Source organism: Nyctereutes procyonoides, unplaced genomic scaffold, assembly GCF_905146905.1.
Source record: "Nyctereutes procyonoides isolate TBG_1078 unplaced genomic scaffold, NYPRO_anot_genome, whole genome shotgun sequence".
Taxonomy (NCBI): Eukaryota; Metazoa; Chordata; class Mammalia; order Carnivora; family Canidae; genus Nyctereutes; species Nyctereutes procyonoides.
This window is the reverse complement of record NW_026575051.1, coordinates 5,025,136-5,287,760: the sequence shown is the minus strand read 5'-3', so window position 1 is coordinate 5,287,760 and position 262,625 is coordinate 5,025,136. Positions and strand designations below refer to the sequence as shown.

General features: G+C 40.8%; 4 protein-coding genes and 1 long non-coding RNA gene across 8 annotated transcripts; 3 read left to right on the top strand and 2 right to left on the bottom strand.

Moving 5' to 3' along the window:
* Positions 1-60,645: 60,645 nt before the first annotated feature.
* Positions 60,646-69,123, bottom strand: MAPK13 (mitogen-activated protein kinase 13). Of its 2 annotated transcripts, none has more exons than XM_055330555.1 (12): positions 68,919-69,123; positions 68,088-68,217; positions 66,820-66,878; positions 63,742-63,850; positions 63,515-63,544; positions 63,085-63,132; positions 62,855-62,969; positions 62,651-62,722; positions 61,834-61,913; positions 61,490-61,568; positions 61,201-61,396; positions 60,646-60,989 (listed from the first exon to the last, which is right to left on the bottom strand). In XM_055330555.1, exons 1-12 carry the CDS (start codon positions 69,035-69,037, stop codon positions 60,725-60,727), a joined length of 1,302 nt encoding a protein of 433 aa, XP_055186530.1. In that variant the 5' UTR covers positions 69,038-69,123; the 3' UTR covers positions 60,646-60,724. The 2 variants fall into 2 exon arrangements, with proteins under 2 accessions (XP_055186530.1, XP_055186531.1); XM_055330556.1 differs by having other exon boundaries at positions 60,770-60,989; positions 61,220-61,396; positions 68,919-69,121.
* Positions 69,124-69,171: 48 nt separating this feature from the next.
* LOC129512959 (uncharacterized) lies at positions 69,172-81,877 on the top strand. Its single transcript, XR_008665114.1, has 2 exons — positions 69,172-69,266; positions 80,793-81,877. It is a non-coding gene; the product is annotated as an uncharacterized LOC129512959 (long non-coding RNA).
* Positions 81,878-86,972: 5,095 nt separating this feature from the next.
* MAPK14 (mitogen-activated protein kinase 14) lies at positions 86,973-168,556 on the bottom strand. Of its 3 annotated transcripts, none has more exons than XM_055330558.1 (12): positions 168,034-168,554; positions 142,513-142,642; positions 130,242-130,300; positions 115,848-115,959; positions 115,115-115,144; positions 114,730-114,777; positions 113,454-113,568; positions 112,810-112,881; positions 96,568-96,647; positions 94,117-94,195; positions 90,822-90,995; positions 86,973-89,801 (listed from the first exon to the last, which is right to left on the bottom strand). In XM_055330558.1, exons 1-12 carry the CDS (start codon positions 168,147-168,149, stop codon positions 89,734-89,736), a joined length of 1,083 nt encoding a protein of 360 aa, XP_055186533.1. In that variant the 5' UTR covers positions 168,150-168,554; the 3' UTR covers positions 86,973-89,733. The 3 variants fall into 3 exon arrangements, with proteins under 3 accessions (XP_055186533.1, XP_055186532.1, XP_055186534.1); XM_055330557.1 differs by lacking the exon at positions 96,568-96,647 and adding an exon at positions 100,643-100,722 and having other exon boundaries at positions 168,034-168,553; XM_055330559.1 differs by lacking the exons at positions 86,973-89,801; positions 94,117-94,195; positions 96,568-96,647 and adding an exon at positions 100,643-100,722 and having other exon boundaries at positions 90,834-90,995; positions 168,034-168,556.
* LOC129512958 (putative lipoyltransferase 2, mitochondrial) lies at positions 137,953-138,885 on the top strand. The gene has a single exon (XM_055330560.1). The coding sequence runs from the start codon at positions 137,953-137,955 to the stop codon at positions 138,646-138,648; it is 696 nt and encodes a 231-aa protein (XP_055186535.1). The 3' UTR covers positions 138,649-138,885.
* A 9,769-nt stretch (positions 168,557-178,325) lies between the features above and the next one.
* SLC26A8 (solute carrier family 26 member 8) lies at positions 178,326-253,095 on the top strand. The gene is made up of 19 exons (XM_055330366.1): positions 178,326-178,510; positions 182,771-182,910; positions 195,896-196,012; positions 197,446-197,627; positions 204,811-204,975; positions 205,864-206,013; positions 211,405-211,487; positions 228,199-228,346; positions 229,963-230,076; positions 235,783-235,860; positions 238,334-238,429; positions 239,569-239,675; positions 239,756-239,825; positions 240,443-240,535; positions 240,700-240,831; positions 243,784-244,155; positions 247,381-247,435; positions 247,529-247,713; positions 252,667-253,095. Exons 1-19 carry the CDS (start codon positions 178,326-178,328, stop codon positions 253,093-253,095), a joined length of 2,901 nt encoding a protein of 966 aa, XP_055186341.1.
* The last annotated feature ends 9,530 nt before the right edge of the window (positions 253,096-262,625 follow it).

Here is a 262,625-nt window from a genome sequence, read left to right as displayed (position 1 = left end):
CTAAATTCAATTAACTTTAATCTTTAGCTATTTTAAAGAGTCTAAATTCACTAGCCCTCAGCTCTTCCATTAACAGTACAGCAATTAAGTTCAACAAACATGGGCACAAACCTTTGTTTCCAAATAGCAGTTTTTCAAAACTATGCATTTTTGAGTATAAACTAACTTATTTGGTGGTGTAGGAGAATGTTTTACCATTTAGAAAAGGAAACATGAATGCAAAAGTTTCTCCCCCTCATTTTTTTTTTCCAGCATCTCAGGGTATTTTTGTCAATGCTTTATTATTATCGTTAGTTTACCAGAGCAAGAAACCTCTGAAGGGTCAGATGCAATGCCACTGGATTAATATGTATGATGAGAGAAAATAGGCTTTGATTGATTCTTAAATTATTTTTCATAGAATATTCCTTCCTTAAACGTTGGCCAAAAGTATGAAACCATAAATGGGAAAAATGTTTGAGGTTGTAACCATTGTGATATTTTTTTGCCATAATGAAAATGGTTTAAGAATATAATGTTTGCTTAGAAAAAGGGAAAAGTTGGGTTAACAATAGGTTTTAAGTTGAATATCACACCTTCTAAATTTAATTCCATTCATTTATTCCTATAGCAGACACTTATTGAACGCCTATTATGTGTCCCATTCTGTACAAAATATGTGGAAAATAATGACAAAATCTTAACCTAAAAAGGGCCCAATGATCTTATTTTAATTTGCCTTGAGTAACATACAATCAAGAAGCAAGCTGGAAATAAGTAGAAAACACATGCAGGAGAAATTAGATAAGGCAGTGAACAGTGTGAAGCCACCATTATTCAAAAGGAAAATGGGAGGCTTTTTTTTAGCCAGGTCCTAAATAATGATGGATGTGAATTGCTGAAAAGAGTGTAGAATAACATTAGGTTGGTGACAGGGCAGCCCAGGCAAAGGACCAATATGCAGGGAATAATAAGGAAATTATTCTAGCTGGTCTATATGGGCAGATGTTAAGAAAAGGTTGAATTGGCTATGGTGTATGGCAAGGGTATAAAGATAATAAGAATAATACCTAACATTTATGTACAAGGTAGTATGCTTAGTGCTTTACGTACTGTAATATCAAAAATCTTTCTTGCACTTAGAAAACAAATTCAGATTAGTTTAATAAAGAAAATCTATTGACTCACATAATCAGAAAGTCCAGGAGTACATCTGGCTTTAGGCAAAGCCAAGAGACTCAAATTATCTCATCAGGATACTATCTCTAGCTGTCTCCCAGCCAACCTGAACTGATAGCTGTGACCAGAAAGACATGATATACTCTGATGAAGTCTGGCCATTGTCTACTGCTAGGACCAGAGGACATGGGCAGGAAGTGAATCTCCAAAGGTACAGTGGGCACATATACAAAATAGGCCCAGTATACATGCCATTTCTCATTTATCAACCTATTAACTCTATTATTATTATGGTCCGCATTGTGTACAGGTTAAAGCAGAGCTGGAACAGTATTAGGTAAATCAGGAAGAATTTACTATAAGTATTCAGGAATTATGACAATAAAAGGGCATTATCCAGAGTGATCAAAAGGATGGTAGAGGAGAAGGGAAAGGAAGATTCAAATCAGAAATCAGAAGATAGATCAATAATTTGATGGCTGATTGAACATAGGAACAATGGAGAAGATCATCTAGGTTCAGATTTAGGAGGTATTTACAGTGTTGCTACAATTATTGAAAATTAAGAGGTGGCAGAGGATTGCATAGGAGCCCCTGTTGGGTATGTGGGCCCAAGGACTGAGGAAATAGTTAGCTCAAGTTCTCTGAAGTCTCTTTTGATCATGCTAAAATACATAATCATTCAATAATTGTAAGATGCAGGTGAGTTTCTATTTTATGCTTATGAAGACCACAGAGGTGAAAAGGCCATGCTTTTAGGCCTGAGTCACTTCCAAGTCTATCACAGGAATAAGGCAAGTATGTTAATAAACATACATACAGCATATAAGCCACTCAGAGAGATACAAGCAAAATAGCATGAGAGTTTAGAGAAGAGAGAAAAGGGGGAAGGTCCTGTGAAGAAGGTGCCATTTGAGTTCCACCTTAAAATTTAGATTGAGTGTCAACTGGGAGGATGGTATAATACAGAGTATGGACCAGCCTGAGCACCAGCATTAGCAAAGAAAGGTGAAAGGAACACCGTAAGATTGATTCAGGAAACAGTGCATTACCCCATTTAACCCAAAATTGGGAGATGTGAGAGAGAAGGCTAGAAAAGTAAAAATAATAAAGTCAAAGTGTGGGGACTGTTAGGGAACTGGTTGTGAAGGGGCAGTAGTCCTTGATGAGTTTTGGAACAGGTAAATGACTTGAATAGTTCTACACTCAAAGATCTAGTTGGGTGAGAAGAGTATGGTATAATATGGCTTAAATTCTCCATCTACTATGGCTTGCATTATTCGCTGTGGACTTGAATTCTAGCTAGAACACTTTATCATACACTCAGTAGAATGCTCAACCACAGGCCTGAAAGTAAATATTTTGTGGCAAGTGTCAGTTGTTCAAACTGGTTTAATGTCTTCTCATTTCAGCCTTTAGCATTCCCATTAAATCCTAAATTCTTTTTCTTTTTAAATCCTAATTTCTTAATCAGAGTAAAGTCAGGATACCATAAAATATGTTATTTCTGTATTTTAGCAGGACCAGCCCAGCAGTTGCCATCTATCTGGTATAATTTTAAAGAGGGAAAATACACAAAAACAATGATACCTACTAAGCCAGAACCTGCGTTTTACAAGATCCTCCCCTAGGAGGAGAGGATCCTCCCCTACACATATGTAATGGTTAATTTTACGTGTCAGCTTGACTGGGCCAAGGGATGCCCAGAGAGCTAGGTATGTCTGTGAGGGCATTTCCAGAAGAGATTAGCATTTGAATCAGTAGGCTTGAGTAAAGATCACCTTCGCCAATGTGGATGGGCATCATCCAATCTGTTGACTTGAACAGGATAAAAAGGTAGAGGAAAATAAAATTTGCTGTCTGCTTGAGCTAGAACATGATCTTCTGTCCTTGGACATTGGGGCTCTTGGTTACTGGGCCTTTGGACTTAGATTGAATTATACCAGTAGACATCCCTGCTTTTCCAGTTTGCAGATGACAGATTATGGGATTTCTTGGCTTCCATAAACACTTGAACCAATTCCTGTAATATCCCTATCTCTGTATACATATACACACATATTTGCATGTATGTATATGCAAATATACATGTATTTTTATATATGTGTGTATATGTATACACATACCTATATACACACATACCATTTCTGTGGATAACCCTAACTAACACAATATGTAAATCAAAGTTAGGAAGCAGTGGACTACAGCATATTAGAGAATTCCAGGATTAAAGTGTTTTAAAGTCCTTGAATTGTCTGGGAAAAGGGAAAAGTTCAAAGATTAATATTAGCCTTTGATTAGTCAAGAACACCTACTGTAATGTAAAGTATAATTCCATGTACATGAAATTCCTGAAAATGCAAAATCTATAGTGACAAAAAGATTGGTAGCTGCCCACAGGTGGAAGAAAGTACTAACTAGAAGGGGGCATGAGGGAACTTTTGGAAGTGATGGAAACAATCTGTAAGTTGATTATGGTGATGGAGAAACGTTTATCAAAAGTCTTCACACTACTGAATAGTTGTAGTTTATTTTATGTAAATTGTACCACAATTGAGTTGATAAAGAATACCTGTTTTAATTTTTAGACTAACCATTAAGAGAATAAAAATAAAGGACATAACTCACAAGCTAATAAGGAGAGAAAAGGGAATCATAAAATAACCACAAAGAGAACAAGGAAAAGGAACATAGTAAAGGTGGAACAAATAAGCAATGAAATGAAGACACATTTAAACTCAATCTACCTTCTACACTGTAGTACTCTATCATGAGAGGGAGACATTTCCAGGAAAGTTTAATGATGGATGGTTAAAATGTGTGGATTAAGCACATGCATTTATCCCCAAAACTTCACTGATATGTTAGTAAATGGTAAAAGAAAAAAACAAAAAAAACAATAATGTCTGCAAGAACAAAGAATGAGGGAATAGCAGTTGAGAATTATCAATAAAATTTTGAAGAATGGAAGTAGGTGGATGAACAAATCAGGAAAAGCTAAAACAAGTCTGCAAAAAGAGCCAGGAAAAACCTGATTCATGGGGCACCTCAGTGGCTCAGTCAGTTAAGCGTCTGCCTTCAGCTCGGTTGTGATCCTGGGGTCCTGGGATGGAGCCCCATGTCAAGCTCCCTGCTTATTGAAGAGTCTGCTTTTCCCTCTCCCTCTGCTGCTTTCCCTGCTTGTGCTCTCTCTCTTTTTCTTTCTCTCTCAGATAAATATGTAAATAAAAATATTTAAAAAAAACCTGATTTACATTAGACCACTAGAAAGACTTAGAAGTTAGAGACTACAGATAACTTCTGAAGAAGTGGTGGATGGGTCTGGTAACTGGGAGAATAGACCTGAAGTTAGAATTGGCTGAAAAATCTGTTAAAGGGGGAGTTAGATGCCAAATTTCCCCTCTACTCTTTGGACATTTACCATCTCAAGAAATTAAACTAAAGACATCTGGACTTGGAGACACAATTTTTAACAGTTACCAAAGATGGCAGGAATGAAATGCCATTTTGAAAATGGGAGTTGAAATGAAGCTCTATGTAATGAATGGTGAGACAACCCTTTCTCCACCCCATTTCCCTTCTTGGGCTGATAAAGAGGAAGGGAGAGGCTAGTACAAATTGCTGGCACTTGTGGTCCAGAAGGGGGAGGAAAAAAATATCCGATGAGAGCATTTTGAGCCAGTCCATTTTTTTTCAGGGGTAATTGAAAGAAGTATTTTCATGACATCAAAATCGTCAGTGACCATGCCCTTTCCATCCCCTCATATTTGAGAATACTGGAAGCCAAGTTTATATGAGAGCCATGCTACTCAAATTGTTATTCAAGAACCAGTAGTATTGGCATCCCCTCGGAGCTGGTTAGAAATGTAGAGTCTCAGGCCCCACTCCAGACCTAACAAACTAAAACCTGCATTTTTAGTGGGACTCCCCCTAGGTGATTCATATGCATATTAAAGTTTAAAAGCTATAGATTAGAGGATATTAAGGAATTCCAGGATTCGTCTCTGAAAGTAAAGGCCATTTATGAATAGTGATGGAGGAACATATCTAATAATAAAAAAGAAATCCAACTTGCCATTTTTGCCTTATACCGAAACCCACCAGATATCAAGCACTGCCTTACCCTACCCGAATACACACAATTTTAAATAGTCTTTTTAATTTAAGCCTCTTAAAAGTCGAGAACTTACAGATAGATGAGAATAATCTCTTGCAAGAGTCTAAAACAAAGGAAAACAATCAATGCAGAGAACCAAGAAATCTTGACAAATGAATATCTTAGCCTCAAAGAGTAACATCCATGAAATCAGAACATGATATTACTAGGGAGAGAGAGACCAAAAAAAAGGGGGGGGTCTTGAAATTAAAAATATGAAAGATTTTTATTATTTAAAAAACATTTTTTAAAGATTTTTATTTATTCATAAAAGACAGAGAGAGAGAGAGAGAGAGAGAGGCAGAGACACAGGCAGAGGGAGAAGCAGGCTCCATGCCAGGAGCCCGATGTGGGATTCAATCCCAGGACTCCAGGATCACACCCTGGGCTGAAGGCAGGTGCTAAACCGCTGCACCACCCAGGGATCTCCCAAAAAATATGAAAGATTTTTAAAGATACAAGGGGACATTTGGAAGGTGAAGTTGAGGAAGCCTCCCAGAGAGGACAAAGAAATAGAATGAATAGTAAACAGAAAAGAGAATTTGAGGATGAATTCAGGGAGCCCAACATCTCCTTAATAGTAATTCTAAAAAGAGAAATGAGAAAGTTTCCCGGAAAGGAAGGTAGTGAGTTTACAGAATGAAGGTTCCCCAGTGATCTGGTACATTGAATGCAAAAAGGCCCAAAACAAGAACACCAGCACTAGAAAAAGGGAGGATCCTAGAAGCTTCTGGAGAGAAAAGGCAGATCTCATAGAAATGACTAGGAGTGAGAATGACATCAAGCTAGAAGTCAATAGAATAACCCTTTCAGATGCTGAGAGAATATTGTTTTTGATATAAAAGTCTGTGCCTCGCCAAAATATCAACTGAGTGTGGAAATAATATAAAGACATCTTCAGATATGCGAGTTCTCACTTATCTAGTCTTTCTCAGGAAGCAACTGAAAGATACCACAAAAAATGATGTGGAGAAAATAAGAAAAGTAAAAGTCACATGATCTATAAAATGAGATCTAATATGAAAGAGAAATAAAAAGCAATTATGGTGAAAGGGAATACCAAGGAAGGATTATGGTGAAAGGGAATACCAAGGAAGAATTGTGTATCACCCCTAGAGCGCAACCATTGGAGTTAGAGGAAGCAGAGAGGACCTTGGAAACAATTGGAATGGATAGATTACCGGAAGCATTTGACCATATGACAGGAAGTTTTTCAGCACTGATGGAGAGTTTGCAGATGAATTTAATAATATGAACATACAAAATGAAAATTTTAGAACAAGCACTTACTAAATCTAGGAAAGACAACTCTCATGAAAAATGTAATTTCAGTTGAGCCAATGTGGCTCATTTGCAAACATTTATATAATTATTTTTTTTCATTTATATAATTATAATAATAAAAAACAGAACAGGGAGTTAGCTAAAAATTATGATAAAACAATTTTGGGACTATGAAGTAATATATCTAAGAGGGTTAAATCCTCATCATCCATAGTTGAAGTATAATGTATAAAATCGGAAGTCAAGATCCAAGAGTAAATGCATACTATTTAGAAATGAAAGATAAATACTGGCAAAAACTGCTGAAGTTTGTAATAGCTGCTTTTGAATTGGGAGAGCAGGAGTTGGAGTAAAGCAGGGATCTCTGGTTTTATTTTTAAGCCTCATAGTATTATTTGACTTTCTAAAACTGTGTAATCTCATAAAAGTTAATATGAAACATATTTAAAGATAAATGATATTATTCCATAATGAAGTAAATGGATTGACAAGTGGCTATAATATATTAGCTTTTCAATTCAATATGTCAAGTAGATGCCCATCATGCAGAAAAGAGCTAGCATAGCAGACCTGAAAGCTATCCTTTGAAAGGCCTGCTTACAAGATTGGTCCATGGCTGGCGTCTGGGAACTTGGATTTTGTGAAGGTTCTTACCACCCTTACTGATAACAGTGACTCGTTGTGTCCAAACTATTTGTACAAACAATATAGTTTATGCAAAACACCTGCTTTCCTTCTGAAAGTCTGGGATTTGAGTGCCTTCCAGAAGGCAGAAGGTGCCTATGTAACCCGCCCCTGGTAAAAACCCTGGACAGAGTTTTAATGAGCTTTGCTGGTAAACAACACTTGCTTGACGTGAGGCACCTGAGGAAAATAGGGTGTCCTCTGTTACTTCACTGAGAGAGGCCTCACGAAAGCTTGGGCCTGGTTTCCTCCAGGCTAAACCCCATGTGCCTTTTCTCTTTGTTGATTTTGTTCCATATCCTTTCTCCTTTCATAGCCATAAGTACAGCTACATGCTGAGTCCTATGATTCCTCCTAGCCAATCCATGAATTTGGGGCTGGTCTTGACAAACCTTGACACAGATTTTATTCCAAAAATCAATTAATGTAATAGCATAAGTGCAGGAGATGTGTTTGCAAGCAACAAAACTCCAAATCTAACAGTTTTCAGGCAAAAAGAATTTACTGGAAGGGTTTCAGGAGAGCTCACAATTGACGGGAGACTGGAGAACAAACTAGAAATCAGATATGTCAGATATGGTCTAGCCAGGTCATTGCCACCACTGCCTATGTTGTAAATAGTATCCTTTTTTTTTTTTTTAAGATTTTATTTATCTATTCATGAAAGACACACAGAGAGAGGCAGAGACACAGGCAGAGGGAGAAGCAGGCTCCATGCAGGGAGCCTGATGTGGGACTCGATCCCAGGACCCAGGATCATGCCCTGAGCCAAAGGCAGGAGCTCAACTGCTGAGCCACTCAGGTGCTCCGTAAATAGTATCTTAAATATTTCTCTGTTAGCTGCTAGTTTGGGGAATGCATTATTGCATATTCATCTTGTATTTAGCGACCTTGCTAAACTTATTATTTCTAATAATTTGGTATGCTCTTAAGGGTTTTCTCTTTTAGATAATTATATTATTGGTGAATAATAGTTTTGATCTTCCCTTTTCAAATACTAGGTTCTTTCTTTTGTTCTTTCGTTCTTTCTGTCTGTCTTACTGACCTTCAGCCCAATGTGGGATAGAAGCAGTGATCATAGAATCCTTATCTTGTTACTTAGTTTAAAGGGAATGCCCTTGGGACACCTGGGTGGCTCAGTGGTTGAGCACCTGCCTTCAGGCCAGGGCAGGATCCTAGAGTCCTGGGATCGAGTCCCACATCGGGCTCCCTGCATGGAGCCTGCCTCTCTCTCCGCCTGAGTCTCTGCCTCTCTCTCTCTCTCTCTCTCTCTCTCTCTGTCTCTCATGAATAAATAAATAAAATCTTTTAAAAATGAGGAGGGGGATGCCCTTTACCATTAAGAATGATGTTTATCTTAGATGTATGTTAAATACACTTTAACAGATTAAGAAAGATCATTTCTATTCTTATTTTAGTAAATGTTGTTATATCATGATGACTGTTGAATTTTATCAAATGCTTTTTCTGCATCCATTAAGATGATAATTGGTTTTCTCCTTTACTGTTAATGGGAAGAATTAGTTCTCTAATAATAAAACCATTCTTATATCCTTGGAAGTAGCCTGACTTTGTCACGATTTATTACCTCTTTTATACATCGCTGATTTGATTTGCTAATACTTTAATATATTTGCATCTAGGTTCACTAGTGAGATGGACTGTAATGTGATTACTTTGGGAATCAAGCTTTATTAATCTCATACAATGAATTGGGACTATTTCCTCTTTTTCTGTTTTCTGGAAGAGTTTATATAAGATTGAAATGAACTGCTTCTTGAAAAGTTGATAGAATTCACCTAATTATTTAATCCTGATGATTTCTTTGTAAGAAATTTTAACTAGTTTCAGTTTCTTTTGTAGGCCTAGAATTATTTGAGATTTGTATTTCTTGAGTTATATTACCCTAGATTCTTTTCATCTAAATTTTGCAAGATACTGTCTTTAAATCTCTCCTGCATCCATAATTATGTCCCCCTTTGCATTACTAATATTTTTTCTTTTCTCTCCCCTTCTTGTAAATTTTATTAGTCCCCCCCACCAAATAACCAGTTTTTGGCTTTGTTGATTCTCTTTATTCTATTTTCTTGATGCTCTAATCATTTTTATTTCCTTCTTTCTACTGGAGTTTGTTCTGTTATTTTTCTAATTAAGTTGGGTGTCTAATTCTTTAATTTTTAGAATTTCTTAATTTCCAATATAGACATCAAGGCTATAAGTTTACTCAAATTATCACTACTATTCTTAAGCCTTGATATATCATATTTTTATTATTGCTCAGTTCTAAATATTTTTTACATTTCTGCTATGATTTCATCCTAGACTCAAGAGCTGTTTTCCAAGTGTGTGTGTGTGTGTAATTAAAGTTTTTATTTTGAAATAATTGTAGATTCACATGCAACTATAAAAGATAATACAAAGAGATTCCATGTACACTTTATCCAGTTTCCTCCAATCATAACATCTTGCAAAACTGTATAAAATATCACAACTAGGATATTGACATTTGATGAGAATTCAGCTATTAATCTTACTGAGACTTCCTTATATGTGATGAATCACTTCTTTCTTGCTACTTGCAAAGTCTCTCTGTCCTTGGTTTTCAACAGTTTTATGTTGATGTGTCTAAGTATGGATCTCTTTGAATTTATCTTAGAGTGTATTGAGCTCCTTGGATGTGTGGATTGATGGTTTTTACCCAGTCTGGGAAGCTTTTGGCCATGGCTTCTTCAAATATTTCTTTCTGTCTCTCCTCTCCTTCTGGGGCCTCTGTTACATTATCTATCGGTACACTTCATGGTATTTCATAGACCTCTGACATTCTGTTCCTTTTCTTTATTCTTTATAATCTTCAGACTGGAAAACCTCAACTGACCTGTCTTCAAGTTTGCTGATCCCTCTTTCTTTCAGCTTGAATCTATAGTTGTGCCCCTTTAGCAAATTTTTTTTACCAGTTATTGTACTTCCCAATTCCAGAATTTCTATTTGGTTCTCTTTTATACTGTCTCTTTACTGATGTTCTCTATTTGATGAAACATTCTCATATATTTCTTTAGTTCTTTAGGCATGGTTTCCTTTAGTTTTTTGAACATCTTTATATATACTTTTTATTATTATTGTCATTTTTTTAAGAGTGAGAGATGGAGAGGGAAGGGGCAGAAGGAGAGAGAGAATCTTAAGTAGACTCCACGCCTCAATAAAGTTGACTTTATTTCATTTTTAATTTTTAAAAAAGTTTTATTTATTTACTTTAAAGAGAGAGAGAGAACAAGAGGAGGGACAGAGGGAGAGAGAGTGAGAGAACCTCAAGCAGACACCCCCTCAAGCACAGAGTCCTACACAGGGCTCAATCTCACAACCCGAGATCTGACCTGAGCTGAAATCAAGAGTCAGATGCTTAACCAGTTGAGGCACCCAGGTACCCCACTTTGAACATATTTGTAATAGCTGATGTAAAATCTTTGTCTAATAAAGTCTATCCACCTGGGCTTCCTGAGAAACAATTTCTATTAACAGCTTCCTCTCGGGACGCCTGGGTGGCTCAGTGATTGAGCGTCTGCCTCGGCTCAGGACATGATCCTGGAGTTCCAGGATCGAGTCTTGCATGGGGCTCCCTGCATGGGTGCATGGGGTCTGTTTCTCCCTCTGCCTGTGTTCTCTCTGTCTGTCTGTCTCTCTCTCTCTCTGTGTGTCTCTCATGAATAAACAAAATCTTAAAAAAAAAACTGCTTCCTCTCCTCCCTTCATATATCTCATATTTTCCTGCTTCTTGACATGTTTCATAATTTTTTGTTGAAAACTAGACACTTTAAATAATATAATGTGGCAACTGTCAAAATCAGAATCCCTTCACTTCCCAGCACATGTTGGTGTTACTACTGCTGCTGCTGTCTTTTAGTGACTTTCCTGAACTAATTCTGTGAAGTCTATTCTTTGTCATAATGTAGCCGCTATAATCTCATCTCGGTTAGCTTAGTGATCAGGGAATAAATGGTCAGACAGTTCTGTACATGCCATTCATTAATAAGTCTTTCAGCCTTTGCAAAATGTGTGTGTGTGTGTGTGTGTGTGTGTGCATATCTTCAAGACTCCAACACACTGTGGACAACTCTGCTTGCATCTTTACTTCCTGCTTCAAGATCTGCCAGTGGTGAGAGAATTTAGAGACTTCTCAGTCAGGCCTTTCCTAGGCATGCACACAGTCCTACATGTGGTCTTCTAGATTTCCAGGATTATGTTATTATCTTTTTCAAAGATACCCATAGATATCTTATTCTGAAGTTTTTCCTTATAAGTTTTTGTCTACTTCTTTGCCCCACTCAATTGTTATCACCTGAAACACCAGGGTTGTTAAACAATTGCCACTGATTGTTTTCCATAAATGTTCCAGGGAAAAGGGTATTCACACTGAAGGAGCTCTCAGTCAGTTCAAATAATGCAAGCCCTGAGAGTGATGCTTTACCTGGAACTTCCAGACAGGTCAAATGATTTACATTCTTTGAGGATGGACCTTTGAGAAGCTCCAAAACCCATTTTGTCCTGTCTATTGATTACCAGGCTCCTGGTTTTCATGGCTACAGTGACTGCAGGGCTGTTAGGTTCCAACGCCGCTGTGAAACTAAGGAGAGACGGATGGGAATAGAGCAAGTTAAAATGCCACAAAGTTCTCTTGTTTATTGAGATTCAGCCATTTTTCAAGAAAAAATACTCAGGTTGTTCAGTCTTTGGTTAATTTCCAGAGTCCTGAAAATGTTGATTTTGATAATTTTTGCCATTGTTCTCATAGCTTTTATCAAGAAGCAAATTTTTGATAGTCCTTTCTCCACCATTTTGAAAGTGGCTTCTATCATATTGAAATCAGTACAATCGGGCAGCCCCAGTGGTGCAGCGGTTTGGCGCCGCCTGCAGCCTGGGGTGTGATCCTGGGGTCCCAGGATCGAGTCCCACATCAGGCTCCCTGCATGGAGCCTGCTTCTTCCTCTGCCTGTGTCTCTGTCTCTTTCTCTCTGTGTCTATGAATAAATAAATAAAATCTTTTTAAAAAATGAAATCAATACAATCAAGTTAAAGAACTATTTCATCACCACAAGGATCCCTTATGTTGTCCTTTTATAGCCACGCCTTTCTATTCCTTCCTAAATTCTGGCAAGGAATAATCAGTTCTTCATTTCTGTAATTTTGTTATCTCTAGAATGTTTTGTAAGTGGAATTATGCAGTATATAACCTTTTGGGTTTGGCTTTTTTTTCACTAAGCGTAATTCTCTGGAGATTCATCCAAATTGTTGCCTTTATCAATAATTTGTTCCTTATTATTGCTAATCCATGCTATGGATATACCACACTTTGTTTTACCATTCATCCATGGAAGGACATTTGAATTGTTTCCAGTTTGGAGCCTTTACAGATTAAGTGCTATGAGCATTTGTGTAAGTTATTATGTGAATATGTCTTTATTTCTCTGGGATAGATGTCTAAGAGTGCAATTGCTGAATCATGTGGTAATTGCATGTTTAGCGTGTTTAATAAACTGCCAACCCAGAAGACATAAAAAAATAGAAAAATATTCCATGCTCATGAATTAAAACACTTAATGTTGTTAAAATGTCCATACTACCCAAAGCAATCTACAGATTCAATGTAATCATTATCAAAATTCCAATGAAAAATTTTACCACAGAAAATACAATCCTAAAATGTGTAAAAAACCACAAAAGAGGGGATCCCTGAGTGGCTCAGTGGTTTGGCACCTGCCTTTGGCCCAGGGCATGAACCTGGAGTCCTGGAATCGAGTCCCACATTGGGCTACCTGCATGGAGACTGCTTCTTCCTCTGTCTGTGTCTCTGCCTCTCTCTCTCTCTCTCTCATGAATAAATAAATAAAATCTTAAAACACACACACACACACACACACAAAAGACCCAAATAACCAAGGCAATCTTTAGAAAGAACAAATCTGGAGGCATCACACTTTTTTATTTCAAGCCATATTACAGACTAATCAAAACAGTATGGTATTGGGGCACCTAGGTGGCTCAGCTGGTTAAGCACCCAACTTTTGCTTCTAGCTCAGTCATGATCTCAGGGTTGTGAGATTGAGCCCTGCGTTGGGCTCTACACTCAGCGGAGAGTCTGCCTTTCCCTCTCCCTGTCCCCACTTGCTTTCTCTCTCTCTCTCTCAAATAAATAAACAAAATCTTTAGAAAAAAAAAAAACCCAAAAGTATGGTATTGGCATAAAACAGACACATAGGTCATGGAACAAAAGAGAGCCCAGAATAAATGCACACATCTATTGGCAGGTAATTTATGACGCATGAGCCAAGAATATACAATGGCGAAAGGACAGTCTCTTCAATAAATGGTGCTGGGAAAATTGGACACCCACATGCAAAAGAATGAAACTGGATCACTATCTTATACTATACACAGAACTTACCTCAAAATAGATTAAAGACTTGAACATAAGACCCTGAAACCATAAAACTTCTAGAAGAGAGCATAGGTAGTAAAATCCTTGACATTGGTCTTGGCAATAAGTTTTTGGATCTGACTCCAAAACCAAAACTAAGTAAGTGAGATTATATCAAACTAAAAAGCTTTAGCACAGCAAAGGAAACCATCAATAAAATGAAAAGACAGGGATCCTGGGTGGCTCAGTCAATTAAGTGTCTGCTTTCTGCTCAGGTCATGATCTCAGGGTCCTGGGATCAAGCTCTACTTCTCACTCTTCTCCCCCCCACCCCCACCCCATACTCTCTCTTGCCTTTCTCCCTCTCTCAAATAAATTAATAAAATATTTTTTTTTAAATTAAAGGACAATCTGCCAAATGGGAGAAAATATTTGTGAATCATATATCTGATAAGGGGCTAATATCCAAAATATATAAAGAACTCCTACAACTCATTAATAAAAACCCCAATAATCCAATTTTTAAAATGGGCAGAGACTCTGAATAGACATTTTCCCAAAGAAGACACATAGATGGCCAAAAGGAACATGAAAAGGTGCTCAACGTCACTAATTATCAGGGAAATGCAAATCAAAACCACAAAGAGATATCACTTCACTCACACTTGTTAGAATGGCTATTATCAAAAAGATAAGAAATAACAAGAGTTGGCAAAGATGTGGAGAAAAGAGAATCCTTATGCCCTGTTGATGGGAATGTAAATAGGTGTAACAACTATGGAAACAATATGGAGGTTCCTCAAAAAATAAAAAGTAGAACTACCATGTGATCTGTTTCTGGATATGTATTCAAAGGAAATGAAAACAATAGATTAAGATATCTGCATCCCCATGTTCTTTGCAGCATTATTTACAATAGTCAAGACATGGGGGTGCCTGGGTGGCTCAGTTGGCTAAGCATCCGACTTTTGATTTCAGCGCAGGTCATAATTTCAGGGTCGTGAGATCGAGCCCCATGTTTGGACTCTGATCTGAGCATGGAACCTGCATAAGATTCTCTCTTCCTCTCCCTCTGCCTCTCCCCCAACTCAAAAATAAAAGAAAAGAACGAAAAGAAAAAGAAAAGAAAAGTCAGGACATGAAAACAACCTAAGTGTCCATTGGTGAATGAATGGATAAAGAAAATGTGGTGTGTATATACACAATGGAATTGTGTATATACACAATGGAATATTATTCAGCAATAAAAAAGGATGAGATACTGCAATTTGCAACAACATGGATGGAAGATGGGGGCATTATGCTAACTGAAATAAGACAAATATTGTATAATATCATTTATATGTGAAATCTACCAAGTCATAGATACAGAGAATAGATGGATGGTTGCCAGAGGTGGAGATAGGGGTGGGGGACATGGGTGAAGGTGGCCAAAATGTACAAACTTCCAGATATAAAATAAATAAGTCCTGGGGATATAATATACAGCATGGTGACATGGTGACTAGTAATACTGTGTTTTATATTTGAAAGTTGCTAAAAGAGTAGATCTTAAAAGTTCTTAACACAAGAAAAATTTTACACCTATATATGGTGATAGACATTAACTAGACTTACTGTGGTGACCATTTTGCAATGTATACATATATTGATTCATTATGTTATATACCTAAAACTAATATAATGTTTTATGTCAATTGAATCTCAAAACAAAAAATGATTTCTCCCTCACTTATTTTTCACTCTGCAAAACAGATACTAAATCAAGAGAGAGTTGCCACCACAACATGAAATTTATTCAAAATTGGTGAAGAGGTAAGAAAAATGTATCTACTATATATTTTTAAGTCAAAATTATGATGCCTTCCTGAACAAAAATGAAAGTGGATAGATTACCAAAAACAATTGACAAAAGAAAAAAATGGTAAATTGGACCTTCTCAAATTAAAAAAATTATATAGTTTAAACACCATTAAGAAAATGAACAGATGAGCCACACTGAAAGAATATTTACAAATCGTGTATTCAAGAAAAGACTTGTATCTTTGCAACTCAGAAACACCCAATAAAATAGTGACCAAAAAATTTGAATGGACACTTCACCATAGAAGATATATGGATGTAAAATAAGCACCTGAAAGATGTTAATATCATCAGGCATTAGGGAAATGCAAATTAAAACCGTGCGAGATACCACTTCACACTCACTAGAGTGGGTATAGTTGAAAAGACAGACAATAAAAAAATATTGAGAAAGAGGTGGAGAAAGTCCCATATACTGCCAATAGGAATGTAAAATGGCTCAATTACTTGGAAAACAGTTTCAGTCTTACAAGGGGTTTGTTTACTTATTTTAATTTCTTTGGATATTGAAACAACATTTTTGTGGTATATTTCACACGCCGTTTCTTTTGATGTAAAAAATTTTCTTACAGACATTATTTTAAATCCTTTAAAAAGTGAAATAGACCTAGATCTTGTTGTTGTTGTTGTGCAACAACTAAAAGAAACTGCCAATCTGTTTTCTAGAATGACTGTATTATTTTACATTCCCACCAGCAATGTGTAAATGATCCAATTTGTCTGGATCCTTGTCAACATTTGATATTGTCAACATTTTTAATTATAGCCATTCAGATAGGTACATGTTGAATGTTTTAGTGTAGTTTCAATTTGCATCACTGTGGTTAATAATATTAAATATCTTTCAATGCACTTATTTGCTGTCTGTATATCCTCTTCAGCAAATAACTATTTTCTAATTGGATTGTTTGGTTCTTGACTGACGAATTTTGTGAGTTCTTCAAATATTCTAGGTAGTAGTCCTTTTGATATGTGGTTTGCAAATATTTTCTCCCAGTTGGTAGCCTTTCTTTTCATCTTCTTATCAGGTTCTTTTGCAGATCAGAAGATTTTAATTTTGGTAGAATTAAATTTATTTTTTAATTAATTAATTAATTAATTTATTTATTTATTTATTTATTTATAGATATGAACACGAGTGGGGAGAGGGGCAGAGGAACAGAGAGATTCTCAAGCAGACTCTGTGCTGAGGGCAGAGCCCCACGCAGGGCTTAATCTCACCACTCTGAATCATGACCTGAGCCAAAACCAAGAGTCAGACGCCCAACTGACTAAGCCACCCAGGCACCCAGGTAGAGTTCGATTTATTAATTTTTACTTTTATGGACTATGTTTTTGGTGTAAAGTCTTAGAAAGAAATCTTTGTCTAGATCTAGCTCTTGAATATTTTCTCCCTTTTTCCCTAAAACTTTTGTAGTTTTATGTTTTGTATTTAAGTCTGTGATATATTTTGAGTTAATTTTTGTATAAAATATGAAACTTTTGGGATCCCTGGGTGGCGCAGCGGTTTGGCGCCTGCCTTTGGCCCAGGGCGCGATCCTGGAGACCCGGGATCGAATCCCACGTCGGGCTCCCGGTGCATGGAGCCTGCTTCTCCCTCTGCCTGTGTCTCTGCCTCTCTCTCTCTCTCTCTCTCTGTGTGACTATCATAAATAAAAAAAAAAAATATGAAACTTTTGTCAAGATTCATGTGGGTTTTTGTGCACAGACATCAATTACTTGCACCATGTGTTCGACAGGCAGTCTTTCCTCCCTTGAATTGCTATTGCGACTTTGTCCCAAATCAGTTGGGCATTTTTTATAGGTCTATTTCAGGGTTTTCTATTCTGTTCCATTGGTCTACGGTGTCTATCCCTCTGTCAATACTACATAGTCTTGATTAGTGTAGCTCTATAAAAAGCCTTAAAATTGGGTAAAATGATCCTCCTGCTTTATTCTCTTTCAAATTTGTTTTAGCTCTTATAGTTCCTTGGCCTCTTCATACAAATTTTAGAATAATGTCTATTCCACATAACATCTTGATAGGATTTTAATAGGAATTGCATTAAACCTATATATCAATTTTAATAGGAATTGCATTAAACCTATATATCAATTTGGAGAGAATTGACATCTTTAGAAATGTGTTTTTAAATTTCTGAATACATGAAGGGTTTTTAAAAATCTTTTTGTTATTAACATCTAATTTAATTCCATTACAATCAGAAAATGTGATCAATATAGCAGTTCTTTGAAATTTGTTGAGACTTGTTTTATGGACTAGTATTTAAGTTTTATAAATGTTCCACATATGCTTGAGAAAAATGAATGCTGTCTTAGTTTTAGGCTCTATTGTGTATTCAATTAACTGTATTCTTCAAATCTTTTTTTTTTTAAAGATTTTATTTATTTATTTGAGAGAGCGCGAGCACATGCATGAGAGAGCATGGGGCGTGGGTGGCAGAGGGAGAGGGAGAAGCAAACTCCCTGAAGAGCAGGGAGCCTGATTCCAGGCTCAATCCCAGGACCATGGGATCATGACCTAAGCCTAAAGCAGATGCTTAACCAACTGAGCCACCCAGGTACTCTGTCTGAATTGTATTCTTCAGATCTTCCATATTTTTACCAATTTTATGTAACTCCCTTGTGTACTTTTAAATGATATAATGCATTTCTTCCTTCCTGATAATGTTTTTGTCTTACAGTCCACTTTTTATGATACTAATATAACCACCTTGGCTTTCTTTTGTCAGTATTTGTCCAAGTCAGCCTTTTCTATCCTTTTACTTTGAGCCTCTCTTTGGTCTTAAGTTTTGTATGAGCCTGTTGCAAACAATATACTCCTAGCTTTTGTTTTTCATTTTAAATCCAATTGAAGTATCTCTGTCCTAAATGGCTCCTTGTTGATATATTTGGCCTTCTTTTTATCATCTTGCTTTGTGCTTCCTCTTTGTTCACTTTTCCCTGTATTTGCCCCCACTGCCCTAACACACACACACACACACACACACACACACACACACACACACACTTCTCTCATTTTGGATTCTTTCCAAATGATTGGGATTTTTTCCCCCATGAATCTCCTCTTTACTTGTTTAGGTGTTATACATTCTAACTTTACTCTTTTCTGATTACTGCTGAAATTTTTACCGTGCATATTTAACAAAGTCAAACTAATCAATACCCTAAGTCTTCCTGAATAATACAAGGAACTTAGAACTCTTCCAACTACCGGCCTTCTGATTACACCACTATGATTTTTTAGTATTTTCGACCTGTCCTTTTAAATTTAATTTTTGGGACTAGATAATAAATTCATATGGTTCAAAAAGGCAGAAAAAATAAAATGGTATATAGCAAAAAAGTCTCCATCCCATGTTTACCCCCATCTGCTCAGTTCTCTCTCATAGGAGACCACTGTTTTAAGTTTATGTATCCTTCCAGAATTTTATTATGCACAAGTAAATAGTGACATAAGATTCCACTTCTCCTTTTTAATAAAAAAAGGTAGTATGCTGAGCAGGATCTTACTTTTTTTTCACTTAGTATGTCTTGGGGATGCCTGGTTGGCTCAGTGGTTGAGCTTCTGCCTTCAGCTCAGGTTGTGATCCCGAGGTCCAGGGGCTGAGTCCTGCATCAGGCTCCCCATAAGGAGCCTGCTTCTCCCTCTGCCTATGTCCCTGCCTCTCTGTCTATATCTCTCATGAATAGATGGGTGAAATCTTAAAAAAAAAAACAAAAAAAAAAAAACAAAACTTAGTATGTCTTGAAGATCTTTCCATATCAGTGCACAGATATCTAAACAGTACATACAGGGGTGTTTTTATTGGGGGGGTGTTGTTTTTTGTGGTTTTTGCATTTTTGTTTTTGTTTTTCCAAATAGCTATCTGTGGGGCATCTGGCTGGCTTAATAGGCAGAGCATGTAACTCTTGATCTCAGGGTCATGAGTTCAAGCCCCATCTTGGGTGTAGAGCTTACTTAAAAAAAAAAAACTATATTTCATCATATGGATTACTATAATTTAGTTACCTGTACAATACTGAAATTTCAGTTGTCTTGAGCCCTGTTACTGCAAGCAATGCTGTAAAGAATAAACTTATACATTTATCACTTCATACATGTGAAAGTGTATCTGTGGGATAAATCGCCCAAAGTGGAATTCCTAAGTCAAAGGCTATATGCATTTGGAAAAGTAACAGCTCTCCAGGACTGTGCCAATTTCCACTCATACAAGCCATGTATGAATGTGTTTTCTCACACCTTCATCGATAGAACGTGTTAGCAAATTTTTGGAATTTCACCAATCTAACAGGTTAAAAAATATTTTGGTGTAATTTTGTTTTGAATTTCAATTACTATGAAAGAGTCTGAGCACCTTTTCATATGTTTAAAGCCATTTTTATTGCCTTTTCCCTGGGAATTGACAAGGGTGTGTATATATCAGTGAGTGTATACATTTGTCAAAACTGGTGGAACTGTGCAGTTAAAATCTGTGCATATCACTCTATGTAAGTTATGCTTCTAGTATCATTCCTCTTTTTTTTAAGATTTTATTTATTTATTCATGAGAGACACAGAGAGAGACACACACACATACAACACAGGCAGAGGGAGAAGCAGGCCTCCATGCAGGGAGGCCGATGGGAGGCTCCATCCCAGGACTCCTGGATCATGACCTGAGCCAAAGGCAGATGCTCAACCACTGAGGCACCCAGGTGCCCCACTTTTTAAACTATTTTTTTAATTTTTTTTTAATTTTTATTTATTTATGATAGTCACAGAGAGAGAAAGAGAGAGAGGCAGAGACATAGGCAGATGGAGAAGCAGGCTCCATGCACCGGGAGCCCGATGTGGGATTCGATCCCGGGTCTCCAGGATCGCGCCCTGGGCCAAAGGCAGGCGCCAAACCGCTGCGCCACCCAGGGATCCCCTTTAAACTATTTTTAAACCAAGAATGTTTGTTGAACTTTATCAAAGTCTTCTTAGTATCTGTGCAAATGATATTCTTACCCTGAACTATCTTTTTATATTTCTGAAATAATCAACATCATAATGTGTCTCTCATATTTTTGTTTAATGTTTCCTGGGTTTTGTTAGCTCTATTTTAATTAGTGTAGTAGGCAACATTCTACACCCTCATATAATCCTCTTCCCTTGAGGGTGGACAGGTTCTATGAAAACTCCCATGATTGTGCTACGTTACATGGCAAGGGGGAAGAGATTTTTACCAATGTAATCAAGGTGTCTAATCTGTTGACTCTGAGTTAATGAAAGGGAGATTACCTTGCATAAGCCTGCCCTGATCAGGTAAGCCCTTTCAAAGAGGGTTTAGGACCTGCCCTGAACTCAGAGAAGCTTTCCTGCTGGCTTTGAAGATACCAGCTGCCCTGAGTTTTACAGCTGCAAAGAAACATGTTTCTGCCAACCAGAAGAAGAAGACGTGCGCCTTACACGAGACTATAGCTTGGCTGACCTCCTAAGACTCTGAGAAGACCCAGCTAAGCCATGCCCAGACTTTGGGTCCATGGAAACTGTAAGGTAGTAAGTGTATGTTGTTTTAAGCCACTGTATTTGTGGTCATTTGTCACAATAGACAACGAATAGTCTTTTTGCATCAATATTCAGAAATGAGACTGGTCTGTCATTTCCTTCCTTCCTTTCTTCCATTGTCAGATTTGGGTATTAATGTAATACTTGCTTTATAGAAATAATTTGGAAGTTTTCTTCTTTTTTGTTGCCTTGAAATAGTTTAAAAAGAATTTGGGAAAGAAGCATTGGACAGCTGTTTGTTTCTTTAAGGCTTGGTGGAATTTTTTTTTCTGAAACCTGCAACTGAATTTTTTGGGAAAGGTATTCTTTAAAAACTGTCATGTTTTGATTTTTTTATTTGGGAGCTTAGTTTGATAAATTATGTTTTCCTTAGAAGTAATATATTTCATGTAGGTTTTGAGAATTGCTTGCATAGAGTTACAGTAATTTAAAAATGATTCTTTAGACTTTATTTTTGTTTCTATGGTAATTTCTTATTTTGTGTATTTGTGCTTTCTTCTATCTTTGTTTCATTAGGTTAGGATTGATTTATTTTTTTCCCCATACGTTTTCCATTTATTTATGGTTTCTTTTGCTTTTGTTTTCTCACTTATTAATTTCTGCATTTACTCTTATTTTTCTTATCTTTTATTCCTTGACTTACTCCTTTGTTATTTTTCTAACTCTTTGAGTAGGATGCATTTCTTATTTTCATTCTCTTTCACTGACAGAAATATTTGAGGCTGTGAATTTTCCTTTCAGCTTTAGCTGTATTCCTCAGGTTCTTTTTTTTTTTTTTTTATTCCTCAGGTTCTAATATATAGTTTTATATTATTGTTTTCTAGAAATTCTGTAATATCAGTTTTGAGTTTCTCTTTGAGTGAAAGGTTGCCTAAGAGAGTGTTTTTAAGTTACTAGTAAGAAGCTTTTGTTTTCTGATTTTTTTTAAAGATTTTATTTTTTTATTCATGAGAGACACACAGAGAGAGGCAGAGACATAGGCAGAAGGAGAAGCAGGCTCCCTGTGGGGAGCCTGATGTGGGACTCAATCCCAGGACCCCAGGATCAGGACATGAGCCAAAGGCAGATATTCAACCACTGAGCCACCCAAGGGTCCCATTGTTTTCTGATTTTATTGTTAATTTCCGCATTAGAATTCAGAGAATGCAGTTTATGTTATCTTTACTTTTGAGAGTTCAGTGAGGTTTCTCAAGTATGTTTTGATAAGTATCCATGGTCCCTTGAAAAGTAAGTATATGAGATGCCTGGGTGGCTCAGCAGTTAAGCATCTGCCTTTGGCCCAGGGTGTGATCCTGGGGTCCCGGGATCGAGTCCCACATTGGGCTCCCTGCCTGGAGCCTGCTTCTCCCTCTGCTTGTGTCTCTGTCTCTGTGTGTGTGTGTGTGTGTCTCATGAATAAATAAATAAAGTCTTTGAAAAAAAAGTAAGTATATTCTCAATATCAGAGTATAAAATTATGTGTGTGCACACTCTAGGTGTGAGTGTATCTGTATGTGTGTATGTTAGTCTTGTTTTTATCCATGGGGATCTTATAAATACCGAAAAGAATGAATTAAAGTTTTATCCTGTATATTTCTTCCTGTCTCTGTCTTATTAATTTGACTACCATATTATTTGTTACATAAATATTAACTGTACCTTTACTGTGAATTGTGCCTTTTAAAATTATGGAGTAATCTTTTTTTTGCCTCATTTAATTCTTTTAGTGCCTGAATTCTACCTTCTGGCAGTAAGAGCAAGACCTCACTTTTCTTTTTTTTTAATAAGATTTTATTTTATTATTTATTCATGAGAGACACAGAGAGAGAGAGAGAGAGAAACAGAGACACAGGCAAAGGGAGAAGCAGGGAGCCCGAATGGGACTCCAGGATCCATGCAGGGATCCCAGGTCTCCAGGATCAGGCCCTGGGCTGAAGGCGGCGCTAAACTGCTGAGCCACCCGGGCTGCCCAAGACCTCACTTTTCAAGTTTTATACCTACTGTATTTTTAAAATGTACTTTTTGTATATTCCTTTATATTTTACCTTTCTGAATTATTGTTGGGGTAAATAATTTTCTTTTCATGGATGATTTAAGCTCATTTATATTTGTTGAGATGACCAGTACGTTTGTTTTGAGTTGTCACGTATTTTATATTTTTCTGTTTAAGTCTTTCAGTATGTTCACTATGTTTTGCTTTTTGTTGTATTGCTCTTTGGATTTAGAGGGGTTTTCATTTTTGTTCTAGCGTTACTTTTTATGATTATAATTTTAGATAATATCCTTAATTCTCTATTTCTTTAGATAGTATGAATTTCCTTCTGTGACTAATGTTAAAATCAATGTGTTTTGTCTTATTTCCCATTGCCCTCCTTTTCTTCTACGGTCCAATGTTAGTTATAAAAAAAATACCTTTCTCTGTGTTTACCTTTGAAAAGTTAAATATGATTCTGCTTCTGTTACTTCATTTGTCAACTCTGAATGATATTATTTGATCCTCAGCTGTTACAGATGAGGCAGTTCTCCAATTTAATATATTTGCCATCTTCTTTTTCCCTTCCCCTCCCATTTTTATGTGTATCATCAGACCATATTTCATTTAAATACTGACTTGCCATCCCGATCTCCACATTTACCTTAATCTTATTCCAATTGTTATGTATTAGGTTAAATGTTCATCACCATACTATAGTCATAGTCTTTGCAATCCATCTTTTAGTTGGCTAAAGTTTATCCTTTAGATGTTTTCTTGAGGAGAGCTCATGGGAACAATATCAGCCTGAGTTTTTGTGTGTCTGTAATCTTCATACTTGAAAAACACCCTGACTGGAGAGTAAATCCCTGGATCACACTTTCTTTTGAGTATTTTTCGAGTATTGCCCCACATTCTGCTAGCAGTGAGTATTGCTGTAAAGAAATCTGAAGGCAGTCTGAATTTTTTTCTTCTATAAGTGACTTACTTTGGAGGGAGGAGAAGATACCTGGCTGCCCAAACATTTCTTTGTTTTTCCATTCTAATAATTTTATTAAGATATATTTGAATCCAATTTCCCTGGCACATGGTATATATTTTGATTTGAAAAGAAGATCCAAATCTTTTATTTCAGGAAAGAACTTCAAATTTGTATCTTGAAATAGATCTTGAACTGTATCATAAATACTTAAATCTCCATTGGTTTGGCTTTCTTCTTCAGAGATTCCAGTTACATGTGCAGGCTGTCTCCTTTGCCTATCTTCTTTTTAAAAATTTATTTTATTTTATTTATTTGACAGAGATAGAGACAGAGAGAGCAAGCACAAGCAGGGGAAGAGGGAGAGGGAGAAGTAGACTCCCCGCTGAGCAGGGAGCCCGATGCAGGGTTCCATCCCAGGACCTGGGATCATAACCTGAGCTGAAGGCAGATGCTTAATGGACTGAGCCACCCAGGTGCCCCTCCTTTGCAATCTTCTATACCTATCATTTTCTCTCTCATCCTACACAGCCCAATATGGTAGCCACTAGCCACGTATGATTATTTAACTAATTAAAATTAAATCAAGTTAAGAATTAAGTTCTGTGATCTCACCGCTCACAATTCACATGCCCCATAGCCACAATTGGCTAGAGGCTACTACATGGAACAGCACATATGTAGCTCTTTTCCATCATCACAGAAAATTTTAGTAGACAGGGACACTCATTTGAGCTTTAATTCCATTTCGTTTACTTTTGTCACTTTTGTCCTCGATGTCCCTTTACTGAGTTTTGCATTGTGTCTGTTCTCCCTTGGGCCCTTTCTAACTAGATCCTGAATTCAGAGATGGCTTATTTTTATTCTTCTACTTCTTTCTTAAGGTTGGCCAATTCATATTTCATCTCCTGTTTTCTTGCCATTTCTTCCTTGATTTCTTGCATTTCTGCTATGAAGTCTTTCTCCATTTAAGCAGTTACTTATTTTGCTTTGTTTATAGTTAACATTTTTTAATTATTTATGTATTTATTGGGGGAGGGGCAAAGGGAGAGAATCTGAGTAGACACTCAGCTGAGCACAGAGCCTGAGGCAAGGCAAACCCTGAGATCACAACCTGAGCCAAAATCAAGAATCAGACGCTTAACCAACTGAGGGCATCCCTGTAGTTAACTTTTGATCAGAATTTTAATATATTCCTTGTCTGTTTTTTTTTTAATCTCTTAACTTTTGCTATTCCCTCCCACCTTTTTTCTTACAGTATTTTTTTTTTGTCATGTTGATGTGCCAGTTCCCCTTTTATGATGCTTTATGCAATGACAAGAGGTTCCTTGTGGATGTATTAAGTGGGCATTTTCTGAGATCTGTCACCTCTGGGCACTTCTCTGTTCTCATCTCATCTTTATTGTACATCCACCACACAGCTTCTGACCAGTTGCTTCCTGCCTAGTGGTTTCCAGCTCTCTTAGCTCTTGCAGTGTGTAAAGGATGCAGGTTCTCACTTCAAGGTGAGCATTCTTTTCCCACAGGAAGTATAGTTTTACTAATATGTTGTGAGATCTGTCACCTCTGGCCTCTTTCTGTTCACTTGATCTGCTGTCGTATCTATTGATCTCTGTGTAGCTGCTGTAAAGCTTTTTTTTTTTTTAAGATTTATTTATTTGAGAGAGAGAGAGAGCATGAGTGTGCAGGGCAGAGGGAGAGAATCTCCAGCAGTCTCTGTGCTGACCTCAGAGCCCTGCATGGGGCTTGATCTCATGACCCTGTGATAGTGACCTGAGCCAAAACCAAGAGTTGGATGCTCAACCAACTGCCCCCCCACCCCAGGCACTGCACCTTCTGTGATGCTTTTGGCAGCACTTACACCTTTTTGAGTGCACAGATGCTATCTGCCACTCAGTCTTACTGAAGTTTACTGGTTTTTAATCCCCCATAGATCTTGAAGTGTATGCAAGACATCTTTAAGAAGAGAAATTGCTTTCACCAACCCCTTTTTACCACATCTTCACCTTTTATTAACCCTATGGGTTAGACCTTTTCATCATTTTACAAAATGCTCGTTCAGCTTTGCCTACATGTTCACAATGTGTTTTTAGCCATCACTTACCCTTGCATCTCAGATGTTCTTACTGGGATTATATTCCCTTTTCCTGAATTATACCCTATATAAATTCCTTCAGAGAGGCTAGTCTTGTTTATCTAAAAATACCTTGAGTTCATAACTTTTCTTGAAAGAGAATTTTCTAATGTATTATTTTAGATTGATGGCTATTCTCTCTCAGGATTTGGAGCACTATTCCAATATCTTAGAATTTGCTGTTGCTATTGAGAAGTCCACTCTTAGTTCTACTTTGTAGGTGATCTGCCTTTTCTCTTTAGTTGCTTTTAAGCCTTCTCTTTGTCTTTCATGTTCTGAGTTTTACATTACTGTGTTTAGATGTTCTTTTTTTAAAAGAAAAAAACACTATCATGCATGGTATTCTGATCCTAGATCTAAGGATTCTTGTCTTTTCATCTGGTCTGGAAAATTCTGTGATTCTTTTTCCAAACATTGCCTCTCTCTAGTCCCTTTATTTTCTTCCATGGCTTAATAGATCATATAGACCTTCTCATTCTATCCCCCATATCCCTTAAACTCTCACTCTGAGTTTTTCAACTTCTTAGCTTTCTGTGCTTCATTTTCGGTCTCTTGTTGTTCACTCATAGTATGATTGCATTTCCTTATTTAAGCATTTCATACACTTAAAAATATTCTATGCCAAGTGAAAGATGCTAGACACAAAGAGGAACATCATGCACAAGTCCATATATATGACATTCTGTAACAGCAAAAGTTTTGGTTCAAAATTCAGGTCAGTTGGGATGCTTGGGTGGCTCAGCGGTTTAGTGCCTGCCTTCGGCCTATGGCATGATCCTGGTGTCCCGGGATCGAGTCCCACATCGGGCTCTCTGCATGGAGCCTGCTTCTCCCTCTGCCTGTGTCTCTGTCTCTCTCTCTCTCTGTCTCTGTCTCTCTCATGAATGAATAAAGAAAATCTTTAAAAAAAAATCAGGTCAGTTGTTGCCAAGAGCTGGGTGTTGTAAGAAAAAAACTGACTTCAAAGAGCATGAGGGAATTTTGGAGGTAAAGGAAATATTTGATTTCTTGATAGTGGTAGTGGTTATATGACTGTACACTTGTCGAAATTCATGGAGCTGTTATACATAAAAATGTTGAAATTTACTGTACTAAATTAGACCTCAATAAACCTGATATTTAAATAGTGTATAGTTAACCACTACTTACATGCCAAGTATAAACAGTGAAAGTGGGGAAGAGGAAGGCAAAAATTTATTAAGATATATAAACATTTATGCAACAAGGAAGGAAATATGTGTAAAGGTGACAGTCTTTATTCTGTAATGACTTATGAGGATGTAGTTGGTATGTATGACTTTTCCTGTCTATAATTTGTGCCATGTTCCCTTTGCTTTCACACAGGCACTCAGGGAGTTGGGGTTTCTTACCAGGCCTCACAAAGGGTCTGAGCCCTTGATAATTCTGTCCTTATAGGGGTAGGGTAATCTTCCATTAATTTTTTCCATTGGAACGATGCCTAGGTGGAGAAGTTGGTTAAGTCGAACTCTTATATGAGGTTAGGTTGTGGTCTGAGGGTCATGAGATTGAGCCCTGTAACAGGCTCCATACTCATCAGGGAGTCTGCTTGAGATTCTCTCTCCCTCTCCTTCTACTCCTCCCTCACTGTTTTCTCTCTCTCTAAAATAAATAAAACTTTTTTTAAAAGATTTTATTTATTCATTCATAGAGGCACAGAGAGAGGCAGAGACACAGGCAGAGGGGGAAGCAGGCTCCAAGCAGGGAGCCCAACGTGGGACTGGATCCTTCGTCTCCAGGATCATGCCCTGGGCTGCAGGCGGCGCTAAACCGCTGCGCCACCGGGGCAGCCCCTAAAATAAATAAATATTTAAAAAAATAATTTTTTTCCCATTGGATGTGGTAGTATAAGACCTACTCCAGAACAACATATCTGAGTTCTGTTAAGATTTTTCCATGCCCAGGACGCCTGAGTGGCTCAGCGGCTGGGCACCTACCTTCGGCTCAGGTCATAATGCCGGGATCCAGGGTCGAGTCCTGCATTGGGCTCCCTGCGAGGAGTCCGCTTCTCCTCCTGCCTATATCTCTGCTTCTCTCTGTCAGTCTGTCTCTCTTGTGAATAAATAAATAAATCTTGAAAAAAAAATTTTTTTCCATGACCACTTTGAAGCTGCAGTATTTTTCAACCTTGATAGTCAAGATTATTCAAGATCAGTTATCCCAGTTAACACTTTAACCCCTTTTTTTGCCTACTCATTTGTGGTAGAAAAGCCCAAAATGACTAATAGTGGAAAAATTGTTTTTTTCCCTTAAAGAAGCAGTAATTTTGTATGCCCAAAGCCTAAGTCAGCAGATCCCCAAGTCACGGAGCAGAGAAGCAATTACTTGTTGTCATTGGCTTTATCATGAAAGGCACTGTCCCATTTTCACTTCATAGTTTCCACACTTGTATATTCTAATTATAGGAGAAGCAGTGCTACAGATATATTGGTTCATGATTCTGAACATATAATACGTCCTGCAGGTCAGCATCCCAACCTCATGAGGTGTTGTCTCATTTGGAAGCTTAACTGGATCCTCAATAAGCTACTTGGCTGTTCTGTAAGGCAAGTTTCTGGTCTAGGCAGGGGAGAGAGTATGAGTAACACACTCATGCAACTTACTGTGTCTTCAGAAATGGCTGGGGCCTGATCCTGTATATTATACCTCTTCTAGCTAATGATAAAGTGTTGCTTAAAATGCCCAATTTTGTGACTCAGTAGCTTAGATATCTCACAGTGGGCAGCTTCAGTCTGTACACCAACATTTGAGCTCCCCAAGTTTCCTGGAGCACAGCTACAATAGTTTCTCAAAATGAAAATAACTACTTGCCTGATAGCTCATAGTTTTGCACCATAACTCTAGGGGCTTCTGCTCAGATTCCTATTGAGGCTTGCCGTAGACATCACATGACATTCTCATCTGCCACCCATTCATGGAACACCAGTGGATCCATTGGGTCATAAGTCTAAATGAAGTAATTCTCTACTTCTTCACTAGAGTTTTTCAGTATATACATCAAGTAGGACTTGAGTATATTGCCCAACTTCTTCTGTCCCAGGGACTAATGAGGGAATGCTTTTGACTATAAGAAAAACTCTAATTCAAACTGTCTTAAATGATTTGAAATGCTATGATCTTACATAAAGTAAAATTCTAGAGGTAGGGTAAGTTGTGACACATTATGGGGTGTGATTCAGTGGGGTTCATTATGACCAGCACTCAGTACTGTCATCACAAAGGTTCTTCCAGTTGCTCTACTTTCCATCCCTCTATGTGGTGCTCTTTCTCAAGTTGGCTTCTTTCAAATTCACAAAATGGCTATGATAAATTGTGTGTCATTTCCAGAAATAAATTCCAAGGGAAGAAGATAGATTCCCTCCCTGTCCTTTCCTGTGTTTGGGGTAGGTATCTTATTTTAGGACTGAGGACGTATTTTCCAAAAGCCTCCAGGAGAATTCCTTTCATATCTCCTTGTCCAGAATAGAAGACAGGTCTAGTCTTAGACCAATCACCGGCAAAGGGAATAAGAGTACCATAATTGACTTACGGACTAATCATTTGGGGGTAGAATGGATGTTGGAAAATCAAATGCCATGACAAATATAGACTCAAACTAAACACCTCTAAGCTCATTATTGCCTATTTGGGTAACAATACCCACTTTGCCTCTGATGGTTAAGTGCCACTGTATGACATCTGCCACCCTGAAAACTCCCAAACCCCTTAAAATTAGATATTCCATCTCATTTCCATGTTCCAACAACATCAGTGGCTTCCAAAGGAGAGGCATTAAAGTACTTTTGGAAAATAGTGGCACTCCTTCACCAATGTCTTAAGCCTTTGGTGAAGAGAATATCTTCTGAATTCTCTGAGAACCCACAATTATATGTTCGTGGTGGTGGTAGTGGTGGTGATGGTGGTATTTACATAAGATAAATTGTTCCAATCTTTCTCTCCTCCTAAGTCTTGAGTTTCTTTTAATGCATTATTTCGAAAAACTTTTGGCCCCTCATTTTGGTGTGGCCCATTGTTAAGTGGAAGCCAGGGTGAAACCAGGGTTTTGGTTAACCAGTTGAGCAAATTGTTAGAACTATCCTCAGCTGCTACCACAATGAATATAAAATCTTGAGTACGACACTCACATAAATAAATTCAGTCCCAATCTAAAATTGCATTCCTCCTAACTTGATTGACAGACACAGAATCCAGTCATACTATAAATCAGCAAAATCCCTAAAATTATTTTTTGTGTGTAAGCCTCTTCTCCAGGATTTGGCTTGAATTTTTCTCTCCCAGAGCATGCCCAGATCTGACTCTAGCTATAAAAGATTGTTCTTCTCTTGCAAAAGAAGGGAATAGATGTATTTTCAAGCAATGGAGAGACAGCTTCATCAAATAAGGAATGAGAGATTGTTTTAATGGATATAAAAGCAGAAGCGAATAATGCAGCTAAACACAGGAAAGTAACTGATGGTCCCTTTCCCCTAAGTCCTAGCACAAAGAAGACAGAATAATTATCTAAAAATAACAACATAAAGTCAAGAGGGACCTAGGGCAGCTAGTGTGATTTTGGCACCCAAAGTAAAGCCCTCCTTATTTTGAAATTTGAGGACTTCATTCAAAACAAAATCCCAATAATTTACTCAAAAGAATGTAGTCCTCCATGTACATGTCCCTCATTGAAATGTTCTCCTTTGTATTTTTACAATATGAACAGAAAACCAAAGGTCACCCAACACTGAGAAAGGCCTATAGCATGAAAGTGGAAAACCAAGTTTAAAAAATGGAAAAAAACCCTGAAAACAGAGACAATTCAAGAAATAGTATAGAAACAGTAATAGCTACAAAAGATGATTAAGAGTCCCAAAGATACAACTTTTTAACAAAAACAAGTCATAATACTATGAAAAAAGGAACAAACAACAGTAAAGAATTTTGAAAATTAAGAATATGATTGCTGAATTTAGGACTATGATGATGGCATCATAGTATCTTTTTAAAAAATTAAAGCCTTATTATGGTGTAATTGATATAAGCTGTAAATGTGTAAAGTATAAATTTCTAACTTTTGACTTGTGTATATACTCATGAAACCATGACCACAATCAAGATAATGAATATGTCCATCACCTCCAAAAGTTAGGTCTGGTCATTTTGTATTTCCTTTCTCTTATTCTCATCTGCCCTCCCAGGAAACCTATGGTATATAAAGGAAAGATACAGTATGTACTCCTTCATGTGGGGTCCCTTTCATTTAGCATAATTATTTTAAGATTTATCTATCTTGTGCCATGTATCAGTAGTTCATTTCTTTTGATTACTGAGTAGTGTGCCATTGTGGATATACCATAGTTTGTTTGCCATTCACTTGTAGATGGACATTGGATTATTTTAATTTTTTAAACATTACAAATTAAGTTGCTGTAACACTTGAGAACAAGTTGTTTTGTGTGTGTGTGTGTGTGTGTGTGTGTGTTTTAGAAAAGAGAGAGGGAGAGTGAGGTAGTGGGGGTGGGGGTAGGGGCAGAAGAAGAGGGAGAGAGAGAATTCCAATCAGGCTCATGCCCAGCACAGAGCCCCATGTGAGGCTTGGTCTCATGATCGTGAGATTATGACCTGAACTGAAATCAAGAGTTGGACACTAATCGACTGAGTCACCCAGGTTCCCTGACAACAAGTTTTTATGGGCATATATTTCCTTTCTCTCGGGTAAATTCCTAACACTGGGATAGCTGGAATCACATAGCCAATTTATGTTTAACTTTTTAAGAAATTTTCAAGTAGTTTTCAAAAGTGGTTTCTACATTCCCATGAGCAGTGTATTAGAGTTCCACTGATTCTACATCGTCACCAATTCTTGGTATAGCAAGTCTTTTTAAAGCAGCTTTATTGAGGGTGTCTGCATGGCTCAGTTGGTTAAGCAGCTGCCTTCGGCTCAGGCTATGATCCCAGGACCCTAGGATCAAGTTCCACATCAGACTCCCTGCTCAGAAGGGAGCCTGCTTCTCCCTCTCCCCACTGCTCATGCTTTCTCTCACTCTCTCAAATAATCTTTTTTTTTTCTCAAATAATCTTTAAAAAAAGAAAAAAAAGAAAAAATAGATTTTATTTATTTATTCATGAGAAACACAGAGAGAGAGAGAGAGAGAGGCAGAGACACAGGCAGAGGGAGAAGCAGGCTCCATGCAGGGAGCCCGACGTGGGACTCGATCCTGGGTCTCCAGGATCACGCCCTGGGCTGAAGACGGCACTAAACCGCTGAGCCACCTGGGCTGTCCAAATAAAATCTTTTAAAAAGTAATAAAGCAACTTTATTGAGATATAAGTTACATATCATAAATTTCACCCATTTAAATTATACAATTCACGGATTTTTATAATATCCACAGAATTGTGAAACTGTCACCACTATCTAAATTTTTAGAATATTTTCATCACCCTCCAAAAGGGCTCATATCCATCAGCAGTCACGCTCTACTCTCCACACACACACACCCATTTCAGCAGCTACCAATCTACTTTCTGTCTCCTAAGTCTGTCTATTCTGGAACATTTCATGTGAATTGAATCATATAATATGTGGTGTTTTGTGACTGGCTTCTTTTATTTAGCATAATGTTTTCAAGTTTTAACCACATGTAACATGTATCAATACTTCATTCCTCTTTTTAAAAATTTTAAACCCTGAAATTATTATAGATTCACAGGAATTTGCAGAGATGGTACAGAGAGATAAGTCTCTTGTGTTCTTCACCCAGTTACTCCCAATGGTTACATCTTACCTAATTATAGTACAATATCAAAACCAGGAATTTGACATTGGTACACAGTGTGTACATTATCTTATTATATGTGTAGATTCATATAACTACCAATACATTCAAGATACAGAACTATTTCATCACCACAAAGATCTTCCTTATCCCTCCTCCTATCATTCCTAACCAGTGGCAACCACTAATCCATTTTCCATCTCTTTAATTTTGTCATTTCAAGGATGTTATGTAAATGGAGTTATACAATATGTGACCTCTTAAGATTATCATAATGAGCTTCCCCCAACGTTAAAAAAAGAGGTATAACTAGATAGTGAAGCCAAAATCTTATGTGGAATACCTATTACAAAATTCAATGACAAACCCCAAAACAACAGGGATTGGGCCCAGAACAACAGCACCAAACCTGCACAGTAGCAGCATATGTGTGAGAGGAAGCAGATGGATTAATGGTGTGTCTGGAGGACCTTAGAAAAGCAGAACCCCAAAATAGTCCAAGGAAGTCCACTGGAAAGTGAAATGGAGATCCTGAGAACAGCAGCAGAAATCAGGAAGGGTTTTACTCACTCCAGTATCTTGTCAGTGCAAGGCCATCTCCAGGCAGGTCTGAGGGGGCTGGAGAATTCTAGCACTATACATACCTGACATTGACCACTCAGGGCTGCCAAACTGAGGAGAAACTGGAGAAGAGATTCAGGAGAATGGGGACAATACAAGTAGCAAAGAAAACATGAAGGCAAAATAAAATTCAGTGAGGGAAGGAAGGGGAGATAGAGCCAGGAAATCCCAGAAAATAACCTGTCATTTATTTGAACACTCCACAAAAAAACAAAAAAGAGAACTCTGTAAATTTAGAAAAGCTCTTCAGCTACACGTCCTTTTAAAAGTTCAGGGAAACTAGTTTCACATAAAAATGAGCAACAGAAGGAACAGGCAAGGATGCTTGTTTTCGATACTTCTTTTTTTTAATATTTTATTTATTTATTCATCACACACACACACACATACACACAGAGGCAAAGACAGAGGCAGAGGGAGAAGCAGGCTCCATGCAGGGAGCCTGACGTGGGACTCGATCCTGGGTCTCCAGGATCACACTGGAGCTGAAGCCAGCGCTAAACCACTGAGCCACCTGGGTTGCCCTGTTCTCAATACTTCTATTCAACATAGTGTTAGCCAGAAAAATTAGGTAAGAAAGAGAACTAAAGGCATCCAAATTGGAGAAGTAAAATTATTTCTGTTTACAGATGATTGATCTTAAATGTAGAAAACCCTAAAGATTCCACATACATGCACACACACACACACTGTTGGAACTAATAAATTCAGCAAAGTAACAGGCTATAAAGTCAACACACAAAAATCAGTTGTATCCCAAAATCATTGGGATACAGCAAAAGCAGTCTTGAGAGGGAAATACATCGCAATACGAGCCTCCCTCAAACACTGGAAAAAACTCAAATACACAAGCTAACTTCACACCTAAAGGATCTGGAGAAAGAACAGCAAATAAAACCTATATCCATCAGAAGAAGAGAGTTAATAAAGATTCGAGCAGAACTCAATGAAATAGAGACCAGAAGAACTGTGGAACAGACCAACAAAACCAGTTGGTTCTTTGAAAGAATTAATAAGATAGATAAACCATTAGCCAGCCTTATTAAAAACAAAATAGAAAAGACTCAAATTAATAAAATCATGAATGAAAAAGGAGAGATCATCACCAATACCAAGGAAATACAAACGATTTTAAAAACATATTATGAGCAGCTATACGCCAATAAATTAGGCAATCTAGAAGAAATGGATGCATTTCTGGAAAAACACAAACTACCAAAACTGGAACAGGAAGAAATAGAAAACCTGAACAGGCCAATAACCAGGGAGGAAATTGAAGCAGTCATCAAAAACCTCCCAAGACACAAAAGTCCAGGGCCAGATGGCTTCCCAGGGGAATTCTATCAAAATTTTAAAGAAGAAACAATACCTATTCTACTAAAGCTGTTCCAAAAGATAGAAAGAGATGGAATACTACCAAATTCGTTCTATGAGGCCAACATCACCTTAATTCCAAAACCAGACAAAGGCCCCACCAAAAAGGAGAATTATAGGCCAATATCCCTGATGAGCACAGATGCAAAATTCTCCACAAGATACTAGCCAATAGGATCCAACACTACATTCAGACGATTATTCACCATGACCAAGTGGGATTTATCCCCAGGATGCAAGGCTGGTTCAACACTCGTAAAGCAATCAATGTGATAGATCACATCAACAAGAGAAAAAACAAGAACCATATGATCCCCTCAATAGATACAGAGAAAGCATTTGACAAAATACAGCATCCGTTCCTGATCAACACTCTTCAGAGTGTAGGGATAGAGGGAAGATTCCTCAGCATCTTAAAAGCAATCTACGGAAAGCCCACAGCAAATATCATTCTCAATGGGGAAACACTGGGAGCCTTTCCCCTAAGATCAGGAACAAGACAGAGATGTCCATTCTTACCCCTGCTATTCAACATAGTACTAGAAATCCTAGCCTCAGTAGTCAGGCAACAAAAAGAAATATAAGGCATTCAAATTGGCAAAGAAGAAGTCAAACTCTCCTTCTTCGCAGATGACATGATACCGTACATAGAAAACCCAAAAGACTCCATCCCAAGATTGCTAGAACTCATACAGCAATTCGGCAATGTGGCAGGATATAAAATCAATGCCCAGAAATCAGTGGCATTTCTATACACTAACAATGAGACTGAAGAAAGAGAAATTAAGGAGTCAATCCAATTTACAATTTCGCCCCAAAACATAAGATACCTAGGGATAAACCTAACAAAAGAGGTAAAGGATCTATACCCTAAAAACTACAGAACACTTCTGAAAAAAATTGAGGAGGACACAAAGAGATGGAAAAATATTCCACACTCATGGGTTGGAAGAATTAATATTGTGAAAATGTCCATGCTACCTAGGGCAATTTATACATTTAATGCAATCCCTATCAAAATACCATGGACTTTCTTCATAGAGTTGGAATAAATCATCTTAAGATTTGTGTGGAATCAGAAAAGACCCCGAATAGCCAAGGGAATATTAAAAAAGAAAACCAGAGCTGGGAGCATCAGAATGCCAGATTTCAGGTTGTACTACAAAGCTGTGATCATCAAGACAGTGTGGTACTGGCCCAAAAACAGACACATAGGTCAATGGAACAGAATAGAGAATCCAGAAATGGGCCCTCAACTCTATGGTCAACAAATATTCAACAAAGCAGGAAAGACTATCCACTGGAAAAAAAGACAGTCTCTTCAATAAATGGTGCTGGGAAAATTGGACAGCCGCATGCAGAAGAATGAAACTAGACCATTCTCTTACACCATACACAAAGATAAACTCAAAATGGATGAAAGATCTAAATGTGAGACAAGAATCCATCAAAATCAGAGAGGAGAACACAGTCAAAACCCTTTTTGAACTTGGCCACAACAACTTCTTGCAAGATACATCTATGAAGGCAAGGGAAACAATAGCAAGAATGAATTATTGGGACTTAGTCAAGATAAAAAGCTTCTGCACAGCAAAAGAAACAGTTAACAAAACTAAAAACCTACAGAATGGGAGAAGATATTTGCAAATGACCTATCAGATAAAGGGCTAGTATCCAAGATCTATAAAGAACTTATTTTTTTTTATTTATGATAGTCACACAGAGAGAGAGAGAGATAGAGGCAGAGACATAGGCAGAGGGAGAAGCAGGCTCCATACACTGGGAGCCCGACGTGGGATTCCATCCCGGGTCTCCAGGATCGCGCCCTGGGCCAAAGGCAGGCGCCAAACCGCTGCGCCACCCAGGGTTCCCTATAAAGAACTTATTAAACTCAACAGCAAAGAAACAAACAATCCAATCATGAAATGGGCAAAAGACATAAACAGAAATTTCACAGAGGAAGACATAGACATGGCCAACAAGCACATGAGAAAATGCTCCACATCACTGGCCATCAGGGAAATACAAATCAAAACCACAATGAGATAACCACCTCACACCAGTGAGAATGGTGAAAATTAACAAGACAGGAAACAACAAATATTGGAAAGGATGTGGAGAAATGGGAACCCTCTTGCACTGTTGGTGGGAATGTGAACTGGAACCACCACAACGCTGTGTGGAGGTTCCTCAAAGAGTTAAAAATAGAACTGCCCTATAACCCAGCAATTGCACTGCTGGGGATTTACCCCAAAGATACAGATGCAGTGAAACACCGGAACACCTGCACCCCAATGTTTATAGCAGCAATGTCCACAATAGCCAAACCGTGGAAGGAGCTTCGGTGTCCATCGAAAGACGAATGGGTAAAGAGGATGTGGTCTATGTATACAATGGAATATTACTCAGCCATTAGAAAGGACAAATACCCACCATTTGCTTCAATGTGGATGGAACTGGAGGGTATTATGTTGAGTGAAATAAGTCAGTCGGAGAAGAACAAACATTATATGGTCTCACTCATTCGGGGAATATAAAAAATATGGAAAGGGAATGAAGGGGGAAGGAGAGAAAATGAGTGGGAAATATCAGAGAGGGTGACAGAACATGAAAGACTCCTAACTCTGGGAAACGAACAAGGGGTGGTGGAAAGGGAGGTGGGCGAGAGGATTAGGTGACTGGGGGACGGGCACTGAGGGGGGCACTTGACGGGATGAGCACTATGTTGGCAAATTGAACTCCAATAAAAAATAATAATTTAAAAAAAGAAAACTCATCTTAAAATTCATACGGAATCTCAAGGGACCCAATTAGCCAAAACAATCTTGAAAAAAATGAATAAATAAAATGAGTAGACTCATCTTTCTTCATTTTAAAACTTACTACCAAGCACAGTAATCAAACAGTATGGTATAAGGCATAAAGGCAGATATATAGACCAATTGAATAAGAATGGAGAGTCCAGAAATAAACCTTCACATGTATGGCCAAATGCCTTTGACAAAGATGCATTCAATGAGGGATAGGATAGTCTTTTCAACCAATAGGGCTGGGACAATTGGATATCTACATGCAAAAGAGTGAAATTAGACCCTTACCATTTACAAAAATTATCTTTATATGGTTCAAACACCTAAATATAAGACCTAAAACAAGAAAACTCTTAGAAGATAATATAGGACAAAAACTTCACAACATGGGATTTGGCAATGGCCTCAGGTAGGACACCAAAGGCATAGGTAACAAAAAATAGGCATATTGGACTTAATGAAAATTTAAGAACTTTTGTACATCAAAAGACACCAAATAGAATAAAAAGGTGGTCCACATAATGGGAGGAAGTATTTGCAAATTATATTTCTGATAAGAGATTATTATCCAGAATATATAGAAAGCTCCTAAAACTCAACAACAACAAAAACATCCCAGTTCAAAAATGGCAAAAGACTTAAGTAGACATTTCTCCAAAGAAAATCTATAAATGGCCAATATGCATATGAAAAGATGCTCACCATCATTAACCATTAGGAAAATTCAAATCAAAACAATAATGAGATATCACTTCATACCCATTACGATAGCTACTATCAAAACCCAGAAAGCAAGTGTTGGTGAAGATGTGGAGAAATTGAAAACCTTGTGCACCATTGGTGGGAATGTAATGGTACAGCTGCTGTGAAAATAGTGTGGCAGTTCCTCAAATGATCAAAAATTGAATTACCATATGATGCAGCAATTCCACTTCTGATATACCCAAAATAATTCAAAGCATGGTCTCAAAGAGATATTTGTGCATTCACGTTCAAAGCAGCATTATTCACAATAGCTAAAATGTGGAAGCAACCCACGTGTCCTTCAATGGATGGATGGATAACCAAAGTATGGTATATACCTTTTATTTAGCCTTAAAAAGGAAGGGAATTCTATCACATGCTACCACATAGATAAACTTTGAGGACATAATGCTCAATGAAACAAGCCACTCACAAAAAGACAAATACAGTATGGTTTCACTTATATGAAGTATTTAGAGCAGTCAAAATCACAGCAACAGAAAGTTGCCAGGGAGATGGGGAGTTATTATTTAATGATTGCAGTTTTACCAGATGAGAAGAGCTAGGGAGTTGGATGGCAGTAACTGTTGCCCAATATTATATATGTGTTTAATACCAGTGAACTCTTCATCTAAAAATGATTAAGATGGTAAACTTTATGTCACATGTATCTTACTATAATTTTTAAAAACTGGAAAAATGAGCAACAAAAAAATATTGAGACTAATCTCATATAAAATTATTATAATAAAAAAGAATAATATGGAGAATAACATTCCTACAGCTAATGAACACATGCCAGGACAGGCCGAATAGTAGATCAAAGCTGTAACATTATTTTAAAAGAAGATAAAAGATGGGGATCCCTGGGTGGCTCAGCTGAAGGTGGATGCTTAACCAACTGAACCACCCAGGCGCCTCACCAACATGTCATTTTTGTCTTTAGATCCTCTTTATCTGGCACAGTATAAGACAGTCTTTCATATACATACAAAATTCAAGGATTAATTTTATATAAGTTACTATTAGAGAGAAGAAATAGTTTAACTACACCTTTCATTATGAGAAAAGAAAGCATCAGCCTATTATATTTTCAAGGCCACTATCATTATACTAGGAACATTTTTTTGCTCTAATTTAGCAAGTAGTAATGCCATGACAGCATCTTATCAGAAAAAAAAAGCCTTAAGTAAAAAGACAAACTTATGATTATAAATATGAAGTTTCCAACAATAGTGAAGTAAGAAGTATGCATAAACCAAAAGAATGGATATTTCATTTTAAAAAGTATTTTATTTATTTATTCATGAGCAACACAGAGAGAGAGGCAGAGACATGGGCAGAGGGAGGAGCAGGCTCCCTGTGGGGAGCCTGATGTGGAACTCAATCCCAGGACCCTGGGACCACACCCTGAACTGAAGGCAGACGCTCAACCATTGAGCCACCCAGGCATTCCAAGAATGGATATTTTTAAAAAATATTTGGCATTGATGTTTTATCAAAGGTCTCTACTCTCTGTGTTGGAAGTGTGAGAGAAGAAGAAAGCATCAGCCTCTGACTGACTCTATCCTGTGACACTTGAAAAGGAGCTAATCAGGTGAGCCATAGGCAACATGGATAACTCTCTTCCAGTTAGTCAGTGATAGTTCACCTCAAAAATGGCAGAAAGACTCTCATGTCCCATGTCTTTGTATTGTGAGTGCTCTTGTCAAATGCCTCTTAACAAAGAAGGAGCTAGATGTTGATGTTTGTAGTCATTTAGGTACAGACCAAGTGATGAAGCAGACAGATCTATTGTCTGTGTTTGTTTCTATAAGTGTCACCTGGGGTATACACAAGAGTCTGGGGAAGCTGGAAACCCTTATTTGTAATCCAGACTAATGTACTTACATTTTTTCATCGAGAATTTGTGTTTGTGGCTGCTGGGAAAAAATGACGCTCAGCAAGGTTGAAATCAGTAAAAAGATAAAAATAAAGTTATATATCTTTGTACACCTGAGTCATGACTATAATTTTCTCTTTTTTTTAAAGACTTATTTATTTATTCATGAGAGACACAGAGAGAGAGGCGGAGACACAGGCAGAGGGAGAAGCAGACTCCTTGCAGAGAGCCCGATGTGGGACTCAATCCCAGGATCCCGGGATCACGCCCTGAGCCGAAGGCAGATGCTCAACCACTAAGCCACCCAGGCATCCCCATGACTATAAGTTTCAAACATGGTACAGTAGGACAATGTTTTCTTTTGTCCAGGATTCTTCTTGATCATTCACAATAATGCATATCTCACTAAAGTGATTTCTTTTTTTTTTAAGATTTTATTTATTTATTCATGAGAGACACAGAGAGAAGGCAGAGACATAGGCAGAGGGAGAAGCAGGCTCCCCACGGGGAGTCTGGTGCTGGACTCAATCCCAGGACCCCAGGATCACAACCTGAGCCATAGGCAGATGCTCAAACACTAAGCCACTCAGGTGCCCCACTAAAATGATTTCTTAAGAAAATAATCAGTTATGACTGCAAGCTGTTTTCTCATCATTAGTAGTAGCTTGGGATCATAATTCTCACACTTCATTGATACTATTTCCCTCACTTTGTATTTGCTCATTTTATAGTTCATTTGCTAACATTCTGGCCAATTATACAGCTTCATGACACTTTCTTATAGTCTGTCCCCTCTTGCTTGACACATGATTTAATGTCATCTCTAAACTCACTTAACTTTGCACTCTTTCCCCAAGATTTATGAAAAATAATATGATTATATCTGCATTAATTCCTAGGAAACAACACTGAAACATCTCCATTCACTCCTGCCTACTCTCTCCTCTCCTATATTCTACACTGGCTCTCCCATAATTTGTGTCAAAGTACCTTTACATTTTAATTCTAACAGCTTGGCATTTCCTCATAAAGTTAAACATAGAACTACCATATGATCCAGAATTCTACTCCTAGTTATATACCCCCAACGAATTGAAAGCAGATACTCAAAACAAATCTTTGTACGCCAATGTTCATAGCAGCACTATTGACAACAATTGAAAAGTAGAAATAACTCAGATGTCCATCAATTGATAAATGGATAAACAAATTGTAGTATATCCATATGATGGAATATTATTCAGTCATAAAAAGAAATGAAGTATTGACACATGCTACAATATAGATGAATCTTAAAAGCATTATGCTAAGTAAATGAAGCCAGACACAAAAGGTCACATATTGTAAGAGACATTTATTTATCTGAAATATTTAGAATAGGTAAAGCCTTAGAAAGCTTGGGTTTGCCAGGGGCTAGAGTTAAGAAAGAATGAGGAGTGATTGTTCAGTGGGCATGAGGTTTATTTTGGGGTGGTGATTTTGGACCTTGATAGAAGTAGTGGTAGCACAGCACTGCATATGCTAAATGTCACTGAATTATTTACTTTAAAATGGTTAATTTTATGTTATGTGAATTTTATCTAAAAAGAACCCTTCTTTGCATAGCTTACCTCTATCTCAAAGATGTTTTCTAAAATTTCAACAAAGAATATTCTTTTTCTTTTCTTTTTTTTTAAGATTTTATTCATTTATTCGTGAGAGACACAGAGAGAGAGACAGAGACATAGGCAGAGGGAGAAGCAAGCTCCCTACAGGGTCCCAGGTGTGGGACTCAGTCCCAGGACCCTAGGATCACAACCTGAGCCAAAGGCAGACGCTCAACCACTGAACCACCCAGGTGCCCCAAGAATATTTTTTTTCAAGGTAATCATGAGGGAAGGTCCAAAATGGAAAGGATACAAAATATTTTGCTGAGTAATAAACAAGACGTTCATGAGAACATGGACCCCATTTCTGAGTAATTCTACTGTATCCATTAAACAACAATAAGAGAGAAAACTAAGGAGTATAAATCCTGGGAAAGAAGGAAACTTTATCCTTATTCATAAATGGTATAGTTATTCAACTGGAAAGCCTAAGAATAACAATTTAAAACTACTCTCAATAATAAGAGACTTTAGTCAGGTGACTAGATACAAAATTAATATTCAGGAATCAGTAGGTTAATGGAAGAAGAGTTTTATTTACAACTGTAACCAAAAAGATAAAAATTTCAGGAGTAAGTTTAACAAGAAATGGGCAACTTACTGAGCAACAGAAAATACTTGAACAAATGAAAAGTCATGCCTATCACGTCATTTGGATTTGATTTATTCAAAAATAAAAATACACAATATTTTGGTGAGGATTTAAAGTTCAAGGCACTTGGCAAAGCATACCGAGGTGTGATATGATATATACTTTCCTATGTTTGGATTAGCGGTATGAGTCAGTGGATGAACTAAACATTTTGTGTAACAAAGGGGAGAGTAAGCATTGGGGAGGATTGCATTGGGAAACAGGAAATCTTCATAATAAAATGATAGGTAAGGAATGGATGAAAAAAAAAATCTCTACTAGAGCTGATAAGTAAATTTGAAAAATCTGTCAACTCAAGAGATGATATTTTATTGATATTGTAGTTGCTCAATAGCATTTGACATTTAAAACCACACTCACTGTAATCCTCAACCCTGTAAGAGTTGAGACACCACAAGACCAGAGGGTTTCGGCCTCAGCTTGTCGATCACACTCAGAAGTCACAATATGCTCATGCAGGCTGAAGGTGACTAGCTTTAGGACAAGATACAGAGCAAAGAAGCACCATGCACACCATGCCTTCACAGACACTGGTGACACCAGAGGGGGATCCTAATGGCTCCCGTTGCTGCACGGTATGTGTCGTAGTCATAAGGAATGACAAGAAAAAAAAAAAAAGGAATGACAAGAGCTATATGCATATGGGTCACAGTTGATCAGGGAAGCCATGGTTCTATAGTCCCTGAGCATATAGAGCCTTCTGGTCACCTAGCACCTGGAAGGAGTGTATGCAGTTCCCATTCCTTAGTGCACTGCAGCTGCTGTCTTCAATTAACAGTGTGATATGAACCAACAACCAAAGACTGTGTCACTGGGGCGTCCTTGGATTAGCAGTCCATACATAGCAACTCCAGCTAAACTATTGTTTCTCTTTCCTGGGTAATCACTTTGCTTGCAAATGTAAGAAGTTCCTCTCGAGGTCAATCAAATTCATCCCTCAGCTGGAGGAAAAGATTCGCAGTCTGGCTCACCCTTTCCCTCCAGATAATTCTCAACAGACTCTGAGTTCTTTCTCCCTTGGACTACCAGGTATCTTGAGTGGCATGATAATACAGCCAATGCTATTTGAGACTTGAGCCTATGGTTGAGGGAAATGGCAATCTACAACAAAGATGAGAAATGTCTACCAGATTATTGAGCAATCCATCATGAAGCAAACCAAAAACAAGGAAAATATGAAACAAAAATTAAGGTATGGTGGTTATGTTGCCTTTTATAACTTGGCCAGTGGCCAGTTTTGAGACCTAGTCTCTTGTGTCCTACTCATGTTGAGGTGTGATTGGTTTGGATTTAGCTTTTACTGCCTTACTCCCTCTGTTTTCCTTGTTATTCTTTTCAGGACTGAAGTCAAACATATTTAGATCCTGTTTCTCTTAGGAGGTTTAGAATAGACATCTTTTCGTGGAATAGCCCTTCTTCTAAACTGTAACCACAGCCCTACCTACCCATTGTTCTCCTGAGGCAGGTTTTTGTCTTGTGTGTTCTTTCTCTTTAGGGTATCTCCTCCAAAATTGATGTTTATAGCCTAGGCCTACAGCATGAACTCTGGTGTGGATTAAATTGTGTTCTTCAGAATGATATGTTGGCATCTAATCCCTGATACCCGTAACTGTGGCTTTATGTGGGAAAAGTTATTTGCAGATGTAATTAGTAAGATGAGGTTATGTTGGAATAGGGTAGGCCCTAAATCTGATGACTGGTATCCTCACAGGGAGGATTTGGGGAGACACACAGGGGGAAGATGGTCATGTGAGGACGGAGGAAGAAGCCAAAGTGATGCGCCTGTAAGCCAAGGAGTGATGTGGATTCCCAGCAACCTCTAGAAGCTAGGAAGAGGCCAGGAAGGATTCTTCTTCCCCCAGAGTCTTCAGAGGGAAGATGACCCTGCTAACATCTTGATTTCAGACTTCTGGTCTCCAGAAGTGTGAGAAAACAAATTTTGATTGTTTAAACTCACTCGGTTTGTGGAAACTTGTCACAACAGCCCTTGAAAACTAACACAAACTCTTTGTCTCAGTTTGGTTAAATTAAACATGTAAGACAGGCATCCTGGGAATGGTTTCGTGGGTTAACTATGTAAGAAGCATGCCTAATCAGAACGGGCAGTCATTTATAAAATCACTTACCTAACAAGTCCCTCGAACACATTTCTTCTTACTGTTTCTGAATAAAATAAAGGTATGATCATTAGAACCTTTAGGAACTTAGGTTATTCAATCATGAAAGAAAAAGGCAAATAAGAAACGAGTTAGTTTTTCCTTTCTGATATAAGAGATATTATCAGTGAAAATTCTGTTACTGAAACCTTTTCTTCTAGGAGTTTTCTTGCTAAAGCTGTAAGGAAAATCAATAAAGAAGGCTGTTAATTAACAAGTGAGCACTGCATATAAATTTAGATCAAACAGGCTGGAATTACAAAGTTTGGGAAGTGTTTTCTTTTTTATCTCCTGAGGCTGGTTCTGGAAAGGAGTAAATGCTACCTCTTTATCATTTGCTTCCCCCACCTCCCCCTTTTTTTTGACCTTGGTGGCAATGTTTTGAGGATTAAAGAGTGGAGTGATCACTCTCCAGAAGTGAAAGAACACAGCTTTGTGACCAGAGACACTGGAAAACTGAAAAAATAGTGAACCTTTATTGACCCAGGGAAGAAGACTGGTCTCTGAGAAATGAGGGATTCAGCAACGGGATTGCTAAAACAGAAACAGCTAGAATGAAGGACTCAGAGACTTCTGAATCAAAGGCAAAAGAGAATTATACCATGAAGAAGAATGAAAAGCCAAACATTTCAGATCAGACAAGCATATAACATAGGAGAAAATCTAGGTGGCCTTGGGTTTGGCAATGAAGTTTTGGTGTTTGTTTGTTTGTTTGTTTGTTTTTAACATTTTATTTATTTATTTATTTATTTATTTATTTATGTATTTATTTATGTATTTGAGAGAGAGAAAGAAAGCAGGAGGGAGAGGGAGAGAGACTCCAAACTGAGCACAGAGCCCAATGTCAGGCTCCATCCCACAACCACAGGATCATGACCTGAGCCAAAACCAAAAGTCAGGTGCTCAACTGACTGAGCCACCCTAGTGCCCTGGCAATGAATTTTTAATACAGCAAAACAACACCCAAAGCATAATCCACGAAAGAAAGAACTAGTCAGTTGGGCTTCATTAAAATTAAGAACTTGTGCTCTGCAAGAGATACTATTAGGGGGACGCCTGGGTGACTCAGCAGTTAAAGTGCCTGCCTTCAGCCCAGGGTGTGATCCTGGAGTCCAGGGATCGAGTCCCACATCAGGCTCCCTGCATGGAGCCTGCTTCTCCCTCTGCCTGTGTCTCTGCCTCTGTCTGTCTGTGTCTCTCATGAATAAAGAAATAAAATCTTTAAAAAAAGAGAGAGATACTATTAGGAGAATGAAAGGGAAGTCACAGAAGAGGAGAAAATATTTGCAAAACACATATCCGACAAAGGACACACATCTATAATATACAAAGAGCTCTTAAAACTCATAGAATAATAAAACAAACCAACCCAGTTGTGTGTGTGCGTGTGTGTTTAGGATTTTATTTATTTATTCATGAGAGACACAAAGAGAGAGGCAGAGACACAGGCAGAGGGAGAAGCAAGCTCCCTTCAGAGAGCCTGATACAGGACCTGATCCCCAGACCCTAGGATCATGCCCTGAGCTGAAGGCAGATGCCCAACTGCTGAGCCACCCAGGTGTCCTGCAACCCAGTTTTTTAAATGGACAAAAATCTGAACAGACATCTCACCAAAAAAGATACCTCGTGGAAAATAAGCATATGAAAAGATGATCAACATAATGAGTCATTAGGGAATTACAAATGAAAACAACAAGATATCATTACACAACTATTGGATTGGCTAAAATCCAAAATACAAACAACACCAAATGCTGGTGAGGATGTGGAGCAACAAGAACTCTCATTTATTGCTGGTAGGAACGCAAAATGATGCAGCCACTTTGGAGAACAGTTTGGTAATTTCTTTTGAGGTTAAATAGAGGCTTACCCTACAATCCAGCAATCGTGCTTCTGAATATTTAAAGATCTGAGTTAAAAACTCATGCCCATACAAAAGCTCAGATGGATTTATAGCAGATTGATTCATAATTGCCCCAAGCAGGAAGTAAGAAGATGTCCTTCAGTAGGTAAACAGATAAACACACTGGTGCATCCAGACAATGGAATATTATTCAGTGCCCAAAAGAATGACCTATCGAGCCACAAAAAGACATGGAGGAACTTTAAATGCATATTGCTACATGAAAAAACTAGTGTGAAAAGGCGACCAACTGTATGACTCCAACTATACAACATTCTGGAAAGGGCAAGACTACAGAAGCAGTAAAAAGATCAGTGATTACCAGAGGTGCAGCAGGAGGGCAAGAGGAATGAATAGATGGAGCACAGAGGGCAGTGCAACTCTTCTGTATAATCCTGTAATGGGGGATTATATATGGCATTAGGCATTTATCAAAATGCACAGAACTGAACAGCATGAACAACGAACCCTAGTAAACTGTGTACTTTAGTTAATAAGAGAATATCAATATTGGCTCATTGAATGTAACAAATGTGCTACAAGATGTTAATAATAATATAGAAGGGCACCTGGGTGGCTCCGTCAGTTGAGCAACGGACTCTTGATTTCGGCACCAGTTGTGATCTCAGGGTCATGAGATGGAGCCTCACGTTGGGCTACGTGCTCAGCAGAGATTCTGCTGGAGATTCTCTGTCTCCTTCTCCCTATGCCCCTCCCCTGACTCACACACTCTAAATAAATGAAATCTTTAAAAAATATCAATAGGGGAAAAGAGAGGGAGAGAGCAAGTGTATGGAAGTCTCTGTACTTGAGGCTCAACTACACTGTAATCCAAAACTCTCTAAAATGTAGACTCTATTTTAAGGAATCATTAGCAGCCATATCATGTTCTTTCACATAGTGCAATTGAGTTAGAAATGCATAACAAAAAGATACTTTTTAAATCTCAGAGGTTGGGGATGTAAAAACTTATTATAAATAACTTACTGACCCAAGAAGAAATCATAATGAAGATTTGAAAAAAATGTTTAAAACTAAATAGTAATTAAGTTAATTAACATGTCGAATCTTATGGGAGGCAGCTGAGAAGTAAATTATGGCCTTAAATGTATGTATTAGAAAAGGAGAAAAATTGAAAATTAATGAGCTGAGCATCCAACTTAACAAGTTAGAAAAAAGAACAGTAAGATAAACCTAAAAAAAGAATGAAAGCCAAGAGCAGAAATGAATTTGTTTAAAAGAAAATACAAAATAAATATATAAATAGATCAACGAAACCAAAAGTTTCAAAAAACTAATAAAGTAAAAAAGCTCTGGCAAAACTGAGAGACAGAGAATGCTAAGTGTAATATTAAGAAAGAAAAGAGAGACATAACACAAATCTGAAAATCCTTCGAGAATACTATGACAATCTTTGTACTGATATATTAAAATCTTAGATGGTATATATAACTTCTTATGAAATACATAGTATAATTTCCTACAAAATTGTACTTTACCAAAATGAACTGACAAACACTATCCTTTGTTCCCTCTTCAACAACCATATTTACAGATACAGACATGCACGTGCATATGCGTGCGCACAGAACTCCAATTTAATTAAATAGCAGGTAAAGAATCTTTGATCTCAGAAAAGATCAGTCCCAACTGGGACTGCTGTCCCAAATGAAAAGCCAAAGTTTCCCAGCTTGTCCCTGTTTGGATCCACATGGTGCCCAGAGATGCTGTAGCCAACTGGAGAACATGAAGTGATAAGCTAGCAGCTGAAGATAAGGGAGTGAGGACATTGAAGGAGGCTGTGTCCTTGAACATCTTCTCCAGCCTTGGAACACCTCCTCTTCTCTCTGGTTGTGTGAAACGGGAGGATGAGAAGACTTGTTACTTAGGCCACTGTTACATTTTTGGTCACTTTCTGCCAAAAGTACTCTAATGCTTTGACACAATGTGAAACAGAAAATTTGAAGAATGGGACACCTGGGTGGCTCAGTGGTTGAGCATCTGCCTTTGGCTCAGGTCATGATTCCGGGGTCCTGGGACTGAGTCCTGCATGGACTCAATAAAATCTTTAAAAAAAGAATTTTTTTAATAGACCTACAACCAATAAAATCAAATCTGTTATTAAATACCTATACACACACAACCAGTAGGCACAAAGGGTTTAAATGTTTCGAACATTTAAGGAACATATCATTTCATTCTAATACAAATATAGAAACTCTTCTAGGGAAGAGAGAGAGAGAGAGAATTCCCAAAGTCATTTCATAGATTAAAATAAACTTATCATTAATCAAAGGAACTAGTGGGAGAGAGAAAAATTGCACACCAACCTCACTGATAAACATAGCACCTGTGTGTGTGTATGTGTTACGACCAAGAAGGATCTACCGTGGGACTCTAAAGATAGTTTAACCTTGGAAAACCTGCTAATATATACAGCATATTAACAAATTTAAAGAGGAAAAAATATATATATATATTAGATTTTATTTATTTACTCATGAGAGACACAGAGAAAGGCAGAGACATAGAGGGAGAAGCAGGCTCCCCTCCCGCGGGGATCCCGGGGTCCTCCCTGCTCATGGAGAGTCGGCTTCTCCCTCTCCCTCTGCCTGCCACTCCCCTGGCTTGTGCTCTCGGTCAAATAAATAAAACCCGAGGGCAGCCCTGGGGGCTCAGCGGTTTAGCGCTGCCTTCAGCCCCGGGGTGTGATCCTGGAGATCTGGATCCTGGAGTCCCAAGTCAGGCTCCCTGCAGGGAGCCTGCTTCTCTCTCTGCCTGTGTCTCTGCCTCTCTCGCTCTCTGTGCCTCTCATGAATAAATAAAGTCTTTAAAAATTTTTTTTAAAATCCTTAAAAATAAATAAATAAATAAATAAATAAATAAATAAATAAATAAATACATACATACATACATACTAGCAAGCCTCTATAAATCCTTCCTTTCTTGGATTTCTCTTCCTTCCCATTCTCTAACTTGTCAAACCAGTAAGACTAGTAGATTTACACTTGAATTATGGCCATCACATGCTACATATTCTACATAATGCCTTCAGGCAAAATTTTTATAATCACAAATTTTACGCACCCCACTGCCCTTCTACCAATGATTGACTGCCCTCCACTTTCTGCCTGCTTTTTTCTCTAGTCTCTTTAAATTACGTGTATGAAAAAAATTTAAAAAATTAAATAAATAAATAAATAAATAAAAAATAAATTACGTGTATGTGTGTGTGTGTGTGTTTAAATATTTTATTTATTCATCTGAGAGAGAGAACGAAAGCACAAGCAAGGGGAGAGGCAGCAGGAGAGGGAGAAGCAGACTCCCCACTGACCCAGGAGCCTAATGTGGGATCATGACCTGAGTCAGAGGCAGATGCTTAACCAACTGAGACACCCAGGTGCCCAAAATTGTGTGTTGTAAAAATTTTTGTCCAGAGTCCAACCACTACCGAAAAAAAAAAAAAAACACCTCCCATTTTTGTTTTAAAACACATAAGTGAAGATGTTGCCTTGTCTGAAATTCTCAGGAAAGATCAAAGATCACAGGGAAGGGGATCCCTGGGTGGCTCAGCGGTTTAGCGCCTGCCTTTGGCCCAGGGTGCGGTGCTGGGGTCCAGGGATCGGCCGGCGTCGGGCTCCCTACATTGAGCCTGCTTCTCCCTCCTCCTGTGTCTCTGCCTCCCTCTCTCTCTCTTTCTCTCTGTGTCTATGATAGATAAATAAATAAATCTTTAAAAAGAAAAGATCACAGGGAAGATCATAGCAATATGCATGTGGTATTCATTGTTGTCTTGGTGATAGTTAAAGCCATGAGAAGAGATGAGACCACTAACAGATGAAGACAAACAGGAGGACCCAAGAACAGAGAGAGGTTTTTTTTTTTTATTAAGTTAACATAATCCTGTTGAAATTAACAGTAATTACAGATGCCACTTATTGAACCTGGTTCCATGGATCTCCCTGAATTCATCCAACAGGATGACAAGACAACTGAGGCCCAGAGCAAGTGGTTTGCTCATGGTCACAGGGAAGTGAATGAAGAGAGGAACTTTAGGAAGAGATGGGAAGAGGTGAATGCTCAGGGTGGTTGAGATGAGAGAAACTAGTGGAGGAAACTACTGAAAAGGAGCACGGTTTGCACGTAGAGGAAAACCTTGAGGAGATTTTTTTCAATTCTCAGACACTCAGTTTCCACATCTGTAAGATAGGAATAATAATTGCCTTATCATTAGTGTGAAGATTAGAGATAATGTATTTATAGTACCCAAAATAGTGCACCTAGAAAACTAGCAATAGAAGGAAAGCTATAATACCTGTGAATGTTATTTATTGTACTTAGTCCTCTTCTCTCTCTCTCTCTCTCTCTTTTTTGAACATTTTATTTATTAATTTATTCATGAGAGACACAGAGAGAGAGGTAGAGACACAGACAGAGGGAGAAGCAGGCTCCCTGTGGGGACCCCAGGATCACAACCTGAGCTGAAGGCAGATGCTCAACAACTGAGCTACCTAGGCCCCCCAGAATTTAGCCCTATTTTGTCATGCAAATAAAATGAAAGTCCCCTCCCTCCTCCAAATCCTTACTAGGAATAGGTGGACACAGGGATGGAAAAGATTAGGAGGAGCAATGAAAGTGAAGATGTATAAGAGAGGAAGTGCCTGCAGGATGTCCGCCATCCAAGGTGGACTTTATGGGTGACCAGCGAAAGGAAGAAGCGAAAAATGTTTTCCATGATCCCTAGGACCTCACATGTTTGCACGCTTGTTGAGTGGGCTCTCCTCCTGGCTGCAGGCAGTATCTCCAGATCCTTTTAAGGATATGGGCTCAATCCCCATGGAAGGAAGAAAACCCATAATGAAGTCAAAAGTAAAGCTTTTGTTATCTATTCTTAATTATTTTTATTTTATTATTTATTATGTGAAGTATAAAAATATAGCAACGAGTCCACGCTGATGTAAATAAATGGAACACGTCTCTCATACAGAAGAACTCCAAATCATTTTTTTAGGTATTCTCTTGTCAAGGAAGTGAAGCATATCTGCCCCTCCTTAAGTGTGGGGTGTTCTTAGTGATTTGCTGCCAAAAGGAATGTGAAAAGGGGGTAAATGTAGTTTTATAGTGGAGAAATCTGGCAAACACAACTTCCGCTAGGCTCTCAAGGTTGACATCGACAGAGAGAAATCATGTTGATAGTATGTATGTTGATACAACACAATAAGAATGGCATTTTGCCCCTGTGGCCTTCATCCCCCAAACACATGTCCCATTAGAAGAACAGCAGACAAATCCCAACCAACAGACATTTTGCAAACCACCAGTATTCTTCCAAACTGCTCAAGTCACTGGAAACAAGAAAAATTTGAGAAATTGTCACAGCCAAGAGGAGCCTCAGGAGACAGGTGGACATCCCAAATGGGATCCTGGGACAGCAAAGAACATTAGGTAAAAACGAAGGAAACCTGTATGAAGTATAGACTTTAGTTAAGAATAATCTATCGATGGGATCCCTGGGTGGCGCAGTGGTTTGGCGCCTGCCTTTGGCCCAGGGCGTGATCCTGGAGACCCGGGATCGAATCCCACATCGGGCTCCCGGTGCATGGAGCCTGCTTCTTCCTCTGCCTATGTCTCTGCATCTCTCTCTCTCTCTCTGTAACTATCATAAATAAATTAAAATAAAAAAAAAAGGCTGAAGCCAAAATGTAAAAAAAAAAAGAATAATCTATCGATATTAGGGGTGCCTGGCTGGCTCAGTTAGAAGAGCATGTGACTGTCGATCTCGGGGTTGTAAGTTTGAGCCCCATGTTGAGTGTAGAGGTTACTTAAAACATAAAAATCTTTCACAAAAAAACAAAACAAAACAAAACAATATATCAATATTGCTTGATGAGTTTTAACAAATGCACCATACTCATGTAGGATAATAACAGGAAAACTGGATTCCAGGTATATGGGAGTTCTCTGTATTCTCTCTGCAGCTTTTTTCTGTAAATCTAAAACTATTCTGTAAGTAAAAGTTTATTTTACAATTATGTGTATACATATTTTTACACGTAAAATACATGTATAGAGAGACAAAGCACACACACACACACACACACATATGTATGGATGTATATATGTATATATCCCCCCGCCCAGCTACAGCTTGATACTGGACATAGAGAATGTTTTTTGGAATCCTTTTATTCCTGAATCTGAGGGAGGTGGCTGAAGTCATGTTTTCACTGTAAAAGAGCGAAGGAAACAGTGGAGGACTGGCATGGACAAAGGCACGCGGGTTCCTGGACAAGCAGAGGAGGGTGCCAGTTAGTGGGAACAAGGGAGAGGTGTCAGAGAGAGGCAGAGAGACCCATGTCTCATCTCACCTACTTTTAAAAACTCATGCCTAGCCTGAACATACTAGAAGTAGTGCAACAGTGGGCAGCACTCACTTAAAAAATGAAGGAAGGGAGGGAGAGAGGGGGAGAACAATCGAGAAAAAGGAGAGAGGGAGAGAGAGAGAGACAAAGAATTTCCTTTTAAAAATAACGCTCACTTAAGACAACTTTCTGGAATGTTAGCAGTATTTCACAATGCAGACATCTCAGTTGGCAGCTTGATTGATTTCCTGATTTCCAGGAAAACTGAGCTGTCATCTGGTTCTGACTAGGCTGTGTAGCCTCATGAATATGCAGTTCTTATGAAATGTGAGCTGGTTGCTGAAGAAAAGAAATTGAATGCTTCGTGACGTATTGCTTCAAGCCCTCCATGGTCTCAAAGATGAAGAAAACTGGTGGGAAAACTTTCCTCCTTTCCACATAAACAAGAGAGCAAAGAAGTCCTGAAGATCCATTTCTGGGGGAGTTTTCACATCACAGAAGGTTCTGGACCCGCCTGCTGGGTGAGGAGTCAGATGGGCACAGCGCACCTCTGTGGTTTTGTATGATACCCATGCAACCTACCTACCAATATACCTACTGCGGCTTGTAGTTCCTGGGGTCCCCAAGAGTGTTGCCATCATAAACATGCGTTTTTGAGCCCAGGTCAAATAGTGAAGAAGACTAACAGTTACTGTGCACCTTGTGTGCACTTAGCCCTCACCAGTCCTACACGTTAGGCTCACTCTCTTATTTTTTTAAAGATTTTTTAAAAGCTTATTTATTCATGAGAGACACAGAGAGAGAAAGGCAGAGACATAGGCAGAGGGAAAGCAGGCTCCCTGTGGGGAGCCCGATGTGAGACTCGATCCCAGGACCCCAGGAACATGACTGAGCCAAAGGCAGATGCTCAACCACTGAGCCACCCAGGCATCCCTAGGCTCTTCTCTCATTCCACTTTAGACAAAGGAAAATGAGGCTCAGAGAAGTAAAATACCCTGCCCCCGACACCCTGTACGATGGCTAATTTTGTCTTTCAACTTGACCAACGTATATGCTCAGTTGTTTGGTTAAATACTAGTCTAGATGATGCTCTGAAGAATTTGTAATTTTTTAAATTACATTTTCGCTTATTTGCTTATTAGTTTTCTAAGTAGCCTTTAGACCCGATGTGGGACTCGAACTCATGACCCCAAGATCAAGTCTCATGCTCTCCGACTGAGCCAGCCAGGTGGCTTTGACCCTGCTTTGAGGACTTTTTAGATGTGGTTAACATTTATTATCAGTTGGCTTGAAGTAAAGCAGATTTCCCTCTGTAATGTAGGTGGGCCTCATCCAATCAGTTGAAGGTCTTCAGAGCCAAAACAAGTTTTTTTATTCCAGACTTGCCGACACTACTCCCTCCCCATCAAGTGAACCAATCCCTGAAATGCTCCTTTCTCTTAACCCCAGGGTTTTTTGTGTGCAAAGCCCCTGTTCTCACTTCCACGCTCTGTGCCTTCCAGACCCCAGAGTCATATTAAAGCCAGGTGTCACCGGGGCCTGGTCTCTTGAGGACCTACTGAGGGACGATCTGATGTGGGGGAGACCAGGTGAGCCAAGAAAAGTGCTGTTGAGGAGGAAGGGAAGATGTCAGGAAGATAGAGTGAGCAAGGAAGAAGGAAGACGTGGTAGGAAAATATACTAAAAATAATGCTTAATGCTCCACGAGTGCCTCCTATGTGTCAGGCACTGTTCTGAGTGCTTTGCTTATTTCACAGGGGAGGAAACTGAGGCCCAAGGTCACCTGGCTGGTTCGTGGCAGAGCAGCAGGCAGTGTTGCCTCCAGCGCCCAGTGCTTAGCTCCTGTTGCGCACAGGGAAAGGACAGCGTTCGAAAGAGGTGCCGCTCCTCTGATGGAGGATAAGAAGGAGGGGCTGGATGGAGCTGGGGCTTCTAAAGCCAAGGCCCTAATCCTACTGGGCTGGAGGAAATCCAACTGGAGTCTTTATTGGGCTCCTCCTTAGAATTACACAGAAGTTCTAGGATCTTATGGATCCCAAGACACAAGGAAAACACCTCTGCTCATCAGTCCCTACTGAAAACCACTGAGATGTTGCATTAGGTAAAAATGTGCAACCTATACATAGGAGAGTGTCTGATAGTGCCCTGGGCTATTTCATGTTTCATGTAAGAAGAAGCCTGGAGGTGGGCAGTCCCTGGAGTGGTTTCACAGCCTCCTGATGTCTCCAAGAAATCTGGATCTTGTTATTCTTATATTTTATCATCCCCAGTGTGTGGACTTTTTACCCTTAAGCTTGTTTCCTCATAGTCACAGAATGGCTGCCAGAGCTCACAAAACCATCTTCAGGGCAGAGTAGGTACAGGCCACCTGGATCTCCTTCCCAGACCTCCCCTAGGTCCTCTTGGTCGGAACTGAGTCCTAAACCAGTAAGTAGCAAAGAGAACATCAGCTCACTTGGTGCAGAACAATCATGGGTCACCCCCTGGGCTGGAGAAGAGGACCACTTTCTGGGGCAAGTTGGGTCACCCCCTGGGCTGGAGAAGAGGACCACTTTCTGGGGCAAGTTGCAGTCTGAATAAAATATGGGTTCTTTACGGAAGAAGTAGGAAACCAACTGTGTCTGTAACAGAAGAACTCTGTCCCAGTTTGCTGGGCTCTTTCAGGTCCATGATTCTGATGCCACAGGACACACTGGGGACACAGCCAAGATGAGGAGCCCTGTGTCTAGGGTCCAGGCACCCTGAGCACACTCAGCAGCCTCCTCCTGAGCTTAAGCAGGGTGTTGATAGGGAGCTGGTCATAGTCTCCAAAGAATATGGGGACTAACAGGCCTCTACCTCTTTCTGTTCAGGAGAAGCCACACCACTTTGCAGGTGTACTTCCCTCCCAACATTTTCTCTTCCCAGAATCCTAGCAAACTGTTCTCAAAGATGAGTCCTTTGGGGGAAAAAAGAGAAAAACAAACATTTTTCTGGTAGCTTCTTCTCTTGACCAATGAACACAAACCTGCCTCTAGCCCCAGCTGTCTTTATGCCTGTGGTGGCTGGGTGGACAGGGATGGTTAATGCAGATGTCAGCAAATCATCATGCCTCTTTCGCAGTGGTGGGTAGGAGGCCTGGGCCCGGATCTCTCCTCTGGGCCCCAATGTGTTCATCAGTAAAATGGTTTAGAGCAAATGCTGTGGAACGAGGTTGTGTAAAGTCCATGCAGTCCGAGAGGTATATAGAGAGGCCTCTGCAAATCCCCTAGCAGAATGCCCCGGGGAGACCCATTCCTACCCGGACACTGCAGTTGGGAGACACAGGGAAATGGGGTGGGGGGATATGTATTGTAGGCTATCAGGTGAGGATGTGGGTGTTTTAGACCTAGCTCTGTGACTATGCAAGAGGGAGGATGGGGTGCCGGGGAGCGGGCAGGGGAGGGCTGGGGGTTGGTTAAGGGATGACAGAAGGCACCCAAAGTCACAATTTCATATCGAGAACAAGGGTTCTTCCCTGGGGTGCACCCACCACAGACTGTACACGGTCATTCAAAGCCCAAGAAGTTGGGCTGAAAAAATATTACCACTTTCCTTCCAGTTGCGGCCTCCCTGGTTCTGAGCCAAGGCCGCAGACGATGGCTGTAGCAGCAGCGCCAACAGGGAGCGCGGAGCTTTTCCACTTCCCTTTATGGTCGCTGTAGTTATCTTGAAACATCGTTTTTGCTCATTTCTACTTCAGATCTGTAGGTTCTCAGGCTCCGAGCCTGATCCTGGTATTTAACGCGTTCATGCAGAACCCCGTGAATCGCAACATCACACACTTCAGTGTTTTCACAACGGTATTTCAACATCACTAGCTTCCTTTGTAATCCTGTGCGTTTCATTATATGCCCAGGAAAATATTGTTCTGAGACATGATCCGAGGCACAGAAAATGGTGAGGAGCCGCCTGCCCAGAGGGTCCTCGTTGACACTGGCCCAGAGCAAGAGCAGACAGTCAGCTCCTGCAGGAGGGAGCAGATGAGAATCCCACCAGGCACTGCCCCTGCTCCGAGAAAGCTCACGAGGACCCCTCACTGAGATCTTCAATTTGATTGAAAGGTGCTGGGCCTCTGCTGCCCAGAGTGGAAAAGGAGGAAGTCCTTTGCTTCTTACCTTAAATCACAGGAGGATTTGGGAGGATGAGGACAGAGTCCCAAGCTCACTGTGGCATGAAGGGAGGGGGAGCATCCCAGCCTTGGTTCTTAGGGAGTCATTTCAACTGGATTTAAGGACACAAAAGCCAAGAGTGGGAAGAAGAGGCGGGAAGAGAATCCTCCCTCCTCCGTAGCCGGTTTTCCCACACCCTGGTGGAGAACAAGCGGTAGGTCACTGTGCCAGGCAAAAGTTGAGCCATTCCCCCTTTCAAAGAAGCCTCCAGGCTCGCAGGCAGTGGGGCAACTGTGCCGACCAGACTCTTCCTTGCAAGGACAGTTCCTCTGTCTCTGCTTCCCATGAGCTGCCACCCCTAAGGCACCAGGCAAGCCCCGCTCTGGGTGACATGGGTGGCCAGGCCCCAGTGTAGACCCCAGTGGTCTTGGGAGAAGAGCTGCACCATTGTACAAGGACATCGTTTATTTCACAAAGGAGGAAATCCAGGACACAGATGCTGTTACTCAACTGTCCCCAGGCCCAGTTTAGCTTCCTCGTCTCTGTGAAGACCTTCCAAGCTTCCCCACCTGTCGCAGGACCAATCCCACCCTTGTTCACCAACTGGAAGGTGGGACACAGGACTCACTTGTCAGAGGTCCCCCAGGCCGACTCTGAGAGTAGCTGAGCCCAGATCCCCCAGGCAGCTTATAATTGGACTCAGTTCCTGTCACTCTGGACGTGTGCCCATCGGGTGAGGCCAGAATGCACAGACTCCCTCCCACTGCTTGGCAGCTTCACCTCCCTATGCAGAAACTTCCCGGGTTTGAGAGAATTATAGGGAAAGGGCTGTAATGACACATAGAAGTTTAATTCGGGGATGGGAGATGGGCTAGAGGACACTGAGGGGTGTTGGGGGAAAGGCGTGGGAGTCTGAAACCCTAGACATTTTCATGGGAGCCACTCAAAGATACAGGCCCGGGCCACCCGCCTTCTGCTTCCTGCTGGGTTCCCCCCTGCCCTCAATACCATGCAGTCTGGTCAGGGCGGAGACATGATCACCAGGACCCCAGGACATCATCCATTCAAGCACTCATTCTTCCATTCACAGAGATTTCTTCCAAGCAGGGGCTCACAGCGTGCAGTGGGGGAGGGGAGCAGAAACACACCCTGTGAATGCTGTCCACAGGGGGCTTGGGGCAGAGGGAGGGAAATACCCATTCTCAGGAGGAGGATTGTGGAGAACTGCTTCCTCCATGGAGGCCTGAGGCAAAGTCTTGAGGGATGAGGAGGCTTTTCCTAAGTGAGGAGGGGGATGAAGGGCCTCCTTAGACCTGGAGGGCTCTGAAAAGAAGCTCCAGGCCCACCTGGAGAGTCCTGGGACTTGTGCCCTGGGCTGCACTGGGCAAAGAGAACTCTGTGTGTGATGGCTCTCAGGAGGAAATGGGGTCCCGTGGTTATGTACACTTGGGAAGTTCTGCATTAAACAATGTCGAACAGAGCTCTTTATGGCAGGACTTGTCAGAATCTTTAACTTATTCATGTGCAGAGTAAGCCTTGTGGTGTATCCCAGCACCAGCATTCTGGTAGACCATGCTGGGATCAGGAACATGGGAGGTAGTGGGGGTGTATGACATTAGATCAGAGGCAAGGGGCTTTGAGTGCCAGGCCAGCGAGACTGGACTTTTTTCTTGGAACCAGTGAGGAATCTCAGAAGGCTGAAGGATTTCACCGAGGGATTTGGACTCGGCTTGGGCAAATTGGTAACCAGCAAGGACAGGGCTATGGTAGGACATAGCTGGCCCCTCCCTCCTTGACAACAGGGTCACTTGGTGGGAGAGGAAGCAGGATCCATGGACATAGGCAGCAAAGGAGCTCAGTGAGGCAGGATAGAAGGCACGGAAGGCTGGGCCACCGCTGAATCCAAGTTGGTCAAGGCTGCTAGGCTCAAATCTGGCTTCCACCACTTTCTAACTGTGGGTATCTGACCCCATCTTCCTGGGGCCTCCTTAAGCTTTTCTAAAAAATAGACATTCTTTTTTAGAGCAATTTCAGGTTTGTGCCAAAGGACAGAAGGTTCCATATGCTCCCTCCCCAACACAGCTCCCACCCCCAGCCTCATAGTTCCCCCATTGACATGTTACAAGTGCTGAACCGATACTGATACATTATTATTAACTAAAGCCCGTGCTTAACTAGCGCATAATGTCATGTAGCCACCATTAAGGAGTCGTACAGCATAGTTTCACTGCCCTCAGAGTGCCCCATGTGAGCCTCAGTTCTAACATCTGTAAAACATGTGAAGCCCGTGCGGGCCCCTCAGACTTCCGTCATCAGCTGCTGATCTTGGCCTCTTGGCAAATGGGACTAACATCAGCCAAATGTTTTCCTAAATATGGCCCGATATCCATCAGAGTCCCTGGGCTTGGGTGAGCGGGTCTTCATTCAAATGTTCTCAGGCCTCGCCCCCATACCCTGCTAAATCAGAATCTCTGGGGTAGTGCCCAGGAACCTGCATTTTTGAGCCAGGCCCCCGGTGCCCAGGGCTGGAACAATGGTGGGGGGAGAGCCGGGGGCAGGTTCCTGGCTCCTTCCCTGTACCTGGGAATTGGTTCTACTGAAGCTTTTTGAATGCAAACAGAAAAATCCTAGCCCTTGTCAGGTTAAAGCCCAGGAGAGACATGCCATTCCTGAGAGGAGGGAGGAGTAGAGCCATTTTTCCATAAAGCCTGGAAAAAGCCCATTTCTGCCTTCCGCAGCTCCCAGCCCACAAGCCTGCTATTGTTTCGTATCCTGATTGCTTATCACTCACCCAAAATACCCTGCGTGTAACGTCTCACCAGCTGCAGCTCTCTCTGCAATTCCCTTAATTTAGCAGCCAAACACGTTTGGTTCTGCAACAGAGCCCAGGGTCCCGGAAGGGGCCCCTCCCTCGTGGCCATCTGTAGGGGGTTAAATGGTGTCCTCCCCAAATGTGTGTCTGCCCAGAACCTCAGAATGTGACCTCATTTGAAAATAGGGTCTTTGCGGATGTAATGAGTAAGGACTGAGATGAGGTCATACAGGATGCGACGAGCCCTAAATTCAATCTCTGGTGTTCCTATAAGGACAGGCGAGGACGGACAGAGCTGCACGGAGGCCAGAGGGCCATGGGGAGCCAGCAACCGGCCCAGGCACACCAAAGGGGCCAGGGGCCACCAGAAGCTACACAGAAGCCAGGAAGGATTCTGCTCTAGAACCTTCAGAGGGAACATGGATGGCCCTGCCGATGCCTTGATTTCGGACATCTGACTTTCGGGACTGTGAGAGAACACAGTTCTGTTGTTTCAAGTCATCTGGTTTGTGGTGATTTGTCGCAGCAGCCCTAACAAACCAATCTGCCATCAGTGCACAGACCCCTGGCCCGGCTGGGCCCACCCCTCAGCCCCGCTATGGCCCCAAAGGAAGGACCCCACACGTGGGCAAGTCTCCAGATGTTTTAATGTGGCTCGTTCGTTGCAACCAGTTACTTTCTCCCAACCAACATCTCTGAATTCTGCAGCTACGAGGCCTGTTTCCTGCCCCAGGACAAAGCCCCTCTCTGCTCCGCCTGAAAGGCTATAATCCCAGAAGGACTGGGCCTGTCGTCGTTGTGACAAGCAGATCTCATCCTGGGGGCAGTGTATCTGGCAGGGGGTACCTCGAGGGGGTCCCTGGGCTCAGCCAGGGGTCTGGCTAGATAGATCACTGCAGCTTCATGCCGCTCCGGCGCCGTGAGTCCTTCCGGGCAATGGGGCTGAAGTTCACGATCTCCTTGTAGATGTGCTCTGCAAAACACAGGCTGGCTCGAGGCGGGTAGGGGCTGCGGAGCGCGGAAGACGGCCTCCCTCCCCCGATGGAAAGCGGAGCAGAAGTGGGCGCAGGGAGAGAGAAATGCACGCAGGAGACAGTGTCTGCTCCAAGAGGAGCTCCGGGAGGGCGGCGGGCAGGCTGAGGGCGGGCACAGAAGCAGGGGGAGCAAAGGAGGGAGGCCCGTACCCAGGCCTCCAGCTCTTACGCTTCCATTCATCCACCGTGAGTTTCTCATGTTCTAAGGAATCATTAAAGGGCTGCGAGGCCTCTGTCTCCTCCTCAGGGTCTCGGAAGGGTTCAAAGAAAGGGTGGGCGAGGGCCTGCGAGGCCGTCAGGCGCTTGTCCACGTCCAGCTCCAGCATCTTCTCCAGCAGGTCTGTAGCTGCAGCGACAGAGAGCACCTCACATCCCAGGCCTGGGAGAGCCGCCCGCGGGGACGAGGGCAGGTGCCCGGAGGGGCAGCCCCAGGACTCACCCTGGGGGCTGGCGCACGGGAAGAGCTGAGAAAAATCCTTCTTGGGGCTCTGTGGCAGGGCCTGGATGTAGGATTTGGCCTGGAAGACAGAAGAGTTGTGAGTGATCCCCAACTGTCAGCCCCTCAGGCCTCAGGCCTCGGGGTATAGGGCAGGGACTCCAGAAAAGCCCCAGAGCTGGGCTGATGGCTCAGGTCAAAGTCCAAAATGGGATGAAGGCCAGAGCACCCGCCAGGGCAAAAAGGAGAGGATGGGTAAACCCTCCCTCCCAAAGGCCCAGAGCCCGCGTGACCCCTGGTTAGCCAAGTGCACAGCCGAGGCTGGTCTAGACCCATCTGCCACTCACTGCTTTGTCGTTCAACTTCTGCACAAATTCTGCACCCGGGACCCCGGTCACTTTGAGGATCTGGGACAGCTGGTCCAGGTCTTGGCAACAGGTTAAGGCTCGGCCTCATTCTCTGCTGGTGGATCGGGGCTGCCCTTCCTGGCGCCCTTCCATGACTCCCACCCAGGCACTGGGGCAACCATCCAGGCACCAGACGTGCTCCCAGGAGGGGGTGCAGGTCTCTGGGAGGCTTCCCACCTGCCAGGCTGGGTTAGGGTCCTTCCCCACAGATGCTCCCGGACAGGCCGCCTTCCCAGCTCCCATCCCAGCTGGCCTCCATCTCTTTGTCACCTTCCCCCACCCTCAGGCCAAGGTGGGCAGCGCAGACCCCACATATTCCCCTCAACGCCCACACAGCACACACGGCCGCTCAATTAGTACGTGTGGTGCCAAAATGTGAAGTATTTTCTACATGGTGGTAGAATGGCAGGTGACTGCTTTCCAGCAATTCCCTTATCTGCATTTTAAAATTGTTCTACAGTGAGGGGCGCCTGGGCGGCTCAGTCATTTGACTGTCTGACTCTTAGTCTCAGCTCAGGTCTCATCCCGGGGTCGTAAGTTCAAGCCTCACATTGGGCTCCATGCTGGGCGTGGAGCCTACTTAAAAAAAAAAAAAAAAAAAAGTAATCAAATCAAATAAATAAATAAAATTGTTCTACAGCGAGCATGTATCACTTTCCCATTAACAAAGAAAACGAAAGAAAGAGCGAGATTTAATAAGGTGTCTGTTGAAGGAGTGAATCCCCAGATAGAGTCTGGCTTTTCCAGCAAAGGATACAGTCTTTCCCCTTGAACAGAGTTTTCCCTGTCAGCATCTCTGCCATGATGCAGCCCACAGACCAGATGTCCACTGCAGAGGGAGGGGAGGAAGCATCACCTGGACCAGCTGACCCCGCAGGCAGTCAGCCCAGAGGAACCACAATGGCCTTTGAGGGGCTGTCAGGGAAGGCCCCTGGCCCTCCCTGGGTGGCTGCCCACTGACCAGTCTGGTTGTAGTGCATCCAGCTGAGGATCACCTCAGGGGCCCGGTACCAGCGGGTCACCACATAGCCGGTCATTTCAGCATCCGCATGCCGGGCCAGCCCAAAATCCAAGATCTGTGACTCAGGGGACACAGGGAGAGAGTTGCTGCAGACAGGAGCAGCTTCTGGGGGCTTCCAGGGGATGGGGGCCCACCCTGTGCCCAGGCTGACCCTGCCCGCGCCCACTCACCTTCAGCTCGCAGTCCTCGTTCACGGCCAGGTTGCCCGGCTTCAGGTCCTAGATGAGGGAGAGAGCGAGCACTGGGCTGAGAGGCTGAGATGGGAGCTTGTCCCCCTCCTCTCTCTGGGTGTCAGTCTCCTCGTGTGTAAAATGAGGGCTGGACCGGGTGTTCTGTTGGGCCTGTCCAGCTCTAAAATATCCTTGATTCTTGGAGCTGAAACACCTAGCTCAAGGCTCGCTTTGTTTGTAGCATCCAGAAAGTTCCCCAGAACACAGCATTCTTCTGAGCAGGGCCTTTCTGGGCCAAGGCTGGGTCTGAAAAATCCATATTCCAGGCTCCAGAGGATTTTCGCCTCCCACTCCTTTCCTCCTTCCTGACTGTAGAGAATCCCTTCAGGGTGGAGGAGCCTCGGAGGACCACAGCAGACAAAGCACTCACCCTGTGGACGACCCCAGCTGAGTGGATGTACTGAGAGAGAGAGAGAGAGAGAGAGAGAAAGAGAGAGAGAGAAAGATGAGTCCAGCAGCCAGCTTTGATCCCGAGTGCTTCAGGCTGGCTCCAGACTCCTCCACCCTGTCCCACTGTGCTCTCCCAGGCCCCACGGCCTCAGTTCTCCACACCAAGGCACCGCCCACCCCCCTGCCACCTTCCCGGCCCTCATGCACCTTGAGACCCTTGAGCATCTGATACACCAGGTACTGGATCTTGTCTTCACTGAACTCCATCCCCATGATCTTCTGCAGGTCTGTCTGCATGAAGGGCATCACCAGGTAGCTGCAAAGCACAGGAGCTTCGTCACAGTCCCCAGGCCCACCCAGCCCCGGTCTGAGCTCGGAGGAGGCGCAGGGGCTGGGGCAGAACAGACAAGCCTCAGGGGCAGCCTCTGCCTGCAGTCACCAGCCCCTCCAGGGCCACGGCCAGCCAGACCCCCACACGGGCCCCCTGGGTTCTGGCTTCCAGCCTGGCTACGCTGGCTGCCCCATTGGCAGCACTCTGGGCAAGCATTTCAGCTGGAGCGTGCCCAGGAAAACCAAAGGGAGCTGTGCTCCCTCTCTTCAAAGGTGCCCTCTCCTCGCCCTCCTCCGCGCCCCACAGAAAGCTGGAGCTGTGACTTAGAAACACCTGCCAGCATTTCCTTCTGCTTCCGTCCAAACGTTTTCTCCCCCAGAGGGTCATGCCCAGACTGGGAGAGCTCCGCAAACAGCGAAGAACGTCTGCCCTTCCGAGAAGGCGGTAATCAAACAACTTCCAGGAGGGCAGGAGGAAGGAGTAGCTGAGCCACTGCACTCTCCGAAGGGATTGCAAAACAGGTCAAGGTCAGCAAAATATAGCTGTTCCCCAAAGTAGTAATAGCAAAGTCCAGAACAAAAGACAATAGACTTAGAAAGAACTATTTACCAAAAAAGAAAAAAGAAAGGATATGGTGGAGGTCGTCTATATGAGGCTGTGATTTCCTTTTTTTTTTTTTTTTAAGATTTTATTTATTTACTTGAGAGAGAGAGAGAGAGAGAGAGAGAGAGACAGAGAACACGCTGGAGAGAGAGCACTAGGGAGAGGGGAAAGCAGCCTCCCCGCTGAGCAGAGAGCAAGACTGACTTCTAGTGACTCAACCCCAGGACCAGGGATCATGACCTGGGCGAAGGCAGACGCTTAACCCACTGAGCCACCTGGGCGCCCCACACCTGTGATTTTCTGAAGCTTTCTTCTCTCTGATCATCCCCTCTCCCCCACGGGGACCCTGCTCCATGCACAGCCCTCCCCAGTGTCGTCCTTCACCTCCACATGGACCCTGGTTCCTTCTTCTCTGCTGACAAATTTGCTGAAGTGTTGCTGTGCTTGAACTGCCTTGCCTTGTTTGTTTGAATAACCACCCCTTTTACCTCTTTCCCTCCCCAACCGAACTTCTAGAGAGAGTAGTCCATACCTCCCAACGCACTGCCTTAACTTCCAATCCCCTGACAACCCGATGCCTGCTCCCACCCCTTCAAACTGCTCGGATCAAGGTCACTGAGGGCTGCCCAATATACACACCCGTGCCTCCCTTGCTTCCTATGGGACCTCTAGCAAAATTGGACACTCCCTCAAGATTCTCCGTTGACCTCTTAGCAGCAGCACATCATGTTCCACCTGAGCTCAGATCCCCCGGAGCTCCACATTTATTTGCAACTGCTGATTAAACACCTCAACATTGATAAGCTCCTCAAAAGGCGTGTCCCAAATGGAATTTGTTATGTGCCTCCCAAGATCTGTTCTTCCTCTACCTTGTATTCCAGGCCCGAGCCTGGCTTCCTGACCTACGCCCCCTCTCCTGGCCACTGCATCTCCCAACAGATACGACCTTTAGATGGTCCTATCTCCTGATGGGCCTCAAGTCTGCTCTCGGCCTCCCATCACCCCTGCCTTAGTTAGCTCAAGGTCTGGGTCTGGGACACCACTCACCAGGCTTTCTCTGCTCCTAGAGCTGCTCCCTGCTTTTTCCCTCCTGCCAAAGTATACCCCCAAATCTAATCTGTCCACATCACCCCAATGTTCGAAACCACCATGGACTCAAGGCTGCCTGTGGATTAAGTCTGGACTCTTCCAATGACCAAACCAGCCGTTGGTCTTCACTAGCCACATTGAACCCACCAATATTCCCCTAGTAGTCCAGGCTCATGCACCGTGGCCTTTCCTTTGTCCACACAGTTCCTTCTACCTGAGATGCTTCCCGCAACTTTACCTCCAGCAAACCCCTCCTCATCCTTTGGGGGCTGAGCCCCCCGAGGCAGCAGGCAGTCCCCAGCACCAACCACACTACTGTGACTATGCATTTAGAAGCTGTACCCCCAGCCTGCCTGGGGCCGGGGGGGCTGGTCCACTTTAAATTCCCAATGCTGGGGCTCCCTGGGTGGCTGAGCGGTTTAGCACCTCCCTTCCACCCAGGGAGTGGGTGATCCTGGAGTCCTGGGATCGAGTCCCATGTCGGGCTCCCTGAATGGAGCCTGCTTCTCCCTCTGCCTGTGTCTCTGCCTCTCTACCTCTCTGTGTCTCTCATGAACAAATAAATAAAATCTTTAAAAAAAAAATAAAAATAAATTAATTCCCCATGGCTGGCTTTAGAGGGGAAAAAAAAAACAACCTTCCTTCAAAATCACCCCATTAAATTTAAAACAAAAGCATCCTAAGCAGGGACCTTCAGCTGCATCTGAAATAGGGATGGGGGAACAAAAGGAAAACGAATCCATCTTCCCAAAGGTTTCCTACGTTTTAAGACCAGGCACTTGGGGAGCAAAGCCATGCATTTAACAACTATAATCAACTATTGATTTCTGGTTCTGTGTGACTCAGTCAAATACCCCACCAGCCAGAGGTGGCCGGGACTTCCTGATCCTTGCTTCCTGCCAGGAAGAGCCCCAAGGTCCAGACCCACACCGGGGACCCTGCAGAGTTGACGAGGTAAGTTGGTGCAGACGCTGCGAGGACTGCCAGTGAGGTCCTGGCTGGGATGACAGAGGGCAGTTAAGTGCAGCAGCTGAACAGACAGTTCTGGTCAGGCAAGCACCCCACAAAGCCCCCCTGCCTGCCTGCCGTTCTCTCCATCCCCAGCTGAAAGAATCTCCAGAGAGCATCACTCATGGGGGGCGGGTACAGCCGGAACAGGAGACCCTGCCCAGAGAGAGAGTCTGGGCTCGCCCCGCTGGCTCCGGAGCAGAGCAGCAAGGGAGGCCTGGGAACGCCCTGGAACCCAGTGCAGCCCGACTCACAAGTCATGGAAGCTGCGCAGGGAGGAGGCTGGGGTGAAGACATCCAGGAGCCCGATGACCTGGGAGAGAAGGTTGCCAGTGAGGCTGGGCAGCACCACAGCCCTCTCCCCCTGTCCCTTGCAGCCCCAGCTGCACCCACCACCACCCACCCTCTCTGAATAACCATCCCGGCAGGAGGTAGGTTCCCAGCCTTCTGGGGAGCAGAGAAAAGGGCAGAGGCAGAAGAGGAATCCCCTTAACCGGGAGGGAGCTTGCAGGGCACAGTGATGGAATGTCAGGCTGGGGAGAAGGGGAGGGGGCCATCCCTGCGTCTACCACCCCCAAGTCTGGGGTTCAAGGCAGGCCTGCAAATTCACCCTCCACTCAAGCAGGGAACCACAAGTGGTGAAGGGAATCAAGGAGGGAACAAGGCCTGGTTCGGAGCCAGGGGCAATGTCACCCTGGTGGGGGGCGGGGGGCTATGGGGAGGGGTTTGCTGAAGAGGGACAGGGCTTCCTACTTGCCTACCGTATTTTGGAATCATTATTTTACCAATCTACGTATCCTGGAGCAAAGCCCAGATGTTAAGCCCAGCCCTGGGTCGCTAGTCTTCCCAGGGGTTTCTAACAGACGGGATCTCCAGTGGTTATGCACTAAGGCCTGGTGCCAGGCTGCCTAGGTTCACATCTCAGCTCTGCCACTGACTAACCATATAACCCATTAGTCTTTCTGTGCCTCAGTTTCCCCTCCTGTACATGGAAGTAATAGTACTCCACTCCCGTGATATTGTGAGGATTTACAAGTTAGTTTACGCAAAGCTCCGAGGACAGCACTTGGCACATAGAGGGCTCAAGGAACCCTGGTTGTCGTTAGCAGAGCCATGTGTGGAAGCCACAGTAACCAGGATGCTGGGTCCCTAGCTCTGAGAGCTAGAACGAACTGCGAGGTTCCTCCGTGTGCATTTCCTCGTAATGTGAAACAGTAAGTTTGCACCTCACAAAGTTCATTTTGCTCCACTGCCAAAAACACGTTTTGCACCCTTCCTGGAAGTAGGCAGGGCAGGTCCTGGCACCTCATTTTAATGAAGTGAGGAACAGGGGTGGGAGGGGCAGGGAGGAGATTCCCCTTCGCCTGTGCCTGTTCCCCTCCTGAGCCATCTGTACTCTCACGGCCCTCTTGCCATCTCCCCTACACTCAAAAGTGGGGGAGGAAGGGTGCACCTAGTCAGGATGCTTGGGGGGCCCCGCCCCCACCCGCCCCCACCCGCCGGTCCCCCAGGCCCAGCCTACGTTTTCATGCTGCATGTGCTTCAGCAGCTGCAGCTCTCGGTAGGCACGTTTGGCAAAGATCTCAGACTGGAAGGGCCGGCTCAGCTTCTTGATGGCCACCTTCTCCCCTGACCGCTTGTCGATGGCACAGCTGCAGGGCACGGGCAGAGGTCCGGGGGGCTGTGGCTTTCTTTCCCCGCCAGCAGCCCCCACACCACAACCTGGATGGCAGCTCCCAGGCCACTGCGGGGAGCCCAGGCCATCCTCACCAAAATCCCTCCTGGCCAGCAGGCTGGGCTGCGCAGAAGGCAGCCCACGAGCTGCAAGGTGAGGGAGCAGCCCCCAGTGCCCTCAGGGGCGGCAGTGACTGAGGGGTGCACCGCGCCGGGGCAGACCCAGCTTCATGAACCGGATCCAGAGCCCGGAGGGAAGCTCACTCGTTGCACCTTGGCAAGTCGCACTTCTCCCTCTTTGGGTCTCGGTGTACCCACCTGTAACCCGGGTGAACTCTGGGGTCCCTTGTGGGATTCGAGCGCTGGGGACGCAGACCCGCAGTCTGGGGGGCCCCAGAGACCCCACAAAGCCGGCGAGAACAGTGAGGTGGCGCCTGGAGTGGCCGAGGCCAGCCTCTGCCCCAGCCTGAGGCCCGCGGCCTCCTCCCAGCCCCAAGCGCCGCTGGAACAGCCCCGCAGGACCCTGGGCCTGGCCCCCCTCGAGGTGGCGCGCGCGGCCCCGAGCGCCCAGCGGGGGCGGGGGCGCCCCGAGGCGGGTCCGGGAAGGGGGGCGCCGGCCGGCGCGTCGGGAGGCTCCACCCGCCCCCGCGCCCCCGCGCCCCCGCGCCCGGGGTCTCACCACACGGCGCCATAGGCCCCGCTGCCTACGTGCGTCGGCGACACGTAGGTCTTGGGCAGCTCCCAGGCGGTCTTGTTGACGTCCTGCCTGTAGAAGCCCTTTTTCCGGGTGAAGCTCATCCCGGGCGCCCGACGTCGGCGGCCCCAGCGCGGCGCCTGCGATCGCCGCCCGCCGGCTCCCTGCACCGGTGCCGCCCGCCGCCCGCCGCCCGCTCCTCCCCCGCGCGGGGGCGGGGCCCGGGCCCTCGGCGCGTCCCACCTGCCGGCTCGCCCAGGTGCGCGGGGCGCGGCCACGCCGGACCTGCCCACAGCCCCCGCGCGTGGGGCCCCGCCGGAGCCCGGCCGGCAGGTGAGCAGCCCGGCGGGAGCGGGTGCTGGGGAGCCCCGGGGGGCTCCGGCGGCGGCGGAGGCGGGGAGACAGGGCTCCCGGGGCCCCGGCCCGAGACGCGGGGGCGGGGGGATCTGCGCGGGGTTGGTGGTGGAGCTGGTGGAGACGATTTTGGAGAACAAAACCCCACAACTTTTGATTATGACAAGTTTCGAAAAGGTACGAAAGTAGACAGACGAGACCGGTGATTCCCACGTTTGAATGTGCCCTGAATCCCCTGGGACTTGTGTTTGCTTAGAAAGCAGACTGGGGGGATCCCTGGGGGGGTCCCTGGGGGGGTCCCGGGGTGGCTCCCGGGGTGGCTCCGCGGTTTAGCGCCGCCTTCGGCCCGGGGCGGGATCCCGGATCCAGTCCCACGTCGGGCGCCCTGCAGGGAGCCTGCTTCTCCCTCGGCCTGAGTCTCTGCCTCTCTTTGTGTCTCTCTTGAATAAATAAATAAAATCTTAAAAAAAAAAAAAAAAAAAAAAAAGAATGCAGACTCTGGCCCAGTTGATCTGGGGCGGAGCCAAGATTGTGCATTTCGAACCCGCTCCGGGCTCAGAGACTCTCAGGACCTCACTTTCTGGCGATCGTGACCCCAGCCCCGCAGCTTCAACAGTTTTATCAACCCTTAGCTGATGTTTTTTGTTTTTTGTTTTTTGTTTTTGTTTTTAAATTTCTTTCTTTCTTCATGAGAGAGACACAGAGGAGAGGCAGAGACACAGGCAGAGCGAGAAGCAGGCTCCGTGCAGGGAGCCTACGCGGGACTCCACCTCGGACCTCGGGATCACATCCCAAGCCTAAGGCAGCCGCTCACCCGCTGAGCCACCCAGGCGTCCCTACTCTCAGCCAGTTTTGTTTCCATCATTTTGAAGCAACACCAGGCATCATATAATTTCATCCATAAATATTTTTCGTCTCTAAAAGCAAAGGACTGCCTTTAAGACATAACCACAATGTCATTTTTACATCAAAAATTACCAACAGTGATTCTATAGCACCAACTTTCCAGTCCAGGCCCAAATTTCCAATTTTGAACGTTTTTTTTTTTTGCTGGCATCCTAATGCCCCCTGAGGGCAATGACGTGCCAGGGCCTTCTGCCACCTGTGTCTGGTGGCTGATTCTGTGCTCATATTAAATCACAGGAGGCCTCCCAGAAAGGGGGGTGGGGGTGGGACAGAGAATGGCCACAAGAGGTCCTCATGCCTGGTCTGCCCTATCTGATCCTTCACTGGCCCAGGGAAGGGGTGGTAGAAGGGGTGGGACCATTCACTTCACTTAATCAAAGGGAGAGAAGAGATCTTGAAGGCAAGGAACTTGCATGTGGCCCAAGCCCTGGGCCGTGGTCAGTCCCAGCGTCGTTCAGTATCAGGCACAGTCTGGAGACTACTGCAGGACGGGGGCGGTGCAGGGATCCCACAGAAATGCCCAGCAGGCATCACATTCCGGGACCCTGCCTTATTCATATCTGGCACACAGTAGGATGTCAAAAACTGTATTGAGAATGAATGGAGGAGTCGGCCCATTCAAAGTGGCAAACTATTTACTGAACACTTGTGTTTGCCATGTGCCAGTCATTATTCCAAGTGTTTTACATATACAACTCCCTTACTCCTGGTGAGAGATCTATGAGTCAGTACTATTATTATCCTCATTTTAGAAATGAGGAACCTGAGGTAGGGAGAGGTTAAGTAACTTGCTGCAAGTTGCACAGCTGCTAAAGGGCAGAGCGGGTTAAAGATGGAAGCATAGCCTGGCTCTAGAGGCTGTGTTCTCAGCTGCAAGCCTATGGGATGTCTCTGGATTAAAAGGTCTTAATTCCTAAAGGAAATGGTCTGTATTTCAAACCAGCCCCCTTCCTCGCATCATGAGGACATGTCTACTGATCAAACCATGTCTCCCTCTGCACATCCTACACTAGGGCATCTGGCATCTTCCCTGCCCCATCCTCTACTCTGATCCTAGGACCCTGTGGGAGGAAAAGGGAAGGGGCTATGTGCCTGCAAGGGCTGCAGGAGATTTGGACCTTTGGGGTTGGTGGTGCCAGGGGAAGGCATCCTGATTCTGAAGCTGGGGTGAGGTCCTGGGAGCCGGAGTTCAGGACCAGGTGCAAGGCAAGATAGAATGGTCCAGAGACCTCGGGTTGAATATCCAGTTCCCCAAGGCAGGGACAGGGCTTCTGCATCTTTGTCGTATGTCTCAATAACCTGAGCATGGGCAGAGGTGAGCCCAGAAAGCTGAGGAATACCAGGGAAGTGCACCTGCCCGAGTCCTGTGAGGGCATGAGCTGGCCACTCAGGCTGTGGCGCTGGGTGCCTCTTAAGCAATGGTCAGGAAGTGACTCAGGCCTCAGTCCAATGACACTGACCCCCGCCTTCTCGGGCCTCAGCTGGTCCTGTGTTTACTCAGAAGCCACACATCCTCAGAGAAGAATCCCTTGGAGGATCCAGTCGGGGAAGTCACGGTTGGGAGGGGAAGCATAGGGGGTCCCTGAGGACGTCCTAGGTGTGCCCCTCCTGTAGCCCCAGGCTTCTCTTTCAGCTCCAAGACCCTCTGCTCTTCTCCTCCCAGATGCTGGCCCAATGTTGTCATGTTGGCTTCTGCCCTGGAGGCAAGGTGGAGGCAAGAGGGTTAGGAAACCAACTTTGGAAGGGGGCCCGAGTTGCCACCCTGACTCTGCACCACTCGCTGTGTGGCCCTGAACAAAGCTACTGCCCTTCTCTGCAGAAGTCTCAGTGACACCTTTGTAAAGTGGAAGTGATAGGAAAGCAGGGCAGATGTAACTAAAGAGTCCTGGGAATGTGTCATCCCTAGGGCAGTACAGCAACAACCCCACAAGGTAGGGCCTGTCAGTGCCTCCAGCCAAAGGTAACGTGAAGCACACCTGTGAGTGAACAAGCTGGATTCATTGTTCCTTGCAGCCAGGAATGTGCATGAGGGGGATCCACAGGCGTCTTGGTAACGGTGCTAGAAAGGACTTGCTCTAATGTCTGCATTTGTTAGGTGATCGGCGAAGGGTTTAAGGAAGCAAGATCTTGATCTGGATTAGATGCTGTCAGGAAGTAGAGGCAAGGCCGGGCTGGGTATCTTAACTCTTACCTAGAAGGAGGGCCGGGCCAGCTGGAGAAAGGAGAAGCCGTAACTGGTAGAGAAGCAGCCCTTACTCAGATTAGCTCTGCAGGGGATGATTGGTCATTTTTGTGGTCTGGACAAGATTCATGTTTTGTCTGTTTTCAGACGTGATTATGGGATGGTCTTGTTTTTATCTTGACCTATCACGGTCACAGATGGCCTTATCTGTGTGCAACAGGAGCACACCAAGGGGGAGCTGTGCCAGGCCAGCTCTGAGCAACACCAAGGCCTGGCTGAGAGAGCCAGGCAGCTCCGGGATGTCAGAGCTGCTTTGTTTTGTCCGGAGGCTATTGTTCCCCTAGGACAGATGGAGAGACCGTAGCCCAGAGGTGTTAGGTGATTTGCCCAAAGTCACACGAGACCAAGAAGTTGGTGGATGTGATTTTCCAGCCTGTTGTCCTGCTCCAGAATCTGCACTTTTAACTACCAAGTAGGCAGTCCAGCACCCAGCAACCTCTGGGAGGTGACCATTGTTGTGTTGTCTTGCTAGTGATATCAGAGGGCAAGGGCGTGGGTTTTGAGGGTACTGATGACTGGTTTCTTAGGACAGAGACAAAAGCCTCACAAAACAACGAGGCTGGCTGCCCATGCCCTCCACCCTGGCCACCCAGACTCCAACCTGCCTCAGGAATCTGACCACTTTTCAAACACTACAGCTCTCCCTGTCCCAAGCGCAGGGCCAGCCACTCACATCCTCACCACAATTGGCCAGGAGGCCGCTACAAAGTGAGAAAGCATGATGTGCCTGGGGTCTCGTCAGGACAAAATGGAAAGAGAGCTCTGGTTCCAGCTCTGAGAGACTCCCCTGCTCCTTAAGGGCTTTCAAAACTCCACAAAACAGTCAAAATTGAGAGGAGATAGGGAAGTGCAGAGGGAAGACGGTGCCGCGTGTGGTGGCTGCCCTGTGCCTTGTTAACTAGGGGGGGAGACCACACTCCCTGCAAGGAGCTTGATGCAGGACCCTGGGATCATGACCTGAGCCGAAGGCAGACGCTCAATCACTGAGCCACCCAGGTGCCACGCTTTTAAAACATTTTTTAAGTTTTCATTTAAATTCCTGTTAGTTAACAGAGTGCAGTATTAGTTGCAGGTGTACAGTAGAGTGATCCATCACTTCCACACATCACCTGGTGCTCATCACGGCCAGCGCCCTCCTTAATCCCCATCGCCTGTTACCCCCATCCCCCCACCTCCCCTCTGGTCACCATCAGTGTGTTCTCTGGAGTTAAGAGTCTGTTTCTTAGTTTCCACCCCGCCCCCCCCAACCTTTAACCCAGCATTGCGCCCATCCACTCACTGTTTATTGAGGGTCTACTGCACGCCAGGGACTGGCCCAGGTGCTGGGGATGTAACTGAAATGTGGCAGATAAAGACCCCACCCACCCACCCCCCATCCCTTCATGGAGCTGACCTTCCTGCTGCGGAGGCAGCTGGAGAACCACTGAACAAATCGGTGGCATTAGGTTGAGCCACATGAAATTGCTGATTTCAGATGATTCAAGCAAATGTCAGTCAGGCAGGGTTAAGCACTGTGAGGAAAATACTGCCACGTAAGGCGACGAAGGACGAGGAGTGCTCCTTCAGACAGCCAGGGGAGGCCTGTGCGAGCAGCACCTCACTGCACAGGGGTGGGAGCCGTGCAGGTGTGCGGGGGCGGGGGGGGGGAGCAGTGTCTGCCTTCCCAACTTTTCCACTGGGTTCCCCCATCTGGGCCTACCCCTCCCCCTCCCCCCACCCCCCGCCTCATTCTTCACTCCAGCCGGCTCTGCTCAGCCCCACAGAAGAGCAGCTCACCGGCCTCTGGGTACTGGGCCCTGTTCCCCAGCACCTCTTCCCCTTCTAGGGGGGCTGGGGCCAGTCAACAGACTCGGCCTGAGCAGAACATCCATCCCAAGAACAGAATATCGGGCTCCCCCTTCTCACAGGTGCCCCTCAACTGCATGAGCTTTCTCCTTTCCTCGTTCTGCCCAGGTCCTCTCCCTGCCCTCAGCTGGGGCACCCTCTGGTGGAGGACGGGGTTGGGGACAGCTCTGCCGGAGTGGTCGCTCCCAGCTGGCTTTCGGGGACCCAGAGGTAAACTTCCCCTCCTCACACCATACAAGTTCTGTTCCTTGCTCTGCCCTCCATCCACCCCAACACCCACCTCTCTTTGCCGGGCCTGCAGAGACGGGCCCCTTGGCCCAGTCCTGTGAAAATGTGGCCTGAGGTGAGTCTGGTGAGCTACTCCAGGGATGGCGCGGACGCTGCTCCACTTGATCTGCTTTGTCCTCTGCGGCTTTTCCTCAGAATCATAATTAATCTGCACTGTCCTCCATGAAATGTCTGCCTCCACCACTGGACAAATGACTCAGTGAGGGTGAGGGCAGCATCTTGGTCACTGCTGAGGCCCCCCACCCCGCCGCCTCCCCCATCCCCCGCCCCTGGCACTGTGCGTGGCCCACAGTAAGTGCTCAACAAATACTTAGTGAACGAATGAACCAAAGATTTTTGTCTGTTGTTGGTTCAAGAGGCAATGAGAGGTACGGGATTTGAAGAGCCAAATGGTTGAGCTGAGGAAGCAGCGGTGGGGGGTGGGGGCACGTGTGGTCTCTGGTTGGACACAGTCTATCCTGGAGGCTGTTTGGTCTCGTACTGTTCCATTGCTCTCTGAGGCAGGGCCTATGGGCGTCATGCTCCTCTGTGTGATGGTAAAAGGCTTTTGATTAAGAACCAGGCACACGACCTGAATTTGAGGACCTCTTCTCTCACTGAGAATTTGCACTGAACTTCCATCGTAAAGCAGGTGCCTCCCTGCCTACGGCCTTCACTGTTCCCACTGACCCTGTGGATAAGCCAGACCCTCCATCTTTAGAATTGCCCTTCCTTCCGGATCTTGAAAATTCAGCTCTTAACCCACCTCTTCAAGGAGGTGTTCCAGAGTGAACTCCAGACCTGCTCACCTCAGTCGCCCAGGATATACCCTCCCAGCCCCGTGACCCTGGCTGCCCCCACCCAACACACACACCCAGGCTTTGTGATGACCCCAGTGTCCTTGGGCTACTCTGGGGAGTAACAAGGACTGGGAGGCAGGGCTGGGTTTGAATCTCATGCCAACACTTATGGGCCGTGTGACCTCGAGCAGGTGAATGCATGCCTCTGAGCTTCCTCATCAGTAGATGAGGGAGCAGGAGGGTTTCATGAAACTATGGACGCACGGTTGCTCACTCACATGCTTCAGGACTGCTCATATATCACCTCCTCTGAGTGTCCTTCCTGACCCCATCGCCAGCCATGCCCCACCTGCTTCTCCCGGCCCCCTCTTCCTTTAAGACCCTCAGTTTACTTGTTTGTCATCTGTCTGTCTCCTGGAACATCGGGTCTACAGGAAGAGGGGCTTTGACTACTTTGTTCATTGCTGAATCTCAAGTGCCTAGAACAGTGCCTGCATGTGGTGACTGACCGAGCTGCCGGTACGTAGAGGGGGCACTCAACAAAAGCATCTCTGTCTTCTTTGTTTGTTACTCATAGGTTGGCCAACTCCCTTGGGGCCTGGGACCATCCCAGCTCAATGACCTGCCAAAGTGCAGTAATAGGTCAGTGTCCTGCCTGGGATCCTGGGTGCCCCAGTCCAGGCCGAGGAGGCTGTGCACCCCACAGGGCATCTCAACAACCTGCCCTTCCAGGGCAGAGGCCACTGCCTGTTCCACCCTTTCTACGTAAACATCCAACACCAGGACACATGAATCATCATCCCCAGGAGCCCCACAATCTTTATGTGGGCCAAAGAAAGCCAGATAAGACTAGTAGGACCATCCGCCATGGGCTTGATGCCATCCGTTTGGGCTCTGATGCCAGCTCTGCTGCTCATTTTCTGTGTGACCGTAGGTAAGTCACACTGCCTCTCGGTGTACTTCTGTTTTCTCTTTTGTGTATTTCACAAATATTGGTGAAGCACTGATTTCTTGCCAAAAATTGTTCTAAGAGCTTTATGTCCATCTAAGTCATTTCATCCTCTTAAGGACCCTATGAGATGCGTTAATAATACACTGCATTTTTCATATGACAAACATGAGGCACAGAGAGGCAAAGTGACTTGACCAAGGTCACACAGCTAGTGCTGAGCAGAGCCAGGATTCAAGCCCGTGCAGTCTCAGGTGCACTCAGTGCTGGCGACCACTACGCTCAGCTGCATGGATCGCGCCCCTGGAGGCCCAGCCTTTGCCTTCCAGGAATCAGAGTTCACTTCTCCGGATGGTGCCTCCATTATTTGGCCACACGCTTATCTTCCTAAAGTTTCCATCTGGCTTCCCTAAACAAGAATCTCCCTTCCCATCTTTCCCCAAATCTAACCGCAGAATCCATTTCTAGAAGGAAATAGCTATTGGTGCGTTGGAAAACTGGCGCTGGGGGACAGAGAGCCCCCATGTGTAGTGCATAGCGATTTCCATGGTGCAAATACTTCCACCGGGGCCAAGTTCAAGCTTCCAGCTTGTTGTCACTGAACATGCAGTTGAGGAGAGAGGCACAAAGTCAGCTGTCAAGAGTCACCGCGAGTGGGCTCCGGCGCTATCACCCCACGCCTGGATGTGGCAACAGGGATCAGCGGGTTACTTGGTGCCAGGTACCAGTGGGTCCTCTGGGCCCCGGGGACTGTGCCTCTCCCCGCCTCACAGGCCCCCCTGGCTCTCCTCTCCTGTCCCTCCCGGGGGGCCACCCTTCCTCACCCAGGGCTCGATCTAGCTTTGGGTGCCTGCAGAGGGGGCCCCGGCGGGGCAGCTGGCCAGCGAGCCCAGTGCAGGTGCACCTGCCCGGCGGCCCAGCTGTGACAGATCCGCCCGGTTAGAGCAGCCTTTCTTCCTCTACCTCCCCATCCCTGTTAGCTCCCTCGTGCCTCCAGGAAAAAGCTCAAACTTCTTAGCCTGTTGGATAAGGCTTGCCCCCGACCAGGCACCACCTTCCGTGCTAATCAGATCCTCCTCAGGCATCTGTGCACCAATGACCTCCGTCCTGTCTCACAAACATGCCTTACTCATCCCTGGCACCACCCCTTTGCTTGAGCTGTTGCCCTTCTGGAATGCCATTCCTCTGCTTTTCCAAGGATGGGGAGGCCCCTCGTGCCTCAAGACCTGGCTCAGTAGCACTTCCTAGACCACTCCTACCCCTGTGGCCTCTCTCTTCTCTGATGCCCGTAGGAGACAGCAGACCCTCCCACTGGAATTGTCGGTTGACACACAAACGAAACTACTCTGGGAGTTTCTTGAGGATATGAGTGGCAATCTGTCCTCTGAACCGATTTTGCAATGTAAACCAAAGCCTTAGTCCTTTTGACCAGATTGTAGGTTGAAGCACCAATCAAGACATGGAGGACACACAGACAAGGGTCGCCAGCCCTGTCCTCGAGAGGCTCATACCCGAGTGAAGGAGGCAGAGCAAAAAAGGGAATGACAACTGTCACCTGCAGGTGGGAATGGAAATTGGCACAAGCTTTTAGGAGAACCGTTTTAACAATATGTCATCACAACGGTGAAAATGCACACCTCGTTTATCCTGAGAATTGCATAGCTAGCAATTTAGTCGACATAAAACAGACAAGGGGGCACACACCTGTCACTACTGTTTATCCTCTATGTCGATAAAGAGGCCTTTCCGGCATCATGAGAAAAAAATTAAAAAAACAGGTCTGGATGGATCGTTCCAGATTTGCAGAGTGGGTGTGCATTATTCCCATATGTGATTTTTACTTGTGCTATATATGTATCTGTAAAAATATCAAACTGGATCATTCTGCAACTTCCTTTTTTCACTCAAGATTGCTGGTGGGATCTGCCCCTGTCGATTCAGGCTCACTCGAGATTTCTCAACCTCAGCACCGAGACACTCGGGGCCTGATAATTCTTGGGGTTGGGAGGCTGTCCTGTGTATCATAGCAGCAGCCCTGGCCTCTACCCACCAGATGCCAGCACCTCAGCCCTCACCCTCCGAGTTGCCTCTAGACATCGCTCCTTGTCTCTGGGACACAGACTGAACCTGGAGGGGAGGGGAGTCCTTCCAGATCGTGTGTCCTCACTGCTGTGTCGGATTTTGTAGTTGCAATGCACTACAGCTATCTTCCTATCCTCCTATTGATGGACTTGGAGGTGTGCCTCAGTTTTTCTTCTCTTTTCAAATTTTTTTATTTTTAAGTGACCTCTCTCCCCAGCGTGGGGCTCGAACTCAGAACCTGAGATCAAGGGTTTGATGGACACTTTACCGATGGAGCCAGCCGGGTGCCCCTCAGGTTTTTTCTGCTCTTACAAGTAATGCTGAGTGAAAAGTCCCCGGCATTTATTCCCTTGAGCCCAGTGGGAAAGTTTCTGGAGAACGTGGAGTCGTGAGGTGCATGCAGCTTCCCCCCTCGCTAAATCCTGCCAAACTGCTTCTAATGTACGAAGTTTTACGGTCTCTATGTAGTCCAATTAATTAGCCTTTTCCTTTATGGTTTCTGGATTTTGTGACATACTTCGGAAGCCCTTCTCCTTTTAAATCTTTGTTTTATCTGGAAATGATTGTGCCTAAGGAGGAAAGTAACTGTCCAGCTGTCTCAGTGCCATTTATTGACACAGACGGCAGGATAATGCACAGTCGTTTCAATGGAAGTTAACGTATTTTTGCAGATTTCGAAAATCTAGGGGTTGAGCCACCCTGTCAACAGCTATTATTTCTAGGGAGTGGGTTAATGGATGTTACCTTGCTACACCGAAATTTTTTTCAACAATAAACATGTTTTGTGCTGTGGAGGAGTAATAGTTAGAAAAAGCAACCCGGTCGGTGCTTTGACACTGGAAAGCCTGGTGCAAGTTACAGAAACACCAGCAGGGGGGCCACCTGGGTGGCTCAGTCGGTTAAGCACCTGCCTTTGGCTCGGGTCATGATCTTGAGATCCCGGGATCGAGCCCCACATCAGGCTCCCTGCTCAGTGGGGGGCTCTGCTTCTCCCCCTCCTTCTGCCCTTCCCCTGCTCGTGCTCTCTCTCAAATAAAATCCTAAAAACAAAACACACACCTGCAGTGGGCAGGTGAAAACTGGGAGCAGCTTGGTGCGGTGGCTGTGGTGTTTCCTAGCTGGGGAACGGGTGGGGTTTGTTAGTGGCAGGACAGCCTCTGGATGGGGACACTCCCCACCACAAGCATTTGTCGGCACCCATCATCAGATAGTCACTGCCTCTGTCACTGGACGGAGCTGTGGGTGTGAGGTTTTGCTACAGGGCCTCGACCATCAGCTGTGTCATACCTGAGCAATGGCCCAGGGGAAATGGACCTTTGTGTAATGGCAGCAGGTGACGACTTTACACCTCAGAACCAGAAACAGGTGACTACATTGGCAGCCCTGCAAGTGGAGCCAGCTGATCAGGTCAAGGACACAAGGGCCTAGGACTCCAATGACAAAATCCCAGTCTGGCAGCTGAGTGCCAGGGAGGTGGATCCAAGGTACCCTTGGCCCTGAAATGGCCCCCAACAATGAGCACTCAGAGCTTCTGTTCTAGGGGTGCCAGGGAAATGGTACAGTCATTGTTTGCTACTATCTTCCCCATTAAGAATGTTAACTCGGAGAGGGCAGAAATCTTCTTTTCCCCCCATGTTCCCAGTGCCTGACACATAGAAGTTACCCAACAGGTGTTTGTGCAATGGTTGAATGAGGGAGCAAAAATATCATAATGACTTCCAATTTCCCCCTTCTTTTTCCCTGGGATTTTCATTTTCAAGTGGCAGATGGATGGGGAAACAGTAGGCATTACCTGGATCGTGGCCATCAGCCACCTTCAATAATCTTTTGATTCTCGTTCCAAGTCATTAAATTGCTGTGCATCCAACTCAAATTACACAGCAAGATGTAGCCAAGAGAATCAGAATCCAATTGTCCTAACGCTTGTCTCAAACTGGCGACTTCTGCACAGCACCAATTCTTTGGGCAGATAATCTGTACATATTTGGTTTCTTTCTTTAGAGGGCCTTTGCTTTTAAAGATCGTTGATTATAAAAACAGGAAGCAGAGGACGAGATGGTCTGCAAGTGATTAAAAGATGATAGTTATTCACTGACTCAGTCAACAAAGGTTGGCTGCCTACTGTGTGCCAGGTCCCATGCTGGCTGTTGGGACACAGTCGTGAATAAGACAGTCTGTGCCCTCAAGGACGTACAGCCCTGAACTGACATTTATTGAGTATTTAATGTATGCCACTGGCTTTACCTGCCTTGACGCATATAATCCCCACAACAACCCTATGAGGTAGATTCAGAAAGATGAAGTAATTTGCTCAGGATTGTACCACTTGGAGCTAGAGGGGTTAGGACTTGGACCCAGGCACACTGTTTCCAGGGCCTGCATCCTTAACCTTTGTATGTTTTTCTCTTGAGCAGGTGACACAAACACCAGGCAATGACAAAACAGTAATGACAAAGTGCTGAGAGCGCCACCACCGATGGATGCAGACAAGTACAAGAGGTACACAGAAGGGACCCTGAATCCCAGCTTGGGGATGGCCAGGGAAGGTTTACAGAGCGGGGACAGAGCTGGTTAGCCTTGAGGAGTGAGGAAGAAGGCAGGGGCTTCTGCACAGAGGGAATGCCCCGCACAAAGCCCAGAAGAGAGAAGGCTAAAACACACGGTGGCATTCTGCACGTAGAGCCTGCCAGAGGGTGCGAGCTGTGAAGAGAAGCATTGGAGGAGGACATGGGTAGCTGCTTCTCTCCTGAGGACTGGGGGTGCATCTCCATCCCTGGTGAGCAAGGAGGCAAGAGAGAGGGGCTGGGGCCTGGGTGTGGCCCTGCACCTAGTTAGGGCTAGAAACAGCCGGCAAGGCCTTAGGGAAACTATGCAGAATAAATACATTTTTCTTGATTTTCTTTCAAAAACCTAGAAAGGCGTGTCTAACATCAATGCTGTAAAACTCCATGGAACTAGACGTCCCTCAGTGTCGATTCCAGGATGGTCTGTCGATTCCAGTCTTGGTTATGTGACTCTGGACAAGAACTTGAGCCATGACTTGTAGAGCATACGTAGGGGTTCAATAAAATAACTACTTTTTAGTAGGGAAGGAGGGAAAAGGAGGAAGGGGTAGGGGGAAGAGGAAATCAGATCTGTCCTTCAGTTTGGAGGCTTCAGTCCACAGCCTCCGGGCCATTTCTGCCTACGTCAGCAGTTCTCCAAGGGTGAACTTGGGAAGTCATGGGGTCATTTATGGTTGTCGCCATGACCAGGGTTTTCTGATATTTTGCACGCAAGGGGCATCGTGCAGAGTGAGATTCTCAACAAGAATTGTTTCATTTAACAAAAACGTCCTGCTGGACATACACGTAGGTGGAAAAACCTATTTATCGTTATCCGAGCCTAGACTATAACTTGATTTTATGTATAAAACACAGGTTGGTATTTTTGTTGTTGTTGTGTATATACTTAAAATTTCCAGGATCACAACTGAGTAAATAAAAAAAAGATGATACTGTTTCATTTGAAATTTATTGTGCTATCTGAGCTGCCAAGACAGCATGATGCTGTGGTCACATTCAAGACAATTCTGTTTAGGTGCAAGCTTCTAACTCCTTCATTATGTCTTTTGTGTATTTATGCTTGAGCATTTACATATTGAAATGTATCTTTTTTCTTTATCCATCATTTATATTAGATCATTTATCTCCTTTGGAATCCTGTGAGTCCATGTATGCTATCTATGAATTTCACTTCAGGATCCTAAAGTGGATGTTTTGAAATATTAGTTACACAAAAGCGTGTTGGATCTGATAGATTTGAGAACTCTGATAGAGGGGATAGGCTACATTTTTTTTTTTGTCCTCCTTCTCCAAAGGTCGTGGTATATATAGATTTTCTTCATTCCAAAACTGGATTTAAGGTTACTTCCTCACTTGACTTCTTAGTGACTTCTAGATAAAGTACATTCTCTAAACTGAATGAATCAAGCTTTGCAGTAAGGGCACCTGGGTGGCTCAGTCTGTTAAGCATCTGCCTTTAGCTCAGATCATCTCAAGGTCCTGGGATCAAGCCCCACATTGAGCCCCACATCGGGCTTCCTGTTCAGCTTCTCTCTCTCTACCCTTCCCCCTGCTTGTGCTCTCTTTCTCAAGTAAATAAAATCTTTAAAAAGTCCCTCTGGCTGTGCATACTCAGACCACAGACTCTGGCCTTGATAATGGAAGTTGTCCAGAAACTGCACTGGAGCTCGGTTCTGGACTATCTTGTCCTGGGAGCTCTCCTTCCACATGGTTTTAGAGGCTCACACTGGAGGGAGGACACTCCACACTCACCCTGATAGCAAAGCCTCAACGCCCAGGGTCAGCCCCAGTGAGATACAAACTCGGGTACCCACAACATACGAGGCACACAGAGGTTTATTTCATTTAATCTTTATAATCACTTGGAAACCAAAAAACTATCCCAGTGTCACATGCCTGACAAAAGTTTGAGTCAGGATTTGAACCCGGGATTTATTATGACTTCAAAACCTAGTATTCTTTCCACAGTTACCCATCACCTGCCTAAGAAAACCTTGCAGTCATACCCCGGTTTAATTACTAAATGTTCTGGCTGTGGCAATGGCCCATATGCTTCTGAACAAAGAATAATTTTATTCATTTGACACCCACTTCCTTTTTTTTTTGAGAAATGGAATAGCCTCAATCCAGTATCAAGCATACTTTTTTCTGAACTAACATCTTCCTTTTCTTCAAAGAAGATATAGTCCCACCTTTATAAAGGCCTTTCCTATTTCTTTAAGTGAGAACAGGTTAGTAGGTGTTAGTCTTCAATTATTTCTTCAATTCTTTACTATTCTGCAAGACTACAAGTGTCTCTGCTTTATTATTTAAAAAAAAGAAAACAAAACTTCTTTAAAAAGAAGCTCTATGCCCAACGTGGGGCTTGAATTCATGACTCCAAGATCAAAGAGTCACACGTTCTACTGTTGGAGCCAGTAGGGCCCCCTGAGGGGTCTCAGCTTTAGACCAGTGATTCTCACTCAACTAGGGACAGTTTTGCAGCAGGGCACGTTTGGCAATGTCTGGAGACATTTTTGGCAACCAGAACTGGGAGAAGGGAGTATGTATGCCACTGTCATCTTGTGAGTAGAAGTCGGGGTGCTGCGTAACAACCCCATGCGGGTCAGCCTCCACATGTAACCACCCAGCCCAAGATGTCAAGAGTGCCAAAAGTTGAAAAATCCAGCTTCAGATCCCTCAAATACACTCTTCTACTGGGGAAGAAACTACCAAGCCCTCCCAGCTGGGGGGAGAATCCTGCTACAAAGGAGTGATGGTGTTCTGCTTTTCAGAGGCCCAATAGCTAGGTGCAACAACCCCTTTCCAGCATGTGTTCTCCCGTCTTGGAAAGTTGCACTCTAACACTAGCAAAACTGAAACTGGGGAATGGTTCCCCCAACTTCATCTGAACAAAATAATCTTATTAAAAATTTTTTAAAGCTTTCAGATTACAAAAGAAATTATTCAGTGTTTTTTGTTGTTTTACAAAACACAACAAATCACACAAATTAGAGCCTTCTATAATTCTATAATTCTACCTCTCAGATACAGTTGCTGAGTTTGGTGTGGTTCTTCTAGGGTCTTCCTGGCCATATCTTTCTATCAGTAAAAAGGGAGGACAGCATATGATACTTTGCCACTCACTTTCTCTCCCTCCTATCTTGCACATGTATCCATGCCTAGATATATGGTAGTCCACTGTAAGATGACCATGGTATTTAATCAAGTTCTCATTGACAGATATGTGGGTTACTTCCAATATTTTGCTATTATAAAGAACAAGACCTTGGGATACCTGGGTGGCTCAGATAGTTAAGTGACCAACTCTTGATTTCAGCTCAGGTCATGATCTCAGGGTTTTGAGATCACCCCATCAGGCTCTGTGTTCAGCCAGGAGTCCACTGGAGATTCCCTCTCCCCTCTACCCCTCCCTTCACCCACACTCATGCATGCTCTCTCAAAAAACAAATTAAAAAACAAAATAATAAAAAGGGGCATCTGCATGGCTCAGTCAGTTAAGTCTCTGACTCTTGATTTTGGCTCAGATAATGATCTCAGGGTGATGGGACTGAGCCCCACGTTAGGCTCTGCACTCAGCACAGAGTCTGCTTGTCCCTCTCCCTGTTCATGCTTGTTCTGTCTCTCCCAAAAACAAATAAAATCTTAAAGAACAAGACCCTGAATAACCCTTTTACTTTTCCATTCATGTACTTGTGAGGTCTCTAAGTCCTGAAAAATGTAAATGCTAAGTTCAAAGTATATGTGTATTAAAACATATGTGTATTGGGATGCCTGCGTGACTCAGCGGTTGAGCATCTGCCTTTGGGTCAGAGTATGATCCCAGGTCTGGGGCTTGAGTCCCGCAGGAAGCCTGCTTCTCCCTCTGCCTGTGTCTCTGCCTCTCTCTCTGTGTGTGTCTCTCATGAATAAATAATATCTTAAAAAAGAAAAATCTGTACTATAAATTAAAAATGTCTTCATTTGCATATTTGTTGGCCAAGTCCTCGTAGCTCTTAGATCGTGCAGAAAAGTGAAAGATGTCACACAAAAACATTCACTAATGAATGGACTTTAGTCCCTCCTAGCTTCATTAGTATCTGAACCCAGAGCATCTATCCTACACATTCTAGTCCTCTGTTGGTCTCTGACTGTATTATAGGCATAGGACCAATGACACAAATATAGTGCAGATTAACTGCAATAATCGCAAATCTTGCAAAAGATGGTCAATTTGATGAACTTGATAAATAATGCTAGAAAACTGCTTAGCTCTCAAAAATGTGGATCTGGCAGGCTCAGACCAGACACCAAAAGGGAAAGGTTGATAAAGTGATCACCAAGATAACTTGTAAAAAAGAACAATGGAATTATCAAAAGATTGAGGCCCTTAGGAAAACGCAGGAAGACCTCAAATATTTTTGCAAAGATTTCCTCTATGATGATGCTACAAAAATCAAAACGGGAAGGATATTGCAGCCTATGAGACATGGTGTCACTTGGGAAACACAGCATTTGCTCTTTCTTCATTACAAAAGTGGATCTGAAATTATGAATATGCTTTTATCATTTTTTTCAGTTTTCACAGTAGTCCCAGTCAGACTTCCTCTAACCTCCAACCCCCAAAACATACTATTCAATTCTGGTCCCCATTTTTTAGTGGATTCACTTGAGGTGAGCTTTTTTCTAGTGTCAATTCTCCTTGAGCTAGTAAACAGGGCCTCCACTCAGAAGCCCGGAAGGTTGTGTCACAGCACTCATGCCTGGTATGTGAAGGCAAAATATTTCCTACAACTCTCTGATCCTTACAGGGGCTGATAGATCATGTGTGACAACTGGGTCCCTTTTCTTTTACTCTCTGAAGATAATGAGGACAGGACGAAGAAAAGAGTCTGTGCTTAGTTTGCCTTCTGCCATTATTCCCAGCTGCCAGCCTGGGACCAGACACCACAGGACAAAACACCCAGCTGCACACACTCCGTATCCTCACAGGCTGGGCCTCACAATACACCTGGGACACCTGTTAGCATTCTGAGGCCACTGAGAAAGGAAGCACACCAACATAGGCCCTGAAAACAGCCATGAGACCTTGTGGCCCTTTAATCCTGTGGTGTAATTCAGTAGTTTTGAAGAATATTGTTGGGCAGCCCTAGTGGCCTAGTGGTTTAGCGCCGCCTTCGGCCCAGGGCGTGATCCTGGAGACCCGGGGATCAGGTCCCGCGTCGGGCTCCCTGCGTGGAGCCTGCTTCTCCCTCTGCCTGTGTCTCTGCCTCTCTCTCTGTGTGTCTCTCATGAATAAATAAATAAAATATTTTTTTAAAAAAAAGAATACTGTCAAGGGTGGTAAGATAAAAGAGTAATGAAACACATTTGCTTAAAGGTCTACAAACAATGTACATATGTATGCATACAACCTTCTCTCTGGCAATTTTCAAATAAAAATATACTTTCTACAGATAGCTTAAGATGTCAAAGCTGAAAAGAATCCAAACAACTATTTAAACAAACTTTATCTTAGGGGTGCCTGTGTGGCTCGGTAGGATAAGTGTCTACCTTTGGCTCAGGTCATGATCTCAGGGTCCTAGGATCAAGCCCTGTGTTGGGTTCCCTACTCGGTAAGGAGTCTGCTTCTCCCTCTCCCTCTGCATCTCCCCACCGTTCATGGTCTCTGTCAAATACATAAAATTTTTAGGGATGCCTGGGTGGCTCAGTGGTTGAGCCTTTGGCTCAGGGCGTGATCCCGGAGTCTAGGGATCGAGTCCCACATTGGGTTCCCCAAAGGGAGCCTGCTTCTCCCTCTGTGTCTCTGCCCCTCTCTTTGTGTCTCTCATAAACAAAATCTTTAAAATAAATAAATAAAATCTTAAAAAACAAAACTTCATTTTACACAAGGAAACTGAAGTCCCGGGCCAGGAGTCGGCAAACTTTTCCTGTAAAAGGCCAGAGAGTGCAATAGATTAGATTTTGTAAGCCACATGGTCTCTGCTGCAACTATTTAACTTTGTCACTAGCACAAAAGCAGCCATAGACAATACATAAACAAACGTGTGGTTGTGTTCCCATAAAACTTTATTTATAGACATTGAAATCTGAATTTTACATTATTTTTCACATGCTACAAAAATACTGTTCTTTTGATTTCAACCATTTAAAAATGTAAAAACCATTTTTAGCAGGCTATACAAAAACAGATGGTAGACGGGATCTGGCTCATGGGCCATAGTTTGCTGACCCCTGCCCCAGGCCACTCTGACATCCAAGTGTCGTGATACTTTGCAAGCTATGTTTATGACTTACTTGCTATTTACCCATCTACATCAAAGACTCAGATCTGCTTCACCATAAAGTGTACAATTAAAGAGCTCTGTTAAAAGTGTTTTCTAAATTTTAGGAGCAATATTAAGGTCTACCAGAAAACATATGCCAGGCCACAATTGAAAAAATGCCATATTGTGCACTAAGTAAAAAACAACCAACATAAAAATATAATAAATTTGAGAAACTCACTAAATTTGAAAAATAGGCTTTATTTTAACCAGTGGTATTGTATGACATCCTATATGGCATAACTGATTACAGCCAAGTTCATGAATACAAATAAAATGGCAATTTCCCTCATTCTCTCTTTTGCTAGTTCTGTTCAGAGAAATCAGGAGATGGGAGCACAATGCTCAGAAACCAAGGAGCTCTTCCATGGGCTCCAGCTGAGTCCAGGCTCCAAGAGCATTCAGCCTCCTAACGCATATACAATCACATGTGCAAAGACCTTTATGAAAAAATATTCAGAGCAGTATTTCTGTAGGAAATCATACTAGCATTTACAACCAAACATGGCTGATGAAATTCATCTTGCTGTGGATGGTGAGGATTTGAACTGCATATAAAGGAGATGAAGCTTTTGCGTTCATTTTCCTTTAAAGAGGGGTAGGATCCCGGGTGAGGTGCAATCACCATCAGCCTGCCTCCTCCCTTCTTGCTCCAGCTGGCTCAGGGGTCCCACCCTGTCCCTCCAGAATTCAGGTACCACTGCGCTGTGATAGAGAAATGGATACGCCTTGTCCCAAATACAAGATTCTATCACACAGCCAATAGTAGAAGCGGCTTCACACTTGCTTATTTCACAGGGGGTTCAAACATATGGGCCCTTTTGTAGCACAAGACACCTGAAATTCAGAAAATTATGAAAACAATTCTTCTCCACCCCTGAGGATATTTCATCTTTATAAAGTTGAGAATACAAAATATCAGAATAATTTGCCCTTTCTCCCCATCAAAAGGAATCACATTCTCAAAGGACTCCTGCAATATACAAAATTCTGAAACAAAATTTATTTCTCCCTGAACCAAGACCAAGAAGTCAATGTTAAGCTGCCAAGAAGACCCTCTTCCAAAGAAGAGTGGAAAAGACACCTCATTACTTTTTTTAATAACCATGTTTAGACAAAGATAGCAAAAGGAGTTTCTGGCCTCATGAGCAATTTTTATTGTTCACTTTGATTTTAAGCATTTCTTAGCATTAGCTACTGGGAGTGAAGAGAACAATTGTTTTCCAAAGTCTGAGATATTCCCGAGAAAAGCCCTGATCTTTCCCATGATGGCTCCCCAAAAATAGTTTGTCGAAAACCAGATGGCAAGAATGAAAATGCTATACACTCATCTGTTCCATTTCTTCATAGTTTTCACATCAAAAGCACCTAGAGTATCAATTGTGTTCAACACAAAATAGCACTGGGGCTGGAGAGAGGATGAGGTCACCTTCCCGTGGCATCAGCCGAGGTGACATGGGCTCTGAACTACCCAAGAAGTCTTCACTGGCAAACCTGCCTGGCACCAGGGCCTCCCAAAGAGAACAGACAAGCAGCTGTGCATGCTCAAATAGCAAGACATGCAAAACACATCGTCACTCTGCTGGGAATAAAGAGCACACAGAAAGTACAATGACAGCAAGAACCGGCTTCTGCCTGCTGGGGCTAATACACAAGAAACCTCTGCACTGTAGGTGGGGGGCGAGCAGAGAAATAGCAACCCCTGGGGTGTGGGGTGTGTGAAGAGAAGCACACACATGCATGCGCACACATGCACACACAATGCCTCCAGGGCTCCCTGGTTACTTCAGGTTCATGAGCAGCCTTCCAACAACCTGACTACTTGCCTGGCTCGGCACTTGGTCTGCTGTGCTATCTTACCTATCTACACTTTCTTCTCTCCTCTTAAGGCACAAGCATATTTACAGTTTCGGACACACCTGCAGAGTTCTGAGAATCGTACTAAACAAGTCAGTCACAGACTAGTGCACAGAAGCCAGTTGGTCCTTCTTGGCTGCGAGTGATGCTGAGGGACAGCTTCTGAAACAGCCAGAAAGTGTGAGCCATTTCTGTGCTGCTACAGGATGTAGGCGACTCTCCCCTCCTCCCACCCCAAGCCAGGGCCATGGGAGAGGCCAAAAGGGCAAAAGCATGACTGGGATCTGGGCCGTTTAATATTTTTTACTTTGCATTTAACAAACCCTAACAAGATGGCAGCTCTTGCCTGCCTGAGCTGACTCTCACAAAGAGCAAACAGAGGCTGCCACAGGGCTTCTGTAATTCCACGTAAAGTCACTGTGATCAGAGTTTGCTCATATTCTCTTACCCTCCCACACAGACAGACACATGCACAGGAGCACACACATACACACACACACACACACAAACCCCTTCCACCATGGAGGAAATCTTTGCAACAAGAGGCACTTGAATGATATTTGGAGAGTTCCCATGAAAAGGCCTTCCCCTCACAGTGAAGTGGGATCAACAAAACAGAAACCAGGTGCTCAGGACTCCATCTCTTCTTGGTCAAGGGGTGGCGGCACAAAGCTGACGACTTCATCGTAGGTCAGGCCTAAAAATCAGAAGAGAGAAAAGTCGGATGTGAGAGTTGAGACTATTCTTGTAGGTGGACATTCTTAACTTCGAAGCTCAAGATCCTTCCCTCCTGTCCAGGCCAGTGATTGGATGGACGACTTCAAATAACCACTTCATTGCTTACATGTTATAACCTAAAGGAACATGTGATTACACAGAAGTTCAAGGATACACAAAAAGAACTATTTTTACTTATTTGTTTCATTCCACCGTGCCTCCTCTTGTAAGCTCTCTGGAGAAGATGCTCAAGAATAGCAGAGCACTTCTACAAGCTACGGAACAGATAATTTTGCCTTTGGGGATCTACCTGGAGTTCTGAATGTGTTGTTATGGAAAGAATTTGAAGTTGGGATATAGAGGAGACCTAGGTTTCATTTCTGGCTGTGTCCCTAAGTAGGTCCAAGGTAACAGACAAGATACAGACTGTCTATCGATTATAAAACTATAGGGGCACCTGGACGGCTCAGTGGTTGAGCATCTGCCTTTGGCTCAGGTTGTGATCCCGGGGTCCCGGGATCGAGTCCCACCTTGGGCTCCCTGCAGGGAGCCTGCTTCTCCCTCTGCCTTTGTCTCTGCCTCTCTGTGTCTCTCATGAATAAATAAATAAAATCTTCTTAAAAATTATAAAACTATAATTCTAGAGTTTTATCAATCATAAAACTACAAAAATACCTTATTCCCTACTTCTCTCAGACAGATGTTGTAAACGCAGATTCTGAGAACCTTGAAGCTCTATACAGATGTGGGGGGGGGGTTTGCACAAAATCAGACCAGACACAAGCACCTCAAAGGTCCAGAGAGTGTCATCATCTACAACAGACAGTTTCCATCAGAAGAACATATCCATCCTGCATCAGACACACTAGTTACAAGTTTTAACAAATTGATTATAACCAGAAATTTTATTTTCCCACAGCTTTTGGTTAGTGGCTCACCTAAGAAACATTTTAAAATCTAAGTTCCCACACTAGATGTTAATCCTGCTCTTATGACTTACTTTTCCATTCATCTATAAGGAGGTCCCTGCTTTCAAAGGACTGATCGTAAGGATCAGCCACTGGTTCATCATCTGGATCATGGTACTGAGCAAAGTAGGCATGTGCGAGGGCTTGGGCTGCTGTAATTCTCTTGTCTGAGTCCAATACAAGCATCTTCTCCAGCAAGTCGACAGCTATCAGCCCCACAGATTGGAAGGAAAAAAAAAGTTTTTAACATGTCACCAAAAAAATCAGGCCTTATTAAGCAAATACACAGTATTGAGTCTTCATACGGAACAAAGAATTCTCCTCCCATGTGTCTGCTCTAAGGAACATGATCTCTTTTCTTCTTTATGTGTATGTATGTCTAGGGATGTGTTTTGTATTAAGAATACGTTACTAAAGAACAAGTTTTAAAAATAACCGAGACTCTGTATGAACAAACTTTTGTAGAATGTCAGTGTCAAACAGCTACAACTGTACTCAAACTGTGTCAAAAGGAAAACTTATAACCAAACTAATCTAGAAAAGGTAAGCAGGGATTTTTTGATTTTTCACTTTTTTATCTCCCTGTGCTGTTTATTTACTAACATAAGGCAATGAATATTCATCAAACGGATCTTCCAACAATGAACAAACTGAGGGTTTTACATGGGTGTGTGGGTGAGACATGGTATTTGGATAAAAGAAATATAAAATTTTCACTATGACAAATTTCAATATACAAAACAATAGTATAGTGATTACTCATACGCCTACCACCCATATCCAACAATTAACATTATTTCTTTTTTTTACCTATCTATTTGGATCTTTTGCTGGACCATTTTAAAATAAAATGATAGACATGATACTTTACCTCTAAATATTTCAGCATAAATACATCTTTCTATATAATCACAAAACCATTATATATGACAAATAATTCTCAAATATCATCTAAAAATCCAGTTCATGTTAAAACTTTTCCAATTATCCCAAAGTTGTCTTTTACACCTGGTTTGTTCAAACCGGGATCCAATTAAGGACCACACATTACATCTGACTGAGGTTCGTAGGGTGAAAAGAACCATGTTCTGATAACCAATACCTTAATGAGGAATAAGGTCAGGGGTAAGGAAAAGGTTCCTCTAAGATCTTGACAGATACAAACACACACTATATCAAAGGTCAGTTCAACTTTTAATTCGTGTTTTGAGAATAATAGTCGAACATGAAGTCAGTGACTGACAAAATACAGCTGTCATTATTTACATCATCGGTGTGTTCCTGCTCAGTTAATATGCTGGGCACAAGTTCGTGGTCAGTAACACCATGTTCTGTCTGCAAGAAGAGACTCTTTGTATGACGTCACTATTTGGCAATGAGCTATCAGGCATGTTTAGATTCTGAGAACTGCCGTGCTGAGCACCAGATGGCCCAAAGCCTCCATTCAACTCATTGGCAGTCTGTATTGCTAAGTGGTATCCAGTTCTTTTGAATGTTTAAATGTCATGATTCCAGAGAAGGATGGATGTGACCTAAATAAGCTGTGGGGACACACACATACTCCCCGCCCCCTTCTCTCCCTTCTCTAGAAAAATGAGTTAACAAATCCCTTGGAGTTGGCTAATAGGAAGTCAAACAGTGAGCACTGCCAGGTCTGAAACATGAACTGATAGGATGAAAATACATTCAAAACAGAATGACAGACAAGAAAGCTACCAGCATCCAGCATAATTTCCCAACATCCTAGAGTATTTATTACTTGAATAGAGCTTCTCACAGATCCTTGAACTTGATAATATAACTCAAATAAATCCTACAGAGCCAAGGGGAGCAGATCGGGGCAGATGCAAACCTGAACCAATGGCATAGAATTCTGTATATAGCCCTGACGAGTTTGTAGGCTCATTTTTGGATGGGAGAGTAGCCCCGCTGAGATCTCACATACTTACAATCTCCAAGGTTGACACAGACTCACCCAGAACTGCCCAACATTTCGAAGAATGTAAGCATCTCTGCTATTGTAAAAATTATCACAGGAACACTGAAATCACTCTCAACGAGCACTGTGGACAAAGCACTTAAAAAGGGGAAACCACTTAGCCTTCACTACAACTTCTGAAGAGGGTGTCATGACTATCAGCTCTCAAAGGGCAAAACAACCTGAAGTACAGCTGCTGGGACCAAGCAGAGGGATGACCCACTGAGAGATTTTTTTTTAACATGCCAACATAACACAATCTTCAGGAAAGTGAGAAGGTCGCTTATACTATTATCATGGCATGGCTCCCTTCCCTGTCACAGGAAGGCCTGGTCTGATTTTTCCCTGTCTGCTGTTAAATGGCACTGTCCACTGCACAATCCTTGATTCAGGGAGGTAGGGTCTTAGGCAATGCCACTTTTAGGAGCCAACCAAAGCACATAATAACGCCAACTTCAAGGAAGAAATCAACTTTCATTTTAGCCAAGGCAGTACATATCCTGCAGCTACCACTGTTACTTCCCTCTGCAAAGGATCCTGGAAGTGATGGTGGCAGGAAGGAATGTGGAGCCATTCCTTAAAGTGTGAGGTGGCAAATTATCTCCACAAAGAAGACAGAATGGGGGGGGGAGGCGGGGGGCGGGCAGGGAGGGGCATATAGAAGAAGGGAAGAAAGGAAAAGTGCACAAGGATAGCAGAACCTGTAGCACTGGGAAGCTACAGGCAGTGCAGGGCAGTCTGCAGGGAGCTCCTGGGGGTCCTCTAAACACCTATCTGTGCTTCAGCTGTTTTCATCCTTGGTTTGGGACACCACACAATGGCAGCAGTTGCAAAGTCATAGGCTTTCCTCTGTACCTCCTTCTTCCTGCACCTCTCATCTCTCCTCTCAACATCCCCACTATTTGCTCTCCTGTCTTCACCATACAAGCCCATTCCTCCTACCACATTCTAGGATCATATAAATATATAAGCCTATCATGTGATTAAAAAACCTAACGACACAAACATAGATAACAAATGGCCTGGGTGCCTGGGTGGCTTAGTTTGTTAGGTGTCTGGTCTTCGGCTCAGGTCATGATTTTGGGGTCCTGGGATTGAGCCCTGCATCAGGGCTCCCTCCTCAGTGAGGAGCCTGCTTCTCTCTCTGCCCCTCCCCCCGCTTGTGTTCTCTCTCTCTGTAAAATAAATAAAATTCCCTCCCCAAAAAACCCAAACAGCATTACTTACCACCTTCCAGGATTTAATTAATGGTACCCTGTTTAATCAAAAGGGGAAAAACTCTCCTTTAAATCCTTAATTTATGTCATTAACAATTCAATATTCATGAGGTAAGGATATTATCAACTTACCCAAGGGATTGGCACCAATAAATACATTTGCAAAGTTCATTTTTGGCATCTGGGTCAAAGACTGAATGTAGTTTCTTGCCTGTAAAAATAAGAGGTTTTCAAAATGGCTTTGTTCAGTAATGTTACTGCTCCCAGAGAGTCTCGATCCTGCCAAAGAACAAGTGTTAACTGACAAAGTGTGCTAGCTTCAATGTTTACGACTGTCTTTGATAGTCAGTTAAAGATTTCTCTTACTGCCATCCTAACGCCCTTATATGTGATCAGCACCTTTGTTTATTCCAGTTATCTCTCACAGTTCCATTTCCAGTGAAGGAGAATGCTAAGCAACTAAGCCCCCTTTTATTAGCTTACTAATAAGTAATAAGTAATCAAAGGATCACAAGTAAAATAAAAAAGGAGGCCAAGATATCTAAGAAGCTCTCCTTTCTGAGATAGCCTTTCTAGAAACCTATAATTAGCATAGGGATATGTACTCCTAAAGTTGAGGACCAGCAATCCTCTGATGGTGCTGATCTCAGTACATACTCCTAGTTCATAAAAAGGGCATCAGTGTTAAACCTTGCTAACAAAGTAATGTTGGTAACAAGGAAGTAAACATAAGCTTACTGTATTATTCTAAAAGTCCTGAACACATTTTAAAAATACTAAAGCAACTTAGAGAAATGAAGAAGAGTGGATTATAAGTTACATGGTCTACACAGAAATCTTTCCCCTACCACTTAGATGCTACATCTTCTTTCATAAGTCTCAACTGACATATCGGTGACCTCTTCTGCAAAATATTAGTATTAGATATTAGTATTTGGCTTGCCTTTATCATACAGTTATTGTGATATTCAAATTAGATAAAACTCATGAAAGAGCTTTAAACTAAAATTCTGACACAAACAACATTTATATTACCAATATAGTTTTATAAGTTTGGTCCCTATGGTGGAACGGGCTTGAATCTTGACTTTATCACTTTGGGCAAGTTACTTATTCTCTTTAAGGCTTGAGTTCCTTTTCTATAAAAAGAGATTAACAATGTCTACCACACAAGGCTGCAGTGAGGATTGGAGATAACAAACCAGTACTTCCTTAGCACAGTACTTGGTGCAGAGTGAGAGCTCAACAAACATTAGCTGTTCTCCCTGTTGCCTTTAGAAAGTTTGCTCTCATTCTCTAAGGGTGTTTCAACTTCACAATTTCCAAACTCCACTGGAAGGAACTTTCAGTGCCAGATACTTTTAAGGACTGATAGCTCTATGAAGGCAAACCAAAAACTGGTCTTAAGATTAATCATGTAAATACAAATGTAACTCATAAATGTGTGCTTTAGATATTAGGTATTAAGCTGTGTCTGTGACTTTCCCAGTTTCAAAAAAATAAATCCCACTCTCAGTCCATCTGAGAAGATGAGATAAAACTTCTTTGAATCTAAACCACTTCCTTAAAATTGCTATTTTAATACAGCTCAACAGTAAAGGGGTGTGTGTGTGTGTGTGTGTGTGTGTCTGTGTATTTCCACACACAAGCTTAGAAAAAGTTCTGGTTACTAGGGCAACTTCACCTTCTTAGTCATTGTACGTGGACCAAGTAGAAGAGGTCCACTTTGCAAATCTGTTGGGAATCTTTCCAATTTGAAAAGAGAGTTCCAGGAATTGAATATCCATATGTTTGTAATCCCTTCCTACTTGAGGATGAAGGGAAGACAGAGGTAAGAGAGACCTGTCTTATGCAGAGAACAGTCATCCCTCTAATAAGATACATAAAGGTAAATTTAAAAACTACCTGCATATAACTGAAATAGAAACACTGCTGCTGCAAAGGGCCTCTGTGGATGCCAACCTGGCTCCCAAAAACATTAAAGACATCTTAGAAAGAAGTGCCTCAACCATCTCTGATAATAAAACTAGCATTAAAGATTAAGTAGTAAGAATGGTAAAGAAGACACCTAACCCTATAGAAGTGTTCATATTTATTCCATGTTATTTGTATATTTCCTTTTAAATATAGTACTTATCAGTGTTGGATATTTTATAGATTTGGTTTTTAACTTAAGGGAAGAATCTTCTTTTGGTCATTATAAAAAACTGATGAATAGGAAAGCATCCTAATGGCCCTCAGTTAAATACACTTCCAGGCTACAGTCATCAGATGTTAACATACCCTTACTAGGATAACATAATGGCTTCTCGAGCACTAAATTTATAAAACCCAAATATAAAAGTAACATCATTTTCTATTTACAAGCCTATAAATTATATTCTCAATCCATAGGACTGGATGACATTTTATCCCAAATGTCAGCATCCTGCCATAGCACATACGCACTCATCACCTTAGTAGCCCCTCAAGGCACATGCAAGCCCTCAGTGATATTAAAAACTGTGTTGGTTATACAGTGGCAATAAAATGAGAATGTGGCCTTCTGAATTGGCTATTCCTATACAGTCTGTTTGTTCTCACCTCATGGCTTGGCATCCTGTTAATGAGATAAGCAGGGGGGGTCCCCGTCAGACGCATAATCTGCTGAAGCTGGTTAATATCTTAGATGCCTAGTCAAGGGCATTGTTAAACATACAGTGCAAAAAAATAACTTTCAACTCAAGTTCTCAAGAAGGCCAAAAAAGCCACCCCAAATGAACAAAAAATCAATTTCCCACCCATCCCAACCATCCCAGGCCAGAGCCCAAGGCTGCATGTGAACGCACGCTTCTATGGAATGGCATGAGAATTATTAGGCATGCAGCCAGGAACTGGCCATGCAGATAAGAAAAATTACTTCTCTTTTATTTTAGCATCATCTTTAACATGAAATATTTTAGGCTCCCTGGAAAGGGACTGCCCCTTGATCCAGGATGCCAGCCGGAGAATGGTTTTCAAATATTGATGGCCAAAACCTGTTTGCTTGGGGCGGGGGGGGGGGGGGGGGGTAAATGGAGATGATTCAGAAAATTTTGATTCAGCTTTGGACAAAACAAAATTTTCAATATATCCATTCAAGGAAGTGGTTAAATTTTCGTGGCACAGGTTCTGGTAACTCTCCAAGGCAACACCCCTCCAAATGTAAGACATTGGTGGGTGTGCGAGCTGATAAGCAATGCCAAGTTTCAAAGACATTAGTAGTGGTACATTTATAAAACATGCCAAACACACAATGGTGATGAAGAAAGAGGACACACAGGGCAAAGTTAGAAGCTAATGGCAAAGACAAAATAGAAGTCACAGGCTGCTGATGGTATTACAGCATGCCACAGTGATTTCCTCCACAAGTTTCTAACAGGTGAATAGGCTGACTTCACTTAGTAAACAGCTGGGAAGAAGTCTGCAAAATGCTCTGCAATGATCTGACAAAAGGACGAAACTAGTAGGTCTTCCATATGCACAAGCACACATGGAACTGGCATGTCAAACTTCTCTTTTCTTGCTGCCCCATCAACTTTAACACAAGTCCCCCTCCTCCAAAATGTTACATGAACTGTTAGTTTATCACATGTTCCTATTAAAGGAATAGTGATGGGATTTTTAAAAATCAATTGCAATTCAATAAAAATCTTTCTCTATTCTTTCTTTGTAAACTATTAATTCCCTCATCCCCACCCCTGGTTATAGCAGCATCTTCAATGAGCACCCTGGTCAGGCAATTACACTTCTTTGTGGCTTCCTTCACTAATTTTTCACATTACCTCATCCTCAGAACTCAAATTCCCTAGTGGTCAGGGGACTGCAAATATATGATAAGGAGAGAGCTGGGACATGTGCTGCATCCTGCCTTTCATACTCCTTATGCCCAAGGACAGAGGCCAGCAAATTTAAAAGGTGGCATGAAGCCCTTTTAATTCTCTCAACAAAGTTTAGATTTGCCTTTAAACAAATGACATACCAACAGTACTTTGCATGTGAAGAAATACAATAAAAATGGCTCATTAAGTAAACTAGGAATAGTAGAATACCAATTGGGTTTTAAAATCTTTGAATCTTGCCACCTCTCTCTTCTTTCTTAGGAACAATACTTGGCCTGTGCAATTTCTATTTTTGTCTCCTTTAGTCAAATGCATTATTATATCCCCTTCCTGTCAGGAGGTTAGCAAGAATATATTTCTAAGGAAAAATGGGAGTCAGTGAAAGGGCTTTTGGTTTCTTTATATGACTTTTTGTTCTTTCACTGATTACTATAGGTACTGGGTCACTAAGCAAAACACTCCTCTCTCCTTAGCTGCCATGGCCCATTTATCCCCTTTCTTACAGCACATCCCAACTTGTTCTCAATCAGCCCATCCATTATTGCATTATCTTACAATGTCCTAATATCTGTTGATTGGATTTCTACATAAATGATGGCATCTGTATGTTAACTAACTAATTTAAATAAAGACTTGAAAAAATTATGGCATCACCACCTTACTACTTTGCAGGAGTAACAAAAATAGCTATTACATTCCTTCACTAATGAACTTTTCCTTCAATTTTTAAAATTCTTAAAACAATTTTACTCAGCTGGCTTTGTTATTTGCACACCATGCATCCCACACACATCATGTGCTTTTAAGATAAACTGGTACTTGGGGCATTATTACTAACGTCAAATTAATCTTGTCTACCCTTTCGAATGTTTAAACCCTTTTTATCCATTCATCATAACCATGTAGGGGGGAAAAAAACCCTCTCTTATTCCCATACTCAACACACTATTATTGGAGTACATTCTGCATTCTGGTAGATAATTTTATTATGCCCAACTCTAGAGCTGTTTAAATGTATGATGTGCCCTATTTCACATAAGATAAAGACATCTCATTATTAGGTTGGGCACTTGATTTTGTTTCTTTCTTAACAATAAATGATGGATTAATAATAGGTAAATATGATATTACCCATGCTTTTTCTTTTAAAAATCTTGTGACTAGCTACACATATCTATAGGGCAGATTAGGGACTGAGAAAGAGCTGCTAGTGACCATTCCCAGACAGAGAATGAATTTACTATCTTAGTCTCATTAGTACTATTGGTAAATAAACCGAACTTTCTCCCACCCCCACTCCCTTGCCCCCATGTCTTCTCTATTACCAGTCTTTCTAAGTACATGCATTTAAAACAAGAAAGCACCATTTCTTATCTTCTTTGATTCACTCTATCCAGCTTCCCCACTCCTTTGGGTTGACACAGTGGTCAGTCACTTTGACAAATGACTTTCAAAATAGTGTGCAATTGCATGAGATTAAAGTTTAAAGATGAGGTTATCAAAAAATAAAAAATTAAAAAATAAAGATGATGTTATCAGAACATCTGAGATCTATGCTCAGCTCTGCCAAGTGACTCAGTGCATGACTCAAACAAGTCACAGCTTTTCTGTGCTTTTCCTTCTTCATCTTAAATAAATGAAACAAAATAATAGAGCCAGCACAGTGTCTTACATCTCTCAGAGTGGAAATTCATAAATACACTGGACTTTGTGGTCTGTTAGTAGAATGTACCAGAAACATACCAGATGACAATATTCTTTATTTTGTAAGAGAGATGATGCACCATTCAAACTCACCTGCTCAAGCCTGCCTCAAGCCACCCAGCATTCCTTCCAGTTGGGCAAAGGGACCCCTTTAGTCAGAATGCTGGGAGGAGAATTCAGGAAGGCACAATTGGAGCTTGGCTCCACAGTTCTTTTTCCCTTTTAGTCAACTGCCTGGCAGCAGACAGAGGAGAAAAGGGAGAAAGGCTGAGCTTTCATGATTTCTCTCTTGCCTCTGGCCCCAGAAAATGACCAACAGTAGGAAATTGAAGCCAAAGTAAGCCAGAGTCACATTCCCATGGCTTCTCTCTAAATCCCTGCTTAGAGGCAGGAAAGCATTAGCGCCAAAGCTTTTTCTCAGGTTATTGACTTGTAATTACAAAGGGAGGCTGTGGGAGGAAGGATTTACAAGTCTACTCCAGAGGATGTGAGTTACCAGGACTGGTCTGGAAACAGGGTGGAGAGGTGCCCTTGTTGGGAACAGACAACTTATACAAGATATGCGAGTTGTCTATTCTAAAGCAGTAAAAGGCAGTAACTTTTGGGAAAGGGCAGTAGTGTGAACACAATGCACACTTCATTCTTGTAGTGAAGCTACACTAATATGTGGTAAAGCTCACGCTCTGAGAACGTGGTTAGAACACTAACCAAAACATAAAAAGAGCTTAAGTGCATGTAAACTTCTGAGAAAGATGATGTCAGGGCTTGATAATGGAGACAAATTTTCTTTAATTTCATGGAATGAGTTACAATCTCAAATCATGGATACTACTGCCCAATACAAGCTCTCATGATCTAAGTACATACTCCAACAGAGAATAAAACACACTCATGCATGGGGGCAGATGAGTGCATGTACACACAGACATACAGACACACACACACACACACACACACACACCCCTCATCCTGAAAGTCAGCACAAAAGGGCACACATGCTTACAAACATACTCAGGGCAAAGTACAGACTGATGGAAGGCAAGTGGCAGAGGCTCCCAAAAGGGCAGATAATTACAATCAAAGCATCAACTCACAGACTCTGAGGAGATTTTCTTCAAAAGATCAGCCCCTGGGGTTCCAACGAGTCTTAAAATGAGCTTCAACTGATCAATATCTAATGGTGGACTATAAAGGAAAATGTTGGGACAAAATAAAAATAAAAAACAAACAACAACAAACAAAACAAACAAAATACCCCAATAACAAAAATTAAAAACCCCAAACCAAGCCAGAATGGTGAATTCATCTGGATCAAGGCTTCTGCACGACGGTCACTTCAAGTAGAACATGCTCCTCCTGTACAAAGACTCAGAACGCTGCCACACACATCACCAATTTATATTCATTTTGTGTATCTGTCAACGTCACTTATCAGCAAAGCAAAGTGACATTAGCTGGGTACTTAGCTGCTAAAGACAGCCTGTGAAAACAAAAGCTTCACTCTGTCCACACCCACCTCTTCACCTTCCACCAAAGAAAGCATGAGTAGCCAGTTAAGCGAAGAGCACTGGTAAGCAGAGTGCTACAGATACAAAATAAGCAGCAGAGCATAGGAGCTAGAGCTAATACGACAGGGGCCTTCAAGCCTCTGCCTGGACGCAGGCTATGGCAGGCGGACAAGAGTGGTGAGTGACAGTCGACCAGCAGAGGGCCCCACTCCCTCACCGCATCCACATGTTCTTCAGGAGCGCCATAGTGTAGCAGAACGCCAGAGGTTACCACCTCACAAAAGCAGTGACAAACCTCACACACCCCAGAGGCTCTGAACAATAGGCTACAATGTCCAAACCTTAACTCTGGTAGCCAACTCTTCCATGCACACTCAGAATGTATGCGCATGTGTTAACCAGAAGACAAAAACTTTTCAGTTTTTCTTACTGCCTCTAGCCTTGCCTTAAAAAAGGAAGTTAAAAGGGGAGAGGAAAAAAAATCATATAAAATAGCTTTTAATATTCTCTGTGAACATGTGAATAGTTTATCTGTGTCTACACTGACATTGGGGGGATAAAGGAGGGGAGGATGACCGTCTTCTGATGCTAATAATGTGAAAAACCTGACAAATCCCGTCAGGTTTTTCACATATTAGGTCCTTCTCAACTTCAGGTCTCAGCTTAAATTCACTTCCTCAGAGAGGCCCCCCCCAACATAAAGAAGCCCCCCCTCTTCCCTGTATTCTCTACCTCAGCACAATGCTTGCAAACATTAAAGTGCTTATCACAATCTAGAATTATTTTGTTTGCTTCCCGTCTGTCACCTCTGCTGACCTGTGGCTCTACGAGAGCAGGAGCCACCCTGGCTGTGCCACCTATTCCCAGCACCTAGCCTGCCATCTGCTCCATGGTGGGCTCTCAGAATATTTGAGGGGTAGGGAGAGCAGGATGGAAAGGAGGACAGAAGAAAATATTTCTGCCTATGATTACACATATGAAGGTAATATGGTGTAACTTAAAAATAATGGCCTCTGCAAACCATAGTTGCCCAAGTTACAGGAATTACTTATGCAATAACACTGGCATCTTGCCCTGCTTTTTTTTTTTTTTCTCCTCCAGATATGAAATTGGCTTAAATGAAGAAAATTCTAGATAGGAGTCAGCAAAGACCAGCCTGCTGCCTGTTTTGAAAATAAAGTTTTGTTGGAACACAGCCATGCCTGTTCGTTTATGTACAGCTTTCACCCTATACAGCAGAACTGAGTGAGTACTTACAACAGAAACCATACGATCCCCAAACCCTAGAATATTTATTATCTGGCTCTTTAAGTAAAGGTTTGCTGAACCCCATTCCAGACCTAAACAACTTGTGTTCCATAGAAAACAAGGATAAATTAGAAACAAGTCCACTCACACAAATTACTTCTAAATTAAGAATTAGTAGAAAATTTTGTCATCTGCAAATGGCAAAAATCAATGTATTCTGGAAATTAAAATTTCAATACTGATTCTCAGTTCAAAATGCTGACAAGAAAAAAATCTAAAGTATGCATTAATGGGGACAGAGTGGGGAGGGCGGATGATTACTGTCTTGCTCTAAAATAATCAAATTAACTATACAACAGTAGAATTTGTAGAGCATCCCCCTTTGCTCATGTAAAATGATTCAGTTTACAAGTGTTACTTCCCCTCACACTCTTCCAGAACAAATTCAAGTGGGTAGCTACCCCACCTCACAAAGCATATCATGTATGGAAACCAACTAAACTACTTCAACTCGCAAGCAGGTAGTTTTACAATATAAGTATCAAAACTACTCTCTAGAAATAAAGCTGTTGAGATTGGTACTGTCCTTTAAGAGACTTCTGACTACTAAAAGGAGTCAAGTTGTATATAGTCTCTCCAGGGACGGCAGCAGACTCTGGGCTGAGTTGCTTAACTGCCCTAACTTCACTTTAACATACCTGAAGACTGTGCCACCCCCACTGGCCACGGTGGCTCACTACAGCCATGAGTGGGGGATCCCGTGTGCCTCTCTCCTGCTTTTGCAGGTACGAATCAATCACAGGCCTGATGTATAAAGCCCCAACTCCTCAGCCCCTCATGGCCCTCCCTGGTTTGGCATCAAGCTTCTTTCCTAACTCTGCCTCAAACTATTACTCCTTAATGTACTCAATGCTTCAATGCATGCCAAATCTTTTAGGCACTGTAAAGCTTCTAGCTTTTCATTTATCCAAGTCAAACAGAAATACCCTCTATTCTCCCCTCCTACCAAGCTTGTTCTTTTTTTTTTTTTTCCAGAGTCCTATTCAAACCATGAATCTTAGGCTCAAATTAATCTCTACTTCTTCTCAATAACTTAGTTATACCTCTGTTATAGCATTATTATCACTGTCTTATTTTATAATCAGAGAGTAGACATTTGTTCCAGTAGCTCCTGTAACTTACTTTCCACTGATTATGATCATTCTGTTTTTGGCGATAGCTGCTCCTATCTCTAGCACCTTCCACGGAGTAGTCTGATAAATGTTGGTTGGCTTAAAAAGACTTGCTGTAATATGCTTTTTTTTTTATTTATTTAAATATTTTTTTCTTTATTTATTTATGATAGTCACAGAGAGAGAGAGAGAGACGCAGAGACACAGGCAGAGGGAGAAGCAGGCTCCATCCACCGGGAGCCTGACGTGGGATTCGATCCCGGGTCTCCAGGATCACGCCCTGGGCCAAAGGCAGGCGCCAAACCGCTGCGCCACCCAGGGATCCCTGTAATATGCTTTTAAACTCAGCTCTATCCCCTCTGCCTTGCTCTTAAAACCTATAATGACCATACTGTATGGGAAGTCTCAATACAAAAAAGTTAAGAAAAGTCGTTTCATTTAATATCAGGCCTAACAAAGTTCTCAAACACTCCATCTGAAGCATTTACACCATAGAGAGTATACAAATATAGTGCCAAGAGTGTGTAAGGGCCATGGACAAAGAGAGTTGGTACAGCACAGTAGCCAATACTTAGGAGAGTAGTAAACACACAATGCAAAATAAAAACCTACTTAGTAGCTAAAAGCACTTGCATGAAAGAAGTCAAAGCATGCAGACCTCAGAAGAAATCACCATAGGTTCTCCAACAACTGGCAAATCCATAGAAATACAGGTCAGTCTTCCAATAGTACCAGCTACTAGAATTTGTCCAGGCAGTTAAGGCCAGAGGGCGCTTCAAGTAGCTACATAAGCAGAGCAAAGCAAAATTTACCACATTATGACAATTAGTTATTTCCACAACAAGCCATCCTTCATAACTGGTTTAACCCCTTTTTCCCCCTAGATAGAAGAAATTTTTACTATTAGGTAAAAACATATTTTAACTGTCCTGATCAAATTGTCAAAATTTAAATCATAGATCTCCTGGTCCTTTCTAAAACAACCACTGAGGGCTAAGATTACTCTTTAGGTTCTCTGTAACATAAGTAAAAGGTAGAATGAACAGATAAGGAAATCAATCTAAGGACACTGGATCATAGGGAAATGAAGAGAGGAATATTCTATTCATTTCTAAGTGTTTAGGCAACTCCTAGAAAGTGTCCACAGGCCAGAGAATTGAAGATGAGGAAGGGAACAGGTGCAGGATATCCCTGCAACTAACTGCTGCACGTGACCCACAGTTTTCAATGAAATAAAATCCAGAATATTAATGTTTGGAGGGTAGGAAATCCTCCTGGTGACAGGATGGACTATGAGAAGACCTACCCTACTTTCTTCTCTTCTTGGTTGTCAGAACAGTCATTTTCACTGTCACACACACACAAATTCTTAAGGTATTCTAGGTTTGTGGATACAGATGAAAATTCCAATCTTTTCTGGGAGAAAAAAAAAATCTGTATTTTCAAGTTGGAGAAGAAAAGGCAAATAGTCTAGTGAAATATTCTTCTTCTTCAACATTTATTAGGAAAACTGCTTTTTTAAAAAAATAAGAGAGAACAGGAGTACCTGGGTGGCTCAGTTGGTTGAGGGCCCAACTCTTGGTTTTGGCTCAGGTCATGATCTCAGGTCATGATCTCAGGGTTGTGAGACTGAGCCCCGCGTCAGGCTCTGTGCTCGGCAGGGAGTCTACTTGAGATTCTCCCTCCTAAGCAAATAAATAAATTCTAAAATGAGAGAGAACAAGGGTGCCTGGCTTGCTCAGCTGGTGGAGCATGCAACTCTAGGTCTCAGGGTTGTGAGTTTGAGCCCCCTGCTGGGAGTAGAGCTTACTTTTAAAAATTTTTTTAAATTCAGGACAGCCCCGGTGGCTCAACAGTTTAGCACCGCCTTCAGCCCAGGGCCTGATCCTAGGGTCCTGGGATCGAGTCCCGCATCAGGCTCCCTGCATGGAGCCTGCTTCTCCCTCTGCCTGTGTCTCTGCCTCTCTCTCTCTGTCTCTCATGAATAAATAAATAAAATCTAAAAATATATTTTTTAATTCAAAAAAATAGAATAAGAGAATATTTGAAACTAGTGACTACAAGTGAGGGGTAAATGTGACAGGAAGGAGTACACCAAAAATTTTTAGCTCTATTGTCATGTTTTATCTCATAACCTGAGAGCTATAAACATAGGTGTTCATTACATTATTCTTTGCCTTTTTGTAGTATTTCATAAAATGTTTGAAAAAAAGAAAAAGAAAAAATGAATAAAGAAGAATTAAGGAGCAAATTTAATATACTAAGTAAATTCATACAGAGTAAGGCAGCAGCTAATGGCAAGTGGGTTATAACTCAACAGCTCCATTATCCTCTAGTTAATATATTAAGAGTTCCACTTCTATTAAAATAAAAGAAGGAGGGATCCCTGGGTGGCGCAGCGGTTTGGCGCCTGCCTTTGGCCCAGGGCGCGATCCTGGAGACCCGGGATCGAATCCCATATCGGGCTCCCGGTGCATGGAGCCTGCTTCTCCCTCTGCCTGTGTCTCTGCCTCTCTCTCTCTCTCTGTGACTATCATAAAATAAAAAAAATAAAAAAATAAAATAAAATAAAATAAAAGAAGGAAAAAAAGTTTTACACATTTAGGAAATTCATTTGATTACTTAGGAAAAGAAAACCACAGCAAGCAAATGCTGTGACCTCTGGAAGAGAACACAGTATTTGGCGTGTACAGGGCTGGGAAACTTACCTCCTCTCTTCCTTAGGCTACCGACTATTAAGTGTTAATAAAACCATTTTCTAACTGGTCACTCTTCTCAAAACGATTGGCATTTGAAGTAAGTTAGCACTAGACCTAAAGAGACATTCTATATCCTCACTCTCTCCTAAATATGAAGTTCCACCAGCCATGTCCACTTGATATACCTAGTCAACTGGACTTGGAAGGCAGTGCTTCATTCCTTAAAAAAATAATACTGCTTTTGATGTACCTGGAAGAGGGGTTCTACATAGTCATAAATGAAAATGAAAAGCTAATAATGTATAATTACCTTTAAGAAAAATTAGTATTTCTTACACCTTTAGGGAAACTCCAAGGATTATTAACAACCAGTACTAAAAGAATCTTTCAAGGAGACTAATGACAAAAAAAAAAAAAGAGAGAGAGAGAGAGAGAGAGAAAAGCAGAATAGGAACAAGAATTGTAGAGATCTAAAACTTCCCAATGCAATACCAGTAATCACATGTGATTAATTAAATTTATATGTAATCTATATAAAATCTAATACATTTTGAAATTCAGATTAAAAACACTCATAAAACTATGAATACAAAGGAATTTTTGACATGATGTTTCATTGACATGATAAAGAGCATTTATGAAAAACACAAAGCTAAAATCATAGTCAATGAAGACTGAAAACTTTCCCTCTGATAACGAAACAAGGATGCCCACTTCACCACTGTCATTCATCACTGTATTGGAAGTTCTAGCCAGAACAACTGGAAAGGGAGAAGTAAAACCATCTCTATATGCAGATGACATGATCCTATGTATAGAAAATACCAAAGAACCTACAAGAAATCTACCAGCGCTAACAAGCAAATTGAGTAAAGATGCACGGTACAAAATCAACAAAAATCAGTTGTGTTTCCACACACCAATAATAAACAACCTGAAAAGGAAATTAAGAAAGCAATTCCATTTATAATAGCATCTAAAAGAATAAAATGCCTAGGAATATATTTAAGCATGAAGGTGAAAGTTTTGTCCAATGAAAATTATAAAACATTGTTCAAAGAAATTAAGAAGTAAAAAATGGAAAGACATCTTGTGCTCATAAATAGGAAGACTTCATACTGTTAAGATGTCACTATTACCCAAAGTGAACTAAAAATTCAACACAATCTCTACCAAAATTCCAATAGCCTTTTTGGCAGAAATGTAAAAGTCCATTCTCAAATCTATATGGCATTACAAAAGACCTTGAAAAGAAAAGGAAAAATACTCCTAAAAAAAAACAAAAAACAAAAAAAACAAAAACAAAAAACACTTGATAATGAGAACAAAGTTGAAGGACTCACACTTCCTGAATTCAAAAACTTACAGGAATCAAAGTTGCCCGAATCAAAACAGTGTGGGACTGCTGTAAGGATAGATATGCAGACCAATGGAATAGAATTACCTTTGACAGAAGTGCCAGCCCCATTCAGTGGGGAAAAGACAGTCTCTCCAACAATTGGTGCTGAGACAACTAGATTTCCACATGCAAAAGAATAAAGTTGGACTACTAATCTGATATCATATACAAAAATTAACTCAAAATGGATCAAAGATCTAAGAGATAAACCCTTACAATTCTTAGTAGAAAACACAGTAAATCTTCATGACCGCAAATTTGATAATATATTCTTAGATATGACAAGAGCAACAAAAGAAAAAAACCGATACATTGGAACTTCATTAAATTCAAAACCTTTTCAAAGGATATTATCAAGAAAGTGAACAGCCCACAGAATGGGAGATAATATTTGCAAATCATGTATCTAATGAAGGTTTAATATCCATAATATATAAAGAACTAAAAACTCAACAACAAAAAGACAATCTAATTAAAAGATGGATAATCAACTTGAACAGATATTCCTCCACTGAAGATATACAAATAGCCAATATACACAGGAAAAGATGCTTAACAATATTGGTCATTAGGGAAATACAAATTAAAACTACAAAGAGATACCACTTCATACTTACAAGGATGAATTAAACAAAAAAAAAAAAAGAAGATAATTTAAAGAAAAAATCAGAACAAGTGTTGGTGAAGATGTGGAAATTATGCATACATCATTGGTGGGCAAAAACGTTGTAACTGCTGTGGCTGTAGTTTGGTGGCTCCTCAAAAAGCTAAACAAAGAATTACCACATGACTCAACAATTCCACTCCTAGACATACACCACAAAGAACAGAAAGCAGAGACTCAAACAAATAGCTGTATGCCAATATTCATTGTAGCACTAATCACAATTGCCAAAGGTGAAAATAACCCAAATGTCAATGAACAGATGAGTGCATAAACAAAATGTGGCATACACATGCAATGGAATAGTATTCAGCCATAAAAAAGGAATGAAGTTCTGGAAACAAGGATGAACTTGGATGAACCTTGAAAACATTATGGTTAAGGAAAATAATCAAGAAACAAAAGAACAAATATTATGGGATTCCACTTACAAGAAATGTCTAGAATAAGCAAATTCAGAAAGTAGAAGAAAGGAAATCAGAGGCTATAGGAAAGAAGAATGGAGAGGTACTGTTCAATGGGCACAGAGTTTTGGTTTGGGGTGATAAAAATGTTTTGGAAATACAGTAGTGGTGATGGTTGCACAATTTTGTTAATGTAATTAGTGCCCATGAACTGTATATTTTAAAAAGGTTAAAATGGGAAGTTCTGTTGGGCATATTTTACCACAATAAGAGAAAGTTAAAATGGCAAATTTTATGTTAATACATTTCACCACAGAAATATTTTTAATCAGCTCCCAAGTTTCACTAGCCATATTTTAAGTGCTCAGTAGCCACATGTGGCTGTGGCTACCAACCACCACAGTGCATAGCACAAATAGAGAACATTTGCAACACCACAGAAAATTCTATTAGATAGCACTTATCTAGAAGCTAAAACCACAAGTATCTCTAAATACAAGATAGTTAATAAATGAGAAAAATAGGGAGAAGAAGGCACTCAAATAAAGAGCATGCTCTAGAGGTTGCCGCAGCATTCAGTTGCATTTAAAAATCACAAATAAGCAGTAGCTGCATGCTTTTCTGGGCAAAGAAAGACTGTGCGGAGCCAGTACATTCTCCAAAGGTTTTAAGAAGAGTTCTAAAAGAAAGAAGAAGAAGAAGAAGAAGAAAGAAGAAGAAGGAGGAGGAGAAGGAGGAGAAGGAGGAGAAGGAGAAGGAGAAGGAGAAGAAGAAGAAGAAGAAGAAGAAGAAGAAGAAGAAGAAGAAGAAGAGTTCTAGAAATAAGAGGAATAGGCAACAAATAAAATAATGCTAAGAAACTGTGACCTCAGTCATAAATAACAGTTCTGGATCTATCGTCTCTGGGTCTTGGTTTCCTCTCATCTATAAAAAACAGGGAGTTCAATTAGAGGTTTTCTAATATCCTTCTCAACCTCTTAGGTAAGTAAGTCTCAATTCTAAACTTTCTGATCTCCTTGGCATGGAAAGGAAAGAGAAGAAAGAGAGGAAAGAAAGAGAGGAAAGAAAGAAGAAAGAAAGAAAGAAAGAAAGAAAGAAAGAAAGAAAGAAAGAAAGAAAGAAAGAAAGAAAGAAAGAAAAGATAAGATTGCCTAATGAAATGTTTTTTTTTAGGATCAGCCTAAAAAGTTAAAAGTAAGACTCAACTGAGTTAAACTCTAGTTGTGCTTAACACCTATTATACACTAGAATCAACTGGGTACTTAAAAAATATGCCAAAGCCTGTGCTTTCACCCTACATAAAGTGTGGGGTGGAGTCTCTGGGGTGGTGCCCCAGAGTATTTTGCTCCCCTAAGTATTTTGATGAAAAATGAGAGTTAAGAACCACTATGGTAGACTATAAGCAATTGCACACTTCAGGCAAGAAAAAAATAATAGACAACACTTTCCTCTTTCCTTGTCAGGCCACTAAAGCTACATCTACACAGATGGCAACTGACAAGATGGGGGTTATGTATATTAAAAATACAAATCTTCTGAATTTGATTTTTATGATCCAGGAGAATATCTGTCTCAAAAAAGAGCCAAGTAGAAAAGAAATGGTGCTTTACTAAAGTAAGAATTTTGTGGGTTTTTTTTTTATAAAGATTTTATTTATTCATGAGAGACACAGAGAAAGAGGCAGAGAGAGAGGCAGAGGGAGAAGTAGGCTCCAGGCAGGGAGCCTGATGTGGGACCTGATCCCAGGACTCTAGGATCACGACCTGAGCCAAAGGAAGATGCTCAACCTCTGAGCCACCCAGATGCCCCTAAATAAGAATTTTGAAATGAATTTTCATGTATTAAAAAAAAAAAAGCCCATTGTAAAAAGTCTAAATGCTAGGTTTTCTACCTAAAGTTCACAAAAGGAAAAAAAGGAAGACTTCTTACAGGTTTAAAGTTAGCTTTATTTTATTTTATTATTTTATTTTATTTTATTTTATTATTTCTCAAGAGAGTATGTGCATGTGCAAGAGTAAGGGAGGGCAGAGGGAGAGGAAGAAGGAGAGGGGGGAGAGAGGGAGAGGAAAAGAGAGAGGGAGGAAGGGAGGGAGGGAGAGGGAGAGAGAGGGAGAAGGGGAGGGAGAGGGAGAGGAAGAGGGAGAAGGGGAAGGAGAGGGAGAAGGGGAGGGAGAGGGAGAGAGAGAGAGAGAGAAAGAAAGAGAATCTTAAGCAGGTTCCATGCCCAGCAGAGAGCCCAATGTAGGGCTCAATATCACAACCCTGAGATCATGACCTGAGCCGAAATCAAGACTCAGATGCTTCACCGACTAAGCCACCCAGGTGTTCCTGAAAGTTAGCAATCTAAGAGTCAAACCATCAGGGAGTAGACAGCCATCTGTGAGATAAAACCATAATGATTCACAGGTAGACAAAAGAGTGGGAAGGTAAAGGGAATAACTGTTTCCCAAAAGTCACTAATGAAGATCATGTCTAACATTTCCTGGCAGGCTCTAAGTACTTTCCAGATACTATCTCACTGAATTCTCACAGTCACTTTGTGAGATATTTACCATTAGCATTTTATGTTTAAGGAAACCAGGAGATAGAAGTTAGAAAACGTACTCAAAGTCACACAGCTGGGAGTAAAAGAGGTAGGACCTATAAACCCAGGTAGTCTGATTCCAGAGTATTTGCTCTCCACGAGTATACCCTGCTGTCTGTCTGTCTCTCTCTCTCCACCACTCTGGTTATCTCTGTAGGCATGAGTGTCTGCTGCTGACCGAAGACAGATAAAGATAGGAGACGAAAGGAAGAGGGTAATAGAGAAATGCATCACAGTAGTGTGCTTGGGAAGACAGGCTAGAGGATGAGACTCTGAGACATGTAACTGAGGAAAAGGGGAAATAACACATTTTCCCTCATTTTCTTAGCCTCAACTGTAATGTATATACCACATTTCTAAGACGCAGACATAAGGTGAATGAAACAAAGGACAAAGGAAAAACACTAGTTTTTTAAGAATCTGGGAATGAAGAGCAGTAAATATAGGGAGACAGAACTCTGTACCAATGCAGAAATTTTCAGAGGGAAAGAAACAGCTTTGCCTCAGGGGCAGAAGTTTTTCAGTTCAGTAGGAAAGTACTTTTTCTCTAGCAGAAGATAGTTAGAACATGTGGATAGACAACATGAACATCACAGTCACCATGGAAGTATACCCCAAACTGTTAGCAGTAAACTAATTATAAACTCAATGAGAGTTTGCCTAGGTGAAGGGCTGAAACAGCTTTTAGGGCTCTAAGCATGATAGAACACGTTCACAGGATAACTGCAGCATCTCTAAAGCTCAACCAAACCCACTATAGGCTAGTCAGATGAATTTTACAAAAATCTTCAAACCTAATTCTAGACACATAAGTCAACATTCTTTCCCACCTGAATGTTTTCCCCAAGTGCAAGTAATGGGACTTCCAACAAAAACCACATTTTGCTGATATTATTTCTAAACCATGAAATGGGCATGCAGCGGATAGGAAAGGACCTAAAATAAAAGGGCTGTGATAAGTCGTAAACTAGATAACAAATCTGGAAGTAAATTAAGGTTTGGCTACATTCTAGGATAAAAACAAAATTGTGCTGGAAAAAAAAAAAAGGCACACATCAGGATGACCTTATCACTTCTTGTTTTTATTACTTGTTAAACAACAAATATAAAGACAGTCAGCAGGTACATCATTATAGGGACCAAATATAATCTTTTAAACATGCAAACCAAACATGTAAGCTAAAGATACCCCTGGTTTATAAATGGGTACCTTGTGCTCATTAAGCGTTGTACAAGCAGACTAAACCAGTCATTGAGATCTGGAGCTTCTCAGGAATATGCTCAGGTTGCAGAACTGCTGTGGGAAGATTAATATAATAAGGGACTCAGTGCAAAAGGATGACATGTGAAAGATGTAAAGAGTTCTCTAGCTTATGAAGAATTTTTCCAATTCACATAAGGAAATTGAAGCCTCTCTCTCGACAAGGCAAGATACTCAGCCAGAGGGTAGATCTCGTAACACATATCTGAACCATATAAGCAAGTAATTGAGAGCCTTTCCTAGAGACAGATAAAAGTAATATACTTCCATGGACACTGGAATACAGATAAGAAACAAGAATCCAAAACTTTTTAAAGGATACGGTCTGTACCAGGAAACAACGTTCTTCCAGTCAACAGTTCGGCCATTATGCATCCCACTGACCAAATATCAACTGGTAAAATTAAACAGAAAAGGCATACAATGTCACTACTAACATACTTGACCTGAAAGAAGCTATAACTAACTAGAGGTGAAAAATTATAATATATAATATATTTGAGGTGCAACAATTATACTCTTCTTTATAGAAGTAAGCTTATTAATAAGACCTGTACCCCACTAAAGGGCTCCATAGGTGGGATGTCAAAACATAGCTAAGGCAAGAGAAACAAGCTGTTTATAAAGGGGCAGAGATCCTTATTGGTAGAAATGGTAGATTCTCCCAAGTATTGTTGAGAGGTTGAAATTATGAACCCATTGTCTTCAGATAGAAGTACTCACAGAATATGTTGGAAATCTAAATAAATAAAAATCCAACTGCTAAATCACAAAGTTTGAAAGCTGGGTATAAAAACACTACCTTCTCTATCTGAGCAAGTGAAATATTTCCTGTCAATTTTAAAAGGATCACTGAGGGGGGAAAAAAAGATGTTTCCTCACATTCCCACCATCTCCACTTCTAAGAATCCCAAATACACCCAATATGGTGACTAATAAGGTGCTCAAAACCAATAAAAGCAATACCTGTCTGGTTGTAATGCATCCAGTTCAGCATGATCTCAGGAGCCCTGTACCACCTGGTGGCCACATAGCCTGTCATTTCATCATCTGTATGTCGGGCCAGTCCAAAGTCCAAGATCTAAGGAGAGAAGAAAAATCAGGCACTGGAATAGTCAAGCTCCTAAGACTTATAAAGCAGGAGGGGAAAAAACTCAGTGCCTTAGAAAAAGGCAAAACAATATAGCACTTTCATAAACATACTTTCTAGTCCATGCTAAGAACGCATGATAAACACAGCAGGAACTTTAAGAGTGAAATTACAAAAAGCACAACAAAAAATGCTATTCCTAGGCATTTACCCAAGAGCAATGGAAACATACATCCACACCAAGGCTTGCATGTGAATATTCATAGCAGCTATACATAGCCCCAAACCAGAATGGAAGCAAATGTCTATCAACATGTAGCTGGATAAACAAATTGTGGCATATTCGTAAAATGAATACTACTCAGCAATAAAAAGAAATGAACTACTGATATAACACAGAGCTTAAAATATTATATTAAGCAAAAGTTAGACACACACATACAGAAATACTGTATGATTCCATTAATACGAAATTCCAGAAAAAATAAATCTATTCTATAGAGTCAGTAAGCAGATCAATGGTTGTCTGAAGCGAGGATTAGGGGTAGAGGGGTGGGGACTGGCTAGGAAGGACCACAAGCCAACTTTCTGAAGTGATAAAGTGTTCTTTATTTTTACTGTGTTTGTGCTTAAATGGATATAAAAATTTTGTCAAGAGTATACTTGAAATGAAACATTTTACTGTATTTAATTAAGTTTAAAAGACTGAGTAAAAAAATAAATAAATAAAATAAAAAAAAAAGACTGAGTAAAAAGGAGAAAAAGAATACTAGAACTGCTTACTCTCTATAAACTACTTATCTCCTATTTGAATTATTTTCTCTAAGGAAACTAATTTAGTAATTATCTCTTCAGGATTGCTTATTTGATATTCAGACTATAATTTTCCTTTATTATAACTAATAAATTAAATATCTATTTTAACTTTATTTAAAAATGGAAACAAGACACCTGATGCCACCTTCAATATCCTTTAAACTAAAACTTACATAAGTCTGTGGTTCAAGTTTCAAAATCTGATATTCCTAAGAACATGAATTTTCAGATAAAAAGTCATGGTTTTACAAATCCATCTGTTCATTAGTCTGCCTGGTTAGTCAAACATATAATTACACGTTGAAACAAACAATTACCAGTGTCTCTTCATCTCACCTTCAGCTCACAGTCTTCATTCACAGCTAGATTGCTAGGTTTTAGGTCCTAGGAAGTAAGTACAGAGGGGACATGATCAATTTCATGATGCATGGTACGTTGTCTCCCCACAGGTAATGATGAAGATCCAAATATAAAGGTAAGATTTTATCCAGTTATCAGTGATCTCCATCTATAGTCACTATCTATCCTAATTAGCTTTAAATAACTAAAAACTATGTATCTTCTTTCTTTAATCAGTTTAAACTTAGAGCAAAGTTACAATCAATCAATAGTTCAACAGCTAAAGTAAGTGTAGATTAGGATCTTGGCTGAATTCCAGTCCTCTCCACTTTAGTATCCCTCCTCCTCCCCAAATAATTTAATCAAAATCACAATACATTACCCTGTGAATTATGTCAGCTGAATGTATATACTGTGAAAGAGAAAAAAGTCAATTAAATGAAAAAGTCATCTCCAACCTCTATGATCATATGACATAGTTGAAGTATATTTTTATGAACGAGTAAGAACTGTTAGTATTATATAGTGGGATTAAAAGTGAGAACAAGTAATTAACAGTAATCTGTACATTTATCATAACTATGATTTCTATACCATCAACTCTACTCATAGAGTTGAGCTATGAGTTACAGAGCTTTCAACTTGTTTTCTGATTGGTTTTGCGGAGTTCAATAAGGACTCAAAGCTGCTAAACGTCAAAGGTGTTTTAATTTTAAAACATTACTTATCTGCCCCTCCCACAAATAAATTAGGCTCCTTGAGGAGGTTTTTAAAGTTTCAACATGACACTAACCAGATATTAGATTATATCAAGAAATTATTACTACTCTTCAGATGTAAGAATGAAGAATCTTGAGCTCTTAGAAATACATACTGAAATATCTATGAGTGGAACAACATTACATCTAGACTTGCTTTAAAATAATCCAGGGCTTGGGGAACACAAAGGAAAGATTGGTCCTATGTTGGAAATTGTGGTCACTGTGTAAACGTAGGGGTTCATTACACTATGATTGTATTTGTGATTCTGTGAGTGTTCGAAATTTTCCATAAGAAAGGTTTTTTCTTTTTTTTCCTCTTCCTTTTCTTAAGCTTTGGAAAGAGGAAGAATATACCTTGAGACCTCGGAGAATTTGGTAGATAAGGAACTGAACATGGTCATCCGTAAGCTTCTGACATTTCACAATGTTGTTCAGATCTGCTCCCATAAGATGGGTCACCAGATACCTAGAAATTAATGGGAGAGTTACACGATAATCCAGGGTCCCTCTGAAAGCTCTTATCTTCATAAGGCTTCTAAAAGTTTTGTTTTTTTTTTTTTTTAAGATTTTATTTATTTACTCATGTGAGACAGAGAGAGAGAGAAATGCAGACACAGGCAGAGGGAGAAGCAGACTCCATGCAGGGAGCCCGATGTGGGGACTCGATCTCGGGTCTCCAGGATCACGCCCTGGGCTGAAGGCAGGCGCTAAACCGCTGAGCCACCCAGGCTGCCCTAAAAGATTTAAGAAAAGGCCATCCCTAAAAGGCAACCTACTAAATAGAAGATATTTGCAAACAACATATCTGATAAAGAGTTAGTATCCAAAATATATAAAGAACTGATACAACTCAATACCCAAAAAACAAATAATCCAATTAAGAAATGGGCAGAAGAGGGGATCCCTGGATGGCTCAGCAGTTTAGTGCCTGCCTTCAGCCCAGGGCATGGTCCTGGAGTCCCGGGATCAAGTCCCACATCAGGCTCCCTGCATAGAGCCTGCTTCTTCCTCTACCTGTGTCTCTATCTCTGTGTGTGTGTGTCTCTCATGAATAAATAAATAAAATCTTTTAAAAAAAAAAAGAAATGGGCAGAAGAGATGAACAGACATTTCTCCAAAGAAGACACAAAGATGGCCAACAGACACATGAAAAGATGCTTAATATCACTCATCATTAGGGAAATGCAAATCAAAACTACAATGAGGTATCACCTCACACCAGTCAGAATGGCTAAAATGAAAACAACCAGTGTAGGTGAGGATGTGGAGAAAAACAAACCCTCTTGCACTAATGGTGGGAATGCAAAATGGTGCAGCCACTGTGGAAAATGGTATGGAGGTTCCTCAAAAAATTGAAAATAGAACTACTCTACAACCCAGTAATCACACTATTGGGTATTTACCCCAAAATAAAAAAACACTAATTCAAAGGGATACATGTAGTACCCCTATGTTTTTTGTAGCCCTAGTTACAATAGCCAAACTGTGGAAGCAGCCTAAGTGTCCACTGATAAATAAATGGATGAAGATAAAGTATATATGTATATACAATGATATATTACTCAGCCATAAAAAGAATGCAATCTTGCCATTTGCAACAACATGGATGAAGCTAGAGAGTATAATGCTAAGCGAAATAAAGGCAAATATCATATGATCGCACTCATATGTACGACTTAAAAAAGAAAAAATTGAACAAAGGGGGAAAAAACAGAAAGAGAGAGACAAACCAAGAAACAGATTCTTAACTATGGAGAACAAGCCAAACTATACAAACCAGGTAGGAGGTCGGTGGAGTGATGGGTGAAATAGGTGATGGGGATTAAAGAGTACAGTTATCATGAAACACAAAAGAAAAAAAGAAAAGGCCACCCAGTAAGTACCACAGTGATAACTAAACACCTAATAACTACTCATGGGAGGCTCATTTGCAACACCCCTATTGTAATTTTACCACCTCCCATCTATTTTTCGAAAAATTTCTATACTCGTTCCTACTTGATGTATCTTTTCCTAAATTTTCTAAAGAAAAAAAAGTAAAGGGATCCCTGGGTGGCGCAGTGGTTTGGCGCCTGCCTTTGGCCCAGGGCGCGATCCTGGAGACCCGGGATCGAATCCCACATCGGGCTCCCGGTGCATGGAGCCTGCTTCTCCCTCTGCCTATGTCTCTGCCTCTCTCTCTCTCTCTCTCTGACTATCATAAATAAATAAAAAAAAATTAAAAAAAATACATCTAAAAAAAAAAAGAAAGAAAAAAAGTAAAGATGAAGATTAGAATGATGTATGTGTTCATATCAGTTCTTTAAAAAAATTCTGTTGCGTGAGAAATACACAGTGCAACTAAATGCACTGCCAAAATAAAGTATCTTGGATTTTCCAATCTATCATTATATTTTCACCTTATTACAAACCAAGTTGTAGAATCTAAAATAGGAGTGTCTTTAAATTTTCAAATTATAATCTCCTTTGTCAGGTTTCACTGGTAAAAGGATATTGTTCACTGACAATATTCCTGCATTTAGTATAAAGGAAGGAGGAACATAAGTAAGTAAGATGGGGCATTCCAGAACCTCTCCTCACAGGTGTGGTGAGATTAGGAATGATTATATTCAAGTCCAACAGGTTCACCATAGATATTCTAGATGCAATGCCTTACCCACTTCATTACTGTATTACACACAGTTATGGGAACATAAAAACCAGATCAGTACTAAAAAGGCTAAATTAAAAAAAGCAGGTTAGGTTTTATATATTGTATAAGAATCACTATTCATTCCTGATGCTGAATAATAATGTATACCAGTTGAGCTATAAAGAATGCTGATTTTATTTCATTTCTATTTTTATTTTTTATAAATTTGGAGGGAAAGAAACCAGGCCAGTAAATTTAAATCTACTATTAATGTATTGTATAAATAAATATGTGTATGACCTCTCTTCACACACTCTTACACACATACACATACACACTATTATTACTTTCTTTCCTTAAGGAGGAATTGGATTTTTTTGTTTCATAATTTCCCTGTTGGGATGATATCATCAATTCCCAATTTCACAAAGATCAACAGAACTTGGCCTACATGTAAAATTAAGATTTTTAGCATTTCATGTTTTTAAAGCCTGCACAATTATACTGCCTTAAGGAAAGGACAGACTCTAAACCTAACTTAAAGAATAAATTGGATTTTTTGAAATGTTTCATAAAGAGAATTCTCTTTTAAGAGATGTTCCAAGCTCAATATAACATAACCAAATGCAGTCAGTGCTTATTTTGCGCCAAGCACTCTGTTATGCCTGTGTCTCATGTACTCTTCCTGACAATTCTGTAACGTAAGTCCCATTAGTTTTCCCATTTCATTGATGAGGAAACAGAGGCAGAACAAGGATATGTAACCAGCTCAAGGTTAAAAGAGTGGTAAAGTCAGGGGTTGAATCAGAAAACTGTTTGCTCTCAGGACCATGCATGATCTTAATCACGGCACATATTGCCTCCAATTCTTCTAGTTGACTTCAAATTTAAGTCAAGAGAATGATCTTTTTAAAAAAGTTTCATAAGCGTCACAATAACCAGGGAAGCAGCATCTCCAGATAATTTCCATAATAATTCTCAATACTTACTATCAAAGTTAATCTTTAATGAAAGAAGAAAGTTGGCAAGAGCCTAACAATATTCCATCTTAATCACAGTCACTGAATTTTTTAATACCAACTGACACATATTCTAACAAATATGAGAATGTTGTCAATATTTTGAAATCAGGATTTCTCCCAGAAGATCTAGTGTAATGGTTGCTATATCCATAATATCAATTATCACAAACTGCAAGGCTCAGGTTGAGGAAGAGTGAATCCAATTTCTATTTTGTCAGTTTGTTTTGCAAATAATTACATTTTATGACTTTAAAAAATAATTTTAAAGAGAAAAAGTAGAGAAAGAAAACATTATTCTAGATGATTCCACATAGAATCTATCTTAATTTGTCATGAAATAAAACCAAAAAATCATAACTAATATGTCTGTGCTAGTTCACAAAGATGTTAAGCGGTATTACCAATGCAACCTTAGTAATTTCCAGTATAGCTATTGTGTTTAAATGGTTACCAGTGACTTAAGAAATCCTACACAAACAGAAGGCCACTGACTGCCCAATCTGAGAGAGAAAGAGCTTATGCTTTGAATTAGGATCTTCCACTACTGTCCCCATCAGAGACCACATCCATTTTATCACTAAAATTTCCAGACAGAAGGTGAAACTCAAAACATTATGTAAATATATAAGATTAATTAGCCTAAGTAGTAATAACTAACAAGCATTGATGCCAGACTACAATTAGGTAACTGAAAAGCATTATTTGTGGCAGAAGTGTCTTGCAGAAACTAACCTCATCACTGTGTATTGTTTCCATGAACCTCAAAGACCAATCTACAACAACCAATTGTCAAATTCCAATTCATGGTATAAAGGAAGGTTTCCAAAAATAAGTCTTCCAACAGTGGACAAAAGCAAGCATCATGCAAAGTTACTGAATGTTTATGGAAATGGTATAAACTTTTAAATAAACAAGAGAGTGAAAGGAAAATGTAGATGAGCACATTTTAAATAAGTCAATTCCAAAAGGAGCATTCATGGATAACTACATAATTTCTACAGCATTTGTCCTTGCACATTTAATTACATTTTAGTAAAGATACAACTACTATTGTCAGTGTTCCTAACACCTCAAATAAATTAATGGAGGTTTGGCTTGGGAACAGCTGGAATGCTATCTAGTTCCCCAATCTTTTTTTTCCTCCTTGTTTATTTTTAAGCTAGAAAGAAAAATCAAATGTTGAACAATTATGATGGACTTTTTGAATACCACAGATTTGGGACCCAAGCCTAGTCATGATTCTAAAATATCTAGTTTCTTCAACTCTAGTTGGACAAAGAAATATATTGAAAGTTTTCTTCCAGAAAAGGAACATTGGATAATATAAAAAAATAAAAAAAAAACATTTATTTGGGGGTAAGAGAGAGATTTTTCTCAAATAACAAGATGAGTTATAGCTACCCTATTTCAATAATTTATAATTTAGCCAGTCACAAAGAATGAGGACTATAATAACCATTTCTCTCTTTAAGTGAGAAGCTGGGACACAAGTGGTATGGAGTAGAAAAAATATGATAAATCTTAAAAATTCAAATGACGAGTTCCTTTTGGCTAGAGAGTGAGAAAGGAGATACTACACAAACTCCAATTGTGCAGTCTGTAAAGACAGTGATAAAGTGACTACTTCACAGATGAAGATAGACAATGTGCTCTTGGACCAATACAAGGGAACCTCCTGCATGTAAGAGGGAAAGGAAAGAACATATTTTTAGCATAATATGTAGTTGCATTTACACCTAAAGAAAGGCTCTCAAAATGAATATTTGAGCAGTTCACCATGGTAACTTTAACGAGTCTACATTTCAGCTTTGTGTCCTCAACACCCTCTATCTACAGCTAGCACGCACACAGCGTTGCCAGCCATGTCCACAAATTCCTGATGTCCCAGCTGAGTGCAAAACGCCCCCAGCTTGACAGTGATTAACCATATCCAGAAGCCTCTGGATGAGGTCTGAAAGGCAACAGGACTGATGCTGCTGATAAGAGGCCTCTTGTTGGACTGGAGACCAGGAGCCCAAATAATGTCCAGAAGAAAAAATCCACTGGTGTGTCAGCCAAGCAGGATGCTTGGCCATTCAGCTTCATCCTTCCTCCCCGCTGAATTGTTCTGAGGGCTTCCCACCACAGCTGCAGGCCACTAGACCAGACAGATGATGTAGGACAGAATGACCAGGCTAATGATGGCAAAGAATATCAGGATGAAAATATCCAGCATAATTGGGGTCCTTAGCTGAGGAGGTCTCTGGATTCTGGGCAAATGTGAGCTGTGAACACAGAGGCTGCAGCCAACGGAAACAAATGACTCCCTCTTTTCCCTGCCCTAGTTCTCTTATCTTTAAAAATATATTAAGTAGGGGCCCCTGAGTGGCACAGTCGGTTAAGTGTTGGACTCTTGGTTTCAGCTCAAGTCTTGATTTCAGAATCCTGAGGTGGAGCCCCATGTCAGGCTCTGCACTCATGAGAAAAGAAAAACTGCTTTAGATATTCTCTGCCCTTCTCCTTTTGCCCTCCATCTCAATTAATTAATTAATTATTAAAAATTAATTAAGTATGTAGGACTTCATTAGTCTAAAACTGAAAAGACAATTACATGGCCTAATACAAATCTCGTTTTTCACTTTTCTTGTGAAGACAGTCTCCTTTAAATTTAATCAAATGTAAGGAGCATAAATCATTTCTCAAAGTGATTCATAAGTAAAATCTACTGTACAAGCAAAAAAGGCACAATTCTACAATAAATGGTTTCAGTACTCTAGACAGAACTCCATCCTAGAGCTTCATTTATTAAGCACTTCTTGGACAACACCCAATTGTCAAGATTCTTTCCCTACCACGTTTCTTTTTAAAGCATTATACAGAAAAAAAACAATGTAGGAAAAAAAGTCTCTTCTATGTCTATAGATTGACATGTTTACTACTGTCACCCCTATTTGATCAAGCAATGATCAAAAGACAAAAACATTTCCATATTTAAACAAAGTATTTAAAATAATCACAGAGATTAACAGTTTGTAACCACAAGCCTCTGAAATGCATCCAATGATCCTTGGGACTTTGCTACAGTCTATTTGCAACACAACAGCAGAGTAATTCTTTAAAAATAAATAAAATTCTTTAAAGAAAATCAGATCGTGTCACTTCTCTCCTCAAAAAACTTCCCTTTTCATTTAGAATAAAGATAAAAATCCCTTCAATGGCCAATAAAGCCTTATTACACAATCCAGTACCCTGTCCCCAGTTATCTCTCTGATATCATCATCCACTTCTCTCCCCGCTCCATTCTCATTTAGCTCCATACTGGCCTCCATGCTCCAGGCACACAGACCCCCTGCTGCAATTCCAATTCAGCAGTCTTCCACCTCAGGACTTTTGCATTCCTCGTTTCTTCTACTTGGAATGCACTTCTGCCTAGAATGCTCTTCCCCCCAGATATCTGTGGGTCTAATTCTTCTATTCCTTCAAATGTCTACTCCAAAATTCACCTTCTCAATGAGGCCAATCCTTGGCCACCCATTTAAAACTGCATCTCACCCTCTGCTCTCACACTCCTAATTCCCCTTCCTTACTTTACCTTTTCTTTTTTTGTCCATAGCATTATTGCCTGCTAATATACTATCTAACTTTTTAAATGTTCAATGCTTATTGTTATCTATCTGTACAATGCTCAAGGGGACAAAATTCTTTGTCCTTTAAAGGAACTAGAATGGTGTCTGGTAGATAGTAACCACTCAATTACTACTGAATGTAATCGAATGACCCAGGACAATTCAAATAGAACTACTAGTAAGACAGAGCAAGAGAATTTTATTGAAATATACCAACGAGGGATCCCTCGGTGGCTCAGCGGTTTGGTGCCTGCCTTTGGTCCAGGGCGTGATGCTGGAGACCCGGGATGGAGTCCCACATCAGGCTCCTGCATGGGGCCTGCTTCTCCCTCTGCCTGTGTCTCTGCCTCTCTCTCTCGCTGTGTCTCTGTCTCTCTCTCTCGCTGTGTCTGTCATGATAAATAAATAAAATCTTAAAAAAAAAAAAAGAAATATACCAACGATCTCATCTGGTCAGCAGACCAGACAGTTCTAATGTAAGAAGTAAAGGCACCATTTAGCACCCAGGTAGACAGATTATTTCACAACAAACTATTCTCATTTGAAACAAAGATTACTGAGAGGTGGTGCCCTCTAAATTACCTGCATTAACCAAACTAGACTCAATCTTCTACCATATGGTCTACATTACAGGATAAAAACAAAAAAGCTAGTTGAAAGAGAATGCACTGAGTGTACTACAGAAAAATTAGGTCATCAACCAGTTATAAACAAGACAGCACAAGGTCATTTCTTCAATCACTCCACCAACAAATACTAACTGTTGAGCACTGGGGATGCCATGACGAAAAAGATGAAAGGAAGGCATATACAAATAGAAAATCATAATAGAGCATGATTAGAACTATTAAAGGAACATCAAGGTGCTAGAGAACATAGAGGAGAGGGCCCCAACCCAGACTTAGGAAGGAGTTAATGAGGGAAAGATGGCTTGAAATCACCTCATCAGACAAAAAAGAGGCATCTTACTGACATGTCAGACAAAAACTCAATGGTATTTTCTTAAAGGATTTGTAATTTATTCAGTTTTCAAGTGTAAGCCAGGGAAGGCATCTACAAGGAGCCTCACCTCCTTCATCTTTCTCCTAGACTACTTCTCTTCTATTACCTATCTTGGGCACTCAGCCTATTTTCAAAGAATGAAAGTATTTCTATAAGCCCAAACAACAAGACTGGGTATTTCTTTCACAGCTATGGAAGAAAGCATTATTTCCAAGTAGATAATGCTTATTTGCTAATTTAGTACACACTTTTTATCCAAATATAAAAGAAAAATCAATGATTATCTACTCCTTTAATATTCTCCATTCAATGCTAATCTTTTTTTTCTGTACACTTTACACGTTTTCTTCATTTCTTTGGGATAAATTTCAACTATGCCCCATCCATAGTTATCTGTTTCTTCAAATATAGTTATTACCTTCTACAGAGGCTTTCCTCCACTAAGTTTCTTTCGCATTCTGAATACCCTATGTGTTGCCTCAACATTACAAATTTGACTTGATCGTTAGTTGTTTTAGGCAAACAATTATGCTTTCTCTCATGAAAAACAGGTACCATACTGCAACTGGAATGCCTTTCGTTTTGACAGCTTACATAGAACCGATCACAGTATTTACTGAATAAGAAGTGTTAGCAGACTTTCAAATAATAATCGTAGCCCTGGATCAAGGAAAATGTGATCAGAAATAGATTTAGCCAAAGACACAGTAACAAACATAGGATGTTAAAATCTGCTAAGAACAGAGTGGAGTGAGGAGCAGACACTGACAGTGGAGGCAGATTGCAACTATGGTGGTGAAGGGGAAAGAGCTTGTGGTAAAGAGACCTTTGAGGAGAGTCCTGAAAGAAATGGAGCCAGTCAAATGGATATGGCAGGGAGTGTTCAGGCCCATGTTTGAAACCGGAGCAAAGGTCCTACTGAAAATGTAGATGTCTGTACTCAAGGAAGAACAAAGTGGCCAGAGTGGCTAGAATGTAGAGAACAAGTGGAAAGAACATAGATGAGATCAGAGAGTGCACAGAAACAAATCATGTAGGATCTTCTAGAACTGACCACCCTGTCTTTTGTTTGGTTATTTAAAATATTCTTTTCTCTCATTAGGAGTCTGACCTCTATTATTAGAGATCATGTTTACATCCCCCAGAGACTAGTCCTATGCCCAGTATAGGATGAGTATTCAAATATTGAATGAAGTCAGGTTAAATGTAAATCCAGAAACTCCCTTTACCTATTCGGTATGCTTAGCAACTTTTATACTGACAAAAAAAGGCTGCTTATTGGTTAGACGATCATTTTTATCAATTGTAACCCTAAACTAGGTGATAATCTGCCCACTGGTTTCCACTAAAACAATGGCTGCTGACCAACCATGTTGTAAGGTCTTCTGCTAGATCATAGAAGAATCTAAAACCACATTTTCGTTTCCTTCTTCAAGAACTAAGGAGAGATAAGCAACTCAGGTATGAGAAACCTGCAATATGAAATTGTTAAAAAAAAAAAAAAAAAGGAAAAAGGGGTAAATAGAGACTGCTTTCTGCTTACCATGAGAATTCAGTTTTCCTGAAATTTGAGGAAATAGCTCCAAGCCGAAAAACTCTTCACTACCTAAGCTTGATCAGAGAACCACTATAACTAAGAAAAGGCAATACTGTTCCACAAAGGTGCAGCTTACAATAGGGGTTAGGTTCTAATACTGGCCATTTAAAATTTTTGGACTTCTATTGGTAACTAAATATTTACAGCATGAGTGTGCATATGTATATGCCACTTCCTGTCAATACCATCAAGAAACCAATAGGAATGTCCCAATGATTTCCAATCATTTAAAAGGTCTAGATATATCTCTATAAAATTTTGCCATCTGTGCAACCACATCATATGGCAGTCAAGAACAACTTGATATACTCATCTTTTAATTCCACATTTTCCAAAGAGTATCACTGTTAGAGTCAGTAACTGCACATTGTTCTTAATGACCAAAACTCACTATCATTCTTCTCTCAAAAGTAAGAGTCTTACAAATGAAGTATGCACAATGCTTATTAACCAAGAGGTTAAAAATTCAGTAAAAATTTTAATTGTATGATAAAAGTGCTAACTGAAACCTAAAGGCACAAATACACATAACACATGATTAAAAGCTGACTGTTAGGGATCCCTGGGTGGCGCAGCAGTTTGGCGCCTGCCTTTGGCCCAGGGCGCGATCCTGGAGACCCAGGATCGAATCCCACATCAGGCTCCCGGTGCATGGAGCCTGCTTCTCCCTCTGCCTATGTCTCTGCCTCTCTCCCTCTTTCTGTGACTATCATAAATAAATAAAAATTAAAAAAAAAACTGACTGTTAATATGAAAAGTAACTAGAGATTTTATTAATTAGTACGAAAAATTCATGTTCAAAATTATAGCCGGCTCTAGACCTGCTAACCTGTAGAACCACTCTAGCCTTCAGCATGTTGGATTTGGCCAGAATACTGGGGTTTTTGTTTGGTTGGTTGTTTTGTTTTAATGTGAATTTGATTGCTTTAAGGAAGTACGAGTATTCTGTTTTACCACAGATCCTCCCACTCCCAGTTGTAGAATACTGAGCCTCATTTATGTTATTTATCTGGCCCAAAAGTTATTTAAATTACCAAACCTTACAACTGTAAGTGAAGATGTTTGGTCTCTTATGCAAAGTCTGAAATGACTTTGGAAAACACTGAAATAACCACAGTCCTGGACAAGTACTATTTTTTTTTTCAGTAATACAAACATCATAGAAAAACAAACAATGAAACATTTTCCAAAGGCAAACTTAGGTTCATCATTTTATCTTCAGAGGTTCTTCAGTATTAAAATCACTTCAGAAATCTACCACCCCAATTTTCATCATTTGCCTATGAGGCTTGATTAGAGAACCACTGGAGTCCAGAGAGGCAAAGTGGCTTGCCCAAGGTCTTACACCCAATTGGTAACTCAGTTACAAAAGCGTTTTGAATTTACTTCCTTCCCCAGTAAGATTTTGATTTCATTAAGGGGAAAGAGTGGTGTTTCCCATTATCTGGAGGCTTTTTCTAACACTTTGCTCAGCAAACATTCAACAAGTGGTACTGAGATTTGCTCCCAAGAGATGAACTCAGTTCTTGTTTTGTGAATAATCAGAACCCAACTTACACAATGTTCTATATAACTATATCAATAAAGTTGGAAATAGGGATCCCTGGGTGGCAGCGGTTTGGCGCCTGCCTTTCGCCCAGGGCGCGATCCTGGAGACCCGGGATCGAATCCCACATCGGGCTCCCGGTGCATGGAGCCTGCTTCTCCCTCTGCCTATGTCTCTGCCTCTCTCTCTCTCTCTCTCTGTGTGACTATCATAAATAAAATAAAATTTAAAAAAATAAATAAATAAAATAAAGTTGGAAATAAATAAACAAATGGCCAAAACCCAGGTACAGTTAAGTAGAAAGAACAGATTCCTACTCCGCAGCGACAATATCTGCTGAGTGGATGAAGAAATAAATGCGACTTTAGTTCAGTGAGTATGCTTGTAGTCAGTGGGCCTTCAAATGGATAAAGGACCCAAAGGCACAACAATGGATAAAACTTCACCTTTCAAATAGACACTAGCCTTAAATAAGATCTTTTCACATGGAAAAAAAAAAAACACAGGTTCATAATCCAGTTCCAGAATGCCTGATTAAACTAAAATACAGCATTTTCCCAGGTTGGCAGTTCACCAACTCCTTTGTTAAATAAATCCATCCTCATGAGACCCAAAATTTTAGAGTATAGCTCAGACTTGATTTAAATGTTTTCCAGAGGTATTCACGAATACATTACTTCAGCTTCAGCTTTTCTTCCACATCTAGGGAAAATACCAAAACCCATCATTCTTAGGGCAGTGAAAATACACTGTACAATATTAAATGTTAACATGTCATTACATGTTTGTCCAAATCCATAGAATTACAGCACTAAGGTGAGCCACATGACATATCATGAAAGAAAGAAAGAAAAAGAAAGAAGGAAAGAAGAAGGAAGGAAGGAAGGAAGGAAGGAAGGAAGGAAGGAAGGAAGGAAAGAAGAAAGAAAGAAAGAAAGAAAGAAAGAAAGAAAGAAAGAAAGAAAAGAAAAGAACAAACAAACCATTCTGAGGAGTGATGTTGACAAGGGGGGAGTCTATGCATGTGGGGGGCAGGGGCGTATACAGGAAATCTGCATTCCCTCTAAATTCTGTTGTAAAGCTAAAGATGCTCTAAAAAAATAATTTTCTTTTTTTTAAAGATTTTATTTATTCATGAGAGACACAGAATGAGAGAGAGAGGCAGACACATTCATGAGAGAGAGAGAGGCAGAGACACAGGCAGAGAGAGAAGCAGGGTCCATGCAGGGAGCCCGATGAGGGACTCAATCCTGAGACTCCAGGATCACGCCCTGAGCCAAAGGCAGATGCTCAACCCAGGGAGGCTGCTTCTCCCTCTGCCTGTGTCTCTGCCTCTCTCTCTGTCTCTCATGAAGAAATAAATAAAATCAAAAGAAAAGAAAAGAAAAGAAAAGAAAAGAAAAGAAAAGAAAAGAAGCAGTCATGATCTGCAATTCTGTTTTGTTTTTCACAACAGTAACCCTTTCCAGGTAGGAATTCCAAAATATCAACCCAGGCGTCCCTAAAAATTAATTTTAAAGGAAAAAAAAACATTATTCTGCAATATTCTTTTCCAAATATAGCCTGCAGCAGGGCTCAACAATTTGCAACCATGTGCCCTGGCTGGGTAGCATCTGATAATCTTTGGAAGCCTCTATATTTCAGGGCCGAGCAGAGCTCTATGTTCTTGGTTATTACCTATTTTTCCCTTTACTTGTTTCTTAAATTTTCATTAGCAGGATCAAGGTTAATGTGGATAGAAATTCTCATACTTGGGCCAGATTCTTCACTTTCATCTTCTACTCTCAGCCATATTATCTTCCAACTAAGTTCACAAGACGAGGAAAAAAATTTGCTACCTTTCCTGCTTCTTTTTACATTTCACATTCTACACTTCTTTTCATCTTTTTTCTTTCACCTTTTCATTAGACGAAACACACAAGCTCAAACATATCCAGCTTGTTCTCTGTGAAAAGAGCAAATGATGCTTGCACTCAGCCTGGGACAAATAAAGGTAGGAGAACTGGACACAGGATAAGGGTAGGGAGAAGCCAGTTAAGTTCAGGACTGGGGACAACAGTGGGGAGGGGGTAGAGGTTAAGAAAGAAGCAGCTATGGGATGCCTGGGTCAGTGGTTGAGCATCTGCCTTTAGCTCAGGGCATGATTCTGGAATCCCAGGATTAAGTCCCACAACCAGCTCCCCGAAGGGAGGCTGCTTCTCCCTCTGCCTGTGTCTCTGCCTCTCTCTCTGTGTCTCTCATGAATAAATAAATAAAATCTTTAAAAAATAAAAGAAAAAGAAAGAAAGAAGCAGTCATGATCTGCAACTCTGTTTTGGTTTCACAACAGTAACCCTTTCCAGGTAGGAATTCCAAAATGTCAATGTACAACTCTGAATTTAAGCTATTCCTTCTCTGTTATGGTATAGTATATCTGATGGGAGGGAGGTCTGCTAATTCAGATACTGGGAAAGCTACAGTGATGGCTCCTACATGCATGAGAGCATCTGCTGGAATCTATCTTGTACTCACACATCTCACACATGTGCAACCTGGGCATGAGATGGCATTAATGCCTGTTGGAGCAAAACCCTTGCCAGTGGGGTCAGGGTCAAGGGATAAATGCTCCCTATCTGAGGTGCATTCACACTGTTTCCTACAAGATCCTGGTAGTTTTCAGCACAGTCACCCACAATGGTTACCTACTAAATAAACATCCTCATAGCTGCTTTCTCTCCTGTTTCATTTTCCCAAACCTCCACTACTGGTTCCTAAGACCCTCAGTTAGCACTGGGAGAACTAGCACTATGTAAGTAGCTTTCTTAATACATGAGACCTGCCCTTTGTCTCAAAACAGAAATCTATTACTTCAAGGAAGAGCATGCAGGTCTAGTACCATTTCCACACATAACTAGGACAAAAGAGAGAGATGAATTTATATGGAACCAGGGCGTGGCTATATTTCTTGATGTGAATATAATGATGTGAAGTGTGAAGGGGTCTCTTTAAAAATGGGGACAGGCAACTTGAGGACAAAAATCATAATCAACACTCCCTACGCTCCTTTCCATGGAACTCCTGCAAGGATTCACCGCTGAATCTTCACAATGTGCCTGAAATGATGAAAATACTAATACATAGTTGAGCCTTGAACAATGCAGGGGTTTGGGCGGCCACCCTTCCCATGTGGATTTACACCACACATAATATACATCTCTGTATCCATCCCCAGTCCCTAGGAGAGTTGGATGGTAGGAATAAAGAATTTTTTCAAGTCTGTATACTGCAAAATAGTGCAGGAATAAAAGTGGGCTGCTAATCTTCATTATCCAGCTGAGGAAGGCAAATACAAAAGATTCACTCACACATCATTGAATTCCTCCAGAGACCTTGCAGGTGTAAAAACATCCAAGAGACCAATCACCTGTGAGAAAATAGAAAAATCAAACAGTAAATAAATACAGAACTGTAGTACCCATCAGGTCTTAGCCGTTTTAATAGGAAATAATTTCAAATTCTACAATCTCAGTTCAATGACATCACAGCATCATACACTTAACTATAACTTATTCTTTTATCCAAATTATGCTTTTGATTTTTACTTGTTAACATCAATTCCCATAATAACGTATTTTACTTTTAAAGATATCATCTCTTTAGAATTTGCTCACATATAGCCATTTATCAGGAAGCAGGAAGATTTAGGGCTCTTGACTTACATAATGCACCAACAGTCTAATGATTAACAAGCAGAAAAAAGTCACACTTCTACAGCTACTACTATAGTATCATTTTTCTTTCTTAAATAATATTATTATTCCATGAAAAATTTTCCATATGCAGTCTTCAAGATTGTTATTTTTTTGGTCCCAAAACATTCTCTTAGTTTATTCTTGGTGTTATTCTTATAATATCCTTTCTTTTTAAAGATTTTATTTATTTATTCATAAGAGTCACAGAAAGAGAAGCAGAGACATAGGCTGAGGGAGAAGCAGGCTCCTTGTGAGGAGCCTGATGTGGAACTTGATCCAGGACCCTGGGATCATGACCTGAGCCAAAGGCAGAAGCTCAACCACTGAACCACAAGGCATCCCTTCATGTAATATTCTTAATATTCAGACACTTTTCTTAATCATCATCAGGTATTTAGATCAGACTATTTAAAAATGAAAAGATAAAGGCTATGCTTATACAAGGAGAAAGTAAAAACTATTTAATACTCGGTTATCCATGATCTTTGAGCAGTTTTTCTGATCATGGATATATACTGGATAATCCATATATACACTACCATTTCTCAACCACTGCCAGTAACTCCTAAAACCAGACTTAAAATATCTGGAAATGATGGGGTGCCTGGTGGCTCTGGATTTCAGCTCAACTCATGATCTCGAGGTGGTGGGATCAAGCCCCGCATCTGGCTCTGTGCTCAGCATGGAGTCGGCTTCAGATTCACTCTCCCTCTCATTCACTTTATCTCCCTCTCTTTTTCAAATAAATAAATAAAATCTTAAAAAAAAAAAAAGAATATCTAGAAATGAAACCAAAGCTAAATGGCCTTCATGAACACCAATCCATGACTGGGCCTCATCAGCATGCTGCTCTAACCTAGCAAGTTAAACAAACCACCTGAAAGTAAAATATACCACTGCTCAAAACATTATCATGAAAAAGAACACTCTTAGTTAGAATGTTACTCCATTTATCTATCAGACTTTTATTTATTTTTTAATAAAGATTTTATTTGTCCATTCACGAGAGACACAGAGAGAGAGAGAGAGAGAGAGAGAGAGAGAGAGAGAGAGAGAGAGGCAGAGACAGAGGCAGAGGCAGAGGGAGAAGCAGACTCCATGCAGGAAGCCCGACATGGAACTCAACCCCAGGACTCCAGGATCATGCCCTAGGCTGCAGGCAGGCACTAAAACGCTGAGCCACTCAGGAATTCCCTATCAGACTTTTAAAAGCAATTTCAATTATACAGCCTGAACCCAAAAGGCAAACAAGACCCAAAAAAGGCCTTGGAAGTCAAAGAGAATAGCTTTTCAAGACTTTGCATCTTATTCCAAAAGAAAAATACAGTTACCCATAAGATTATTACCCAGACAACAGTATACAAGAAAATCAAAATTACTTATAAATGCGCTACCTATTATAACTATCATTAACATTTTGAGATATTTCCTTTGATTTTTCTGATGTACATAAGTTAAAGTTGGGGTTATTCTCTGCACACAGTTTTGTATCCTGCCTTGTCACTTACTATAGAATGACTATATCTTCAAATATTTTTCATGCTCTACCACTTATATATACCCTAATTTAACCAATTTCCTATCTTTGGACATTTAAGGAACACTGCAAGTGTGTATGCATACAAGTGTGCATATGTGTATATATGTATATGTAATACATATTTTGCACATCTTGTATTTCCTTTCAGAAAACAAATTTGAAGGGATCCCTGGGTGGCGCAGCGGTTTAGCGCCTGCCTTTGGCCCAGGGCGCGATCCTGGAGACCCAGGATCGAATCCCACGTCGGGCTCCCGGTGCATGGAGCCTGCTTCTCCCTCTGCCTGTGTCTCTGCCTCTCTCTCTCTCTCTGTGACTATCATAAATAAATAAAAAAAAAATTTAAAAAAAAAAAAAAAAAAAAGAAAATAAATTTGAAGAAACAGAACTACAGGACACCTGGGTGGCTCAGTTGGTTAAGCATCTGCCTTTGGCTCAGGTCATGACCCCAGGATCCTGAGATCAAGTTCTGCTGGCATCAGGCTGCCTACTGCTTCCTCTCCCTCTGCCTTCCTCTCTCCTTGCTTGTGCCCTCTCTGTCAAATAAATAAATAAAATCTTTAAAAAAATATAGAATTATAGCATCAAAGGACACCAATATATTTAAGGATCTTAATATTGTCAAATTGTTCTACATAAAGGTGAGGTCAACTTACATTCCTACCAACAGTGTATCCCTGACTTTAGAACAGGTCTGTATAGTGCTTTAAACTTAAGTCAAATCATTTTCTTTTACCTTCCCCATCTAAACCATAATTATTTTCACTGAGTTTGATATAATTCTGGCTTAAGACCTCTGTTCTTTTTATTACTATCTCCATCCCCACTTGTACTTTAGGTAACTGAGATCCAGAAACCAATTTTTTTCTACTGTTCCAATATTTTCTAACCATTGGTTCTTATTATGTGAGATGCTGCAACTCCCCAAATACAATAGGAGTTTAAAGCAATATACATTTATGTTATTTCAATTGTCCTGTGAAAATTCTCAGATAAAAGTAAGAGTAAATCACTAGAGATCAATTTACACAGGATTCTTCATGTAAGAGTTACCTTGAAGACAAAATAAAGTAAAACAAAGTAAGTCCAGAACATCTTCAAATAACAGCTCCAACTTCAATGTGAAAACATAAGCATTTTGGAATCAAACAGCTTTAAGTCTGGACTCTCCAGTCAGTTTGTGATTTCCTGGACCCATGAACTTACATTCCAATAATCCAGCACTTGGAATATGCCTGGCATACAGTACCTCAATTATCAAGTAAATGAAAGAAACACATCTTCTTTGAGCCTCACGTCCTTATATGAAATAAAGGAAGATGCTTATTTTTATCGCATTGTGGGGAATATTGAGTAGACAATATAACTGAAGGTGCCCAGTCCAAAGGACTGACCCTCTGTTGATGACCAAAATAAGTGGTGATCACAATCCTTAGAGTTTTATAAAGAATTACAGAATACAAATCACAGAAACAAACTATCTGAAGCAGCTACCTCCAGTAACAAAATTTGAGATACAAAGCTAAGCTAAATTATTAAGATGATTAAGAAGCATGACTGCAAGCAGCACAATAAACTAATTTGGAAAATAATAATAGAACCAGCACGTTAGTAAATAGCCTATCAAATTTTAATTTCCTAAAAAAAGGACACATTGTATGAGATTAAAACTACCCATGTTACATCAAGCATCTTTAATTTTTTGTGGCCTTTTACAAATATCCCTTCTCCATCAATTGTATTTATGGAGTATTCATCAAAAGGAAAATACTGTAAAAATAAAAGTTTCCCACCATTAAAATAGGTCTGGAACTTTTAGGAATATTCCGTAATCTACTCATTTCTCATTTCTTAAATGGAATTTTCCTTCTAATTCAAGTTATGTGTTAACCTATTTCTTTATTTCTTTTGCTTCCATTCTATGCTTTTAGACACCCCAAAGTAACCCAGGAGTCAGTTATTTAGAAAAGACATTTATAATGAAAATAATCAGCAGATGTCTCTGATGACTATCCTATAATGGTCCAAAAACCGACAGACATAAAAGTCATATGATTTTACTAATTTGGCACATATTCAAGAAAAAAACCCACTTTAGCTCAGTCACCAAAGACAAGTGCACCAAAACATTGACTTAGTTTGGTTAGTACAGATCTCCAGGCCCTTAACTCCGGGCAATCTTTGCAGTACCTACCGAAAAAGCAAAAGGATGTAGCTGGCAAGATGCTTCCCTTTCATCTTTCCTTAGAGCAGGTGTTAATAAGATCAAGGTCACAAATCCAATCAAGAATGCACCAGCTAACTCTGTTCAGAGAATAACTCTTACAGCCACAGAGGGACATACCTTGGCTCCTATTACTTATCTGGTAAATGTGTGTCTGTCATTCATTATCACTAATGAAATAACTTAAGATGAGCCATTGATTCTGAGTCAGGCATTTTTGTGTAAAACATGACATGTGCATTTGGCACCCAGAAATCATATTTGTTTCCAGTACTTAATATTGTCAAGAGTTTTAAGCTGCTATTTTTGGAGGCCTCATGGCTGTTAAAAATTGTACAGTGGCCCAAAAGAGTCACTCATTCATTCATTCATTTTAAAGATTTTATTTTTGGGGGGAGGGGCAAGATGGCAGAAGAGCAGGGTCCCCAAATCACCTGTCCCCACCAAATTACCTATTTAACCTTCAAACCATCCTGAAAATCTACGAATTCGGCCTGAGATGTAAAGAGAGACCAGCTGGAACGCTACAGTGAGAAGAGTTCGCGCTTCTATCAAGGTAGGAAGACGGGGGGGAAAAAGAAATAAAGGAACAAAAGGCCTCCGAGGGGGAGGGGCCCCGCGAGGAGCCGGGCTGAGGCCGGGGCGAGTGTCCCCAGGACAGGAGAGCCCCGTCCCGGAGAAGCAGGAGCTGCACCAACCTTCCCGGGGGAAAGGGACTCGCAGGGAGTTAGAGCAGGACCCGGGAGGGCGGGGATGCCCTCGGGCTCCCGGGGACACTAACAGACACCTGCGCCCCGGGAGAGTGCCCCGAGCTCCCTAAGGGCTGCAGCGCGCACGGCGGGACCCGGAGCAGCTCGGAGGGGCTCGGGCGGCGGCTCCGCGGAGGGGGCTGCGGGGCGGGAGCGCGAATCCCACAGCGCAGGCCCCGGAGCACAGGGCGCGGGACACAGCCCAGGATCCGGCCTCCCCGGGACAGGCAGAGGCCGGGAGGGCCCAGGACAGCAAGGACGCTCCTGCCCGGAGCTGAGCAGATCAGCGGCCCCGCCCCGGAGCCTCCAGGCCCTGCGGACGGAGAACCGAGAGCCCCGAGCCCGTAGTTCCTGCGGAGGCTGAATCCAGGCTTCCAGAGTTGCCATAGCAACTGCGGCTGTTCCTTCTGGGACCCCACGGGGTAAACAACCCCCGCTGAGCCCGGCAGCAGGCAGGGGCAGAGCAGCTCCCCCAAGTGCTAACACCTGAAAATCAGCACAGCAGGCCCCTCCCCCAGAAGACCAGCTGGACGGACCAGTGATACTCCCCCGTGTTCCAATACAACTTGTTTTTGGCCACTCTGCACTGAGCAAAATGACTAGAAGGAAAACCTCACCTCAAAAGAAAGAATCAGAAACAGTCCTCTCTCCCACAGAGTTACAAAATCTGGATTACACTTCAATGTCAGAAAGCCAATTCAGAAGCGCTATTCTACAGCTACTGGTGGCTCTAGAAAAAAGCATTAAGGCCTCACGAGACTTCATGACTGCAGAATTTAGATCCAATCAGGCAGAAATTAAAAATCAACTGAATGAGATGCAATCCAAACTAGAAGTCCTAACGACGAGGGTTAACGAGGTGGAAGAACGAGTGAGTGACATAGAAGACAAGTTAATGGCAAAGAGGGAAACTGAGGAAAAAAGAGACAATCAATTAAGGGACCATGAAGACAGATTAAGGGAAATAAATGACAATCTAAGGAAGAAAAACCTACGTTGAATTGGGGTTCCCGAGGGTGCCGAAAGGGACAGAGGGCCAGAATATGTATTTGAACAAATCCTAGCTGAAAACTTTCCCAATCTGGGAAGGGAAACAGGCATTCAGATCCAGGAAATAGAGAGATCCCCCCCTAAAATCAATAAAAACCGTTCAATACCTCGACATCTAATAGTGAAGCTTGCAAATTCCAAAGATAAAGAGAAGATCCTTAAAGCAGCAAGAGACAAGAAGTCCCTGACTTTCATGGGGAGGAATATTAGGGTAACAGCAGACCTCTCCACAGAGACCTGGCAGGCCAGAAAGGGCTGGCAGGATATATTCAGGGTCCTAAATGAGAAGAACATGCAACCAAGAATACTCTATCCAGCAAGGCTCTCATTCAAAATGGAAGGAGAGATAAAGAGCTTCCAAGACAGGCAGGAACTGAAAGAATATGTGACCTCCAAAGCAGCTCTGCAAGAAATTTTAAGGGGGACTCTTAAAACTCCCCTTTAAGAAGAAGTTCAGTGGAACAATCCACAAAAACAAGGACTAAATAGATATCATGATGACACTAAACTCATATCTGTCAATAGTAACTCTGAACGTGAACGGGCTTAATGACCCCATCAAAAGGCGCAGGGTTTCAGACTGGATAAAAAAGCAGGACCCATCTATTTGCTGTCTACAAGAGACTCATTTTAGACAGAAGGACACCTACAACCTGAAAATAAAAGGTTGGAGAACCATTTACCATTCAAATGGTTCTCAAAATATACCCTAAAAACTATAGAACACTTCTGAAAGAAATTGAGGAAGACACAAAGAGATGGAAAAATATTCCATGCTCATGGATTGGCAGAATTAATATTGTGAAAATGTCAATGTTACCCAGGGCAATTTACACGTTCAATGCAATCCCTATCAAAATACCATGGACTTTCTTCAGAGACTTAGAACAAATTATTTTAAGATTTGTGTGGAATCAGAAAAGACCCCGAATAGCCAGGGGAATTTTAAAAAAGAAAACCATAGCTGGGGGCATCACAATGCCAGATTTCAGGTTGTACTACAAAGCTGTGGTCATCAAGACAGTGTGGTACTGGCACAAAAACAGACACATAGACCAATGGAACAGAATAGAGAACCCAGAAATGGACCCTGAACTTTATGGTCAACTAATATTCGACAAAGGAGGAAAGACGATCCACTGGAAGAAAGACAGTCTCTTCAATAAATGGTGCTGGGAAAATTGGACATCCACATGCAGAAGAATGAAACTGGACCACTCTCTTGCACCATACACAAAGATAAACTCAAAATAGATGAAAGATCTAAATGTGAGACAAGATTCCATCAAAATCCCAGAGGAGAACTCAGGCAACACCCTTTTTGAACTTGGCCACAGTAACCGGAGAAGGACAAACAGTGTATGTTCTCATTCATTTGGGGAATATGAATAATAGTGAAAGGGAATATAAGGGAAGGGAGAAGAAATGTGTGAGAAATATCAGAAAGGGAGACAGAACATAAAGACTTCTAACTCTGGGAAATGAACTAGGGGTGGTGGAGGGGGAGGAGGGCGGGGGGTGGGGGTGAGTGGGTGACGGGCACTGAGGGGACACTTGACGGGATGAGCACTGGGTGTTATTCTGTATGTTGGTAAATTGAACACCAATAAAATTAATTTATAAAATTAAAAAAAAATAAAGTTACATTGAACCAGAAAAAAAAAATAAATAAATAAATAAAGATTTTATTTTTAAGTAATCTCTACACCCAACATGGGGCTCAAACTCACAACCCTGAGATCAAGAGTCATATACTCGGACGCCATGCGGCCACCCGCGGTACGGCTGGTGCGGCGAAGCCGGGTGCCCTACGCCGAGCTCCTGGCCCTACAGGAGCGCTGGTTGCGGCGGCTGCAGGCCGCGCCAGGCCCTGAGGCGCCGTCCGGGGCTGAGGCGGGCGCTCTGCTGCTCTGCGAGCCCGCGGGGCCCGTGTACACGTCCGGGCTGCGTGGCGGCCTGACGCCGGAGGAGATGGCGCGGCTGCGGGCCTTGGGCGCCGAGGTACGCGCCACGGGACGCGGTGGCCTGGCCACTTTCCACGGCCCGGGCCAGCTGCTCTGCCACCCGGTGCTAGACCTGCGGCGCCTGGGCCTGCTCCTGCGCACCCACGTAGCGGCGCTGGAGGCGTGCGCAGTGCGCCTGTGCGAGTCCCAGGGCTTGCAAGGCGCCCGTGCGCGGGCCCCGCCCTACACGGGTGTCTGGCTCGGGGAACGCAAGGTCTGCGCGATCGGAGTCCGCTGTGGAAGACACATCACGTCCCACGGCCTGGCTCTGAACTGTTCTACAGACCTTGGGTGGTTTGAGCACATTGTCCCCTGCGGGCTGGTTGGGACAGGTGTCACCTCTCTGAGTGAGGAGCTCCGAAGGCATGTCACTGTGGATGAAGTAATACCACCTTTCCTTCAGGCTTTTAAAGAGACCTACAAATGCACATTGATCTCAGAGGACAGCCCCAACTGAAGAGTGTTCATGTTATCACTGCTGGGAGATCCTGCTTGAAAAGCATCAAGTCTAACTTGGAGTCACTGAAACCCAAATTCTAGACCTGGCCCTGTTATCCACTTACCATGAGACTATGAGCAAAGCATACATGTTTCCATATGTATGCTAGTTTATTTATATCTTCCCACCTACCTCCAATATGGTGGATTTGAAAACATGAAAAGCAACACATGCTATATAAATGTAAGACATTAACACTACTGTCTGCACCATTTTCTCAGCTTAGAAAAACTCAGATATAGAGAATCAGTTCTCAAATGTTTATTACTTCCTAAATACTATATTTAATTGGGCAATTCTGGGCTCCAGTTCCTTTGGTTTTTGGAGGAATCATATTTCTATATGTGAAGGTGATATGGTGGGGTGCTTTCTGCAATAAAAGGAAAAGGGAAAGAAATCTTTAAAGAATAAAAATGAGATCTTGACTTCCTGGGTTGGATTGGCAAGCCTGATTGCTTTTTTCGGTTAGGTAACTTGAGCTAGACCAGAGGCCAAGAAAAGACAAGAATAATTTCTCACATTGTACAAATGCAAAAGGTAGAAGTAAGTTTTCCTTAAATGAGATCTCTAAGTTTATAAGGCTATGTAATTATTATATATTAATTATTTATTGTCATGTAACAAATCACCCCACAACTTAATAGCTTAGAACAATAAACATTATCTCATACATAAAAAAAAAAAAAAAAAAAAGAGTCATATACTCTACTGACTGGGCCAGCCAGGCGCCCCCCCCCAAAAGAGTCATTTTAAAAAAAGAGGAAGAGAAAAAGGAAGATGAAGGAGAGGAACTCCTCTTAAAATCCTCAATTAAATTTATTTGGAAGTCTTGGATCTTCCCTAGGTAAAACTACTTTGACATGGAGAGCTCCTAAAAAATGTTTGTGGAATATGCTGACATTCAGGAATTTTCCTATATTGAGTCAAAGTCTGTTAGCCCCTAACAGAACAGAGAACTATAAAACATTCAGCCATATGCCTTCTTTTGTTCAAAACCAAATCACCAATATTTAAGTACAGATGACCCTCTACATTGATACTGCTAAAATCTAACCTTTTCATGTTAACATGAAAAGACCAACTGCTATTAATATTAAGCAAGCTGTTTATGAAACAACTTATGTAAGTTAAAATCCCGTTTTCCTAATACTGTCGGCCCTCTTTAAAACAAAAACAAAACAAAAACAAAAAAACACTTAACCATTCATTTGAGTGAGAGAGACAGAGAGAGAACAAATGCGATGGGATGGGGCAGGAGGAGAGGGAGAGACAGTTCCAAGCAGACTCCACTAAGCACAGAGCTCAATCCCATGACCCCAAGATCATGACCTGAACCAAAACCAAGAGTCAGATACTCTACTGACTGTGCCACCCAGGCACCCCATCAGCCCGTCTTTTTTTTTTTTTTAAAGATTATTGTATGGGGGATCCCTGGGTGGCGCAGCGGTTTGGCGCCTGCCTTTGGCCCAGGGCGCGATCCTGGAGACCCGGGATCGAATCCCACGTCGGGCTCCCGGTGCATGGAGCCTGCTTCTCTCTCTGCCTGTGTCTCTGCCTCTCTCTCTCTCTCTGTGACTATCATAAATAAATAAAAATTAAAAAAAAAAAGATTATTGTATGGGACACCTGGGTGGCTCGGTGATTGAACGTCTCCCTTCAGCCCAGGTCGTGATCCCAGAGTCCCAGCATCAAGTCCCATGTTGGGCTTCCTGCATGGAGCCTGCTTCTCCCTCTGCCTGTGTCTCTGCCTCTCTCTCTCTCTCTCTCTCTCTCTGTGTGTCTCTCCATGTATAAATAAATCTTTAAAAAATAAAGATTCTTGTAGCCCTTCCTAAATTAGAACAATTGTATCCCATCAGTGTGGCATCTTCATTTCTACAAATAGAGAGTGACCTACACGTAACCAACCTAATACCACAGAAGACACATTTTGAAGTTATCTCATTACAGAAAATTAGAGCATAATAAACTAAATAAGGTTGTTTCTTATGATCATTAGAAAAGCCAAGGCATGGATTCAGATAACCCAAAATAATCTTTGCCCTAAACATTGGCTTAAATGGTCTATGAAGAAAAGCAGAACAATAAAGTATAGTGCTGGTAATCTAAACCAGATGTTTGTAAATGAGCACTGGCAACATCAGTGGGAACCCAGGGCCTCCTGAAAGTGCTTTGGGGTTCCATAAATGTTTCGCTTGCATTCCATTTTCAAAGTTTTCTGTATTTAAGAAGCTATGATAATGTCTTTGTCACATTTATTAATGTGTAATGAAAAACAGCATACACACTCAACTGTGTTAAAAACCAAATGTAAACACATCAGTTAAACTACCAGGCCACCTTGATTGTATGCAGACCTTGGAATAAAGCTTCTCCTGCTAGCTTTTTCCATATATCTCAACTTCTTGTAAACATGTCACTGATTAGGAAGGCTGCAGCTCTACTGAACTTTTTAAAAACTCAGCTTTGCACATGAATGCACATAAAAATTATACCTAGGTATAAAGGTTACCTGTGAAAAACAGAATTTGCTCAATAGTATGCAATTAAAATAAACCATGAAAATAAATAAGCTACTCCTGTGATTATACCACCATTTCTGTAATCCAATTCTAAATTCAAGTCTCAAGGGGCAGCCCGGATTGCTCAGCAGTTTGGCGCCGCCTTCAGCCCAGAGCCTGATCCTGGAGACCCAGGATCAAGTCCCATGTTGGGCTTCCTGCATGGAGCCTGCTTCTCCCTCTGCCTATGTCTCTGCCTCTGTGTGTGTGTGTGTCTTTCATGAATAAATAAAATCTTTAAAAATAATAAATAAGTAAATAAACAAATAAATAAATTCAAGTCTCAATGCTCCCAATTTAGAAAAAATTTGTACCTTGTAAAACAACTGTATATTAATAAAGTATCATTTATCTATAATTTAAAGATATTCTTAAAAGTTTAATTATTAAAACAGAAAAGATCTGAATAGCCAAGTAATAAATTTACACATTTTGAATATTTTTTCTATACAGTAACAATCAATAGGGTCAAATGACTCTAAAATCTCTATGGTCATTGTTTCTACAATGCTACAAATTTTACAGTTTCTTTCATACAGCAATCAAATAAATTCTTTTTAACTTGATTTTGAAATTTAGGAAAGTAAGTATCCTTTGTCAACTGTCTTTTCACTTTCAGTTATTATTCTAGTTGCATCCCTTTATATGTATTAGGGTTTTTTTGCAGGATGGCATTGCTCTCAAATTTTCAAATTGACAGAAAAGAAAAGGTTATATTTAACTTAAACAATGTCTTTGTCACAGTTATTAAAATACCTAACTCTGGAGAAGCTATACTGCAAAAGATTAAAAAGGAAAATTATATCAAATCATCCATAAATTAATAGTCACCTTTGATAGGGCATTCAGTGGGCCTAAGGCAAGTTGTCTCAAACTTCTCTACTGAAATAACCCATTAAAACACAAAACAACCTTAGACTCCCATATTTGGACACTACAACATTAAGTAAATCTGGTAAAGAATGCAAAATTATTTTTGTAATATTTTCTCTTAAAAATGCTTTTATTTTAAAAAGTTGGCTAATGCTTTCCCTCTAAAACTGTCTTAGTAAAACTCAAACTCCAGGAAGATGTACCCATGAACTCCCAAGGCTTTGGATGGCTACCTGGCATAACACAGTGGCCACAAACACCCTGGTACCAGAAGAATGGTCCAAAGTTCGATGCATTCTCATGTATTCTCATTTGCAGTAATCAGAACACATTTTTCCCCCAGTCTATTCAAGAGCAGCATTTATTCTTCCTTGTATGAATAACTTACATTTTCATGTTTCATATGTTTCAGTAACCGCAGTTCTCTGTAGGTCCTTTTGGCATGAATAATGGACTGAAATGGTCTGGAGAGCTTCTTCACTGCCACACGTAACCCAGTTTTTGTGTCAAAAGCAGCACTAAGGGAAAAAAAAGCACATATAAAGAATTCATCAAGGAATGTGCTCTAAATACCTCAAAATTAGTATTTATAAGGAAGGCTATTTTGTTTCCAAGTGAAATGGGTATACAATAAAATACAAAGTATAAAGATTAAAAACTAAAATGACCTATAATCCTGCTATCCAAAGTAACCATCTGTTGTTTTTGGTGTTTCCTTCTCATTTTCTTTTCTAGGTGCCTAAATCAGGGGTCAGAAAATTTTTTCCACAAAGGGCCAGAGAGTAAAATATTTCAGACTTTGTGAGGCACAGGGTCTTCAGCACAACCACTCAACTCTGTGGTTATAGCCAGAAAGCAGCCAGACAATAAATTTTAAAAATGGATGTAGCTGTGTCCCAGCAAACACAAAAACAAGTGGCCACTTGATTTACAGGAGCCAACAGACCAATATACAAAGACCTGGATTCTGTCTGCCTCAGGCCTATCACCTTGCCACCAAATGTTGATCAGAACGGAGGGCTTGGAATGGTTTCATCAGGACAATGAGGTGGCACAAAAACTTCTTGAGTGCCTACAAAGTATCTGCCACTCTTCAGAAGCTAAAAATCTAATAAGGAACAAGTCAACAAATCCCTCAGGGGATGGGGGAGAGGGAATGAGCTGAATAATACAATAATTTCAAATAGTGATGAACGCTATGATGAAATAAAACAGAATAATGGGACAAATGAGAGAAAGCCAGTGGGGTTTTGCTACTTTAGCTAGGATGTCTGAGCAAATAGGTTCAAGCTGACAACTGAATGATGAGAACGTAGCAACCATGTAGAGGTATAGGGAAAAAGAGCTTCAAACAGAAGAAAAAAATTGTATTAACATTTATTGAGTCTTTATTGCATACCAGAAGCTGTTCCGGGCCCTGTTAATTTTTTTTAATTAAAATAAATTTTAATCCCCAACACCCCTATGAAGTAAATGCTATCATTCCCCCACTCAGAAATGAGGAAACCAAAGCACAGACAAGTTAAATAACTTGCCCACAATCACAAGACTTGAAAGTGTCAGGAGGAGGGAATCTGGATCCACAGCTCATGCTATATTAACCATTTTGCCATGCCGCTTCTCAGAAGAGCAAGTACAAACAAAGGAAAGAAGAAACTGGTAGAAAAAATATGGCATGCTGGGGGGTGTAAAGATGACCTGTGTAGGTGGAACACTGGGAGCACAGGGAGAGTAGAAAAGAATGAGGTCAGAGGTATGGGCAGAGGCTAGATCCTGTAGGACAACTGCAGCAAGAAACTTGATGTGTATTTTAATTATTCTTAGAGACTGGGCTAATCTGATCATGCCTCATCCTCCTGTTTATCTCAGTCTCGAATGGGCATCCAAGACTTCTGGATCATCTATCATGACCAAACTCTTTTCCCATGTGACTCTGTACTTCCAGAAGTTCCCCTCCACTCCCTCCCAAATCCTTAGACTAAGTCCTTGCACTTCAACTTCCAATTTGTTACAAATTCCTATAAATCTCCAACCCCCTTTCTGAGCCTCACCTCCACCTCTTTAATTGAAACTAGGCTCTACCTTGAAGATGCTACTTCTCTTACAGCCCTGCCCTTAAAGGGGATTCTCTCTATTCTAGGTACCTCGTGGCTAGCAGGTGGGGCAAATGTCCTCCTTGCCAACCATTCCTACTTCCAGACTATCATTCTACATTTGTTTTACAAAAGCCCCTGCTCACAGCTATCACTACCTCTGCTGCTGTAACCCACTGACCTGGAATTTTCCATTATTCACTGAAAAGTTAGTTCCTATCTCAAAGTCTCTCTCCACTCCCAATTTCTGTCATCATTCTTGGCAAGTTCAACACCCAGGTGGAGGACACATCCAACATCCTGGCCTCTCAATTTCCTGACCTCTCCAGGAAACTCCACCTTACCCAGCCACCTCCATGGTCACACCCTGGACCTCTATCACCATCAAAAGCTGCCCCACCTACACAGTTTTGAATGCCAGCACCCATTTTCCATCACAAACCTTCTGTGCCTTTTAGTTTACTTCTAGTTTACTTCCAAGTATGTATGACTACAACGATTTGTGGACCTCATCATCATTGGCTAATTCTATCCATCCTTCATGCCCTCTCCCATCTTCATTTATTTCTCTTCTTGCTTGGCTCAGACTATATGCTCCCTTGCGTCTCTGTCTTTGCCTCTGCCTCCTACACCCACCTAGATAAAGTCTAACTTTGGGTGATCTCAACTATTTAATTCTCCTTGTCTGAATCCAAGAACTAATTCAGGTTGAAGAAAAACTAATGTACAACCATACAGACTGGTTTCACTCTTAATTCCTGACCTTAACCTCAAATACAGCTCTTAAAACTACCGCTTTTTTCTAGGAAGCTCATTTTCTTACTCAAAGTCATCATTTGACATGGTCTTTCTCCTCAAACCTCCAATTCACCCTCTTTTTCCAAAGCTGCCCTTGCCTTCATTGAGAAAATAGAAACTAGCAAAAGGAAGCTCCATTTATCTACCAGTAAATGTACAAACCCGTCCGCACTTGATTCTATCTTTTCTGCTTCCTCTCTCGCTATAACTAAGGACACATGCCCTTTCTTACAAAAATCAAGACCTTGGGCAGCCCGGGTGGCTCAGCGGTTTAGCACCGCCTTCAGCAGGGTGTGATCCTGGAGTCCTGGGATTGAGTCCCGCATCAGGCTCCCTGCATGGAACCTGCTTCTGCCTCTGCCTGTGGCTCTGCATCTCTCTCTTTCTCTCTTTCTCTCTCTCTCTCTCTCTCTCTCTCTCATGAATAAATGAATAAAATCTTAAAAAAAAAAATCAAGACCTCAATACATGCTCTGGAGCCACCTCCCTCATCCTCTCAAGGACTTCTCTCCTTCATTCTCTTTCTCTCTACCTTCTGAGTTTCTTCATATCTTCTGGATCGATCATTCTCATCAACATAAATAAGCTAGAATTAGTTATTTCCCAACCTCAACAAACAAACAAATCTCCCCTGAAAGCTCCCCACTACAGTTAAAATTCTCCAATGGTCCTCAAAGTATGGTTCCTAGACCAGCAGCATTGGTGTTACCTGGGAACTTGTAAGAAATGCAAATTCTCAGGTGCCACCCCAGACCTACTGAATTGAAAACTGAAGTGCGTCCAGTAATCTGTATTTTATGAAGCCTGTCACATAATTCTAACACATGGTGAAGTCTAAAAACCTCTCTTCTACCTGTTACTCCATGGACCAGCAGCACTGGCATTATCAGAAGCCCCTGAGAAATGCAGAATCTCAGGCCTTAAAGTAGAACCTACATTTTGACCAGACCTCCAGGTAATTCATATGTATCTTAAGGTGTGACTCATTTCCTCAGCTCCAATTCATTCCTCAATCCATTATACTGAAACTGCTCTTCTCAGGTCATTAATGACCTGTTACTAAATCCAGTGGCCACTTTTCTGAATTACCAATTGACATGGTAAACATTTCCCCTTTCTCTAAACACTCTCCATTCTGGAGTCCATATCACACATTCTACTGCTTTTCTGTGACCTCTAGGGAAGCTCCCTCTCTGACCCCACTGTATGTGGTTCCTCTGCTGGAACAGTTCCTCAGGGCATGACACTGGGTGGGCCCTCTTCTCTCCCACATTTTCCAGATCATCTCATCTATAACCAAGACTTTAAATTAAATGCCATCTTATATGGAAAACTTGTAAATATGTATCTCTCACTGAAATCTCTTCTCTGAGCCTGACTGCCCACCTAATAATCTCCATGTGAAAACCACATAAGCACCTTAAAGCTTAGCAAGTTCAAAACACCTAGAACTATTCCTCTCCCTGTCTCTTGTATCTCAGGAGACGGACTTTCCATCCGATTGCTCAAGCCAGGCATTTGGGTATCATCCTTTATTTTTCCCTTTCCTCCAGCCTCCTGGCCCCCATCCAAATCTATCAGCAAGTCTATAATTTCCATCTCCAAAATACATCTCTAATTCAACTTCTCTTCATTCCGCTACTACCATACTAGTCCAAACCATCCTCATCATCAGCCTGCCTTCTTAGACTGGTCTCCCTGCCTCTTGTTTTGTTCCCTTCTCATATACTCTCCACAAGCATCCAATTCAATCTTTTAAAAATATGTTAGGGGCAGCCTGGGTGCCTCAGCGGTTGAATGCCGCTTTCGGCCCAGGGCGTGATCTTGGAGACCCGGGATCGAGTCCCGCTTCGGGCTCCCTGCATGGAGCCTGCTTCTCCCTCTGCCTGTGTCTCTGCCTCTGCCTCTCTCTCTCTCTCTCTCTCTCTGTGTCTCTCATGAATAAACAAAATCTTTAAAAATAATAATAAATAAATAATAAAAATGTTAGATGACAAAACCCACTGCCTCAAATCCTTCAAGGAAATTTCCTTAGCATATAAAATAAGATGCAAATTTCTTATCACAGTCTACAAGGCTCAGGTGATCTGATCACCAATGACTGCTCACCCTGCTCTTGTGTCCTTCCTTCCTTTCCTGCAGCCACTACGTTTTGAACATGCTGGCTCCTTTTAGCTCTTCAGCAGGCTGTTTCTGATTCCTCAGCTGCTCTTCTTTTTCATCTCCACTCCATGCCAAGCTGAATCCTCATCCTTCAAGCACTGGCTTAAATAACCATCCCTCTCAGAGATTATCAGCAGGTCTCAGTAATTGTCACAACATCCTTGTTTCCTTCCTTATCCTACATAAAGGGAGGAGGAGGTGTTCTCTTCTCTCCCACTGCTGTTCCCACAAACCCATAAAATAATAACCTCTTCCCTCTTGGAAGTACCCAGTAAATGTATATTCTTCTCTAAACCCATCAATGGCTCTAGTGAGACAGAAAATGGCCATTGCCCTGTGACCCATCCTCCTCAACTCTCCACTTCTGTTTGCTCTGCCCACCTGCATGCAGGCTAAGCATGTTCTCCTTTCCTCCACCAGTAAGCCCTTTGCGATCTCCTGGAGCAAGGAATGCCATCAGGTTTCTAGCTGACCTGCCCGTGACTGAATGTGCAAGTTCATTTCAGTGGGGAAGAAATAAGAAGTCCGCTTGAGATGCCTGTCCACGCCATTCTCCATGCCAGCTTTGCAGTAATAAAGTAGATATTTTTATCTCTGACTCCTATTAGCAAAAGGTAGGCTAGGATTAATCAGTACCCTACCTCAATAATCACAATTTATTACTCTGTTTATTTACCACCCAGCAAAGTGGTTAAATGAAGGCTGGGGCTTTGGTATTAGTCTATCTGGATTTTAATTTCAGTTCTGCCACTTAGTAGCTGTATAATCTTAAGAAAGTTAATTAAATTCTCTCAGTCTTATATATAAAATGAGGATAAAGTATGTATCTAATAAGGGGAATGTTAGAAATAAATGTGATAACTTTTGTGGTAGTTTTAGCAAAAGGGCTCAGCCCATAGTAAAGCTTAATTATTAGACATTAATAATGTCTGTCTTTCCCACTCATCATAAGCACCTTGAGGACAGTTAGTGTTTTCTGTTTTATTCACTACTATATTCCACAGGACTTAGCATAATGCCTGGCACGTGCACATTCTCAAAAAATGCTTAACGAGTATTTTGTGATGTGGTTATCTGAAACATGAAAGAAAAAACAATTTTATTATTTGGCTCTCAATTCTTATAAATTCAAGGGCATGCAGGGGTGCCCAGCTGGTCAGTGGAGCATCCAGCTCCTAATCCTGGGGTTGTAAGTTGAAGACTTATATTGGGTATAGATGTTATTTAAAAATAAGATCTTTTAGGGATGCCTGGGTGGCTTAGCGGTTGAGCACCTGCCTTCAGCTCAGGGCGTGATCCTGGAGTCCAGGGATCGAGTCCCACATCGGGCTCCCTGCATGGAGCCTGCTTCTCCCTCTGCCTATGTCTCTGCCTCTCTCTCTGTGTCTCTCATAAATAAATAAAAATCTAAAAAATAAATAAATAAATAAATAAATAAAAATAAAAAATAAAATATTTTAGGAAGGCTTGGGTGGCTCAGCAATTGAGTGTCTGCCTTTGGCTCAGGGCCTGATCCCGGATTCCCGGGATCGAATCCTGCATCAGGCTCCTTGCAGGGAGCCTGCTTCTCCTCCCTCTGCCTGTGTCTTTGCCTCTCTTTGTGTCTGTTATGAATAAATAAAATCTTAAAAAAATAAAATAAAAAATCTTTTTAAAAATAAATTCAACAGCATCCAAGAAGAAACTAACATTAATGTTAAAAACTATAGTCATTGAGTGCTTAAGGCACTGTTTTTTAGATCTTTTCATGAATGAGCATCTTTATCACAACTTTATAAAAAGACATTATGATTTCCATTTTACAGATGAGAAAACTGAGGCACAAAGAAGTAATGTGCCCATGATATAGAAAGAAAATCACAAAACGGAGATTCAGATTCAACTGGTGTGTTTTCAAGCATTAACTCTTAATGGATGCCATTAAATGTATCCTCAATAGATCTCTAAATAGAACTCTTAATGGATAATCAAGTCCAACTTTACAAAAAGTTCTGCCCATTTTAAATATATTCTAACTGTATGAACTCTGGTTTTCTAAAAGGCTTCTCACTATAATTAATTGCATTTCATATGGGAAAAGTTTTTCTTGTAATTTTATATTGAACTCAGGATAGTATTAATGAAAAGTATTTCATAAGAAATAACTTTCACTCTATATGCATTACTTTATTTAGGGGAAGTTTTTCTTTTCTTTTTTTTTGAAGATTTTATTTATTCATTCACAAGAGAGACAGGGAGAGAGGGAGAGACATGGGCAGAGGGAGAAGCAGGCTCCCTGTGGGGCCTGATGCGGGACTCGATCCCAGGATCCCGGCGTCCCCGGCCTGAGCCGAAAGCAGATGCTCAACTACTGAGCCACTCAGGCGCCCCAAGGGGAAGTTTTTCAATCCCTAAAGTTCTACTACTCTCTGTGAATCTAGAACACTGGAGGAGGCAATGATGTGATGATCTTACAAAGACCAGAATACCATTTCTGAGTATTTACTGAAATAATCTCCTTTATAAGATCCTTTGTGAATATAAAAGAAACATTAAACATTGCACCTGATGTCCTAGAACCTACCATCTAACTGAGATGATGAAAATACACATGAAAGCAAAGAATGCCTAATAATATAGTGCAACTATATACAACTGACTACTTTTTAAAAAGCTAAGTTCAACAAAAATATGTAAATTGTGTTTAAAAATTTACATATAAAATATGTAACTTGGGTTCAAATATATATCTACACATATATATATATATGTTTATTGCACTCTGTTCATAAGAACAAAATCAGAAATGACCTTAATGTCCAAGGGGAGAATTTAGATTATGGTACATTCCCCCATATATATTGAAGCCATTAACAAGAACCTCCATATAGTACTAATATGAGAACAAGTTTCAGAAATAATGATCCTATCTGTGTGGAAAAATGTATATTCATACATGTATATATAAACATACACAGAAAATACTTAATATATTAAGAATTTTAACATTTTTATTTTATATTTTTCTATCCTCTGATTTTTCAAAAAATGAGCTTGTATCTTTTAATAAGGTTATTAGTAAAATAGAAGCATAAATCATCTATATTGTTACGTTTAAACAAAAAATAGGTACTAACTTTAATAAAACTACAATTAACATATTTTCTTCAAATAATACTTACATAGCTATACTCATAGTACATAACTTTGTATCCTCTATCCTTAAGCCATAAGCATTTTCCATTTTATTAAGCATTTACAGTAATTTCATTAAATATCTGCATTAATCTACTCAACTATTCTCTTTATTGATGGACATTATAGCCATTCCATTTATTCATACATACAAATACAATAAATACTAATACAATGGACATCTTAATTCACACTGCTTCTCCAATAATTGCACAAATTCCTGAGAAAAAATAATTTTTACTTCAAAGGATATGCACTTTCACTTTTTTTTTGTTTTGTTTTAAGATTTTATTTATTTATTCATGAGAACACAGAGAGAGAGAGAGAGAGGCAGAGACACAGGCAGAGGGAGAAGCAGGCTCCATGCACCGGGAGCCCGACGTGGGATTCGATCCCGGGTCTCCAGGATCGCACCCTGGGCCAAAGGCAGGCGCTAAACCGCTGCGCCAACCAGGGATCCCTACTTTCACTTTTTAAAACATATTTTGGGGGTGCCTGGGTGGCTCAGTTGGTTAAGCATCTACCTTTCGCTCAGCTCATGATCCCAGGGATGGAGTCCTGCATGGGACTCCCTGCTCAGCGGGGAGCCTGCTTCTCCCTCTTCCTCTGCCACTCTCCCTGCTTGTGCTCTCTCATTGTCTGTCAAATAAAATCTTTTTAAAAAACAACAACATATTTTGCTTACAAAAGGGAGCTAGCAGGAATTGTTTAGAGAAACTGTTTTCTGCTTATCAGTTAGTGATCCCTCTAGCAAAGCTGCTGAAGCAAGGAATATAGGATCCATCCCCAACACTACCTTTTTAAGCATTTAACTGCTCTGACCTGGCCTCCTGTTACTATCATTAATCAAAGCAGTTTTTGGAGAGAGGAGAAACTATGCATTTCATCCTAAATTGGACATTGTGATTACCAAAAGCAGAAGTTAATAATAATTTTTAAAATCACCTGATAAAACCAATTAAATATTCAGAGGAGAAGAAATTCAAATTTACTGAATACCTGATAATGCCACATATCATTTGGGAAATGTTTAATGTAATCTTTAAAATAACTTTTTGAGATAGTTATATTGACTTTCCAAGATAAGAAACAAATGGTCAGAAACATTAACAACTCATTCAAGGTCATATAACTCCTATTCAGTGGGATTCAAAAACACAGATTGGTCTAATTTCAATGTTCACTCTTTTTCCAGAATGCCAAGCTGCCCAGGATAAGGGCAACACTAGGAGCAGCTATTGACTTTGCCCTTATTATAATGATTCACTTACTAGTATTACCAGTTGGGCTTCTTAATCACATTTTTAAAATTATAGCTACAAATAAAACCTTGTTTTCATGAACAGCATCATAAAATGGAATTATCTCTACAATGATTAAGTTCTCCAAACTGAAATTCAGGATACATTAATAAGGTTTTCTTCCAATTGTAAACTCACATGAAGTTTCCCAAAGTTATAAAATTAACTCACATTTTATAAAATCACTGATATGGTAAAGAAAAAATTAAAGGAAAAATATAAAATTCATTAAAAGTAGTGATTATAATATAGGATGTTGCAGTCACTCATCTACTGCTATGAATCCAGTGCCTAGGAGACAAGAGTCACTAAATAAAACTGAATGTTTTGTTACACAAACTTGCCCCTTCTTTCCCTCCAAAAAATTGGCTTATTAGATTCTTAATATATCCTAATATAATTCTGCTTAACTTCTAAAATTTATCCCACTTTATTCCACAATAGATTTAAAGCAGTCTGGAACTATATATAACTTGAAGTAACAGTGATTATGGGAAAATAAGAAATTCCATATAGGTGAGGTTAATGTACAAAGGATTATGATGAGGTCCTTCTAAATACCCATTAGAGGTGGGCCTCAAATTTGGCTCTGAGCACTAAAGCCATCACGTGACAGGAGAACACAACCAGTTAAGACATAAGTCACAAGAACCATATAATAAAAACAAACTAGGCACTCAGGAGAACTGAAGAGAGGCATAATTATTCCTGTAATAAAACAAGAGTTCCTCCTGTGTATGTTTATGAAGGAGACACTGTATAACATGGTAAAAATGTCCTAATCAACATTCTTACACAAACATAATTGTGGGTTTCAGGTGATTCTTTTCTTCAGAGCATCCATCAGCGGAGACTGTTTCATAAAACCAAAATACAGATCATTATTAGCAAAGGTGAGGAGGAGAGTACATAATAGCTTAGCATGCTGCTGCTCTCTGACAATCTAAGAGGAAATCTTAAGTGTGTTGAGAAAAAAAGATAAGCACCACGTTCCTCACATTATCCTCCAAAGACAGATTTCTATCAACTGAGCTTTTGATAAGTATCAAGACACAGAGGCTTTGTATTTCTGCTCCATGGCTGGCACCTGGCTTGCAGATTTTCTGTGCAGTGAGATAGAGACAGATCGATACACTCTAACAGTCAGGTGAGTTGCCAGGTAGAGGAAAAGAGACAACCTCTTAAGAAAGGTGAGGTGCTGCTTACCCAGGACAAGCGCTCACAACCACAGAGCATGGGAGGACAAATGATTGCACCAGGTTTTTCCTCAAAAAAGAATTTGGGTTTTCCCCAACAGAATGAAGAATGAGCAATCACCTGACAAGTCTCTGAGTAATTTGTGGGGATCAGAGACGGTTTTACAATTTCTTTCAATGGTCATAGATGACTTCTCTAATCCCCAAATGATGTTAATGAGAAAAAAAATGAACCCTCAATAATGGTTAAAACAATAAACATAATTTATTTTGGAAATTAATGGAAAATTTTAACTATATTAAAATTTGTAGTTACAATGAATTAACAAATTCTCATTAATACATCAAATTAATTAAAATATCTAAGGCGAAGAAAAAATTTGCAAAAACAGGACATCTCTTCTCCAGATCATACAATTTGAGGCTTTTTTCCAACTGAGTTCAGGTTAACTGATAAGAGCCTTTAAAATGTACCTTCTAAATAAGTAATTTATACTACTAACTTGGAACTTTCTCTTTACCTATAACACCTGATACAAATTTCAATAAATGTCATACTAAAAACATTTTTCAGCACATATCTCCCTCTACTACAGAAACCTACTTTTTCTTCCTTCTAAATCCAGACAAATGTGTAACCATAACTGTAGTTTTTAAATTTATTTTTATGGTCTACCCCTCCATTTTGGAAATAATGTCATGAAAATAAGGCAAACTTATGCAAAAACTAGAACTCGAGTTTTGATTTTAGAAACCTCAAAAAATAGTCTTCAGAGCAGCAAGGGACTTAAAACTGACTTTAAAAACTCATCATGGGCAGCCCGGGTGGCTCAGCGGTTTAGCACCGCCTTCAGCCTAGGGTGTGATCCTGGAGACCTAGGATCGAGTCCCACGTTGGGCTCCCTGCATGGAGCCTGCTTCTCCCTCTGCCTGTGTCTCTGCCCCTCTCTCTCTTTCTCTCTCTCTGTCTCAAATGAATGAATGAATGAATGAATGAATGAATGAATAAATAAATAAATAAATAAATAAATAAATAAATAAATAAAACTCATTTGAAACATTGTTAGCTTTCTTTTAATATCTTCACTAACTCTCAAATACTTTGTTTCAATGTTTACATAACACTTTTAAAGAATCACAAAATGATATGACTACTGCAATTACATATAGTATTTTTTAAATATTTATTTATTTATGAGAGTGAGTGGGAACATGAGTGGGGGGTGGGGAGAGGAAAAAGCTGGCTCCTCCTGAGTAGGGAGCCAGTCAGGAGGCTTGATCTAAAAAAAAAAAAAAAAAAAAAAAAGGCTTGATCTCAGGGCTCTGAGACAACCACCCGAGTCTAAGGCAGATGCCCAACCAACTGAGCCACCCAGGCGCCCCTATATAGTATTTTTATGTGGACTTTCGTTTCATACTTATGGGAAGAACATCAGATGTCATTAACATAACTGTTACAAGTGTGTACAATACAACCGATCCTCAACTTTTCAGTTTTTAAATATTCCTTTCAAAGAGGCTCAAAACACAAATGCATATAAAAAGCTCTAACAAGGGATCCCTGGGTGGCGCAGCGGTTTAGCGCCTGCCTTTGGCCCAGGGTGCGATCCTGGAGACCCGGGATCGAATCCCACGTCGGGCTCCCGGTGCATGGAGCCTGCTTCTCCCTCTGCCTGTGTCTCTGCCTCTCTCTCTCTCTCTCTGTGACTATCATAAATAAATAAAAATTAAAAAAATATATTTAAAAAAAAAAGCTCTAACAATAGATTAGTAGCATGGAAAAGAGAGTCATTTAATTGACTGCATATTTTGTCTTAACACAACTTAATAGTTCAATAACTTTTATGTAAATTGAATATTTTCAAGAAAATCTCAGATAGGAAAATGTATTTGTGACAGGATTAATTAGGGACTCTAGCTATATGGCTGGAATTCAAGGCACACCAACACATATGCTAGATATTTGCCATTCCGATTGATCCAATTCCTGCTGCAAAACGTCTAAGCTACTGGAGAAAAATGTTTTTCACAATTGCTTTAATTTTTATTAGCCTGATGAAAACTAAAATTCACACAATGTAGAAATTAATTTAGACATGCAATCTAAAAATCCAAACTAATTCACAATTAAAATGTGAAATGCAATTAATCTTCAATTGCTGTAAGCTCTATTTGAAAATAGAATGATTTTATATTTCTTCAGTGAAGCTTTAAAAGCCAGTGGTGTCAGTTAACATATTTCTTTGATTGCAAATGCAGTTGATACATCTGTGTCAAGAGCAATAGTTATCTCCTATTGATTACAAAAACATTACATGTGGGTTATTTTACTACATGGAATTATTTTCCCAATCTTCATTAGAATGTTGTCACCATGGGTTTATCTTCTCTACTTTTGTGTTTGAAAATTTCAATAACAAATGTTTTTGAAGTTACCATTTACTAATTTTTAACTCTTTTCAAGCAAATATGAAATAAACTAATCTTATATTCTATTGTAACTATTTATTATTACCATCAATCAACTTTGCCTTGCTGCTACAATTAAAAGGCTTATACAGTAACAATGTTTATAGGCTTCATATCCAGAAAAACACCCTACAAATATATGCTATGAACATGATGATAGATGCGTATAACAGGCATGAGTGTGTCTTCACAGTTTTTGGTTTGCTCAATCTGTGACTCCATCTTATATGACATACACATATATTTTACAGTAACATTTAGTGTATTATATATAATAAATTACCTCCAAGTTTGGTGGCTTACACAAGGTTTATCATCTCACAGTTTTTGTGAGTCAGGAATTAGGGGATAGTTGGGGCCTGGCTTACAGGATCTCATGAGGGTGCAGTCCAGATATTGGCCTTCGCCTACAGTCACCTGAAGGCTTGAGTGAGGCTGGAAGACCCACTTCTAGGGTGGCTGCCTCACATGGCTTTGGCAGGCCTCAATTCTTCGTAATGTGGGCTTCTCTGTAAGGCTGCTTTGGAATCTTCTCAACGTAGCTATTGGCTGTTCCTAAAGCAGTGGTTCTCAACAGAGGGCAGTTTTCCACCCAGTGGGTATCTGACAATGTCTGAGTCATTTTTGGCTGTTACCCCGGGGTGTGTGTTGGGAGTGGTGGCAGTAGGGGCATCTAGTGAGTAGTGGGCCAGGGTTACTGCTACACATCCTTCACAACAAAGAATTATCTGACCCAAAATGTCAATGGTGCTGAGGTTAAAAAACTTGCTCTAGAGCAAGTGATTTCAGAGAAACATTCAGAGAAAGAACAAGACAGGAGCCACATATCTTTTATGACCTATCCTCAGAAATCACACTCCATCATTACTACCAGATTCCGTATGTTAGAGAAGTGAGTCATTAGGTACAGCCTTCACTGAAGGTGAGGAATATTAGCTACACCTCTTTAAAGGAGAAGTATCAAAAAACTTACGGCCATATTTTTAAATCATTACACTTAGCAATGGTTTTTTTCTTAACAAAATGCTAGAATTTTCAAGATATCTCACATTTGGGAGTACTATTTAAGAATCTTTTTACTGCTCTAGAAAAATCACTGGAATTCCATTTAACAAAACTACTTTTGCTTCCCAGTGAATGGTCTCTGCAGTATTTTGATGACTTAATCTCAAAAAATTCCACTAAGCATAAACATATGCAGTCTGATACAGAGAAAAATAAACTAGTAGTCAAAAGATTTGAGTTCTAGTTTTGGTTCCGGCACTTCCCTGTAGGTGATCTGGGGCAAAGCTTCTATAAGCCTGTTTCCAAATAAATACAATGAGGATGTCGCCAGCTCTGCTTATCTCAATAATGCTGTTTTGAATCTCAAATAAGATAATAATGTGAAAGCACTTTAAGAACTATAAAAGGCAGGTCGTTTTAAATGTTCTAAGTTGAAATAACATGCTATTATAAAATAGTTTCAAGATCAGCTTCTAGCATGGGGTTTATCACATAGGAGATTCTCACTACATATTTTTAGATCTCTTATTCTCATATTGGAGGTTGAGTAAACCTCTGAAATAACAGTAAAATAGAGAAATTAAAATATAAATGAAGGACAAAATCCTTCATCATTTGTTGTCATGCTATGGATAACTAAAATATAATTTCCAAAAGTTAAAATGTACATTATTCAGCAATTATTAGATAGGATCTAAGACTACAATCAGCAACATAATGTAGCCAAGACTTCAGATATTGAACTAGAAAAAGAAAATCCCTTTATTATTTGTTTCCAAATTCAAACTTTGAGGGAGAGTAGAAGCTCTAAGTGATCTGCGTATCCTCAGAATCTAGCCCAGTGTTTGGAATATAACACAAGATTAATTAATACATACCAAAACAGATAGTTCTTAACCTCAAGGAGTGGAGAAATCTAGTTGGAGAGTCAGAATAAACAGACAGTCACATAAACAAATCACTAAAGACTTTTAAAAGCAACACATTTGTTTCCTCTAATCCATTCTATACGCTCCAGTCAGATCAGTTTTAAAATACTTTTCCAGGGGATCCCTGGGTGGCGCAGCAGTTTAGCGCCTGCCTTTGGCCCAGGGCGCGATCCTGGAGACCCTGGATCGAGTCCCACGTCGGGCTCTCTGTATGATGCCTGCTTCTCCCTCTGCCATTCTCTCTCTCTCTGTCTCTATGAATAAATAAATAAAATCTTTAAAAAAATAATAAAGAAAATAAAATACTTTTCCTCAATACTTTACAACCTCAAGAAACAGCTTTCCATGGCCTAGAAAAATGCAGTGCCTTAGCCCGACTCCAGACCTAGTCCTTCATTTCTGGGTATATTTAAAAACACCACAACTGATTCTGAAGCACAACCAGAATGAGAACCACAACTGGGTTCATGCTACCTGAGATATTCTTGCTGTCAGGCCAATCCAACTCACAACTAATTCTCTTGGTTGTGTTTTCTCCTGTTACCTAAAAATGTTTCCTTTCCTTCTCTCCAATTATTCTTTCAAAATAAACTTCTAATCCTTTTTCTTCCATGATACCATTTTAACTACTATAGCCCACAATGCCCCCACATGTCTATACACATCAATACCTTTTTATATAAACAATTCACTTATTTTTTCTTTTTCTTTTTTTCTTTTTCTCTCTTTCTTTCTTTCTTTCATTAGTAGGCTCCATGGAGCCCAATGTAGGGCTTGAACTCATGACCCTGAGATTAAGACCTGAGCTGAAAAAAAAAGAAAAAAAAGACTTGAGCTGAAATCAAAAGCTGGACGCTTAACCAAATGGGCCACCCAAGTGCCCCTTATGTCTATTTCTTTTAATACTGATGGCATTTAACAATGACAGATAACCAACAGATTTTCTTCACTACAGTATATTTCAAACATAAGCAAATAGATATACACATACATTTCAAACTTTCAAAATCACGCTGCCTTAAAACCTAAAGAAATCTTCAGGTAATTCACTCATCCCCTGATTGTAATTTTCATGACCACTGTCATTCATCAGTGCTAATGAAAGCTTTCTTCAAATATCACACCACTACATCTCTAAGGCTGAATCATACAAGTTTATAAGATCAATCTATTTCGGGATCCCTGGGTGGCGCAGCGGTTTGGCACCTGCCTTTGGCCCAGGGCGCGATCCTGGAGACCCGGGATCGAATCCCACATCAGGCTCCCGGTGCATGGAGCCTGCTTCTCCCTCTGCCTGTGTCTCTGCCTCTCTCTCTCTCTCTGTGACTATCATAAATAAATAAAAAAAAATCAATCTATTTCTAGAGTAGTTAGTGCTACATCTGAGATCATCCTCAAACAATTGAGGAAAAGTATGAAATGTTACATTTCAACAGACTTGAAATCCAAAGGGCTGGATATACTTGAGATAAGGTTTGGAAGTACAAATTTGGACACACAATGTATGAATGAAGCCACTGTTAAGACTGTATCATATGATGAACTGAAAAAGAATATACACACAGACAGGGCACATGGGTGGCACGGTTGGTTAAGTATCTAACTCATGGTTTCGGCTCAGGTAATGATCTCAGGGTCCTGGGATCGAGCCCTGCATCAGGCGCTGTACTCAGCATGGAGTCTGCCTGAGATTCTCTCTCTCCCTCTGCCCCTGCTGTCTCTCTTTCTCGAAAATAAATAAAATCAAGAAAGAAAAGAAGAAGAAGAACAACAACAACCACCACCACCACCACAGAAAGTATAGATTTTCTATCTTTTTGGCGGTGGAAGGTTCAAGTTATCCTATCTAGTTTTTCCTCAGGGCCAATCAATCCAAATATATATAAGACTATATAAGTAGTTCTCAACAAGGGTGATTTTGTCCCCAGGGGCATATGGCAATGTCTAGAAACATTTTTGGTTGTCACAACTGAGGTTTCTACTGGCATCTTGCAAGTAGGGTACAGGATACTGCTAAATATCCTACAATGCACAAGACAGCAAGCTCCCCACAACAAAAAAAAAAATCATCCCACTCAAAATGTCAATAGGTTGAGTAACCCTAGGTTATATTTGAAAATGTAAACACAGCTTGATATTCATAATACGGCTTTCTTAATTTGCTGTTTTCCCTTTTTGCCCCCTTTAGCATTTACATCATTTAACTTACTCAGATTGCTAATTTCAAAGCAGATCATTCAAAGCATAGGGCACTTGGCACACTAAACTAGGAACAGAAAACGAAGCAAGACAAACTTATAATATCCAAATGAGAAAATTATTAGAAATTTATCAATATAAGATGCTTAACATCAATACTTCAATTTAATATGAAAATCATTACGGAGCTGAGTTTTATTATACCAAATGAGGAAGATAACTAAGATTTTCCCAGCATTTGGTAGCCTGGAGAAGAAAATGTAAATAGAAACTTATTATGCAAAAGTCTAAATTCAAGAAAGCACAAGCTACCTAAAGCCCTAGATGGATTTGACAGAAGAGCGGGGAAAAAAGAAATATCTCTTGGGGATATTGAGAATAAAGCAATTATTTCTGGGAATAAAGTTATATCTACTACAAGGATGAGGAAATAACAAGAATTCAGTAACACTTGCATAAACCAGACACTTCAAGCTAAGCGTCACAGGACACACATGATTAAGAGCACTTAATGTGTAGGTGAAGACTATCACAGCAGAGACACCACCCCAAGTGGAAGACAGGGCTGGATTAGGGACCCTTGCCCTCACAGCTCCCTGCTTCCCCTAACACACCAGCCTCCCTGAGCCCTGGGCAGATCAAAAGAAGAAGTTCTGACCTGTTGTGGGCACATGGTAATGTCATCACTTTCTAGATCTGAATCATCAGATGGAAAGGTTTCTCTGACACAGATTTCCAATACATATCCTTGCATAAAGTTGCCCTAGATATAAAAAGTGACCAGTATGTCGACAGAGTCAAAGGAGACAAAAAAATCTAAAAGAAAATTTCAAAGGAAGCATTAGAAACATAAAGGTAGAACTAAAATGGCAAGTTAAGTGAAAGAAGGCAGAAAAGAAAAGCTATAGAGGACCTCCCTCCCCCTCCAAAGTGATCTCTGAGGAAACAAAGTAACATGTCCCTTCTAGACTGGTATTTTTCAAAAGCAGTCTGCTTTTTTTGTTTTTTTATTTTTATAAACATAACATCTAGTACAGTGCTTAATATGGCAATACTAAATTAATGAATATAAGAAAACAAAAGGGATAACTGATATGTTTTTTGCTTTTTTGGGGGGGGCATGGTTGTGTTGCATGATGCCCCCACTCTGGAGCATAAGCTTGGAAAAGTAACGAATGCATACTTGTGGGTAGACTGACAGTAAGATACACATATTCACATACCTTCCTTCATGTCACAGGCACAGTGACAATACCACCAAGGCTAGAGGTTTTGAGGAAAACAAGGAAATCTGTAACAACATCATTCAAAGTAACAGGAGCCAATGTGTTCAGGGTCTGAAGTTACTCAGACAGCAGCTAGACAAAATAAACATTTGTTCTATTACCTTTTTGTTATGTTGCCATGGGAATCTGTGTTTAGGAACACTTATTTTCCCCAACTAGATGATAGAGCAGTAAAAGGGGGGAGAGCTTCCATGAAAGAGGAGAGAAGCCTGTATCTATAAAGGCAGGGAGGACAATAAACCCTATGGGTATTTATAGGGTCACATATGTGTATAATCGTTCAATCTGTAAGACTTATTCAAGTTAACAGAGAAGTCCCTGAGGCTTCACAGCCAAAACATTAGTAACAGGTAACAATAATCAGACCTCTACTAAAATTATTATATGGGGGGGGGGGGAAGGTAAAGGAATGTAAAGCAGATACATGGCCAAATAAAACAGAAAATAAATGAAATCTTAAATGTTGAAGGAAGGTAAAAATGTCTTTTAAAATATGATCCAATCATTAGAAAAAAACCTAGAAGCCCAAAAAAGTTAGAAAACATTCAACCTGTCAGCAGGCTAATCTTTTGTCAGCAGGAGTCTAGAGCTAATCTCTTTGCTCCCTTCCTTTTGGCAACAGAAACCTGAAAAACTAAAGTAAGCCCATGTTATTTAAAGAGCTAGACTGGAATACCCTGATTTCTAGGGCCCTACAAAAGTACCAGCTCTGTTACTTTGAGTCTTCTGGAAGGAGAATTGAGTGCATGGGTTTGGGGCTGTGCACCAATTCATGGGACTCTCCCGTTCTACCCTAAACTACAATTAGCACCTCTAATGGGTAGGGAATAGAATGAAAAAATAGAGACCCCAGAGCAGAGTGATCTGTTAAAACATAAATTAGATCATGTCTCTCCTCTGGTCAGAACCCTCCGTGGCTTCCCCTCTCATGCAGAGTAAAAGGCACAGTTCTTATAAAGGCAAGTAAGGCCCTTCATTGACCTCTGCACATCTGCAGCCCCTCCACCCTCTTCTACTACTACTTGGCCCCTGGATCACTCAGTGCTAGCCAGACTGGTCTCCTAGCTATTATGGAGAAAGAGGCCTTTGCCTCAGGGCCTTTGTACTTCCTGATCCCTCAGCCTGGAATGTTTGTCCCTCCCCACCCAGGTCCAATCAGTGTTCTACATCACCTCCTGCTGGTCTTTGCTCAGCTGTCACTTCATCATTGAGGCCTACCCTGACTACCCTACTTAAAAGTGCAACACAGCCATCCCAGGATTCCCTCTCCTTTCCTTGCTTCATTTTCCCCATAGCACCAATCATCTGACATACTATAAATTTTTATTTGTTATCTATTTCTACTTTTATCCCCCTTAGAATATAGTTTCTTATGGGCAGAAACTTTTGTCTCTTTGTTCATACACCATCTCCAAAACCTCCAAAACCTGAAGAATGACTCATACATAGCAGGTCCTCAAAGTATCAGTATAATACACAGTCCTGTCCTCAAAGACAATAGCATGAGCCTAACTTTCTCTCCCTTTGCTTCCACATTACGTACAATACTTTATTTTTTTTAAAAGATTTTATTTATTTATTCATGAAAGACAGAGAGAGAGAGGCAGAGACACAGGCAGAGGGAGAAACAGGCTCCATGCAGGGAACCCGACGTGGGATTCGATCCCAGGACTCCAGGATCATGCCCTGGGCCCAAGGCAGGCGCCAAACCGCTGAGCCACCCAGGGATCCCTACTTACAATACTTTAAAGTTCAGATAATGGTGTTAAAATCTAGCCATTTGTCCCAAATCAAAACTTAGGGGTCATCCTAGATTCCTCTCTTTTGTGTACTTTCTCCCCTGACCTTCAGTCTAGGAGCCAAGATGTCAGAATATGGGACCTATTTATCAAAAGTGCAGAATTTATAGACCATGATTTTCCTCTTTCCTGGAATAAACTCTTAACAGGCTGAAATGCTGGAAAAGTGGTTCATTTTATAAATCTTTAACACACATGCACTTAATTTATGCACACCCTGTGCAAAGACAAACTTCTAAATACTGACAGCTTTATTTACATAAACATTTCAAGTTTAAAGAGTTCTTTTTTTTTTCTTCTGTGCATTGACTTCCAAGTACATAGCGACCATGAGACAAAATCCCTAGGTTCTGAAGTCAGGGAAACCCACTTTACAATGAAGTTTTTATTAAACATTACAGTACTGATACCTCCTGGATAGGAACAAATCAATATCGAATTTCACAGTAAAGAGCAAAAATCTAATGTATTTTTCAAAGGCCTGGAAAGGCAGTTATTTTCATTAATATCCTATACTTACATAATACAAGCATGTATAGATAGTCCCAACTCTACTAAATACAGATTAAAGAATTTCAAACCACCAGGATTCACAAATTCAGGAATTAAGTATTTGTACTTCCTAATAATTACTTGGGAAAAGAATCTGATCTGCGCAATGAGTTCATTTTTTGGTCTATCAATTCTGAGGAAGAGGTGTGACTTTAATAAGTTACGTCATTACCCCACAGATAAGCTAGGCAATGACACTAGTGGGATTGGTTCTGTACAGTCACAGCTCTATTGCAAGTGACCCAGCAACCTCTTCACAAAAAGTGGGAGAAGGAACAAACAGTAAAAAAGAAGGCACTATCACACAAACTCAGCAGCCTATAGGTAGAGAAAAGATGACTTGTAAAGTGTTGAAAACCTAAAACCAAATCCAGAGTACCACTGACGAATAAGCCATTCTTTCAATGAATGAGTCCAGTTCTTCACCTATATAACTGGGTTAATAAGAGAGTCAGTGAATTTAAAAAAAAAAAAAAAAGAGAGAGAGAGAGTCAGTGAAGACTGAATGATAATGCTTTCAATGAAAATATTTTATAGTATAAAATCCCATAAAAATGCCAATTTATACTAAACTGAGTGATCTAGCCCAGTGAATTCCTCTACCTTTGAATTCAAAGTCTCAAGGGCTCACTCAGCGCCATCTGCACCATTGCCCATGAAAGGCAAAGTCAACAGACACATCATCTCTGAGGCTGAGTTAGAGAGAAATCAAAAACAGAGTACTCTTCAATATCAAGAAATTAAGCTGGCAGAACTGAAAAGCCAGAGGTTCAGGATACCCTCATTTTAAAATGGGAGCCAGAAGAAAAGCATCAGAATCCATCAAAATGGGATTCAATTAGAAAAATTACTCTTTAACAAATTTGACTGAATTATTTTTTTTAATTCTTTATGTTTATATATCAATAACATAAATATTTGCTATTATCTTTAAATATCTATTTGTTGTTGGTACTGGCAACATGCAGTGAACCATCTTGCTTTCGGTTACGAAGAAAAGCAAATGGGAAGAAAGTTCAGTAAGGGCCTACTATTGTCACCAGAAAAGTAAAGGGCAGGCCCCTCATACTGATTAGGAGTCAAGAAAGTCATCTTTGCATAGTCAATAATGATGTATTTTCATTTATCTGTGCCCTGGCTCATCCTAAAAGAAAAAAATAAAAGATTTAAAACAGTGAATGGCTACTAACACTAAAACTTAGCTTTGTTTATTATATTCATGTAAATACAGTCTTTTTCACAGAGCATTTAGGAAGCTGGATTTGATTTCTTAGTAAGTTTTGCCATCCTCTCACTAAAAAATCTTGCATAGGCTAAATACATTCGTGATAAATATAAACTACACAGCAAAATGCCTAGAACAGTAAGCAATCCATAAAATGTAGTTTTTTTATTCACATTAGACTTAGCTTGACGAGGGAATGGATTATCTCACTGTCTTGCTCAGCACTCTATCTCATGAAACCTAGCCCATTATCTAGTCCATAGCTGGTATTCAGTGTTGTTGAATCAACAAAGGACTATGACTTAAGAGTATTTTTTATTTTATGGCTACCTATTTTATGGCTACCAGGGCCCCACCTCCTCTAATCAACAGCAAGGGTCTGCAAAAACCATACCCAGAGGAAAGGCATTTAAGTTCCTGTTTATATTTCCTTAAACTCACCACAAAGAGTCCCTCCTTCTGTCCCAAAACCAGAAAATCAATGCTTTGCAACAAAGTATTCTTAAACAATTTTGCTTCATTTCCCCTCACAGGCAATGCAACAAAGTTCCTTAAAACTGCAAGACTTATTTAGTTCCCTTTACCTTTTAAAAAAGAAAGGTATATTATAAAACCTTATCAATTTTTTAAAAAATTGAAAAATTAAAAAAATAAAATAAAACCTTATCAATTTTCAATTTCTAGTCTGATTCCTTGATCTTTTTTTTTTTTTTTAAAAAAGGTTTTTTATTTATTTATTTACGATAGTCACAGAGAGAGAGAGAGAGAGGCAGAGACACAGGCAGAGGGAGAAGCAGGCTCCATGCACCAGGAGCCCGACGTGGGACTCGATCCCGGGTCTCCAGGATCGCGCCCTGGGCCAAAGGCAGGCGCCAAACCGCTGCGCCACCCAGGGATCCCTGATTCCTTGATCTTGAACTCACAGCATACAGGCTGCTGCTTGCCTTTTTACTGTAGACTTAGTGAAAATTAAAATGAGAAAATAGGTTTAACATAAAAAACTTTTAATATACATCAAAGTATATCACACTTAGGAGCAATCAAATTAGGAAACTGACACATATTTGCGTGAGGTTGCATTCCTTAAAATGCTTTCAGAGATTCTTTTTCGGAACAGACTTCAGATCCAGTTCTACAAGTCACACAAGAAATTCTGTCATTACTTTATAGTTATAACTCCTATTTGACCTAAAACAAGACCAACCTGAATGCCTAATCTTTCTCGCCAGACTTGAGTACAAATTCTCTAAATTATTTGAATTCAGCTTGATTTTCTTATTCCCTAAAATCAAATCTGTTCTTAAAGGATGATGGCAGTGAAAAACAACACAGGCTCCAGAATGCTGTTAAGAAAAATTAAAAAAAAAAAAAAAAAAAAAAAAGTTTGCTGCAACACCCAAAACACTGCTAAGAATCTGAAAGAACTGAAAGAATAACTTCAAATAATTCTGAATGAGATGCCACTTACTTATGTATATCTAAATTCTGATATTTTCAATCCAAAATCAATTACATTTGCCATAGTCAACTGACACACATAAGATGCATTTTCTTCCACCAATATACCATATGTCACACTTTAAATCCCTCAGCAGAAATACTACTAAAAACAAGTGAATGGGCTCTGCCTCCTTGTAAAGACACATAAGAAACTTAACAGGGGCTGTCTCAGAGGAAAGGAATAGCACAGTTGGAGAACAAGAAAGGAAAGGATACCTTTCGTTAAATATCCTTTTACGCCTTTTGAATTTTATACAATGTGTATATAATTTTATACATATTTTTTAAAATATGTTTAACAAAATTACTTCCAAGTGTCAGATATTTCTGGCTTCTGTAAGCCAAAAAAGTATAGTACTAAGGAAATGTAAAGGTCATTTTAATGATACTTCACTCTAAATCTGAATCTGCAGTTCCAGGACAGAGCTATTCATACCAACAGTAGGACAACAACTTGCAAGCAGTTGTTTTCAGGTTCACTAAACTCCCCATAGTTGAGCTATTCTGCTGTATCATTACATTAAAGTTTAAACATCATTGGAAACAGAAACTTGATACTACAAAAATTAATGTCAATTATGACATAACAGAATGAAAAAGAGTGGTAAAATAATAAGCTATTAAAGGAGCCATTATCCAAATATATCTCTGAAAATTTGCAAATCAATCACACATATAGATGGATACAGTAAAATGTTGCAAATTCCCTTAAAACGTAAACTGCCATATTATAAAAATGAGGAAAAGATGTCAAGCACGGGACCATCAGCAATATGAACTCACGCAGCTTGAACTAGAAAATGCAATATGATCTGTTGCTTGACACAATTGCACAATCTCAATTACCCAGAAGATTCTAGCAAACAGGAAATTCATTATGTGACTTTAAGAAACACAAGAATTATAAAGATTAACACATCCAAAAGTCTGGAATTCGTTTCCCCACCCCACCCCCACCCCCCCCAAAAAAAAATCTTATGGAGCCCTTTACAAATGATTCACATGAATACAGGAATTAGTTTCAGATCAGCAGCTCTCAAGTTACAGTAACTCTGGAATATGGTGTGTACTACCTAAACTAGTGAAATATTTTAGATCCAAGAATTTTACTGGATCGATCTAATTTAAACACAGTGTGAATTAAAGCTGAGAAGTGTCTCTCCCTTCCTTTGCTATATATTCCCTCTCCTTATGAAAACCATCGTGTACCTCAGGCTACAAATGTAGATCAGTTGCCTGCGAACTCTCTAAAGAACTTTAAAAACACAATATTCACAAGATGTACTGCAATCAAGAAATACTTACAGTCCCTCCCCAGATTGCTCATGATTTTTTGATCTTGAGCGCGTCCAACGGATCTGAATCTCACTTGCTCCAAGTGAAAAAACTGTTTTTGCCAAACAATACTTAAATGAGCAGTGGTATGTGACTAATCGGTGAAGCCGCCAGTTTCTCAAGCTGCAGTGTTCTTGCAGGCACTACCACCCACCCCCACTCGGCGAAAAGGAAATACGCTTTCAACAGAATCGGAAACACACAACTCAAGCTGGCACTAGGCTGGCCGAGATAAAGTCGGTATTTTCGGTTCTTTGGGTCGCTGCTAATGCAAGTGCGAATTCGAAAAGAATGCCTCTCGAAATGAGATTTCGAAAGAGGTCTGCAAAAAAAAAAAAAAAGAAAAAAAAAAAAAAAGCCAGGGCAGAAAGCCCTTGGTCGTCAGTTTTGTTCGGACGCTCGCAGTCTCCCGTAGAGCTTCGCCCTTCTGCTTCTCCCCGCAGCCCCCCGGGCTTGTCTGCTTGGAGGGCAGGCTCCCGCGCGCCCAGAGTGGCTGCACCTCCGCAGAGGCTCCTTCGGCTCGAGGCTGGCAGGGAGACACCCCCACCCCCGGAGAGACACCCCGGCCTCTGTGCCAGCCCCCCTCCCCGAGCAGCACCCCCCCCCAAGAAGGGCTTGCGCAGGGTGCGAGGCAGGGCCGAGCTCCAGCACCACCGCCCACCGCGGACCTGCATCCTGCACGCAGCCGACCACCTCCCTAGGGGTGCAGAGTGAGGGGTGCAGAGGGGTCCCGGGCGTGCAGCGCAGGGGTCGAATGGGCAACGATGCCCTCCCCCAAAGAAAATTCCTACCGCTTGGTGCATCGCTGAGCTGTGTGGGCAGGCCTGGCTCTGGGGTACTGAGGGCCACCAAGCCCACCGCAGACCCAAGCCCGGTGACACTCACCACACGGAGCCATAGGCACCGGAGCCCACCGGGGACAGGTTCTGGTAACGCTCGGGCACCTCCCAGATTGTCTTATTCAGCTCCTGCCGGTAGAACGTGGGCCTCTCCTGAGACATCTTCCAGCGGCGGCCGCGGGGCTAGGAGGTGGCCCTGAGGGGCCCCGCCTGCGCCCGCACCCGCTCCCGGGCCCTCGTCGCCCGCCCGGCCCGGCGGGGACCCGGAGCTGGCAGTCGGCGCAGGTGCGGCAGACGCGACCCCGCCGACTCCCGCGCGCGCGCGCGGCCCCTGTCAGCCGCAGCTGCCGGACGCGCCTCAGCGACGCGGGCGAGCCCCGTGAAGGGCAAGGGCAGGCTGCGGGGCTCGGGGCTGCGCCCACCACGCTCTCCCTGCACCCTCCCCCCGACCGGGCCGACTCCGGGCTGCGCCGCGGAACTGCGGCTCCAGCTGCAGCGCCCGCTCAAGTTCCAGTGATCGCCGCTCCAGAGCCAGCGAACAGGAGTCTCTTGCCGTGCTCTCGCGAGACCAGCTCCCGGGACTCTCCGCGAGCCGAGATTTTACCCAATATGGAACCTGCCCACGGGAGGGGGTGGACTACCGGAGGGGATGGGAGGAGCACTTCTCGCGAGAAAAGAGCAACAGCTGGAGACCAGAGGCAGGAACTCTCGGGGACTGTTCTTAAGGGCGCGAAGGCGGACCCGGGGAAGGGAGGGACAGGCAGGCAACGTACGCCGCGGGCGCCCCACCGTGGTCGGCGGGGCAAACGCCCGGCTCCGTGGCGGGAGGCGACCGCGACTAATAGGGCGTCGGGAAAAGAGCCAAAAGATCTTTGAACTGCCGGTAGTCACCAGCAGCCGAGCATCTGCTCAGCAGAACCTCCAACTTCCAAGAAATACTCACATTTGGAAAAGGAAGGTTCCAGCCAGAAAGCCGTTGTGTTCCATCTGTTCGGGGACATATGGCTTAATCTTCGGAACTGTGACGAACCCTATCCCGAAAGCAAATATTAGCTCCACGTTAAGTCTGAGGTTTTCCACCCAAACTCTCCTAACGGTCTTTAAACGTTTATGTGCAGAAGAATCACTTGGAGTGTCTAAAAAATAAAAATAAAAAAAAAAGAAGCCAAGTCCCAGGACCCACAGGGAGTCTAAGTGGATAGGTCGGTGATAGGCGCCAAGAACGCGCATTTTTATAATATGCTCCAGGCAGTTCTGATTCAGGAAAGTCTCCCGCATCCCCCTTGGAGAAGGATTTTTGAAAAGAGTACTTCTGAGGGTTTGAAACTGAATCCTGCTCTGAAGCTTCCTGCTCAAAAGCTTTAAGCATTTGATTCTTGGTTAAGGAGAGCAAGGCAGAGGGTGTCCTGTTAGGCAAGTCAATTGACCTCTCTTAGACTCTAGTTCCAGCTTCTGCAGAAGTAATTCCTGCCTTACATCCGCGCCTAATAGGGTTAGTGTAAAGCTGAACAAGATAGTGTGAGTGAGCAAGATACTATATAACCATACCTACAGCCACTGTACCCAACTTATTCCTTTGTTAAAGTTTGTTACAATGTCTCTTAGAAGTAACTGGGTCCAAGCCAGGACACTTCTCAACCCTTCCCATGATCATTCTCTTTCGTGTCGTGCATCCTTTGGAATGCTCAGATTTTGCATATCGTGTCCCAGCACCTAGCACAGTGCCTAGAATATAATAGGTACCCCATAAATATTTATTGAACAAATTATGAATAATGACCATGATCTCAACTTGGGAGGTAGTGCAGGATCCTCAGTTCTCCTCAAGGAAAAACAAAAATAAAAACCAGAGTCATGGGTCATTCCTGGAAAGCTTTTCTTGGAGGATCCGATGTGGCTTAGTCTGGATTCCCTCGCCTATGAAGACATGCTGCTTGAAAATGTTCCAAGGCTACCTGCAGGCTAGGGAGCCCTCCAAGAAGTAATGAAGGTTGAAGGAAGAGGCGAGAAGCAAAAATGTGATTGGTAAGAAATGGCGGGTGGGAGTGGGGAATCAAGGTGATGAGTGGATAGATACAAGGGAGGAAACTCGGAAGTAGGAATGAACTTAGGGAATTCATGATTATCCACCAAATTGGGATAGTGAAGTGGGAGTGACAGAAAGGGTAAAAATGAACTAAACAGTACATTCAGTCACTCTTTCAACAAACATGTACCGAATGCCTACTCTGTGCCAGGCACTTCTGATTGATAAAAGGCAATTTAAAAATAGACACAGTTCGGTAGCCAGGGTGGCTCAGCGGTTTAGCGCCGCCTTCAGCCCAGGGCGTGGTCCTGGAGACCCGGGATTGAGTCCCGCGTCGGGCTCCCTGCCTGGAGCCTGCTTCTCCCTCTGCCTGTGTCTCTGCCTCTCTCTCTCTCTCTCTCTCTCTCTCTCTCTCTCTCTCTCTCTCTCTGTGTCTCTCATGAATAAATAAAACCTTTAAAAAAATAGACACAGTTGCTGCCTACATGGAATCTACAACTGACCGAGCGCTTAAACCACATTGTTTAGGCACTGATAATACAACCATCAGAAAAATCCCTGCCAATAAATAAATAAACATTTTTTTAAAAAAAGAAAAATCCCTGCCTTATGGGGGGGGGGCCGATGGGTGACAATCTACAAAAAAGGAACGAAAAAAGTGAATGTGTTAGATTTTAACACAGTAATCGAGCAAGTGTAAAACTGCAGCTGGGCCAAGGAGGAATCCAGGGCGTAGTCACATAGTGACAGGGACTGAGTAAACTTCCAAAGGTTAAAGGGCGGGCGCTGGGGGAGCCCAGCGAGAGACCCGGGCAGAAGACTGTCCTTCGGTGGGAGGAGCCGGGCTTGGGGGGCAGAGAGCTAGGGTTGCAGACTTGAGTGACCTTCCAGCCAGCCTCCAGGTGCTCCTGCGTCTTCCGACCTGACAAAGCCGTAGGGTGCTTTCAGCGAATTGCTGAGCGGGACGTGCAGGGCGCGAGGCCTGGCATTAAGAAGGCCCCCGGTCAAGAGTAGTCAAACCCCAAAGCAAGTGGAGGCCTGGGTGGCACAGGTTAAGGGGCCTCCCCACCCCCACCCCGGGCCCCACCGCAGGTGTGGGTGCTCGCGTCCCCCGCCCGCCGGAACGCCCGCGGGTTCGGGCGCAACGGCTCGGGAACCGCCGGCGGCCGCGTCCACAGCGCCGCCAGCCCGGCCGGAGCAGCGTGGGACCCCGGCGCTGGCACTCGCGCCCCCGCCGGGCCCCGGTGGAGCCGCGGCCGCAGGTTAGAGCCGGGCGTCCGTCGCCCGCCAGCCCAGGCGCTTCGAGAGCGCTCCGCGTGTGTGACCTGAATGAATGACCCCAGTCCGGGGAAAGCTCATTTCTCGGGGGCATCGTCTCTACTAGTCAAAGGACTAGAGGCAACGCTTGCGATTTGCAACCGAATCCTTTCAGACGCATTGGTCTGCTTTGTACTGGGGCTGCAGCCCGAGCCTCTCCTTACCACCCCGCCGTCTCCTCCTGAAGCCCGACTGCCCAGGCCCGCCTTCTACTTCCAGACCTCACTGCTCTGTTCATTTTCTTCCTTCGGATTGAGCCTCCCACGCCCACCTGCCTCGGCTCCTATCTCTTCCTCTTGACTCCTATCAACGTATCAGTGGCCCCCTTGGAAGCCTTTCCAACATCCCTACCCCAGAAATGAGTTTATCTCCAACACACCCCACTGATAATAGTCTCACCAAGTCGCATTAGAAGTAGTTGTTTATGTGTCTGATGGTCAGCTCCTTAGGGGCTGTCAACTTATTATTCATCCCCAGCCACCAGATAGAGAGACTGAAGGATATTTGAAAGCAATGCACCTCGCTTGTGCCGTTGCTGTATTCCAAATACATTCCCTATAAGAACATGAGGTGGTAACAGGCAAATGGCTGTTGTTTCTGATGGAATTACAAATGCTTATTTGAAATTTTGGAAGCGAATTTTACCTTACCATGATTGTAGAGGATAGAGGAAAGATGATGATATGAGGGAAAAGATATTATTGCAACTAAACTGAGGTTCAGGATTTCATATCTATCAGGTCAATAATCAGAAAATTGGGTTCTGTTTAAGTGTTTTATTCTTGGCTTTTTAAGATACTTTTAACACATTATGTAAATGAATAGAGGGATGGCTAGATAAGCATGGGTAGTATGGGGGACATAGGGGATAGGTCAAAAGTGCCTGTTTTAAACAATGCCACCAAATTTAGCACAGAAAGACTGACCAAGTAAAGATAATTGGCTACATTTACAGTGGTCCTCATATTTTACTGCCAGAATCACCAGGAGGGCTTTTTAAACCAACTGCTGGCCCATCCTCAGAGTCTCTGATAAATTAGGTCTTGCTAGGTGGGGCCTGAGAATCTGAATTTCTAACATGTTCCCAGATGATGCTGATGCTATTTGCATGGGCACCAAGTGTGGACTACAAAGATTAAAATAATTTGTTAGTAGTGAAGCCTGATGCCCAAAATCACATTTGTAGACTATGAAAATGAAATCTTAAAAACTTCAGACCCACCGAAATATTTTGTAATGTCAGGAAGCATCAGAGAATTGTTTTATTTTATGTTATGTTGTTTTATTGTAAGAGATAGAGAGTACACTCACACCGGACAGATAGGGTCAGAGAAGGAATCTCAAGCAGGCTTCATGCCCAGCAGGAGCCCAACAGGTGGAGCTGAAATCAAGAGTCAGAGTCTTAACCAACTGAGCTACCCAGGGGCCCCCAGGGACTTGTTTTCTAAGTGGACACTTACCTTCAAGATTTTAGGTAGAGCTTAGCATGTTGTTGATCGTGCTATATACAGAGGCCCATCACACCGATACCTTCAGGAGTCAGTAACAGACACCCCCTCGAATTGTGTCTCAGCCAAAAGGTCATTATCCCGTCAGTGTAGTTTGAAAACTTTTTCTAAAATGCACTGCTTTCTCCACACCAAACTGCATCTGCCTCCTGTAAATAGGAGTTTCCTATCATACTTTGTCACAAGTGCCCTGCTAGTAAATGAAAATGAAGCACTAGGGATTCTAGGAAATCCACAAAGACATAATGGAACTGGACAAACTCCAGAAATGACATACTCCAGACAATAACCACCACCACCACCACAACAAAAAAAACAACCCATAAGGAAATCATGTGTTTTACCTCGCTGCCTTTAGCCAGTCATGTGATGAACCCTGTAAGACAGCTTTCCTGCTGTCCCAGCTCTGCTAACCATCCTCACTGAGGTTCCTCCCACGAGTTATGACTTGATTACTTTTGCCCTAAACTATAGTAATAGTAGTGGCCTCCAATTAGACTTTTTGCTTCAGTCTCTCCTGTCTGATAGAACTTTTCTCTGATAGTGGAAATGATTTATACCTACACTGTTCAGCATGATAGCCTCTGCCACATGTGGCTGGTGAGCACTTGATATGTAACTAGCTCAACTGAAGAATTTTTTATTTTATTTTATTTTAATGAAATTAAATTTAAATAGCCACAGGTAGCCAGTGGCTACCATACTGGACACTATACCTTTAGAGCATACCACTGACACAATTCATTTCCCAAAGCACTTCCCTGTGCATATTACTAGTCCTGCTCAAGCACTTTATTTTTTTTTTCATCATGAGAAGTGTACTATTTAATCCCCACCCCCTATTTCACCTATCTCCCTACTTCCCCCCCCCCCCAGTAGCCCTCTCCCCCAGGCAGAGGGAGAAGCAGGGTTCCCTGCGGGGAACCTGATGTGGGACTTGATTCCAAGACCCCGAGATCCTGAGCCAAAGGCAGATGCTCAACCAATGAGCGTCCCTGCTCGTATATTTTCTTTCTTAAATTCCACATATGAGGGCAGCCTGGGTGGCTCAGCAGTTTAGCACTGCCTTCAGCCCAGGGCATGGTCCTGGGGACCCGGGATCAAGTCCCACGTCGGGCTCCCTGCATGGAGCCTGCTTCTCCCTCTGCCTGTGTCTCTGCCTCTCTATATCTGTTTCTCGAATAAATAAATAATATCTTTTAAAAAATTCCACATATGAGTGAGACATATCGTCTTTCTCTAACTTCTTTCACTTAGCATGATACTCTCTAGCTCCATCCATGTTGTTGCAAATGGTAAGATTCCATTCTTTTTTTATGGCTGAGTTATATTCCATTATATATATATATACCACATCTTTACCCATTCATCTATTGATGGACAATTGGGCTGCTTCCATAGTTTGGCTATTGTAAATAGTGCTGCAGTAAACATAGGGGTGCATGTATCCCTTTGAATTCTCCCTCTGCCTATGTCTCTGCCTCTCTCTCTGTGTCTCTCATGAGTAAATAAATAAAACCCTTAAAAATTTAAAAAAACAAACAAAGGAAAAAAGAGAGAGACAACCAAGAAAAAGACTCTTAACTATAGAGAACAAACGAATGACTACTGGAGGAGGTAGGGAGATAGGTGAAGTAGGGGATGGGATTAAAGGGGTGCATGTTATTCTGGCAGTAAGTGCCCAGTAACACAATTACTGGATTGTAGCATAGTTTTATGTTTAATTTTCTGAGGAATCTCCATACTGTTTTTCACAGCAGCTGTACCAGTTTGCATTTCTATCAATAGTGCAAGAAGGCTCCTTTTTCTCCACATCCTTACCAACACTTGTTTCTTGTGTTTGTAATTGTAGCCATTCTGACAGGTGTGAGTTGATAACTCATTGTGGTTTGGGTTTGCATTTCTCTGATGATGAGTAATGTGGAGCATCTTTTCATGTGTCTGTTGGCCAACTGAATGTTTTCTTTGGAGAAATATCCATGTCTTCTCATTTTTTAATGATTTATCTTTGGGGTATTGAGTTGTATCTGTTCTTTATATATTTTGGATACTAACCTTTTATTAGATATGTTATTTACAAATATCTTCTCCCATTCTGTAGGTTGCCTTTTAATTTTGTTGATTGTTTCGCTGTCCAGAAATTTTTTATTTTGATGCAGTCCCAATAATTTACTTTTGCTTTTATTTCCCTTGCCTCAGGAGACATATCCAGAAAAAAAATATAAATGATGTAGATTGAAGGTAATAAAATGAAATCTTACTTCCTGTAAGTGAAATAGTGGGATGTAATGCCTCCAAAGGGCATGACACCAGAAAATATAAATACCTTAGCCTGGAAAGAAAATTAGAGAAAGTCTTGGGGGATAAACTGTAATTTGTGATGGGAGAAGATGGGGGTATTTTGTGTCTTTGACAGCAAGGCTCTTGGTACAGAGATCACACACTGATGGTCCACGGGCTGAATTGGCCTGCAGAGGGGTTTTGTTAGATATGTTCTGTGTTTAAAAAAAAAAAAATGGGTAAAGTAATTGGCAACATTTCAAAGTGAGAGGACTTCAGATAAAAATCTGCAATTGTTGCTCACCTTGAAAATGATCAGACCTGGCCAGGCTGAGCCCCACATGACCCATGCCAGCCATTGCTGGAGCATAGGAACTATCCACACTGCTCCCTCTGTGCCCTGAGGTGTATATGCTGCCTGCTTCGTGCCAACCCTGCCTTGGTGCCACTTTCAGAAACAAAATGCTGAATTCCAAACCCTGGATCCAACCCAGGATGGCTGGGGTTTTTTTGTTTTTGTTTTTCTTAGTAATCTCAGTATGGGATCCCTGGGTGGCGCAGCGGTTTAGCACCTGCCTTCGGCCCAGGGCGCGATCCTGGAGACCCGGGCTCGAATCCCACGTCGGGCTCCCGGTGCATGGAGCCTGCTTCTCCCTCTGCCTATGTCTCTGTGTGTGTGTGTGTGTGTGTGTGTGTGTGTGTGTGTGACTATCATAAATAAATAAAAATTTAAAAAAAATAATCTCAGTATAATTGGCAGGTTGATTAGGCTCTCTCAGTTGCCAGGGAAAGATATATTCTTGGGACACCTGTGTGGCTCAGCAGTAGAGTGTCTGCCTTTTGCTCAGGGCATGATCCAGGAGTTCTGGGATCAAGTCCCACATTGGGCTTCCTGCATGAAACCTACTTCTCCTTCTGCCTCTCTCTGTGTCTTTCATGAACAAATAAATAAAATATTTTTTTAAAAAAAGATATATTCTAGCAACGGAAGCTTATTGTAGGATTACATGGGCAAAGTAAGGAAGACTGGATGAATATTCCTGTGGGTGGGAGAAGAAAAGGAAAAATATTACTTGTTTTAATGTGCATTTCTGTTTTTCTGAGAAACACAGAAATTACTAATCCTCCTAAGTGATACATTGTAAAATATCTCTTTCATCCTCTTCTACATCCCCCAATCACATTCTCGTTTTATTAAATTTGTGATCTTCAGTTCATAGGTACTATACAACACACGACTACTACTCAGTGCTTTGAGGGTAAAAATACAACCTATGACTATGGCCCAGTTAACTTTTCAAAAACCTTGGTTTTATCACCTATAAAATGGGGGTAATAGCACTAGGATTGTCCTGGAAATTATATGAAATAACTCATGAAAAAAATCAAGTGCAATGTTTGGTATATAGTAAGTGCTCTATAATTATTGGTGATGATGATGATGATGATAATGATGATACATGATCATTCTGAAGGAAAACAGAGTTGCTGATACATTAAACTTGTTTTCAGCCTCACCTATAAAAGAACTACTTGGGTAATCTACAAATTTTGAGTGTTTACCTAGTTATCTTATAGCTATATAATATATAGATATACTTTTCTGCATTTATGTGGGAGCAGTTTAGAGCTTATGCTTTTTTTATTGTTCAGAAATATAGATGAGGGGCACCTGGATGGCTCCGTCAGTTAAGGGTCTGATTCTTGATTTTGGCTCAGGTCATGACCTCAGGGTCATGGGATCAAGCGCCGAACCAGGCTCACACTCAGCAAGTAGTATGCTTGGGAGTCCTTCTCCCTGTTCTCTCTCTCTCTCTCTCTCTCTCTCTCTCTCTCTCTCTCTCTCAAATAAATAAATATATAAAGAAATAAAGTATTTAAAAAAAATACCCATAGGTGATCAAGAATGATTATACTGGAACACCTGGGTGGCTCAGTGGTTTAGCACCTGCCTTCGGCCCAAGGCAAGATCCTGGAGTCTCAGGATCAAATCCCACATCGGGCTCCCTGCATGGAGCCTGCTTCCTCTGCCTGTGTCTCTGCCTCTCTCTTTCTGTGACTCTCATGAATAAATAAATAAAATCTTTAAAAAAATGATTATACTTTCTCCCAGAAATGGATCTATAGCCATCTTCAGTAACTCCTCATTTTCTTAAAAGAGCAGGATAATATAGACTTTTAAAACTTAATGTGACCCTTAGAGGCCATGTGTTCATTCATGTTATTTTATGCATGAAACTGAAGGAAACTGAAACCCAGTTTCTGAGACACTTGCCTCTAATCATATAAACTAGTTAGAAAAACAGCCAGGGCTGGAACTCCAGGCTCCTGATAGCCTGTGCAAAGTTTTCTCTGCTGTGCCCTGGTGCCACTAGCTGGGTACTCGACAATCATTCAAGAAATATTCATTGAGGGCTTGCTATGTGTCAGACAGTATTCTGGCACCTGGGGATACAGCCACGAACAAAGTCCTGCCTCTTGGGAAACAGACAACAGACAGACAAATATTGAATCAGGTCCTGACAGGTGCTATGAAGAAAAGGAAGGGATAAAAGGAAGAAGATACTATATTAACCACTTAATCTTTACTGTTTTCAGTGAAAATTGAAGGTTATACTGACTTTTACCTCTTAAATCATTTCCCCTACAACATAGCAACATAACTGAATATAAAGAAAACTAGATTTCCTAGCAAGACACTTGGGTTCTAGTCCCGACCCTAATTATTAAACAGCCAAGGAAGGCTATTTAAACTTTTGGGTTTCTCCATTTGGAAAATGAGAATAATACACACTTTGCATTTTTTATACAATGGTTTTGAGTATAAAATTGTACAAGAGAAAGTTTTTTAAAACAGTAATGTGTTGAGATGCCTGGGTGGCTCAGCGGTTTAGCACCTGCCTTCAGCCCAGGGCATGATCCTGGAGACCCAGGATCGAGTCCCACATTGGGCTCCCTGTGTGGAGCCTCCTTCTCCCTCTGCCTGTGTCTCTTCCTCTCTCTATCTTTTTGTGTCTCTCATGAATAAATAAATAAAATCTTATTAAAAAAAAGTAATGTGTTATGTAAATGTAAGATATCATTATATATGTAAATTTAATTTCCATAAAAATGTACCAAGAATCTAGATTTTTTAAATTTGTTTTTTGTTTAAAAAATATATAAAATAAATTGTTTTTTGTTTTAACTCTTCCCACTCAACCAGGAATGATGCAACCAGAGAGGAGTGCCCAGAGTTTTGGCTATAAATATAGGCAAAATTCTTTCACATATGATGTCAAGCGAGATGTGTACAATGAGGAGACCTTTCAACAGGAACACAGAAGGAAGAGTATTTCCTCTGGGAACTTGGACATCGACATTACCACCTTCAGACATCATGTCCAGTGCCGGTGGGTGTGTGGGGTCATTCAGCAACTTTCATGCTGGCAGCAGCAAAACCCTGCTTTACTCCTTCAGTACCTACTTCTGTCTTCCTCTTTTGAATTCCTGTCATCAGGACCCTTATTTTCCTGTGTAATTTTTTGTCAGTTGTTTGTTTGTTTATGGTTTGTCCTGTAGCATCCTGTTGATTATAAATTTCTTGGGCATAAAGACCTCAGATGTCCCCAACAGCATCTGGGAATAACAATGAATAATAATAATAATGATTAACTATTGTTTCCAGTCTTCCAACAGCCACAGCCTGTGACAGCCACAGTGACTGGGTAGGTCCCACAGTTCAGGGGCTCTTCACCTGTTTTTTTTTTGTGCTATGAACCTTTGAGCAGTCTGATAAAGCTTATGAACATCTTTTCAGAAATTCTTTTTTTACTTAAAAAAATTGTGGTAAAATAGATACAACCGAAGATTGGCCATTTTAACCGTTTGAAATGTACAAATCTACAGCATTCAGAACATTTCATGATGTTGTGCAACCATCACCACTGCTTTCAAAACTTTTTCATCACCTCAAACAGAAACTTTGTACCCATTAAGCAATAATTCCCCATTTTCCCCCACCCCTAGCCCCTGGTAACCTCTCCTCTAGGTTCTATCTCTATGCCTAAATAAATAAAATCTTTAAAAAAAAGAAACTATCATGAAATCTAAGATTATGAAGATTTTCCTCTGTTTTCTTTTAAGAGTTTTCTAGATTTAGCTCTTAAATTTAGATTCTTGATTGATTTTGAGTTGATTTTGTATATGGTATAAAGTAAGGGTCTGACTTGATTCTTTCCATATGGAGATCCCATTTTCCCAGCACAATTTGTTGAAGAGACAGTTCTTTCCTCATTAAGTGGTCTTGGCCAGAATATTTTTAATGCATAAAATACATAGGATTATAAAGGAAATCAGTTAGGTTGAAATATAGTTCTCAAAATATTTTTTTAAAATATTACAATTATGTTATTTAATAATGTGAATCTAGTAGCTACCATAATTTCAAGGTAATTGAAAATAAATGATATCTTAAGATCTCTGCAACAATCTTAATATAATATGAACATATTGTGATTTCTATTGGTGACAAAGTCAGGTTCTGCTGATACTTTCAGTGGTTTGTTGTAATATTCATCACTGGTGGAAATGCTAAATTTCACTTAGGGGTAGTGAAAATAAAGGTATAATTTTTCCTAAGTTCACATACCTACAAATTCTATCTATAGACCCCATGGGGGTCCATAGACCTCATTGAGGACCCCTTTGACCTACCTCATTATACAAACCCCTAATTATTCAAGTTGTCCTCACTCACACTTGAGATTTATCAATCTCTCTCATCCCTTAATTTATCACTGTGGTTGGCATGTTTTGGATGACAAGACAAGAAGGCCTCCATACCATCCTATTGTAGACCTTCTTTCTCTGACACATTCTCCTTTGTCCATATCCTGCCTTTTGTCTTGGAGACCCTCCCCAGTCCTACATCACTACTCTCATTTTCTCTACTCCAGATGGCTCAGAAGTCATATGTCAAAGAGGGGGCTTGGGGGCACATTGGCTTTGTCTCTACACAAGAAGAGTCTTTTCCTGACTTTTAATTCATCATAAAAAGGTACTACCAAAGAAATTTTAGCCTAACTCCCTTCCACCTGCCCTATGCTTGGACACTTAAATCTGATCAATTCTGCCTCCTAATGGGCTTTTCTAGCAGTTCTTTTTTTTTTTTTTTAAGATTTTATTTATTCATTCATGAGACACACAGAGAGGCAGAGCCCAGGCAGAGGGAGAAGCAGGCTCCATGTAGGGAGCCCAATGTGGGACTCCATCCTAGAACTCCGGGATCACACCCTGAGCTGAAGGCAGACACTCTACAGCTGAGCCACCCAGGCATCCCTTATTCCTTATTTGTAAAACATACAGTTTTATCCACTTCTGGATTTTTAACATGAAAGGTAGCACAACTCTGTGGCTAAGAACAAGACTCAGAAGCCAGATTACTTGGTCTTGAATCCCAGTTCTGCTGCTTCCCAACTGCGTGACTTGAAGTAAGCTATCCAACCCTACCTTGCCTCAGTTTCCTCATCTGTAAAAATGGGGATGATACTAGTATCTACTTGATTGTGAGGATTTAAGGAGTATTTGTAAGGCACCTAGCAAATAAAAAACACTATATACATGAGTGTTTTAGTTAAAAAATCTTTGAACTCCATCTCTTCTTTTTTTTTTTTTTTAGATTTATTTATTTATTTGAGAGAAAGAGAGCAAGTTGGGGGGAGGGGCCGAGGGAGAGAATCTTCAGGTAGACTCTGCTCTGAGCCTGACAGAGGGCTCCATCTCATGACCCATGGATCATGACCTGAGCTGAAACCAAGAGTCAGACACTCAACTGACTGAGCCACCCAAGTGCCCCCACCACCTCTTCTTTGACAGAAAATCTCATCTCTTTCCTCATTTTCTTCCTTTTCATTAGCAACTACAAATACTCCCTTTCTTATCAGAATGCCCCCTGTATTTCCACATAGACTCTTAGATTCCTTGCTGTTATGATGCTTTGAATAAAATCCAGATTCATATCAAAATGCTTATACCGTTCCCCCACTGGATTCAATTCCTATTCCTCTAGTTCTTGCCTTAATATTCTTTTATTTCTAGGGCCTCATCATTCCATGTCCACTGTATTTTTTCCATGCTAAAGATCTTTGATGACTCTGCCTAGGGTGACTTCTGCCCAGTGGCACATGGAGAGAAAGAGAGACTGACCAGATGAAAAACCAAATTGTCCCAGTGACTTGCTCTACTCTCTCCTTTGAGGGTCATAATTGGAGAGACTGTGTACTCACACTGTGTACACCTGCCTAACATTCAGGGACTCTCATAAAATAGCAATGGTCTTTTTCCTGGCTCCCAAACAGAATTTAATAGCTGTCAATATGAACTATGGTGGTAATAGAGTAAATAGAATACTGAAGTAGGCATCAGAAGACCTGGTTTGTAGCCCCAGCTCTGTCAACACTATTTGACCTTGGAAAAATGACATGCTTATTTGGCCTTAATTACCTTAGAGATCATAGTGCTCATAGTTGTGAGAGTCAAACATACATGAAATTCTTTATGAGCACACTTTTTAGCTTTGGATACGCTAAAGTTCTATTTGTTGCTGTAGTCAAATCCCAGTTATTCAATTACAGCTCATAGATGAAAAGCCTTCATATTTTTTGCTTTCAGCCCATACTAAATGTAAATAGCAAAAAGCAACTTAAAACCAAATTAGTTTTACTAGTTGATTGATTAACCAATTGACTGATTGATTAACAATGATTCTGCTGTTTTAGATGATTTGAAGGTTAATGTAGGTTTTCTCAATCTCAGCATCATTAATATTTTGGACTAGAAAATTGTTTCTTGTGGGGGCTGGCCTATGCACTATAGAATGTATAGCAACATCCCTGGCCTCCACCCACTAGATACCAGTAGCACCCTCTCCCTCAATTGTGACACCCAAAAATGTCTCCAGACGTTGCCAAATGTCCCCCAGATAACAAAAATGATTCTGATTGATGTTCACTGGGTTAAAAAATAATAAAGCTTTATTTTGTTGCTTTTTCTTTATATGGCTAACTCCTAAAGCATAGGATTCCAATATCTACATTTTCTATAAATTTCCACATACTACAGATCAAAGCCACATAAAGTTAATGTTCAGTAAAAAAAAAAAAAAAGTATATGGGAATAATGTGGATGTGTTAATTGCCCCTGTCTCCCAACAATGTCACATCTCAAAACACTGTCCTCAAGAGAAAGCAGTAACAGTCCGTTTTTCTACTGGAAAATTGGTAGGTTTAATTCTTTCCAAACATCCCATTTTGTATGCTAGACGATAAGGCTTAGTTCTTGTCATATATACATGAGATTTGGTTCTCAGCCAGAGGTGACTTTGTCCCCCACAGAATATTTGACAATGTTTGGAGACATTTTTGGGCTGTCACAACTAGGGGAGGGAGTGCTATTGACATCTGGTGGGTGAAGGCCAGGGATGCTGCTAAACATCCCACAATGCATACGACAGCCCCACAACAAAGAATTATCTCATCCACTATGTCAAAATATCAATAGTGCTAACAAGAAACTCTGTTGTATGGGAAGAATTATGCACCGTGCCTTTTCTTGGTATGTGGGTTTTTTATCCTTGGAAAATCTAATCAAATCTCTGTTCTTCTTTCTCACAGCTGTTCATGGCACAAATTCCTGAGATGCATACTAACGATCTTTCCTTTCCTGGAGTGGGTGTGTTTGTATCGGTTCAAGGATTGGCTTATTGGAGACTTACTTGCTGGTATAAGTGTTGGCTGTGTGCAAGTTCCCCAAGGTAAGGAAGCCTTTTCACCCACAATTTATCAGACATTGTCTGTTTATCCAGAGTAAACAATTACCTGTGTTAGAGGAATAGAAAAAATAGGTGCATTCCAATCACATTACTACCATTTATTCCCTTATCTGCCATATTACTAACTCTTCCAGGGTGGTTCCAAAAGATTCAGTTAGCTTTGGAGCACCCTGATGGCTCAGTTGGTTAAGCATCCAATTCTAGGTTTCAGCTCAGGTCATGATCTCAGGGTCTTGGGATCAATCCCATGTTGGGGCTTTGCTCTCAGTTGAGAGTCTGCTTGAGATTCTCACTCTCTTTCTCTCCCTCTGCCCCTCTCCTGCTCTCTTTCTCTCTCTCTCTCACTCTCTCTCTCTCTCTCAAATAAATAAAGTACATCTTTAAAAAAAAGACTCAGTTAGTTTATATAGAATACTTTTAAGATACTTGGATTGCCCATTCAAGCATTGGTCTTTTTTTGCTTAATTAGTCATTTAATATTCACACAACTACAATAGTCCTCACTTGGCATTGGTTATACTTAGACAGGTAAAGAATAGGAAACACAGCATGCTAGCATCTCTTCAGTAAGTTACACACACAGCAGTCCAGGGGCCACTCTTTGGTCTTCCAAGTGGCAGTTCAGATAGAAGACAACAAAATCAAACAGACAGAGGTACAGGAGCTAATTGGGCTTTAGAAGCCTCATTTCCTGAATAGGAACCAACATCTCTTGTAATTCTCATAACTGTTGTTTTCAGAGTCCCACAAATGGCATGCCCAATTACAAGAGTTATCGTGCTCAGAAAAGCTCAAAGCCAATGATTCCCACTGGATATTTAGCCTTCATTCACAATCTTCTTGGTCCACGTACAGAATAATCAGGCATTTTTACCATAACCAATGTTGGCTGGTAACACAGCTGACATTTCACCGTTACCAGATTCCCAAAGGAAGAGCTAGAAAGTTAATCCAACACCAAATTTATCCACAGAGAAGGAGAAAAGATTTTATTAATCCTTTACTTACAGTAGTTTGCAATTCCCTACTAGTATTTAAGCACTGTTTCTCTATCCTTCTGGGGCCAGTCAGGCAGGTATGAAAGTAAAAAAGAGGCCAAACAAAGGGTCAAGTGGTAGCTAACATCCAACTCTGGCACAAGGCTGTTAGTTGGAGAAAAGGGATCCCTTTTTAAGAGCTACAGTAAAAATTGACTTTGTTTTTTCCTTTTGGTGTTCAATTCTACAAATTTGTACACATGTATGGATTTATGTTACCACCACAAAATGAAGAAACAGAACAGTTCTGTCAGCCCCAAAACACTCTTGTACCATTCATTTTAGTCCCATCCTCCCCTGGCAACCACTGATCTGTACTCTATTACCACAGTTCTGCCTTTTTGAGACTATCATCTGAATGGACTCATATAATATATAACTGTCAAAGGCTGGCTTCCTCAATTCAGCACGATGTCTTTGAAATTAGTGGAAATTGTAATATGCATCAATAGCTTTATTGCTGAATAGATTGTCCATTGCATGGCTGTGGATGAGAAACCAGAGTTTCTCATTCACATGTTGGTAGACATTTCATGTCTAGTTTTTGTCCCAAATAAAGTTTCTATGAACATTCCAGTACAGGTTTTTATGAAAACATAGTTTTCATTTCTCTAAGGTAAATACCCAGGAGTGGTATTGCTGGTCATATGGTAGGTATGTGTTTATAAGAAACTACCAAACTGTTTTCCAGAGTGGCTGTGCCTACCATTGTTCATTCCTACCAACAATGTATGAGGATTTTAGTTCCTCCACACCCTTCGCTTGATGTTGACTGTATTTTTAAACTAAACTTCCTATTTTGAAATAATTATAGATTCACAAGAGGTGACGGGTGGCACTGTCAGTTAAGTATCTGACTCTTATTTTCAGTGCAGGGCATGATCTCAAGGTCATGAGATAGACCCTGCATCGGGCTCCAAGCTCAGCAAGGAGTCTGCTTGAGATTACCTCTCTCCCTCTCCTTCTGCCTCCTCTTCTCCCCACTTGTACTCTCTTTCTCTTGCTCACTCTCACTCTCTCTATAAAACAAATCTCTAAACAATATATAGATTCACATGCATTTGAAAGAAACTGCAGAGAGATTCCTTGTATCCTTTCTCCACTTTCCCAAATGGCAACATCTTACAAGACTACAGTTCAATCCCACAACCAGGGTATTAACATTGATATAGTCAAGATATAGAACATTTCCACCACTACAAGGGATCCATCATGTCGCCTTTTTATATTACCCCCACTTGCCTCTTGCTCTTATTTCCTCCTTAACCCTGGCAACCACTCATCTGTTCTTCATGTCTAGAATGTTGTCATTTCAAGAAAGTTATATAAAATAGAGTCATATAGTTTGGAACTCTTTGAGATTGCCTTTTTTTTTTCACTCATCTTAATTCTCTGAAGATTCATCTAGGTTTTTGTCTGTATCAATAGTTTTTCCTTTTTATTGCTGAGTGGTATTCCATGCTATGGATACACCATAGTTTATTTAAACATAAACACCCTTAAAGTATGTCTGGATTGTTTTCAGGCTTTGGCTATTACAAATATAGCTGCTGGTATCCCTGGGTGGCTCAGCAGTTTAGTGCCTGCCTTCGGCCTAGGGCACGATCCTGGAGTCCCAGGATCGAGTCCCATATCGGGCTCCCTGCATGGAGCCTGCTTCTCCCTCTGTCTGTGTCTCTGCCTGTGTGTGTGTGTGTGTGTGTGTGTGTGTGTGTGTGTCTCATGAAAAAATAAATAAAATCTTAAAACAAAACAAAACAAAAAAACAAATATAGCTGCTATGAACATTTGTGTGTAGGTTAACGAACATAGTATTCATTTCTCTGGGATAAATGTCCAGGAGCACAATAGTGAGATTATAGAATAGTTATATCTTTAGATTTTTAAGAAACTGCCAACCTCTGTTCTAGAATGGTTGTATCATTTTATATTCCCACCAGCAATCTATGAGTGATCCAATTGCTCTGCATCCTCACTAACACTTGATGTTGTCACTACTTTTTTTCCTTTTTAGCCATTCTAATAAGGATGTCTGAGATCTCATTGTAGTTTCAGTTTGCATTTTCCTAATGCCTAATGATGTTTAAGATCTCCTATGCCAATTCCCCACTTGAATATTTTAATGAAATAGCTCTTCTTGTCTTTTGTTCATGTTCTAATTGGATTATTTACATTTTCACTGTTGAGTTTCAAGAGTTATTCATGTATTCTAGATATTGGTCCTTTATCTTTTGTGTTTTATAAATATTTTCTTCCAATCTGTAGCCTGTCTTTTCATCCTTTTAACAGAGTATATACAGAGCAAAAGTCTTCATTTTGATGAAGGCTAGATTTTATTGTCTTTTGTAGCCATTCTAAGAGTTATGTAGTGATGTCTCATTGTGGCTTTAATTTGTATTTCCCTAATGGCTAATGAGATTGAACATCTTTTCATGTTCATATTTGCTATCCTCATAACCTCTTTTTTTTAAAGATATTTACTTATTTGTTACTTGAGAGAGAGAGAGAAAGAGCATGAGCTCTTAGTCATAAGCTGGAGAGGGAGAGGACAGACAGGCAGAGAGAATCTCAAGCAGACTCCACACTGAGCATGGAGCCCCACATGGGGCTCAGTCTCACTATGCTGAGATCATAACCTGAGCCAAAACCAAGAGTCAACCACTCAACTGACTATGCCACCCACCCACCCCTATACTCATCTCACATGCTTTTTAGTGAGATGCTTGTTCAACAACTTTACCCAATTTTTTAATTGGAAAAAAATTTTTGTTTTCCTATTGTTAATTTTTGAGACTTCTTGATATATTCTGGATACAAGTCCTTTGTCAGATAGGTGGTTTGCGAATATTTTCTCTGAGTCTATAGCTTATATTTTCACTCTCTTAATAGTGTATTTGACAGAACAAACAGTTTTAATTTTGATGAAGTCCAATTTATCCTTTTTTTTCCTTTTATGAATTGTGCTTTTCCTATTGTATATAAGAACCTTTCTAATCCCATATCACAAAGATTTTCTTTTATGTTTTCTCCTAAAAGTCCTATAGTTTTATGTTTTACATGTAGATCTATGATCTATTTTGAGTTAATCCTTACATACAGTATGAAGTTTAGGTCAAAGTTTATTTTTTGTTACATATTTAACATCATTTTTAAAGAAGGCTATCGTTCACTGAATGTTTTTACGCTTTTCTCAAAGATCAAATAGACATATTTTTGTGTATTTTGTGGGTCCATTTCTGGACTCTATTCTGTTCCATTGATCTAGTTGTCTATCTCTTTACAAATATCATGTCTTGATTATTGTATTTTTATAGTGAGTCTTAAAATTGGGTAGTGTGATCCTTCCGATTTTGTTCTTTTTCAAAATTGTTTTAGCTATTTTTCTATATAAATTTTATCATCAGCTTGTTTATGCCTACAAAAAAAATCCTACTGAGATATGGATAGCTGTTACATTAACTCCATAGAGCACTTTGGGGATAATTGATATCTTTATGTTGAGTTTCCAACCCATGATCATGGTATATATCTTCATTTACTTTGGCCTTCTTTGATTTCCTTCATTAGCATTTGTATTTCCTTCATTAGCATACAGATCCTGCAAATGTTTTGTTAGAATTATATCTAAGCATTTCATTTTGGAGGAGATACTGATTGTGGTAATTAAAAACAGTTTGTGTTTCCAATTATTCATTGTTTACATATAGAAATACAATTGATCTGTGTGTTCACCTTGCATCCTGCAACTCATTTATTAGTTCTAAGAATCTTCTGTAGATTCCTTGGTATTTACTACATTGATAATCATGTCACCTGCTAATAGGGACAGTTGTGCTTCTTTCTAATCTGAATGACTTTTATGACTTTATCTTGCTTATTGTGCTGGCTAAGACTTCCATTACTATGCTGAATAAGAGTGGTGAGAATAGACATTTTTACCTTGTTCCTGATCTTAGGAGGGAAGGGATTCAATTTTTCACAGTTAAGTATGATGTTAGCTGTAGGATTTTTGTAGATGCTCTTTATTAGGTGGAAGAACTTTCCATCTATTCTAGCTTGCTGAGAATTTTTATCATGAATGGATATTGTATTTTGTCCAATGATTTTTCTATAATATTGACATGACCATGTATTTTTCTATTTAGATTGTTAATATGGTAGATTACATTAATTAATTTTTAAATATTGAACCAGCTTTGCATTCCCAAAATAAAGGAGTACCTTTTAAAATTTCTATGTGGTAGCTATAAATCAAAATGTTCCGTTTGTATGAGTACATTTACTTCCAGAAAAGTATCAGAAAGTCTCTAGAGGGCTACAATGAGGGACCTGAACTCTTGGTACTGATGCTTTAACTGTGAGTCCTCTACTGACTCCCACTTATCAAAGGTCCTTCATTTATGGTCAAAGTTGAGGACATCCCATTACTAAATTATCAAATCATCAGTATAATTTCACACCAAAAGAAGAATGGCATTAGGGTGTAAAAGTTTACCCAGCATCCAGCATACTATCTAGCACATAGTGGGTAGTCAAGTTCTTTGGTGAATAATAATGATCACATAACTACATGAATGAATGAATCTGAGCAACACTTGTTAACTGACTAAGGGATTCTATATTATTTTAAGTAGTGCGAATAAGGAAATAATTTGTAGTATAAATAATTCAAAAGGTTTTTTTTTTGTTTGTTTTATGATAATCACACACACAGAGAGAGAGAGAGAGAGAGAGAGAGGCAGAGACACAGGCAGAGGGAGAAGCAGGCTCCATGCACCGGGAGCCCGACATGGGATTCGATCCCGGGTCTCCAGGATCGCGCCCTGGGCCAAAGGCAGGCGCCAAACTGCTGCGCCACCCAGGGATCCCTCAAAAGTTTTATTTGTATTTGAATAGGTAGTACCCGACAACTTAATACTATCCTTCAAATGAAACAAAAATACTACAGGTGAAGAACTTATTTAAAAAGTGCTAGATCAAAAAAAAAAAAAAAAAGTGCTAGATCTTCCTGACAGTAGAATTTCAATTTATAAACATAAAAGAAAATAGAAAATCACCATTAGGGAAACACCAGAGTAATAATTGCCATAGATAAAATCCACTAACAGATGTTAAAATTAGTGGGTGGAATTTTGCAAACTATGTAAGGAGATTTTCATAGTTTCAGAGTTTCTTCCTCAAAATATTTGCGAACTACTTCACTACACTACTCTATAGTAGAGAACTTGGGAAAAACAGCCTGAACCAAGTGATCAATGCTATGTCATTACCAGCAGTAAGATATACAGAGACTTCTGAATCCTGTGATATGAAGGACACAACATCATATCTGTAGCATTCTCGCCAAAGACATTTAACTTTAGTATAACTGTGCAGACACCTAAGACTAACCCCAAAATGAGGGGCATTTGACAAAATAACTGATCTGTTAATACTCCTTCAAAGTGTCAAAGTCAAGAAAAACAAGTATTCCAAAACAAAAAAAAAGAAAAAAGAAAAAAACAAGTAAAGGCTGAGGAACTATTATAGTTTGCAGGGTTCAGGAGAAATAACTAAATGGAATGTGGAATTCTGGATAGAGTCCAGGAACAGAAAAAGAAAATTAATGGGAAAACTAATGAGATTCAAATAAAGTCTTTAGTTATTTTATAAGGTTAATTTTCTGATTCTGATCATTATACTCTATGTGAAATGTTAACATTAGGAGAAGCTAAGTAAAGGATATACAAGAAGCTATTATTTTTGTAACTTTTCTATAGATCTAAAATTAGTTCAAATTAAAATTTTTTTAAAGTAGTGGAAAGTTTGGAAATTAGTTTTCCCTTTATTTTTCCAAAGCCTAATCTTAACTGAGATTAGACCACTTAGTTCTCAGGCTCTTACCAAGTAATTCTCTTACTTCTCTGTATGGGGAAGTTATTTGAAACCCTACATTTCAGAGCACTTGGGTGGCTCAATCATTTGGGCAGCCAGCTCTTGATTTCAAATCAGGTCATGGTCTCAGGGTCCTGAGATAGAGCCCTGCATCAGGATCTGTACTCAGCAGGGAGTCTGCTTGAAGATTCTCTCTCCCTCTCCTTCAGCCCCTCCCCCTGCTTACTGTCTCTCAAAAATAAACAAATAAATCTTTAAAAAAAAAGAAACCTAGGGATCCCTGGGTGGCGCAGTGGTTTGGTGCCTGCCTTTGGCCCAGGGCCCGATCCTGGAGACCCAGGATCGAATCCCACGTCGGGCTCCCGGTGCATGGAGACTGCTTCTCCCTCTGCCTATGTCTCTGCCTCTCTCTCTCTCTCTATGTGACTATCATAAATAAATAAAAATTTAAAAAAAGTATTAAAAAAAAGAAACCTTACATTTCAAACTGTATGTTGCATATCACAAGTAAATAAGGGTTGGGGCACCTGACTGGCTCAGTTGGTGGAACATGAAACCTTATCTCAGGGTCATGAGTTCAACCCCATGTTGAGTGTAGAGCTTACTTAAAAAAAAATAAACAAAATGTATTTTTAAAAAAGAGTAAATTGGGGCTATTCAACATTATACTGGAATTCATAAGCAGTATAACAAGGTGAGAAAAAGAAATATAAGGTATAAGAATTATAAAGGAAGAAACAAAATTTCATTATTTATAGGTGATGATTTTTTAATGAAGAAAATAATCTACCAATAAATTAATAAAATTAATAAGATTTTATCAAGTTTGCTGGATACAAGATCAATATATAAAAATCAAGTATACTCTTATGTACCTGCAGGAAACAGAAAGTGAAATTTTTTAAAAGATACCATTTACCAAAGCATAATAAATATGAAATAAGTTGTAATGAAACTAAGGAAAGGTAGGTAAGATTTCTTTAGAAAAATTATACAACTTTACTGAGTACTATTAATTAAATTAATTGAAAACTAGCAAGTTCATGAGTTAGAAGACTCAATATTTAAAGATCTCAGTCTCTCAAAACAAACTTTATACATTCATTATAATTTTAATGTAAATCTCAACAGGATTTTTTTTTCAACAGGATTTTTTTAATGGAACATTATAAACAGATTCTAAAATGTATGTATAAATGCAAAAAGCCAAGAATGCCATATTCTTTTGAAGCACAGCACAAGAAGGCTTACTTCTCCAATTATCAAAATTTAATATAAAGTTGTAATATTTAAGATAATGGCCAAAAAAAGTAGACAGAATAAGTAAACATTCATATATGCATATATTGGAATACATGGAAGGAAAATGAGCAATCTCAAGCAACTTACCACCACATGGAGGACTGTTATATACATGATATTGAGCAAAAGAAGCAGAAATAAAATTTTCATACAGCGTAACTCCATCAATATAAAATTCAAACTGAAAACTCAAACTGAACTAAACTGTATTGTTTAGAAATATGTACATTACTGGTAAAACTATAAAGCAAAGCAAAGAAATTATTATCATAAAAAGTCAAAATAATGAATACCTTTGTGGAAATAGGTGGAATTATAATCAAAGACCTGGGTGGTGGTAACAAAGATGTTTGTTTTATAAGTATTTATTCAGCTCAGCATCTATTTTTTTTAAGATTTTATTTGTTTATTTGACAGAGAGAGAGAGCACACAAGCATGGGGAGAAGCAGAGAGAGAGGGAGAAGCAGACTTCCTGCTGTGCAGAGAGCTCAACGTGGGCTCAGTCCCAAGACCCCAAGAATCATGACCTGAGCTGAAGGCAGACGCTTAACCAACTGAGCCACCCAGACCCCCAACATCTAGTTTTTTAAGATTTATCTATTTATTTATTTGAGAGAGAGAGTGTGTGCATGAGAGAGGGCATAAGTTGAGGGAGGGGCAGAGGGGGAGAATCCCAAGCAGACTTCTTATTGAGCACAAAGCCCAATCCAGGGCTTAATCCCATATCCTGAAATCATGACCCGAGCCAAAACCAAGAGTCAGTCAGTCAACCAATTGAGCCAGCTAGGCACCCCATCAAGATCTATTTTAATGCACTTTCTATATGTATGTTATATTTCACAATAAAAACGGGCATTTTTTGACTAACTTATCAAAACTGTTACTAAACTAATTACTACAAAATAGCAAGACAGTATAGTATTACAGAGATATACGATTAGACCAATGAAACAGAAAAGAGATACACAGATATATGTTGCACAGTTTATATCAGATGTGTCACTATAGAAACAAACTTTTTAATGAATGATATGAAACAACTGGATACTTACTTAAAAAAAAATTTAGGGGCACCTGGGTGGCTCAGTAAGTTAAGTGTCCAATTCTTGATCTCAGCTCAGATCTTGATCTCAGGGCTCCATGCTGGGTGTAGAACTTATTAAAAACAGTAACAACAAGAAAAACAATTTTTAGACCTCTACCTAATGCCATACACAAAAATCTATTCCTGGTAGATTAAAGACCTAAATGTGAATGGTAAAACCATAAAATTTTTTAAGAATTATGTAGGACAATATTTTCATGATCTTGAGGTAAAAAAATGATTTCTCAAACAAGACATAAGAAGTACTAGCCTGCCTAAGAGGAAAAGACTAATAAATTAATAAAGTAAAAGTCTTGTTCATTCAAAGACACACAAAGATTGAAAAGCAAACCACAGAAAGGGAGAGATACTTGTAATACACACACTCAGCAAAGGACTTAAATCTGCAATATATATTCTCCTACAAATCCATAAGGAAACAACTCAATGAGACTGATCAAGATTATTGAAGTGAAAAGTGAAATTTGAGTTACATGCTAACTCACACACACTAAAATGGAACTTGTACAATGATGCACCAAGAGGCATGTACAAAAATATTCCTGGCAATATTTTTCCCAGTAGCCCCGAACTGGAAACAAAAACAGGAGCCTGTGCAAGCCTAGAGACCAAGAAAATAGGGAGATTGCTGCCTTGGATCCTGATGGTTTTTTAGTTACGGTTCCAGTCTCTGATGAGGCCTAACTGCCTTTTATCCTCTTTTAGTAAATTTCCTGTTTTGCTTAAGCTAATTTAAGCAATTTCTCTGTGTGTGTGTTTTCTTGGTTTTTTGCTTTTGCAATCATTAGAGCTTTGCTTTGAAAAAAATGCAGAAGGAGAAACTATAAATCATAAAGATTTAAGAGACCCATCAACTGATATGAAAGCTTCATTTAGGTCCTAATATGAACACAAAGATTGTAAAAAATTGTACAACATATAATAGTAAATAATATTTTTTAAAGATCACTCCAAAACCCACCATATCTTTGGCTGAAGGTTTCTCATGTGATTGTAGTCAAGCTGTCAGTCATCTCAAGGCTCTACTGAGGCTGGAGATCAGCCTTTAGGGTTACTCATGCATTTGCTGCCAGGCCTGGGTTTCTCACCTTGTGGGCCTCTCCAACAGTGCTTGAGTGTCCTCCTAATATGGTAGCTGGGACCAGCTACATGCAGAATTCCTACTTTAAAAACTATTCAGAATTTCAAGATGGTCAGAGTAGAGCATTAAGGCAAGTGTGGAACCTTCTAAGCCCTGTTTAATTGCATAGGTCACACACTCTTGAAGCCAAGTCTTGCAGCTGGTGAGAGATAGAGAGTCAGAGAGCAACCAGGACAGAAGCATCGTACAACCTACTCTCAAAAGTGACATCCTATCATTTTTGTTGTATTCTCACTTATTAGATACAAGTTACTAGGTCCATCCCACACTAAAGGGGTAGGGATCACACAGAGGCATAAATACCAATTAGCCGTTGCAGATCATCTTAGAGGTCCTCTAAGGCCACAACAACCATCTATGAGATAAGCAGGGAAATTTGAGCATTGATTGAATATTTGATAAAGAACCATTATTAATTTCTTAAATATACTGATGGTATTGTAGTTAAATTAAAAAGAGGGTCTCCTTCTGGGGCACCTGGTTGACTTAGTCAATAGAGTATGAGACTTTGATCTCAGGGTTATGAGTTTGAGCCCCACATTGGGCACACAGATTACTTAAAAAAAAAAAAGAGGGTCTTCTTTTAAATATCTACAGATGAAATAATTTCATTTTTTGAATGTGCTTAAAAATAATATGAATTGGGAGAGGAGTGAGCATTGAATAGATGAGATAAGATTGGCCATGAGTTGACTACTGTTAAAGCAGGTTATAAATACATGGGAGGATGGGATCCCTGGGTGGCGCAGCGGTTTGGCGCCTACCTTTGGCTCAGGGCGCTATCCTGGAGATCCGGGATCGAATCCCACATCGGGCTCCCGGTGCATGGAGCCTGCTTCTCCCTCTGCCTATGTCTCTGCCTCTCTCTCTCTCTGTGTGTGACTATCATAAATAAATAAAAAAAATAAATACATGGGAGGTCATTATACTCTAGTTTTGTATGTGTTTGAACCTCAAACACACACACACACACACACACACACACACACACACAAAGCCTTGCTTATCTAAGACACTAACTTGGCTCACTGAACTTATAACTGAATTCAGATGAGCACACATTATGATGTAAGTTGAAGATAGGTCCTCAGGAGTGCCTGGGTGGCTCAGTGAGTAGATCATTGGGCTTTTGATTTTGGCTCAGGTCATGACCTCAGGATCATGAGATTGAGCCATTTATAGGGCTCCATGCTGGATGTAGAGCCTGCTCAAGATTCTCTCCTCTCCTTCTCCCCATCCCCCCATCCCCCCTGTGCATGTGCACGCATGCACTCTTTCTTTCTCTCAAAAAAAAAAAAAAAAAAGGATAGGCTGTCAGGGCAGGAGCTGCAGGCTTGAGACATCAAAGGATGACACCATGCATGTTAATCTATTTGCTTCAAAATTTACAAATTCTCATGGTATTCTTGGAAAAGAAAGTAAGTATTGAAGGAGTTGTTGAAGAAAGAGACTGAAATGATTGGCATATGGAAGAGAGACAACATATACCGATGTGGAAATCAAGCCAGCTAAGTATGGTTCTTGCCTAGTTCTCCAGCTTTATTTCCAGTACTGGAGGATTCCCAGGGCCTTCTGCTACTAGACTAGGGGTGAAATGGGACTACGTCTGGGCTGTTGGAATCAGAAGTTTTATTGTGACGTCTGTTTTCCATGATTAGCAGGAAGACCTTGAAGTGAAAGGTGCTTAAGCCTGTGATTTATAACTGAGGTATAAAAGCATGTGGTAAAGTAGGAGAAGCTACATACTAAAGGAGGTAATAAAAGGGACTAATGGAGGGCTATGTGTCAAGAGCTGCTATTACCATGCTCAGTCAGTTACACACAGGGATCATTATTTTAAATATTCTTTACAGTATTTTTGAAAGTGACTTTTAAAAGTTAGCCTACTGGGGGGTGGGGGATGGGGTAACTGGGTAATGGGCACTAAGGAGGGCATGTGATGTAATGAGCGCTGGGTGTTATAAGACTGATGAGGGCAGCTCCGGTGGCTCAGTGGTTTAGTGCTGCCTTCAGCCTAGTGTGTGATCCTGGAGACCCGGGATTGAGTCCCATGTCAGGCTCCCTGCATGGAGCCTGCTTCTCCCTCTGCCTGTGTCTCTGCCTCTCTCTCTCTCTCTGCATCTCTCATGAATAAATAAATTTTTTTAATTTTTTTAAAATTTTTATTTATTTATGATAGTCACACACAGAGAGAGAGAGAGAGAGAGAGAGAGAGAGAGAGGCAGAGACACAGGCAGAGGGAGAAGCAGGCTCCATGTACCGGGAGCCTGACGTGGGATTTGATCCCGGGTCTCCAGGATCACGCCCTGGGCCAAAGGCAGGCGCCAAACCGCTGCGCCACCCAGGGATCCCTCATGAATAAATAAATAAAAATCTTAAAAAAAAAAAAAAAAGACTGATGAATCACTGAGCTCTACCTCTGAAACTAATAATATATTAATTAATTGAATTTAAATTTTTTAAAAAGCCAGCCTACCTCTTCTTACTTAAATTATCTTGTTTTTCAGTCCTGACATTTAGTTTGCTGACCAGGCAACTGATTCCTCCTCTCAATGTCTGTTATGCAGCTTTCTGTTCTTCATTAATTTATGTCATTTTTGGATCATGTCATCAAATGTCCATTGGTGAGTTCAGCACTGGAACCCCAGGAGGTGGATGGAGTCTCTGCCTCAATCATTTCCTTATTGCTAAGAACCCAAACTGAAGCTATACTTAAGGTAGAAAAAAAGGAGGCAGAAAATGGATATTCCATCCATAGGGTGAGGGTTCAGATTTGAGAGACTGTGCCATTATTAAGGTCACTGCCAGACAACTCGGCCAGCCACCTGGTTTTCAAAAGAATTAAACAGCATTGGTACTTTTCTTGGTGAAATTACCACTGGTTGAAATCTGCCCTCAATCCAGAAGATCCAGAGGCAATTTTGCCAATATTCCTAGAGTGGATCCATCTTTCAGCTGGACCTGCAGTAACCCAAGACCATGGGCCTACTTTATAATCATCATGCCAGCTTATTAATCTACAATGAGAAAATGCTGTCATGGTAACAAAGCACTCAAATCCATAGGATAAGCACTTTCCTTACCTGAGTCAAAAGTCCACCTACTAATTTATAATCAGAAATAACTGTTACAGGGATCAAACTAGTTGAAGGTCATATAAGCAGCACATTTTCTTCACATAGGTAAACTGGCATAGAAATCAAACCACAAAAATACTCAGTAATCTTGGCATTGCCAACATCTATTTATTAAAGTACCTTTTTCTGGGCTTCCCTACTGAACAACTGACCATCCAAACAACACTGATCATTTTGACTGACACATGCTTTCTCTAGATATGTTTGTGCATTCAATCTGGTTACCCTCTCATTATTCTAGAGGCAGAGTGATATCCTGCCTTTTTTAAGGACAATATCACATGTCTCTACTAAAACCCATTATATGTTGATATTACATTCAGACACTGAGAGAACAATTATATTCGCATATTTCCAAGTTCCTGGGGCACATCATAATCATTTCCAAATATTGATAATAAGGTTACTAGAGTTTTGTTTCTGTTAGGTAATTTAAAAGTAGGGTTTGCCTTTGCTCCCATATGTGACAATGTGGATAGGAGGACTGAATGAAATCATGTTTGAAACAGGTTTAGCTCAGTGTCATTTTGCACCTAGTTAATCCTTCATAAATGATAAGTATTGTCTTATTATTATTGATTAGTTTTGTTTTCTTATCCCCTCCCCCATCATCTCATTTACCATCTCTAAGAGCAGGTAAGTGGCTGAGCCTGATATGCACTTCTAGCCAATTTCTCTTTGAGTCCCACTCCATACACCCATACCTGGACCACAAAGATCTAAATTCTGGGAATTGGTCATGGCATGTGGAACCAGAGTTCTTTTCTTCACTCATTCTTAACTTCTCCAAGGGCCACTTTCAAAAAAGAAAAGTTATTCAGATCAAAGACAAAACAACATCAGACCATGCCTTGCTTTTGTCAAATATGTCGGGTTCCCTGGTTTTAAAACCTCACTTTCCGCCTCAACATCTGTCATAGGTTCCTTCTTCCTTGTGAGTGCTCTGATGATCAATGTCCTGAGATTGTACCCATTCAACAGTGGCCACCTGGTTCTGGGAACTTTCATCAAGGAAGACTTTTCTGCACCCTCCTTCCTTGTGGATTATAACAGATCCTTGAGTGTGGTGGCATCCACAACTTTTCTGACTGGGATTATTCAGGTAGGATCTGAGTCTCTGAACCCCTGAAGAAGAAATAAATAAATAAAGGAGCTACAAAGGGACCCTTTCCTTTTGTTACTCCTGTTACCCATGGTAATATATCTGAAACTTCAATGATTTATTTTTGGAAAACTTACAGGATGTGTGGATAGGCTCTCCTCAGTGATAAAACTTTTTCCTCCTCAGAAATCATTCACCATTGATTTAGGATGAGATATGGAACATTCTCATCAGTCTCTTCTCTAAAACTAAAGAAGGGCCCTAGGGACTATGGTCTAGAGTTCTTTTTTTAAAAATTTATTATTATTATTATTTTATTTATTTATGATAGTCACACACAGAGAGAGAGAGAGAGAGAGAGGCAGAGCATAGGCAGAGGAAGAAGCAGGCTCCATGCACCAGGAGCCCGATGTGGGATTCGATTCCGGGTCTCCAGGATCGCGCCCTGCGCCAAAGGCAGGCGCTAAACTGCTGCGCCACCCAGGGATCCCTGATCTAGAGTTCTATTCATGATTTCACGTGTTGTTTTTTTAAAATTCTTTATATTCTTTCAACAAGAATAGCACTCATAGGTTCACATACTATATTTTGAGTTAAGTAAGCATTAGAGTCAGACCTGGAACCCTTTGTCTAGAATTTCAGGAGCATAGCTAAAGGACAATAATATCAATGACTTGTTAAAATATCAAAACTTATTTTTGGTGTGTCTTTGATTTTCTCTGAGAGTCTACCATCTGAAGCTTCATCGTTGAACTAAAGTCACATATGCTAGCTTTGTCTTTTTCCACAATTAATCTACTCTTTAGCTAATTTTTGCTGATCTCTCCTCGGACCATCTTTTATTAGGTATAGATTTATTGGAAGCCTGCAAAGTCAGGTTTTCCTAGTGAGCAGGCTCCAGCCCTGATACCAGCTATATGACCTACTTAAATCACTTTACCTTTATGGGCCTCAGTTTCCTTGTGTGTAAAATGGGAATAATAATGTTTGTTTTGTAGGGTTCTCATGATTAAGTGAGAAAATACATGTAAAGCACTCAACCCAGAGTCTGTCACATAGTAAGCATCAATATGTTATAATTATGGTACAGAAAATATGAATTTGGTACTTTGATAGAGACCAAAAATTAAAAAAAGAAGATGTAATTCCTGTGGTTAAAAAATCCAGTCTTTTAGAAAAAGACAAAATAACAGGCAATGTAAGTAAGTTAGCAACCTATGAATTATCTACAAGGTCCTGGGCATGTTCTCTTGCCTCCTTTGAGCCTCGGGGTTTTGTTTGTTTGTTTGTCTAATAAAGGAGGAGACATTCCATTTCCAGGAAGATAAAATAGATGCTTTTCCCTGTTCCTCCTGCTAAATACAATTAAAAACCTTAGAATGTTATTTATAAAACAAACATAAGAAAATGCTGAAAAGTGGAGAGAAGAAAGCAAACTAGCTCAGAATCTCAGGCCCCAAGGAACAACACAGTGGTGAGTTTCCAGGGTTTTCTTTTTGCCTCTTCTATTTCAAACTTGATGCTGAAGAAGCCAGAAACCCACAACTCTAATGCCTGTGCACATGTACACACACATGTACAACCCTAACAGAAGTCTGTTCTGTAGCACCAAAAAAGGCTAGTGAGGCTGAAAACTTTTACATAATAACTACTCTGCTCCAGACAAACATCAAGGGAAAACAAAACAAAACTGTGGTATCAAACCCCCTCATGCCAACCAAGGCCAATCAAGGAGCCAGACTTTCACCCTTACCCACCTGTAATGAGATGCCCACCCACCCCAAAACTGGAATGTTGTCAGAGAAGGCCAAACAGGGAGTCAAGACTTTCATTTCTACTGTGCAGTAATGAGATCCCCCTTCCTACTCCTCAATTGGGTGATGTCAGACATGGTCTAGTGAAGAGGACAGCCCCCTCTGTTGGGTCAATGGAGGCCAAAAGGGAAGAAGTAAGTTAATAGCAGCAGAGGACTACTGGGGAGCCAGAACTCCCACCTCCCACCCCTGCTCAGCAATAATGAAGATTCCTTACTGCCTCAGCTGTTGGTGGAAGCTTAGGGAAGAACTGGCTTCTACAACTATAGGTAGCAATGAGATGGCACCTGGCCCCTCTCCTGCCATCACTTTGTCAAAATAAGCTAGCTAAAACAGAAGGGTTAAATAAGATCCAATGTCTCATAGGATAGTGCCCAAAATGTTTGTAATTGAACTGAAAATTACTTGTCATAGTAAGAGCCAGAAAAATCTCAACTTGAATGAGAAAAGACAATAAAAAGATGACAACATTGAGATGACAGAAATGTTAGGATTATCTGGCAAAGATTTTAAAGCAGCCATCCTAAACATACTTCAGCAAGCAATAATGAACATGTTTGAAACAAGTGAGAAAACAGAAAGTCTCAGCAAGTAAACAGAAAATATGAAGAAGCAAATGGAAATTTTAGAACCAAAAAGTACAATAAAATTAAAATTAAATTAAAAATTCAAAGGATGAGCTCAATAGCAGAATAGAGAAGACAGGGAAGATAGAATGAACTCAAAGAACAATAGAAATTGCTTAATCTGAACAACAGAGAGGAAACAGACTAGAAAAAAATAAAGCCCCAGGGACAAGTAGGGTGATAACAAAATATCTAATATTTGTATCATAAGAGTCCCAGAAAGAGAGGAGAAAAAAGATGGGGCTGAATTACTTGAAGAAGTAATAGGTGAAAACTCCCCAAATTTGGCAAAAGATATAATCCTATGGATTCAAGAAGCTGAGAAAATTTCAAACAAGATAAATCCATAGAAATCCACCCTAAGACAAATTATAGCCAATCATCTGAAAACTAAAGACAAAAAGATCTTGAAAACAGTGAGAGAAACACTTTTTCTATGGTGTGAGAGGGGTGAGCAACTCAAATGACAGCAGATTTCTTATCAGAAATAATAGAGTCCAACATAAGTTGCACAATATTTTGTTTGCTAACAGCAAAGAACTGTCAATCCAAAATCATATACCCAGTGAAAATATCCTTCAAGAATAAAAGGAAAAAAAAAGAATAAAAGGAAAATCAAGACCTTCTGAGATGAGGGAAAACTAAAAGAATTTGCTACCAGCAGACCTTACCCTAATAGAATGGTGAATGGAAGTTCTCTAAACAGAAAGGAAGTAATAAAAGAAAGAATCTTGGAACATCAAGAAGAAAGAACAATGGAAAGAGTAAAAATATGGATAAATATGATAGATTTTCCTTGTCTTCTTGTGCCTTCTAAATTATGTTTGATGGTTGAAATGAGATGATAACATTATGATGTGGTTCAAAATGTATGTAGAAGAAATATTTAAAACAATTATTATGGGCCCCTGAACAACCCCCTTAAAAATCTGAACATTTATATGCAGATTTTTAAAAATACAATTCAGTATTGTAAATGTATTTTCTCTTTCTTACGATTGTCTTGATAACATTTTCCTTTCTCTATCCTACTTCATTATAATAACATAGTATGTAATACATATACCAAATATATTTCAATCATCTGGTTTGTATTGGTAAGGCTTCCAGTCAACATTAGGCTAATAGGAATTAAGTTTTTGAGGAATCAGAAGTTATATATGGGGGGTGCCTGGGTGGCTCAAGTAAGTTAAGCATCTGCCTTCAGCTCAGGGTCATAATCTCACAGTCCTGGGATCAAGCCCAGCATTGGACTTCCTGCTCAGGAGGGAGCCTGCTTCTCCCTCTCCCTTTGCCCCTCCCCCTGCTCATACTTTCCCTCTTTCAAATAAATAAATAATACCTTTTAAAAAAGTTATACATGGATTTTCAACTGTTGGGGGGTGCCCCTAACCCCTATGGTATTCAAGGGTCAACTATAGTTTTGCAAGATGTTACCATTGGGGGAAACAGTAAGGAGGATACTAGATCTCTCTGTATTGTTTCTTACAACAGCATATCAATTTACAGTTATCGAAAATAAAAAGGTTAAAGTTAAAAAGAAGTCTGTACTAGATAATAATGTCTAACATTTATTGCTATATTTTAGTCACTGTTAAAAAACACTTTACCTGTATCCATCTCATTTGATCCTTACAACCTATGAGGATAGGTGTTACTATGAGCCTTATTTTAAGGAAAAAAATGTTATAGAGAAGTTAAATGAATTGCCCAAGGTCACACAGGCAGTAAGATCTCAAACTGGGAATTAGGCTCAGAGTTGTCTACCTCTAGAATCTGCACTTTAGATAATTTTAAAGTGCAAACTAATATTAATAAACATGAAATGTTCAGTGTCAGAAGAATGTAAAGCATAGGAATGATCTTTAGTTGGTTGGAGTTGTCTGTAAAGGAAACAACCATGTATTGAGACTTTTCTTCATTCACTGAATATTGCGTACTTGCTTTCTCTAAGAATGGCAGGTAGGTTTCATGACATAGGCCAAGTCTGACTGATTGACATTGGCTGCCTAGAAAATTAGGTTAACGCAGATACTGATGCCACATCACAGCTGAGGAAGAAAGAGTTTTATGGCTATAGATATTCGCCATTTACAAGGTGGAAGGAAAAGATGAAGAATGAGTGATAATGTGTTTGCATCTGTCACTATTCTCAGATTTGAGCTTAGTATTTTACATGTATTATACAATGTAATCCATACAAAACACTGTGTTGAGTATTATCCACTTTTTATAGATGAGGAAACACGTTCATCGAGTTTAGTTAACTGGTCCAAGTTCACACAGCCAGTGAGTGGCAGAGCCAGGATTGAAGAGAAGTTCTTCATCCCTAGGAATCATGCTCTTTTCACCACATCTGCTGAAGAATTTTATTGAGTTCTTGAAAGAAATTATGGACATGGATTGGCAGAAATGGCAAAATATATATATATATATTTCTGCATAAATACAGAAATAGAAATCAACCAATCCCTCAAAAGACAGGAAGCTGACTGGCCCAATTAGAGTCGTAGAGTATATTGGAGAGTAATGACTAGAGATTATAGGGACCCAGTGCCCAACTGACTGAAAGCTTGGAAACAAAAAAGCTTTTAAACCCCAAAGATTTACTCTCCCAAGTTTATTTTCTGCAGGCTTCTAGTGCAGTGGAATATGAAGGGCTACCAATAATAGTAGGCTTCAAGACTTGTCTATTTTTCCCCCATCTTCTTTATTAGGCTGTGCAAGTATTATTAACCTACTTTCTTAAGGGGAATAGGACTCACCCGCTATCCATCAATTTTCTTATTGTTTTTTAATTATAAAAGATGGCTGGCTCAGTCAGTAGAGCAGGCAACTCTTGACATCAGTGTTACGAGTTCAATCCCCATGGTGGGCATGGAGCCTACTTGAAAAAAGAAAGATGGGCATGTATATATATTGCAAGAGTCTCAAATAACAAAATTAAATAAATAAATTTTAAAGTATTGCCCCAACCTTTAATCCCATTCCTCAAAAGTAACTTCTGTTAATAGTTTGGGGTCTACACTTTTAGATCCTTTGTATATTTAAAAATAGATATATATATATAGGGCAACCCGGGTGGCTCGCCGTTTAGTGGCACCTTCAGCCCAGGCTGTAATCCTGGAGACCTGGGTTTGAGTCCCACATAGGGCCCCCTGCATGGAGCCTGTTTCTCCCTCTGCCTGTGTCTCTGCCTCTCTCTCTGTGTGTCTCTCATGAATAAATAAATATTTTCAAAAATAAAAAAATATATATGTCTATAATTTTTATATTATATATGCATGTGTACATACAAAATGCTATTTTGTACCATTATATTTAATGTATAATTTATAATATATGTAATTATATATAAATATAGAATTGTTCTATGTAATTATATATAAATATATAATTGGAAAAATTATATTAAGTACACAAATAACTAATTTTATATATTCATGAATTTATACGTTTATACATAAATATATAAATACGTTAATTTATGTAACATATAAATATATGTAAACATAACTATATATTTATATAAATATATAAATTATATATTTAATGTAATATAGTATTTTATGTGTAATTATGTTTACATTTATAGTATTTTACATGCACATATGTATATATAATATACAAATTATATTTATTATATATACTGAATATATGGAAACAGAATTTATGTCTTATATGTTATATAATATATACATATTATTATATATAACCCTGAAGACATAAATTTAGGTTAATCATTCTTAGTAAAGATATAAGTCAAAGGCTGAGAAGTTTGAGCTGGAATCCGGGTTTTTAACTTTCTTTTTTTTTTAAGATTTTATTTATTCATGAGAGACATAGAGAGGCAGAGAGAGGGGCAGAGGGAGAAGCAGGCACGGACTCGATCCCGGGACTGCAGGATCGCGCCCTGAACCAAAGGCAGGTGCCAAGCCGCTGAGCCACCCAGGGATCCCTCCTCAGGGTTTTTTTTTTTTTTTAATTTATCTTTTCCTTTGTGAACTTCTCGTTCCTCACAGGGATATTAACATCTGAAAAGGGTTGTCAAAGCTTCTAACAAAAGGGCCATCAGAAAGGCAAAAGTTTGTCCTGATTACACTGGGTCACTGTTAACCTCACATTAATAAGGTCGGTAGAGAGGGACGCCTGGGTGGCTCAGTGGTTGAGCGTCTGCCTTCGGCTCAGATGGAAATTCCAGGCTGGGATCCAGTCCCACATGGGGCTCCCCGTGCGGAGCCTGTTTTTTCCCTCTGCCTATGTTTCTGTGTCTCTCATAAATAAATAAGATCTTTAAAAAGGAATAATACCATCAATAGATCCTAGAGCAAGAACTTACGCTTAAGTGCTCCTGAAGCGAGAAGCGTGGTCCAGTGCCTAGCGGGAGCTTCCGAATCAACACCAAGGATTCAGATCGTCAATTTCAGTTGCTGAGAAAGAAGAGTTATCAAAGGGGCCTAACAACTTTTTGCTGGATAGCGCCTAATCGACGCCTCTGTGGATTTGATGACATTCCTTTTTTTTTTTTTTAAGATTTTATTTATTCATGAGAGACAGAAAGAGGCAGACACAGGCAGAGGGAGAAGCAGGCTCCGTGCAGGGAGCCCGACGTGGGACTCGGTCCCAGGACTCCGGGGTCACGCCCTGGGCTGCAGGCGGCGCTAAACCGCTGCGCCACCCAGGCGTCCCGGGTTTGACGACGTTCTGTTTCACTCTGATTTTCTTTATGCCTGATGCCTGCAGCTATCGATGGGCTTGTTGGGTTTTGGCTTCCTTGCTACGTACCTTCCGGAGGCTGCAATCAGCGCTTACCTGGCTGCCGTGGCGCTACACGTTATTCTGTCCCAGCTGACTTGCATCTTTGGCATTATGATCGGTTTCCACTCTGGTCCCATCTCCTTCTTCTATGTAAGTAATTTCTACCCTCACCCAGAGAGACAAGTGCCCCTCCCCTCACCTCCAAAAGGAAGTGGACCCTCCTGGAGAGACTGCTGCCTAGGCGGCTGGGTCAACAGAGTCTTAGAAATAATTGCATCTGTTCTAGATTTACGATCCTAATTGCAGATGCCAGTAGGATCATGTCCTCAGTTGCATTAACTATTTGGCCCAGGCTTTTTAAACAAACATTAAATTTAGGCTTTTAAAATACAGGAATCTATCATAATTCTTCCCATTACATGCCTTATAGCAGACTTGTATCCTAAAACATTAAAGAATATAAAATGCCACATAGTCCCTTAATGCAAGAATGGCATAGAAGCCATGCTAAAGAACATCAATCGTTTAAAAAAATTAGTAAAGGAGCAGGCTGGTAAACAGAACTCCTGGGTTCTTTTTTTAAATATTTTACTTATTTATTCATGAGAGATACAGAGAGAGGGAGAGGCAGAGACACAGGCAGAGGGAGAAGCAGGCTCTATGCAGGGAGCCCAATATGGGACTCGATCCCAGGTCTCCAGGATCACACCTCAGGCTGCAGGCGGCGCTAAGCCGCTGCGCCACCGGGGCCGCCCAGAACTCCTAGGTTCTTTCCATTGCAACTGAAACGTGTATTCTCTCCTATTGGGCATTATTATCTTTTGATATCTCTTTATCAACTTAGATATATATGGATATATATCCTCCCCTTTGCCTTCACTGTGCTAGTAATGCTCATAAAGACATTTGTGCCCAGAGACACTGCTTAGGGATTTCTTTTTGAACTAATGTAGAGAGAGTGTCATTTTCTAGCCATAGGCGATTATCCCTATTATCCCAAACCCCTTTCTAAGCCTCTGTAATTTTGTTTTCTTTCAGAACATAGTTAACTACTGTGCAACTCTCCCAAAAGCTAATTCTACCAGCATCCTGCTATTTCTAACTGCTGTTGTTGCACTGAGAATCAACAAATGTATCAGAATTTCTTTCAATCGGTACCCAATTGAGTTTCCCATGGAAGTTTTACTGGTAGGTGTTTTAATGCCCCAAATTCATGCTTTAGATCATTTAAAATGCCTACTTTTTAAAAATAAAAATAAAAACAAGAAAGCAAGCAACCTAGGAAGGAAAAGGATTAGAGGAGACTATAAAAATAATAATTTTTAAACGTATGTTAAATTGTGACAAAGTGGAATACATTTAATTTTTAAATAATAGCTTGTGTTTGTAAAACATGCTTATTTTTAAAGTATTTTCTCTATTTCCTCTTTCATACTATTTCAGAAATAAGTCCTGCTCCCCCTTATGAAAGTAATCCAGGCTCATTCTAGCAATTTTTTTTTTTTTTTTGAGAGAGAGAGAAAGAGAGAATGGGCAGGCGCAGAGGGAGAGGGAGAAGCAAACTCCCCAGTGAGCAGGGAGCCTGCTGTGGGGATTGATCCCAGGACTCTGGGATCATGACCTGAGCTAAAGGCATATGCTTAAACAGCTGAGCCACCCAGGTGCCCCTCATTCTAACAACTTTGAAAAACATAAGGAAAAAAATGGAAGAAAAGAAATTTCTGCACCTGTAATATCAATTACAATTGATAATTTTGGATTTTCAGCTATTACTGTTTTCTTCCTTCAAATATATTTGACAGGCCTATGCTCAGTGTTGGTGAATTTCCATCTTCTTCTGTATAGAACGTTGATCCTACCTTTTTTTTTTTTTTAAGATTTTATTTTTAAGTAATCTCTACCCCTAATGTGGAGCTTGAACTCACAAGATCGAGTCGCATGCTCTACCAACCAAGCCAGTCTGGTGTCCCTGTTTCTATTTTAATAGTGTTGTAATCATACTGTTATTCAGCCTCCTTTCATTCTCACTATGTTGCAGTAGAGAAATTGAAGGAGATGAGATGTTAAATGGATTGCCTAATCTATGTCATTTGCAAGTGGCAGAGCTGGGGCTCACCACTATCTAACAATACATTTCTTCTTTCTTTAAAAAAAAATCTACCGATAAAACTTATCTTTTGGAGTTAAAATTAACATTTTTACATGTGACAAAGACATTCTCATAAATAAAGTCAGGTTTTTATTTTTACTTTTTAAAAAAGATTTTATTTACTTATTCATGAGAGACACAGAAAGAGAGCGAGAGAGGCAGAGACACAGGCAGAGGGAGAAGCAGGCTCCATGCAGGGAGCCTGATATGGGACTGATCCCAGGTCTCCAGGATCAGGCCCTGGGCCAAAAGCGGTGCGAAACCGCTGAGCCACCCAGGTTGTCCTAAAGTCAGCATTTTTTATATAGGATCACTGAATGCTTGGATGTCCATGAGAATTAATTTCCCCTTAAGAAGTGTTCTGTTAGGATTGGAGGCAAAAAAAAAAAAAAAAAAAAAAGTGTTCTGTTGTTGCAGAGATGCTTCAACTTCACCAAATGTCCATGTGTTGCCCTGTATTTCCCAGCTTCCCTGTAGTTAGGCAGAACCATGTGACTTTGGGGCCAAAGCATAGGAGAAAGAATGTGAGTCTCCACGTTCTTTCTCTCCCTGCTGTGGTAATCATAGGGCTGTATGATGAAATAACTGGGTCCCCACGTGGAATTAGCCTGGATCCCTGAGGCACTATTTGCAAAGAAGTTGCCTCAAAATGATACTGACCCACAATAGACTCTGTGTGGGCAAAAAAAATAACACTAAGGTCTCATTATTTGTATGTTGCCACAGTATAACCTATTCTATACTAAATAATATAGGTCTATACTTTGCACAATTAAAAGAGTATACGAATTGCTTTGGAAGTTGAGACCAAGCTCTGTCTTATAACTGTTGTCTACTTCTTATGGAGATGGATATTCTTTTTCCTTGGAGTAGTTGAAAAGCTATTAATTCATAAAGGGCAGAAACTGAAAGACTAATTTTATCAAAGACTTCCCAAATCACTGTACATAAGTAATGGTGCCCTAGAACCCAGGGGACCAGGTACAGATGGAGTTTGGGGAGTGGAGTCAGGGCTAACCTCTCCTTTTCATGGAACCCAGCTCAGCTCTGACATCTTGGGAAGCTGAAGCTTTGGAGTCACCAGCAGATGGCATCGGTGACACAGATATTCTCTCTCTCTCTCTCTCTCTCTCTCTAATTTCAGCTTTATTGAGGTGTAATTGACATAAAAGGTATACATCATGATGATTTCATATGCAAATACATCGAAAAAGAATTCACCCATCGAGGTAATTAACACTTCCATCACCTCACATATTTATCTTTTGTGTATATATGAGTATGAGAGAACATTTAAGTTTTACCCTTAGCAAATTTCAATTATACAATGCAATGGCATCAGCTATAGTCACCATGAGTAGCATTAGATCCTCAGAACTTATTCATCTTAAATGTGAATGTTTGTACGTTTTGATCAACCTTTCCCTGTTTCCTCCAACTTCCAGCTCCTGGCAACCACTTTTCTACTCTCTGTTGCCATAAGTTTGACTGTTTTGTATTTGTTTTTGCTTTTAGATTCCACGTGCCAGTAATACCATACAGTATTTGTCTTTCTCTGGCTTTTTTCACTTAGCATATTGCCCTCAAAATCCAGCCACGTTGTGGCAAATCAGCCCTCTCTTAAGAGACAGCGGCAGGAATCATAGGGATATTCCTTTAAGCAACCTCAAAGGCAATGAACATTAACCAGGGTTATTAGGAAAGGTGAGAAGTAAAAGTATAGAGGATGCTGTGGTTGACTATGGTTGACAGATTGGTTTGTGAGCTACAGTTAAGACATTCCTTTGGGGGGCAGCCCTGGTGGCTCAGCGGTTAAGCACCCCCTTCAGCTCAGGGCCTGATTCTGAAGACCCAGGATCAAGTCCCATGTCAGGATCCCTGCATGGAGCCTGCTTCTCCCTCTGCCTGTATCTCTCTGTCTCTCTCTCTGGCTCTCATGAATAAATAAATAAAATCTTAAAAAAAAAAAAAGACATTCCATTGGGGAGTGCTATAAATAGGGTGTACCATGGAGGAAACCCAGATCCAGCAACAAAAGTCAGTGGAGACTTTGAATTATTGCAGTTTAGGAATTAAACTTTTTTGTGCCCTAATTTATACTCAAAGGTTATCAAAGCCTGCAATACATTACTTAAATACATGTCAAGTCAAGTGATTGGGATCACTGTCCGCCAAGTAACAAGGATTAGAGATGTTTAGAACTGGGAAAAGACTTGCATGTTTCCCCTGGCAGTGAGGGAAATGGGAGAGGGAGGATGAGAGCTGCTATGCCCTAGAGTGTAAAAAGCTTCTCACAGGGATCCCTGGGTGGCGCAGCGGTTTGGCGCCTGCCTTTGGCCCAGGGCGCGATCCTGGAGACCCGGGATCGAATCCCACTCGGGCTCCCGGTGCTTGGAGCCTGCTTCTCCCTCTGCCTGTGTCTCTGCCTCTCTCTCTCTGTGACTATCGTAAATAAATAAAAAAAATTTAAAAAAAAAAAAAAAAAAAGCTTCTCACAGCACTCACCAAGACAGTACCGTGTACACATGCTGCAGGAAACTACACACACCCACCAATCTGTCCTTAACACTCTAGTGTCAAATAGTAAGGGGAAGTTTCAAGGCAATATCTGGGGTCCAGATAGAATATACAGGCAAATAATTCAAGAATCCTATAGTTCTGGGGCACCTGGGTGGCTCAGTGGTTGAGCGTCTGCTGTTGGCACAGGTCCTGATCCCAGGGTCCTGGGATCGAGTCCTACATTGGACTCCCCATGGGGAACCTGCTTCTCCCTCTGCCTATGCTGCCTTTCTCTCTGTGTCTCTCATGAATAAATAAATTAAATATTTTTATTTTTATTTTTTTAAGATTTACTTATTTATTTATTCATGAGAGACAGAGAGAGAAAGAGAGAGGCAGAAGGAGAAGCAGGCTCCATGCAGGGAGCCTGACGCAGGATTCGATCCCGGGACCCCAGGATCACACCCCAGGCCGAAGGCAGGGGCTAAGCCTGATGCAGGGGCTCGATCCCTGAGCCACCCAGGGATCCCCTAAATATTTTTAAAAAAGAAATCCTATAGCTCTAAGAAATTATACATATTATATGTTCATAATTTATATATATATGTATATGAGTGTGTATTTGTGTATGTGTTTATTTAAGTTGTATATCAAACACCAAACAAGCATCAAAATAATTGTCTTTGGTGATTTCCTTCTGCTTTTTAATTTTTCATATTTTCACTATGTTCCTTTGTGAGCAAGCATTACCTTCATATTGGAAATAAAAAACAATAAAAAGGGTTCCTTGGCTAGTTTCCATACTTCTTGTCCTTTAACTATATAAACAACCAAACTTTTCTCTGACTCAAGCTATGATCCAGATTTTTCTTTCCCTTCTGACCTGTAAGGTTCCCAGCTGTCTTCATCAGATCACAGCATCCCAGGTAAACCAATTGCTATCCTGCTCAGTATCTGAACTCTCAGCGGAGACTGGGAAAAGAGTTATATGTTAGTAGGGAGAATGGGGTAAAGCAGCTACATAATAATTATTTTAATACCTGGGCATCCAGTTCTTTTGTCGCTAGCTTAATTTGCTTGGTGTCAGGTCTCTATAAGGTGTAACAATTGGCTAGGTTGTCTATTTTCCCACTAGTTGAAATGGAAAGGAGACTTGTTATTTTAGGAGTAAATAAAAGGTAGATAAAAAAGCAAGTCATTGCTTTGCTGAGGACTTTTTCTTTGTGCTATCAAATGCTGCTCCGTATTTACTATTGAGGGTTAGTCAGTAATAGGATTCTCAGTATATCTCAACAATCCCCCAAAGGCTTATTTATATTAGTACAGTATACCTAGATCTAAAAACTTTTACAACTGAGGCTTTTATGTAGCCATAACCTGAAAACATCTTTATATTTGGTCCAGATGTTTCAAGTTGGGGAGGATATCCATTTGTTCCCATTGTTATGTCAGAGGCTGAAAATGAAGTTGCTTTTCATTCTGGCTACAATGCTAAAAAGAGCTCAGTGGGGGCACCTGGGTGGCTCAGTCCATCAAGCTTCCAACTTTTGGTTTTGCTCAGGTAAAAGTCTCCCTGAGATTGAGTCCTCAGCTGGGCTCTGCACTTGGGGCAGGGGGTGGGGGTGGGAGAGTCTGCTTGAGATGTTCTCTCTCCCTCTCCCTCTGTCCCTCCCCCATCATGTTCCCTCTCTCTCTCAAACTAAATCTTAAAAAAAATTAAACAAATAAAAAGAGCTTAGGGAATCAAGAGTCAGAGGGGATTTCTGCTTTCTTGCTCCACTGAATAGGCCCTGCCTCTCTCTCCAACTTTCATGCATAGGGACTGCCACATATTTTATTCCTGTCTTGCTAAGGCTATAAAGCGCCTCTGCTCCTGGAAGCAATCTATAATTTTTAGATGATCATATGCCTTTTTTTTTTAACCCCTACAGATTCTTGGCTTCGCTGCTTTTGCAAACAAGATAACCATGGCAACAGAAACCAGCAAGATGCTCATTGATATGATTCCTTATAGGTCAGTAACCACTTTTCAGGATTACTCTTCCCATTCTGTTACCCTCGCTTAGCCTCTGACCACATAGCCTGACTGCTATTCTGTACCAGCAGTCTGGCCACAGACAAATTTGGGAAGTGGGCTTAAATTCATTTTAGAACATAGAGGTTCCCAGAAGAAGAGAGGCTAGGACAACCCTTTGCTTCTTCATTGGTCAGCCTCTTAATCTCTTCCCATAGTTGAGTCAGTCCTCTCACACAAATAAACTGGGTACCAGAGAGATTCACACAGTTTTTTCATGGTACATCATGGGTCTTCTCAACCTCCATACCTATCTGACTAACTCCCAAGGGTGGAACAAGAGATGCCTCTGTTTTCCTGGCCTCTCTCCTGGAGCTCAGTGCTCAGGAGATGAGTGTTCCTCTGTCTTCACCCAGTTAGACTGAATCAGTGTCCTCAAGAAACATTATTTCATCACTCTGAGTAGAAAGCTATCTTCAAACAGTCTGGCATGTGGAGCTCTTAAGTTCTATCAATTAATTTATAATTTACATTATAATTCCTAACCAGTGACTTTGGGTCACTCTTGCTTCTGTTAGGAAATTTGAGTTCCTATAACCTTGATCAGATGAATCACTTTAGATAAGAAAGGCAATATATTGCAGTTTCTTGACTCACAGGCAGGCTTTTGAAGAGCATCATTCATTTCCTTATGCTGTTCATACTGCAGAGTCAGTGATACTGGCCACCTCCCAGATAATACAACATAGGCTACTTTGATGACAGCAGATCAGATTAGTCTCATGTCCTACAAGTTTTCCATGAAATCTAATGATGACTAAATCGTTTAAAATTCTGTTCAATTAAAAAAACATGTAAGCAGACCACCTAGGGACCAGGGAATGCAGTGTTAAATAAGACTGACTCTTTGCTCTCAGGAAAAAATAACAACAATGAGATCGGTGATAATTATTTTATTTCATTTGCACCTCACTCCTTCTCAAGGCTGAAGAAACTGAGGTTTACCAAATTTAAATTACTTGCCCATGATCACACAGTTGGTTAGGGGCAGAGCTCCTTTTGAACCTATTTCTATTTAATTCCAAAATCTATAATTATAATCACTATATTATATTTACTCAATATGATTCTGTTATTGATGAATGAAAAACCATACAGTCAACTTTTGCTTATGTTTTATCATAAGATTCAGGGTTTAGATAGGTAAACATTTCAAAAATCTAATTTTAGATATTGGTTTGAACTACCTGTTTTGTTATGTGTTTATTCAAGGTTGCTAAAGATTAGAAAAATAGAACAATTTAAGTTAGTTCTTTCTGTATCCATGTCTCCTTGTAACCAAAACTGCTAACAAAGAATTAAATGTTAAAGAACAGCAGAAAGGAAAAACAGTGGTTTATGTTACCATATTAAATACTTAAGGTTTACTGATGTAGATTTGGGCAGTAAATTCCATTGATTGTAACCTCTTTGGGATAGCCACATTCTTCTCTAACTTCTTGAAAGTACATAAAAGGGAGATTTAACAAAAGGCTTAGTATCTGCCTTTAAGTATTCAGCTATATTTCTATGCAGCTCACTACCTGGAAAACACAAAGATTGCTTGTAAGTTTAAGTATACTATAAATAGAAAACTAAAACAGACATAGTTAGATGGTGAAAGAAAAGATATTCAAAAATAGGAATTTAGATTTCTGCATAATAATGATGAGAAATAGGAAGACAGGAGGAGATAGTACTTTGTGGTGCTAAAAGGGATAGTTCCTATTCTAAAGAAAATAAAATTGAAAATGCATAAACTAGTAACATTTAATTAGATAAGGGATCAAAAATAAACACATCACAACATTTATTTTTTTAAAATTCTTCCAGGGCGCCTGGGTGGCTCAGCGGTTTAGTGCCACCTTCAGCCCAGGGTATTCCCGGGTCTCCAGGAATCCAGTCCCACATCGGGCTCCCTGCATGGAGCCTGCTTCTCCCTCTGCCTGTGTCTCTGCCTCTCTTTCTCTGTGTGTGTGTGTGTGTGTGTGTGTCTCATGAATAAATAAATAAAATCTTTTAAAAAATAAAAAATAAATAAATCCTTCCAAGTGATATTTAATACATTGTTCATTTTACCGAATTTAGATTTTACACAAAATTTTGGAAGTTAGTTATTGAGTCCTTTTTTTTTTATTTATTTACAATAGTCACACACACACACACACACACACACACAGAGAGAGAGAGAGAGAGAGGCAGAGACATAGGCAGAGGGAGAAGCAGGCTCCATGCACCGAGAGCCCGACGTGGGATTCGATCCCGGGTCTCCAGGATCGCGCCCTGGGCCAAAGGCAGGCGCCAAACCGCTGCGCCACCCAGGGATCCCAGTTATTGAGTCCTATATGTGTGTCTTGATGATATGATAAAAATAATCAGAAGAATAAACATTTCAAATAGCAAACTTCATCTAAAACATTTTGAAGATTTTTTTTTTCTTACTTAGAAAAGAAACCTAGAGATACAGAAACCAAAGCACATTTGTGCTTCCAAATTCGGTTTGAGGATTATTCTATGGATCTGTGGGGAAACAACACTGCCCCCCAAATCATGAAAATTTCTTTTCCTTTTTTAGTATGTTTATATCATGATTGATTTTTGAATTTTAACCAACATTGCATCCTCTGATAAACCTCACTTAGTAATGATGTATTATTATCATTTTATATATTGATTTGTTAAAATGATGTTAAGAATTTTTATATTTATGTATATGAAGGATAATGGCCTGAGAGTTTCTTTCTTGTAATATCTGTGTCTGGCTTTAGTTTCAGAGTATTGTAGACATTGTAAAAGGATTTGGGATGTATTCTCTTGTCTTTAATTTCTGGAAGAGTTTCTACAGAATTGGCTTTCTTTCTTTCTTGAAAGATTTTATTTATTTGTTCGTGAAAGACACACACACAGAGGCAGAGACACAGGCAGAGGGACAGGTAGGCTCCCCTCAAGCAGCCTGATGTGGAACTCCATCCTGGCCCCTGGGATCATGCCCTGAGCCAAAGGCAGACACTCAACCGCTGAGCCCTGCAGGTGTCCTGGCATTTATTTCTTAATGTTAGAATTCATCAGTGAATGAATGATATTTAGGCCTGAAGTTTTCATTGTGGGAAAGTTCTTTTTTTTTTTTTAAGATTTTATTTATTTATTTATTCACGAGAGACACAGAGAGAGAGGCAGAGACACAGGCAGAGGGAGAAGCAGGCTCCATGCAGGGAGCCCGACGTGGGACACAATCTGGAGACTCGAAGATCATGCCCTGAGCCAAAGGCAGGCAGATGCTTAACCACTGAGACACCCAGGCGTCCCATTGGGGGAAGGTTCTTAACTACAAATTCAATTTTTAATAGCCCTCACTCTATAAACACTCTCTATAAGTCATGTTATCTATCTTCTTGAGAGTACTCTGTTAGTTTGGTGATTCAAAGAATTTTCCCATTTAATCTAAGTTGTCAGGTATATTGGCAAAATGTTGTTTATAATATTCTCTTACTATCTTGTTTTACTAACAGCTTTATTAATATATAATTCCTATGCCATAAAATTCACCATTTTAAAGTTTACACTTCAGGGACGCCTGGGTAGCTTAGCAGTTAAGCTCCTGCCTTCGGCCCAGTGCATGATCCTGAAGTCCCGAGATCGAGTCCTAGGATGGAGTCCCACATTGGCCTCTCTGCATGGAGCCTGCTTCTCTCTCTGCCTGTGTCTCTGCCTCTGTCTCTGTGTCTCTCATGAATAAATAAATAAAATCTTTTTTTTAAAAAAAAGTGTACATTTCACTCACTTTTAGTATATTCTCAAAGTTGTACAGCCATCATTGCTATCTAATTTTAAAATATTTTATCACCCTCAAAAAAGAAGCCTTATCCCATTTGTCCCCTTCCACAGCCCTTGGCTACCACTTGACGTACTTTTTTTTTTTTAAGATTTTATTTATTTTTTTGACAGACACAAAATAAGAGAGCACAAACAGAAGGAATAGCAGGCAGAGAGAGAGGGAGAAGCAGGCTCCCCACAGAACATGGACCCCAATGCAGGACTCGATCCCAGGACCCTGGGATCACGACCCAAGATTTAAGCAGATGTTTGACTAACTAAGCCACCCAGGTGCCCTAATGTTTTAGTTTAAGTAAACTTTACACCACACATGGGACTTGAACTCATAGCCCCAGGATCAGGAGTCACATGTTCTACTTTCTGACTCTAGAGATGTGCATATTCTGCAATAGAATCATAAAATGTGTGGTCTTTTGACTCCAGTTTCTTTCACTTAGCATAATGTTTTCAAGATTCATCCATATTATACCATGGATCATTCCTGTTTATGGCTGAATAATATTCCATTATATGGATATACCACCTTTTGTTAATCCATTCATCAGTTGAAAGACATTTCAGTTATTTCCAACTTTTGGTCATAGTGCTACTATGAACATTCATGTGCAAGGTTTTCTTTTGAGTACCTGTTATCATTCCTTTGGTGTTTATACTTAGGAGTAGATTTGCTGAGTCATATGGTAATTCTTTTTTTTTTTCATATGGTAATTCTATGTTGAACTTATTAAGGAGCTGCCAGAAATTTTCTACAGCAGCTGCACCATTTTGCATTCTCACCAGTAACACACAAGGTTCCAACTTCTTCATACACTCACCAACATTTGTTATTTTTTGTTATTATTGTTGTTATTACCCTCTTAGTGAGTATGAAGTGATATATCACTCTGGCTTTGATTTGCATTTGAGGGCGAATGATGTTGAGCATCTTGACCCAGGCACTCTCTAAAATGAGAGTGCTTCCTGGTCATTTGTATATCTTTTTAGAGAAATAAATATTTAAGTCCTAAGACTACTTTTAGTTGGGTTATTTGTCCTTTTGTTGTTGAGTTGTAGGAATTCTGGATACGAGACCTTCTCAGATATACAATTTGCAAGTATTTTCTCCTATGCTATAAGTTATCTTTTTTTTTTTAATTTTTATTTATTTATGATAGTCACACAGGGAGAGAGAGAGAGAGGCAGAGACACAGGCAGAGGGAGAAGCAGGCTCCATGCACCGGGAGCCCCACGTGGGATTTGATCCCAGGTCTCCAGGATCGTGCCCTGGGCCAAAGGCAGGCGCCAAACCGCTGTGCCACCCAGGGATCCCGATCTTTTTTTTTTATAAAGATTTTATTTATTTATCCATGAGAGACACAGAGAGAGAGGCAGAGACACAGGCAGAGGGAGAAGCAGGCTCCACACAGGGAGCCAAATGCGGGACTCGATCCTGGGTCTCCAGGATCATGCCCTGGGCCGAAGGCGGCGCTAAACCGCTGAGCCACCCGGGCTGCCCTATAGGTTATCTTTTTACTTTCTCAACAGATCCTTGAAAGCACAAAGATTTTTTATTTCAATGAAATCCAATTTATTTTTTCCTTTATTATTTGAGCTTTTGGTATTACATTTAAGAGACTATTGCCTAATTCAATGTCATAAAGATTTACCCCTATGTTTTCTTCTAAGAATCTTATAGTTTCAGGTCTTACATTTTAGGCCTTCAATTCATTTTGAGTTCATTGCTGTATATGTTGTAAGATAAGGCTCTGATTTCATCTTTTTGCATGTGAATACCCAGTTGTCTCCATACTGTTTGGTGATGAGACTGTTCGTTACCAATTGAATGGTCTTGGCACTCTTGTCTGAAATCAATTGACCATAAATGTTTGAATTTATTTCTGGACTCTCAATTCTATTCTATTGATCTGTATCCCAGTCTTTTTTTTTTTTAAGATTTTATTTATTTATGAGAAACACAGAAACAGAGACAGAGACACATGCAGAGGGAGAAGCAGGCTCCATGCAGGGAGCCCGATGCGAGACTCGATCCGGGGTCTCTAGGATCATGCCCTGGGCCGAAGGCGGCGCTAAACCACCAAGCCACCCGGGCTGCCCTGTATACCAGTCTTAATTACTATAGCTTTGTACTAAATTTTGAAATGGAGAACCCTGTGCCCTCCAACTTTATTCATCTTTTTCAGGATTGGTTTTGGCTATTAGGGGTCCTTTGCAATTCCATTTAAATTTTAGGATCAGCTTTTCAATTTCTGCAAAAAGGGTCATTGATATTTTGATAGGGATTGCATTGAATCTATATATCACTTTGAGACTTTTTTTGGCCAAACACATAAAATATATTTAAATCTGTGAATGTAAACCTTCTAAAAGAGCAAATTCATTTTTTCACCCCTCTAAGATGCTATAAAACCAACGTGTTATTTTTAAAATTGTTAAATAAAAAGAACAAATTAAGTATTTATCATGCCTTTCCTATAAAAACTGCTCTTTAGGGTATCCAAATAGTTGATAACAAGACATTTCACTTTATAAAAGTATTATAGCTGTTTAAGGGAGAAGGAATTCTAGAATTAAGACATCACCATTAAGGGATATTAGTGTATCATCTGTTAACATCACAAAAAGACATAATAACAAACTATTAGAAAGAGAAATTAAGAAAACAATCCCATTTACAATTGCATGAAAAAAATTGCATAAATTTAACCAAGGAGGTGAAGGATATGTACCCTGAAAACTATAAGACATTGATGAAAAATTTAAAAAGACACAAATGGAAAAATATTCCATTCTCATGGATTGGAAGAATTAATATTGTTAAAGTGTTCATACTACTCAGAGCAATCTACAGATTCAATGCAATTCTATCAAAATCCCAATAGTATTTTTCACAGGAATAGAACAATCTTTTATTTTAGATTTGTTTATTTATTCTAGAGAGAGAGCACAAGCACAAGTAGGGGTAGAGACAGAGGGAAAGAACCCTAAGTAGACTCCCCACAAAGTGCAGAGCCCAACATAGGGCTCAATCCCAACCCTGAGATCATGACCTGAGCAGAAGGCAGATCCTTAACCAACTGAGCCACCCAGGCACTCTCTAAAATGAGAGTCATTATAGTTTTTTAAAAAGACAATTAGACATTGTGTGCCTCCTGACAGAAGTATACACCACCACCTGTGAACTATTTTTCCCCAAAAAACCCTATCCTGGGCAGCCCGGGTGGCTCAGTGGTTTAGTGCTGACTTAGCCCAGGGCGATCCTGGAGACCCCGGATCAAGTCCCGAGTGGGGCTTCCTGCATGGAGCCTGTTTCTCCCTCTGCCTGTGTCTCTGCCTCTCTCTGTGTGTTTCTCATGAATAAATAAATACAATCTTTAAAAACAATAACAACAGCTTTTGTTGCAGGGTAGAAAAATAAGAATATGGAACAAGAACCTACAACTTGAAAGAGATTTAAAAGACCTAGCAACCAATTATAACATATAGGCCTTATTCGGATTCTAATTTGAACAAACTGTAAAACATATGTTTATGAGACATTTGGGAAATTTTGAACATTAATTGTATATTTGATAATATTGATAAACTGGTAATAATCTTTTGGTGTATATCTTTTGGATGGGTACACTAAATGTTTACAATTAAAAATACATAATGCCTTGTATTCACTTCAAAATAATCTTGAAATAGACAGTGGGTAGGAGTACAAATGAAATAAGATTGATTATAAATTAAGTGTTGAAAGTGAATGATGGGCACCTAAGAACTCTATACCATCCTTTCTTCTTTTGTAAGTATTTGGAAATGTCCCATTTTAAAAATAAATTACCAAATATTTATGAGTGGTATTCAATGATGCGTCCATATGAAGGGAACCAAAAACAGTCTCTGACTCCTAAGAAGTCAGCCTAAAACTGACCATACAAGAAGCTGACTTCTATACTCTGGACAACAGAGTGAAATTCCTAAACCCATACACAAACAAACATCCATTCCTACAAGAATCAGGATAATCTTTAATTCTCTGAGCAGCAATCTGATAGTAATACTGACAAAAAAGAAAGTATATTGTCTTAACGAGAGTTTCTTAGTTAACAATATGGTGGGAGATATACCTGGGAAGAAGTTCTAGTCATGGTTATGAGATTGGCAGTGTTTTATATGGTGTGATCTTAGTAGAAATTGTATGTATTGACTAAATAGAATTAGATGGCCACAACTACCAGAAATATGGACAAGTCTCAACATTCTGGTGACCTCATAACAACGGGAGGTTAGAGAGGATTTGAGGAGATGGTGGAATAGGAAGCATGAGGAATCTCTCTCCCTACCTAGACAAAAATTGCACCTGCAGAATGTGTCTGATATAACTATTTTGTAACTCTGTAGCCTATTGAATCAGGCCTGTAACTTCCAGGGGAAGGCATAGATGATAATTGTAATTAATTTCAGTAAATTTCAGCTTGTAGCACAATGCAGCTACCATCCCCAAACCCAGCCTTATGGCAGGCAACTGTGCAGATGTTTCCTGGAGCAACTTGCACACTGCTCGCGGGAGCAAACATGGGCAAAGAAGACCCTGTCCTCCAAATTTTGGGGATCTTTGCTCTCCTTGCTGATTGCTGCTTCTGATCACAGGGATGCAGACAAAAAAGTAAACAGTCATTGTCGTTGCACCTCACTCCCATTGTTGCAAGTCCCCCCCCCCCCCCGGAAAAAGTGAATTCCAAGGGATTTACAGGTCTAGCACCTCTTTTTTTTCCTTCTTTGTTTCCCCCCCACCCCTTTGGAAGTCATACACTAAAGATCAGGACATTAAAAAATAATTGCATATATAGGAAAATTAGAAAGTAACCACACATGCAGAGAAAGGCATAGGCTCAGAAAAGCCCTGAGAAAAACTTAAGTTTATACATCAGGCTTATCCTTGGCACAAAAACAACCTACAATAACAACAACAATAGAGCAGCCCTGGTGGCACAGCGGTTTGGCGCCGCCTGCAGCCTGGGGTATGATCCTGGAGATCCGGGATCGAGTCCCACATCGGGCTCCCTGCATGGAGCCTGCTTCTCCCTCTGCCTGTGTCTCTGCCTCTCTCTCTCTCTCTCTGTGTCTATGAATAAATAAATAAAATCTTAAATAAAATAAAATAAAATAAACCTTAAAAAACAACAACAATAAAACAATTACAAAAAAAAAGCAAACCCTGGGAATGAGAAGAATCTGATTTCCAGAGTTACCACATTATTAGATTCAAATATACAAAGTTCAACAAAAATCTGAAGGTATATAAAGGAACAGGAAGTATGGCTCATTCAAAAGAAAAAAGAAACAGCAGCAGCAACAATTGCCCTGAAAAAAGACCTGATGGCCAACCTACTAGACCAAGACTTTAAAACACTTGTATTTAAAATACTTAAAGACCTAAAGGAAAATGTGGAAAAAATCAAGAAAACAATGTATGACCAAAATGGAAATACTGAAATAGAGATAGAAAACTGAAAAAGAAACTAAAAAGAAGTTACGGAGCTAAGAAGTACAATAACTGAAAGGAAATTTTACTAGAGGAATTCAAAACCAGATTTGAGCACTCAGAAGAAAGAAACAGTGAACTTGAAGATAAGATAATGGAAATTACTGAGTCTGAGGAACGGGAGGAAAAAAGATTAGAGAAACGTGAACAGAGTCTTAAGGACCTATGGGACGCCATCAAACAGAGCAACATAAATTTTATGTGAGTCTCAGAAGAAGAGAAAAAGAAAGGGATGGGAACAAATGTGAGAAAAAATGGCTGAAAAGTTCCCAAATTTGATGAAAGACATGTATGTAAATGTCTAAGTCCAACAAATTCCTTGTAAGAGAAACTCAAAGAGACCCATACCTAGATACATAACCAAACTTCAAAAACAAAGAGAATCTTGAAAGCCAAAACAGAGGTGACTCATCATACACAAGGGCTTATCGATAAAGTAACAAACAGATTTCTCATCAGAAACTTTGAGGCCAGAATGCAATAGACCAACATATTCAAAGTGCTAAAAGAGGGGCTCTTGGGTGACTCAGCAGTTGAGCGTCTTCCTCCAGCTCAGAGCATGATCCTGGGGTCCCAGATCAAGCCCCATATCAGGCTCCTCCTGGGAAGCCTGCTTCTCCCTCTGCCTATGTCTCTGCCTCTGTTTCTGTTTCTCATGAATAAATAAATAAAATCTTAAAAACAGGGCAGCCCAGGTGGCTCAGCGGTTTAGTGCTGCCTTCAGCCCAGGGCCTGATCCTGAAGACCGGGGATCGAGTCCCATGTCAGGCTCCCTGTGTGGAGCCTGCTTCTCACTCTGCCTGTGTCTCTGCCTCTCTTTCTCTCTGTGTCTCTCATAAATAAATAAATAAATAAATAAATAAATAAATAAATAAATAAATATCTTTAAAAAAAAACAAAAAAAAAGTGCTAAAAGAAAAAACACTGTCAACCAAGCATCCTATATCCAGCAAAATTTTCCTTCAAAAGTGAAGGAGGAAAAAAAAAGTGAAGGAGAAATTAAAGCATTCCCAGATAAACAAAAGCTGAGGGAGCTTATTACCAGTGGATATGCCCTGCAAGACATGCTCAAGGGAGTTTTGCAGCATGAAATAAAAGGACATGAGAGAGTAGCTTAAAGCTGTATGAAGAAATAAATACCTCAATAAAGGTAAATACTGGTAAATTTATTTATTCTTTTTAAAGATTTTTATTTATTTATTCATGAGAGACACAGAGAGAGAGAGAGAGAGAGGCAGAAACACAGGCAGAGGGAGAAGCAGAATCCATGCAGGGAGCATGACATGGGACTCAATCCCGAGTCTCCAGGATCACAGCCTGGGCTGAAGGCAGTGCTAAACCGCTGAGCCACCCGGTCTGCCCAATACTGGTAAGTTTAAAAAGCTAGTATTGTTAACAATGGTTTTTAATTCCATATTTTATTTTTTACGTAATTTAAGAGACCAATGCATTTTTTTAAATTACTAGTTTGGGGGCACCTGAGTGGTTCAGTTGATTAAGTGTCTGCCTTCAGCTCAGGTCATGATCCTAGGGTCCTGGGATTGAGCTCTCTGATTGGTGGGGAGTATGTCTTTCCCTCTCCCTCTTCTCCTCTTGCTTTTAGTCTCTCTCTTGCTCTCTCTCTCTCTCTCTCTCTCTCTCTCTCAAATAAATAAATAAATTTAAAAAAAATTACTAGATTTTGTTTTGAGGTACACAGTGTATTAAGGATATAATTTTGTGATATCAACAACCAAAAGGAGTGGGGATAGAGCCGTAAAGAAGCAGAGATTTTGTACCTTATTAAGCTAGTATAAATTCAAACTAGTGTTATAACTCTAGGATGTTAAATGCAATATCCATGGTAACCACAAAGAAAATAACTATAGAATATACACAAAGGAAATTAGAAAGGAATTTAAACATTTCACTATTAAAAAAATCAACTAAACACAAAAGAAGATTGTAATGGGAAATGAAGGTAATATAAAACTATAAGGCTTATAGAACACAAAGAGCAAAATAATAAAAGTAAGTTCCTCTGATTGGTAATTACATTAGATGTAAATAGATTAAGCTATCCAATCAAAAGACAGAGATTGGCAAATTGGATAAAACACATGATCCAACTATATGCTGTCTGTAAGAGACACACTTTAGATCCAAAGACACAAGTAGGTTAAAAGTGAAAGAATGGGAAAAGATATTCCAAAAAAAAAGGGGGGGGAGATATTCCATGCAAATAGTAACCAAAAGAAAGCAGGACTGGTTATTCCAATATACCAATATTAGACAAAATCAATTTTAAATTTAAAAAGTTTACAAGAGACAAAGAAGGACAGTGTATGTTATAAAAGGTCCAATACACCAAGAAGTTAAAACAATTATAAGCATTTACACACCTAATGACAAACCATAAAAATACACGAAGCAAAAAAGGACAGAATCAAAGAGAGAAATAGAAAGTTCTACCAGAAAGGTTGATGACTTTAATATCACACTTTTGTAATGGATAGAACAACCAGGCAGAAGATAAGAAAGGAGACAGAGGACTTAACCATTAAGATAAGACCAACTAGATCTAACACACATATACAGAACACTCTAAACAACAACAATAACATACACATTCTTCTCAAGGGCACACAGGACATTTTCCAGGATAGACCACATGTTAGGTGACGAATTAAGTCTCAAAAGATTATAAAAGATAGATATCATGCAAAGTATCTTCTCTCACCACAATGAGATGAAGTCAGATCAATAATAAAAGTAAAATAAAAATTCACAAGTTTCTGGAAATTAACACACTCTTAAACAAATGGATCAAAGAAGTTACAGGAAAAATTAGAATGAAACAAAAACACAATATACCACAACATATGGTACACAGAAAAAGCAGTGCCAAAGGGGAAATTTATAGCCAAAAACACTTATATTAAAAAAAACAACAACAACGGGCAGTCCTAGTGGCTCAGCAGTTTAGCGCCGCCTTCAGCCCAGGGCCTGATCCTGGAGACCCGGGATCGAGTCCCACATTGGGCTCCCTGCATGGAGCCTGCTTCTCCCTCTGCCTGTGTCTCTGCCTGTGTGTGTGTGTGTGTGTGTGTGTGTGTGTGTGTGTGATGAATAAATAAAATCCTTTTTTAAAAAATTAAAAAATAACAACAAGGAAGACCTCAAATCTACAACCTAACTTTACAACTTAAGGAAGTAGAAACAGGAGAACAAACTAAACCCAAAGCTAGCAGAGGGAGGAAATAAAGATTAGAGCAAAGATATATGAAATAGAGAATAGAAAAACAATAGAGTAAATCAATGAAAACAAAAGTTGGTTCATTAAAAAGATCAACAAAACTGACAAATATTTAGCTAGATGTACTAAGACAAAAAGGGAGACATATTAGAAATTAAAATGAGGATATCACTACCAATCCTACAGAAATAAAGAGTATTATAACAGAGTACTATGAACAACTATGGGCCAACAAATTTGATAACATAGATGAAATGGAAAATTTCTAGAAATACAAAGTCTACCAAGACAAAAACATGAAGAAACAAAATCCAAATAGACCTATAACTAGTAAGGAGATTGAATCAGTAATCAAAAATATCAGGTGCCTTGGTGGCTTAATTGGTTAAGTGTCTGCCTTTGGCTCAGGTCATGGTCCTGGGGTCCTGGGATAGAGTCCCACATTTGGGCTCCCTGCTCATCAGGGAGTCTGCTTCTCTCTCTCTGCCCTTCCCCCTGCTTGTTCTCTCTCTCCCCTCTCATTTTCTCTCAAATAAATTTTTCTTAAATAGTAATAAAAAATATCCTCAAAAATAAAAGCCTTAAACATGATGGCTTCATAGGTGAATTCTACAGGCATCTAAAGAACTAATACCAATCCTTTTCAAAATTTTCCAAAATATTGAAGAGAAGAGTAGGAAACACCTCCCAACTTATTCTATAAGGCCAGCATTACCCAGATACCAAAGCCAGACAAAGACACTACAAGAAAAGAAAACTTATGAACATTAACAATGATTACTAAAATCCTCAAAAAATAGCTAGCAAACCAAACTTAGCAGCATATTAAAAGGATTATACACCATGAACAAGTGAAATTTATCTCTAGAATGCAAGATGGTTCAACACACAAAACTAGATCAATATAATACACAACATTAACAGAATGAAAGAATTAAAAGACATAATTATGTCCATTTGGCAAAATCCCAACACTCTTTCAAAATAAAAGCATGCAACAAACTAGGAATAGAAGGAAACTGATACAACATAACAAAAACCATATGAAAAATCCACAGCAAACATCATATTCAATGATAAAAGACTGAAAGCTTTTCCTCCAAGATCAGAACTAAGGCAAGGATGCCCATTATTACCACAACAATTCAATATAGGAGCAGCAATTCTAGCCAGAGCAATTAATCATGAAAAAGAAATAAGACATCCAAAATAGAAAGGAGGAAGTAAAATTATCTGTTTGCAGACAATATGATTTTATATGTAGAAACTCCTAAGATTCCCCACAAAAAAACTATTAGAACTATAATTAGAATTACAAATTTCACAAAGTAGGAGGATACAAAGTCAAAACACTAAAGTCGGTAGCTATTCCATACACAGATAGTGAACAATCTGAGAAAAAAATATGAAAACAGTTCCATTTACAATAGCATCAAATAATGAAAATACTTAGGAATTAACCAAGTAGATAAAAATTTTGTACAATGACAACTACAAAACACTGATGAAAGGAATTAAAGAGGACATAAATAAATGGAAATATACCCCATGTTCACACATTGGAAGACTTAATATTGTTAAGGTATCAATAATACAAAAAGCAGAATACTGACTCAATTCAATCCTTATCAGAATCCCAGTGATGTTCTTCACAGAAATAAATTAAGCCCATCCTAAAATTCACATAGACTTTCAAGGAACCTTGAATAGCCAACGAAATCCTGAAAAAGAACAAGCTGGAGGATGCACATTTCCTAATTTCAAAACTTACTACAAAGCTATAGTGATCATGGGATCCCTGGGTGGCGCAGTGGTTTAGCGCCTGCCTTTGGCCCAGGGCGCGATCCTGGAGACCTGGAATGGAGTCCCATATCGGGCTCCCAGTGCATGGAGCCTGCTTCTCCCTCTGCCTGTGTCTCTGCCTCTCTCTCTCTCTCTCTCTCTCTCTCTGTGTGTGTGACTATCATAAATAAATAAAAATTTTAAAAAATCCTTAAAAAAAAAAAGCTATGGTGATCAAAACAGTGTGGTACCAACATAAAGACAGACATATAGATCAATGGAATGGAATGGAGAGCCCAGAAATGAACCCTTGTATATATACTCAAATGGCAAGCCTGCCAAGACCATTCAATGGGGAAATGACAATCTTTCAAATGATGCTGGGAAAACTGGATATCCACACACAAAAAAATTAAGTGGGATTCCTACCTGATCCTGTATGCAAAAATCAATTCAAAATATATCAAAGACCGGCCAGCCCAGGTGGCTCAGCAGTTTAGCGCCACCTTCAGCCAAGGGTGTGTGACCCTGTCCCATGTTGGGCTCCCTGCATGGAGCCTGCTTCTCCCTCTGCCTGTGTCTCTGCCTCTCTCTCTGTGTCTCTCATGAATAAATAAATAAAATCTTTAAAAATATATATCTATCAAAAACCTAAATGTAAAACCTAAAACTTTTAGAAGAAAACATAGAGCAAAACTTCATAACATTGGATTTGGCAATGATTTCTTAGATATGACATCAAAAGCACAGGAAATAAAAGAAAAAATAGACAAAAGAAAAACAGACAAAAATTCAAAATATGAATTGGATTTCATAAAAATTAAAAACTTGTATGCATCAAAGACACTACTGATAGAGTAAAAACACAAGCCACAGAATACGAGAAAATATTTGTAAATCATATGTCTGATAACAGATTAATATCCAAAGTATATAGAGAACTTCTAAAATCCAACAACAATGTGCTCGCTTCGGCAGCACATATACTAAAATCCAACAACAAAAAAGCAAACAACCTGTCTCAAAACATGGGGATAGGACTTGAATAGACATTTTCCCAAAGATATACAAATGGCCTATAAGCACATGATAAGATGTTCAATATCACGAATCATATGAGAAATGCAAATCAAAACTATAATGAGATACCACCTCATACCCATTTTGATGGCTACATATGCATATATATATATACATCTATGTATGTATGTATATATATACATATTTACAAAAGACAGAAAATAATCAGTGTTGATGAGGCAATAGATTTCTTTGTATGCTATTAGTATAAATGTGAAATGGTACAGCCACTATGGAAAGCAGTATGGCTTTTCCTCAAAAATTTAAAAATAGAATTACAATTCTATTTCTGGATATATACCCTCCTAATTTGAAAGCAGGGTCTTGAGTAGATATTTATGCACCCATGCTCATAATGCTCATAGCAGCATTATTCACAATAGCTAAAATGTGGAAGAAACCATAAGTGTCCATGAATGGATGTCCTCAAGGACATTATGCTAAGTGGACTAAGTCACAAAAAAACAGTGTATGATTCCACTTATATGCCTAGAGTACCAAATCATGGAGACAGGAAGGAGAATGGTTGTTGCCAAGGTCAGGGAAAGGGGAGACAGAGAGTTATTGGTTAATTGGATTAATAGAGTTTCAGTTTTAAAGAGTGAAAGATTGATGGGCGTGGATGATAGAGATGGTTGCACATTTATGAATGTACTTACCATCACTGAATGGCACACTTAAAAATAATTAAGATGATAGATCCCATGTTACCACAGTACAAAGAAATTGGGGGGTGAGAAGCTACAGGAGGGAAGGTATGGGTAGAATTGGAAGTAATTTGTACAAAGGACAGCGACTAAAATTATACCCTGAAGGATTTGAGTGTGACAAGAATGGAGTTCATTGAGCTTTTTAGCTCTAAACCATCTCAGACATGCTATCTGCCCATTGTTTATCCACTGGTACAGTCTCTGACAGCGTAAATGAGCCATTTTCTATCAATCTCTATGGCTTGCCTGTCCTGTTCGTTGCTATTGCTACATGGCAAAAATTGACCTGGAAAATAGCAGAGATATTCTCACAATAGCTTCTGTAACCTGGTTGGGTTTGCTTGCAGTTTCGGCAGGCTGCTGCCTCAGTTGCCTTTCTTATCTCTTATTGTTATTTTTGAAAAAGGATAGGGCCGCCCACCCCACATGATAAGGCTGGAGTGGGGGAGGGGCCAACCAGTTGTTCTGCTATCTAGGAATGATTCCATCATTTTATTCCAGCTTCCTGTTTCCTGTGACGCCAGATTTGAACATTCTTCCTGAACTTATTTTAGAAGCCTTCTCCTTAGCTCTAGTGAGCTCCTCTCTGCTCATATTTTTGGGCAAGAAGATTGCCAGTTACCATAACTACCATGTGAATTCCAACCAGGTGAGATGACAGGCCTTCCTATTATTTCCTCTGACCCTTAAGGGTTTGTTCCCTCATCTGAGCCTCCTAACACGAAGACTGCATTCTTTGTAATCAGTGGGACCATAATCTGAATTATAATTACCAAAGGATTTTTGAGGAGTGTGGCATGCTTAACTTTGAAGTCACTTAAATTAACATGAGTGTTATTCCCCCCAAACAGCTATGATGTAGGGAGGCAAGATGATAACATATGGTATCGTGTCGTTAAGCTAGCAGAACTCTTCTCCTCTTAATTTTGTCTTTCTTTCCAAGTCTTCAGGAGTCAACCACATACTGAGGCGCAATAAGAAATGTTAGGGAAAGTAAAAAACAGGCTACTAACATAATTACATTGCTCTCCCAGAAACAGTCCTACTTTGTTTGTTTAATCTCCCCACTATTCTAAGTAAGGCCCTTTTCCTAGTACTCCAAAGAGAGTACGGAAGCCAGAGGTGTCCCACTTTGATTTTGAGATAGTATAGAAGGGAGGACGAAAAAATAGTACTGTTTCCCTCTGCTGTTCTAAGTTCCGTAATCATGTGAAAGGGAATAATACGACAAAAAGTGACGAAGTTTTGGAATACAGGTGAGGTCCAGAGCTGACGACCAAGAAAGAATTGTTGAGAGATCTTTGGTGCAAAATGGTGGTTTTATTAAAGCAGGGAGACAGGGGGCATCCTGGGTGGCTCAGTAGTTTAGCGCCACCTTCAGCCCAGGGTGTGATCCTGGAGACCTGGGATCCAGTCCCAGGTCGGGCTCCCTGCATGGAGCCTGCTTCTCCCTCTGCCTGGGTCTCTGTCTCTCTCTCTCTCTCTCTCTCTCTCTGTGTCTCTCACGAATAAATAAATAAAATCTTAAAAATATATATTAAAAAGCAGGGGAAAGGACTGGTGGGCAGGAAGAGCTGCTGCCCCAGGCCTGTGAGGAGTGGCTAATTATATATGTGGGAGTTGGGAGGTGGTTAGGGATAGGGTAAGTGTCTAAGGGATTTTGGAAGCAAGGTTTCCAGGACCTTGAGGGGGCCAGCTGTTGTTGGGAAAAGATCACTTATTAGTCTAATAAATCCTGAGTCATGAGACCCTTCAGATGTGTATGAGTGGGCCATGTGCTTGGGGGATGGTTGCCAATATGTATAGAGATGGGGTTTAGAGATAAAGGAAATTTCTAAAGGAATTTTTATATGTTAGAGTAGGCTTACAGGATCCTGGGGGTCAGGCTACGGTTGCCTTTTGCCCTTAGCAAAGTACGAACATTGAGGCTATTGGGTCCATAGAGAAATGTCCCTTTCCCTGTTTCAGGGACTTATCAATGTGCTTTGTCCTCAGCTAATCCTCTGTTGCCTCATCAAAAAGTTCATTCCTTACTTTGAAAAAGTACTTTTCTTATGATGGCTAGCTAAAATGAAGATTCAAGTTAATCGAGGAATCAGATTCACTCTCCTTTTGTTCTTTCTAAGAATATTTCAGTGTGGTCTGAAGTGATGGAAACAATTTTATCATCATACATAAAGAAATAGACAGTATACCTTGAGTTCCAACTCAAACCTGCACTCTTGAACAACCAGTGTGCCAAATGTGTTCACCATTTCTTTACAGGATTTAATAGCCATCGGCCTTTGCAATGTCGTCAGCTCATTTTTCAGATCCTGTGTGTTTACTGGTGCTATTGTCAGGACTATTATCCAAGATAAGTCTGGAGGAAGACAACAGGTATGTTAGAATAGAATTTTCTCTCTAATATAAAAACATATCTATTCATAACCTTCTATCTATAATACCCTTCACAAGGGCAGCCCGGGTGGCTCAGCAGTTTAGCGTCACCTTCAGTCCAGGGCATGATCCCGGAGATTCGGGATCGAGTCCTGTGTTGGGCTCCCTGCATGGAGCCTGTTTCTCCCTCTGCCTGTGTCTCTGCCTCTCTCGCTCTCTCTGTCTCTATGAATAAATATATAATACCCTTCACAGAAGAGTATTTTATTAATTTGATCCAGTGGCTGCTTTATTTTTTTTTTTTAAGATTTGTTTATTTGAGAGAGAGAACAAGAGAGAGCATGAACAGAGGGGAGGGGCAAAGGGAGAGGGAGAAGTCAATTCCCTGCTGAGCAAGGAGCCCAACCAGGGGTGGGGGTGGAGGCGAGGGCTCAATTCCAGGATCCTGAGATCATGACCTGAGCCAAAGGCAGACACTTAACTGACTGAGCCACCCAGGCGCCCCATGTTGCTGCTTTAATGTTATGTTTGTTAGGGAAGATCTCTTGGAAGAACTTGGATTACACTCTTGCCTAAATTTTTGCTTAGACTTTTGTCTTAAAAGCCATTTGTCAACGTAGGACTTGAAAGCCATTTTCTATAGAAATATTATTCTACATGAAAAGTGTCTATGTATTAGCCTGTAAAAAAACATTTCCGTGTAACATCCTGCAAATAATAATATTTCAGGTGAACTAACCATCACCTCTTAACATTGTTTTCTGTGGAAGGATATATACCCAGTTCTTGTCTGGGAAAGCCATAATACAACTGTCTCCATCCTTGCTGCAGAACTAGGAAATTTGGGATCCCTGGGTGGCGCAGCGGTTTGGCACCTGCCTTTGGCCCAGGGCGCGATCCTGGAGACCCGGGATCGAATCCCACATCGGGCTCCCGGTGCATGGAGCCTGCTTCTCCCTCTGCCTATGTCTCTGCCTCTCTCTCTTTCTCTCTCTGTGACTATCATAAATAAAAAAAATTTTAAAAAATTTAAAAAAAAAAGAACTAGGAAATTTCCTAGCTTCCTCAAGGGGCATGGCAAGAGGCTTTCATGATGGAGAGTAAGTCCTTTGGCTAGATGAGCCTAGGGAATTTATGACCATTCTTCCTATGAATATAAGCAAATTATCTAGGTCAGATTCTCCTCAGGTATGCTGAATTAATAAACTAAATGTGTGGGTCAGAGGGGAGAGAGAATTGGAGGATGATGACAGAGAAGGCTCTGAAGGCCAACTGTCTGTCTAATTGCAAGCATGAGATTTTTCTAAGTCCAGTGTCCCCAGGTTCTGAACTGACTGGATACAAATTCCAGCTCTACCACATGGGAGGTGCCCCAGCTCAGCTATGCAGCATGATGAAATGTCAGAGATCTGTCAGAATCAAAACTGGAGTGAGCCCAGAGGATGGGTCAGGATTCAGAGGGCAAAGAAACATTGATGGAAGTCAACAACGGGCCTAGGCCATAGATACGTGGTAGAAATTGAAGTGTCAGACGAATAGTCACTACACTTTAATGGCAGAAGACAAATTGTCTCCGTCTTTGGGCAAATGGAGGTAAAATGTAAGGTGAAAGCCAATAAAAGTCAGAAGGGATAAAAGCTTGGGTCTAGAGTAAGACCCTGTCATGTCCACGCTGGCCTGTAAGGTGTAGCAGTCCTTTTCCACCACCATTTGACAGAAAGAAAGAAGATGGGCTATGTTAAAAAGAAGGATGTTCTCTGTACGTGTACACAAATGTTGAAGTCAAAACAAGAGGATTTCATGATAAGAAGTAGAAATGGACAGGGCACCTGGGTGGCTCAGTTGGTTAGGCATCTGCTTTTGGGTCAGTCATGATCTCAGGGTCCTAGGATGGAGCCCTCCATCAGGGTCCCTGCTCAGCAAGGAGCCTGCTTCTCCTTCTCCTTCGTTTGAGGAGGACCTGCGTCTCCCTCTGCCTGTGTCTCTGCCCCTCCCCCCTGCTAATGTTCTCTCTCTCAAATAAAATAATTAAATCTTTTTTCAAAAATTTATTTATTTATTTTTAAAGATTTTATTTATTTTTTTGTTTAAGATTTTATTTATTCATTAGAGACAGACAGAGAGAGAGAGAGAGAGAGAGAGAGAGAAAGGCAGAGACACAGGCAGAGGGAGAAGCAGGCCCCATGCAGGGAGCCCGATGTGGGACTCGATCCCAGGACTGCAGGATCACGCCCTGGGCTGAAGGCAGGCACTAAACTGCTGAGCCACCCAGGGATCCCCCTGTTTTCAAAAATTTAAAAAAAGAAAGGGAAGTTAGTCCCCACTAACTTTTAACAACATGCTTTGTTTATTCAGTAGGTAAGTGTAATATAAATTTAGGAAGAAATGGTGCACAGTTGGAAAAAACTAAATCACAGGGCAAGTAACATTAAGTGCAGAATAAGTCATATAATTTCAAGTGCCATAAATACTACAAAAAGGAGAAGGATGGAGGAAGTGGACTTCTGTGGATCATTGAAAGAAGGTTAGGATATGTATAGAAGGCAGGAAGGAAGAAGGGCTTTAGGTCAGCCTGAGTTGTGTTTAGCCTGTCAGACAAAGTGCCCGCTTCAAAGACAGCCTGTGGCTCTCATTCTATTTTCTGCTCCTACATTGTTCTCCTGGGGTAGCACATTCCCCTAACCAATGACTCTCCCTGGGGGGCCATGACACTTCACGGAGGGGCGGGGTTCTCCTAGGGATGCTGGTCAACCCTTCCCTGAAACCCTGATTTGCCTGATAAATCGCTGATTGGAGCAGAGAATGCTGCTGGCCCCTGGCCCTGGAGGCAGGCACTGGAGCTCACCAGCCTCCACTCTGAGTTTCTGATCTGGACAACCAAAGGCCTCTGAGACTCACTTGGCCTTCTTCATCCCACAGCAGTGGGGTACTCTTTCTATCCCTTCTCTTTGGGGACTTTTGAATCACTTTGCCTGAGAACACTCTCAGTTCTCTGAAGTTCCTCAGGACTATAGGAAAGAGAAGCTAGGAGCTGGCTCTGTACCTCTCAGACCTGACTTGCCACCAAAGACTCCTTTACTTTTTTAATCTGGCATTAATACAAACTGTGTATATGTATCTTTGCTTGTCTAGAACCCTCTTGTCTTCACTGGTTGCAGCAAAACCTATTGGCTCTTCCAGCCATGGTCTGGGCCTATAGTGTTGGTAGGCCATGGCAGAGGGGATATGAAGAGCCCTAGACCTGTGGCCAGGTCTGTCCCCCACTCCATCTTCCAGCTCATCTCGTTCTGACCACTGGGTTTCCCTGTTCTGCATGATTCTGTTCCTTTTGTTCCCTGCTTTCCGAGGACTGGCCTTCTTGCCATGTCCCCAGGTTCTCAAAACTGCTTTAAAGATTATTATAAAAGAAAGAGTTTATAAAAGAAAGAAGTGTGCCTATCTTTTTAGAGGAAGCAAATGGGGCAGTTGGAGAAAGCCTAGATCTTGGAACCAGCCAGTCAGTCAGGTAGATTGAAACCTGACTCAGTGGTTCCTAGATGTGTGGCCTTGGGCAAGTTAGTTTGGTTTTTGAGGCTCTAGTCCTCATCTATACAATGGGGATAAAGATATCTTTTCAGTTATGAGAATTAAATTAGGTGATAATAATGCCTATCGCAGTGCCTGTCACTTAAGAGGTTCAAAAATCATAGCTTCTACCCCAGGTCTCTAGGGTCCTGGCCAGTGCTTGGCAATCTACTTTTTGACTTCATAGAACCTACTCTGTATGGAGTAATTGGTGTCTGAGGGTCTGCGTGTCAATCGTGGCTGTGGCTTGTGGGAATTCACAGTACCTCGAATTCCCAAGGAGAAGGCAGGGTCAGTTTTGGTCAAGAAAACCTGGGAAAATGATGGAAAATGAGAGCAGAATAGCAAAATATACATGAGATGTAAAGTTCTACATGCTTGCTGTCTTTAGATCTTGTTCAGACACTGAGAATGAGATTCTGAGAGCCATCAAACATCCTCCTAAAGGCCCAATGCCACCAGGATGGCCCTCTGATCCCAAAGCCCACTCCTTTGCGTGCACAGCCAAGGAAGACATAGTTAATTGGCAGGCCTCCCAACCCTCTCTCAGGAGCAAATTTTATGGGATTCAGTGTCTGATTTGTATTCATTTAAATCTAGGTTTTATGCAGCTTTTTTTTTTTTTTTTTTTTAGCTTTTGCATATCTTTGTTTCCTTCAATCAGAAGAACTTGGAAAAAAGAGGTGTTAGGTAGGTCAAGCCTAGTGAGGGACACCAAAAAAAACCAAAAAACTAAACCAGACAAAAACAAAACAAATAACAACAAAAAAGAAGTGGTAGAAGGGAAAAGTCCTGAGGTATTTTCCTATGCTAATTAAAGTAGTTTTTCCATAGTGCCAACAAAGACCATCCAAAGGGAGACACTTACACTAGATCCAGCCACAGGCTGATGTGTACATTGGCTGGAGGAGCTTATGGTCTCAATTACCTGTTTCAGTTCTACAGGGTATAAAATGTTTGTCCTTAGAACTTCCTGAGTTTCCACTGTAGTGGTCCGTTTTCCCAAATCCTTTCAACACTACCACCACACGGTGTCATTTACAAAGCAGCAGGATGAGAAGGAAGGAAGTAGGAATTGCTTTCCTTGCTATCACTCTCAGTGATTCATTTGTATGCAGACAGCAGTGAGCTGCAAGAGGGAATCCAGTAGGAAGTTTTTTGTTTCTTTTTTTCATGCCTAAGAAATGAAGAGAAAAATCAGAGAATCATTGCTAAATCATTAATGGTTTAGTTTGAGGGACTCCCATAGTTCTTGCTTATATATGCCATCGTTCCAATATGTGGTTTGTTTTATTCTCCCCCACATTCATCCCTCAACGCAATGGGACATTATACTGTGTTGTATCAGTATATGTTCTAAGGGGCTTAAATGATGGAAATTTATCTATAGAGGGCATAGTAAATTCAAGACTATATCCAGAGAGCCTTGAGACTTTACAGGGAACTATGTCACCCAGCTTGCCATCTGTAGTTGCCAATCAGAACCACTCTTTACCAAGCACCCCTGAGCCCAGTCATCCACCCAGCTAGAATAGGACCCAGAATTGCATTCTGCAGCTCCAACTCACATTCATAAATTTTTTTTATGGCAATGAAGCAGAGAAAAACTGAAGTAGGAACATCAGAAATGATTATCATTGCATTATTAAGGTGAAACGCTACTGACGCTTTAAGGAAGCTATCCAAGCTCCAACAAGAAAGTGAGGGGTGAGGTATTTACTGATAGGGGAAGTGGGACAGTTTGGATTTGGAGGCTGACAGTGTTGAGTCTACTGAGGTTTTTCTAGAGTGTTCCAGGAGGAATTAAAAGTTGGGAAGGAATGCAAGCCTGACCTTAGGAGACTCCAGATTCACAGCGCAAAGCGAGGGCAATAAAGATTCAAATACCCAAGACAATTTTGCACTTTTCAGAAAACCTTCATGCATTCATTCAACCAGCATTTCTTGAGTACCTAGTGTATGTTTAGCACTTTGACAATACCTGAAAATGTCAGCTCAACAAAAATGCACTTATGCTGGATGGTTACATGCAACTCCTTTTAAGACAAAAATAACATGCTTCTCACCAAGCAGAGGCCTCAGTTGCAGACAGGGACCAATACATTCCTGATGGTCTCTCTCCAACTGGCTCTGTCTCCTCAGTTTGCATCTCTGGTAGGCGCAGGTGTGATGCTGCTCCTCATGGTGAAGGTGGGACACTTTTTCAACGAACTGCCAAATGTAAGTAGAATTAATAAATAACTGAGTGAAGAAAGATCCGATCTCCAGATTGCATCCTGGTGGGGCATTCACCTTGTCCCCAGTGGTCACCCTGTCCTCCCATTCCTTTCCTTTAAAATAATAGCATCTACTTCACAGGATTGGGAGTTAAATAAAGTAACGTTTATAATATAGAGAGAACGGTGTTGCACTAATCATCAGTGCTCAAAAAATATTAGGTATTATAGTTACTATTCTCATTCTCATTAATCTTCTTTTTATTGCATAAGCTATAAAGTAAGTTTTATAAGTAGGGATTCAGTTAAAGATGACCAAAATAGACTTCAGATGCCAGAACGCCCCTCACCGACTCAGGCTTGGAAACTCATTCTGTATTCATGCCATCTGTTTTCCTAAGATGGTTCCAGAAGGCCTTGTTCTGCATTCATATGAACTCAATCCCCTATTACTGCCTCTCTGCCTTGTGATCAGTTTACATTAGAAAGCAGGCTCTAAAAGTTGAGTTTTAACTCTGTTCAGCTGGGACACCTCTATAGACTTATGTGCCGTGCCATTCCTTCCCTTTGTGAGAGACTGATCACCTTGCATTTAGAGATGCCAGGTATGTTGATTATGGGCTGTAATCAATTTGTTCTTTGTTACAATACAGATCAAAGCTCAGTGGCTATAATTTCCTTTTAAATTTCTTTAATGTTCCTGTTAGCCATTTTTAGATAGTACGAAGGGAGGTGGGAGGAGGTCTCATGACTGGTGGAACAGCTTGGTTACACACTGAGGTGGCAATCCCTGAAGCCGGAGTGTTTGCCAATGTTATCCCCATCCTTTTGAACACCTCTCCCACCTGGTGAATATCAGGTTTCAGAAGAGCAGGACCACCTCAAGGCTCCTGCTGCCTTCAGCTCTTGTGATTCAGAGCTCTTGGAACTCTGCCCCAGAATCTATGCATAGAAGGTGGGATTAAGCTTGTATGTATCACACAAGCTGTCCTCTGATTCCCAGCAGAAGTCATCTCCAGAATTTAGCTTATTTAGCACCTTTGGTGCTATAATTCTTAGTGTCTATTTTAGGAGGGCCACTCACTAGTTTACTTCGAACAGTGATATTTTTTCTTTAGAAGAATCAGAATTTTTTAAAATTGCAAACAAAAATCTGTCAGAATTCACTAAGGGCACTCCTTTATTTTATATATATATATATATTTTTTTACACTCCTTTATTATAAATATGTTGGGGACAGAACAACCCTTGCTTTTGGCTCACCATGTTATGTCACATTATTTTTATAGCATCTAGTTAGGATGTTTCTGGGTGAGAAGATGTGAACACCATCTGATCAGTGGAATATCTGAATTGCTATAATAATGGGACTCTATGAATATTAAACTATGAATGATCCTTTCCTTCCTTGAGAGATTATGTATAGCTTGTGATAAAATTCTTATTGGAGAAATCAGTGGAGCATCCTGGCTAGGATCTCAACTGGTTAGAAAGGGCACCAACACATTTAAAAACAAAATAAAACGAAACATGATACACAATAGTACCTTCACTATTGTTTCAATTTTGTGTGAAAAAATATATAGCAGGAACCAAAATGTTAACAATAGTTATCTCTTGGATGATAGAAATGATACATAAGTTAAAAAAATTTTAAAGATTTATTTATGATAGACACACACACAGAGAGAGAGAGAGAGAGGCAGAGACACAGGAGGAGGGAGAAGCAGGCTCCATTCCTGGAGCCCAACGTGGGACTCAATCCTGGAGTCCTGGGATGGCGCCCTGGGCCAAAGGCAGGCGCTAAACCGCTGAGCCACCCAGGGATCCCCCTATATATAAGTTTACTTCTTTCTTTATACATGGGCATATTTTACCTTAATGTTCAGAAAGGTAAAATTTTTATTACATATTGTTTTATGAAAAGATTTGTTTCCTCTTCATATTCCCTGTTCAAGCCAAAGATCTTGCAAAATCTCTGTGAGATTGAGTTTTTTTTCCCTCCCACCACATCTCCCTGCAAATTGCAGAACACTTAGAGATTCTTGACTGAGAAGAAGATGAAGATGGGAAAGAAGTGATTTCTGCTGACTTCATCTTTGCCCTTCCCTCCTCTGCTAACCTACTGAGTCCACTGGTCACTGAGTAACCTCAGAAAACCAGAGTAAGCTTGGACCCAACCATCCCTGGTAATAGGATCAGTTCTAATTCCCAGTCAGAGCATACAGAAGAGAGATGGCTAGGAAAAGGCTAAGAAATGTTAAGCTAGCGCAGGGACTTCATGAAAACAAGAAAGTGTTTCTTCAAGTAGGTTAGATTTTGCTTTGAGGTCCTGATGATTTTTACATTTTTGAGTGGCATGGCTGACTTGTGTGTGTGTGTGTGTGTGTGTGTGTGTGTGTGTGATTCCTTTGTGAAGATTTGGGAGTTTTATCCCCGAAGGGAAAATGAAGTAGGGTTTACCTTTATCCCATAGGCTGTGCTGGCTGGTATTATTCTGAGCAACATCCTACCATACCTTGAAATCATTTACAACCTACCCAGTCTGTGGAGGCAGAACCAATATGATTGTGTAAGTATAGATGCTCTTGCTGAGATAGGGGAAGACAGAAAGGAAGGTTGGAAAGAGGGAATGAGAACAAACAAAAGAGATCAGAGTAAAGATCACTAGCAATTCTTTGATAACTAGTACTCTTTAAAAAAAAAAAAGAAAAGAAAAAGGTAGTCAAGGTTGTTGGTGCATGGAGATACTGAGACCTCATCCCAGAGGAATGAAAAAATTAAATAAAAAGGAGTTAGGTGGCTAGAGTTAGATGCAAATCTACTAAAAAGGGTTTGTCATACATGACATAGTTGAATGACTTTTATTCCAATTAGTGTGAACATATTCCAGGAGGCACAAATCATACTAAAAGAAGGTAGTATCTTGCCAGGCAGAATAACCCGTGGAGCACCCTTTCCCTCCAGAGTATATAACTGGGGACATAGAGGGGAAAGAGCAAAAAGATGAGGAACATAATATAATGAGAGGAGATGGACCCAGTAGAGGCAAAGAGACATGAAAGGGGATAGTTTTCGGATCCAGGTCCCTAAGGAGCTAAGGGAAGATGTGGTACAGTACACCAGTGCCACTTCTAGTCCCAGTAGGAGGGGTAGCATTTCCAACAGGATCAGACTGAAGGGGGGAAAGTTAATGCGGATACTAACAAGTAGCAGGTGAAGGGGTAAGTGAATATTTAAGCGAGTTTCAGCCTATCTGCTCTGTGAAGATGAGTCAGGTCACCTGCTGAGACTGATGGAGAAGGTAGTGGGGTAAGGGCCTGGAAAGGTTGCTAAAGGTTCACCATAACCATGCTAGGCCTCAAAATAGCAACTACCGTTCATTGGGTGAGTGTTCTGGGTCGCTTTAGGATGAGTATTTTTAATCTTAACAGAACCTATAAAGTAGATATTGTCATCCTTATTTTGCACCTGAGGTTTCAAGAGAGAATTGAAGAGAGAAATGACCAAGGATGCCTACAAGAATTGCTAGACAGACTTGGAACCCAATTATTTATGATGGTGTCAGTCCATATGGCCATAGAATTTGTAAATTCTAGGCATTGGGAGGGAGCGGGAGGGGGAAGGTGAGCTGAGAGATAGAACTGGTGATTTTCTCAATTCTGCTTGTTGTCATGGTCTTCCCCTGCCTTTCTTCCTCTTTTCCATAAGATCATTTGGTTGGTGACATTCACATCTGCCATTTTCCTGGGACTGGATGTTGGACTACTTGTTTCAATAGCTTTTGCCTTCTTCATCATCACTGTTCAGTCACACAGGTACTTTGTCTCGGTAATAGGAGGTTGGCCACGGTGAGATAAGGCAACTATGACCTAAAAGCAAATACCTTTCCTTTCAGAACTAAGATTCTCCTCCTGGGTCAGATCCCTAACACTAACATTTATAGAAGCTTCAATGACTATCGGGAGGTAAGATTCCAAATAAGTCCATTCCTTTGCTCAGAGGATGAGCAGGCCCAGGCTCGCTGCTTAGTTTTCCTATAAAATCCCTTTGCTGGGGATCCCTGGGTGGCACAGCGGTTTGGCGCCTGCCTTTGGCCCACGGTGCGATTCTGGAGACCCAGGATCGAGTCCCACATCGGGTTCCCGGTGCATGGAGCCTGCTTCTCCCTCTGCCTGTGTCTCTGCCTCTCTCTCTCTCTCTCTCTCTCTCTCTCATAAATAAATAAAATTAAAAAAAAATCCCTTTGCTGTTGTTGGCTGCACTATAGATACACATCTGCAAAAGCAGGGAAAGTGAGGCAGGAAGGCAGAGGTGGGTGACTTAAGTAGGTTGATCCGTAGAGTACAGTAGCCAGTTAAGGATCATATCCTTTAGGGGGAGGGAGGTTAAGAAAAAGAAAAGAACAAATAGAGGGGGAAGAAGAAAGCAGGAAAAGCAGGGGGTGAAAATGAGAGCAAAGAACTTGCTAATTCTGGCCTCTTATAAGAAGGAATACAGATTCTCCTTGGATTCTAGAGATTTTTTTTTCTCACTCCATAAAAGAGCTGAGAAATTGCCCTTCCCTTTACATTTTGTCTTGCAGGTTACAAACCTTCCTGGGCTGAAAATCTTCCAGTGCTGCAACTCCATCACATTTGTCAATGTTGATCACCTAAAGCACAAGCTGTTGAAAGAGGTAATGGCTTCCTTCCCTGCCTTTCTCCACCTGCTCCCCTCCCTGCTGCCCTGCCCCCCGCCCCCACCCTACCCCCTCACTCCCACCCCCACCCTACCCCCAGCCCAGGTGCCCCTCTCTCTCCCCACTCACCATCTGTGTGAGACCTCTCTTATATTTCTCAGGTTGAAATGGTAAGGGTGCCTCTTAAAGAAGAAGAAATGTTCCGCCTATTTAATCAAAGTGAAGAAGGCTCACAGGAAGAAAGGATTTGTCAGTGTTTCTGCAACTGTGACGAGCTAGAGCCACCACCCAGGGTTAGAGATGTCTTTTTCGTTCTGCATAACTTTCTCCACATTTTATAAGGAAGTACCCTAGTCATTTAAAAAGAAGAAGTGAAGAAAGAAAATCAAAACTCCCTTAGGGACTTTGACTCTTTAAGTGGGCTCTGAGTAATTGAAAGTCAAAGATTTCTACCCGAGATTTAGATCTTGACCCCCTTCTAAGTAGGTAGGAGGAGATGTTTGAGTCCCTACTCCATGGCCAGTGATTCATCCGAGCACAAAGAGTACACTTTCCCTATTGAGATCGACAGTAATAGCCTAGTTATACCTATTTCCCTGACTTTTACATGCCTGACTTTAGATTTCTGAAAATAAGTGACTTAAATATTATTTTCTAGGAGTACTTGGTTGGTTCAGTTAGTTAAGCATCCCACTCTTGATTCCAGCTCAGGTCATGATCTGGATCCCACAGCATTGTGGGATCGAGCCCTGTGTCAAGCTCTAAGCTGGGTGTGGAGCCTGCTTTGGATTCTCTCCCTCTCTCTCTGCTCCTCACACCCCCCCACCACCACCCCCACCAAAAAAAAGATTGCTTCTAATTCCAACCAGGACAGCAGAGTCAAGGTGGCTGGGGTTCTTAAGGATGTGCCAGGGTCTCCTGATGTCTGCCTGTGACCAAAGAAATGATGATGGGAGTGGAGGGTAGATAAGCATAGATGTAAATTTTATACCATTTGAAGGGTATTTTAGGATGAATTACAAAGTGTTCATTATTTTCTAATTGGATTTGATCTAAATTAATTCCCTTCATCTAATAGTTATTTCTTTTCCACACAGCTCATTTCTAGCATTGGAGACTTTCACTCAGTCTATACCTATACCCTGGAGGAGTACTTCTATTTACACACACACACACACACACACACACACACACACACATTTATTCCCCCAACACAAAATCCTCCTGTCCCCCTACTCATGCAGGCACTTGCAAACACCAAGCACCCAATCTCACTCCCATATATCCTAATGAAGTGTAAATTCTACTGAACTCCCTAAGAACACCAACTTCCCTGCCAAGAGGACAGAATTAACACTCTAACTTTTGTTTTGTATCCACACTGCACTGAGCATCATAGAGGGTGTTTACAGGACATCAGCAAAAACACTTTAGAGTAGAATAGAATCACCTAGTATTTTTTTAAAGATTTTATTTATTTATTCATGAGAGACAGAGAGACAGAGAGAGAGAGAGAGAGAGAAAGAGAGTGAGACAGGCAGAGGGAGAAGCAGACTCCATGCAGGGACCCTGACATGGGACTTGATCCCGGGCCTCCAGGATCAGGCCCTGGGCTGAAGGTGGCACTAAACCACTGAACCACCCGGGCTGCCCCACTGAGCTTCTACTCTGCACCCACAACTGAAAAAGGAAAACGAATTTTAATGATCTCTGTCCTCAGGAAGTTCTTTTTCCCTTTCTTTTTTTCTTTCTTTTTTATTGTGGTAAAGAACATATAACATAAAATTTAACATCTCAACCGTTTTTAAGTGTACAGTTCAATAGTTAAATATATTCACATTTTTGTGCAACCATCACTCTGCAGATTTTCTTCATCTTGCAAAACTGGAGCTCTGTCCCCACTAAACAACAGCTCCCCATTTCCTTTTCATCCCTGACCCTGGCTACCACCATTCTCCCTCCTGTCTCTATGAATTTGCCTATTCCAGATCCCTCATTAAGTAGAATCCTATACTATTTATCTTTTTTGACTGGCTTACTTCGCTTAGCATAATGTCCTCAAGGTTCTTCCAGGTTGTTCTTTTTTAAAAATGTTTTTTCCATGGAAATTTTGAAGATAAGCAAAAGTAGAGACAAGTATATTGAGTCTCTATATACCCAATATCTACTTCAAGATTTATCAACTCGTGGTCAATTTTTTTTTTTATAACTCATGGTCAATTTTGTTTCATCTCTATGCCTACCCGTGTATAGCCCCTCAAAATCACAGAATTATTTTGAAGCAATTCATAGAATTTTATTTTATTTTAAAGATTTTATTTTTAAGTTATCTCTACACCCAACATGGGGCTTGAACTCATAACCCTGAGATCAAGAGTCACATGCTGGGATCCCTGGGTGGCGCAGCGGTTTGGCGCCTGCCTTTGGCCCAGGGCGCGATCCTGGAGACCCAGGATCGAATCCCACGTCGTGCTCCCGGTGCATGGAGCCTGCTTCTCCCTCTGCCTGTGTCTCTGCGCCTCTCTCTCTCTCTCTCTGTGACTATCATAAGTAAATAAAAATTAAAAAAAAAAAAAAAAGAGTCACATGCTCCATCAACTGAGCCAGTCAGGGGCACCAATTCATGGAATTTTAAATCAAACTAGGGAGATTCTGGGACTCCAGGATCATGCCCTGAGCCGAAGGCAGATGCGCTTAACTGCTGAGCCACCCAGACATCCCTGAGCATTCACATCTTGCACGCCATTGTATTCCTGGCACTGGGTGCTGTCCTTATGCTATGGCAGGCACCCTAGGTCTATTAGGATGAAAGAAGCAAAAGGTAAAAACTGCCTTGCTCCAGTAATTCCTGTCTTCTTAAAGAAGTCTGATGAAGGATGGAGGAGTTGAGAAAGGGACCAGTGGAAGAAACACTTCAAACACCATATTAGGAGGTGCTGGAGACAAATTAGAACCCAGGGATGAGGGGAAAGAATAAGTCAAAGGTGATGTTAAGTCTGGCTCACAGGACAATGAAAACATCACTGGTACATGGAGGGAAGTTGGAATGAAGATGCTAGTGAATGTGGCTTCAGTCATGACCTCAAAGGGACAATGAGTTATCCGAGCAACATCCAAGCACTAGTCCACGGGAGCTTTCCTGCAAGGGAGGGAGATGAATCCGTAGACAGAAATGGCATAGTTGCAAGTACTTGTAGCCCTCCTCTGAGCCTCCTCATGGTCCTCCCCTCACTTTTTTGTCCCAGATTGTCTACACAGACAGATTTGAAAGTAGACGGGACCATGACTCTTCCTCCATTAACCTGATCCGCTGCTCACGTTTTGAGAGCATGAACATGAGCCAGTCCATTTCCGATGACCAAGGACCATACACCATATCTTCAATGCCTCACAGAAATCACGGTCAAAACTACGAGGGCATGGACAAAGCTCGGCTTTCTAATAACCCCTCTAGAAACAACTCGATGCCACTGCCTGGCACTGCTGAAAACCAGGAGAGGAGGAGATCATTCCTTCCCCACTCAGATAGCTCTCTTCTACCCAGCATCCACACCATTATCCTGGATTTCTCCATGGTACATTTTGTGGATTCACGGGCTTCGGTGTCGTTAAGACAAGTAAGTACCGAGGAGGCTTTCACAAGGGCTCTGATGCCCTCCTACCTGTGCCCCCGCCTGCCCCCATCCTGATTGAGTCCTGTCAGCCGCTAATCAGCTGCTGTGTGACTCCGGGGCCACCAGAAATTTGGCCACTAAAGACAGTTTAAGGTCAGCCAGAGTGAAAAGGAAACAAACCACCCTGATTTATTGAACTGGGTTTAGTTCTCTAAGCATGGCAGATTATTTCTCAGAAACTCAAAAGCGGGACATTTTAATACCATGGAGGCAGCAATCTGTGCCACACACCCAGCAACTCCCAGTATATCCTAGGAGTTCACTGCAGATCTTTTCAAGGAACAGGTCTGAATACTACAGAAAAAAACATGCCAAGAAACCTCCACTATGCAGCTGCTCTGAGGTAGACATTGCAAAATGCACTGAGAGGTGAGGACATGTGGTAAGATGACACTGCAAGCCTGGGGCTTCCTAGTCCAGGCCCTGTAGGATCTCCCCAGATCCCTCCTCACTGCCTGCATCTTTGGATAAAAAGGGCAGGGACAACTGTTCCTTTCACAGCTGTGTCCCTGAGTCCTGGCTTCTCTCCTACTCTCCGGTTTCTCAGTTTTAATTCCTCTCATTCTTACACAGTGTGGACAGACAGTTTAGATGCACAACTAACCATATTGGCTTTATTGTTAACGCCTTGTAACTACAATATCCACTTATATCCACTTTTCAGCCAGCTTATCTCCCTTTACAGCTCTCTGTCTCACTCTTGTTCCTGTTGATGATGGCTCAGGTTTAAATAACCTGAACACTCACTCCCCAGATCTGGATGCATCCACCTTTTTTTTTTTTTTTTTTTTTGAGATCTACTCTTTTGCTTGATTTTCCTTCTTTTCCTTCTTTTATCCTCTGATCCTATCTTATCAAACCTTCTTACTCCTAAAGAAAGATGATTCTCTTTTAAGTGAGTCCAGCTCCTGTTTGGTCTGAGGCAACAGGGAACTTCTCATAGCAGAAAGAACTCTGCTTGGCAGTCTGTGGATGTGTGCACTGTCCTGGCTTTGCTACTGTTGGCCATCCATCTGACCCAAGATGGTTTTGTAAATTGTACTGGGTCTTGATTTCCTCATCTAAAAATTAAGAGGCTTGAAAGAGGTTAATGTTAAAGGCTCTTCAATCTACGACATCTTTTTTCTCTATCCCATTTTGAGATTCCATTATATTTGATTATGTCTTAACTTTAGGGCTTTTCCATCAGTTTGCACTGCTGGGCTGTGTTCTCTTCTCCCACTCTTGTACACTAGTTACCACTTTAGATTTCATTAAACTTACAATATCAAATGCCTGCTACATGCCAGACCGTGTTGGACACATTCATATACACTCTCTCATTTAATTCTCCCAATATCCTGAGAGGCAAGCCATATTTCATCTGAAGAGTTCTAGGCTCACAGCTAATAAGTGGCCTGTCCAGCATGGGAACTCAAAGCGTTCGGCTTTATACCACTCTTCTCTCTGCTCTGAAGTACACTTGTGCCATCCTGTCCTCTCCTCTCTCTTCCCTCTTCCCTGCCTTTTTTGCGGAGGCACCATATGTTCTAGTCCTTGGCATAACCTATCCACACCTGGCCTACATTGATGACTTTCAGCTCCAGCCCCAACATGAAGGCAATGTAGACACTTTACTTGACAGCCTTCGGAAATTCATGGTACACTTTCTCACCTTAAAGATACAGGTTTCTTCATTCCTTCTATAATCATTCTTTACTGCCTTATAGGAGGAAGTCATTATTTTTTGTTTACTTCATCATTGAAAATTTAAATTTGCCAAGAAAAATCCCAGAAGTCATTCTTTAAAAAAAAAAAAAAAGATGTATTTATTTATTTGAAAGAGAGAGAGCAAGAGGGAGAAGCAGAGGCAGAGGGAGACAAAGAATCTCAAGCAGACTCCCTGCTGAGCTTGGAGCCCAATGCAGGGCACAAGATCGAACCTGAGATCATGACCTGAGCTGAAATCAAGAGTCGGATACTTAACTGACTGAGTCCCCCAGATGCCCACCAGCAGTCATTCTTATTAGAGACAATCACTCAATTTAAGCTTCTCCCTAATTCATAGAATGTCACTCATGTTGTTTGTCATTTAGAGTATGTCCACAGTGTCTCTTTATGAAATGACTTTATGATTTAATGTTTGATCAAGAATGGTTTTCTTGGGATCCCTGGGTGGCGCAGCGGTTTGGCGCCTGCCTTTGGCCCAGGGCGCGATCCTGGAGACCCGGGGTCGAATCCCACGTCGGGCTCCCTGCATGGAGCCTGCTTCTCCCTCTGCCTGTGTCTCTGCCTCTCTGTCTCTCTCTGTGTGACTATCATGAATAAAATAAATAAAATCTTTAAAAAAAAAAAAAAAAAAGAATGGTTTTCTTGTTTCTTCTTGGTAGTGAAAGAAGCAGAGTCTGTTTTTTTGTGTCTTTTGATATTTTAACAGTGCTCAGGGTTGGAGTCCAATCAATCCAAGAGTATTAAGGTTAATACGAACTTTAAGAGTTATTGCTCTAGAGCACATATATTGGCTGAAGTAAACTTGAAATCAGTATCTGATATTTAGTAACCTGATACTAATAAATACCTGATGTTTCACTAAAGTCAAATGCAATTTTGCAGAGCAGTTCTGAATATGAGTCTCAGGATTCCTGGATTCCATCCTCTATGGATTCCATCCTCCTGGATTCCATCCTCTATTCCATTCCACTATGTCATTTGACCATCTCTGGGCCATGTTTTGTTTTGTTTTGTTTTGTTTTTCCTTCTCTGCTCAGTGAACTCCAGAGAGAAGGAGGTCATATGCATACACTAAGCAATAATACCATGATATGGCTGTTCTTGAGGGCTATCCAGTGTGTTCCCGTCACATCTGTACCTGTCTCTTTCTGAGTGCTATCTTCAGGAGCATTATCTCTTTACATGAACTGTTTCCCACCTGAGACCATGGGCAACACTCCATATCACTCCCCACCCTCCATGAGAACATCTGATTCTTTTTTGTATTCCCAGCACTTGAGATATTTCCTGACATATGGAAATCCACTCATCAAAAGTTTATAGAGCTAAATTGGAATGCAGAGGTACATATACTCCAGACAAGTGAATGACCAAAGGGGTATTAAAACTTAGATAATTAGAAGGATCTTCCCTAGTGAGTGTGAAGATCACTAATACTGGTTTACTCTCTCCTCACAGATGTGCAATGCTTTCCAAAATGCCAACATTTTGGTACTCATTTCAGGGTGTCATTGTGAGTATCCTTTACCCTATGAGAGTGCTGTTTGCACCCTGTGTGCTCTCCCCAGGTGTCTGACCCTGTGTATGTTCTGGGTTTGGTTTGTAGCTTCTGTGGTCAGGGCATTTGAGAGGAATGATTTCTTTGACGCTGGCATCACCAAGGCCCAGCTGTTCCTCACCCTCCACGACGCTGTGCTGTTTGCCTTGTCAAGGAAGTTTCCAGAGTCATCCGAGTTAAGCATGGACGAATCTGAGACAGTGATACAGGAAACCTTCTCAGAAACAGAAAAGGTTGGATGATGTGAAGCATCGTGGTGGGGGGTGTGCAGGGGGAGATATCTGATTAACTAGAGATGAGAATGTCCAGAAAAGGTTTTTGAGTATGGCTGTGCCAGACTTTGGGATGTTGGAGTGCTCCCTTAGCAGAGGGTAAATAGCAGTAGAACTGAGTCCCATGTTCCCCATACTGTCATGGTATCTGGACCCCATTCAGGACCCTTCCCCAACTGAAGAGAGTGTTACCCAACCCAGCAGAGGTCTCAAGGATCCTTTTACAGCAAGCTTGGTTAGTGCCAGTGCCATCCCAATTACTGAATATTTTAAATATCTCCCCTAGCTATACCTTTAGAATCCATCCCTACACCACCCTTGGCATGAATAATAGAACTGATGAACTAGCAGAGGTAAAGACTTGCCAATCTAACACTCTGTCTCTTATCTCCATCGGAAGTAATATAAGATTTACTCAACCTGACCAAAGCCAGAACTTTTAACCATTTATTAACACTAAATAAAGACTTTGGGCCTACTTCAGTGTTTTTTTTTTTTTTAAGATTTTATTAATTTATTCATGAGAGACACAGAGACAGAGAGAAAGGCAGAGACACAGGCAGAGGGAGAAGCAGGCTCCATCGGTGCAGGGAGCCTGACGTGGGACTTGATTCTGGGTCTCCAGGATCACGCCCTGGGCTGAAGGTGGCGCCAAACCACTGAGCCACCTGGGCTGCCCCTATTTCAATGTTTTTAAATCAGTGTCTAGGGGATCCCTGGGTGGCTCAGTGGTTTAGTGCCTGCCTTTGGCCCAGGGCACAATCCTGGAGTCCTGGGATTGAGTCCCACATTGGGTTCCCAGCATAGCATGGAGCCTGCTTCTCTCTCTCTCTATCATGAATAAATAATATCTTTTAAAAAAAAAATCAGTGTCTATAAAGGTTAAAGATATCCCCTTGTCTTATCACAAAGCAAAGGAAATTAAAATACAGATGGACACCAAATATTATCTAATGACTAGAAAATGTTTTTTATTAAACCCCTGACTCTTTGACTTAATTCATTTTAATAATGTTTGAATTTTCTATGACAAGAGAAGTATTACCAGAGTAATAAGTCTTTTTGAACACTTTAAAAAGTAAAAGCTATCCAAGCTTGTAAAACATGGCCTTTTGCTTTCTTGTTCTTTTAAGTAAACTCTATGCCAATGTGGGATTTAAACTCACAACCTCAATATCAAGAGTCACATCCTCCACAGAGTGTGTCAGCCAGGCACCCCACTTTCTTTTTCTTTTTAAAGTAATGGATTTCCCTGGCTTACTGAGAATTCTCACAGGTTATGTGCCTCTTTTTATCCAGAACTTTTTCCTGAATGGACATATTCTTTCTATTTTGCTCTATACTCCACTCCCACCTGTAAGATCATAGAAACACAAAACCTTTCAGTTGGATGAAACCTCAGTTTCTCAGGTTCATCTCTACCTAGAGCAATAATTCTCCTAACAACATTTCTGACCAGAGGTCCTCCTGCTTATGCTTGGTGATTTCCTGTCGTTCTCAAACTTTAGTATGCATCAGAATCACCAAAATATGCTTTTAAAACAGACTACTGGGCCCCTCTGTGCCCCATATCTCCTGAATTTCTGATTCAATAGGGTTGGTGTAGGGCCTGAGAATTTGCATTGCTAGCAAGTACTGAGTAATGCTGATACTACTGCTGTAGAACCTACACTTTGAGAACTACTATCTTAGAGATTCAATGTCCATCTTTCACTATCAAAGTCTAACATGCCTGGTAATCTTTGGGTGTGTGCCAGACATTGTATTTAGAAAATGTTTATAAAAATAATTTGAGGCCCAGGATGATATTTTTCTCCTGGAAAAAAATGTTTTGTTTTGTCAAGTACCTAGAGGCACTAGGAATCCAAAAATAACTGACCTGATTTTATGACTTGAGGTGTTCTAGGCCATCCAGATGACCCACAGTCCGGCCACAGTCTATGGGAAGGCATGCCACAGGCTCCCCCTTGGCAGGCCCTGGAATGCAATTTTGGCAACCCTTAAGGTCTAAAAGCTGTCAAAAGCACGGTTCTGCATATATGCGTCACTTCAAGATCATCAAATACCTTCACAAAAGTGGTCCCAAATGCCAGACTCACCTCTATAGATTTTCACCTTTTCCAAATCTTGGCCTGGTAGATCTTCATGATCTTGTTAGCTTTATAGTGTGTTCAAGTAGAAGTCTTAAAATATTTTACCCAGCTCTTGTGGCTGTCCTCAGTAGGAGGTCTGGATTATGTAGTCTGCCTTTACTATAAGTGGAATTTTCTCTATTTTATTTATAATGATGATATACTTGGCAGATTTGCTATACATATTACATTGTCTTTCCTATATTAGCCTTTTCTTATTTTCCATTTGCCTTTTGTTTAGAATGTCATTCTCAGGAAGTAAATTAATCATTTATATTTTCTTCTAGATTTTTATGTTTTTAAGTGTTTATATATTATACTCTTTAATCTAGTTAGAATGTATTTCAGTATATGGTGTTAAAGAGTAATCTTTATTTTTTATCTGTACAGCTAACCATTCTGAGCTAACTCATTTTTTTTTAAGATTTTATTTATTTATTCATGAGAGACAGAGAGAGAGAGGCCGAGACACAGGCAGAGGGAGAAGCAGGCTCCATGCAGGGAGCCCGATATGGGACTCAATCCTGGGACTCCAGGATCACGCCTTGGGCTGAAGGCAGGCACTAAACTGCTGAGCCACCCAGGGATCATCCTCTTCCAAACTTTTAAATCTTTTGTCAGGACCCCACCTCCCCCAAAAAAGAATCCCATTGGAATTCTCATTAGAACTGCATTAAAAATATAAAATAATTTGACAATAGATATCCTTACAATATTTGTTCTTCCTATATGGGAAATGGGCTGTCTTTACATTTATTTAGTCTGTTTAAATGTTGCATTCATAGTAAGGTTTTGTGGTTTTATTTATATAGACAAATCCTAAATACTTCATACTTTGTTTTATACTTTTATTGCTTTTTAAGATGAACATTCTTTTTCATTATATTTTGTACCTGGCAATTGCTAGCCCATAGGAAACCTATTGATGTGTATTATTTGGCCAACTTTGTGAGTTCTTTTATTAGATCTAAGAGGTTTCATTGTTAATTCTCTTGTGTTTTCTAGCTAGAAAACTATTTTCTAGAAATAATATAAATACCTTATTTTCCAGTTGTCAAAATTCTTATTTCAGTATCATATATTATGGCATTAGCTAGATCTCCCAGAACAATTTCAGTTATAGTGCACTGTCTTGTCTTACTCCCGAATTTTATGAGAAAAACTTCTTAAAAAAAAAAAAAGAAAAAAAAAAAAAAGAAAAACTTCTTGTGTATCTCTATTAAGGATAGTGGTTAACAGTTGGGTTAAGATAACATTATATTTACTCTGTTTTTAAAAAGTACTTTTCTGGTTTACTAACATTCTTATTAGGACTTATATTAAGACTGGATATTGAATATGTCAAAAAACTTTTCTGGCATTTAAGCTAGGGGACTGAAGAGAGGAAAAAGTTCTACTTTGGATGTATTAAATTCAAGATGCCTGTTAAACTTCCAAGTGGAGATGTCAGAATGAAAATGGGTATATGAGTGAGCAGATAAGGGGAAGGATTATAGCCAAAAAAATCACTGGCACAGGGGATCCCTGGTGGCGCAGCGGTTTAGCGCCTGCCTTTGGCCCAGGGCGCGATCCTGGAGACCCGGGATCGAGTCCCACGTCGGGCTCCCGGTGCATGGAGCCTGCTTCTCCCTCTGCCTGTGTCTCTGCCTCTCTCTCTCTCTCTCTCTGTGACTATCATAAATAAATAAAAATTAAAAAAAAAAGAAAAAAAATCACTGGCACAAAGATGATGATAAAAATTATGAGACTAAATAAAATTGCCTATGGAAGGAGTATAGGTGTAGAAGAGAAGTTCCCAGAATTGAGGCCTGGGTCTTGCCAACATTTAGAAGTCCAAAAGAAGTAGAGGAGACAACAAATAGACCAGAAAGAAGCAACCAGAAAGGAAGGAGGGAAAGCAAAAGAATGTCATATGGTGGAAGAGAAAAACTTGTTTCAGGAGAGGTGAAAGTTGTGAATTCTGTGGAATGCTGCTGTAAAGCTGATTCACCAAGCTTTACTGTGGGGCTTGCTATGGGGGGCATCTGCTATGTGGTGCATCTGCTATGTGACATACTCAATGTCTGGTACTGGGGATATCTAAAGGCAGGCACTACCTCAAGAAGCTTAAGACTAATAGGGGAAATAAGTGTGTAAATAAATGAGGTAATACATTGTTGGCACTATGATAGAGGTGTGAGTGAGGTATAGTTGGAACACAAAGGAAGCTGTGATCCTGGTTGGTCATCTTTGATCTGAATTTGGAATACGAATAAGTGTATATGGACAAGATGGAGAAGGACAAGCCAGGGACAGGGAGCAGCATGAACAAAGGTAAGCAAAGTCTGACATCTTTGGTTAACTTTAAAGCTGGAGCAAAGGGTGGGGACTACAGATGTGGATAAAGCTAAAGAAGATGGCAACAGGCTAGGTCACAAAGGGCTTTCTGTGTCCTACCAAAATTACACTGGGGGTTGGGAAGACAAGTAAGATCAAGAAGACAGGTTGTTTCAGGATGCTGCCAAGACCACTGCAGTTTTAATGGCTGACCATAAAATCCAGGCTAGCTAGAAAAACCAAAGAAATCACAAGTTATGGATCGATAGAGCCTGAAGAATAGTGAGTAAACAAGGAACAGGAGGGTACAAAGATGAAAAGCAGATATAGGCCAGAAATAGTTTCAACTTTACCAGGAACATATGATTTCTTATATCTTAAGTCCGATTATATTCTGAGAGTCCTTGACTATTCAAAAGTTAAATTTAATTGGAAATTTTAACCCATCTAATTGTGTGTATTTTAGAATGAAGAGTCAGAACATAAAATGAGCAGCGGTCTTCTAGAAGTCTCCAAAAACATAAATCCAGATTACACCATGATGCAGAGACCAATAACAGAGGAGGACTTGGAGCTAGACCTGGAGCTGGAGCCCACACTGGAGTCAGAACAAGAAACTGGGCTAGATCTAGAGCTAGACCTGGATCATGAGATGGAGCCTGAGTCAGAGCTAGAGCTAGAGCCTGAACCAGAGCTAGAGCCTAGATTGGAGATGGAGCCTGAGTCTGAGTCCATGCCCAGACCAAGGGCTCAGACTTTTCCTCGGCAGCAGTACTGGCCTCTGTATCAGTCTATGCCTCCTGGCTCCCCAAGTCAGGCTCGGCCTAGGACACAGTCATTGGAGAGGAGGCATCAGGGTCTGAATTCATATTCACCCAAGGGCAATAACACTTAGGAAATGAACTGGGAATAAGGAGTAAGATTCCCTTGGCAAATCCTCCTTCCCTTCCCAATGGCTTCACTTGGTCAGAAGACCTAGACTAGTTACATACTAGCAATCCTTGTTTTGGGACTCCTCTACCTGCTGGGTTCAGCACTGGGATCTTACTCCCAGATCACAACACTAAATACCAAGAATTATCTCTGAATTCCCTACCTAGGCTTACCTTATTTCACCTTCAGCAGATATTCTAGTGAAAAATTTTCTTCTTTGCACTCCCCATACTTCTGAGGATATTGTCCAACCATCTCTAACTTACTCCTCTCATCTCTGTTTCCTTTTCTCCAAAGAGATGAGGTTCAAATAAAATATATAGCTCTTGTTATATTTGGACCCCTCCTGCATCTTTTCCCTTCTCTGTATTCTGTATTCCTAAGGAAATGTTGGGTGGGAGAAATTCCAGAAGTGGGTGGACATGGTGAAGAAGAGATGAGCAAGAAAAGGAAAACCCAGATAGCATTTGTATTTTATATGCAAGGTATCTTCACTGTGCTGATGGTAGAAATAGGGGGGAAAAAGTAGGTTAAGCTAGACCAGCCTATGAGGCTTGTAGTACAAGGAATTGTTAGGCTGAAAACACTTTTGCCATCACTCCAAGGTCAGGATCTGACCCTTACCACTGTTTCAGAAGACCAATCAGCTGTACCAATTGATGAGAATGTTAGCTCTATAGAGCTCTCTTTGGTATTCATATTCACATTCACCACTGCTGCTTTCTTACAAGTTTTTAACATACAAGCAGTCTAGAATCTTTATTCTTAGTGGACCAAACTTAATGTCTGTGACAGACATAACCTCTTAGAAACTGAAAAAGTCCATCATTATAGTTTGGTCCAAATCCATAGAAAAAAAATCCCACTTTCCTATTTAGAAATTCTAGTTTTAAGCTGTAAGCAAAAGAGAAATATGGGCCCCTGGGCAAAGATACATGTAATCCTGAATTTTGTTTTCCACTCAATAAACAAGATTCCTAAAAATAAATAAATAAACACGATTCCTCTTGTTTGGGTACTAAATTTCTCTCATATGTTGGTGAAATTCTTGTTAAAATATAGGTGTCTTGGGATCCCTGGGTGGCGCAGCGGTTTGGCGCCTGCCTTTGGCCCAGGGCGCGATCCTGGAGACCCGGGATCGAATCCCACGTCGGGCTCCCGGTGCATGGAGCCTGCTTCTCCCTCTGCCTGTGTCTCTGCCTCTCTCTCTCTCTCTCTCTGTGACTATCATAAATTAAAAAAAAATAAATAAATAAAATAAAAAAATAAAAATAAAAAAAAAATTTAAAAAAAAAAAATATAGGTGTCTCCTATCACAGAGATGACATGTGCAATCACTCATTCTACATACATCTACTAAGCATCTGCTCCATGTACATCTCAAACTGGGGGGTAGATAGAACAATATTAGCCCTACTTTAAATGCATACACTGCAATTCAGATAAGTTTTGTAACGAGCTCAAGGTCATAAACAACTGTACCCTAGGGACACCTGGGTGGCACAGGTTGTGATACTGGGATCCGGGATTGAGTCCTTCATTAGGCCCCTTCAGGGAGCCTGCTTCTCCCTCTGCCTGTGTCTCTGCCTGTCTCTCTCTGTGTCTCTCATGAATGAATAAATACAATCTTTTAAAAAAAACCCACAACTGTACCCTAAAAGAGGTGGGAACCCACATCACAAACTTCATCTGTTCATGTTTGCTCAATATATTATTGAACTATTACCATACGCCAGGTACTGTCCCAGGTGCTGAAGATACAAAATGAACAGAATAGATGACAAAATTATAAATTGTGATAAGTACCTTGAAGGTAAAATACAGGAAAATCTGAGGGCATACATCAGGAAGGTCTGAACCTATCTTGGGTGTCAAGGAAGTCCTCCTTATGGCAATGACCTATGACCTGGCACCTGAAGAATGAGGAGTTAAACTAAACCAAGCTCCAATGACTACTAGGAGGGCAGAGCCAAATGGGGGACCAAGGGTGGTGACCATGGGTAAATACAAAAGCTAGGCACCCAGGAACACAGCCTGATGAAGCCTAATGGTAATTGCTATGGCACCAAGGACTTAACCAGAAACTGGGTCAAACTCAGAATGAATTGTCAAGGCAGTGACAGGCCAGAAATTTGTCAAGACCAAGAAAATATTTCACACAAAACAGGAGACTAGAAAATACATGGAGAGCCTAGTTTCTGTGGGCTGCTGAACTCTCACACCAGCTGCCTTGTATTGCCACATTTCCATCAGAGGAAGGTCTTTAAACATGAAATCAATGTCTTCTGGCACTTGGGCAGCAAGTGGTAGAGTTTAGACTCTCTTTCTGCTGCAACTGCAACATAGCCAAATCTTGGCTTTGGTGCATGACCTCAGAAAGACCTAACTAGGTGCTTGGATTACCATCTATCTTTAACATCCAGCCTTTCCCAAAGTAGTAAGATAAAAATGGTTAATTGATTATAAATAGTACAGCATTAAAAGAAAATGTAAACTCAACAATTCAGAGGTTGAGAGTCTTTTTCCAAAATGCAAATCACCTGAAATTCTAAGACATTTCAAACCTTATAAATTACTATGGTTTGTTTTCTTAGTTTGCTTTTCCTAGCCTGGTCATCATTGCAGCTTTTATCTTCAGCGAGAGACTAGAGAAAAATGCTAAAGACTGAAAAGGTAGTACAGACTGGATCTGAAAGTGTGCCTTAGCACAAATTTTTCTCCGTTACTGAAAAAAAAATACCTCAAAACAGTTACATTAAATACAGAGTGGGGTATGATTTTTATTTTTTTAAACAGACTACCTATTGAGGAGGGAGCCTGACATGGAGCTCAATCCCAGGAACCCAAGATCATGACCTGAACTGAAGGTTGACACTAACTGGGCCACTCAGGTGCGCCCTCACCCTTTTTTTTTTTTTTAATCTTTATTTATTTATGATAGTCACAGAGAGAGAGAGAGAGGCAGAGACACAGGCAGAGGGAGAAGCAGGCTCCATGCACCGGGAGCCCGACGTGGGATTCGATCCCGGGTCTCCAGGATCGCGCCCTGGGCCAAAGGCAGGCGCCAAACCGCTGCGCCACCCAGGGATCCCACCCTCACCCTTTTTTTAAGCAGACTGCCTGCTGAGCAGGGAGCCCCGACACAAATGGGATTCAATTTTTTTTAAGCATGAGGTGTGATTTTTAAATGTGAAAAACTAAGTGGAATCACTAGACCTACAGAAAGGTAAGTCTGGGGTAGCCCGGGTGGCTCAACAGTTTAGCACCTGTCTTTGGCCTAGGGTGTGATCCTAGAGTCCCGGGATCGAATCCCACGTCGGGCTCCCGGTATGGAGCCTGCTTCTCCCTCTGCCTGTGTCTCTGCCTCTCTCTCTCTCTCTCTCTCTCTGTCTATCATGAATAAATAAATAAAATCTAAAAATAAATAAATAAATAAAAAATAAAACCTTAAAGAAAAAAAGAAGAAAGGTAAATCTGGAAAAGAAACCAGTCAAAAGAAACTAGATAGCTGTGTCTAAATTTGTTAAATATCACAAAGCCCAATGAATTGTACAGGAAGTCTCACCCATATCTGACTTAGATGATATTTAGATGAGACTTTGGACTTAGACCTTTGAGTTGATGACATGAGAAGGACATGAATTTTGGGGGCGGAAGCAGAATGTTATGGTCTAAATGTATCCTCTCAAAATCATATGTTTAAATCTTTTTTAAAAAAGATTTCATTTATTTATTCATGAGAGACAGGCAGAGACATAAGCAGAGGGAGAACCAGGCTCCCCTCCTGGAGCCCAGTGGGGGACTTGATCCCAGGACCAGCCCCGAGCAGAAGGCAGACGCCCAACCACTGAGCCACCCAGGCATTCCCATACGTTTAAATCTTAACCCCCAAGGTGGTGGTAGTAGAGGGTGGGGCCATTGGGAGGTGATTAGATCACCCTAATAATTAATAGGATTAGTGTCCTTATAAAAGGAGGCCTCAGGGGATCCCTGGGTGGCTCAGCGGTTTAGCGCCTGCTTTTGGCCCAGGGCGGATCCTGGAGTCCCGGGATTGAGTCCTGCGTCGGGCTCCCGGCATGGAGCCTGCTTCTCCCTCCTCCTGTGTCTCTGCCTCTCTCTCTCTCTCTCTCTCTCTCTCTCTCTCTCTCTCTCTGTCTATCATAAATAAATAAATAATTCTTTAAAGAAAAATTAAAAATAAATAAATAAATAAATAAATAAATAAATAAATAAATAAAGGCCTCAGAGAGATTCCCTCCTACTTTCCACCACCATCCCTCTTCCACAACAAGAAGAGGGCCATCTATGAATCCGGAAGTGGGTTCTCACCAGACACTAAATCTGCCAGCACTCTGATCTTGGACCTCCCAGCCTCCAGAACTAGAAGAAAAATTTCTGTTGTTTATAAGCTGGCAGTTTGTGGTATATATATATAACTTTGTTATAACTGCCCAAATAGATGAAACACCATGGCGTGAGGATAAAAGAATGAATAAAGTATGATTTCTGCCTCAAGGAGCTCCCAAACTACAAACAGTCATTGTGGGAGGGAGTGTCATGAACTCCTAAATGAAAAGATGATGATAAGAGGTAAAGTAGTATGGAAATAGAGATGACAGGAGGGGTTAGAAAGAATACAGATCAAACAAAACTATTGAGAAGAGATGACATATGAGCTGGGCATTAAGAATATGTAGGAACTGGCAACTATACTTCAATTAAAATTTTTCTTTGAGGGCCACCTGGGTGGCTCAGTCAGCTAGGCCTCTGACTCTTGGTTTTGGCTCAGGTCATAATCTCATGGGTCGTGGGATTGAGCCCCGAGATGGGCTCAATACACAGCACAGAGTCTGCTTGTCCCCCCTCTTTCTGCCCCTCCCCCTTCATAATTAAATATATATATTTTTAAAATAAGGGTTTTTTTGAAAAAAAGAATATATAAGAACTATGTGATAAAAGAAGTACACAGTATAACCTATGAAATAATCTTGCCAAAAATATTAAACCTGAATCTTATCAATACTGCAGATCTAACTACCAGATTATAGGAAATACAGGGGGCAGAGGAATATGTTAAATGATACAAAGTAGAGTCAATCAGTGGAATCCAAAAAACTCAACAGGGCAATTGAGCCAGTTTTTTCAACAAATAAATTGAAAAACAAAAAGAAGAATGGAAAATAAATAATTTCAGAGTCTTAAGGATGGAATATGTGGACCTTGTTCAAACCTCAATTTGAACTAATTGGAAAAGAACATGAGACAAAGTCCACTAAAGGAAGGCGACTTTAATAAGCATCCAAAAGATCTTGCCCTTGAGACATTTGAAGTCAGAGGTGGGCTGAGTCTAAGTAAAGCCACAACACAGCTCAGTTTCTGATACAATTAGGATGATCAGTCCCTCACTTTTTTGCCTAATAAGTATGTATCATATGTGGGAAGAAATAACATTGACTTCAGTCTCTTTTTTACACAACTTCCAGCATATAGTTTTTAAAAACCATAAGGAATTTGAAGAAGTAGGGAAAATGTCTGACAATTAAGGAAAAAAAAAAGTATAGAGATGCCTAAGTAACTCAGTCAGTTAAGTATCTGACTATTGATCTCAGCTCAGGTCTCGATCTCAGGGTTGTAAGTTCAAGCCCTGCATTAGGCTCTATGCTGGGCATAGAACATACTAGAAAGAAAGAAAAAGAAGAAAGAAAGAGAAAGAAAGAAAGAAAGAAAGAAAGAAAGAAAGAAAGAAAGAAAGAAGAAAAAGAGAAAAAAGAAAGAAAGAAGAAAGAAAGAAAGAAAGAAAGAAAGAAAGAAAGAAAGAAAGAGTATACAATAGAAGCAATCCCACAGATGACCCAGGTGTCATAGTTAGCAGTAAAAGACTTCAAAATAACTATTATATTTAAGAAAGTGGTGTAAAATATGGACAAAATGAATGAAAAAATGAGTAATTTCAAAAGAGAATTATAATTGACAGAAAAAGAATCAAATGGACATTCTAAGACTGGAAAATGAACATTCATTGGACATGCTTAACAACAGACTGGACACAGCACAAGATAGGACTATATCACTCAAAGACAATGAACATAAGATATTCAGGATGAAGTACATAAAGAAAAACAAGGTAAAAACAAGAGAGAGCATTCAAGACATGTAACACATAATGTATGTGTTTTTGGAGTCCAAGAAAGAGAGAAGAGAATGGGGGAAATAATATTTGAAGATACAATGAGAATTTGCCAAAACATGAAAGATAGCAAACTCAAAGATTAAGAAGTTTAGCAAACTCTAAGCAAAATAAAAAGAAAACCAAGCACAGGTATATCATAGTCAAATTGCTGAAAACCAAAGATAAAGTCTTAAAAGCAGTTAGAAAAAAAGGCACGTACTTGCAGAAGAACAATAACAACACTTACTGATGACTTTATTTTTTAAAAGATTTTAATTATTTACTCATGAGAAACAGAGAGAGAGGCAGAGACACAGGCAGGGGAGAAGCAGGCTCCATGCAGGGAGCCCGACGCCATCCCTGATGCCAGACTCGATCCCAGGAATCCAGGATCACACCCTGGGCTGAAGGCGGCGCTAAACAGCTGAGCCACCCAGGGATCCCCTACTGCTGACTTTTTAACAAAACCTGTGGGGAGCCAGAAGACCAAAGAGTAACATCTTTTAAGTTCTGAAAGAAATGAAAAATCTGCAGACCTAAAATTCTGTACCCAGTGAAAATATCCTCTGAAAATGAAGATGAAATAAAGATTTTATTAGACAGGATCCCTGGGTGGCGCAGCGGTTTGGCGCCTGCCTTTGGCCCAGGGCGCGATCCTGGAGACCCGGGATCGAATCCCACGTCGGGCTCCCGGTGCATGGAGCCTGCTTCTCCCTCTGCCTGTGTCTCTGCCTCTCTCTCTTTCTCTCTGTGACTATCATAAATAAATAAATAAAAAATTTAAAAAAAAAAAAAGATTTTATTAGACAAAGAAATTGACAGAATTCATTACCTACAGGTTCACTCTACAAGAAGTCTTAGAGAAAGTTCTTCAGGCTGCGGCACCTGACTGGCTCAGTTGGTAGAGCTTGCAACTCTTGATCTCAGGGTCACGAGTTCCAAACCCACTGTTGCGTGTAGAGATTACTTAAAAATAAGATCTTAAAAGAGAGAGAGAGAGAATGTGCTTTAGGATGAATGAAAATTACTGCAGGAGGAAGCTCAGAACTATAAAAAAGGAATGAAGAGCATTGGAAGGGTTAAATATATGGATACGTATAAAAGAATATAGCTTGTAATTGTTTAAAGCAATAATAATAACTATCATGTGCAGTTTATGATGCATAAAAGTATGTTATATGACTACAAAAATACAAAAGACAAGATAGTAAATGGAGGTAAACTATTCACAAAGTAGCAAAGAACTAATTTAAGGTAGATTATAATAAGTTAAAGATGCATATTATTATGTCCACAGAAACTATTAAAATAATAGTGCAAAAAAGGTATAATTAAAAATTAATAGAGAAGGGATGCCTGGGTGGCTCAGTGGTTGAGCATCTGCCTTTGGCTCAGGGTGTGATCCCAGAGTTTTGGGATCGAGTCCTACATCGGGCTCCCTGCGTGGAGCCTGCTTCTCCCTCTGCCTGTGTCTCTGCCTCTCTCTCTCTGTGTCTCTCAGGAATAAATAAGTAAAATCTTAAAAAAAAAATTAATAGGGAATCCCTGGATGGCTCAGCGGTTTACCGCCTGCCTTCCGCCCAGGGTGTGATCCTGGAGTCCCGGGATGGAGTCCCACATCAGGCTCCATGCATGGAGCCTGCTTCCCCCTCTGCCTCTCTCTCTCTCTCCCTCTCTCTCTCTCTCTCTCTCTCTTCCTTATGAATAAATAAATAAAATCTTTTAAAAAATTAATAGAGAAAAGGGGTATCTGGATGGTTCAGTCAGTTGGGCAGCCAGCTCTAGATTTTGGCTCAGGTCATCATCTCAGGATCCTGGGATCCAGCCCCCTGTCAGGCTGCATGCTCAGCAGGGAGCCTGCTTGAGGATTCTTTTGGTCCCTCTCCCCTTGCCCCTCCTCCCTCTCACATTCTCTCTCACTCTCTGTAAAATAGAATAAGTAAATCTTCTTTTTTTTTTTTAAGATTTTATTTGTAGGGACGCCTGGGTGGCTCAGTGATTTAGTGCCTGCCTTCGGCCCAGGGCGTGATCCTGGAGTCCCGGGGTCGAGTCCCACATCAGGATCCCTGCATGGAGTCTGCTCCTCCCTCTGCCTGTGTCTCTGCCATTCTATCTCTTTGTGTCTCTCAAGAATAAATAAATAAATAAATAAATAAATAAATAAATAAATAAATAATCTTTTTAAAAAATTTTATTTGTACCTTGGAGAGTCTTAATATCAATACTGATCCAAAGGAGGGTTTTTTAATTTGTTTGATTGATTAATTAATTTTTTTTTGTTCCAGATTTCAGGTTAGTTTTTATTTTAAACAGCTTTATTGAATCATAACTGACATACAATAAATGGCACATATTTTAAGTGCCCAGTTTGATATTTTGACCTATGTATACACTCATGAAACCATCACCACAATCGAGATGAGCATATCAGTCACCCCCAAAAGTTTCCTTGTACCCATTGATAAGTCCATGCTCCGGGCCCTACCCAACTAAGTTCCCACTCCCAGACAACCACTGATCTGCTTGCTATTACTATACATTGGTTATTTTCTGGACTTTTACATAAATGGAATGATACAGTATGTGCTGTCTCTGGCAAGGCAGGGGAGCTGGCTTCTTTCACTCAGCATAATTAGTTTAAGATTCATGCATGCTGCTTCATGTAGCAAGAATTCATTCCTTTTTAATTCATTCCTTTTTATTCCTAATTTTCCATCGTATAACTATCTCATGATCTGTTTATCCATTCATCTGCTTATGGACATGAGTTGTTTCCAGTTGGGGGCTATTATAAATAAAGTTGCTATAAGCAATAATGCAAAAGTCTTTGGACGAACATATTTCACTTCCCTTAGGAATAGAATGGCTGAGTGTGTGATCAACATTTTAAGAATTTTCTGAAATGTTTGAACTATTTCATTTTTTTAAAGATTTATTTATGGGCAGCCCGGGTCACTCAGCGATTTAGCGCCGCCTTCAGCCCAGGGCCTGATCCTGGAGACCCGGGATTGAGTCCCACATCGGGCTCCCTGCGTGGAGCCTGCTTCTCCCTCTCCTGGGTCTCTTGCTTCTCTCTCTCTCTCTCTCTCTCTCTCTCTCTCTCTCTCTCTCTCAATCTCATGAATAAATAAAATAAAATCTTTTAAAAACGTTTTTAAAAAAATAATAAAGATTGATTGATTCATGAGAGAGAGAGAGAGAAAGAGAGAGAGAAAGGCAGAGACACAGGCAGAGGAAGAAGCAGGCTCCATGCAGGGAGCCCAATGTGGGACTCGAACCTGAGATTCTGGGATCATGCCCTTAGCCAAAAGCAGACACCCAAC

What these genes read in the sequence shown, in the direction of transcription:
- MAPK14 (XM_055330558.1), bottom strand. Translation starts at nt 168,149, where the DNA reads ATGTCTCAGGAGAGGCCCACGTTCTACCGGCAGGAGCTGAATAAGACA. An exon ending in CTGGAGGAATTCAATGATGT is followed by an intron (nt 115,960 to 130,241) that starts GTGAGTGAATCT and finishes ATTAATTTCTAG; the next exon opens with GTATCTGGTGACCCATCTTA. An exon ending in TATTGGTGCCAATCCCTTGG is followed by an intron (nt 90,996 to 94,116) that starts GTAAGTTGATAA and finishes TGGGGCTGATAG; the next exon opens with CTGTCGACTTGCTGGAGAAG.
- LOC129512958 (XM_055330560.1), top strand. Translation starts at nt 137,953, where the DNA reads ATGCGGCCACCCGCGGTACGGCTGGTGCGGCGAAGCCGGGTGCCCTAC.
- SLC26A8 (XM_055330366.1), top strand. Translation starts at nt 178,326, where the DNA reads ATGATGCAACCAGAGAGGAGTGCCCAGAGTTTTGGCTATAAATATAGG. An exon ending in AGTCTGGAGGAAGACAACAG is followed by an intron (nt 230,077 to 235,782) that starts GTATGTTAGAAT and finishes CTGTCTCCTCAG; the next exon opens with TTTGCATCTCTGGTAGGCGC. An exon ending in CTTCGGTGTCGTTAAGACAA is followed by an intron (nt 244,156 to 247,380) that starts GTAAGTACCGAG and finishes CTCTCCTCACAG; the next exon opens with ATGTGCAATGCTTTCCAAAA.
- MAPK13 (XM_055330555.1), bottom strand. Translation starts at nt 69,037, where the DNA reads ATGAGCTTCACCCGGAAAAAGGGCTTCTACAGGCAGGACGTCAACAAG. An exon ending in CAGCTGGGGTCGTCCACAGG is followed by an intron (nt 63,133 to 63,514) that starts GTGAGTGCTTTG and finishes TCCCTCATCTAG; the next exon opens with GACCTGAAGCCGGGCAACCT. An exon ending in GATGCACTACAACCAGACTG is followed by an intron (nt 62,723 to 62,854) that starts GTCAGTGGGCAG and finishes CTCCCTCTGCAG; the next exon opens with TGGACATCTGGTCTGTGGGC.